At 41.2% G+C, this 280,744-nt stretch overlaps 22 protein-coding genes and 6 long non-coding RNA genes across 42 annotated transcripts in view; 12 read left to right on the top strand and 16 right to left on the bottom strand.

Annotated features, from left to right (window-relative positions):
* LOC116603922 (ankyrin repeat domain-containing protein 26) overlaps window positions 1–10,574 on the bottom strand; it is a 34,906-nt gene extending 24,332 nt beyond the window's left edge. For 2 of the 5 annotated variants that reach the window (XM_032365549.2, XM_032365552.2), the window contains exons 1-17: window positions 10,216–10,574; window positions 8,718–8,832; window positions 8,063–8,236; window positions 7,590–7,696; window positions 7,123–7,260; window positions 6,144–6,301; window positions 4,906–4,951; window positions 4,743–4,815; window positions 4,148–4,226; window positions 4,023–4,076; window positions 3,672–3,836; window positions 2,244–2,425; window positions 1,991–2,056; window positions 1,877–1,913; window positions 1,153–1,347; window positions 818–958; window positions 367–392 (exon numbers count right to left, since the gene is read on the bottom strand). In XM_032365549.2, coding sequence (XP_032221440.2) covers window positions 367–392; window positions 818–958; window positions 1,153–1,347; window positions 1,877–1,913; window positions 1,991–2,056; window positions 2,244–2,425; window positions 3,672–3,836; window positions 4,023–4,076; window positions 4,148–4,226; window positions 4,743–4,815; window positions 4,906–4,951; window positions 6,144–6,301; window positions 7,123–7,260; window positions 7,590–7,696; window positions 8,063–8,236; window positions 8,718–8,832; window positions 10,216–10,451 — 1,992 coding nt within the window. In that variant the 5' untranslated portion in view covers window positions 10,452–10,574. Of the gene's footprint in view, window positions 1–366; window positions 393–817; window positions 959–1,152; window positions 1,348–1,876; window positions 1,914–1,990; window positions 2,057–2,243; window positions 2,426–3,671; window positions 3,837–4,022; window positions 4,077–4,147; window positions 4,227–4,742; window positions 4,816–4,905; window positions 4,952–6,143; window positions 6,302–6,570; window positions 6,689–7,122; window positions 7,261–7,589; window positions 7,697–8,062; window positions 8,237–8,717; window positions 8,833–10,215 lie in introns of those variants that run through there. The other 3 variants (XM_048723885.1, XM_032365551.2, XM_032365553.2) reach the window with 3 other exon arrangements.
* Window positions 10,575–12,612: 2,038 nt separating this feature from the next.
* Window positions 12,613–20,990, bottom strand: LOC5520476. Its single transcript, XM_001640253.3, has 6 exons — window positions 20,045–20,990; window positions 16,523–16,950; window positions 16,075–16,302; window positions 15,166–15,396; window positions 14,667–14,852; window positions 12,613–14,256 (listed from the first exon to the last, which is right to left on the bottom strand). Exons 1-6 carry the CDS (start codon window positions 20,895–20,897, stop codon window positions 13,801–13,803), a joined length of 2,382 nt encoding a protein of 793 aa, XP_001640303.2. The 5' UTR covers window positions 20,898–20,990; the 3' UTR covers window positions 12,613–13,800.
* Window positions 20,991–22,018: 1,028 nt separating this feature from the next.
* Window positions 22,019–64,029, top strand: LOC5520487 (cilia- and flagella-associated protein 54). Of its 2 annotated transcripts, none has more exons than XM_032365547.2 (58): window positions 22,019–22,226; window positions 22,798–22,927; window positions 23,254–23,359; window positions 23,740–23,892; window positions 24,311–24,379; window positions 25,097–25,199; window positions 25,441–25,499; window positions 25,856–26,215; window positions 27,049–27,355; window positions 27,974–28,225; window positions 28,845–28,921; window positions 29,606–29,749; window positions 30,173–30,364; window positions 30,911–31,138; window positions 31,448–31,580; window positions 31,846–31,886; window positions 32,216–32,380; window positions 32,615–32,794; window positions 33,078–33,170; window positions 33,568–33,753; window positions 34,386–34,528; window positions 34,663–34,810; window positions 35,107–35,262; window positions 35,639–35,761; window positions 35,932–36,232; window positions 36,661–36,759; window positions 38,667–38,793; window positions 39,886–40,003; window positions 40,264–40,401; window positions 40,548–40,595; window positions 40,919–41,023; window positions 41,436–41,521; window positions 42,205–42,426; window positions 42,819–42,930; window positions 43,878–44,132; window positions 45,411–45,646; window positions 46,536–46,915; window positions 47,867–48,064; window positions 48,485–48,572; window positions 49,213–49,392; window positions 49,946–50,012; window positions 50,636–50,836; window positions 51,648–51,734; window positions 51,984–52,106; window positions 52,705–52,755; window positions 53,618–53,769; window positions 54,093–54,205; window positions 54,573–54,661; window positions 54,748–54,844; window positions 55,585–55,753; window positions 56,991–57,348; window positions 57,737–57,916; window positions 58,295–58,559; window positions 59,279–59,387; window positions 59,911–60,695; window positions 62,363–62,674; window positions 63,321–63,517; window positions 63,782–64,029. In XM_032365547.2, the coding sequence occupies exons 1-58, from the start codon at window positions 22,145–22,147 to the stop codon at window positions 63,914–63,916; spliced, it is 9,813 nt and encodes a 3,270-aa protein (XP_032221438.2). In that variant the 5' UTR covers window positions 22,019–22,144; the 3' UTR covers window positions 63,917–64,029. The 2 variants fall into 2 exon arrangements, with proteins under 2 accessions (XP_032221438.2, XP_032221437.2); XM_032365546.2 differs by having other exon boundaries at window positions 52,702–52,755.
* Window positions 48,095–53,706, bottom strand: LOC116603921. The gene is made up of 5 exons (XR_007307461.1): window positions 53,603–53,706; window positions 51,885–52,364; window positions 51,470–51,537; window positions 50,576–50,867; window positions 48,095–49,419 (listed from the first exon to the last, which is right to left on the bottom strand). It is a non-coding gene; the product is annotated as an uncharacterized LOC116603921 (long non-coding RNA).
* A 30-nt stretch (window positions 64,030–64,059) lies between the features above and the next one.
* On the bottom strand, window positions 64,060–69,667 carry LOC116603920. The gene is made up of 5 exons (XM_032365548.2): window positions 69,515–69,667; window positions 68,615–68,696; window positions 65,862–65,913; window positions 65,515–65,610; window positions 64,060–64,381 (listed from the first exon to the last, which is right to left on the bottom strand). Exons 2-5 carry the CDS (start codon window positions 68,693–68,695, stop codon window positions 64,230–64,232), a joined length of 381 nt encoding a protein of 126 aa, XP_032221439.2. The 5' UTR covers window position 68,696; window positions 69,515–69,667; the 3' UTR covers window positions 64,060–64,229.
* Window positions 69,668–71,492: 1,825 nt separating this feature from the next.
* On the bottom strand, window positions 71,493–77,457 carry LOC116603973. 2 transcript variants are annotated; one of them, XM_048727883.1, is made up of 3 exons: window positions 77,424–77,442; window positions 73,782–73,844; window positions 71,493–71,995 (listed from the first exon to the last, which is right to left on the bottom strand). In XM_048727883.1, the coding sequence occupies exons 2-3, from the start codon at window positions 73,837–73,839 to the stop codon at window positions 71,664–71,666; spliced, it is 390 nt and encodes a 129-aa protein (XP_048583840.1). In that variant the 5' UTR covers window positions 73,840–73,844; window positions 77,424–77,442; the 3' UTR covers window positions 71,493–71,663. The 2 variants fall into 2 exon arrangements, with proteins under 2 accessions (XP_048583840.1, XP_048583844.1); XM_048727887.1 differs by lacking the exon at window positions 73,782–73,844 and having other exon boundaries at window positions 77,367–77,457.
* A 26,157-nt stretch (window positions 77,458–103,614) lies between these two features.
* Window positions 103,615–105,166, bottom strand: LOC5519005. Its single transcript, XM_001638936.3, has 2 exons — window positions 104,951–105,166; window positions 103,615–104,158 (listed from the first exon to the last, which is right to left on the bottom strand). The coding sequence occupies exons 1-2, from the start codon at window positions 105,051–105,053 to the stop codon at window positions 103,704–103,706; spliced, it is 558 nt and encodes a 185-aa protein (XP_001638986.1). The 5' UTR covers window positions 105,054–105,166; the 3' UTR covers window positions 103,615–103,703.
* A 1,251-nt stretch (window positions 105,167–106,417) lies between these two features.
* On the top strand, window positions 106,418–134,088 carry LOC5519010 (trichohyalin). Its single transcript, XM_032363792.2, has 40 exons — window positions 106,418–107,251; window positions 107,900–108,108; window positions 109,451–109,737; window positions 110,536–110,830; window positions 111,460–111,710; window positions 112,382–112,647; window positions 113,110–113,253; window positions 113,583–113,786; window positions 114,004–114,222; window positions 114,401–114,555; window positions 114,855–114,967; window positions 115,273–115,476; window positions 115,891–116,084; window positions 116,589–116,781; window positions 117,098–117,275; window positions 117,564–117,713; window positions 118,135–118,329; window positions 118,783–118,960; window positions 119,717–119,840; window positions 121,013–121,209; window positions 121,675–121,963; window positions 122,552–122,799; window positions 123,311–123,510; window positions 123,875–124,037; window positions 124,597–124,746; window positions 125,102–125,341; window positions 125,669–125,997; window positions 126,142–126,418; window positions 126,568–126,767; window positions 127,173–127,431; window positions 127,781–127,960; window positions 128,369–128,596; window positions 128,886–129,011; window positions 129,427–129,624; window positions 129,984–130,169; window positions 130,942–131,097; window positions 131,572–131,718; window positions 132,085–132,198; window positions 132,754–132,981; window positions 133,238–134,088. Exons 1-40 carry the CDS (start codon window positions 106,709–106,711, stop codon window positions 133,448–133,450), a joined length of 8,430 nt encoding a protein of 2,809 aa, XP_032219683.2. The 5' UTR covers window positions 106,418–106,708; the 3' UTR covers window positions 133,451–134,088.
* Window positions 134,089–136,877: 2,789 nt separating this feature from the next.
* LOC5519009 (serine/threonine-protein kinase pim-1) lies at window positions 136,878–146,830 on the top strand. Of its 3 annotated transcripts, XM_032363794.2 has the most exons (9): window positions 136,878–137,131; window positions 138,790–139,105; window positions 139,299–139,399; window positions 141,070–141,117; window positions 141,357–141,560; window positions 144,237–144,393; window positions 145,073–145,249; window positions 145,855–146,086; window positions 146,231–146,830. In XM_032363794.2, exons 1-8 carry the CDS (start codon window positions 137,054–137,056, stop codon window positions 146,082–146,084), a joined length of 1,311 nt encoding a protein of 436 aa, XP_032219685.1. In that variant the 5' UTR covers window positions 136,878–137,053; the 3' UTR covers window positions 146,085–146,086; window positions 146,231–146,830. The 3 variants fall into 3 exon arrangements, with proteins under 3 accessions (XP_032219685.1, XP_032219684.1, XP_032219686.1); XM_032363793.2 differs by having other exon boundaries at window positions 136,880–137,131; window positions 145,855–146,830; XM_032363795.2 differs by lacking the exon at window positions 136,878–137,131 and adding an exon at window positions 137,772–138,499 and having other exon boundaries at window positions 145,855–146,830.
* Window positions 146,831–150,395: 3,565 nt separating this feature from the next.
* Window positions 150,396–152,516, top strand: LOC116602962. Its single transcript, XM_048726082.1, has 3 exons — window positions 150,396–151,050; window positions 151,183–151,281; window positions 151,749–152,516. The coding sequence occupies exons 1-3, from the start codon at window positions 150,823–150,825 to the stop codon at window positions 151,911–151,913; spliced, it is 492 nt and encodes a 163-aa protein (XP_048582039.1). The 5' UTR covers window positions 150,396–150,822; the 3' UTR covers window positions 151,914–152,516.
* A 920-nt stretch (window positions 152,517–153,436) lies between these two features.
* Window positions 153,437–165,537, top strand: LOC5519001 (carboxypeptidase B). The gene is made up of 10 exons (XM_001638875.3): window positions 153,437–153,683; window positions 154,857–154,941; window positions 155,475–155,684; window positions 156,310–156,411; window positions 156,543–156,647; window positions 157,234–157,344; window positions 161,307–161,394; window positions 161,634–161,839; window positions 162,030–162,114; window positions 164,877–165,537. Exons 1-10 carry the CDS (start codon window positions 153,589–153,591, stop codon window positions 165,056–165,058), a joined length of 1,269 nt encoding a protein of 422 aa, XP_001638925.2. The 5' UTR covers window positions 153,437–153,588; the 3' UTR covers window positions 165,059–165,537.
* Window positions 165,538–171,402: 5,865 nt separating this feature from the next.
* On the top strand, window positions 171,403–172,811 carry LOC116602977. Its single transcript, XR_004290411.2, has 2 exons — window positions 171,403–171,558; window positions 172,499–172,811. It is a non-coding gene; the product is annotated as an uncharacterized LOC116602977 (long non-coding RNA).
* On the bottom strand, window positions 172,102–179,272 carry LOC5519024 (carboxypeptidase B). The gene is made up of 10 exons (XM_032363826.2): window positions 179,125–179,272; window positions 178,045–178,123; window positions 177,205–177,411; window positions 176,612–176,713; window positions 176,327–176,428; window positions 175,164–175,274; window positions 173,840–173,924; window positions 173,335–173,534; window positions 172,881–172,968; window positions 172,102–172,400 (listed from the first exon to the last, which is right to left on the bottom strand). Exons 1-10 carry the CDS (start codon window positions 179,193–179,195, stop codon window positions 172,222–172,224), a joined length of 1,224 nt encoding a protein of 407 aa, XP_032219717.1. The 5' UTR covers window positions 179,196–179,272; the 3' UTR covers window positions 172,102–172,221.
* A 1,231-nt stretch (window positions 179,273–180,503) lies between these two features.
* On the bottom strand, window positions 180,504–192,672 carry LOC5519003 (urocanate hydratase). Its single transcript, XM_001638938.3, has 22 exons — window positions 192,527–192,672; window positions 191,415–191,545; window positions 191,185–191,278; window positions 190,856–190,915; window positions 190,043–190,300; window positions 189,607–189,663; window positions 189,291–189,377; window positions 189,141–189,178; window positions 188,680–188,730; window positions 188,062–188,124; window positions 187,865–187,973; window positions 187,457–187,527; window positions 187,151–187,248; window positions 186,621–186,693; window positions 186,137–186,169; window positions 185,865–185,953; window positions 185,521–185,690; window positions 185,141–185,240; window positions 184,935–185,016; window positions 184,773–184,821; window positions 184,129–184,179; window positions 180,504–181,300 (listed from the first exon to the last, which is right to left on the bottom strand). The coding sequence occupies exons 1-22, from the start codon at window positions 192,650–192,652 to the stop codon at window positions 181,160–181,162; spliced, it is 2,031 nt and encodes a 676-aa protein (XP_001638988.2). The 5' UTR covers window positions 192,653–192,672; the 3' UTR covers window positions 180,504–181,159.
* A 983-nt stretch (window positions 192,673–193,655) lies between these two features.
* LOC5519007 (phosphatidylinositol-glycan biosynthesis class F protein) lies at window positions 193,656–196,249 on the bottom strand. Its single transcript, XM_032363958.2, has 5 exons — window positions 195,993–196,249; window positions 195,709–195,800; window positions 195,281–195,397; window positions 194,681–194,789; window positions 193,656–194,052 (listed from the first exon to the last, which is right to left on the bottom strand). Exons 1-5 carry the CDS (start codon window positions 196,215–196,217, stop codon window positions 193,936–193,938), a joined length of 660 nt encoding a protein of 219 aa, XP_032219849.2. The 5' UTR covers window positions 196,218–196,249; the 3' UTR covers window positions 193,656–193,935.
* Window positions 196,250–196,601: 352 nt separating this feature from the next.
* On the top strand, window positions 196,602–207,807 carry LOC5519022 (histidine ammonia-lyase). Its single transcript, XM_032363953.2, has 24 exons — window positions 196,602–196,987; window positions 197,601–197,634; window positions 198,086–198,125; window positions 198,498–198,578; window positions 199,053–199,125; window positions 199,560–199,626; window positions 199,943–199,980; window positions 200,437–200,515; window positions 200,645–200,691; window positions 200,760–200,902; window positions 201,585–201,632; window positions 202,111–202,162; window positions 202,339–202,434; window positions 202,675–202,770; window positions 203,251–203,309; window positions 203,495–203,575; window positions 203,900–203,965; window positions 204,251–204,329; window positions 204,560–204,610; window positions 204,686–204,721; window positions 205,288–205,422; window positions 206,153–206,261; window positions 206,829–206,898; window positions 207,187–207,807. The coding sequence occupies exons 1-24, from the start codon at window positions 196,753–196,755 to the stop codon at window positions 207,289–207,291; spliced, it is 1,920 nt and encodes a 639-aa protein (XP_032219844.2). The 5' UTR covers window positions 196,602–196,752; the 3' UTR covers window positions 207,292–207,807.
* On the bottom strand, window positions 207,619–216,253 carry LOC5519008 (neuronal acetylcholine receptor subunit alpha-3). Of its 4 annotated transcripts, XM_032363955.2 has the most exons (6): window positions 216,035–216,253; window positions 215,865–215,935; window positions 210,587–210,726; window positions 210,097–210,141; window positions 209,653–209,762; window positions 207,619–209,455 (listed from the first exon to the last, which is right to left on the bottom strand). In XM_032363955.2, exons 1-6 carry the CDS (start codon window positions 216,121–216,123, stop codon window positions 208,351–208,353), a joined length of 1,560 nt encoding a protein of 519 aa, XP_032219846.2. In that variant the 5' UTR covers window positions 216,124–216,253; the 3' UTR covers window positions 207,619–208,350. The 4 variants fall into 4 exon arrangements, with proteins under 4 accessions (XP_032219846.2, XP_048581252.1, XP_048581260.1 ...); XM_048725295.1 differs by lacking the exon at window positions 210,097–210,141; XM_048725303.1 differs by lacking the exons at window positions 215,865–215,935; window positions 216,035–216,253 and adding an exon at window positions 214,332–215,857.
* LOC125561282 lies at window positions 212,229–212,949 on the top strand. Its single transcript, XR_007307312.1, has 2 exons — window positions 212,229–212,641; window positions 212,827–212,949. It is a non-coding gene; the product is annotated as an uncharacterized LOC125561282 (long non-coding RNA).
* A 127-nt stretch (window positions 216,254–216,380) lies between the features above and the next one.
* On the top strand, window positions 216,381–217,455 carry LOC116603031. The gene has a single exon (XM_032363957.2). It carries the CDS (start codon window positions 216,572–216,574, stop codon window positions 217,361–217,363), a length of 792 nt encoding a protein of 263 aa, XP_032219848.2. The 5' UTR covers window positions 216,381–216,571; the 3' UTR covers window positions 217,364–217,455.
* Window positions 217,456–218,948: 1,493 nt separating this feature from the next.
* On the bottom strand, window positions 218,949–222,169 carry LOC5519021 (probable rRNA-processing protein EBP2). The gene is made up of 9 exons (XM_001638942.3): window positions 221,911–222,169; window positions 221,741–221,836; window positions 221,139–221,302; window positions 220,284–220,407; window positions 220,011–220,100; window positions 219,668–219,743; window positions 219,495–219,579; window positions 219,150–219,306; window positions 218,949–219,081 (listed from the first exon to the last, which is right to left on the bottom strand). Exons 1-9 carry the CDS (start codon window positions 221,959–221,961, stop codon window positions 219,025–219,027), a joined length of 900 nt encoding a protein of 299 aa, XP_001638992.2. The 5' UTR covers window positions 221,962–222,169; the 3' UTR covers window positions 218,949–219,024.
* Window positions 222,170–226,159: 3,990 nt separating this feature from the next.
* Window positions 226,160–228,448, bottom strand: LOC5519004 (calcium homeostasis modulator protein 6). The gene is made up of 2 exons (XM_001638943.3): window positions 227,944–228,448; window positions 226,160–227,286 (listed from the first exon to the last, which is right to left on the bottom strand). Exons 1-2 carry the CDS (start codon window positions 228,349–228,351, stop codon window positions 226,804–226,806), a joined length of 891 nt encoding a protein of 296 aa, XP_001638993.2. The 5' UTR covers window positions 228,352–228,448; the 3' UTR covers window positions 226,160–226,803.
* A 464-nt stretch (window positions 228,449–228,912) lies between these two features.
* On the top strand, window positions 228,913–231,913 carry LOC116603026. The gene is made up of 2 exons (XR_007312473.1): window positions 228,913–228,995; window positions 230,948–231,913. It is a non-coding gene; the product is annotated as an uncharacterized LOC116603026 (long non-coding RNA).
* LOC5519014 (ATP synthase subunit gamma, mitochondrial) lies at window positions 230,269–233,883 on the bottom strand. The gene is made up of 8 exons (XM_001638944.3): window positions 233,761–233,883; window positions 233,617–233,648; window positions 233,223–233,354; window positions 232,224–232,430; window positions 231,893–232,028; window positions 231,472–231,542; window positions 231,022–231,177; window positions 230,269–230,450 (listed from the first exon to the last, which is right to left on the bottom strand). The coding sequence occupies exons 1-8, from the start codon at window positions 233,811–233,813 to the stop codon at window positions 230,350–230,352; spliced, it is 888 nt and encodes a 295-aa protein (XP_001638994.1). The 5' UTR covers window positions 233,814–233,883; the 3' UTR covers window positions 230,269–230,349.
* On the top strand, window positions 233,878–235,671 carry LOC125570110. The gene is made up of 4 exons (XR_007312471.1): window positions 233,878–233,997; window positions 234,090–234,145; window positions 234,819–234,906; window positions 235,337–235,671. It is a non-coding gene; the product is annotated as an uncharacterized LOC125570110 (long non-coding RNA).
* Window positions 235,672–236,708: 1,037 nt separating this feature from the next.
* Window positions 236,709–249,547, top strand: LOC5519018 (SLIT-ROBO Rho GTPase-activating protein 1). The gene is made up of 18 exons (XM_032363943.2): window positions 236,709–236,988; window positions 239,594–239,780; window positions 239,948–240,104; window positions 240,395–240,457; window positions 240,915–241,049; window positions 241,207–241,335; window positions 242,484–242,705; window positions 242,972–243,064; window positions 243,476–243,643; window positions 243,832–243,910; window positions 244,310–244,340; window positions 244,525–244,642; window positions 244,918–244,978; window positions 245,053–245,130; window positions 245,337–245,471; window positions 246,445–246,550; window positions 246,886–247,115; window positions 247,497–249,547. Exons 1-18 carry the CDS (start codon window positions 236,931–236,933, stop codon window positions 248,546–248,548), a joined length of 3,102 nt encoding a protein of 1,033 aa, XP_032219834.1. The 5' UTR covers window positions 236,709–236,930; the 3' UTR covers window positions 248,549–249,547.
* Window positions 249,548–249,971: 424 nt separating this feature from the next.
* Window positions 249,972–268,291, bottom strand: LOC5496379. 4 transcript variants are annotated; one of them, XM_048731008.1, is made up of 20 exons: window positions 268,126–268,291; window positions 261,987–262,447; window positions 261,012–261,641; window positions 260,341–260,511; window positions 259,216–259,845; window positions 258,569–258,739; window positions 257,891–258,061; window positions 257,607–257,716; window positions 257,247–257,305; window positions 256,765–256,907; window positions 255,827–256,132; window positions 255,175–255,477; window positions 254,786–255,091; window positions 253,928–254,379; window positions 253,542–253,636; window positions 252,999–253,155; window positions 252,621–252,687; window positions 252,025–252,296; window positions 251,408–251,579; window positions 249,972–250,977 (listed from the first exon to the last, which is right to left on the bottom strand). In XM_048731008.1, exons 1-20 carry the CDS (start codon window positions 268,140–268,142, stop codon window positions 250,766–250,768), a joined length of 4,905 nt encoding a protein of 1,634 aa, XP_048586965.1. In that variant the 5' UTR covers window positions 268,143–268,291; the 3' UTR covers window positions 249,972–250,765. The 4 variants fall into 4 exon arrangements, with proteins under 4 accessions (XP_048586965.1, XP_048586973.1, XP_048586966.1 ...); XM_048731016.1 differs by lacking the exon at window positions 268,126–268,291 and adding an exon at window positions 264,525–264,939; XM_048731009.1 differs by lacking the exon at window positions 268,126–268,291 and adding an exon at window positions 264,440–264,938.
* A 2,448-nt stretch (window positions 268,292–270,739) lies between these two features.
* Window positions 270,740–276,390, bottom strand: LOC116603027. The gene is made up of 2 exons (XR_004290430.2): window positions 276,197–276,390; window positions 270,740–271,472 (listed from the first exon to the last, which is right to left on the bottom strand). It is a non-coding gene; the product is annotated as an uncharacterized LOC116603027 (long non-coding RNA).
* Window positions 276,391–278,924: 2,534 nt separating this feature from the next.
* LOC125570198 lies at window positions 278,925–280,300 on the bottom strand. The gene is made up of 2 exons (XM_048731508.1): window positions 279,946–280,300; window positions 278,925–279,451 (listed from the first exon to the last, which is right to left on the bottom strand). Exons 1-2 carry the CDS (start codon window positions 280,298–280,300, stop codon window positions 278,925–278,927), a joined length of 882 nt encoding a protein of 293 aa, XP_048587465.1.
* Window positions 280,301–280,744: the final 444 nt, after the last annotated feature.

Raw genomic sequence — 280,744 nt, 5'->3', positions numbered from 1 at the left:
TAAAAACAAAATATTTTAAGAGCGATTAACGAAAATGGTGTTATGGCAGAATTTTGATTTAAATATCACACCGACGAATACAAGTATATTTCCTGTCACAAGTTTATTTCCGTTCGATTACATAACAATCATCGATTATTTTTAACGGGAAACACGAAAAATATTTCAAAATATTGTACGCAGTGTGTCTATTGGAAGTTTCTTCGAGGATATGACCGATGATATAGAGCGGATGGCCTGTTATATCTCGGATTCGAATAGATTCTTTAGTCTTTTAACGGTTGAGGTTTCCGTCGGACCTCCGGAAGTAAACTGGTGACAATGCGGCTTTAAGGTCTGCGCGACAAAAACAAAATTTCTACTCACATCTGAAGTGTCCCAATCGGAATCCTCTGCAATTAAGATGACAAACAATGTTAGTCGCAAAATCGCACTTGTACGATGTCACCGTGATGTGTCATGATGCAGACAGTACTGCAAATCCACTTCCAAAAGAACCAACAAACACAAGCAACCCAGACGAAGCACCTTTGACAGGTAATGCTTAAAATCAAACATTTCAGTTATTTGTAAAAACGGTACTGCTTCTACCCTGAAACATATACAAGTTTTGATATTACTTTGAAAAAATCTTAGTTAGTGTACGACAAACGTCTACAAAGCGACATCTTTAACACTTTCAAAAGATCCCTGGCTAATTTGACCAAATCCAGACACCGTTATAAAATTCCTTAGTTGATCTGACTCGAATTAATCCAAGCTTTCTGACATACCGAAGCCCGCATATCTGAGCTATAAGGGCACTTTCGAAACTTACCGTCTGACAGATCACTATCCGCCCCTGCTTTGCCATTGATTTGTTTCTTTTTCTTCTTCGCATCCGATGCACCACTTATGTCCGGGTCGGACACTGAACTGACAGAACTTCCAAGATCAAGACCAGGGATCGACATATCTGCTGATAAAAATAATCATTTTCCGGACATCAGCAAACTGGAGTTAGTGATATAATAATAAGGCTGTATAAGCATTAGCCAACATGGTCTTGATGGCGGAATTATAATGTCTCATCCTAAATATTGTCTATGGCAAACAAATGATAAGTGGTATACAGAAACATGTTTCAAAATACGCTCTTCACCAAGAATTTACCTTTGTCTTTCTCTTTCCCTACTGGAGGGATTTTTAAAGTTGAAGTTAGCGGTTTCTTTTCAGGTACCGAGGTGTGGGCATCGTTGGCCAGCGGTTCTTCATCGTCGAGCGGAGGTCCAGCGGAAGAGCTGATTTCGTCATCACTCGGTACCAGGCTAACGCTGAGGTCACTCTCCTTTTCTTCGGGTTGAGAAACTGTATAGAAGCAAAATGTTTATTACGGTGAAAAGATGGAGTTCCAATTATTATTGAGATAATAGTAAAAAAAAGACCGGGATGTCAATACAAAATATTTGAAGAGAGTGATAAACAAAAATGGTGTAATGGCAGAATTTCGATATGAATATCACACCGAAGGATAAAAGGGTATGCTTAAACAAGGACCCGCACTATAAAAGGGCTTAGCTCCTCCCTCTTTTGGCTGAAAAAAATTCAAATTTCAAGATGACAACATGCTGTGACGTTGCATGGGAAGCGAGACATTTTGTTGTGTTATCGTCAATAATTGATCTTGTCTTTCTCTTTTCTTACTGGAGAGATTTTTAAAGTTGTAGTGTTTTCTTTTCAGGTACTGAGGTGTGGGCATCGTTGGCCAGCGGTTCGTCATCGTCGAGCGGAGGTCCAGCGGAAAAGCTGATTTCGTCATCACTCGGTCCCAGGCTCACACTGAGGTCACTTTTCTTTTCTTTAATATTATTGACATGATGGTAAAAACAAAGCTTACCTGGGAGAGTCGACATCTTAGGCTCAGCATCAGAACCCTATGCAAAAGATACGCGGATAAGAGTATTTTTCAAACCATTCTTGTAAAAAATGCAAACGGGAAAGTTTGACTCACTTTAACTTTTGGCGTATCTTTTCCAGTAAGAGCAGCTAATACAGCCGAAGAATTCGAAGAGTCAAACTGTAAATGAAAAAAGAATTTAAAAAAATTACCATATAATATAACATGATAACATTCACGCAAAAAAACTTGGCTTTTTGCCAAGATCAATTATTCCCACTCACACACAAACATTTTTAACCATAACATCTGGAACTGAAATAGGCTTTTATTATGTGAGAGCGCCATGTGTTTTTTTTTAACTTACATCCGATTCGTCATCCGTCACATTAATTGATTCCCAAGGAAGCGAATGAGGCTTGTCCCCAGGCCCTTGTACACCTCGGCCAGTGGAAAGCTGACTCGGGGTTCCCGGAGTGGAATTCAGGGGTGTGCCTTTGCTGGGGGTCCCGTTCACCGGCGTGCCAGACGTCGATTGACCAGGGGTACCTGGGTGTTAAAAAGTATAAGAAAAGGGACAATTAAAGACGATTTATGGACAGTGTATCTTTCTTAGTGCCTGACGCTGTTTACTCCCAGCCTCCCGGCCTTCATATAATGGCACAAAATGTATTTCGGCGTGGTACAAGCTCTAGAACCCAGAGAAGCAGGGGAGCCTTTCCCGTGCCAAGATAAACGTCTGTTGTGCATGTATAATTATAGGTTATTTCACGGTTGGTGAGCGCGTACGATTTTTATTCCCGAGTTATGTAAAACAAACGAACGAGCGCAGCGAGTCACATCGAGTGAATAAAAATCGTTAAAGCGAACTAACAGTGAAATAACTTATTTATTATATTCATACCGAGTTTTAAAATGAGCGAAAAGAACTTTCAGATATAAAACATTTCATTTTGCAGGTTACTTTGATTCTTGAGCTCCATTGAGCGATGGAATGAAATTTTACTATGTGAAAATTGAATACAAAGCGTTCAAAATGGAAGACAATAGATTTGCTACTCTCAATGACACTTGTAGAGGATTATGTAGAAAGTCTTAAAAACAAGAATACAAAGGGGAAAATCGAGCGAGATGTAAGGCTGTAAAACGCTATCTAACATCACAGTCTCGTGCGTGACATTAGCGAGACAGATTCATTTCAATGTAAGTTTCTGTCTGTCTTCAAATGAACCGTCGGTCGAACAGCCAAGTCTAATAAAATGCTATGTAAGCTTATTATCAATTTCTCAGTATGTATATAATAAATAAAATACAGTATGGAAATTGCTTTGTACAGTTTTTATTCACTCGTTGTTTTGTATCAAAAGAACTTTCAGTTTTTTATTCAATCGTTTTGTATCAAAGGAACTTTCAGATATAAAGCATTTCATTTTGCATGTTACTTTTGTTCTTGAGCTCCATTAAGCGAGAGAATGAAATTTTACAGTTTTTATTGAATACAAAGCGTTCAAAATGGAAGACAATAGATTTGCTACTCTCAATGAGCGAACTTAGACACATCAAGGAGTTTCGAGCGATTCGTCGAACAAACGAAACGATTTTGCTCACAAGTAATAATGATATAGCCTATCAGAACGCCGATACGGCGTTTTTCACTAGTGGAAAAAATCGTACGACCAATCAGCTGGCTTCTCTAGCGCGAAGAGACTAGTTTTATCACAATGGTTTTTGGCGTGTAAATCTCGGTATGTATATAATAAAAGTGGTTATTTTCTAAATGGGACAAATGTTTTACCTTTACTGGGCGTGGCATTCTTGGTGGGGGTCGGGGGTGCTGAGTTTACTGGAGTAGAATGATTAGATGAACTGCTAGCAGCACGTCTGTCAGTGGTTGGACTAGCTTGGGGTTTGGATGACAACACCGGTATACGCGACGCTGGAGGCTCTTTCGACTTAGAATCTACGAAAACAACAAAGATCCCGGTAAAATACCACCAAAAGCACCATGTCTAATGTAACCTTCATTGCAGCTTTGTCACATATGCCTTGATAGGGACGGTTGAGCGCATGACGGTTCGTCGTATTTAGAAGGTGTATCGTTGAGCACTAAATAGTGTCTCTTACTCCTTACGTAGGCCAAACGTACCGACAGAAACAGAGGACTTGACGCTGTCTGAACGCACAGGGATACGACTTGCAGCTATAAAGAAACAATAACGTCATCAAAATCAAATGAGAAAAAAAAAATTTGACTCCAACAAAATTTCTTACATTTGTTGCTCTTCAGGGACGCGTTTGATTCTTGGCGAGCCACGGGTTTCAGTGCGGCTAACAGACTCGGCTTGTCAGGCTGCGAACGGAAAGAAATCACCATCGAATTACCATCAAGCAAAAGGCTGATTTACATATGCCGGTATTTCGTGCCGAACTTCTTTACGACCATTTGATGCCACCCCGTCTTCTGAAGCGACTCAGATCTCCGCTCCGTAGATCGGCGTGGGTAAATCAGTGCGACAAACAAATTAAAACAATACGACTATAGGATATTGGGGAATTCCTGCATCAAATTCAGTGATTCTCCGACGTTGAGAATGCATAGTTGTGCATACAAGTTTTACAAACATAGGGGCCTTTCTGACCATATAGCATTAGTAAGATAGCCAATTCGAATACAAGAAACCCATTATCTGATTGCCATGATTACCCAGCAAGTCTCTTTAATTGGCATACCCTGATAAGGGTATACGATGATCCATCCAATACGATTAACTTGCATTGGCATTTACAGGATAAATTTTTTTACGTCTGTAGAGAGCAAATTCTATATTCTTTTAATCGTATTTTATCTCGGCATATGGGCGCTCACTTTCTTTTTTACTTCAAAGAGATCCTCCTCATCTGCAACTGACGAATCCCAGGATGTGCCACCAACAGAATGGCTACAGAAAAAGACGAGATGGAATGAATAAGGCTCAAACCATTCGCTATATACAGCAACAGATAAACCGATGAATCACGGTTCAACTCACTGGCTGGCTGAATCGTCCTCTTTACCGGACTGAGCGCTCTCCATACCTAAATAATAAAATAATTATCAAATTATAAAAAAATGACTTCTCAAAGAACGAGTACATACACAATGGTTTCTGTTTGCAAGAAACAATAATCCATGAGAGAAAATGATAGAAACGCCGGGTAAACGATTTGGCAACACTCCATTTGGGAGGCTACAAGAGAATACCGTTTCCAAAAGAGCAAAAGAGAAACAGCCCGGGACGTGCAGCACTTAGAGCCGGGATACCATACCTAACAGAAACATGTCTGATGAGAAACTAAGACAATTTAGCAGCATGACGTAGGAGAGAATATAATACAAGACGTTTTGATGAGAAAGACCCAAAAGAATGTAAAGATGCGGGATTTCCTGATGTACAATACACTGTATCGCTTCAACAAGAAGCAGAGAAACTAATCGTTATCTGCAAAAAAAAATTATTATTTCATGAAAGAAACATAAAAATAAGCAACGTTGCAGCACTCCATAAGACAGAGCGCTAAAGAACTCGTGAGAGAAACACTTCCTTTGCCGATGAATTTGTCGCATTCTGGTTGCAAAAATACACCCTAGGAAACTCTGTCTAGGTGAGAAACTAAGCTGGACCAAAAAAACCTCTATATAAGTATATACTGAGACCTAACTATAAGTGGTCGTTTAAATGCGTGAGACACACAATGAAATAACTCTCAGAAAATAGTGCAGCATTCCGTGGAGTGATAAAATAATTCCGTATCCGTAACTAACAATGCTCAGATGCGTCGGTGCGCGACGAGTTGTCAGATTTTGAAGGCGTGTCCTCAGCTGACGAGGAACTAGGGGAAGAAGAAGACTGAGGTTTACAATTCTCGATATCCTCTTGCTCTTCATCTCGTTTAGGTTCTTTTGCGGATACCTCTGCGATTGGGCTATTCTCTGACCAAACAGCAATATAGTATAAGAATAAAATTTAATTACAAGTAATAACCAAGTAGTTTTGGCAAAGTTACACTGAAATATATAACTTTTAAAAATTCCCGAAGGAATCTTATTTAATGAAGTAAAATATAAATTATTTAGTAACTCTAGCTATTGGTCGCCAGAAGGGCTATGCTACAAACTTGCACCGGGATAAGATTTTGTAGTTCAGCCCGCTAGAATAGATATATTCAAATTTCAAATGCAAAATAAAAAAAGAAGTGGATGATCACAGTTCTTTAATTTAACACTCACCGGCATCTGTTGCTGGTCCACCAAAGGTGAACTCCAGATCATCAGTTCCAGAGCTGAGCAGACCTGAGAAATTGGTCTTTTTTGCAGCCTTTCCTCCAGCAGCATTCTTCTTCTGAGCTTCAAGCTTCTCTTCATGCTCATCAATAATGTTGGAGCAGCTGAGGAATCATGTTATCGTGTATTGAATAATTTAAATTTACAGCTTCACCCAGCCCTTGGATCCAGCGTTCATTTAGATTGCTACTGTGATGTCCATGGATGACCGCATGCTCAAAAGAAGGGAAGAGAGGAGTGAGGGCATTTACCCCCTGATCACACCTATTCTTCATGGTTACCTGTGATGGCCATGGATGATCGCATGCTCAAACGAAGGGAAGTGAGGAGTGAGGGCATTTACCCCCTGATCACACCTATTCTTTATGGTTACCTGTGATGTCCATGGATGACCGCATTCTCAAAAGAAGGGAAGTGAGGAGTGAGGGCATTTACCCCCTGATCACACCTATTCTTTATGGTTACCTGTGATGGCCATGGATGATCGCATGCTCAAAAGAAGGGAAGTGAAGAGTGAGGGCATTTACCCCCTGATCACACCTATTCTTTATGGTTACCTGTGATGGTCATGGATGATCGCATGCTCAAAAGAAGGGAAGAGAGGAGTGAGGGCATTTACCCCCTGATCACACCTATTCTTTATGGTTACCTGTGATGGCCATGGATGATTGCATGTTCAAAAGAAGGGAAGAGAGGAGTGAGGGCATTTACCCCCTGATCACACCTATTCTTTATGGTTACCTGTGATGTCCATGGATGACCGCATGCTCAAAATAAGGGAAGTGAGGAGTGAGGGCATTTACCCCCTGATCACACCTATTCTTTATGGTTACCTGTGATGTCTATGGATGATCGCATGCTCAAAAGAAGGGAAGTGAGGAGTGAGGGCATTTACCCCCTGATCACACCTATTCTTTATGGTTACCTGTGATGTCCATGGATGATCGCATGGTCGGCTGCCTTCCATCCCTGACTATCTTTCACCTCAGTGTTTGCCTTGTTTTGTAGAAGATACTTTACAATGCCGATATGTCCTTCACTTGAAGCAGACATCAGTGGTGTCCTTAAAAAATAAAGCATACAATATTTAATACGAACAATATGCTGGAGCTACAGAGCTAGCCTAATGATGGCAAGTATTATGAGTAAAGCCCTGGTAAAAAGTTTTTTTTTTAATTACAGTTTGGATGTGAGCAAAGCAACTAGTTGCTAGTACTCATATTTATACCATCAGTAGTGGTACAGATGCTCAAAACAGTCAATCTGCAGCAAAACTTGTTTTATTCAGAGTAATAATGTCAATGCAGTCAAAACCTGCAACAATTTTAAAAGTAACCAGAAATGGTAATCTCTATATAAGATTCTGTATATTTCCAATCATTACATTGTTACCTGTTAAATGCGTCAACAGCATCAATGTTTGCACCTTCATTAATGAGAAATCCAACAAAGTCTTGATTACCCAAAGAAGATGCCACATGCAGAGGGGTAAAACCCTCCTGAAAATCATACAAACAACTTTCAATAAATACTAACATTGGTTTCCCTTTATCTGGGCTTTTTCTATGATACTGTGAGTATCTAAACCTCACACACTACAACAGTAGATCAGGATTTTTATTTGCTCTGAAGCAAGAATTTAATAATTATGTGGGGGGAGGGGCTTGATTCATTGCCCATGATCAGCACTATGCAGCTCAAAATATTTTTTTACAAGCAGACAGGTCTTTCTCCCTGGGCGCCCTTTTTTGTCTCACATACAATGAAAAAAAAAATACTAATGCCAACAGGTTATATGCATGGACTGTGATCCTTAATAAATATTTCTGAGGGAAATTCGGCTGTATCTAGAACTACCTACTGACCTTATCTTGAGCATTGACCTTGGCTCCCTTTTCAATCAGCACCATGGCGATGTCAATGTCCCCATTTGCTGATGCAAGGTGTAGTGGGGTGCTGTTCATGACATCAACAACAGATGCATCTGCTCTGTGCTCAAGAAGAACATCTGTGCATTGCTGGGATTGGGCCTCTACTGCCTGGTAAAAGGAGAATAATTTAACAAAAAAATAAATAAATAAAATACCCTAGTAATATTGCAAGCTCTTGCAAGGGGCAAACCATAAAAATTGAATATCCCTGGGTACACAAAAGATGAACATCTGAAAACATTCTTTTTTGCTTGGTATTGTAAATATGTTTAGGGTCATTACCTAGCCCCTACCCCTGGATTTAATCAATAAAAGATACTTTACATGATTCACATACTCTTGCCACCTTTTTGAACTCTACAAAGATTGTAAACTGAATATGTTAAAAACCATAGCAAGACCATTGAACTAAAGTTATGACAGTTTGCACATGTTATTTAACAGTGTAAGTTTAGATTGTCTAACTCTTACAGTTAGTAGAATATGACAGCTGTCACAATTCAGAAGGCAAAGCACACAAAAAAATGACCAAAACAGACAGAGACCAACCATTAACCCCTCTCTCTAATGGGCCCCAGACAGAATTTACCTTCATCAATGGTGTCCTCCCTTGGCTGTCACATAAATTAGTCTTCGCATTATTAGTCAGCAGCAATCGGCACATCTCTTCATTCCCCATTGCAGAGGCAAGGTGAAGTGCAGTTCTATTGAGAGACCACAACGAACAAGTAGCAAATGCAATTAGCAATCCAATATCATGGCGCCTATTTTTTTAAACTTACAATTCCAAGAGCGGGGGCAATTCAGAGGGGGCGTGACCATTATTTAAGGGAAATATGATGTTATTTACAATATGTGGTTTTTCAGGCGCGTACCCAGGATTTTACTTGGGGGGGGGGACGAAAACATAAAAAGTGGGAAAAAGGGGAGGGTGTGAGTTTTTACCCTCGAAAGAACATAAAGAAAATTTTTTATGCCATTGCAGTATATCCACAGGACGTCTATTATCGGATTTTGCTACAAAAAAGTGTGCTTTATCGTTCTGTCTTTGTCCACAAATAGCACGTCTTTTGGGAACTGGAAGTGGGCTTTCTGCCATTGTGGGGGGGGTATGATTGCACACCTTACACCACTCCCATGGGTACGGGCCTGTATTTATTACTGACAACAACTTGTTTTTATGGTAGCATCCGTTTCTGTATGAAGAGGTGAAGAAAAACCAAATGGGTTGCAATTCTCAAACATTCTTGATCATGCCCCCCTTCCCCTCCTTGTCAAACACTGCCAATTTATTCATTCACTGACAAACAAACCTAAAAAACAAATTGAGTGCATGTATGATGTTACAAACTTAATTGATTTTCATACTAATAACGACAAGTAATTCATGAGTATGATACGTACTTAGCATACTAAATTAATTGCAAATTTGTTAATACCAGCGTAACTTCTGACATTATCGCGACAGCTTCTTACAGTGTGAAATCAATATACAACTGTATATTTAGATCTTAAAGTTAAAGCTGTATTTCGTGGGATGGTCTTATATAATATACACGCTTGAAGTTTAGAGAGCCCGAAATACCGTTCAATGATTGTTTGGTCCATAAGCAGAAAAACTTAAATATCTTTTATTGCGTATTACCAAAAGTCAAAATTTATACTTCAGGGAAGTAGAGTATAATCGACATGGCCTTCAAAATGTTCGTGATAATGATAAAAATAGAACCTCGAATATCTTAAGGTAAAAATGAGATACATTTATCATAGACAGGAGTTTTGTGATATCATTCGTCTCAAAGGAATGACGATAGCTTTTAGAAATGTTCGATGGAAATAATCTCTTTGATTCTTATAGAAAATTCAGAGCATGAGCTGGGATAAACCCCTTTTAAATACCCTTTTTGAGCTTTCAATCTACAGAGTAAAGATAAAGTGCCTAGCACCAAATGTTTAGTCAAAGTAATGGACAACAACAAATTACTCGAGACGACGACGCTGTTCAGTTGCCACGAGAAACGGTTGGTGAGCACTTCCAAATTTTAGAACCCAAAACACCAACAGATTTTGGCTAGATTTTTGCCTACCTGTTCTCTTTATCAAGCTGGTTTATATCCCCTTTCTTTATGAGCTGTTTAAGCTTTGCCATGTCCCTTGTCCACACAGCTTTGTGTAGTTTCGGAAGATCTTTTTCTTTGGCCACGACGTACCCAGCTGCACCGGCCGCCATTTCACTGCCGAGCGTTGAGTTGAGGTCTTCCGTGGACGCGGCATGTTTTCCTTTGCTTTCCTTTTTACCGAAGAGCTTCTTTAGTCCTGACATGCCGGATTATTACAGCTTTTTAGCGATCAAGGCATAAGGAACCGTTTAGAAACATCGATGACTTATCTGAGTTGAAAGTTGATTTCAAGCAAACCGCTATGGCGGTAGCGGGGTCTGGGCACCAGTTTGATAAATCACGCAATAACAAGATGCGTGACGTGAGGTCACACAAACGTTTACGAGTTCACGAGTAAAATAATTGTTGCTCTCTGTAAAAAAAAAAAAAAAAAAAACATCCCATAGCCTCAGTCTGCGCTGCGTCTCTGTTTTGGCACAAGAAGTTTCGAAATATTTACATATTTTTGATATTAGAAACATTTTGATCGCGAATTGTTTAAAAATGATTCACCATATTCTTTTTTTGGCCCTGAGAGCTGAAAAGCACGGAGGAAACAATACTAGGAAGAGGCCATAAGGTATTTCTAAAATCGCTTATACTGTTTTCAATGGTATTCACTAGTTTCCAGAAAATAACTGGTTGTGATAGCATTGACAGGAAAAGCGAAGGAATGATAGGGTGTTTTGTGTGTGGTTGGGTGGGGGGGAGGTGTATGTGTAGAAAGTCCTATATTATAAATATACAGGGGCTCATAAGTAGGGGCATTCAACTTCCCCGCATTCTGGTATAATATAGGTGTCACGGCGTTTCCTAGGATCAGGCTATTTTTAGACGCGCGGATTAGCCAGTCAGATGCTTCCTTTGTGGTGACGTTTTGGCTGAACTCTCAGACAAAAAGCTATGTTTTTTCTTTGGTACTTCTTTGACTTTCGTTGCTCTCTTCTTCAATATGAATCCAACTTTGCCTTCGAATTTAAATTCTGGCTTGCAATTCTTTTGTTGAACAAACAAAACCGGCGGATGATGGATAAAAAAGTATTTTTTTTCTAACTGAAATTTGCGCATGCAGCCTCACGTCACTCTCGCGCGCAACCAACGTCAACGTAGCTGATTGGCCCGTCCGTGCGCGCGCGTCTAAAAATAGCCTGATCCTAGGAAACGCCGTGACACTTATATAATACAGATGATTGCCCCTACTTATGAGCCCCTGATATATATTATTATTATTATTATTATTATTATTATTATTATTATTATTATTATTATTATTATTATTATTATTATTATTATTATTATTATTATTATTATTATTATTATTATTATTATTATTATTATTATTATTGTCGTTGTCGTTGCTGTTGTTGTTGTTGTTGTTGCTGTTGCTGTTGCTGTTGCTGTTGCTGTTGTTGTTGCTGTTGTTGTTGTTGCTGCTGTTGTTGTTGTTGCTGCTGTTGTTGTTGCTGTTGCTGTTGTTGTTGTTGCTGCTGTTGTTGTTGTTGCTGCTGTTGTTGTTGTTGCTGCTGTTGTTGTTGTCGTTGCTGTTGTTGTTGTTGCTGTTGCTGTTGCTGTTGCTGTTGCTGTTGCTGTTGTTGTTGTTGTTGTTGTTGTTGTTGCTGCTGTTGTTGTTGTTGCTGCTGTTGTTGTTGCTGTTGCTGTTGTTGTTGTTGTTGTTGTTGTTGTCGTTGTTGTCGTTGTTGTTGTTGTTGTTGTTGTTGTTGTTGTTAGAGAAGAGAGAGAGAATAGCCAAATCGCACCCTTTTATTTCTATTTATTTTATACATTTCAAATGAAATCACCGAAACAAGGTCATTTTTCTTTGCTACTTTGATATTTTTACATACTAAGAGAAAATGTGCCCGTGCGTTACGATGTCATCTGGTCATGGCGACATAGCGTGCCCCCAAGAAACCAAAGGCGCCCAAATAGAGTATTTTTTATACTATATCTTGTAGCGAGCCTTGGATCCTGGTTATTGCTTCCAGGCGCGGGTTAGAGCCTTAGCTTTCGCAGGAAAACATCTGTGCTTGGGGATTTCGCCTCTTTGAAAATACGGTAGAAGTTTTCCCGTCTCCGAAGAGTGCACTTCATTTCTCTCTCAAAAGACTAATTTCTTTGTGGCATTAATTTTGAATCAAAGATTATGAAGATAATATTACAGTATTATTTGTGACTATTACACATAGCAGCATAGAGTCGAAGTGCATGTCTCTGCTTAATTCCAGGTTTTTTTCAGATTGAAGCTTGGATTGAAGTTTGAATAGATCTTGTTGATCGCTGTTGATAAGTGCATGTCTGAACCCAATTATATCAGATACCGCTGAATTCGTTTTCACTTTTTATTTTCAAATTGTACAATATGTACAGTTTTTGTTTCTCCTTAGAGGATGGTTTTCACTAGAACGCAAGCACAAGCGCAAGTTTAAAATAAGTGAAAAAATTTTCACAAGCACAAGCGCAATATTTAAAATCAGACACGTCCTCTTATGTTTGCGTTTTCATGCTCGTTAGGTGCTAGAGCGAGGGAATAGCAGGGGCGTAGCCAGGGGGTGGCCAAGGGGGCCCGGCCACCCTTTCTAGCAGCCAAAAATACAGTATGAGACATTATCTAAAACACAGGAGACAATGCCTTGAAAGTCCCTATTGGGCCCCCGTAGCTGAATAGGGTATTCTATACAAAAAAAAAAAAAAAAAAGATTTTGTAATTCTTTGATAAAGAAGACATCTTTTGGAGGCAGGTACAAAGACGAGCCGTCTGCGCACAAGGTTCAAAAAGAGATTTGGAAAATTATCTTGCTTTGCGCTTACGCGTGCGTCCTAGGGGAAACCAACCTTTAAATGTCAATTAAATTACTGCCCCATCCTTAGTATACCGACCCAAATTTTAGTTTTTGTTGTTAACTGCTGAACAACTCCTGTCTTCTACAGGTCCTCAACCAATCAAATTGCAGCAATGGCTCGAGCCTACTAAGATAATATCAGTTTACTAAGAGGCTAGTCTGTCAGGCACAAAAAAGTTTTGTATTAAGAATACCAGAATTTAAATAAAAAAATACATAGGGGCACCTCGTCCCTTTAACTGAAGAACAATCTCTTGAGAAAAAAGAATGCAGGATATGGATATCCATCCACCATTTTGAGCAAAAAGAAAGTAAAATTCATATTTCACTTTGTTTTGCACAAAATGACAAATACAGTATCAAACTTATGCCTGGCTCCTTTAATCCACCCCTTTATAAAATTCTAGGTTCGCTCCTGCTAGGGCTGTGTCACGGGTTAAAAGATGGCCTGCAGGAGTCAGCTACTCCGAAATAAATCACAGTCCAACGACTGCAAGTCCATCATTTTGTTTGTAGTTACATACATAAGAGTATATTTAAAAAATCCTGATATCATACATTGTCCTGAATTTTATTTTGTTCTTTTCTCTTCTGCATCATGTTGAAAAGTATCTCAATCGATGCCAACTAGACTGTCTGATTCGAAATTTCGGCATCAACAGGGCGTGACTACTCAAGTGTGGACTACACCTCTCCATGGGTCACGCGGTAGTCTCTTAGCATGGCGACGCCAATGTCTTCCAATCGTTCTTCTTTGCCGTTTTGCTTCCGCTGACTCATCCCTTGGTGTACAGCACGTGCTCAATTTGCCTCTAACATAGTGCTGTACGTATTTCTCCAGGTAATCGAACGTTAATTCTCCCTGGTGTAGAACCTGGTAGTGGAACTCTCGAATAGAGAATCTCGATCCAAGTTTATCTTCGGCGTATTTCCTGGCGTTCTTGAAGGCATTTTGCCCAATCATGTAGCTGACCCCTTGTCCCATCATGCTTTGGTAGCGCGTGACCTCTTTTGATGCGAGGTCGCTCGAGTCCCAGGCGTACTCGTCAAAGAGTCTGATAGCAGTGGTGCGGTCCATGCCAAACGAATGAAGCCCTGTCTCTATTACTAAACGGAGTGCGTTCATGATCTGTCAACAAGAGCAAGAGTCAGTGTCACGCGATGGACTGCCGAAGCTACTGTCATGGTACTGCATACAGGCCCCTCTAGTTAAAATTTTTCGGGAATGGGATTTTGAAAAAATGGGATTTCTGGTTGCACACGGACACAAAAAAAGCATATAAGTAGGTTCGTTTATAAGCAAGCGTATTACTGTGATTTCTTGCTAGCGTTTACTTAAACCGAGCGCTGGTGTTCAGGCTATTTTTTAGTATCCTAGCAGACGGCAAGGTTTTATAACTATTTGTTACTATCTGTTACTGTATGCACCCTGGAACAGTTTACATTTTACAGTCGTGAAAATAAAAGTACATTATTTAGGGGCATTTTATGTCTCTTTTACATTATTCCTCTGTCTCCCCCCCCCATTTCCCCGCTCACCTGTTGCTGCAACATGCCATATCTACTCATCAAGTCATTCTTATACGCGTCTATATCAACAGCAACTAGTGGCGTTTCCGCGTATGTCGCCCAGCCTTCAGTGAACCCGGAGATGAACGTAGTCTCCCCAAGCCATGAGATTGCATCGTTATTGGTGTCGATGAAATTGTCGTAATATCCGTCCACCTAAACGCATGCAAATAAAGTCTTAACTATAACTCATAACATAAAACTAATTTCGCATTGTTACACAGAAGGGAGCTTTTTACTGCGCATTACTCTGGAAATTATTGTGATTCTCTCAGCAAGTTCTTGTTGTGCCCATTCTCTTTCGAGAATGGGCAACTTAGAAGATAACGTGACCTTTTCAGTTATAAACTCACGGCAAAATAAACACAGAAATATGGCTGAGACCATCACGACGAAAGAAACACTAAGAAACAACACAAATAATTTTTATAATTCCATAGGTAGGTGTATTCTTGCATCTTGCGTTTACCTCCAAATGATGCCCCGGTTCCGTCTCGTGGGCTGTCGTGGACCATTCGGCAAAAATCGGCCCAAAGTCGTCCATAAAGAAAGGGAGTCGGTGCTTTCGTGAATTGTAGCTATGGTAGCTAGACGTCGGGTTAAAATCCGGTACGACCGTCACTGTATACGTGGGCGTGGTCTTTTTGCTCCCGCTTGTGTAGAACAAGGAGGGTATCTTGCTCCGTAGAGATTGGTATATCTGAATTAAGAATGCTACCATAAACATGAAGTGCCAGGAATTTTAAATATTTTACATCTTACACATTGCTAGAAAATCGCAGGCACCACCTCAGCAATCTTCGAAGTTGGGGTCAAACTGTTCAGATACTGCTGGTGAATTTGCCTCGAGGTCATAGTTTATTTCTGGCTCCGAACGGCAAGTGAAGGAGGAGCACAGTTTTTTAGGCCAAATTCTGATGGCGAAACAAAATTCTCTCTGGAAATTTCGACTAGTCGGGCACGTTTCGGCTAACTCGTCGGAGTATGTTCGCTCGTCACACAGTAACAGACAGGTAACACAAAGCAACTTGACCATGTAAAAACACCCCTCTGCAACAGACCCCGGGAAACCCGACGGGAAATTGCCGAAGAGTTTTAGCCTCCCCGCCACCCGGTGAAATTTCTAAATCAACCCGAACAGTTTTTTTTTCTTACCCGACGAGTAAGTTGAATGTAGTTGAGTGACAGGCGGTATATAAAAATTAGCTGACCAGGTGGAAATTTCAAACACGGTGAGTTTCCAAAAAATCTAAGTTTGGCCGGGTCTGTATGTTACAGAAGGAATTTCGAGAGAATTCGTGTTTTTGTCATCAGAACAAATCCTTTTCCACCTGCCCTTTCCTGCAGCAATGAATCTGCAGTGTTGGGTTATGCTTACATGGCCAGCGGAGCTCTTCCACACTTCATACGCCTTCCACCTTTGTGGACAATACCTCTGCGCACTCGCTTCTGTTGAGCACACAGAAAACGCGTTCTCGTCCGACTCGTTAGCAGGGAACGGCTTGCTGTTAAAGAACATAGCTCGCGATGACAGCTTTGTGCGAAACTTGGACACAGCGACATCTTCGTCTATTTCGCCTGTGACTTGTTTTGCGATGCTAACCGCCTGTCATTAACAAAAAATAAAGTTATAAATCTTAAAATTGCTAATGTGGCAAGAAGTCATTTTAATCAAATCAATAGACAAAGGTTTATAAGTGCATGTGTAGTAAAGCGTGAGAAAAGCTAATCTTAAATTTGCCCCGTATTTGAGGTAAACGCTGCCGCGCTTAGCAACCTATGTGCTTCTCGAACGCTACCCTCATCAGATTACTTTTAACGGTTACCTGCTTCTTCAACTCTTTCAACCTTGCCCATCCCATATCACTGATAGCCCTCGGTGTAACATTCGTAGTCGTGAAGAAAGACAAAATGCTATGGTAAGCCCTAGAGCCGTTTAGGGACTCCCCACTTGGGAGCCGGCCAGTGGTTGGTAGGGAAAGATCTGCTACGCCGTTACGACATACATGTGCCAGCGGCAATGTGGCGAGACCGCTGGACAAATGGCTTGGAACGCAGTGAATCGAGTGCTCGTTCTCCATGTATTTAATGTATTCTACGACAGGCTTCCCAAGAAAGTCTACAAGAGAGTCTTGAATCGATTGCGCAATTGTTTTTCCATGCTGCTGAAACCAGTCTTGGTATACCTGAGGGGCTAGTTGGACGAGGAAATCTGGGCTCAGAAATTTTTTACCTACATTTGTTCGTAGAATTCCTGTAAAGTAGTATAAAGGAAATCGTTAACGGTGTATTCCATTGTTAAATTTATTATATGACAAAAAAAATACAATTTTTAAATAAGCGCGTATTAAATGTCATAAAAGGAAGTCATAGACAGGATTTGTTGAAGACCCTGTCCACACGTATCCGTTTTCGTTTGAAAACGCAACCTTTTTGTTCCGTTTTCAAAAAAATACGCGTCCACACCAAGCGTTCTCATTTTGATACGATCCGTCCCCACGAAAATGAGAAACGATACGGAAACGATAACATGCTGTAGAACTCATGCGTACTCGCGCGCCAAGTGGACTGGACCTGAGCTGTCACGCAATCGTTTTTGAACGGTTCCGTTTTCGTCCGACCCCACAGCACCGAAAGGGTATCGTTTTCAAATTGTTCCACTCTGGAGATCGTTTTCAAATCGTTCCGTTTCCTGTCACCGTTTTCGCGTTTATGTGTGGGTCATACCCATATCCGTAACAAAAAGGTTGCGTTTTCAAACGGGAAACGTGGGGACAGGGTCTAATTTATAGGCTAAGATAGGCTAAAAAAAAGGGTAACAGGTAAAAATAAAAAGAATAAAAGAAGAGTGTCGATTCGGTTGACAAGGATGCGTTCGTTTGAACGCCAGAGACCTAAATAAAAAGGCGAATGCATTTTTTTTTTCTTTTAAGATTTAACACACGTCTTTTTCCTTTTTTGGAAGGCCCAAAAAATCCAAACTCGTTAACGTGAAAATAAAAAAAACACTTAATACGCGCTGTTCAAAAAAGTGGAGCTTGGTGCCCCCGCGCGTACTGTTATGTCCCGCATAATCTACAACCTCGAATGTTCACACGTGCTCGCTAATACTAACTCATTACTTGTATTATTATATACAGAAGTCTCGTGAATAAATATACAAGATATCTGTTTTAGGATTAACGTTGGCGTTATAGAATTAGGAGCAACTATATAATTGCCACTAAGGACTGCTACCTTAAACACTTTTTGTTTGTTGATAGAAAGGCCAATGAATGAGCTATTGTCAAACACTTGCAAGCATGTCAGCACCAGAAGCAATACAGCATAATTTTAGATGGCGAAGATTAGTCCACCGTGCGGCCTAAAAAGTGCTTGTCCATGCTATATAGTTTTGTCAACAAATAGCACGCTTATTGAGAACGCACCTCCTGCACCCCCCCCCCCCCTCCCTGGGTACGGGCCTGGTTAGTAGTTCCACAAAAATTTATATGAAATAAACTTTAAATGTAATTTCTGATAAGAATATTAAAATAAAAATAAAGCGCACTATTTGTTTGAGCAAACGGAAACCTTTATCAAATTTCTTCTTTAGTCAGAGAAATCTAACATACGTTAAAAGAATATTCTAGTCTAAAATTGCTTTTAGAATGGCCAAGGCTGAGTAACAAGTAAAAGTTTAAAAAAATGGTATCCAGATAAAAAGTGTCGCGGCCCATAAAATGAAGTAAAAAAGTGTGTTTCGTGTTTCCGGTACTTGAGTACTGTTATGGCAACCATCCATCATTCATAACTGCAGACAACAAAAGTAATAAGAGGGTGTATTTGGCGGCGTTGAAAGATTATAATGCGCATCCTTCTATATGCTTATCCGTTTGCGTAATTGTTATTCGGATTACTAAAAGGGAGAAGCGGGGAGGAGTCATCCAAAGTATCTAAAACCCTGTAGAGCATGCGCCCAAAAAATGCAAGTAATGAAAACTTTGCTTGGTGCAGCCATGCAGTTTGCGCACGGTTGCATAATGGAAGAGTTTTTTCGCTTACAAAAATTAAGCAAGAGAGCGTTTTAAAAAGTTATTCTAGAAAGATCCATAATTCCAAACGAGTCCACATGGGCGGATCTAGCTTTATGCTAAGAGGGGGGTTTGGCCTAATGGCAATATGGGGAAAGAGAATATTTTTTCCTTACAAAATTTTCCCACAGGCTCTCTCATCGATTACCACAATAGCTTGAATAAGCGCAGTGTTTAAATCTGGATGGCATTTTTTTGGCATATAACACTTTCCCTGGGCAGCCCAAGAGAGGGGTTTAAACCCCCTGAACCCACCAAACCAGAATTTTCATCCCAAGTCTGGCGCAAGTACAGTTTGATGAATGGAAAGGCAAAGGATCGATTGCTTTATTAATCGCACTTTTGTAGAAAATGGGATTGGGGTTTCAACGGGGCGTTATATAATTGTTCTTTTGCAGATAGGGATTGGGGTTTCAACGGGGCGTTTTATAATTGTTCTTCAAATATTAAAACGGCAACAACAACTAAAAAAACATTCGCATGATCAGTTGAATGATTGAAATGGGTTTAAGTATGATAAGTAAATCATGGAAATGCTCGAATATATCAAAGTATATAGAATAGTATGGCAACGAGCCCTGCATATTTTATTTTTTACCACGCGTCAGACATGTCAAGCTTTTCTTATTTAGTAGAGTACTTCCCTATTTGTGGATCTACCCGAACAGATTACGGCGACTTTACGTTGTTTTCATTCGTTAAATACTAAACTCTAGTCAAAAGGGGATTAAAGCCTCTAAGGCTATTATGTGAGGGCGAGGGCACGGTTCTAGCATTATGGAGAAAACGTTTTGCATCGGGCCAAGGTGACTCTTCAACTAAAAAACAATAGACACTTGTAAATCAAGACTTATACCTGCTTTCATTCTGAGCAAGGATTTGCTCGATCCGTCATACGGGGGTCCTCACGTACAAGCCAGATCCTTATTCGGGTGGCCCGAACAAAAATAGATGATATTATGTTACTGGGTAACAAATTTTTTTGTCGGGGCTTTTTTTAGAAACGCTATTTCGTTTTTAAGATGTTTTACAGACCAAAACCGCTTCAGAAAGGAATTTAAAACATGCTTATGCTTTAAAACATGATAATTGTGTAAAAATGTGATAAATGAAAGTACATGTTTGTGAGGAGTTGACAGGAAAATGTATATTAAAAGTATCGGAAGTTCCGGTCGCAAACCCTCAGAGAAATTATCAGTCCAGCAGGCATTTATCCTCTGTGTTTTTGTTTGTTTTTACCACCCTATATTTCAAAGAAAATAAATTAAAACTTACCTTTCGCGCCGTAGGTTACGATGTGCCAGTTATTTTTCTTGTATACGTCTAATCCAGCCTTACACGCTTCCCTCGAACGCACCATTCCAGCTTTTACCCCCAGCTTCATGTTCTCCTTTAACCCTAACACTGTATCCTTATACTTCCTCAACGTCCCTAAAAACTCGACAACCTCGCCAAAAGTTCTTGGCTTCAGGTGGTCTCCGGTGTATTGGAGCCACATGAAAAGAGACCCGGAAGGCTGCCAAGAAAATATATTTGGGCCAAGCATAAAGTCCCCTGCGTAATAGTCTGTTTCGTAAGGATTGGAGTTAAAATGTCTTAGAAAAAATCTCGCCTCGTAGAGTCCCTTTAACTCGCGGTTGCTCAGCATGCCCTCCACCAGTGGTGTAAAATGTGAGTCCAGCTCTCTCTTTAAGCGTGACGCCACATCCGTGGTGTGTTTTAGGGCGGAAGGCCGCGGATCATATGGCTTGAAAACTGCGCGAATTTCGGCATTCGTTACACCTGGTTTCGTTATTATCTTGTATGGGTAAGCGGCGAAGTAGGCGGTTTGCACTTTCTGTAGAAAAATTAAAAGATTGGGAACCGCGTCTCTTTTTGCCGAGTTTTGATGATTAGCTGACGTCTGGTCGGCGTTTTTTCCATGAGAATTCAGGTCGTTAGAGGGTTTGTTGTTCAAAACAGAGACAGTTATCATAATAACACCAGCCGCAAATGCAGCTAGTAGAAATCCCCCCAGAAAGACCTTGCAAAGGCGCCTCTTGCTATTCTGTTGTTCTTCCTCGTTTAGTGGAATCATTGTGATGGCCGAACCATGAAGCTTATTCAGCGCGTTTATCTCAGCGTCCATCTTATGCAACAATGCTCCGCTCCTGCGCCACCAAGATTCCTTGCTTTTGCATGCCGCGCGATACCTCCGTTGACTGATTCCGAGGACTAAAAATACGCGCTTTAATAGCAACGGGAAATAGTTTTCAGCATACTGTCTGGAGGTCAAGGAATTCGTAAGGTCACGAGGAAACACGTGGAGGATTTAATCGGAGCCTCTACTACATGATACGATTCGCTTGTGAACTCATTTCCTTAGAGGAAATCCTTTACCTAATAGCTTATTTAATAAACAAACATACCCCTGGGAATGTTAAGACCATAGAACATTCCCGCTGCGGGCACCTCTATGCCCGCCAAAATTCGCTAAGAAGGGATTACGTCTAAGGAATGCTTCTTTGGGTTTCTTGGCCTGAAATAGCGAATACCCCTTGCCCTTTTTAGGATACGCACTCTAGAAAGACATGTAGGTACCCCTGTCCGTACTTAGTAAATTCTAAAAAAAAAAATATGTGGCACATGCTTGCGCAGTTTTTTTTATCACCGCGTTTAAGCAAATTTTGTAACGCTTTAATAGCCGTTTCAACACAAGAGACGGATTAACTTTCAAAGACAAGTTGTGTGTGCGAAGGGGAACCTTCTGAAGAAGTTAAAACGGGACTATGCGGTATTTTTAGCAAGCATCTTGTCCAAATGTGTTACCCGCCTGTAACCCTGCTAAACGAAACGACTTGTTTTCACAAATTTCCCTTTCGGATGGGAAATCCGTGTAAATTTATACTAGACGGGTAATTTGACGGGCTAAGGCATTTACCCCTTGTTCGTGTACTTACGGGAGAGCCGGGGGGGGGAGGTGCACAGGGTGTGGCGCCTTTGGCCGTTAAAAGGTGGGTTATTTATTATTGAAAGATATTCAAATATTCCTTCTCTATAGAAGGAATCATGAGAATAAGCTTTGTACACACTAATATTCGCCACGATGTAAGCAAAACGATATTTCCCTCTCTAATTCACTTCAGACGGGAAACTAAAATGATGGGAAATCCGTCCGGACGTGTTACACGTCTCTAATCCTCTAATATGGAAAGGGGAATCTCACTAAGGGCTTCCTGTGGTGGCTTTTTGATAGCGAGGTCGCGAGGAGGCGAGGTCACCTAGCTACATAGAAACGCGGGAGCTTTCCAAAATGGCGCCTATCAACAAAACGAAGCTCAAAGAATAACAACAAAATTGACACTCGATAATAAAAGAAAATTCACCGAGTACAAAATGAGCCAAAGAACTTTAAAAACTCAAAGTGCTCGGAGCTTAACCGGCGGGGAAAGTGGAAGGAATGTCTTTCAAAATACAGGTAAACTTCACATCTCGCCCCTCGTTACGAAAAGAAAAATATTCTTCCTCGTAACAACGATGGTGCCACTCTCCGTTTGCCGACTCTAAGATACAATGATAATGCATAATTTCTTCTATTGGAAGCGAAGTAAAAATTCCCTTTCATACGAAAAAAATATCTGAATGATTGGCTTAATGCTTCTTTTTTTTTGCCAATGCAAGGTTGTTAGCCTTCATATCTGGCTGATGTTTATATACTTAAGCTTAAATACTTAACATGTATTGTATTGTGTTCAAGAAGTAAAAGCTGTGCATATATATTGATGTGGTTTTTACTTTTTTACTTCAAGTTACTATTATATTATTTTTGGTTCTCTAATTTTGAGCTAGAAATCACCCTAAGGGTGGGGGGGGGGGGGGGGGGGGCAGCGATATGGGGGCATTTCCTTTATTTGCCTTTTAGTCTCCACTAGGTATAACCGCTTGCCCAATTGTAAAGACTAGACTTTGTAAACTATTGTACTGACTAATGTTGTATACAGGTTATCAGGCTACTATAATGATAATAAATAAACTTGTCTATCCATCAGACCAGGGCAGGTTTAATCCAGTGCAGATGTCATTCCAGCAAGAACTATCCAGGTTTCTCAAGTATGTCACCAGGAAGGCGGAGCTTGGGCCGCGATGGAGAAAACCTGATGAGGAAGCATATGCCAGAGGGTAGGAAAACACAATAATGGAATGCTATTAAGCCATATTATGCTATATAGTCATGATACTGTACAGTAGATCTGGGATTCGCTTGGCCTCTAAGCCAGAAGATTCTACTCAATCACTTTATCCAGAGTAGCTGGAGCTATTTTTAGAGGGAGTAGCATTCAGAAATCAGAGACCAATTTTTCACAATTTTTCAGATCATGGAGTTAAAGAAAACAGTTTTCACGAATCACAGACTTGATAACTGTACAAGATAGCCATATAAATAATAAAACAAAAAGTAACTTTGAATTAAAATTAAAAATAAATGCATTATTTCTTGAAAACAGATCCAATACATTGTTCAACTTGTGGAACAATTTTGAGCAGCGCCTGCCGCATGACTTCTTTGTGCAACAAATGATTGCTACAGGAGACTATCTAGTCAGCATTAGGGTAAGCCAATCATGCATATGCAAACTGTATACACCATATGTACATTTTAAAAAATTTTGTTGTTTGTCTTCAGAGAATGGGTATCACTCATACCTTATTATCTATGCATACATGTATACTCACAGTCAGTCCAAACAATGACAGATTTTTCGTTGTTATTTGGCATTATTATTTGTGATGGCAAACCTTGTCAAGTATTTTCCAAATTTTCATGCTTGCAGTACACTGTCATGGACAGGAAACGTTCTTTTAAAACATGTAATTTTTGTGTATGAGAGTTGTTCTCTATGTGGTTCACATTGATTTAAGATTGTGACCCAATGCTGGTTGCAGTAGGATTATGTCTGGTTACCTTATAAACTGAGAATCATACTTTCCAGGAGTACAAGATTGCTCAGTGTCAGTGTTATGGGCGCTATCTGAGCAGCATCAGGGGGTTAAACACACTGGAGTCCTGTTCAGACTACACCCTAGAAAGCTTCAACAATGTCTATCTTCCTTCTGGTATCGAGGCTGCCACTGCAGAAATTGCAGTAAGAGAATTCAAATGGTCCTTAAAATGTAGGGTGTCATAAACAACAAAAAACAAAAAAAGGAAACAAATGGGTTAAGTATCACTAGTTTGGGTCAGTTGTTTATAATCACTCATTGAATGTTTAACTACCTTTAATGAACTATGCAGTTTTTGTATTTGTCATGCCATAGCTGAACACTGCTAGGATTTTTCCCCTTATATTGTCCCAGTCAGATTAAAAAAAATGTACATATCCTCATGCTCATTGTGGCTTACTATCCTGCATAAAGATATAAATTATATTTCTCAGGCTGCTAGAAAAAAAATCTTGACACTGCCTGTATGTTATTTTTAAAGATAATTGTTTTTATGCTTAATAATTCATTTAAATTGATTTTGTTGATTTATTTGATTGATTTTATGTTGTTCTATAACAGCTTAGAGCTCTCCTTGGGGAATCTATCAGTAGCTATCATGTGGTTATAGCAGAGGATCCTAAACTGCAGGTACTATACGTTGATAGTAAGCAGCTTAGTTTGAGGTAGATTGACTGTTTTTTTTTATAACTGAAAAACCCAGAATTCATGTATTTGGCGCCATCCCATTTTGTTACTATGTAGGTGGTTTATCTTTAGTAACTTTACCTAACTCTCTATTCCTGTTGACCCATCATATTGACTTAAATTTTTGATTTGCTCAAGATTGATAAAATTAAAAACAAAATGATGGAGGGTGCATGTACATATACTGAATGTATTTTGTGTTTCTATGCTACTTGAACAATAAACATTCCTTTGAACTTGCACAAGTTTCTAGTTTGTAAGACATGCTATTGGTTGTGGCCAGTGTCAGCTAGTGTAGTTTTATGTTTCAGAATTTTACTCAATTGAAGAATATCAATTTTGATTGGATGGATGTTGGACTTGCAATTAAAGCCGCATTGTCACCAGTTTACTTCCGGTCGATTACCTAGCAATATCCGATAATTTTTAACGGAAAACGCGAAAAATATTTCAAAATATTAAAAGCAATGTGTCTATTGGAAGTTTGTCTGAGGATGTGATTGATAATTTAGAGCGGATGGCCTGTTAAATATCTCGGATTCTAATAGATTCTTTTGTCTTTTAACGGTTGAGGTTTCCGTCGGACCTCCGGAAGTAAACTGGTGACAATGCGGCTTTAACTAAACATGTTAGAAACTATGCTTTCTTTCTTGCCTCTAGAATCCTGAGACTGTCAGCCTCTCAGTTGATATAATGAAAATCTTGAGACTGATCACACAAGCTGCCCTTCATAAGGAATCTTTCTGTTGGCTTGTTTTTAATGGTAAATACTTGTTGTGATGTTACCCACAGTATATAATCTCTTCTGGACTGTTGACCTCCATATGAAATTCTCAGTCTCAGGCAGGACAGGTGACATTGGGATCATCCACGCTCTCCGACCCAAAAGTACCCCATTGAAATCTTGCATACAGTGCACCTCGTCATCCCTCTGCCATAATGTATTTAAAGGTCCCTATTTTTGTCTCTGCTACACCACTAAATACTTTTTTTTTTATCATCAGGCACTGTTCACATTTACTCTATATCAAGGCATCTTATGGCTTTGGGATACAGCAACAAGGTACAATATAATGTTAAGCTTTTTGAAGTACCACAGCTAAAGGAAAGCAAAGATACAGGACTACGATAACAAATGCATCCCCTTATAAGATTTTAAGTCTATTTGTCTTAGTTTTTGTAACCCAATCTGATAACAAATCTCCATTTCAATTTGCTAGAATTCTTTTACCCATCCCTTGACACATCCATTTCCAGGTGCTGCATTTCTTTAACTCCTCCCTACATATGTATATTTGTACAACACATCTATTCCCTGTAACAATTCCATTCCTAGAGATTTCTTTTACCAATCCTTGCAACACATCAATTCCCCAATGCTTGAATTCTTTACCCATCTCTTATCACATCCCTTCCCAGGTGCTAGAATTCTTGCAGTGGGCCTGTATGTGTATGGAATCCTCTGTGCCCTTGATGACCGTCCGTTACCTTATATGGCGCAGCACCCTATATGCTGCCGCCTGCCAGTGTTACTATGATATGAAAGCCGCCAATCACGCAGAGAGCTTTGCACGCAGGGGGCTTACCAAAGTAAATGAGTTGGAAGACATTGAAAGGATGAGCACGTCTGATGCCACACCGATGGTGGCTAGGGCGTTCCGTCAGGCCAAAACTAGGATGCAGGTCATGGTGTTCAAGAGGGTGGTGTTTGAGACCAGGAAGAGGCCTAAGGGATTACTAAGGCCAAAGACAAAGCCAAACCTGAAAGACACTGTCAATGTAAGTTTTATTTTATGCAGTGATTGTCTTGTCAGGGCTTCTGGAATTACGCAGAAAAAAAAACTCAAAATTACGCGGGATTCTTTGCTAAATTATGCGAAAAATCAATTATTACGTGCTAAATTACGCGGGATTTTGCAATACATGTTTCTTTAAAAGATCAAAATTTTGCAGGATTCTTTACTGATTTACGCGCTAAATTACACGGAATATCCACTGTTACGCCCAAACTACATTTTGTACCTAAGGAAAGCACGAAATAATTTTTTTGCCCGAAAATATCTTAGGCGAGTTTTCATTGGCTTCTAGCCACCAGCCAATTAAAAAAGGTATTTAATTATTAGTCCTAGGCCTTCGAGGTTTAGCAAAGAACGCCTAGTCATTTTATTTGTTTTGAATTCAGTTCGAAATATCGCACTCGAAGAATATCTCTCTTTTTTTTACGAGAAATAGAGGTAAGAACCCTAAAAGAACACATCAGCTGTGAACTTAAATGTTTTGTCTTTCAAAATTTAGCCAAATTACGCGGGATTACGTGGAAATTTGTGGTTTACGCGGATTACGTGGAGAAAGCCAAATTACGCGCTTCCGCACAAGCGCGTAATTCCAGAAGCCCTGTCTTGTTGAAAGTTTCCTTGTGTTGCAGGATATGCCATGCATATGGAAGCTTAATAATCTTTTCAGCTTCCATACATACTGTAGGCTTCATTGCCATTTATGAAATAGCGTTTGAATTGAATGTGTAGAAATAAAAAATATATATAACTTTTATTAATGTAAATTTTATGATAAAAAACCGGTAACAAATCATTCTCTACTTGATGCTGCTCTAGCAACCCTGGCCACGGACACCCACAGAACGCCTTCTGGCCGACCAGTTTACAGGAACTGCTGCTCAATTCCTGGCCATCCTTGAGGCCCTCAGTGAACCCAACAGGCGCACACTACACTGCGAGGCTCCAGCCTCTGATGCGGAAGATACTATCACAGATGTATGCGCTGAGCTGTTCTTTGCTGGTATGGAGCTGATAGCTGGAGGTGGTGGTCCACGGCAGACACACGCTGCTAAGCATCAACAGGAAATCCATCCATCTGTAGTGGACTTTGGTGCACAAGGACTTATGGCACTTGTCCAGGAGGGTAGGTGACAGTATGAAGATCTGTGATTGAACTTTAACATTTGTTTTGTAATGGTCGCTGTGTTGCTGCTTTAACATTGGTTCTGTAATGTTGCTGACAGTAATGACTTGATAGTCATGATCTTATTGTTGTTGATGATGATGATGATGATGATGATGATGACAAAGTTTTTGAGTGTAAATTTTATCTCAATATTTTTACAAAGCATGTATGATACATTACACTGCGTTACGTTACATGAAATGGTGAAAAATATGATGAAAAACAAGGCGAAAAAAAAAAGATATAGCAAGCAGGTTACATTGACACCTCACAACTTTATTTTTCTGGCAATGTCAGCTGTTTCAATATCTAATTATGTCTTAAGATATATTAAATATGTTTTAAAATAAACATTTCGTTTTTTCTTGTATGCTCCATAAATGTAGCGTTTTGCAAAGAGCATAGATTTAGTTATTTATTCCCTGTTGTTTTTCTGGGTGGAGGCCATAAACAATATCCTTATATTCTCATGTGAAGTCTTTAAACTATTTTTGTCAGTCCACTAATTTTTAAAAGCACTCCAGAATTTCTTATAATTAATACCAATTTCAAGATCATTTTATTTATCATTTATAGGATCCAATGGAATTCCTCTGCAGGCTGTTGTAAAATTTGTCAAACAGGCATTCAGCTATGAGCAATGGGAAACATTCAATACCCTGATAAGTCCAACCCTAGAACTTTTAAAACAAATGACGGACAGCACAGGCCTAATGGACACTAAAACCCTGGAGCTTATGGCTGCCTTAGAGCCATTCTTCAGCAGCACGCCAAAGCCCAAGAAGGCAGCAGTCACGACACAGGATGAATCAGATAGCCATACTCAAGGTTAGTAAGGCGTAGGACATGTCTTTAGTCTGTGCCTTACAATTACAACCAGGCACTTTAGGTAATGTTCTAGTCATGCAGGCCTGTTTTATACCAACACATAACCAAGCCTGCGAGTTTCTAGCGTTTAGTAGCATACAAGGCCATATGTAAGTTCAATGAGGTTCAGAACATCTCCTGTAGGCAAATGTCTGTCAAGACAATATAGGGCAGTGAGAAAATCAGGTTCCGCTCTTGCAGACGCTGATATTGAGGCTAAATCAAACCTTTGCCTGCTGAGATTAGACATATCCAAGACCATCCCCAGCTCTGCTTATTTTGATTTTTCATGCCCTAATGTCGAAATGTTTGGAGGCATTGCCAACTAAATCGTTGTTTCATATTTTATTACATCCTGATATTACTCTTTTGGTCATATACCTATAAGAGTGTGGCAAGATAGTACTAGACCTAGATACAAGCCGGTCATTTGCCCAAGTGACTCACAATAATATGCTTAGGACATATATGGCCTAAAACTCTTCAAAAAGCCAAGCCATCTCCTTACTTTTCCTTAAAGGTCAACCTAAGACATTTACGTTGTAGATATATGATTGATTTGTCTGATGTTCGTTTCTAGGAAAGGGTGGTTTACACTTGGATGACTTGATGAAACTTGCTGACACGTTACACTCCTGCTCTGTGGAGCCCTACAAGGTTTGTCAAATTTTATTGCAACTTGCTTTAAAATAAATAGTTTCCAACACTACACATCACGAGTTTTCTGTGAGCCAGGGATTATTTGACATAAACGTCATCTTTATCGTCACCAGAGAAATAGACAGGATTAAGGATGAAGAATCCCTCATGTATTTTCATGGTTCTCTTGATCATCCACTTCAAATATTTTCCAAATGACACATCAACTTCATCTCTATCCTCATACTCGACACCACTTTATTTGTTGCGTTATTAAGAATCGTTTTGCGTTGGACAACTTGCTTTCTCACAGCTCTCGTAAATCATTTTATATGCGATTTAGTCGTAACAATTTAAGACAATTCCCAACTAAGCTGTCTCTCACATTCGTCAACGTCCATGCTAAAGTACACGAAACAACTTCAACTCCTCATTTCGGTAAATTTATTTGAATCACAAATGGCTTTTTCTTCCAGGATTTTTTTTTCTTCTACAGTATGTCATTAACATTTGTTTGCACACATCAGTTAAGTGCTGCTTATCTTCACGGTCAACAACCTGCAACATGTTACCGAATAAAATTATGCACAAAGCGTTTTGTTGTTGTATGACACTGAAATTAATTAAAGTAAAGTGTTGCAAATTAGCCTTTCTAACCCCCCATTTTATTGACATTTTGCTGCGTGTTGGTTGTATTTTCAGTCTATCGTAGGTCACATGGACCCAGATATGGTAATAGATGCTGCGCTGTTCCTGTGGTCCAAGTGCAAAATTCACTTTCAAAGAGTCGTCTCCTCATCCATGGAGGGCTGTAAATTCGTCCTCAATGATCAAAATGCTGATAAGGTACAATGCCCAAGCTGTATTTATTTTCACACTTTTTTTTACTAAATTTACCCTGATAAGATTTGCAGGTTACAGAAAAATGGTGTCTGTTTTTTTTTTCTCCCTTGTAACACTATTGCAGTTTAGCGGAACATCTAATTTTCTGATTTGTGTGTATTATTTTATCGAGTCCAAGTGGGTAACCACAAAGTACTGTTACTTTAAGGTTGTTTAGCACGCTCGTATTTGTTGTATTGTATTTTTCTTATGTGGTTCGATTAATCAAATTCCAAACTGTAGAATTATTTCTTATGTGCCCCTAATGGATAACGATTTTTTACATTATCCATGATACAATGCAGGCTGTAACACAAAAAGGCCTTTACTGACGGTTAGTCATACAGTGATGTTCGTCATGATTATGCCTGAGTTACTCTATCCTAGTGGGTTCACATGATTACCGTAGTACACACTGCCCTATCTTGGAGTGACGCATGCACGTTTGACCCGATCCTGTTCGCCGAGGTCGCGCTCAAGCTAGCTCTAGTCTTGGAATGCAAAGCAGCCAACTTGGCGGACCACAGTGGTGGAGAAGTGGAGTCACCAAAGCCAGCACTAACGGCAGAGGAGAGAAAGGTCAGATGCTCATGCTGCATAAACAATATTATGTTGGGTGTTAACGCTAGTAAGTCTAGAAGAACCACTAAGTTTAGTCTTCTGGTAGTGGACAAGTGATAGTGCTTACAAACAACTAACATACGGGATCACCTGATTTGGACCCTGGCTCTGTTGAGCTTTCCGCACAAGTATTTTTCTATATCGCATTGCCAAACAAAGCTAAAAAGTTCCTCTCTGCATTCACATTTTCTTATTTACATATTCGCGGCAACAAACGTTTGCTGACACGCGATTCAATAAGGATACGGATTCCGGCAATAATGCAACTAATCCTAGCTTAATCATCTTCAGGCCCGTATACAAAGGGGTGCGTAGGGTGCGCGCGCACCCCCTTGGCGGCCAAAAGGTGGTCCATTTCTTATTAAGGAATCTTCAAATACTATTATTTTCCATATATACCTTTGACTGCGCACCCCCCTTCGGCCAATCCTGGGAATGTGACTGATCTTAGCAAGGGTTCTAATGGTATTTATTAATTCTTAACATCATGCTGGTTCATTTTAGGACAAAGTGAGTACCGATGCTGCTGACAAGCCAAGCACTCCTAGATCAAACACCGCAGCCTCTGACCACTCACTCCTGCTAGCAGGAGAGGGATATCCCCCTGGAGTTCGGGGGGTCCTTACCAAGTCCCGTGACATCCTGCGCCAGGCGTATGAGGGGATGGTGAAAGCTAGAGACTCTGTGATAGACAGCAGCGGTGAAACCATTGCCGACATTGCATGGATAAAGGTCAGTGAAAATGATGCGCCAACTGTACCCTCTATACTACTTAGATGCGGAAAACCATTGCGGATATTGCATGGTTAAAGGTTTCGGAAAATGATACAGTACGCCAGCTGTACCCTCCAAACTACTCAGTAACGGAAAACCTTTGCCTCGAAATTTATTAGACTGGAACTACAAAATATATTGGCCTTGACTTAAAAATTAATTTTTGATGTTCGGAACTTATGAACTTAGAAGGGTTCATGATGCGTGTAATACATATTAAACACTTCACTTCTTATTAGCCATTGACTCAGTTTTCTCATATAACAGTCACCTAGCCCTACCCTGAGGGGTGACGGAGCACCCACCGCCAGTCTGATGGATACAATTCTAAAAGCCCTGCATATGGAGCTGTTATTCGTACATCATCGAGTTGCACTCAAACTTGTAGCACTTGGATCAGGTGGGAGCCCACAAACCATTTGCTTTCTTACTACAACGTTTTACGATATAACTCGACGGAATGCCGCGGTTTCACGATGTGTGGAATCGATAGAAATTGTTTTGCAGCGCGACCTTTTACGACCATTTACGTTCAATTAGGCGCTGAAACCTGGTTTTGTTGGCAGTTTGACAAACATTCCATACGTAATTCATTTGTTTACGGCTTTTAACTGGTTTTCTTTAGTTTTTTAACTATTCAATGTAATATTTTATTAACATTCTAGATCCCAGATCCCAGCGCTCTACAGCTGCAAAGAAACAGAAGGTTGGCATTTATTTTATTTACTCCTATTTGCCCTACCTCTCTAGGCTGATGAACCATTAGAAATAAGAGGGAGTACCACAGAAATATAAAGCGGGTAAATAATCTGAGGGAAAGATCATGCTCAGGCAGAGTTGGCAGCATCTTGAAGGGGGATTGGGAATCTGTATACATATTTCTTGGAATTTTCCTGGAATTTGCCTGGCTCCCTGAATCACTGCGAATTACTCACATGTCAAATCCCTTAAGCCATGACCATGACCTTTACCTTCGAGCTTTCTGTTAAAGCTTTTCCTGTTTCGGAATCCTGATTTTGTTATGATTGTTCTTAGCCGGATAAGTCTGGTACAGCAGCCCCGACGGCTGTCATGAGTGATGAAGAAACAGAGTTGATGGCTTTCTGTGGGAAGAACCCTATGTACAAGGCACTGTTGCTTATGCATCAGGCCAGCCGAGCGACCACTAGAGGGACAGAAGAACAAACACAGCTACTAAAGGTAATGAGCATCTTATTTGAGCCCCCGTTGTAGCTTCGCGCTTGTTATTCATCACCCCAATCAGTCTTCTAGGATGTCCCTTTGAAATTAATAAGATTAATGACAATGATAATAGAAAATGGATTATTTGTTGTTTTGACATAACTAGTTGTAGTTATATCAAATTTTTTGTGGGTTTGTGATTGTGTAATCTTTTTTGATGATGATGTTGTATGCGTTGTTTCCATTTTGCAGGAAAGTATGGATCTTATCCAAAAGGCCCAACAGCGAGACAGAAAACTTGCGAGCTGGAACAGACCCTCCTCTGATGAGACCGCGCCCTCTCCTGATGTACCACCGGCTCCCCTCCTCCTCTACCGCAGCCCCTCAGTGATGATCTTCAGGCCAGCTCCTTACTCCCCGAAAGGAGAAACGGTATGGCGTCACATTTTTATCGAGATTATTGACAAGATTACTTTCTTACATTTTAATGTTCTTCTACTACCTTTTTACATTTTTTTAAAAAAACGCTTCAAACTTGGCACCCACGATAGATTTCTTTTTTGCTTTATAAACGGTATTCAAAAAAAGTCTCATTTACTCACTTTATTACTCACCTACTGTAGGTACTTATGGAAATGGGTGCAATATTGTGCAGCTGGTGAGAACTATGGCGTCGTTTTTGACCTTCTATTTATTGTTCACTTTTCTGTTTTAGGTTGCATGGTACCGCCTGTTTGGACGATCAGCTAGTGGCCATAACGTCAAAGTACGCTTGAACGACTACCAGCTACCTGGGACCGGGGAGGAGGTTAGTATACACTGCAAAACTTGCGAATTGTGCACAACGCATACTATGTCGTGTTTCCCGTTATGACATTCAAGTCGTTTAGTCAACCACTAAACAACTTTCTAGCCTCCGTCATTCTAAGGAACGACGGCTTTACATTCAGTGCCTTTTGGTTAGCCAGCCTCTTGCGAAGAAGTGGCATGATTAGAAATCAATATTTTTTATCAATAATTTATCGATAACGTTTTTTATTAGTTTAGCATGCTTTGGGGGATTATGTATCACATTTTAGTAATGTTTTTCAGATAATCGTTTTGTGAAAATTACTAATTGATCGCGTCTTCATAGCTGTACATGCTGACTACCACGCGCACACCGCTGCGTGATTTCCGTATTCGATTCTGTCTACTCTTTCCAGATCCCCGCCACCGACAAATGCCGCCTGATGGTCAAGAGCCTGGTACCAAATGAGAAGTATGTATTCGCGGTGGCAGCGTACAACCGTCAGGGGCAGCTGATTGGCAAGACTATTGGATCCAGTAGCAGACCAGTGCTGGCGACACACCCACTGCCTACGCTCATGGCCTGGGGGTATCTGGCGCAGGTACTATATGAGGAACTTAGCCTCCTCAGCAGGGAAAATAGTATAGTAGGGCACAGTGCAACGTATAGGCGGTTAGCTGTACTCATATTATTGCGTTTTCCATTACCCCATTAAGTATCCCTCCTACTGAAAGCCACAGAGTAATAGAGCCACAGCAGACCTCGAAATATTTTGTTTGGGGGGTGGGGGGGGGGGGCGGGACGGTATATAAAAAATCAAGAAAGGTGTGGGGACACAGACACGCCCTACAAGACATTTCCTTATAATATCTTAATGCCCAACCAATGCCCCAGCCCCTGCTACGGCCCTGAGTAAGTAGGTAAAAGGGTAGTGTTGCTTGGTTCTGTGCAGGATCTCATTGGATGCTAAGAATAAATAAACATTTAGAATTAATGAGTGGTGATTTGCCGACATTTCGGCAATGCAGCCGTTATCAGTTTTTTTTTCTACTTAGCGATTCCAAATATTTAGGGGCTGGAGAAAATGACATAAGAAAAGCATAAGATGAGTAAGTGAGAGTACTGAAATCCCCGCCGTACCCCTACTGTGGTGTCTGATTCAGTACTTCCTTCGCCCTTGTCTCGATAATATAGTACTTTACATAGAGTGTGGTTTATTTTTTTTTTTTCCAGACGGCATACATTGCTAACATTCCAAGTGTGGCCAAGGTGGCATGTACTGTCCTGTGGGATCATTTTGTCACGGTCCGTCAACCGACTGAAGAAGAACTGCGAATCAAAAAGGCGGACAGTGACATCAAGATTAAACTGAAGACGTTAGTTTGGGGTTTATGGGTTCGATCATTGTGATGGCTTTACGTAGATGTGTTTTAACATATATAATATGTACGTTCTTTGTTTACGGCGATATTTCACTGGATTATCTTGATATTGATGGTCGTGTTCCCAGGTTGAATGAGGACCGCCTTTTCGAGTCTTCACCCATCTTGGTTCGCCAGTTCCTGCAGACCTTGTTCATCTCTGTAGACTTCAGCATCCGTGAAGGCTTTTTGTACTGCAACTCGCTGTCCGATAGTGGACCACTTTACAACGGACAGGTGCGCTCAGAACCTAAACACCTTACTTTTTATTCCCTCGTCCACACTGGCACTTGTAGGCGCTTCCAAAGGTTTCTTCTCCTGATTAACACGCCCGGCAAGCAATCCCCTACATCTACGTTTCTTTTGCTTATGTAAATAGGCTTTTAGGTGCAAAAAAGGGTTTGAACACGTTAATAGTAAGCATGATTGCTCCCTTCTAGCTAAAACGCAGCGTCAAATTCCATACTTTCCCTCGAACAACAGTATATTTTCCATTATCCAGGACGCAGTATGTAATTGATATCTTCCTGCAGGTGGCGCGTTTGGCTGAGTGTGAGCGCTTGCTGCTTGCTGTCCAGGTGGCTGGCTGGTTGAATGACACTGCGCTTTCTTTACAAGCAATCGTCCAGTGTTACGGCCTCTTGGCTCCAATGGTGCACCAGCAGATAGCAGCTAAACCAGTTATACAGGTTAGTTCAGTGTTTGGGGTCATTGGCTCCCGTGCGTGGTGCACCAGCAGATAGCAGCTAAACCAGTTATACAGGTTAGTTCAGTGTTTGGGGTCATTGGCTCCCGTGCGTGGTGCACTAGCAGATGGCAGCTATGTAACCCAGTTATACAGGTTAGTCCAGTGTTAGGGTCCTTTGGCTCCCATAGTGCACCAGCACATAGCAGCTAAACCAGTTATACAGGTTAGTCCAGTGTTCGGGCCCTTTGGCTCTCTTGGTGAACCACAGTAAACAGTTAGAAGCTTCGAGTTATCGTACGGGGGATATATATCTTGCTCTTTGTGCCATTTGTCAGTCCCTGACTTTTAAGTTTTTGTTTGTTCCTTTGTTGTTTTAGATACTGCTTCGCTGCCATGCTGTGCTGCAAGAAGTCCCTTCTCTCACCCGTCATCGCCGACAGACCGCCATCTCTGACAGCTTGTCACACATGATTGCCACAATGACATACTTCATCGCCAAGGTAGAATGTCTGTTTGTATCTCTTTTGTCCCCTTCTTGGGGTACCCAGGGCGTAGAGGGCATAGGAGGAACCGATTATGCGCGGGCGAGAGAAATAAGCAAAAGCAAAAAAAATGTCTTTTTCTCAAAATCAAAAACAATCCAGACACTTTTTATCAACTTTTGTTGAAGACATTGCACAGCTGGGGAGAACCAGGGATATCTGGTGCCATCATTGAACTCGGCAAAAAGATGCTTAACCTGGATACAGCACCGGACAGTGCCGGTACCATGACAACCATGCAAGCTGCTGCTGCCATGGCAACGGCTAATATGGTGGGAGGACCACCAGGGAAGAAGAAGCCGGTGGTGAAGAAGCCAAAGCCGCCGAGGGGTAAAGCAGTGGACAAAGATACCCAGCAAGCACCGGGGGATGTGAATCTGGAGGAGATGAAGGCCCTTGAGGCTTACATTATGAAGCTCAGCCAGAAAGGTATAGTAACGTGTTGGTTTATTTAGAGAATTAAAAGGAGTTAGAATCGGTCGAATTAACCAGCCTGGGGGCTAACTAAGCTGTTTCCTCCCAGAGAATATTCATTAAATTCTTTCTCTACCTTTATTGCACTGTAAAAATTGGAGTTTTTCTGTTTGTTTGGGGAGGAGACCAGTCGAGCACAACACCTGCTGGCAAGTTTATTTTTCCTCGAATAAACCCCACGAAGAAAGTGTAGTGCCTCCGATTTTCTCGTCGACGCCCAATTTTTTTTTGTATGACCATAATATCAATAGGGCAGTAATTTTGGAAATGCAACCACTTTAATCTTCTTTCGTTGTAACATGTTATCTTTGTTCACAGCACGAACAAGCTAAATTATCAATAGGGCAATCATCCTTTGTCGTAACATTTTTTTTTGTTCACAGCACTGCATAGAGATGACGAAGAGCTGATGGGTACCGAGGACCCCAATCTGCTCTACTCCTACATCGCCAGCCTACCAACAAAAGACGCTTACTTCGAAGGTAAGACGCATCGCGTCCAATGCTCCCGTGATAAACGAGATCACAACAAAAAGGCTATGAACAACTTTGAGCTATCGCAGTCCGGCATTTGAACGAGTTAATTTGTTCAACCAATGAGAAACAACAAACAGTGGTAGGCATCGATATTCTTGTTGGCTGCACCGTTTTTACGTGTATTAAAACTTGAAACTTGGTTGTTCTGAAGGTTGCAGTCATAACCCGCTTTGTGTGTCCTCACTGTAATGTCTGAATAATGTCATGAATTGATTTTTTCGTTGCCATTTGTCTTTTCAGTCTGTTCATCTTTTCCTCACATTTTTGTTTCACTAATCTCAATCCAGTTTTCTTTCAAGAGATAACGTTCAGTCTTTCTTCTCTGTACTGACTCTTGCCATTCTTCCCCCTTAAGATGACTTCATGCTAGAGCTTGAGATCATGGAGTTTGCAAGTACTATTCAATCAGAAGATTTAGTCTCGTACATCGGTGATGACCTTGATCCTCTGGATTGATCCTGCCCTATCTGTGGACGCCTTGAGCATGTTGCATGTTTCTTTTTCTTGCATGCTTATTATTCTCATTGCACTTCAACACATCTAAATTTCTTAGAACTCTTATATCAGTCTTGCCCATGTTTCATCTGTGAATCGTTATAGCCTACCCTCTTACTTATGTTATCACCGCTTTATCGCCTTGATTTGATTTTATGATGTACTCCTTCTAATTATCTTCTAATTATCCTTGGGCATGTTTCACCTTGGGGAGCAGATCTGGGTTAAAAAAAGAAATAATAATAAAGCCTTCTTGCATGTCGGCTAGCTCTCGAACCCTGTTGGTTTTTTAAGTTCAATCCAACAGGGCCGAATAAATTGAGAACGTTGGCATGAGTAATGAAATGTATCCTCGTGTCATTTTTTTGTTACTTATCTTACTAGAGATGAAATTGATTTTTGACATTGCTATCTATATTGGTGGAAACATATTTGTAAAAATGAAATTTTAATGGTACACTTGCTTTTTTCCACCCCAATGTCCCTGAAACATTGGTCTTTTTACCGATTTGTTTTTTTTTTTCACTATGTGAAGCTGATAGAACGTTCTCATTATTTTGTGCACCTTTAACTCAAGTTCTTAGGTGTTATCTCACTTGCTATCCTTTCTCTATACTCTTTCAAGTACAGTCACCCATACCACTTTTTCTGTACTCTTTCATGAACGGAGTAGGTCACACTTGATAGTAACTAATTTCTGAGCATTTCTGTTACTCAGACTACTGGTTTTCTCGAGCTTTTTCCTCCAATGTGATATAATTAATAAAAGTTTTACTTTTTATTCTTTTGCTAAATACTAAAACATCAACACCCAAGAATCAAGTAGTTCGTCAGCCTTTTCTGTAACAGGTAATTCTTCCCTTCTGATCATCACTTTCCAAACTTCTTATCAGTTTACTCCGTTATGCATAGTTTCCCGGTCTCTGTGAACTCGTCAAAGTGATTCTCATATGTTACCTCTTTCTCTGCTCTATTTAAAGAAGATGTTCTATTTCTTTTTCTTGTATTGGCCTTTCATACTCGCCAACAATAAGTCTTATTTTCTCGCCATATTCTTTGAGATTTGGGAAAGTGATGATGTTTCCTGATGGTCTATACATTTATATGTCATATGTATTAATTCCATATGCCACAGTTGTTCTGTTCCCTATTATTCTTTATAATTCTCCCATCAAAGAATCTCAAGGTAATGTAATTTTTTCTTGTTATTCTCCTGGTCTTTTCGCTTTAATTTGAGCTTTGTACTTGTGATTTCTATCTACCTATCTATTGTCGTGTTCCAAAAATATCCTTACATCATTACCATGTTATTTTGTGTCGTTGTTTCATGCTTGTTTTGTGCATGATCTTGTTTATAGTGCTGAAATTCAAGCGCCGTACGCGGTTCCTCGGATTCTTTGTCCAAGTACTGTCTAAAGCCATCGATGAAGGGATGATGGAAACCGCTCTGGACTGGACGCACGATGCCATGACCTGGGTCATCAGGTGAGCCTGGCGCACACGGTAAAAAAAAAATCCACACGTGCACTTTTCTCACTGCCTCGCGGGTCCAACAACTCACAGTGTGTGGACGTTGATCGAACGAAATTACGTCTCGCGAGCAATTGAGCAATCTTCTGCTTAAACTGAGGATTTGTGCGCTGGTGCTTTAAACCAAAATCATACGTCGCACTCCTGTCGCGCCAAACCTAAGGTCTGATTCATGCATCGCGCTCCTGCTATACTGAACGTAATGCCCGATTCATACGTCGCGCTCCTGCCTTGCCGAACCTGAGGCCTGATTCATACGTCGCGCTCCTGTTGCAGCAAACCTAAGGCCTGATTCATCCAACACGCTCCTGTCGCACCAAATCTAAAACCCTTTTTTTACGTCACGCTCCTTCTATGCCAAATTTAAGACCCGATTGTACGTCGCGCTAACGTCGCACCAAAATTAAAACCCGATTCATACGTCGCACTCCTATACCAAACTTAATACCCGATTCCTACGTTGCGCTCCCGTCGCAATAAACCTAAGGCCTGATTCATACGTCTCGCTCCTGCTATGTCGAACTTAAGGCCTGACTTATGTCGCGCTCCTACCTTGCCGAACCGAAGGCACGATTCCTACGTCATTATCACACCTTGCCGAACCTGAACCCGAATACTACGCGCTCCTACTGCGCCAAACATTTTTGTCTATTTGATAAGAAATGCATTCGCTTGCACGTTGATACAGTCGTTGCACCAACGTTGTAGTCGTTGTTCGAATGAGAACATGTTTTATGATTCAGCACAAAATGAGCTCAACGTTTGGTGTTTGCCTGTTGTTTTTTTTTCTGTTCTAGCGTGCTGATCTTAATTGATACAGAATTTGAACTGTCCATCTGCGCAATCCGAACAATTATGTTTGGTATAGCGGAGTGCGTCGTGAAAATTGGGCCTTAGAAAATGACGCGACCCAGAACAAGTTATTCCCCGCCTTGGTTTACCGGCCCGGTCATGACGATTGTAAGGGAACCAGCCTTAAATGACTGGCTATGACAAAGACACCTGTAGAAAATATCGATTTTTGTTTTCTCCACTTGTGTTCTCCAGGCGAAACGAGCTGCTGCTAGCCAACAAGCCGACGATCGTTCGCACGGCTGCCACAGCCATCGGTCCTGAAGACGAAAAGATCAAGAAGTTTGCCATGGCAATTGTTGAGTTTGGCAAGGTATTTAAAATGCCCTTCTTGGCTTTAGATGATGCACACTTTTTTTACGTTATTGAGTCCACAACATAAGTATAGCAATATTACAATGAATTCATGGACAATACAAACCCTCCAAATACTTCCATCATAGAAATTTCAAATCACATATCGCATTTTATTTCTTGTGTGTAATGCTGCTTTGATGCTGTTGCTTTTTAAAATAGTTGTTGTCATAGTCTCAGTTGTTGTTGACGTAAAACATGTTTTTTCTTTCTCTAAAGCCACCTCAAAAATCGCAGAAAAGTGAGGCAGCAGAGAGAGAATTGAACGACCCGGACGAGATCCGCACCAGAACTAAACTAGAGACAGCCAGGACGTCCAAACCAAAGTCGCTGGTCCCGAGTATCATGTCCAGGAAGGTGAGAGAATCTAATCCCTTAATCCGTAAGATCTGAATAGCGGTTCTCCCTACAGTGGTGTATAGTTTATCTTTGTTGAAGTTATGAGAATTTTATATGACATCTGTGAGCAAGACGTGTCACGATATTCTATTTTGCTCTCGAAGGCTCGAAAATATAAAGGAAAGACCGATGAGGAGATAAACTTTGCAATCGTAAGTATGGTACTATGTAGGTATCGAATAGATGTGTGTTTATGTGCGTGCATCTGCTTTGCGTGCGTCGTGTAACTGTTACTTCGGATTCTGCGTTATGTGGCGTGTAGGACGTCAGATGAATAACGCCTCGTTATGACCGATACTTCGTTGATATTCCATCACATACGTTGTGTAAAGAATACCTCATATCGTGGCTGTTTGGGCACCCATGTTGTGTGACGGATGTCGTGTTTTGTGACGCACATGTGACTGAAAGTTGCATGTCGTTATTGCGTGACGCACTATGCGTTACCCCGGATTTCTCTTCGATACTTCTGCAGGCGGTAGAGAGGATGCAGACGATCCTTCCTGACTTCTGGCGCTCCTCTCAGAGGCGTCGCAAGCTTCGTTCTGTCAGCAATGAGGAGTTACCTTGGCGAGTGCAGGTAATAAAGTAAACATCAGAAAGACTACTGGAGAGAACGTCAACGCTCTCTGTATTGCACTTGATCTTCGATTTCGAAGGTCTCTCATGAGTTTTCCCTTCGTCGAAGGTAAAATCAATAAAACTTATAGAAATTACACATGAGTTTGTTTTGCCCTCCATGTAATACGCCTGGAATATTTAAAGAACCATAAAATTTCGACCTTAGCGCGGGAAAAGTTAAAACTACATGTGCAAATTAAATGCATAACATGATGATTTTTCTGTGGCACTTCTGCTAGAAAATATGAGCGCGAGTGCGTGACCTTTTTTCCACTTGATATGTCGAATCCATGAATTGTGTCCTATACAAAATAAACCTACTTCACTTTCAACTCATGCATTTTGTTTGTTTCTCTTTTGTTGTATTTCAGTTGAACTACCTCACTGCGATCTGTAACATGGAGTTGTTCTTAGATAAGACTGGATCATTGTCCAACGATTTGGAGCCTTTGTACAGGTAGACACTTCACCTCTGATCTTTAAAGTTGATAGTTCTTTGAAGTATTTTTTCCTGTAAGGGGCCTTTTAGTCCGCCTACCCTTCCCAGAATATTCAATCTATTATTGTTTGCAATTCTGGATTCTTTTTTTTAACGCTTTATTTATTGCTGTCCTGCTAGTCCGCCTTTTAACAAAATGCATTTTCTTATACTTCACTTCGTTTGCCAAGCGATACCACTTGCCTTTTTAAGTTTTATTTGAGACATAATTCCCCTGTCTGCTTTATAAAATGAGTGCGCGCAATCAACTTCTTACCGGCGTCGCGAGGACAGTGCTGAAAAACGCAAGACTAGTTCCAGTACCGCGCGGTTAAACTAGCCTTTTTGTTTTGAAATTGCGGCTTTCTACTGGTGAACTGCTACATTTTAGCGGATGCTAAGAAAACTAACGCAAAGCTAAGGCTATAATTTTCTTTATGACTCCCTCATTATCAAAATCTGTCATCTTTTGTACAGTATGGTGTACACTTAGTCAAAACAGCCACTGAAGTCAGACTTTCGCACCTTTACTCGAACGATTCAAAACTACAGTGTTGTGTTGTGTTTGTTTTTGCCAGAGCACGCGCATGCACATACGTTATTCAGCTCTGTCCGTCGGCGCAATACAGACTTCGAACACTAATACTTGATATCACCCTCAGACCTTCCTTGATGGATCCTGATTGGTTCAGCTTTGCCACATCCGGGACGTTCATCACATCCTGGGCTGGCACCTCAGTGGGCCACTCCCCTGACCCCTTCATGGGCTTCAGCGGATATGCCATGGATGCGCCGCCGTACGCATCGCCAGCGGTCACTACTGGACACCACACGCGCACTATGGCACGACCTTCCCAGCCTGCGACGCAAGCGGAAACACTAAGGTGATTCCCTTGGACACTGTCTTACTTACAAAAAACGAAAAAACATGAATAATATTCAATTCTACAATCCCAACAAAATTAAGTGGGACACTTCTCACACGAACAACCTCCAACCCTCTCCACCCGATTATTATTGGTTACAGACGATTTTTCAGCCAGAAATGCGGACAGCTGCTAGGTTATTGTTCGCCCTCCAAAACTGATTGAGGAGCAAGGGAGATGTTGCAGATTGAAGGTTATTATTATTCCCTTGGACACTGTCTAACTTGGGAGAAGACAGAAAGACTTGGCATGGTCAATTATCAGCCCTGGACCATTTTAAAATTGCGAAAGTCACCGTACTTTAGGCAACGCCAAGATTCACATTACATACATCTTCTGTCTTGTAATAGGGCTGGTAGTCGCGTGACGGCCGTTACAAGTAGCGAGAAGGATAATGTAGTCGTGACACGCGCACCGCTCTTCTACCTCGGCAACGTGTTTTCCAACCTCTGTCGATCAATAGTAAGTACTCAAGATGTGATGGCAATGTGTTGCTGTAAACGTGTAAATGTTTGCACAGTGAATGTAGTCGTGACACGCGCACCGCTCTTCTACCTCGGCAACGTGTTTTCCAACCTCTGTCGATCAATAGTAAGTACTCAAGATGTGATGGCAATGTGTTGCTGTAAACGCGTAAATGTTTGCACAGTGAATGTAGTCGTGACACGCGCACCGCTCTTCTACCTCGGCAACGTGTTTTCCAACCTCTGTCGATCAATAGTAAGTACTCAAGATGTGATGGCAATGTGTTGCTGTAAACGTGTAAATGTTTGCACAGTGAATAAAGCTGTGAGGGATACATGTGACACATCCAAGGCATTTAGTGTGGTTGCATATTGTAAAGTTTGACAGGCATCTGGTACTGGGGGTTTCAGATAATGATTGAAAAAAAATAACTTCTCGATATCCCAGCAGCAAAAGAAAGGAAACGAGATCGCCAGCAAAGGTTGTATGTGCCATTTGTTCGTTATACAGCCAATCCAAGCTTTGTTCTTTGGACTAAAAGTTAAACGTTGCGACTAGAAAAGAAACTGGCCGCATACATACGCCTAAAAAAAAAACTTTGAGTCCTGCCATTGCCAGTAGTGCCCATTGCATACCCTATGTTAAGTTTCGGGTCTACGTGTACATATGGTTGTATTACACAGTGGTTGAATAGTGCAAGATGTAATGTGTTTGCTATTGCACTGATCGCGCAGCCCAATGATATTCATGTCACACACTCACTTACTCTCACGTCACATTCTCCTGCCTCTTATTGTCGGTTATGAACCGTTGTACCTACTGACCTACGGCACCATCGATAAACTTAAACCCTTGTGAATGCTTAAGCTAAATACCAAAACACACATTTTCGGTTATTTGCGATCGCTACGGAAATATACCACAATTTACTCTCCATTCCTAAGGTACTTGCCCATCGCGGCCGCTACTGGGCCATGCTACAGAACGCGTGTCGATCCTTGTGGAACGCCACTCAGACGGTATTACAGCGCGTGTCCGCCGGCCTTCTCCGCCTGACAGATGAAGCTGAGGGAGCCGCTGATATAGACCTGCTAAGGGCGGCTCTGTGGAGACCGTTCTTCACTGCTGTCGACTGTTTGCTGGACATGATGGTTCATCTTCAGGACGAAGTCAGACTTGACGCAGATCAGAACAAGAAAGTAAGGGCTTGTAATATGATGTGACGTGATGTGAAGTGATCTGAAGTGACTTGACGTGATGCCGTGGTGTGGTGTGGATGCGATGCGTATCATTAGGGTTAAACACAATTCTTGTCCATTGTTGCGGAAAATCTGAAATTGCTCTATCTTCTCGAATTGTTCTATATACTGGATCTTCGGATGGATCATTCGTAAACTTTTTGTGGTCTTTCTGTGCTTTTGAAACACAACAATCCTTAGATCATCCTGTAAACTTTCGGTTTTCAACTTCCGGTCTTCGATGTGCGAAGAAAAGCCTTCGCTTAGCGTGTGCATGCGCCTTCGTCACTGATGTCAATCGATCTTCTACGGTTCAGTCCAATTCAAGTTGTTAGTTTGCAAACAAAACAAGTAAAATGCTAGCAAAGCTTTTAATTATCTTTGTTTTAGTACTTGCCGATTCGCGTTGTTTGTTTGAATTTGTGCTGAAAAAGCGACTAGCCAAAACTGCGACTTTAAAATCCAAGAAACATGAGGTAAAGGTTCTGTTAGCTGGGTCTCTATGCAGGGTAATAAGAAAAAAAGCCTCTGTTCGAATTACAAAATAGAAGAGGATAGATTTCTATAAATTATTTTTTTCAATTCTTTACAATCAGCTAAATTAGAACTAAACGAATATCAAACAAAACTCGTACAAACACATAGCCCCCGCGTATTAATCGAATAACGATTTTGCGCCCTTCTAGAATGTTAACATGCATAAGTAACATTGTATGACAGTATGGTGATCAATTATTGCGGGGTATTGATAGCGCTATTTTTAGTGTTTTTTCTTTTTCTTTTTTTATAAGAATAAATTATACTGTTCTTGGTGTGTTATGACATCGAAAAGAAAAAAAGGTAGAAGGACATTTTTATGTGCTCTTAGCATCTTGGATGTGGTCATGCTTTGTTCACTATCCTGTGTATCTTTTATGCACATAAGAAAATAACTAAAAAAATACATTTGTATTCGCAAATGTTGGCTCACAGAGCCTTTGATAACATCCTAAGGCGACGCTGAGGGAATGTTTGAAAATTGGCCTGCAATAAAAAGAACTGCATATTGTTTAAGGCCCTTTTTGCGTGAAGCGACTTATTATGTTAAAGAAATCTCGGAATGCAGTAAGTATGCAAAAATCAGAACATTTGCACTTTGCAATACTCAAAACCGGCGAGAGCATCTCAACATATCAACAATTACTAAAAACTGTCACTACTCTCATATCACCATTGTGACCTGATTATTTTGTTTTGTAGCGTGAAAAGCTTAAAGCCGGCGACCTGGACATCACCGAGTCATCTGGACTGATGGGCGGCGTGGAAGACGAGAGGGGAGGCGCCAGCCTACGCTTTGAGATACCGCTTGACAATACCACTATTCTGGACGCGCGCTGGCTTCGCCGGCTCGTAATGTACACTGTGGAGATGCTGTTTTACGAACAGAAGTGGGAGCGGACTGTCGACATCGCGCTCAGGTTCAACGCGCTCAGCAGGTTTGTGAACAATCGAGCGTTTGTTGCATATCTCAAATTCACTGTATGTACAGCATTGCATTTGATCTTTCCTAAGAGAACACTGGCAATGATTTCATCTACTGTATTAAGTAATAAACAGGTCTTCACATCGAGTGTTCCAGCTGGATTGGAAAGCGTTCATTTTAACTGTCGTGTCCACGTTTTGACATGTTTTAACATGTCAAAGTGCTTAAAAGCACTTTGAGATTTTTTTTCTAAAATTTCAGGTTTCATACTAGACTTTGCCATAAGGGTATATCTTGCAAAGGTTAATAAATAATCAATATAGATAAATAGTTCGAGGCTTGAAATTCAAGAAAATTACTTGTGACAGCAGCTTTCGCCGCCCCAACCGCTGAAAAACGAATATTAGATAGATAGATAGATTTGTTTATTAAATACCCAAAGAGAAGCAGTTCAACGAAAAGTGGAAAATGTTTTTGAAATAATGTTTTTTTTCTCCTCAAGCAGCATCTCTGCCTCCTCCTTCGCGTGTTTGTGTGTAGTGTGATGTGTATACGTATTCGTAAATTCCCGTGTACTTGTAATGTAAAAGAAAAGTAAATGTAAAAAAAAGAAATAAGTATAATGTGAAAAAATGTAAAAAGAAGAATGTAAAAAAAGAGAGATGTTGTAAAAAAAAATTGTACACGGAACAATAAATATGTATAAAAAAAAATTCAAGAAATCTAACTGGATTTTACATAAAATGATTTATATAACTAGTGATTTCCTATCTGCTTTTACGTTCTTTTATTATCACAACTCTTTCTTACTTTTTCAAATTTTACTAAGATGCGAATATCAAAACGATCATACCCCTCTCATTGCCTGTGAATCTTACACTGCGCCTCCCATCCGTCACCAGGAGCCGCTACGCAGAGACACTGATGCCAGTAGTAGTGGTTGCTCAGCGCAAACTCATGGAACGCATCAACGCCCATGGCGGTCCCTGCCCATCCCAGCCTCACATCACCATCTGCCCCGGTACCGGCACCCCTCAGGGAATCACCATCAAACCTACAGAGTACATGCCTATCGAGCCCGCAGTGCATATAGACCCAGAGGGGCACAACGTGTACAGCGGTAGCACTGATGCCATGAGGCTCGTCTCGGTCCCTCTGGACGTAGGGACCAGTCTCCAGACGTTGCGCGAGGCCCTAGACACTAAACACCATACTGCCCGGGTACTGGAGCACAGCCGGCAGTTACTGTTGAGTTATCTTGCGGGCCAGCAGGATGGACGAGGTTTGGACACTCAATGCTAGCTCGTATTAGCGCCACGGGTGGTTATCTAACTTGGCACTTATTTCAGGTTTATCGTTTTTTTTAAATACTCTCTCGCCTCATTGGATCATAAGATCATACGATTTCTTTCTCTGGAGCTTATGTATAGAAAGGTTACAGGACTAGCGATAACAGTTACCGACAGTTAGAGGGTTGACAATTAGATGTTCAAGGTTGAAAAAATGTAGACTTAAACAAGCACCCGCGATATAAAAAGCGCGCGCCTGGTCCAATTCGCCATTTTCGCCAGACCACGTCCAGTGCAGCGCTCCATATAAAGAAGCAAAAGAGATATCATCAAGTTTGAAATAAAGTCTTAAACATCAACAGTGCAAAAACCAACTAAATTTTCAATCTTCTCAGGTGACTGGACAGATAATAAATAGAAAATGGAGCGATTTTGAAGCAAAATAGTTTTCAGGTTTCGTTATTTTCACACGCTCTAAACAATAGCGTAATTTCAAACAAGCGCGCACTTTTTTTATTTTTTTTTTTTCAGTCACAATTTTTATCGTTGTTGCCGTAGAAAACCACTCCAAAGAAGCTCGCCGTTATTGCCTTGTGTATACAGAACATTATTTTCAACTGTAAAATGATCAAAGCCAACCTTCGGCTCTGCTTTTTCGATATTTACGGAGCTCTGCAAGTGGTCTCCGGGAATGACGACTTGATCCGCAGGTCCGCGCCTTTTATACCGCGGGTCCTTGCTTAAAGGGACTAAAAGCACATTACACCAGTTGTGGCCAAGCCTTGTTGGGTCTGATGTATTTTAACTATCGCTGCGTATGTCATGCCATTGCCGGATTTGCTTCATATATACAATTTCTGTATTTTTAAAAAAATACACCCCTACATTTTTTCGGGTTGGGTGAGATGACACGCATCTAATACCTTCATCCCGTACCCTCATAGCTGCGTCCCGTGGAGGAGGAGTGGGCATCCGCCGCGGCTCATCCAGGGTGGGGTTCGTCCCCGCCCAGGTCAAGCCCCCCACCGATGTCCCCCCCGATCTGTCCGAGGAAACCTTCGATGGTCTGGATGATATTCGTTCATACACTTTACAGCCCGCGCAACTTGCTGTTGTCATTTCCTCTTACGACAAGACTATTGGTTAGTATCTCGTAGTGATACGCTCGTGGATCAACAACGCCTTCTTTATTTGGCCGCAATCAATACCAATCAATATTAATTTTAATTTAAAAAAAACCTGTCGTTTTGATAGCTCTACACACTCTAGTTAATACACCATACTTGGGAGTCATACACCATATTTGGGAATCCAGTTCAATTTTTTTTCCGTTCTTTCTAATCGCCCTAGAACTATGTACGCTGAAAATGTTTACGTAGACTATTTTGAAGAATAGACCCAGGCCCTAACGTTTTTAGACATCACGGGTTTCCCGCGCGCTCGCCCGGGCTCTTTTAGACTATTTATTAAAGCGACAGCCATTGGTTGATATGTGAAGATGTTACGAAAGATAAACTAAAAATGATGCGAAATAATACCTGCTTTTCCATATTATTTTGTAGAAATGCTGCAGTTCCGTCAGCAAAGAAGCCTTGCTGCACAAGCCATGCATGAGCTGGGAAACATCATGTTCCACAGCGGTAACATCAGGTACGAAGCAGCATAGCGTCAAAGATAGCATAACGACATAGGCAACGTAAGAGCATAAGCAATGCATAAACTGGGCAGCATCATGTTCCACAGCGGTAACATCAGGTACGAAGCAGCATAGCGTCAAAGAGAGCATAACGACATAGGCAACGTAAGGGCATAAGCAATGCATAAACTGGGCAGCATCATGTTCCACAGCGGTAACATCTGATACGAAGCAGCATAGCGTTAAAGAGAGCATAACGAAATAGGCAACGTAAGGGCATAAGCAATTCTCTTTATAGGGTACACACAGAGTTTCAAATTGCTAGTCGGCTACGCTGAGAATCGAAACTTTATCAACTGTTTGATGTGTCAAGTGAATGCCCAAGAGAACCTCAAAGATTCATTCTCTTTATAGTGGCGTGTAATCGGATGCCCATCTGGGCAAGGTTTTGTATAATATAGTTTTACAAAAGCTAAAAGTCTGATTCTTAATAACTAATAAAAGCATCCAAATTACTCGACTCGGCTTCGTGTGACACGATCTTGTGCTAAAGCGTTAAATTTTTGCGTGATTTAGCTTTTAAGCATACCGTAGCCCACCGAAAACTCATGACGGATCCCCTTTAAATATTTTTCATTTACTTGTCACACACAGGGCCGCTTACAAGTGGTGGGCGGAGGCGTTAGACACCATCCTCAACACACAAGACTGCCTCAAGACGTGGCGGGACATAGTGAGTGGAGAGGAACACAAGCAAACTGGTGAAGTGTTACTGCAGCGCTGTGGCATCTGGGGCTGCCTTCTGGCGGGCGTGCTTGCTGCTAATATTGCACAGTGAGTCTTGATAGACATGGAAAATCTCTATACAGATAAAGATAAAGTGTTGGGAATCAATCTTCACTAGACTAGACCTAGGAATTCTCATATTTTAGAGTGAGTCATGATAGGCATTGAAATTCTCCTTACTGCATCACTGAATAAAGTGTGTTGAGAATCTATCTGCTAACGCTGCACAGTGAACATTTGGGCATTTGATAGACCTAGGGATTCTCAGATTATTAAATATTTGGTGCTTTATTATTATACACCTATTTCAAATAAGGTTGCACTCGGAAAACTTATGTGTCATAACCCGCAGTGCATCATGGGTGTCAAATAAAACATAACATAAGCGTAAATAAAAACAAACGAAGGCTAATAAATTTTTAGAATTCTTGCTTCAGAGACCATAATTCAGCCATTTATACGTTACCCATGAATCACTGCGGGTTAAGATTCGCTGGTGCAACCTCAATTGGAATAGGTGTATGGTGTATAAGGTGTACGTTTTACTTTGTAGCATCCATCTTGTGTGATTATTCTGAATGGTTTTCTAATACTTTCTAAGGTACATTCACACGTCCAACCTGGGGTTACGGCAGGAGTGCTGCCTGCTATCTGCTGCTTTGTTCAAGGTATCACCAAATTGAATATGTGCCCCATATTTCTTTAGGAGCCTTACGTATATTAATCTCATTGAATATTTTTTACTATTTGAGGATCGCTGCAGAAAGTAACTCATTGTTCCAATACAACATAGACATATTCTAATACGGATCTTGTGCTAAAAGATCACATGACTGTTTGGGTGGCAAACTACCGCGCGCTCAGGCTTTTAGCGGCAAAATAACAGCTACAATAAGCAACTTATTAAGCGTTTGCGAAAAAAGCCAGAATTCTTTTTTTCAGAAATGCTTTAGTTTTATTTAAAGATTGCATTTTTTTCATCGTTCTCTGGTTTGACGGGCGCAGTCTTTTCTGATTTTTTTTTTCTGTTTGTTTTGAATTTGCCACCCAGAAAGGTCACGTACTCTTAGCGCAAGTCCCCCATTAAGGTTGGTTCTTACTCGGACGTAAGCGCAAGAGGAGCACACGTAATTTTCCGATTCTCACTAGAACACAAGGGCAAGCGGAAGCTCAAGAAAACGCAACTGCTTGATTTTCTTGCGCTTGCGCTTGTGTTTGACGGAAAACCAACCTTTAAGATGGATTACCACTGTGCAGTCAGACAGTAGCTTATTGTTATTTTTGCCGCCAGGCCCTTTTGCGCTCCTCACTACCGCACCCCACGGACGATAAAGACTACGCCCTGTATGAGATAGGGGCTGGCCACGGAAGTGCAGACCTGCTCCCTGGTGTGGATCTGCTGTCCGACGTGTTCAGAAGTGATGGTCGCTCAGTTGTCGCCTCGTTGCGCTGGGTGGCAGAGGAGTTAGCCAGGGCCCAGCACCTTCTTACGGTATGGTTATAAACAGTTAAGCCATGTCACGCTATGAGTAGGACAAAGTTAGCTTAGTTACACGCTGGACATCGCAGTATGTTATGCACAAATACCAGGTACGGCCCAGCCACCTTCTTATTGTAGGTTATAAACAGTTCAGCAATGTCACGCTATGAGTAGGACAAAGTTATTGAGATCTTCGCTGAGTTACACGCTGGACATCGTAGTATGTTATGCACAAATACCCGGTACGGCCCAGCCACCTTCTTATGGTATGGTTATAAACGGTTGAGCAATGTCACGCTATGAGTAGGACAAAGTTATTGAGATTTTCGCTGAGTTACACGCTGGACATCGCGGTGTGTTATGCACAAAAACTAGGTACGGCCCAGCGCCTTCTATCGGTATTGTTCAATGTCACGCTATGTCACAGCAATGTCACGATATGAGTTTAACAAAGCCATTGCTATATTTGCTGAGTCTCTGACTGGGCATCGTAGTATTTGATCCACACATACTAGGCAGTACCAACATCGAAGCATGCTATCAACACATACTTTATTCCATACGATATTTTAGAGCTTAGCGGTGTACGGTGTAAGGTTTATAAATAAACTATAACAAATCCCATATATAACATATACCAAATACCATATGCCAAACTTGTTCTTCTAATCAGCTATCCAGGTCGTTTTATTTTTCTGATGGCTCTGGTGCATCTAAAAACACATCGAAAAGATATTTTTACCCTATTATGCTCCCAATGTGCGAGAAATAACACGTAACCATACCATTGGACGTTATATAACGTATTCTTTTTATCTTTTAGGCTCTTCCCCTGGTCTCCCTGTGTCTGTACTTTACTAGCCGTGTATGCCGGGACGTTCAACGCACTGTCGATGTGCGCATATTAAGGGTAAGAAAACCACTTACTCTCCTTTGACCCTCGGATCCCCTATCAGCCATACTTAACAGCCATAAGTCTTAACTTCCATCAATCGCTTATTAGTTCAGTGGCACGAGCTATGCCTATCAAGCAAGACGGCCCGGCTCAGAAATTATTTACCTGTATAGAGGACGTTTAAGAACCACTGGAAACGCTAAACCGTGGTACCATCTTGAGTGAACGTGGCATTTTGATCTTATGGATGTGTTGATTTGGTAGGTCCGTATTCTGACTGACTTGGGAATGTTCGCCGACGCTTCTAAGGTTCTCTCAGATCTGTTGATCGGTGACGGTCTACCGCGAACCTCAGACGACGGGAACAAGAGCATCAAAGACAAACAGGTAAAGTGCCTGGCTTTTACAGTACTAGACGCTCTGAAATGTACGATCCCTGCCCTTCCATCTCTGAGACGGCTCCGACGAGAGACTGATGTTCGAAACATCAGCCAAACTAGTCTGTTTTCACTTCATCACTTTAACCTTGTGTTAATTTATTCTCCCCGAACGGCTGTGTATCTAGTCATCCTAGGAGTTGGGGGGAGATTATGATCTGTAAGTCTGCAGATGACTGTTGAGGCCAATCTGCGCCCGGAAGAATCTCTGGCAGTGAGGACATGAAATGGTGTATATTAGTACAGACGGACTGACGGATTAATAATTGACGGACATGCGCTAAGAGATAACATGACCTTTTCGGGTGGCAAATTCAAAACAAAATAACCAAACAAAAATTTCAGAAAAGACTGCGCCCGTCACACCAGAGAACGACGAAAAAAATGACACTAAACCCTTTGTGAAAAAAAGCTCTGGCTTTTTTTGCATATGGATATTTTGCCGCTAAAATCCTGAGCGCGCACTAGTTTGCCACCCAAATAGTCACGTGATCTCTTAACGCAAGTCCCCTATTTTCATTGTTTTGATTAATATTATTTTTCAGAAGATTCCAACATTCAACAACCGGAAACAAATCTTAGATCCTGGCAATATAGAGGTATTCCATAGCATTGTTAGAATCAATTCAAAGCCTTATTACAGGGAATCCCATTCTAATGATGTCCGCTTAAAAAGTCTATGTCGGCCGCCGTCTTCCTAGCAATATACTGAATGTAAGAAAAGATCAATTTCCATCGACTGATGAAAAGGGATAATTCGGTGCATACTATACTACTGAGGTGGGGAGTGCTTTTGTGATATCCTCGATTTAATTTGGTAAATAACGCAAATAATCTTGTTTTTGGACATTGTTACTTTAAAATTTGTTCACAGGGTTTGTTTTCCAATATTGTATAAAACAATAAAAAGGCTGCGTCTGAACGGGGCTTTTTAATAAAAATTCCTCGTTATTAAGGACAGTTAATAACATTTTAAAAAGTATCCAATGCTACTTGTTAACCTGGACCTGTTTCAAGGAACTGTCAAAGTTCTAGGGCAAACGTCGTTCTTTTTATGTCTCATTTCAATTGATAATGCACGTAAATAAACAAGAAGTCGATTGTTTCATGCTCAGTTGGAAGAAGTTGCGTTTGTTACTACACATAAATAAATGAAGCAGCGTTCCCTTAAGTTGGTGTTACACGGGATAACATGCAACAAAAACATTACGCGATACATTGTATCGTAGAAAGTTTTTGACCGTGTAACATATCGGGCAACACAACTTTCCGCGTATCATTTCACCTCGACAACATGTTGCGTGTTTTCGAACCCGCTTCAAAAAAAAAAGAACACAGAAGGACGAATATCTGGAATTTATTCCGTGTAACATTTGTTTGGCAACATATTAGAATGACATTTGGTTGCATGTTATCCCGTGTAACACCGACTCTAGGCTAAGATACCTTTTTCTCTCTCAGGTCCTGAACGAGCTATTGGAGCGAAGACTTACACCAGCCTTGTCGTCTCTCTACGGCCAGCCGCTGTCCGGTCAGCTGAGCGTAGCGCATGCTCACTTACTAGTGGCCCTGTCATCATCCATTAACGTCATCGCCGATGACGTCAGAGAAGAGTAAGCGTCCGTTTGATGTGACATGCATCTTCCTCTGGCATTTCGTTTATTTTCTAAAAAAAAAGGAGATTTGTGTATTCCATGTTTTGATTTAATACAAAAGGCCCAAATGGTCGTGTTCGTGAACCAGAAGAATAAATACTGCCCTGAAGAAGTATTATTAAAGACGAAAATTTGGAAGAGTAAATTCTAGTTTTTGGTGTACCATATTGGGATTTGGTGTAGAAATTTACACCAAATAGTCGGAAATAGCAAGAAAATAGCTATTTATGTTCCGACATTTAAACAAGAGTAATTCGTCTCACTTTAAACCCTGTTGTTAGGCTACAGCGCTACCAGAACGAGAAGGAAGAGGCTGAAGTCCCGCCCACTCCTCGAGGCGTGATGCCCCCAGCACCATCTTTCATCAAGAAGACGGCTAAACAGAAATCTTCCGGTAAACACAGCAATCTTTCGTTTTAATTACAAGCTAAAAATATCCAATATATTTTCAAAAATGAGAACATTGTCTTTTAAACTAATCGCATAGGCCTAGTTACCAGCCTTAAAAAACACCCAAATATTTTCTAGCCAAAATACTACGAATGCGAGCACGTATGCTTCACCTAAGGAAGTCTTTTGAGCTAGGCAGATGTTATAGGGTTATGTTTTTTTGTTATAGCGTTGTTTATATTCTTTTTCCCCAAACCGTCGTGGGTTTGCTTGACGGTTTGTCGCAGATATTTTACCCACGCCTCTTCTTACTGTGTTTGCATTTTACTCTGAACTTTTTGTAAACAATAACAAAACTCTTCTCCCTTCAGATGACACCTTGAGCGTTAAGAGCAGCTTTATTGCGATAAAGAAGAAGCTTTTGGATGCGAAAAACTCTACCAGTCTACCAGTCATCAAGGTATTGCCACGATCATGTGTTGGTGGGATCTGATAACTTCTAATCCGTTCATATAACAAGAAGACTTGTGCGGTTCTGTCATGTAGGGGTTCCTTCTGTTCACCGCGGAAAGCATGCTGGACAATCTTTGCGATTCGCTGACCGAGAAGACGGAGGAACAACAAGACTTGGAAGAGGAGTCAGGTTAGTGTCCATCACGTGAACTTTAGAAATACCCTCACGTGATTATCAAGTGACCACCAAATCATTCTCACGTAATCAACGCTTTCATTACGTGGCCCTTGCATCACTATCACGTGGGCCTCATATCACTATCACGTGGCCCTCGCATCACTATCACGTGCGCCTTACATCACTATCACGTGGCCCTCGCATCACTATCACGTGCCCCTCACATCACTATCCAAGGCCCTCGCATCACTATCACATGGCCCTCGCATCACTATCACGTGCGCCTTACATCACTATCACGTGGCCCTCGCATCACTATCACGTGCCCCTCACATCACTATCCAAGGCCCTCGCATCACTATCACGTGCCCCTCACATCACTATCACGTGCCCCTCACATCACTATCACGTGGCCCTCGCATCACTATCACGTGGCCCTCGCATCACTATCACTATGCTCAGTCATGAGACTTCTGATTACCCTCAGGACTAAAACCTCTGTGGCATTTCGCAACCCGTTATACAAAGTTGAAAGAAACACTTTCTGTGTGTCTGCCCACATGCCCACATTTATCTCCCTCACGCTTCGATTTGGTTACTGGCCCTACCTTTTTTATAGTTTAAAATAACATTGCATTTTATTGTTTTTTTTTTATTCATTTGTTTTTCAAACAATGCAGGCGCATTGTGGAGTTTAGAAATGGAGAAGATGCCTTCTAAATTTCAATATTTTTTATTTTAATTGTGTACAGCTCTGAACATGTCGCCATCTGACCTGGAGTTGCTAGTATTGGCCAAGCTTGAGCTCTCCGCCATCGCCCGGCAGTGTCACCATTCCGTGACTTCAGCCAGTCTGGTGTACTCCGCCATGAGGACACTAGAGGACGTCTTCATACTGAGCGAGCTCGACATTGACAAAAGGTCTGAATGAGCGAGTGCTTTGTTATGAAGCTCATGACGATCACCATGACGATGATTATTATGATATGAAAATCATGATAGTGACGTGGACGATTAGAAATATTTGATTCTTTACTGTTGACGGGATATTGTGATGATCTTGATGGCCGTTGTTATTTCTAATAATGATGACGATGATGATGACTCATGATAGTAACGTGGACGATTAGAAAAAGTTGATTCTTTACTGTTGACGGGATATTGTGATGATTTTGATGATTGTCATTGTCTTGATATTGCTGAAAATGATGAGGACGACGGCGGCGACGGCGGCGGCGGCGACGGCGACGACGAAGACGACGATGGGTGACAAACTCGAACCAAAGTAAACACAGAAATGACTGCGCCCGTCACGTCTGAGAACAACAAAAAATGAATTATTGAAATGAAAATAAAGCCTTTCTGAAAAGAAGACCTTCTGGCGCCCGTTTCTCGATACACTCAAGAATTCTCGGGCCCAGAAACTTTATTTTGCATTTTTGTTCAAAATTTCGCATGTTTTCATTTTAGAGAACCGCTTTCATGTTTTAAGACAGTTTGAACTTCCACTCGTTCGTATTTCAAGTTATTATACTCAATAGGGCTATTTTCGAAGTTTTGCTGAAGCCAAAAAGTTACCCGAAAAGTCTCGTGTGACTGCGAGGTCCCGAAAACTTTCTTAATATTTAAGCCTGTGACTTTCGGGCCCGAGAAATTCGGGAAGGATCAAAATCTATAAATCTTTAAAGAGGATCATCCTTCACATGAATCTTTGTGGTAAAATACGAAATTTGACTATATTTCAACACATTTAGATACCATCAATTTTATAGGAATTAGCCAGCTTTTCAAATTTAAGGAATAAAACGGTTTCGGGCCCGAGAATTCTCGGGTGTTTCGAGAAACGAGCCCCTGGTGTTGATGATGATAACAATGATAATGGTAGTAGACCATTTTCGAATTACGCTCAACTGCTCTTAAAGAAAAGCTTTAAATCGAGCCACTGTGCCCGTTCTGTTACATTTAATGTAGTTTTAACACAAGGCCTCGATTTGAAGCTTTTCTTTAGGATCAGTCGAGCATAATTCGGAAATGGGTTTTTACTTTGAGCTACAACATGATTATGGTTGATAATAACGTGCTGTTGCTGCTGGTGATAGTGGTGATTAAGGTGGCGATAAAGGATTCTGATGATAAAAGCGGTCTCGCATCCTTCCAGGTCACCATCGCTGTTTATCACCAGTCCCATACGGTCAGCACACACCACAGCAAGCCCAACAATGGTCCACTACCTCGTGGCTCAGGCACGCTGTCGACTTGACGCTCGCCTCTGGCTAACCTGCCGCCTCGCGCTAGCCCTCAGTCTCTCTGGAGAGGACAGCGGCATGGGAAAGCTCGGTGGCACAACCCGCAGTGTTACGTCATTCATAGGGTCGTGTGACCATCACTGCCGGCAGGGATTGGACGAGTCGGAAGCGTTTGGTGACGTGGAGCTGACCGCGCAGTTCAGCATGTTGGAGACGGTGCACGCGCTACATCAGGGCAAAGTTTCCCAGGAACTACTGCACAAGCTGGAGGTCAGTCCGGTGGGATCCCTATCAAAAATGGCCAACCATTACCATTTTACGCTTTCGAGTTGGACAAAGCATCCATTTCCATCGGCTATTTAAAGCTAATAACTGAGATACCGTTAATCAAATTACGGTATATAAAATAACTTCTATAAATATATCAGTTGTCCTGTGGACACGAACCTCTAGGAATGTATACATTTAACTAAAATTCCAAAAGAACCTTCCACGATTAAAATCTGAATCTTTATTAACGATATTTTATTGAAAATATCTCAGTCATTTGTGGACAAGCGGTTTTTTTTGTGGACAGGTGAGGTGGTCGCTTGATTGTGTTTATAACTTGAAGTCCTATCCATTGCTTTGTGTAGTTACCAAATGACTTTTCTTGCAGGACGTGATTGCGTGGCTCGAGAGGTCCCAGTCTCTCTCCTTCTCCGGGCAACAGCTCTTGGCCATGGCCGTGGTTCAGTTTGCGGACATTGGCCAGCAGCCGTCTGTTGCTTGTGACCTCCCTTACCTGAAGGGGATCCTGCCTGCCTACAAGCAAGCTTGCGATATTTTACTCGGCCAGGTAAGTTAATTTGTTCAGGTTTCCATGACTTTCGCAACTTTCGAAGGAGGAGAACTTTCGTGTAAAAGATACGATGCATCGTGAAACAATCAAGGGTTATGTTTATTATTTATTGATTTGTTTATTTCTTTTATTCCCAGGCTTGTGGGCCTTGGACAATGTTTTAGTCTACAATCGCCTAAAAAAAGCAAGGATAACTTGTACTCTTACATTTTTATGCTTCTTAGGGAAGGGAGGAGGGCTTGAAAGAGTAGCTTTTACAGTATTTTCCTCCCAGACTCTAATAGCGATAAATAAATAATAGACTAATAGTCTGAAAGCACTCTTTTACTCATCAATTAATTTGTTCATGCTCTGCATTTTGGTTCTTTCTGCTAGCTTCTGGAAGTTGGTGAATCCATCGACCTCGTTACCAGCTCTCCCGTCCTTCCTCTCAAGAACCTCTACCTTAGCCAGCTCCCGCACATCGTGGACATCAAATTGAGGCTAGGGAGGGCACTGGCGCGCAATGCTGTTGATCTAAACGCCAACGTCGCACCGGCCTGGGGCGAGTCCGTCCGAGAACTAGAGTTGGGGCTTGGTCTAGCCCGCGGTATTGCTTACCAGCGGCAGTCTGTTGAAGCGCAGTTGCTGTTCAGTATCGGTAGGCGAATTTTAACAATTATACGGTAACGATGACCAAAACTATTTTTGTTACTATAGGGAGTATTCAGGCAATCAGCCATGTCTTAGTTACAGACAAGCCAACCTCAGTGCTTAATAATGCATTGCTAAACATGGGGCACTTTGCGACTCTTCTCGCAAACCCAAGTTACAATCCCTAACAAAAGAAAGTGCAACATTTTGCATAGCAACACCTCCCCACCCTCTTTTCAACCCCTCCCCCCCCATTTAATATTGGTTAAAAGCGGTTTTTTTGAGTTTTGAACGCAAGTCGCAGTACGATTATTATATGCTCCGACATTGAGGAGGAGAGAGGGGAAGCGCCCTATTTTTTTTTTTTTTTTTTTTGCCTTGGATTGAAGCCACGTTTGAGGCTTTGTAACCAGGCGTGGGTGCTTGGTGAAAAACGACAAGACAGAACGTCTTGCTTGTCCTATGCTAGCCTACCTGTAGGCTTTAGATGCTGTTTTCGGCGAGAAAAACCCTCAGAAACCCGAAATCGTAGCTCGCGGCCGCAATCTTGGATTCGAGTGACAAACGATGAGAGGAGATCCAAGATGGCGTCCACGAGCTACGATTTCGGGTTTTCGAGGGTTTTTCTCGCCGGAAACAGCATCTTAAGCCTACAGGTAGGCTAGTCTTATGGCGTCTTCGTTTTCCTCTCATTATCGTGTCATATTCTGTCATTCTGTCCATCAGGTCAAATCCAGCGTCAGATGTTCTGTACTGGGGCGACCCCAGATCACGTGGTACCGGCGACGCTTGTAGAAGCTATCAAGAAGTTCTACTCATCGGAGCATGATCTTGTGTGGGTATCAGCTGTCCATAAGCTCGCTAGTTACAACTGGCTGAGAAACAATGATGGCTTCGATGTTCTTCAGTTTTTGGGGTGTCTTGTTTTTGTCAAGTACTATCCCAAACACTAAACTCTAAAGTTCGATTGGGACTCTTAGGCTAAGTTGAACGTTGTTCTTTTCATTTACCATTTCAAATGCGAAGTTTTGCAAATGAAGATGGAACAGTCAAATAGGTTCATTTCCGTACACTTATTTTTAGAATTGCAATGAAAGAACTTTGCCTGAGAAAGCAAGTACAACGGCTACGGCAGCAAGCGCAGGTTCTTTTCTTCAATAAACCGTGAAGATTATTCATATAGCGGAAAAGGGCCCAAAAGCTTACATTGAACAAACGAAATGCAGGTTTTACGTGTTTGCCGTTGCCATATTTGTTGTCGTAGTCGCAGTTTAAAGTCCCGATAAGCTAGTTTGCTTCCAGTTTTCCTGGTGTTATTATGAACCATTTTTTTCGTTTGTCCTTGTGTTTGTTTGCAGGTTGATGCGACAGGCGTATCTAGAAATCGCCCTTACTTACCTCCATCACCTCAAGCAGTCAAAAGAAGGTATTCCCATGCCTTCAACACCACCGCCTGCCAAGACCCCACGATCCGGAAAGCAATCCAAGGGAGACGCCAGGAACAAGAAGTCCAAGGAACTCCAGAAAAGCAAGGAAATGGATCACGATAAACGCGCCGCATGGATAGCTATCCGAGCCGCAGGAATCGTTGCCATGGCTATATATCGTCTTAGGTTACTGACCGGTGACCCGGACATTACCGCTTTAAAAATGTCCGAGAACTCCGGTCGCTGCCTTCCCTCTTTCGCCCTGTATGATTTACTCGGAACAGATGATGTCGTAGCACCTGGAAGCGGGGCCCCTGTTGGTCAAGATGGCACGGTCGTCATGGGAACGACTGTCAATAGCTCGGATCACGTGCAGATCACCTGGATACATCTTCTCGGCTACCTCTCTTACCTGCGCCGACAGTGCTCGTATATTTCACTCGGTGTCAGCTCGGAAGACGAGGACGGTCCGAGCTTCGGTCCTGTTGCTTTTACTCCAGTGTTTAGTAACGGCAGAGTGCAAAAGCTGGCCCAAGTGCACACTTTCCTCAAGAACGAGCTGGCGCCTTATGCGAGTGAATGCTGTGGGGTGTACCCTGGGGAAGCTTTGGTCGTCACCCCCACCCAGACGGGGCCCCAGATGGTTGTGACACAAGCACGACAGCCACCAGTAGCTGCTGGCGAGAAAGCAGATGAGCCCGCCAAAGACAAACAAGGTATTACTGCCTCATTCAGCAGTTTAATTCAAAAATAGAAATCCCTATAAAGGTGGGAAATTTCGTCATATAAAGCTTTACAGTACGATGACCAGTTCCGTAGCAGTCCTAGTTCCCTATCACTCAGCATTTGTTTTTATCTTTTTGCCTCGAATATTGTAGATTTGAACAATCCAAAACTGCCTAAATGATACAAAACTATTAACCTTTCCTGAGATATAAATCCAGCTTATTTCATCCAATGGTTTGTTCAGAAAGTATTATTATTTCGAAGTGATTTTCATAATTATTGCTAAAATGATCTGAGTTTATTGCAAAGTGAGCTGACCCGCGTCACGAAAGTCAAATGAAAACAATACCTCCTTTAACAAAAATGTCCTAATTTTTATACGAATGCTTAGAAGAAAGAATTTCGTTAATGTGTATGGGCTTTTTTTTCTGACTTGATGCGATTTTTTCGATTTACGTTGCTTTAAGTTTTTCGTGCTACCCGGAGGACGTGGGAATAGTTCCGTATCACCCTGCGCCCTTAGTGTTTTTGGTTTGACTGCAGATATAAAGCCGCGAAAAGGATTGATTTGATTATCCCGTTCTCAATTAATCATTTTAATCCCAGTAATTTTAATTCTAAACGGTCAGTTTTTATTATGTGGGCCTTTTATTTAAGTCATTCGGCTGAATAAAGAACTTCATTTTAAAGACAACCTCCTTGATATTGTTAGCGCTCGATAAAATATTATTCTATATTAAAATAATTACTGGAACTGTGATTGATATATCAATATGCTAGGGTGATTAAATAAAACGGCCAAGATTAACCATAGTTTAATATCGTTTAATAGATTAACCATAGTTTAATCATTAGCTGGCTAACTTACAAAGGGATATGGGATTATTATTGCAGAACGACAACAACGCATTGGTGGCCGTAGCATTCACATTTTGTTCTTGTAAATAAAAACGGCTTTTTGTTGAGCTCCCGTGAACGAAAATTATCAAAATAAATCACCCAATTCTAGGCTCACCTTATCCTCTACATTTTTGCATTTTGCCGTTTCAGTATTTGTGTGGGTTGTAGCATTTATTTTGAAAAAATTCTGTCAGACCGTTTTGTTTCTTCCAATATGGATTTGTTAGCGACACGCGAGCGAAAGCCCATTGACTATTGTTGGTTTGTTAACCTGCTGCATTGAGAAGTTAAAATCGTTTTTATACACTAATTTTAAGCAAAAAGGAAGGGATGTGATATGTTATTCAGTAAATGTGTTTTTAATGATTCTCAAATGAAAAAAACTCGTACCAGACGACAGAATTTTTGAGTGATACGGAGCTATTCCCGCTGCTACGGAACTACTCCCACTATGTGCAAACGGAAAATACCATATAAATCCATAAAATTTGAGAATGTGTAGTCTTTTCTGTGCATATTATATGCATAAGTAAATTTGTAGTCGTCTTAGAAAAAATCATGAGCATTGGGCCCTCCGCAAAAAAGATAGAGCAATTTTAATATGAAGTGATACGGCACTGGTCATCGTACTGTACGAGAAAATAAAACCTGGTTCTTATCTTAGAGAGGTCAAGCCTAGTGTTCATGAGCTAACTTGCTCGATTATTGATTTTTTTTTTTTTTTTGCTTACTTGCTCGATTGATAATATTATTTTAGATATCAAAGAAGAAGGCGCGGCCATAGACTCGCGGCCATCTCAAGCTGGCGATCTGGAGGTCTGCGTCCAGTGGTACAAACCCGAATTGAACACACCGCTAGTTCTCGAGACAGCGGGCACATCTGAGCAGAGTTTCGTTTGCCTTTATGCGTTGAACCAAAAGGCATTCAGTCAGGATTCAGGAGCAGGGACTGGATTCATTAGGGCAGGGCTGCGCCACGTATCAGAGGCTCGTCTCCAGGCCCTCCACGACTTGCTTATCAAGACTTTGGAAATGGCAGAGAACGAGCTTCAACCAACAGCTACATCAGGTAAAATTCATCTTTAAGTGCCCTCGTCAGCCACACTTTTGTTATTGTTTTTATTTAATATTGAAAGGCAACGAACGGACACGGAGTGTACGGAGTGGTCGTTTAATATTCTTTTAAGACGTTTAAAAACGTTGCCATTTACTAATGGCAAATGCAGATATTCAAGTGTTGTTTGAAGAATCCGTAGCATAGCTAGACCTAGGAATGCTTTGCACCCTCCCTATGTCTTGTTCTCATTCGACATCATTGTGTGCTTATTTCCTTTGTCACAAGCATGTGCAATGTTGGATAATGCGTAAGGATTATACACCTATTTCAAATATGGTTGTACTGGGGAGATCCATGTGATCCATACACCCGCAGTGCTTCATGGGTATCAAATGATAAAGAAAATATGCGTAAATTGAAACAAACACTGGATTATAAAGCATTTTTTAGCATTATTTGGTTATGTACCTCTAAAAGTTTGCACGCCTTTCAGAGACAAGGATTCAGGCATTTATACGTTACCCATAAACCACTATGGGTTACGATACATTGATTCTCCGGTGCAACCTTAATTGAAATTATTTATAAAGCAATTAACTCCAAAACGAGGCCGAACGTGACCTTTTTTTTTTTTTTTTTTCAAATGGTCATCTTTCAGGTCGCACTAGCAAGATTGATTTGCCAGTACCCGAAGCAAAACCACCCGGGGGTACCCCTGGACGGAAGAGGCGTACAATGGGTATCCGGGCGCTGTCAGCTCGCCAAAGGAAAGATGATAATATACGCGCGAAACTTAAAGAGCATATCGCCGATGTAAACGCCCTGATTTCGCCAGACCGTCATACAGATATCAAGGTAAAGACAATATGCTAATATATGTTCCCTGATAACGCCAGACCGCCAGACAGATATCATCCTGGTTAACGCAAATTTAAGCGTCTTGATAACGCCCAAACTACTAGACTGATATAAATGTAAACGAAAAGCAACATTCAGACCGTCCGGCAAATTTCAAAGTAAAAATACATTGCAGATAAAAACGCCGAGTATATAAACGCCCTAATAACTATCTTGCGCTTGCAAGGTAAGCGCACTTGACATTTCTTCGTCTTTCTACAGGACGTGCCGTTTGAGGTGACCGTTAGAAACGTCACGATCTTCGAGGCCATGTTTGACCCAAGTCGTGGGTACACGGGCAAATCGTCTGAAGCGTTCTTCAGCTGGATAAGTTCCGTGTTCGACGCCTCCTTTTAATGGCTTTTATTGAGCCCCTTAGCGTTTGAGGGCCAAATGGTTCGTTCATAACTAAAGTATAAGTGTGTTGTGAATGAGGGCCAATCACTTTTCTATTAAAAAAAATGATTACATAGTAGTGTCCTGTTTTATTCATTTTTTTAAATCTCCCATCACTTTTTTAATAATATTTCACAATTATGCTGGCTACAGGCAAATAGATAAATCTTTTGTCTTCCCCTAGCTTAAATGATCCAAAATATTTCATTATTACGTTGTCATTGCTTTTACATGTATAATACGTGCCCCACTAAGAGTGCTTTAGTGAAAGCGTTTACTGAAAAAGGCGATTGTCACATCGGAATTTCAGACTCCGCTTCCCATTGCTTTCGCGGCATTCCTCTATTTTGGCAGGTGTTGTATTTTCAGCCTCTCCGCTAAGTCCTTGCTCTGGTATGCACTTGCACACATATTGACCATTGTGGTCTGCGGCGAAAGAGAAGACAGTAGAAAAATCGAGACATACGACATGTTGTATTGATCATATTGAGGTCGAATCTCGCTAACAAGGACACCTTTGGGACCCAAAAAAAAAAGCCATCAAAGAAACGAAACTCGCTTATAAAAAATACCTTCGGGAACCAAACACTGTCCTCGTTACCAGGGTACAATTCACTGGAAAACGAACAGATTTTTATCTAATGGGTACCATAACAACTATCCTTATATAAACAAGGTTCCCTGCGGTTTCAATACAGATAGATCAGATCAGTGTTCCGTTGTGATACCTTTGCGGGACTAGATCAGTGTTCCGCTGTGTTGCCTTTTGCGGGACTAGATCAGTGTTCCGTTGTGTTACCTTTTGCGGGACTAGATCAGTGTTTCGTTGTGTTACCTTTTGCGGGACTAGATCAGTGTTCCGTTGTGTTACCTTTTGCGGGACTAGATCAGTGTTCCGTTGTGTTACCTTTTGCGGGACTAGATCAGTGATTTGTTGTGTTACCTTTTGCGGGACTAGATCAGTGTTCCGTTGTGTTACCTTTTGCGGGACTAGATCAGTGTTCCGTTGTGTTACCTTTTGCGGGACTAGATCAGTGTTTCGTTGTGTTACCTTTTGTGGGACTAGATCAGTGTTTCGTTGTGATACCTTTGCGGGACTAGATCATTGTTTCGTTGTGTTACCTTTTGCGGGATTAGATCAGTGATTCGTTGTGTTACCTTTTGCGGGACTAGATCATTGTTCCGTTGTGTTACCTTTTCGGGACTAGATCAGTGTTCCGTTGTGTTACCTTTTGCGGGACTAGATCAGTGTTCCGTTGTGTTACCTTTTGCGGGACTAGATCAGTGTTCCGTCGTGTTACCTTTTGCGGGACTAGATCTGTGTTCCGTTGTGTTGCCTTTTGCGGGACTAGATCAGTGTTCCGTCGTGTTACCTTTTGCGGGACTAGATCAGTGTTTCGTTGTGTTACCTTTTGCGGGACTAGATCAGTGTTCCGTTGTGTTCCCTTTTGCGGGACTAGATCAGTGTTCTACGGGACTAGATCACTGTTGCGATGTTTTTGCGGGACCAGAATGCGTTATTAATACTTAGCCTGGTGCAGAACAAAACGTGTTGTTACCTCTGCCGCATTGGGCGAGCTTGTAATCCTGTTGGCAACAGAAGCAGTAAAGTTCCCTTTCGTCAAGAGGGGTGCTGCACAACGGCGTTTTACGACCTACACAAGAAATACTAAATCGTCATGCGTTTGTTACGCAGCAAAATGTTAATGTAATGATTCTTTAGTGCGAAATATAATGCCTTTTCAACGCAAAAATGCAAATACGAGGAATGATTTTGAGACTTAACCCTCCCACCCCCCTAAAAAGAATAGCATCGTTTTCACACTGTGATTCTAATACATTCTAATTTTCTACTTTAATACTGATACATGATAAATACATTCAGGCGAAACTATTTCTCACTTACCATCCTTGCAACACATGGTAGCCGTGTATTGGTGAAATTTAACTTGCTTACACTGTAAACAGGAAAAGTTTACATTTGTAAAATATAAAAAAAGTATTTCGGTCATGCTGTGGAACGCACGGTGTTTCCCGTAATAACATCTTATCCTTAGCATGTGAATAATATGTTTCCCTTAACTCTAATCTTTTTTCAAATTGATGTCAATGAAAGGATTTTTTAAGAAAAGTTCTGAACTGTCAACGGTTGGTTAATGAGCTCACAAACGTATCTTCTATCATTTCATAGCTGATTATTGCTATAGCAAAGCCTGCTGCCGCCTATTCCCCCTCCCCGTTTGTCCGCCCCTTTGAGTTTCCATCAGAGGAAAACTGTATAAATATCAGTTCTAATTAATGGGCGCGTCGTTAGTAGGCAATGTCTTTTTTGTATGTATGTGTATTTCGTAAGCGGGCTCTCTCGTTTGTAGTAAAGGAGAAATAAAATGGCTTCCGGCTCATTTAATTCCGGACTAATTTTCCCTATTCAAAACTAAAGGGCCGAATCCACCAAGATCTTGTCTTTTTAGGTAATTTTGCCCTGACCTTTTGCGCTATATCATTATAATAAATGCCGGGAAGAGAGCTAGAAATTTCAATGACACTTAACAAAAAGTCGGACCAAAATTTTAAAAAGTCGCTTTTGATATTTTATTTTCTGTTACTTCCAAAAGACGTCTGGCCGCCTAATTTGATGTAAAAGCAGTAGCTTATTTGAAACATTTTTTCGGTATGTCACAATACAATTATTTGCAAAAATTGGGGAATTCTGTAGTGGCTTTTAGATGATTTGGGTATTCTAGGGCATTGGAATCTTCCCTTCCCCAATATGTACTTATAGTGTGTCGATGTATAGAAACGGCCATTTAACCGCGACGTCCTTACCACCTTTTACAAGTCAATAGGGAACTCCATACCAACTACGAACGCGTTGTCGCCTGGCAAAGATATGGATAGCCTGCGTAGCAAGCGTTTCCGTGTGACGTTGCGAGAGTGCTGAAAAACGCAATACTAGTTCCAGTACCGCGCGGTTAAACAAGCCTTTTTGTTCTGAAATGGCGGCTTTTTACCGGCAAACTGTCACAGTTTGGCAAATGCTAAAAAAAACTAGCGCGAAACAAAAGCCATAATTTTCTTTATAACCCCTTAAGAGAGCATAAGATAAGAGAGGGACACTTTGGTATTACCCGCGCGCCATGTCGATTCCGAATCTGGCTATTTTTAGTAACCACCACCCCACCACTGCGCGTAAGCATTAACTCCTTTTATTTTGCCCTGCTCCCCCGCAAGTTGCGTGTTGTTGTTTTGCTAACCCGAAAGGAATGAAAAGAGATCATGTAAAATAACTCGGAAGAAGAAAACATGTTTAAGTCAAGAAGAAGGAAAAAAATAGCGACGAGCAATATAATTGCTGTGATACCGCGTTTGATTTAAATCCCGACTTCAGCTTGTGTAATATAGTTAAAGAAATGTCTAGTAACAACATCTAGTAAGTACAGTAATATCTCCCTCTTTATTTTCTCAATATAAGAGAAGCTCCAGATACTTCAGCTTGCTGGCTTAGTTTTGTGAAATGTATTTTTCTTGGATTCCTTCTCGTTTCACCGGAATGTGTTCACAAAAATTAATATCATATCTAACTTACAGATTTCGTTTGACCATTAGTAAGATGATGAATGTTGAGAAACTACGAAGAAGCAGCAAGTTAGAGCGGAAACGATGTTTGAAGCACGAGGTTTTCCGCTCTTGATATTGAATGAAGTCCTTTTTTACACGTTTTCGTGTATCTTGCAATTCTCGAAGTACTACATCTACATAATACACCGCAACTGCCTATATCCTTGATGCTAGAATTAAATTCTCGATTTTATTAGTGCAAATAGGGTGGGGTTTTTTCGGTTTCAAGACACAAAACAGCGGCAAACAACAAGATGTAAATGCCAAAGCGCGGGGGTAGGGTGAGTAAAAATGATCACACGCAGTGCGACATGGCGCGGGGGTAATACCAAAGTGTTCCTCTCTTATCTTATGCTCTCTTGGACCCCCTTATTATCAAACAAATCTGTCATCTTTTGTACAGTATGGTTTTAAGTCAAAACAGCCACTTAAGTCAGCCTTTGTACATTTTTTCGAACGATTCAACACTACGATATGTGTTTTTTTTCGTCAAAGCACGCGAATGCGCATAGGTTATTCAGCACTGTCATGGTTCAGCGGAAATAGAACGGCCGCGCGAAAAATGGTGACGAAGGATGGGAGAAGAGGGGAAAGAACCTTTCCCTCTCCCCATTCTTCACGCGGCCATACGCTTGCCCTTCGCTGGAACCCAAAACGCTGCAGACAACATGCAGGCTAATAGAAGATCGTGTTTAAAAGGGCTAAGAGTGCCAATTGCACTTTTTTTTTTTACTTTTTCTATCGTTAAATCTTTTCGCATACATTCGGTCATGTTTATAACCGAGAAATCAAGTTTCTTTTGTTAAAAGGTATAAATTCTTAAAATTTGTTTTTCTGGGCAATCGTACTCACCACCACGTTTGGGTGGCGAAATATTTTCATTAAAAACGCCAAAACAGGAAGATAATCAGCTAAACAGTTTAAAAACTCGTTTCATTCAGGAAGCTGAATATTTTGATATGTACCACCCCCCCCCCCCCCCCCCCACACACACACACACACACACACGCCCCCCTCCCCCAAGGGGTTGTATTCGCGTACCCGTTGTGTTGCCTCCTCACTCAGACAGATTGAGATCACGAGCACAAGGCCGACCAAGATGAAAGGGCGGAGGGACGGCATTCTAGGATAAAGATAGCATTGTTATACTACTCACACACTGAATCAAAGTATTTAGAGCGAGTGTAAAATTGAAGGTGCCGTCTAAATTCAAGGTTTTAATCTTGAGCTCCAGCCGCAATGCAAAGAAGGAAGTTGGTAATAATAGACCTTCGAGAGCGGCATTAAAAAGTCAAGTGTTTCTAATAATTGTTACCAACGCTTGTCTGAAAGCAATGTCGGGTGATTATAATAACAAAAAAAAAAACGGTTTCATTGAAAACCACCATTTTTCAATCTCTGCCATTACCCATTTAATACATGTTAACGTTGAAAATTTTGGCAATACATTTATTTTCTCTCTTATGCAAATAAAAAACTGTTGCTTAAACTGCAAAAGTAAAAGCGCGCGAAAAGCCAACAAGTGGACTTAAAAAATATCCACGTTTACATATCTTGTCTTTTAACGCCAAGCTAAGCAGACTAGCATTTTACAAAGGGAAATCGCTTTATCTAGAGAGTCAGAATAAAATAGCATTACCTTTGTCCTTCCGTAAACTTCTATTATAATCTTCGTCTTTTTTGTGACCCACTTACCCATTGTCACCCATTATCTGGTGCCTTGGTTTTAATAGAAGCAAAAGCTACTGCATCATATTTAGAATTATGAACTTATTTTGCACTGTCTAGAAAAATGGTATAGTTTTAATATTATAAGACAGTGAATTAACATTGTTTTAAAGTGAAAACAGCAACAAATTAAGAAAATACAATAGATAAGAGCAAAATTATCGTAAACATATTGTTTTGTGTTTTGTCTATGACGATATCAAAACAACTCACCTTCCTATGTTGTACTAGCTTACAAAGTTAGTACTCCAAGAGAAGACTTGATTTGGACTGAGGCAGGGACTAACAGTGAGTATCACAAGTTGACGGCTTATCATCCCTTGGTAACAACCACCATTCTTGCAAAAATGCACCCCTTTAATGTTTTACGCAATCTCTAAAATCACATGACAAATAACGAGTGGAGGGAACATTTACTTTAATTAAAAACCCATTTAAAATTTTCTTTAGAACTTTGATCCCCCACCACCACCAGGGTAGGAGGAAGATTGAGTGGTCATGCCACAAGAAGTCTGATGCCATAATAAAGATTGCACCGCATTATTTAATTGTGTCAGCCTGCAAGGAACAAATCAGTATTTTTCGGAAAAGGCGGCAAACTTCCTTCTGGCAAACGAAGATCACCTAGTAACATATTTAATCCCTAAAACTCTAACATGCCTTCCAGCAATGTTCATAATGATAATTATGATATGTGGTTCGAGCGAACTATAGAATGACGCTTTTATAAATAAAAAGAATCAATTCATAGAGAGTACTCATATAAAATATTATGCATGTATTTGATGCGATAGAGTTGTTTTCATAAACAATTGGAATATACTAACTTCTTTAGCAATGAAACACTCTAATGTCCTATTGTTTTGTCTTCTGCTTGCTTGACTAATGCGCTTATTATCTGGGGTGTCATGCGCAATATAATCTATCGCTAGTTACAAACGAGCTGATGGTTTGCAACGGATCGTTCAGATTTATGGAAGATCTATGAAATTTGGCACAGTGATAGAGTTTCACGCACTAAGTAATTTTGGGTATGGACCCACGCCCAGAAATGTATAGTTACAGTTTTTTTTTTGGGTGTAATAAATATTCCTTAATATCTAAATAAAAGTGTTACTTTAAAAGCTACTTTACCTACAGTTTTATGAAAAAAAATAGACCATTCCCCCTGGCACTTACAGTTTCCCTCTTCTCCATTGTATTTATTCCGAAATCTAAAGATTTTAAGCAAGATTTAAATGAATAGCTAAAACTCGCAATTATAACGTAACTGTGGCGTCGTAATGTATTCTGACAGGCCAAATCGCCATCGGCGATTATTTGCATGCTGATGATCCTGCTTGTACTGTACTGTAAATGATCTAATAAACTATCTAAACATATCAATATTTTGGTGACCTTCAAACCTGCTCGGTCAATCTCTTTAAGGCCTGGGTCTCAGGGCATTTCAAGATTAGTGAGATAAAGATTTGACCAAGCGATCAATTTTTTCTTGACAAATTCTCGCCGCGAGTCTCAAATTGACAGGAATCAGCATTTTTCACCATGTTTTCTGGAGATTAGGGAGCAAAAAAAGTTTAGCTCTTCTAAATATGGGCACCAATGCCCATATAAGGTAATACAAACGAAGGACACTATCCCTGGGGAATATGTTTGATATGGAACGCCTCCTATCTAATGAACGTCCCCCCCCCTAAGCTTACAAGTTTGTAATGAATGCACCCTTTCTAACAATGCGCCCCCCCTTATTAAAGGCCCCCGCCCCCTTCCCTCCCTCCCAGCTTAAAAAAAAAGACATTAAAATATAAATCAAATCAAATTTGAATAATCTGAATTTGACTTCTACTGTGAGACTCTCTTAATGTCAAGAAACGCTTGCTACGTAGGCTATGATTCAACGTGATCCTGCATGAGACTATAGAACCTTACTGACTTGGGTTTGTTATGTTTCTATAGTTTGTAAAGAATGCCCCTCTTTAAAAAACGCCTCCTATTTAATTGAACCCCTCCCCCGACCATAGAAATTTTATAAACGCCCCTGGCGTTTTTTAGATCATTTACGGTAAGTCATTGTCATAGCACAAATGGCTTCAGAGATACGAAGGGGAAGCCTTTAGTTCCCACATATTCAACGCAATTGCTATCTAAGAAGAGAATTAGAAATGTTAGGGGGAGGTGAGTATTTGACGCATTCTAATAACAACTTTTAATAGGTCAAAACAATTAAGAACAATAGGTTTAACATTCGCAATAAAGATTACAAAATTGAAAGGAATTCTCCCTAATCTAAATTTAAAGTTCCATGACTAACATAACTGGCCAAAGAATACCAATCTTACATCAGTGCTACGTCGCGAGCATTTCAGAAAAGATTCATAGCTGCCAAGACGCATGTCAGGACGAAGAATCCGCTGAGCCATGCTTGAGGCGCGCTGTTGCAGTAGTCTCCGGTACAGCAGTGTGCTGTGCAATTGACGGTATTTCCCTGCGAATCCTTCCCATCAACACACATCTGCACGTTGTTGTAGTCGCACCTCTTAGCACATGCCTTGACGTAGGCCTTGTCACCGTTGCTACTGACGACAGATCCCTTCACGCACTGGTTCGTGTCCAGACATCGCACTTTCACTCGCCCCAAGTCACACGCGGCGTACGAAATGGAGCTCTGGCACTGGTAGCACTCGCGGGAACTTACTGTGAATAAAATGTATGGTCAACTGGTTAAGGGCTTTAGTGAGCCCGGGGAATCATGTAATTCGGAATTCTTCAAATTCTAATCACAAGATTCGCAGGTGAAACAACATACCGAGACACTTTAGACAGCGTTCCTTCCATGTACCATGGAAGGTTGATTGTTTCATTTTCATTTTCATTTGCATACAATCACATTTGGAAAGGTACGAACAAAACGGGGTCTAGGCCTTAGCATACGGCCTAGATTAGCATTAAGCGGCATGCGAGCGAGTTGCGTTATCATGCCTGTATCTCCCATAAATGTAATAACACCCATAACTGTTATAACAACCATTTTTTTCGGGGTCCGGTATCCATCAAATCGCGCGCTCTGATTGGCTCTCGTGAGGTCCGGTATCCTACGATCCGGAACCCGCGATACCGGACCACTCACCTCCAAAGCTCGAAATAGTGAGTTGATTTGTAAAATGGCCATCGAAAACTGGATTTTTACTCCCGATTTTTACTCCCTTCGGCCTTGGTCAGTATTTTCAAGACCTCGGTCACGGTATTTCACGATATGGACCTCCCAGCTGGTGAATAACATATATAAATGTAATAACACATCGCCCATACATGTAGTAAACAGTCAACCATAAATTTAATAACACGTCGCCCATAAATATTATAAACCACGTTAACCATATATTTAATAACACGTCGTCAATCAAACTTGGCAGATGTCATGTAGGTGTCGCGAGGGGTGCAACGATATGTCAACTCAGCATGACGTCATCGATGATGTCATTAAAAACGGCAATAATCATATCTCATCATAGAAACATCAAAGGGCGGTCTAGCTAGGCGGATGCCAGGTAGGTGTGAAGGGGGGTCTCGATCACCCCAACGCCAAGCGTTGATTGACTACGCGCTATTCCCAAACGATCTCAAACCAGACGACGATCTTGAATCCGCCGAAGTCGCGTGTAATGGAAATGAGTTTAATTCGGATAACATATAATTAAAGAGTTTACAGCTGTTCTTGGGCGCAGTCGGGGCCTGGACACAATAGAAAATACAATGCCGGTCTTTAACAGAATGCAATGCAAGTCTCGAACATACAGCCCTAACCTTAAAAGAAAAAAAAAAGAGTGCATTGGGTGCAATGTTCATTAGTTAGCTTTCTTCTTTAATATTGGACTCCTTAGACGTGCTTTCACAAGCTCGCCATGCCTCATCCACGAAGCAGAGATTTATATGTCTTTGCGTGCCATACAGGGAAAGCCTGCTTGCAAAGCAAAGAAGTGTGGGAAAGTCAATATCGAGAATGCGTGTGCTCTTCATCATCCTTCCTTACCCTACCTTCGCTCTCAAGTTTCTCTTCACTTTTTGCATACAATACACAAAGCAAATTGGATCGCCCAGCAGCACAAAATATAGCGAACACAACAACGATAAACGTTGTCGCAAGTGATTTCAAGCATAACGAATAGATATACGTAGAATTGTTAAAAAGATATCTATGTGTAAAGGCAGTAGTATGAATGCATATTGATTTTTTTAAAAATTTTTGATAATTGATTTTTTAGAATTTTTAAAACTTTTAAGTTTTAACACACAAAGTGCTTAGTGCTCACGACTTTCCTTAAAAACATCGTGTGAATAGATTTATCTATACAACGCAGTTATTATCCTAACCAACAAATAGCACGCATGTTCTTAGAAAACTCGTCCTTAGTTTCGAGAATCGCGAGTTGCACTAGTGTTGTACCACATAAAAAGGAAACAAATAAAAGAAGCCTCAAACCTTCAGCAATTGTCATCGTCAGGAGGACCAGAAGGCAGATAACTTTGGCAGATGTCATCTCGCACAGTTTGTTACAAAAGGAAGGTATAGATAGATAGATAGATAGATAGATAGATAGATAGATAGATAGATAGATAGATAGATAGATAGATAGATAGATAGATAGATAGATAGATAGATAGATAGATAGATAGATAGATAGATAGATAGATAGATAGATAGATAGATAGATAGATAGATAGATAGATAGATAGATAGATAGATAGATAGATAGATAGATAGATAGATAGATAGATAGATAGATAGATAGATAGATAGATAGATAGATAGATAGATAGATAGATAGATAGATAGATAGATAGATAGATAGATAGATAGATAGATAGATAGATAGATAGATAGATAGATAGATAGATAGATAGATAGATAGATAGATAGATAGATAGATAGATAGATAGATAGATAGATAGATAGATAGATAGATAGATAGATAGATAGATAGATAGATAGATAGATAGATAGATAGATAGATAGATAGATAGATAGATAGATAGATAGATAGATAGATAGATAGATAGATAGATAGATAGATAGATAGATAGATAGATAGATAGATAGATAGATAGATAGATAGATAGATAGATAGATAGATAGATAGATAGATAGATAGATAGATAGATAGATAGATAGATAGATAGATAGATAGATAGATAGATAGATAGATAGATAGATAGATAGATAGATAGATAGATAGATAGATAGATAGATAGATAGATAGATAGATAGATAGATAGATAGATAGATAGATAGATAGATAGATAGATAGATAGATAGATAGATAGATAGATAGATAGATAGATAGATAGATAGATAGATAGATAGATAGATAGATAGATAGATAGATAGATAGATAGATAGATAGATAGATAGATAGATAGATAGATAGATAGATAGATAGATAGATAGATAGATAGATAGATAGATAGATAGATAGATAGATAGATAGATAGATAGATAGATAGATAGATAGATAGATAGATAGATAGATAGATAGATAGATAGATAGATAGATAGATAGATAGATAGATAGATAGATAGATAGATAGATAGATAGATAGATAGATAGATAGATAGATAGATAGATAGATAGATAGATAGATAGATAGATAGATAGATAGATAGATAGATAGATAGATAGATAGATAGATAGATAGATAGATAGATAGATAGATAGATAGATAGATAGATAGATAGATAGATAGATAGATAGATAGATAGATAGATAGATAGATAGATAGATAGATAGATAGATAGATAGATAGATAGATAGATAGATAGATAGATAGATAGATAGATAGATAGATAGATAGATAGATAGATAGATAGATAGATAGATAGATAGATAGATAGTTTATTGTACCACTTGCAGATTAATCTGAAATACGGGTGTCTGCGCACACGGAATATAAATACTGACTTACATAAAATACAAATAATTACATGAATTGGAGAAATTCCACAAATTTAACAGTGACAAACTCCGCCAGCCTGTTAGTGTTGCAAAGGGCGGGTACGATCTTTCTATCTGCTCTTAAATTATATTGGTGTAGTGGCTTTGTGGTTCTCGACGAGGCAATCTGATGTAATGGATTGTCCCTACGTAAGCTTCTCATGAACTCTTTGCAGAGTTCGGCTCTTCTGTCCTTTAGAGATCTGATGCCTGCCTTGATCAGGCAATCGGAGTAGGGTATCCCGGGAAAGATGATCTTAAGTGCTCGTTGTTGAATCCTCTCAATAGCATTAGAGAGAAATTCAGTGAGGTTAGAATATACTGGGGCACCATACTCTAAGATTGAGCGAATAAGGGTACAGTATACCTCGACAATATCTCTTACATGCACACCTGATCTTTTCAGTATTCTTATCGCGTAAATTCTTTTATTCGCCTTCTTAATAACGAAATCGATGTGGCTGGTCCACTTCAAATCGTCGGATATATAAATACCGAGTAACTTAAACGATTTGACGCATTCCACCGCGGTGGTCCCGATAACCACAGGCTGCCACACACAACTACGATACTTTAGAAAGTCTACATCCATGGTCTTACACTTAAATGGATTAAGTTTCATATTATTAGTAACTGCATAATGATTGATGTCGTCTACTATGAAATTAAGTAGGGATGGAGAATTCCTTGGTAAGACTTCGAGCGATGGCGATTCATCAATACTAATAGGTTCTTAATAACACCAAGTTACCCTTAAGTGCCTTCAGGCAATAAAGGGAAGAACATTCTTTGAATAACAACATGTTTGTTTGCATTTCGAACTATTTATCAATTCGAAACCGAAAATAATCAAAACTGATGATGTTGATGATGATGACGACGACGACGACGATGATGATGATGTTGATATATCGACTTGCTTATGTTGATAATTCGAATTCGACTGTTGATAATTCGGCTTCGACTGTTGATAACTGAATTGCTGATAATTAGACTAAATTGTTAGAGGAGAAAAGTAGTAAAACCTTCATGCGGTAACGATAATAAATCTTCCTGAAATTTAAGAAACTGATATAACAATAAGCATTTATATGCTGACCACAAGACTTAAGACCAAGGCTAAACATTCGATTAACACTTTTTGGTTACACAAAGTATACAAGCCAATAAAAACAGACTGTATATTTTAAGCAATCTTGATCACTGCAAGCTGCTTGTTTGTTTAAAATATAATTTAACTGCTCTGTCAGTAAAAGTACTATCAAAATTCGAATTCGATAACTAACTTTATATATAGTATTAAAGTTTAATAATCCCATTTCTAGCTGTGTAGACAACAACTTACTCTATTGTCACTCAAAGGTTTTGTTGTCTTCGAGAGGCCGTAGAATTTTCATTTTAAAGAAACCCTGGTTCCAGAGGCTCGTCAGTAACTATAAAATTATACCGGGGAAATGTAAAGAGGGTTAGAAAGGTAGATATGACAGACACGTTTGGCACTAGACAACGATAAAGAGGCAAGAGCCTCGATCCGCGTCTGTCCTTAAAAATCTTTTTAACGCTTTTTCAGTATCAAGTACTCTATTACCCAGCGCTACACCAACGTCAACACCTCGTTGCATTTTTTAAAGCAGGGCAGGTCGATTGTATTGTAGGTTGTAGCAGGGTATTAAAAGTTTAAATGAAGATCTTCCGGAAATTCGTTGACGATAGCTTTCTATTAAATGTAAGAAAAAAATTATCCGTGATTCTTATCGCGGGCACATCAGGCACATAAAGAGCTGCAATGTTGGTCAAAACATTATTAAAAGGATATCTATGTGTAAAGGCAGTAGTATGAATGCATATTGATTTTTTGAATTTTTTTAACTTAATAAGACACAAAGTGCTTAGTGCTTACGACTTTCCTTTAAAACATCGTGTGAATATATTTATCTACAATGCAGTTATATTCTTATCCTAGCCAACAAATAGCACGCATGTTCTATTAGAAAACTCGTCCTTAGTTTCGGGAATCGCGAGTTGCACTAGTGTTGTACCACATAAAAAGGAAACAAATAAAGTTAGCCTCAAACCTTCAGCAATTGTCATCGTCAGGAGGACCAGAAGGCAGATGGCAGATGTCATCCCGCTCAGTTTGTTAAAAAAGTAAGGTATATTGCTCAGTAGGTGTAGTCTTGCCTTTGGTTTGGGAATGAATGGCGATTCATCAATACTAATAGGTTCTTAATAACACCAAGTTACCCTTAAGTGCAGTCAGGCAATAAAGGGAAGAACATTCTTTGAATAACAACATGTTTTGGCAGATGTCATCCCGCTCAGTTTGTTAAAAAAGGAAGGTATATTGCTCAGTTGGTGTAGTCTTGCCTTTGGTTTGGGAATGAATGGCGATTAATCAATACTAATAGGTTCTTAATAACACCAAGTTACCCTTAAGTGCAGTTAGGCAATAAAGGGAAGAACATTCTTTGAATAACAACATGTTTGTTTGCATTCCGAACTATTCATCAATTCGAAACCGAAAATAATCATATATTGATGATGATGATTATGATGATGAATATAGTCAGTTGAATCACTCCTAACTTCTGAATCCTTAGTGCTGACGCCATCGGGGAATTGTGCCTGGTGCTGCCTGGCCGTAGCCCACACATATGTGTGACACTTATGACATGTATGACGCGGCAATAAATTCGAGGAAACCGTCACGGAGGCTTGCTTATGAAATTATGGCATTTAGTGAGTTTTCTGATCATTCTGACCGAAAGAAAGCAGGAAAGATCTAAAGAGCCCCTTATTGTTTTCTTGTTTCCTTGTTAATTCTATTTGAGAAAAAGACCAAAAGTTTTAGTTGGCGTATTTAAGCCTACGCGTTTCTCTCTACAGGCTACAGGATATTGTTCATCAGACAGTGGCGTAGGCTAAAATATTTTGAGATGTATTAGGTAGCCGGTACAGGCGCGTTCCCAGGATTGGCTGATAGGGGGGGGGGGGGGGGGGGAGTGGGCAGTCATAGGTAACATTTGGAAAAAGCATAGAATTTGAAGATTCCTTAATAAAAAAAATGACCCACTTTTTGGCCGCCAGGGGGGGCGCACACCCAGTGCCCCCTTGTGTACGCGCCTGGCTGTAGGTCAATAACATGCTAAAATACAATTTCATGATTTTAGGCGAACGGGAAAGAGTTGACGACCAGTTGGACTCTATTTGTTGTTTGCTAAACAAGGATTAATTATATGAAGATTCAAAAAGATTTCACCTACCTACCAGTGCTCCACGCTTTACTGATAAAGAGCCGCGAACCGGCGACGATATCGAATAAACATTAGCATGCAGTTTGTCTTTTTAAACTGATATGCCAAGAGCACTGCCTAATTTGTCGAGGCACTTATGCCAGTTATTATCTTTTAAACTCTGGTCAAATGTTGCATGAAATTTATCTTGGATTATCTTGGATCAGACCGAAATTTTAAAGCGCATACCTACCGGGGTACAAAAAAGTAAATAAGAAACGTTTTCAAATTGTTAGCCAATGACCTTCAGAATACTGTTCTAGTTCGTTCCCGTATCCCCATTTACTAGCTTTCTAACACCCCTACTTGAACTATGAGCTTTCCAGGTAATATCTATTGCTAGAAATGAAATATATCTACAAAATAGATATCGATAATCAAGATTCAGCTTTAGATATCTCTTCCGTTAATTTAAAATGTCTTGACTCGTATCTACATTTCTATTTATATAACAAACTTTAATAACGACTTAAATCTTCTAATCTGTCATTTATTCCTTGCTATAACCAAGCCTTTAATAATCTTTATTGAGGAGAGCTTTTTCATTTAAAATGATTTTCAAAAAGGACCTCGACTTATAAATAATAACAGTAATCTATAAAAAATATATGGAAAAAAAAAATTAAGAAAAAAAATATATTGTTGATATATCGTTACATTAAAAAGATACTATGATAAAAATACCTAGGTTAAAATTTGAGAAATACTGCGTTTAAAAGTACAAATATTTGTGCATCTCTTAATGTCCTGGCTAAGTGAGTTAAAATCCTTGACTGCATGGTACTCAGTTCTTTGTTTGCCCCAGTTTCTTTTCACACTAGGGAGCCTAATATTACATTTGTTTCTGGTATTATAATTATGTTGATCTTCGAGTTTTAACAGATCCATTTCATGCTCTACGAGACCATTTAAACATTTAAAGACATATACACATCTTCTAAGAAAACGCCTCTTTTCTAGAGGTAACCACTTAAGTTTGGCTAAAGCGTCTGTTGCCGACGAGTACAGTGGTCTATCAAGTATTATTTTTGCAGCCTTGTTCTGGAGGATTTGTAAATTTGACATGATAGTGACATTATGCTTATCGCCCCAAACTAAATCAGCATATTCGAAAAGGGGCAGAACTAGACTATTATAATAAAGAAGTCTAGCTCTAAAAGGCAATAAATGCTTAATGCGCCTTAGAAGACCGAGTCTTTGGTTGATTTTGCCAGATAAATATTCAACATGCTCTGACCATGTCAAGTCGGAAGATATGAATACTCCAAGATATTTGAAATTACTCACATTAGATACATTGTAATTTGAAATCGACACAGAAAGTTTGATTTTACTCTCTAGTTTCCTGTTGCTGCCTAAGAGCATACATTTCGTCTTTTCCAAATTTAGTGTTAGCTTGTGATCGTCCATCCATTTAGCAACGGCCAAAAGATCTTGATTGAGGTTATCGCTCAACTGCTTAGAGGAAGAACCATAACAGTAGATCACAGTATCATCCGCATAAAGAGAGGCACAGCAGGACTCCAAAACATCGGGCAAGCTGTTTATGTAGATGACAAACATCAACGGGCCCAAGATGCTTCCTTGGGGCACCCCGTGAGTGACTGGAAGTTCCTCGGACAATGAATTACCGCAACATGTGCGCTGTGTTCTGTTGGCCAGATAAGAACGGAACCATGCCAGGGGGTTTCCAGATAGACCGATCTCAGTTAATTTCTGCAACATGATTTCATGGTCCACTGTGTCAAAGGCCTTTGTTAGATCGATAAACACGGCCCCACACAGCTTACCCTGTTCCATATTCAACAGAACCTCGTCAACAAATGATGACAGCGCAGATACCGTAGATAGACCCTTTCTGAAACCAAACTGCTTGCTCGAGAGTAAACCATTGGAGACCAAAAATTGATACAATTGTGAGTGTATTGCTCTTTCTAGGATCTTGCTAAGTGTAGGTAGAATAGAAATCGGTCTGTAGTTGGATGCATTTGTCCGTTCGCCTGACTTAAACAATGCTGTAATTTTTGAACACTTCCACAGCTTCGGGAATTTACCTGAGCGAATCGATAAATTTAACATGTTGGTAATAGAAGGAGCGATTGTGCGAGCAGAGTTCTTTAACAATCTAGCACTGATTTTATCCAGCCCAATGGCTTTGTTAACTTTCAGTGATAAAAGCTGCTCGAGCACAAAAGATTCGATTAGTTCAATCAGTTGGAATTGGCACGTTTGATTTAAAACCGAGCTCTGATTTGATTTGCATGTGGTGAACTTGTCAGCCAGGCGTTGTCCAATGGAAGCAAAAAAGCAGTTCATTGCAGTCGCAATAGAACTAGGCGTTATGTGTTGAATATTATCAGTAATGATGCATTGAATAGATTCCGAAGTTGATTTACGATTACAAGCTTCATTTACTGCTTTCCAGATTTTACCGGAGTCCCCTTTCGATTCCTCGATCATATCGCAATAATACTTCGACTTTGAAGATTTCACCAGTTTGTTAACCTTGTTCCGCAAATTTCTGTATGTTTTCCAATGGCGCTCTTTGTTTAATTTCCGCGCTATCCGGTGAGCGATGTCGCGTTCTTTCATTGATTCACTGATTTGATTATTCATCCAAGGAATTGGTGTTCCCTTGACACGCTGCCGTTTGATTGGTGCGTGGTCATCCGCAACTTCCAAAAACAATTGATTCCAAGTCAACAAGGCGTCATCAATATCATCCATACTATTAACTATGTGCCAGGGGACATTCCTTAGATCATCATTAAATGAATCAGCGTCAAAATTCTTATAAGAACGATATTCAAGTATTCTTGGTTTAGCTTTAGTAAAAACGCCTGCCTTGATGTCGCAAAAAACCAAGTAGTGATCGCTGAGGGGAACCGGTACAACGCCCGAATTTGCGATACGATGCTCTTTATTGACAAAGTTTAAGTCAATAAGGGTCCGGGAGGTGTCAGTTATACGCGTCGGCTCCTTCACCAACTGAGTGAAATGGAATGTGCGTGCAAAATTAAGCAGATTTTGCTTATCACTTTTCGGTAATTTTGAATTTGGCATCAGATTTGCATTTAGGTCTCCTAAAATGACGACGTCCGATTTATCTAGGTCAATAGCTGGCATACTATCTTGGGGAGATGAAATGAACGATGTTAAGTCAGCATCTGGTGCTCTATATGCGCTGCAAATGAGTGTTGGCTTGCATTTTTCACGGATCACTTCAATCCATAAACATTCCTGACCACCAGTGTTGATATCATTTCGCAATCGAAAAGCCAAATCATCCCTCACAAAAGTAGCAACTCCACCATATCCCTCTTTAGTTCCAGATCGATCTCGCCTAGCACAAACAAAACCAGGAAGATTAATTTCTGCATCGGCTGTTTGGCTATCCAACCATGTCTCGGATAAAGTTAGAACGTCTATTGTTCTGCTGTCAATTCCTTCAAGGCGCAGAGAGTCCGTCTTGTTAATGAGACTCCGAATATTCAAGTGAGCAATCTTGAGACCTCGGGTGTTTTTGATATCATTTAAAGCCAGGTAGCCAGGATTTGACTCAATATCACCAGCCAGGGCAATAAGGGCCAGGGCAAAGCAGGCACGATGAAAGAGCTTACAAAACATTACGCATTTAAGCGGTCCATTGAGCTCTTTAACTTTGGTCGAGGTCTTCTGATGGAATGAAGTACTTGCAATTACAGCCCTGCAACTTGTCTGTGATATAAAATAAATGTCTCTGTCGTTGAGAAGAGTGTTCTCCCTTACATAAGAAGGCTTGTCACTATTGAAAACCATATATATACAGAGAAACAGACACAAATTTGTAGAGAGCCTAAAATTGCGTCCGACCGCCATGCCTGATAGAGCTTAAAAAAGCTCCTCGTCGTTTCTTACGGCAAGCTGTAGGTGACGCGGGATTATCCTCGTTTTCTTGTTGTCACGAGCAGCGTTACCGGCAAGCTCCAATATCTCAGCACTCAGATACTCTAGGACTGCAGCAAGGTATACGGGTGCACCGGCGCCTACTCTCTCAGCGTAGTTGCCCTTACGGAGGTGACGATGGATACGGCCATCTTCTTCTTGAATAAAGCATCCTTCTAACTAAAGAAAGAATAGTTGTTGTAAACAGTGGGGGGGACTGGGGGTTTTCATAGACACTGAAACGCCCCTCCGGGCCTCCCAGCCCCATTTTAGGCTTGGGAGGTGCGTTGGGCCCCTCCGACCCCCCCAGCCCCCTTCCAGGGAAACGGGTGGGAACCTTGCAATTAGACCCCCGTCTGTCCTGCAGTATATATATGTGTATAGCATGTGCATAGCATTCGAAGGATGAAGTGCGGAAATGATTACTGCGGGTGGCTAAAGGTCGGCCATGCAAACACGTGTATATATAGCATTGGGTTGGGCCGCCACCCTACGGAGCGCCGTTTTTTGGCCGTAAATTCAAAGCCGCTTTCGTGGCGTTTGAACCTGAGCTTTACTCGAACACCTCTCTCACGAACTCCTCGCGAATTTCTCGCAGTCTCTTTTTCATCTTCTCGCGTGTCTCCAGGGAGGGCCCTTTCTTGCTTTTTTTTCTCACGCGATGCAAGGCCGTGTCGAGCTCTGATAGCGGCCTTGAGCGTGTAGTATCTCTCTTGTTCCCGAAGTATTAGCCGAAACTCTTCGTCTGAGATATGCCCGTCTTGCAGAGCCTTAGAGACCAGCTCGCTGATCGAGTTTTTCTTACTCTCCGCTAAAACTGTCGTGTCTTCGTGTTTAGCCACCTTGCTCGTAAGACCCCTAGAGACTACCCCCGCGCCCACGACACCGACCAGCCCAGCGACCCCTGCCAGCGGACCGCCGATCAGAACCCCTATCCCACTCAAAGAGACCCCCACCCCGGCACTGGAAAGCGCCCCTGCAGCGATGCCGGATGCCACAGACACAGCATGGGTAACGGCAAAGGCGCGCTTATACTTTTTCCGCACCTGTCGATGATGCGTTATCTCGTTGTCTAGAACCGCCTGAGTGTCACATATTTTCTGGAGTCGGAAGCTTTGCACGTCGCCGCCGATGCTTGCCGGAACGGCAGGCGTCATGTGCGTACCCTTCGGGGGGCAAACACTGGGAAGCGAGGGGTATATGGCACCACTGCTAACGTCGTTGTTCGCCGTGCTTGTTATGTCGGAACTAGGTTAGCTCTAATACAAGGCGAACAGGCTTGCCCTTAAAGTCCACCCGTCTACCGCGGTCATCCCTGATCCATATTTGGATACTCGAGACAAACTCAGAGGAAGATGCCGCGGCACAAACGGGGATGTCGGGTCCATAGACGACTTTCTCGTGCGGCCTCCCGCGGGTTTCTAGGCAAGCGAGAACGTTTGAAGGATCGCCTAAGGAGAAGCATTGCGTGCGGTCTACGATATCGCAGCAGATGTAGAGGGCCTCAATTTTCGGCAAAGCCACCTTAAGTGCCCCCCCCCCCCCCCCCCAAGGGCAGTGCGAGGCCCCGCTCCCCCAACTGATCGTCTTTAGCCTCTAGGCCAAATAGTGCGCAAAGCTCGGCATTCAGGAACGCAACGCCATTGGACATGAGCGCGATCTTCCCGGTGAGAAAATCCAGCTTCGCGGTCAGAATCTCGCTTTCAGCGCGGTTGATCGTTTCCACGATGGACTAAGCCGTGTGGTGCCAGGCTGGCAGAGTAGCGACGGGCGGGAGGGCGGCTATAGTCGTTATCTGATGCTTCCGCTCGAGATTATACCAGCTGTTAAACAGCGAGCACTGCCAGAGCGCCACGAAGCGTGGGCGCCTTATCGGCCCCTCGAAGAAGAGCGTCTGTTCGCCTTTGGTGAGCACAGTTTGTAGGACCACCATTGTGTTGAATACAGCCCGCCTTCGTGTTTAATAGGACTGAGCATGGATTGGGAAGGCTGGCGGATGCTGAACGAGGAGGCGATTCCCCGAAGGGAGGTGGAAGAGACGAAGAAGGCGGCAACTGCGGCGGGAGCCTCTATAGCCGAACATATCGAACACGCCATAGCCGAACAAGTCAAACGCGCAAAACCCGGTTTCCCTAGGTCTCTGACCCTCGCGCAAAAGCTGCTCTACGCCGTGCCCGCGACCCCCGTAGAGAGCACGGCCTCAGACATCACCCCACTACTCACGCAGCTAGAGATACACGTGGCTGAGGACAAATCATTCACGACTAGGGTCCGAGACATATTGAAAGAGACGGTAGTCACGAACAAGTCCGCCAAGGAGTCTCGCCGGAGGCTATCGGAGTCTTCCTATGGGTACTGGCCACAGCAACTCAACTTTGCGGTCTGGTGGGCAACCGCCGGATGCGGGGTGCGCCTAACCGACCCCGCTTACGCCGCGCTCCCCTCTGTCATCAGGGGATTTCTAAGGTTTCACGTCTACTTTACCAGGCGGAGGATACTCTACGAGCTCGGCGCCCCCCTGCCTGGCGACAGCCCGTTCACGCAAAAAGGTAAACCCTACAAGAAGGCCGCTTTCGAGCGTCTATGTATAGAGTTCGGTTTGCCGCGTAAGCCAGACTTCCGATTGAAAGGCGGCCGGAACCACGGGCTAGGCGATGTGTTTGTGTTCTACCCGGGGGAGGGGTATCGCAACGTGCACGTGATCCGTGGCTACGACACGGCGATGGACGAGTACCCGAGCCACCTCAATCTGTTTAGCGACGAAGGTGGGACGTACAAAAGTGGGAAGCAGGTGGGTTTCATACGCAACGACGACCACGGAGGCGTGCAATATAGCTGGTTTGCGCCTCCCAAAGGTGAGGGGCTGACAAAAGCAGGGCTAGGAAGACTCGATCGCTCGGTCGAGGCGTTCGTCTACACAGTGCTTGGCGCGCAGGTAAACGTCCGTTCCTCCATCGCGGGGGTCGGTGGGCCGGCCATGGAGGCGCAGGCGGAGTTCAAGAAGCTGCTTGAAGACGCGATCATAGAAAACGACATCGCTCAAAGCGTGGAAAGGTACCAGTTAGCCGTGCAGGAGGCCAAGGTGAGACTGAGTCTTGCGGTCGCACCAGGAGTGTGGCTGATGCCGAGCGATCTGGTGATAAACACACAAAGCGTCGTGGGCTACAACAATAAACTGCAGAAAGCCACAGACTCCATGACGCTCGGCGCAAACGCGATCAACACCGAGACAAAGCCAGTCGGTGCTCATAACATGGCCGGTGGGCATCCTAGGGGGCAACACGTGACTGATCCGGGGATCGACCGCGTGCCGTTCCGGCGGCGAAGCAAAGCTTTCGCACCTGCAAAAGTGCACGCATAGGGCACGGCGCCTGCCCCCTCTCCACGTATGCATGCTGCGCATAGCATGACTGCCGCCGGGACGGCACATGACTGCCGCCGGGACGGCACACGGAATATAAATACTGACTTACATAAAATACAAATAATTACATGAATTGGAGAAATTCCACAAATTTAACAGTGACAAACTCCGCCAGCCTGTTAGTGTTGCAAAGGGCGGGTACGATCTTTCTATCTGCTCTTAAATTATATTGGTGTAGTGGCTTTGTGGTTCTCGACGAGGCAATCTGATGTAATGGATTGTCCCTACGTAAGCTTCTCATGAACTCTTTGCAGAGTTCGGCTCTTCTGTCCTTTAGAGATCTGATGCCTGCCTTGATCAGGCAATCGGAGTAGGGTATCCCGGGAAAGATGATCTTAAGTGCTCGTTGTTGAATCCTCTCAATAGCATTAGAGAGAAATTCAGTGAGGTTAGAATATACTGGGGCACCATACTCTAAGATTGAGCGAATAAGGGTACAGTATACCTCGACAATATCTCTTACATGCACACCTGATCTTTTCAGTATTCTTATCGCGTAAATTCTTTTATTCGCCTTCTTAATAACGAAATCGATGTGGCTGGTCCACTTCAAATCGTCGGATATATAAATACCGAGTAACTTAAACGATTTGACGCATTCCACCGCGGTGGTCCCGATAACCACAGGCTGCCACACACAACTACGATACTTTAGAAAGTCTACATCCATGGTCTTACACTTAAATGGATTAAGTTTCATATTATTAGTAACTGCATAATGATTGATGTCGTCTACTATGAAATTAAGTAGGGATGGAGAATTCCTTGGTAAGACTTCGAGCGATGGCGATTCATCAATACTAATAGGTTCTTAATAACACCAAGTTACCCTTAAGTGCCTTCAGGCAATAAAGGGAAGAACATTCTTTGAATAACAACATGTTTGTTTGCATTTCGAACTATTTATCAATTCGAAACCGAAAATAATCAAAACTGATGATGTTGATGATGATGACGACGACGACGACGATGATGATGATGTTGATATATCGACTTGCTTATGTTGATAATTCGAATTCGACTGTTGATAATTCGGCTTCGACTGTTGATAACTGAATTGCTGATAATTAGACTAAATTGTTAGAGGAGAAAAGTAGTAAAACCTTCATGCGGTAACGATAATAAATCTTCCTGAAATTTAAGAAACTGATATAACAATAAGCATTTATATGCTGACCACAAGACTTAAGACCAAGGCTAAACATTCGATTAACACTTTTTGGTTACACAAAGTATACAAGCCAATAAAAACAGACTGTATATTTTAAGCAATCTTGATCACTGCAAGCTGCTTGTTTGTTTAAAATATAATTTAACTGCTCTGTCAGTAAAAGTACTATCAAAATTCGAATTCGATAACTAACTTTATATATAGTATTAAAGTTTAATAATCCCATTTCTAGCTGTGTAGACAACAACTTACTCTATTGTCACTCAAAGGTTTTGTTGTCTTCGAGAGGCCGTAGAATTTTCATTTTAAAGAAACCCTGGTTCCAGAGGCTCGTCAGTAACTATAAAATTATACCGGGGAAATGTAAAGAGGGTTAGAAAGGTAGATATGACAGACACGTTTGGCACTAGACAACGATAAAGAGGCAAGAGCCTCGATCCGCGTCTGTCCTTAAAAATCTTTTTAACGCTTTTTCAGTATCAAGTACTCTATTACCCAGCGCTACACCAACGTCAACACCTCGTTGCATTTTTTAAAGCAGGGCAGGTCGATTGTATTGTAGGTTGTAGCAGGGTATTAAAAGTTTAAATGAAGATCTTCCGGAAATTCGTTGACGATAGCTTTCTATTAAATGTAAGAAAAAAATTATCCGTGATTCTTATCGCGGGCACATCAGGCACATAAAGAGCTGCAATGTTGGTCAAAACATTATTAAAAGGATATCTATGTGTAAAGGCAGTAGTATGAATGCATATTGATTTTTTGAATTTTTTTAACTTAATAAGACACAAAGTGCTTAGTGCTTACGACTTTCCTTTAAAACATCGTGTGAATATATTTATCTACAATGCAGTTATATTCTTATCCTAGCCAACAAATAGCACGCATGTTCTATTAGAAAACTCGTCCTTAGTTTCGGGAATCGCGAGTTGCACTAGTGTTGTACCACATAAAAAGGAAACAAATAAAGTTAGCCTCAAACCTTCAGCAATTGTCATCGTCAGGAGGACCAGAAGGCAGATGGCAGATGTCATCCCGCTCAGTTTGTTAAAAAAGTAAGGTATATTGCTCAGTAGGTGTAGTCTTGCCTTTGGTTTGGGAATGAATGGCGATTCATCAATACTAATAGGTTCTTAATAACACCAAGTTACCCTTAAGTGCAGTCAGGCAATAAAGGGAAGAACATTCTTTGAATAACAACATGTTTTGGCAGATGTCATCCCGCTCAGTTTGTTAAAAAAGGAAGGTATATTGCTCAGTTGGTGTAGTCTTGCCTTTGGTTTGGGAATGAATGGCGATTAATCAATACTAATAGGTTCTTAATAACACCAAGTTACCCTTAAGTGCAGTTAGGCAATAAAGGGAAGAACATTCTTTGAATAACAACATGTTTGTTTGCATTCCGAACTATTCATCAATTCGAAACCGAAAATAATCATATATTGATGATGATGATTATGATGATGAATATAGTCAGTTGAATCACTCCTAACTTCTGAATCCTTAGTGCTGACGCCATCGGGGAATTGTGCCTGGTGCTGCCTGGCCGTAGCCCACACATATGTGTGACACTTATGACATGTATGACGCGGCAATAAATTCGAGGAAACCGTCACGGAGGCTTGCTTATGAAATTATGGCATTTAGTGAGTTTTCTGATCATTCTGACCGAAAGAAAGCAGGAAAGATCTAAAGAGCCCCTTATTGTTTTCTTGTTTCCTTGTTAATTCTATTTGAGAAAAAGACCAAAAGTTTTAGTTGGCGTATTTAAGCCTACGCGTTTCTCTCTACAGGCTACAGGATATTGTTCATCAGACAGTGGCGTAGGCTAAAATATTTTGAGATGTATTAGGTAGCCGGTACAGGCGCGTTCCCAGGATTGGCTGATAGGGGGGGGGGGGGGGGGGGGAGTGGGCAGTCATAGGTAACATTTGGAAAAAGCATAGAATTTGAAGATTCCTTAATAAAAAAAATGACCCACTTTTTGGCCGCCAGGGGGGGCGCACACCCAGTGCCCCCTTGTGTACGCGCCTGGCTGTAGGTCAATAACATGCTAAAATACAATTTCATGATTTTAGGCGAACGGGAAAGAGTTGACGACCAGTTGGACTCTATTTGTTGTTTGCTAAACAAGGATTAATTATATGAAGATTCAAAAAGATTTCACCTACCTACCAGTGCTCCACGCTTTACTGATAAAGAGCCGCGAACCGGCGACGATATCGAATAAACATTAGCATGCAGTTTGTCTTTTTAAACTGATATGCCAAGAGCACTGCCTAATTTGTCGAGGCACTTATGCCAGTTATTATCTTTTAAACTCTGGTCAAATGTTGCATGAAATTTATCTTGGATTATCTTGGATCAGACCGAAATTTTAAAGCGCATACCTACCGGGGTACAAAAAAGTAAATAAGAAACGTTTTCAAATTGTTAGCCAATGACCTTCAGAATACTGTTCTAGTTCGTTCCCGTATCCCCATTTACTAGCTTTCTAACACCCCTACTTGAACTATGAGCTTTCCAGGTAATATCTATTGCTAGAAATGAAATATATCTACAAAATAGATATCGATAATCAAGATTCAGCTTTAGATATCTCTTCCGTTAATTTAAAATGTCTTGACTCGTATCTACATTTCTATTTATATAACAAACTTTAATAACGACTTAAATCTTCTAATCTGTCATTTATTCCTTGCTATAACCAAGCCTTTAATAATCTTTATTGAGGAGAGCTTTTTCATTTAAAATGATTTTCAAAAAGGACCTCGACTTATAAATAATAACAGTAATCTATAAAAAATATATGGAAAAAAAAAATTAAGAAAAAAAATATATTGTTGATATATCGTTACATTAAAAAGATACTATGATAAAAATACCTAGGTTAAAATTTGAGAAATACTGCGTTTAAAAGTACAAATATTTGTGCATCTCTTAATGTCCTGGCTAAGTGAGTTAAAATCCTTGACTGCATGGTACTCAGTTCTTTGTTTGCCCCAGTTTCTTTTCACACTAGGGAGCCTAATATTACATTTGTTTCTGGTATTATAATTATGTTGATCTTCGAGTTTTAACAGATCCATTTCATGCTCTACGAGACCATTTAAACATTTAAAGACATATACACATCTTCTAAGAAAACGCCTCTTTTCTAGAGGTAACCACTTAAGTTTGGCTAAAGCGTCTGTTGCCGACGAGTACAGTGGTCTATCAAGTATTATTTTTGCAGCCTTGTTCTGGAGGATTTGTAAATTTGACATGATAGTGACATTATGCTTATCGCCCCAAACTAAATCAGCATATTCGAAAAGGGGCAGAACTAGACTATTATAATAAAGAAGTCTAGCTCTAAAAGGCAATAAATGCTTAATGCGCCTTAGAAGACCGAGTCTTTGGTTGATTTTGCCAGATAAATATTCAACATGCTCTGACCATGTCAAGTCGGAAGATATGAATACTCCAAGATATTTGAAATTACTCACATTAGATACATTGTAATTTGAAATCGACACAGAAAGTTTGATTTTACTCTCTAGTTTCCTGTTGCTGCCTAAGAGCATACATTTCGTCTTTTCCAAATTTAGTGTTAGCTTGTGATCGTCCATCCATTTAGCAACGGCCAAAAGATCTTGATTGAGGTTATCGCTCAACTGCTTAGAGGAAGAACCATAACAGTAGATCACAGTATCATCCGCATAAAGAGAGGCACAGCAGGACTCCAAAACATCGGGCAAGCTGTTTATGTAGATGACAAACATCAACGGGCCCAAGATGCTTCCTTGGGGCACCCCGTGAGTGACTGGAAGTTCCTCGGACAATGAATTACCGCAACATGTGCGCTGTGTTCTGTTGGCCAGATAAGAACGGAACCATGCCAGGGGGTTTCCAGATAGACCGATCTCAGTTAATTTCTGCAACATGATTTCATGGTCCACTGTGTCAAAGGCCTTTGTTAGATCGATAAACACGGCCCCACACAGCTTACCCTGTTCCATATTCAACAGAACCTCGTCAACAAATGATGACAGCGCAGATACCGTAGATAGACCCTTTCTGAAACCAAACTGCTTGCTCGAGAGTAAACCATTGGAGACCAAAAATTGATACAATTGTGAGTGTATTGCTCTTTCTAGGATCTTGCTAAGTGTAGGTAGAATAGAAATCGGTCTGTAGTTGGATGCATTTGTCCGTTCGCCTGACTTAAACAATGCTGTAATTTTTGAACACTTCCACAGCTTCGGGAATTTACCTGAGCGAATCGATAAATTTAACATGTTGGTAATAGAAGGAGCGATTGTGCGAGCAGAGTTCTTTAACAATCTAGCACTGATTTTATCCAGCCCAATGGCTTTGTTAACTTTCAGTGATAAAAGCTGCTCGAGCACAAAAGATTCGATTAGTTCAATCAGTTGGAATTGGCACGTTTGATTTAAAACCGAGCTCTGATTTGATTTGCATGTGGTGAACTTGTCAGCCAGGCGTTGTCCAATGGAAGCAAAAAAGCAGTTCATTGCAGTCGCAATAGAACTAGGCGTTATGTGTTGAATATTATCAGTAATGATGCATTGAATAGATTCCGAAGTTGATTTACGATTACAAGCTTCATTTACTGCTTTCCAGATTTTACCGGAGTCCCCTTTCGATTCCTCGATCATATCGCAATAATACTTCGACTTTGAAGATTTCACCAGTTTGTTAACCTTGTTCCGCAAATTTCTGTATGTTTTCCAATGGCGCTCTTTGTTTAATTTCCGCGCTATCCGGTGAGCGATGTCGCGTTCTTTCATTGATTCACTGATTTGATTATTCATCCAAGGAATTGGTGTTCCCTTGACACGCTGCCGTTTGATTGGTGCGTGGTCATCCGCAACTTCCAAAAACAATTGATTCCAAGTCAACAAGGCGTCATCAATATCATCCATACTATTAACTATGTGCCAGGGGACATTCCTTAGATCATCATTAAATGAATCAGCGTCAAAATTCTTATAAGAACGATATTCAAGTATTCTTGGTTTAGCTTTAGTAAAAACGCCTGCCTTGATGTCGCAAAAAACCAAGTAGTGATCGCTGAGGGGAACCGGTACAACGCCCGAATTTGCGATACGATGCTCTTTATTGACAAAGTTTAAGTCAATAAGGGTCCGGGAGGTGTCAGTTATACGCGTCGGCTCCTTCACCAACTGAGTGAAATGGAATGTGCGTGCAAAATTAAGCAGATTTTGCTTATCACTTTTCGGTAATTTTGAATTTGGCATCAGATTTGCATTTAGGTCTCCTAAAATGACGACGTCCGATTTATCTAGGTCAATAGCTGGCATACTATCTTGGGGAGATGAAATGAACGATGTTAAGTCAGCATCTGGTGCTCTATATGCGCTGCAAATGAGTGTTGGCTTGCATTTTTCACGGATCACTTCAATCCATAAACATTCCTGACCACCAGTGTTGATATCATTTCGCAATCGAAAAGCCAAATCATCCCTCACAAAAGTAGCAACTCCACCATATCCCTCTTTAGTTCCAGATCGATCTCGCCTAGCACAAACAAAACCAGGAAGATTAATTTCTGCATCGGCTGTTTGGCTATCCAACCATGTCTCGGATAAAGTTAGAACGTCTATTGTTCTGCTGTCAATTCCTTCAAGGCGCAGAGAGTCCGTCTTGTTAATGAGACTCCGAATATTCAAGTGAGCAATCTTGAGACCTCGGGTGTTTTTGATATCATTTAAAGCCAGGTAGCCAGGATTTGACTCAATATCACCAGCCAGGGCAATAAGGGCCAGGGCAAAGCAGGCACGATGAAAGAGCTTACAAAACATTACGCATTTAAGCGGTCCATTGAGCTCTTTAACTTTGGTCGAGGTCTTCTGATGGAATGAAGTACTTGCAATTACAGCCCTGCAACTTGTCTGTGATATAAAATAAATGTCTCTGTCGTTGAGAAGAGTGTTCTCCCTTACATAAGAAGGCTTGTCACTATTGAAAACCATATATATACAGAGAAACAGACACAAATTTGTAGAGAGCCTAAAATTGCGTCCGACCGCCATGCCTGATAGAGCTTAAAAAAGCTCCTCGTCGTTTCTTACGGCAAGCTGTAGGTGACGCGGGATTATCCTCGTTTTCTTGTTGTCACGAGCAGCGTTACCGGCAAGCTCCAATATCTCAGCACTCAGATACTCTAGGACTGCAGCAAGGTATACGGGTGCACCGGCGCCTACTCTCTCAGCGTAGTTGCCCTTACGGAGGTGACGATGGATACGGCCATCTTCTTCTTGAATAAAGCATCCTTCTAACTAAAGAAAGAATAGTTGTTGTAAACAGTGGGGGGGACTGGGGGTTTTCATAGACACTGAAACGCCCCTCCGGGCCTCCCAGCCCCATTTTAGGCTTGGGAGGTGCGTTGGGCCCCTCCGACCCCCCCAGCCCCCTTCCAGGGAAACGGGTGGGAACCTTGCAATTAGACCCCCGTCTGTCCTGCAGTATATATATGTGTATAGCATGTGCATAGCATTCGAAGGATGAAGTGCGGAAATGATTACTGCGGGTGGCTAAAGGTCGGCCATGCAAACACGTGTATATATAGCATTGGGTTGGGCCGCCACCCTACGGAGCGCCGTTTTTTGGCCGTAAATTCAAAGCCGCTTTCGTGGCGTTTGAACCTGAGCTTTACTCGAACACCTCTCTCACGAACTCCTCGCGAATTTCTCGCAGTCTCTTTTTCATCTTCTCGCGTGTCTCCAGGGAGGGCCCTTTCTTGCTTTTTTTTCTCACGCGATGCAAGGCCGTGTCGAGCTCTGATAGCGGCCTTGAGCGTGTAGTATCTCTCTTGTTCCCGAAGTATTAGCCGAAACTCTTCGTCTGAGATATGCCCGTCTTGCAGAGCCTTAGAGACCAGCTCGCTGATCGAGTTTTTCTTACTCTCCGCTAAAACTGTCGTGTCTTCGTGTTTAGCCACCTTGCTCGTAAGACCCCTAGAGACTACCCCCGCGCCCACGACACCGACCAGCCCAGCGACCCCTGCCAGCGGACCGCCGATCAGAACCCCTATCCCACTCAAAGAGACCCCCACCCCGGCACTGGAAAGCGCCCCTGCAGCGATGCCGGATGCCACAGACACAGCATGGGTAACGGCAAAGGCGCGCTTATACTTTTTCCGCACCTGTCGATGATGCGTTATCTCGTTGTCTAGAACCGCCTGAGTGTCACATATTTTCTGGAGTCGGAAGCTTTGCACGTCGCCGCCGATGCTTGCCGGAACGGCAGGCGTCATGTGCGTACCCTTCGGGGGGCAAACACTGGGAAGCGAGGGGTATATGGCACCACTGCTAACGTCGTTGTTCGCCGTGCTTGTTATGTCGGAACTAGGTTAGCTCTAATACAAGGCGAACAGGCTTGCCCTTAAAGTCCACCCGTCTACCGCGGTCATCCCTGATCCATATTTGGATACTCGAGACAAACTCAGAGGAAGATGCCGCGGCACAAACGGGGATGTCGGGTCCATAGACGACTTTCTCGTGCGGCCTCCCGCGGGTTTCTAGGCAAGCGAGAACGTTTGAAGGATCGCCTAAGGAGAAGCATTGCGTGCGGTCTACGATATCGCAGCAGATGTAGAGGGCCTCAATTTTCGGCAAAGCCACCTTAAGTGCCCCCCCCCCCCCCCCAAGGGCAGTGCGAGGCCCCGCTCCCCCAACTGATCGTCTTTAGCCTCTAGGCCAAATAGTGCGCAAAGCTCGGCATTCAGGAACGCAACGCCATTGGACATGAGCGCGATCTTCCCGGTGAGAAAATCCAGCTTCGCGGTCAGAATCTCGCTTTCAGCGCGGTTGATCGTTTCCACGATGGACTAAGCCGTGTGGTGCCAGGCTGGCAGAGTAGCGACGGGCGGGAGGGCGGCTATAGTCGTTATCTGATGCTTCCGCTCGAGATTATACCAGCTGTTAAACAGCGAGCACTGCCAGAGCGCCACGAAGCGTGGGCGCCTTATCGGCCCCTCGAAGAAGAGCGTCTGTTCGCCTTTGGTGAGCACAGTTTGTAGGACCACCATTGTGTTGAATACAGCCCGCCTTCGTGTTTAATAGGACTGAGCATGGATTGGGAAGGCTGGCGGATGCTGAACGAGGAGGCGATTCCCCGAAGGGAGGTGGAAGAGACGAAGAAGGCGGCAACTGCGGCGGGAGCCTCTATAGCCGAACATATCGAACACGCCATAGCCGAACAAGTCAAACGCGCAAAACCCGGTTTCCCTAGGTCTCTGACCCTCGCGCAAAAGCTGCTCTACGCCGTGCCCGCGACCCCCGTAGAGAGCACGGCCTCAGACATCACCCCACTACTCACGCAGCTAGAGATACACGTGGCTGAGGACAAATCATTCACGACTAGGGTCCGAGACATATTGAAAGAGACGGTAGTCACGAACAAGTCCGCCAAGGAGTCTCGCCGGAGGCTATCGGAGTCTTCCTATGGGTACTGGCCACAGCAACTCAACTTTGCGGTCTGGTGGGCAACCGCCGGATGCGGGGTGCGCCTAACCGACCCCGCTTACGCCGCGCTCCCCTCTGTCATCAGGGGATTTCTAAGGTTTCACGTCTACTTTACCAGGCGGAGGATACTCTACGAGCTCGGCGCCCCCCTGCCTGGCGACAGCCCGTTCACGCAAAAAGGTAAACCCTACAAGAAGGCCGCTTTCGAGCGTCTATGTATAGAGTTCGGTTTGCCGCGTAAGCCAGACTTCCGATTGAAAGGCGGCCGGAACCACGGGCTAGGCGATGTGTTTGTGTTCTACCCGGGGGAGGGGTATCGCAACGTGCACGTGATCCGTGGCTACGACACGGCGATGGACGAGTACCCGAGCCACCTCAATCTGTTTAGCGACGAAGGTGGGACGTACAAAAGTGGGAAGCAGGTGGGTTTCATACGCAACGACGACCACGGAGGCGTGCAATATAGCTGGTTTGCGCCTCCCAAAGGTGAGGGGCTGACAAAAGCAGGGCTAGGAAGACTCGATCGCTCGGTCGAGGCGTTCGTCTACACAGTGCTTGGCGCGCAGGTAAACGTCCGTTCCTCCATCGCGGGGGTCGGTGGGCCGGCCATGGAGGCGCAGGCGGAGTTCAAGAAGCTGCTTGAAGACGCGATCATAGAAAACGACATCGCTCAAAGCGTGGAAAGGTACCAGTTAGCCGTGCAGGAGGCCAAGGTGAGACTGAGTCTTGCGGTCGCACCAGGAGTGTGGCTGATGCCGAGCGATCTGGTGATAAACACACAAAGCGTCGTGGGCTACAACAATAAACTGCAGAAAGCCACAGACTCCATGACGCTCGGCGCAAACGCGATCAACACCGAGACAAAGCCAGTCGGTGCTCATAACATGGCCGGTGGGCATCCTAGGGGGCAACACGTGACTGATCCGGGGATCGACCGCGTGCCGTTCCGGCGGCGAAGCAAAGCTTTCGCACCTGCAAAAGTGCACGCATAGGGCACGGCGCCTGCCCCCTCTCCACGTATGCATGCTGCGCATAGCATGACTGCCGCCGGGACGGCAGGCGCACCCGTACCGGGCGAAAAGAGTGACCACACCGCCCTCAAGGCGGGGTTGTCGGCACTACTTATTACTTGATTGCTTTGCATTCGACGAACCAAGAACGCGGCTACGGCTAGAATGAGCAGCCACGCACTTTCGCCAAGGAATTTCACCGCTTCTCCTGCAGCCTTAAACACGAAGTTCGCGATGCTGCCTACTAGCCCAGGGAGAAGCTCGCCTAGCTTCTTCCCGATAGCCTTAAGCCCGTTACCGACCCCTCTGGCCACGGAGGAGAGCGACTTGCCGAGCGACGTCACAATGGCCACGATCGTCGTCGCTACGGCCAACCCGATAGCGGTGACGGTAAAGCCGTACCTTTGATGCGCTCTCTGAGCGGCTTTCGGTTCTCGAGCTCTCGGTTTTCGCGTTCTAGTTCGTCGATCTCGGATAGCCTTTCCTCGTTGCGCTCACGGGCCTCTTGGCGGCGACTCTCTGACGAGTTAGGGTCGTCGATGGTCTCCCTGTCTGTGGCTACCACCCCCTGCAGCTCTTGGACTCTGTTTTCTCCTGGACGACCGCGTCTATCTCTGCCACGGACCCCATCGCCAGCTTGAAGCCTTTCAGCTTTGCAACGTCCTGTCGAACGCCCCAGTTCTCATTGAATATCTGCCTTGGTTTAGTCCAACCTCCTTTGTCGAGGTTACGAAGCTGTATTAGCGTCTTTCCCCTCCGGTCTGACTGGAACCGTATCAGATTCTCGTTAAGGTCTGGGTATTTCTCCCTGAGGGACTGGAGACCGAGTCTTGCCGCTGCACCCTCTGTGGTGAACGAGGTTTCAGCGGTCGTCTGCGTCCGGTCCCCCCGCGATGACGTGCTCGTCATTGGGATCGACTCCCCATCGTCGGGGTCAAACGGGATAAGGGGCGTCGAACACCCAGAACTCCTCTGGGGTTGAAAGCCGAGAGAACTGTTCACCGGGTCACTCTCAACCCGTCGACGGCTTCCCCCGGCAAGACGCTATATGTGGCGGTCCCAAAGCTATCGGAAGGCGTCACGCTTGTGCCTGGCTCCTTGAGGGTCGGTTTCGATCTCTCAATCTCAGGCCAAGCAAATAATACCGTCGTGAACAACGTCGGCCGAAATATCGTGAGCGACCTGAAAATCACGTTTGCAGGAGAAACGCTCCAGGACACCAGCCGCTACGATGTCTTCAAGACGTATGAGGAGCTTTACCTGTCCAAGGTCGAGAGAGAGGACCGCCTGGAGCAGGGCATACAGTCAGAAAACATGCGCAAGCTTCGCTGCAAGGCTGGCGATAAAGCGACTAGTAACGCCAAGGAGAACGCTCTAAACGCCGCCCACGGGGCGAAGTACACCATCCCGCTAGACCATTCTCTTCTGACGGACCACGGCGTGCTGTACCCAAGGGCGCTCTCCGAGGCGCTGCTCTTCCAGATCATGCTCGCAACGGTTGACCAGGTAGTAGTCGGAAGCGATGCTACCAAATTATCCTACGGCATCAAAAACCTAGAGCTGGAATACGAAAGCCTGAGGGACGACAACCTCGCCCGGTCTGCAGCCGCCGCCTACCAAAACGGCACAACGTTCTTCTACGAGCAAGTGAACCTCCACAAGACCTTAGTGATTAGCAAAGGGACGGACAGTATAATCAACGTGAGTGTCAACGTGAGGTCTATGCGTGGTCTGTTGCTCCTCTTTGTGGAGCCATACACCGCAGGGGCTCGTGACTCTGAGAAGTTCGTGTACCCCGACATCAAGAGCGTCCGCGTTACAATCGACGGCATGCCAAACAAGGTCTTCAGCCAGGGACTACGCCCCACGGATTTCTGGAGGGAGGCGAAAAGGTGGTTCGTCCGCCCCTCCCCTGGGGGGCACAGCTGCCGTTCCGGCACGCCTGCCGCCCCGGCAGTCAGCCCCGAGTCGTTTTATGGCGATAACAAGTTTGCTCTGTGGATCGACCTTCGAACGACGGACGACAGTGCTATCTATGGGGGTGGTTTCCGATTGGTCAATACCCGTGACGGTGTGCATCTCGAGATGCACACGCACGGCAAGCGGCCAGGGTACCGTAAACTGTCACGTGTTTGTGGTGGCCGACGCCCAAATGAACCTTATGAACGGACAGCTAAAAGGGGGTGAGAAGGTCGACGCGTACAAAGGCACGGTAGTCGAGGTTCCTCTCGACGCGGTCCTTAACGGGCTTCCCCTCGAGTGGAAAAACGCGGGCTGGGGAACCGTCCACCGGGTGAAGGGCAAGACTGTCCAGACTCCAAGACATCTGTTTATCATAGACCACAGCTTAGAGGGCTGGATCACGAATGCTGTATACACCGGCATCTCCCGCGTGCGTCACGCCGACCAGATAGTCCGCGTGATCCCCCCCGATAACAACCCCGGTGCCTTGGTTCCCACAGGACTGCAGGCTACGCCCAGTGAAGAGCTCATTATAGCGCGAATCAAGCGATACGCTAAAGACGACAGGCAAAATGGGGCGCACAAAGTACACGGGATCGCACCACGTTCTGACGATAGACCACGTACTCGGCATGATTGCTGAAGCGGAAAAGAAGTGCACGGTCTGTGGCGCTCAGCTTCTGCTTCAGGGGTACAGCAAGAGCCATCCCCAATGCTCCAGTATCGACCGGTTGGACGACAGTCAGGGTCACTACAATTGGAATGTCAGACTCACGTGCCTTAGCTGCAATAGAAGGCACAAGCGCTGATCACGCTAGCGTGGCGCTACGCAACTGCGAACGCGTGAAGCCGTGCTTAGAGTACGCCGTGTAATACAACACTGGCTGTCCGGGCTCCATAACCCTCTTTAGTATTGGGTAAGCCTTGCTTGTCCACCACGGGTCCGTCGCTCGCCGTCGGCCCTTGTCCTGGAGGTCTTCCTCGTTTACGGCGATGTACACCTCCGTTCCGACCTCTAAGGGGACCTCTAAGGGGGGCTTTTCGGCTTTGAGAGGCACGCGCCTCTCAAATGACGATTGGCAAAGCGGTAACCCACTCGCGGTTTGTTTCGCCGGATGCAAGCTCCTTCGAGTACTGCACACGAAATAGGCGCTGTGCCAGCCAGCAATGGAAAGACTCGGCGAAAGCTTGGCTCCTGTGGTGCCCTGGCTTAGGAGCTTTGTGGTAGCACCTTTGAACTCCGTGCCGTCATCAACCATGAGGACTTTAGGCCATGTGATAGGTCTCTCTGCATAGATGTCAGCGAGTTCGCGGGAGACGACGGCCGCGCTCTTAGTCCTCAGTGGGCGGGCGGCTTTATATCGTGAAGCAACGTCAACGACAGTCGGGGCATACTTTTACCCGCGGTCGGTTGGCAAGAATAGCAGGTCCGACTGGTGGATACGGTTTGGTATCTGCTCCGAGAATTGGGTAGTCGGAGCGTGGGTAGTCGGAGGAGGGGGTGTCTGTGTGTAGCCCCCGACGGGCTGCGAGCTTACCCACTTGCGCACTCGATCTATGGAGGCTGAGCCCTTGGGAAGTTTGACATGCAGAGCGGTCACTCCCTGGAAGCCACCTCTGGCGTAGTATATAGGACGAAGGAACGCATCGAGTTCTTCGTCGGACATGCGCTTCGCCGCCATTACGTGTCGGCAATGTACTGCAACAGGTGTATCAGTCTCCAACAGGCGGTTGCCGTCTGCTCGGGTAGTGCCGAGGCGGTCTTTCTGAGGTCGGTAGGCCCTCGGAGAACGACATTGGCGAACCTCTTAACGCACTCCCTGTCTGCGCGCCACAACTCGAGGCTTCGGTTAGCAATGTCACCAAAGCTACATAACCCACCCATCGACGGCACCTTCGGTGTCACTCGCTTAGCAGAGGCTGCTACCTCGTGCATAGCACTCCACAACTGGTATGCAATCATCTTATACGTATACGTATACGTGTACGTATACGCATACGTATACGCATACGTATACGCGCAGTATGGAAAAGGCCGCCTAGATGCAGCGCCGGAACGGCAGCTGCATCACAGCAAGCGGCTAGCTGTGTAGCCGATGGCGAGAGCGCCGGCGACAATCTACGCCAACTCGGCGTTTTTCTGCGTTTTGCTGGGGATGTAGTAGTCGGACAACTCAGGAGCCCGCATCGACTCCTGGGATTGTTTTGGTTGTAGAGTTTGAGCGTGTAGTCAGTGTCGTTGAAGTTTTGCTTTGCGAGGGCCCCTCTCTCGCGACTTTGAGCTTGCCAATCGAGGATTTTTTGTCGCCGCTGTTGGTAGCGTCCATAGTTTTGTTGGTATTTCTCTAGGGCCTTGTCGTGCCTCTCCTTCTCAGCTAAGGCAGGGCTCTCATCGTTCGACAGGAACTTTGCGAGGTAAATGCCACCAACGAATGCAGTCGCGTTTAGGACGGCGCCACCAACCAAAATCGCGATGAAGTCCATCGAGTAGTGTGTGTGTGCTTCGCACACTTCACGTGCTGTGTGTACGTGTACTACATGAACACGAATACATGGCCTACACATGTAGTAGTGTCCCACAGTACACTACTACATGGGCAGGATCTTCTGGTCCACAAGGTAACCCTTCAAAGCGACAGCACCTGCAACGGCGGCGGTCATTTTTGCGTAGTTCATGGCGTTCGCGGAGGGGTCTTTGGTGAAGTCTTCGCGCAAGACCTTGCGCCCAACCCAGCCGATACCGGCAACGAGGCCGGGTATGACTGCGTCGTCGGTGATGGTCTTTGTAATCTTGCTTTGCTGCGTCGTCGACATGTATACATACACACGTGTGTGATGCACGGACGGGCAAATATGGGTGGGGCCCTTGTGTTTAAATGTCTGCTTACTCTATTGCTAACAGTCGAGATTTGCACTGTCCGGGTCGGCTCGCCGGAACGGCAAGTGGTCGATCCTTGATCTGCTGTGCGGCCGCCAGCGGCGGCCTTGCGGGCGGAGTCACGTCGTCGGCTACTACAAGTGGATCGGTAGCTCGCTGATTAACAGCTGGTGTACGAGTGAACGCGGCAGCTAGCTCCCGCCTACGTGTGTAGAGGCCGATCAATGACACTAGAAGACCAGCGACCCCGATAACCGAGCTAGCCGACCAAGCAGAGTTCCTTTCCGGGACTGGTGTGTGTACGATGCCGAAGGCATCTTCGGCGCGCACGCAAGCCCTCGCGTCCCTGCGACTCGCTAGCGACCGGCGACGCAACGTGTTGCACGACACGAAGTGTCTCTTTCTTCGCTCTGTTAAGTCGGTTCCACTTTGCCATGCGCCTTCCAGCTTCGACTCGTCCAGGGTGTTTAGGTCGGGTCGCGGGTGGTTCGGGGCTCGTGATTCTCTCCACTAACGCCGAAGGCGTACGTGCAAGTTCATGAGCAGTTTTTTGATGAGTTTTTTTCATCAGCAGCTTGTTTGTCAGGTTCCGCTTACCCGTAGGGTCGCTGGGCACTGGTACTTCCTTGAGGTACCTCCATTTGTGGTGCAACTACTTGGTTGCTGAAGAAGTGGCAAGCTTTCAAATGAACGTCTACTCTGGGATGGCAGACTCGCCAGTGTGCGTTTGCGGGCAAACCACTGGTGGGTCCGCGACTGCTACCTCGTGTTGGCACCGCGTGTCAGCGCTTGCCGTTCCGGCGGTGTTCACATGGCGTGCTACGTGTAACGCCCCGTCGGCTAAAGCCATCAAACGACCGCAGCGTAGAGACAGGCTTCCGCACAATGTGCGGAGCTCGTTGTTGATGATGTAGTCGGACACTAGGTCATTGTGGAGATCGACCACACTGTCTATCGGCAGCGCCATGCCTACTAGCTTGGTCGTAAGCTTCAGAAAGCTGTCTGCCAGGGCGTCTGTAGTCCGGCTGGCTAGAGCGGTCTCGTATCGCTTCTCCTACTTCCTCGCCTCCTCGGCGCTCATGCGTTTAACGTCGTCGTGGTGCAGGGCCTTGTCTACCATTTCTCTCGACTTCCCCGAGGCTACGAGAATCGCGAGTTTCTCCCTCGCGTCTGCTATGTCAGTTTGTTCACCTCTGGTAGCCGTCCCGGCTGGCTGCGTTAAGCAGCCCAGCGACTCGACGGCCGGGAGGCCGCGTTCAGCGCGCGCCACGTGGGTATTAGCGTGTGGGTGATCACGCAGCAGCTCACCAGCATCACGAAGCCGTTCCGTGAGAACATCGCGGCCTTGGTGGTCTTCTATACGCCGAGCAAGGCGGACATGAAAGCTATCCTGCACGACTACGGCGCGGAGCTCTCAGAAGAGAAGATGAAAGAGTACATGAAGGCCCTCAAGACGAAAAAGTTCTCGAAGTTAGAGTTTTGCTTGCGTCACCCTTATACCATCGCCCTAGTTGAAGGGTAAGCGCAGTAAACCACCGCCCACGTATACGTATATACATATATATATATATATATATATATATATATATATATATATATATATATATATATATATATATATATATATATATATATATATATATATATATATATATATATATATATATGTATATACGTATACGTGGGCGGTGGTTTACTGCGCTTACCCTTCAACTTCAATGCTATGCACATGCTATATACATATAGATACTACAGGACAGACGGGGGTCTAATTGCAAAGTTCCCACCCGTTTCTATGAAAGGCCCCAGTCCCGCCGTAGATCAATGATTGCTAACCATTGCTAATTATTTATCTACGCAAAGAGGACCCGACGTAGATTTGTAATTGCCAATTATTGCTAATTGTTCATCTACGCGAAGTGGTCCCGACGTAGATAAGTAATTGCCAATTATTGCTAATTGTTTATCTACGCGGGGCCTCATCTGCATGAGACGGGGCTGGGGGGCTCGGAGGGGCGCGGCGCGCCTCCCAAGCCTGGAAGGGAGCTGGGGGGGGGGAGGGGGTCGGCGGGGCCCAGCGCACCTCCCAAGCCTAAAATGGGGCTGGGGGGGGGGGGGGGGTCGGAGGGGCCCAACGCACCTCCCAAGCCTAAAAAAGAATACCTTAGCAGAGGCCTCTTTTCTCTGTATTTAGCGAAATAAAAATAAACTGTTGACTTCGCAATTGTAGTCTATTTACAAAGACCTGTTGAATAGGCTTACACACGGTTGTGTGTATCATGGTATTTATGTGTGAATGCCGGCTGACTGAGTCCTATCCTTTTTTCATGTTCATCATTGCAGTACACCTGGCGCCAACAGCACTGCACATTTCGACCGCACACTTCCGGCGAGCACCAATTCTCCTCGTCTGAGCATGTACATTCACTTACACATGCCCTTATAAGGCTTACGACCTTAGTAACCTTGCGATCTCCTGTGGTTTGATTGGCGTAGCACTGAGACATGATAGTGTCCTGGCACGTCTTGTCTGACATGACATCTTTCCATGTGGGACCGTAATCCTCTGTATCACAATAATAACAGCGTAGCTTTAGGGTAAGGTAAAGTCCCGATCCCCGCTGGTCTTGGACCAGAACCGACGTCTCGCCTAGTGCCAGGCTCCTACGACCGTGAATACTCCAGAGCTTGTATAGGAGCAATAGGGTAAAGCCTGGGGAGAGAAGATTACAACCTCGTCAAACCAATACTAGGGAGGTATGCACTTACATTGAAACTGTACCGTAATGGATCAAGGATATCTGAGGGGGGAGGAGTCATCTTGCGCTATCTTGAAAAGGGCAAATCATTTCTGAACCACCATAGACCCCACCCCCCTCTGTTTTGTGCATGATTGTTTAACAGATTTTGATATGTTTTACAAACTAAAAAGCAATACTTTTCAAAACCAGTCTTTCCCCAAAAAATGACACGTATGGGCCTTGGTCAAAACATATTAAAATATTTAATACAAATCGACGGAAACTGTTGAACACGAAAAAATTTCGAGGAATTGTTGCTGAATTACGATAAATTGTAGAAAGCCTCTATTTTCTGTTCGCCGAACAATGCGGAGCAGGTTTTGTACAGGTGCCACTGAAGAAATCAGCGAAATCAGAATTAGCGCGCAGTCGATGAAAAATTAATCGCGTGACCATGCGGTCGACAGTGATTATAAAATCACGATATATTTAAAAAAATGAAATGAGAAATGAGGGTTATTACACATATAATATTGTTTTTCAAACGATCAAAAACTTCTGTTTGGTGCTGACCGATTGAGCTAATGAAACTACTTGGACCTCTTGGACAAAAATACTTCAATGCAAAATTATCTAAAACTTACGTATTTGTCGATAATTCATAAATCAAAAATCTTTTAACTCAAGGGAAATTGTTAAAAAAAAGTTACACCATTTTATGTATATTGTTTTTTTTTTTGTTAGTTGCACGCCAAAGCTCTTACCCGCCACTGTCACTACGGCGCTGAAATGCTGCCAGCAGGGCCGTCCCTGAATTCGCTTGACCATCTCTGACTGTAGATTGTTTGTCGGCTGAGCTCCCATCATCTTTGTAGTTGTAATCTCAATAGATCAACACAGCGAATCACTAACGAAAGTATTTTCATGATTTGTGATATGTCCGCTTTATCTTTGGATTTATTATTGGTGTGAATCGCTGACCAGTAGCTGACGGCAGGCTCGCATGAAAAAAAAAAAGAAGAAGAAAAAAAGATCCTACTGTACATTTCTTCCAAAGGCGTGTGAAGAGAAAGGTCCCATAATTGCCCTACGAAAAGTCGAATGTGCTAACAACTTGCCACCTGAGCCAGAAACCATAGAAAATAAAATGGATCGGGGGGATGGGGTATCGTTAAAAAATTCTTTCAAACTTTCAAAACATAGTTACTAAAAGTTCTCAGCACCCTTTATCTCCATTCACACACTCATAATGATAGATACTATAGTAGACATAATTGTATGGCCGTCCATAAATGTTTTATTTGAAATAATTGATATTATGATGTCTGGGTATAGGAGGAACTGCCCATGGGGTAGTGCCAAGGGATTATACCCCACAGCGGCGTAGCCAGGATTTTTAACAGGAGTGGGCCCAAAAGTGAATCTCAAGGCATTTTCTCCTGTATTTTAGATAATGTCACATACATTAACTTTTTTTTGCTGCCCGAGCCCCATAGGCCACCCCCTTGCCACGCCCCTGCCAAACCCTACCATTCACAGTGAAGTGGTATCCATAAAACTGTTATCTTTTTCTTACATTATAGCTAATTCTTTGTTAAGCGCCCCCCGTATTGAAAACTAAAAAAAAATTGCTGCGTAGTTTCTGATCCGCCAATCATCGTAGGAGGCGCGTGGCGTAAACTCAGGGCTCCAAGCTTTAGCTGGCCTCTTGCCGCTTTCCAGTTCGGTAGAACACTCAAGCTTTTTGGAAAAACTGCCTTGGCGACTGTTTTTTTTTTTATGCTGACGAATCAGAAAACGCAGCAAATTTTTCAAGTTTTTAAAAGGGAGGGCTCGCAACAACGAATTTGGCTATTAAAACGTCACTGCGCAATTTGCAGATTTTTTTTCTTTTTTATTACAGCAATTGAGCCTTTTTTGTTTGTATCATGTTCTGATGAACGCAAAATGGCTCTTGAACGCAAAAAAACTCTCGTTGTTGTTGACTGAAAGATAGTATCCATTGAAGCAAGATTCAGTTAGCGCGGAGTTCTAATTATTCAATTTCATGTTATCCGGATTGACAGGGCAAAAGCAATTTCTCAAACTAGGGGTCCTCTTTTGGGTTTTTGCGCCAATGGGGGCTTTTGTTTCATTGCCCAATTGTCTCGGCGTTTCTCCTTTCATATTATGGGTTTCCTGTGTACTTTTATGTAAATAACCCTCTGTGTGTTACCCGGGGTATGTGACGTCACGTTATAAACACAAGATCCGGCATTTGGTGGTAAGAAGCCATTTTGTTTTGAAGGTTTCTAGGTAAAATGAAGCCATTCGTTGATAAAAATCCGTAAGGGGTTGCTACAGGAGTATGTTTTTGGCGTAGGATCAATTACTTGGTGAGACCTCGACGAAATTGTCCTCCCAAATCCAGCATTTCCTTGTGGTCGTGTGCATACCTACATCGCCAAGGCTTTAGTGTCCCATCGAGTTTGACGAACAATAAGCAATAACACTACTTATTTTAACCACTAAATTCAATCAAAATGGGGATTCCAGACTTGGAGATGATGTTCGACTTACTAGACACTGGAATGCGTGGATACCTAACTAAAGAACAACTTTTGGAATTTCACGAAACCTGCTATTTCTCCGCCTTGGACCCAAGGCAGGCCGAAGGTGCACTTCTAACCGTGTGCGGGCATAATGCCGATGGGAGATGCAGCAGAGAATACTTCAGTGCCGTGTTGGAAGAATTTGAACGCCGAAAAACTCTCGAAGATAAGATTTACTGGGATTTTCGAGCCCTAGATTACGAGGGAACAAATCGAATTTCAATTAAATCAGCGTTGTTTTTGTTCAAATCGGTTCACGAAGATTATTTTTCCATCCGGACATGGAAGGCATTTCTGGATCAGAGAGAAAGACCAGAGAGTGATGTGTCGTTCGATGAGATTAAGATCTTTCTTTGTAACCTTCCTGTTGGCGGACCGTGTGAGGAAGAAGAGTTTTATAAGGAAGATGAATCAGTTGAGAGAATGAGATGTGACAAAGAGTATGAGGCCATTAAGGAGTTACAAGATCTTCAGGCAAGTTTAGAACATATTTATAGCTAAGCTATGGGTACTCATCAACTCAATCTGTTCCTTTCTGTCATAACCCTGTTTTTCTGCACCAAGTGTCCTACCATACAGATCAAAATGTATCCATAGATAATATTAGTATAAATAATTGGGGAGGGAAGGAAGAGTTTATCATCCTTTACTACTTGTGGGTTGGTGCAGGGCTGGCTGTGCAAAAAAATTCTTGCAATCGATTTGTTACCTTGATGTCTCACTGTAGACAATGCTGGTTTTGAAGTATTCAGACCAAATTTGGGACAAATCCCTTACTTACTTCCCTTGATTGATGCTATAACAGTATGTGATGGTGATGATACACACGATAACCCTGCAACCCAATTCATCTGAAAATGCTTTAACTATAATGTCTGTATCAATGTGCCTTAGCCATTTTGGATATTATTGAGTCAAAACCATTTCTGTATTTACCAAGCATCAAATCAGACTATCAGACAACAAAAGTCAAGTGCAAAAAAAAAAAAAAACACTGTACATGTAGCAGTGAGATTAATTGTTCGAGGTTTGTGTTACACAGATATAGGGTATGTATTTCATTATAATAAGTTCACAAACCTCAAAATCACAAATGAACTCATTATTTTCATGTTACTTTAGGCTGATGATGCTACTCTTGCTGCTGAGGAACGTGAGAGAATGCAGAATGCAAGTCAGCTAAAGCATAGGTCCAGCAAACGCGCAAGAAGGTTTGACCATGAGGGTGTGTCAGCCATTCTTCATGATGATGAGGAGTGGGATGAGGAGGCAGCAAAGAAGGCACGGCAGAGAGTGACAGCTACTGATCTCCTGCAAGCACTGAAAAAGAAGTAAGCTGTTTTACAGTTGATTTCATGAAACCAAGGCCATTGAAAATGCCCCCATGCTAGCTATGGCCATGATACATAGCATTTGACGCATCAGTTGCCTCCCTGCCCCCATGCTAGCTATGGCCATGATACATAGCATTTGACGCATCAGTTGCCTCCCTGCCCCCATGCTAGCTATGGCCATGATACATAGCATTTGACGCATCAGTTGCCTCCCTGCCCCCATGCTAGCTATGGCCATGATACATAGCATTTGACGCATCAGTTGCCTCCCTGCCCCCATGCTAGCTATGGCCATGATACATAGCATTTGACGCATCAGTTGCCTCCCTGCCCCCATGCTAGCTATGGCCATGATACATAGCATTTGACGCATCAGTTGCCTCCCTGCCCCCATACTAGCTATGGCCATGATACATAGCATTTGACGCATCAGTTGCCTCCCTGCCCCCATGCTAGCTATGGCCATGATACATAGCATTTGACGCATCAGTTGCCTCCCTGCCCCCATGCTAGCTATGGCCATGATACATGGCATTTGACGCATCAGTTGCCTCCCTGCCCCCATGCTAGCTATGGCCATGATACATAGCATTTGACGCATCAGTTGCCTCCCTGCCCCCATGCTAGCTATGGCCATGATAGCATTTGACGCATCAGTTGCCTCCCTGCCCCCATGCTAGCTATGGCCATGATACATAACATTTGACACATCAGTTGCCTCCCTGCCCCCATGCTAGCTATGGCCATGATACATAGCATTTGACACATTAGTTGCCTCCCTGCCCCCATACTAGCTATGGCCATGATACATAGCATTTGACACATTAGTTGCCCCCCTGCCCCCATGCTAGCTATGGCCATGATACATAGCATTTGACACATTAGTTGCCCCCCTGCCCCCATGCTAGCTATGGCCATGATACATAGCATTTGACACATTAGTTGCCCCCCTGCCCCCATGCTAGCTATGGCCATGATACATAGCATTTGACACATTAGTTGCCCCCCTGCCTCCATGCTAGCTATGGCCATGATAGCATTGGACACATCAGTTGCGAACTCTGTTAGAAACTTGGAAACTTGAGCGCCTGAAGTTTCCCTGCTAAAATTATGCATAGACAATGTTTTTGGGTGGGAAACCGCAAATAAACACAGAGAGCAAGAGTTTCTTTTTCGAATCATGTTAAGAAAATATCAAGATATGAGTAAAATGCCTGAGCTTTTATGCAACTTACTGCTAAGTCAGTCTTTACTCCAAATCATGCAATTATTTTATAATTTATTTTCAGGATTCTTTGCTCTGCTGTTTTTGTTTTAAACCCCATATTTGTTGTTGCAGGTATGAGCTCATCCGTGAAATGCTTCTGGTCAAAATGCTCAGACACAGTATTGGTGAAGGAATGTGGACTGCTCTCTCTACCCAAGAACAGCAGGAAAGGCTAGTTCAACTAACAGTCACTGTCAGGAAACTGAGAAAGGATGGGAAGTTTCATTCTTTTAGCAAATTGCCTGGTGCCGACGAGGTATGCAGCCATAACTTGGTGTCGTTAATGGGGTATAGCAGAGCTGAAGCAAGGAAAAAGAACCAAGAAGAAGAGAAATTTAGAGAGCTCATGAAAGAGAAAGGTAAATGGTGGTAATTATATTATAACTAATCAATCGTAATTACAGTCTAAAGCATTAACTATGCCCATAACACTTTTCAAATAATTAAAAAATAGCATACAGTGTAAGAATAGTAATAGAAAAGTAACACAAATTTTGTGTATTCTTATTTATTTGTAATGTTTCCTGAGTGTTGCTTATTGTTCACATTATGAGAGCTTTCCCAGAAAGCCTTTTGGCAATATAAAACACATTACAGTACATTACACAGGATACTTTATCCAAAACCACTTCTTTAGTTTTTTTTTACATTGTAAGTGTCCATGTGATTGCAAAAGCATGCTTCCAAATTATAGTTGCATGCTTACCTTTTATATTTCTTTATTCACTTGTGAAAAAGAGCTTACAGTATATGCACCATGTACAAGAGAATGTTTTATTTTTCATGCTTGCATGTCTGGCTTATGGCTGGTTCTTATTTGTGTTGCATTTTAGTTTTTCCAGTCCATAGTAGGCTGGATTGGGGTGGGGATGCATTTTAAGGCTCCTATTAAAAGATTAAATATAAAATACTGTTGTAAAAAAAACACACAAATTTCAACTATGGCTTCAAAGGATATTTTCATTTGCCTTGGCTTGAGTTCTCAACAACATTTTTGGAGTTTTTTTTTATAATACTTTTTACTATTTAAAAAAGAGGCAGCATGGGGGGGGGGGGCTGTCCACAATTCCTGCATCCCCCAGCCTATTGGCCTGCGTTTGTGTTTGAAGCCTGTGAAATCCAACCTTGATTTCAAAACCTCCATTTTGTTTTGGCAGGAAAGTCAGATCTTGAGACAGAACAGGAGATAAAGTCACTGAGGGATGAAGCCCTTAAAGGCTCTTCTTCTACAGAAAAAATTCTCTCTGATCTTGAAAAACGTTATCTTGAAGACAAAGAGGATCTTAGAAATAGGTTACGTGGAGCAAGCGGTCACACTATAACCTCAGAGGAGAGGCTTGTGGAGTATGCACTGCTCTTAAGAGAACAGCTCCGTGCCACGCAAGAAAGCAAGTTTGAGAGTGCTGCTTACAGTGTTGGGCTTGCAGAAGACCCTGTACACAACTTGGCAGGGTATGTGAAGAGATTGATGCTGAGATAATAATGATATTTTTCTTCACATAAGTCAATGGTTGGTTTTAGAAAAAGCAGAATTTTGCTGGCCCACCATACCCTAATTTTGGGGAAAAAAAGAGCATGTGGGACATTTTAGTAAGCTACTGTATCTACTCTATTCCTTTATTCTTGCCTATCCTTCTTTCAAATGTTTTATATAACAAAAGAAACTGTGAAAGCTAACAAGGAAGCTCATTTGTATGTAGCATGGTTTTATTGATCAGTGAAACAAATACAGTATGTAGCTAGATATGTATGTACTGTATCAGTCCAAAAAAAGCCAAAAAGAGAACACAACAAAAAAAGAATCTGTACCTGTCAAAAATAGGTTCTTCTAGAGGCTCTTTCAGTCACCACTTTTAATGAACATCCCAGGACTAAAGAATTATTAGGAACACTCCAATTTGCATCGCCTGATTTATTTTTGATTTTTGGATTTTTTATTATTCACTTTAGGAAACATAGGGTAAAACTATGTATTTGATAATCATTATCTGTATTTATTTAAATAAGCAATGCAAAGGGAAGAAAAATAAAGAAGATATCTGCCCACTTACGTCGAAGTTGATTTTCTTGTTTTCCACCAGGGAGGACAGTATTCGTCAACAGACACTTGCTGCCGCTCGTCTTCTGCAGCGCAAGGGCCGTAAGTTACAGAAGGATATTCTCCTGGACGACGTGACCCTCAGTACGGGTGAGGTGGGGCTAGTTGACCTCCATGAAGATGTTGTAAAAGCACTGGAGCGGAAACATGCCCTTGAGCGAGAGGTGCTGATTTACATGTTACAGGGCAGAGATAGCGGCAAGGCTCGCAGTTATGCCAGGAAGCTCAACAAAGGTACAGCAGAGAAAAGTTAGCTGCCATTTTGTCATCCTTGCAAAATAACAAGTGTGAGAAAGCATCCATTTTAAAATATGGTAAAAGTACTATGATTTGAGAAAGTCATTCATTGTATAATATTTTAAACTGAGTTTGGTAAATGAAATATAAAGCTTTGTTTTAGATGGCTATACCGAGATTTCCTCACGCAATTTTTCTTCCAATGATGTGCTCTTTAAACGCTCTTTTAATGCATATGATTTTTTTTTGCGTCAAAACAATTTTTCGATATTTTGAAAAAAAGAAATTGAAGAGACTTGAAAACTCAAGGTAATAACTTGAAGGCAATAGTGAGACAAAATGCATGACAGCATCAAACGTGCCAGTAACTGACAAAATCAACAGCAGGGTGGCAGGGTTTCTTGCCTATCCAAAAAGATAATGGCTTCAATAGAACCCCTAGAAATGCTGAGCCGATGATAACATCTTCGTTTTCAATACTTACAGTACACAACAACTCATATCCCGAGTGTACTAAACTGGGTGGAGCAGTACGGATCTATAAAATGAGGAGTTAGGACAGTCGCATGTGAAGCACATTTGATCGTGTCTCACGCGCTATAGAATACTAAACCTTTCATTCAACTACTTTGTCTTTAATTCTATAACTTTTTTGTCTTGAAATGTAGACGAGAGAGACAACCAGCTTCTTGTCCTGAGGACCAAACGGCAAGCCTGGAAAGAGCGCAGTTCGCAGGAAAAGCTGGAAAGCCGCGATAGTCATCGCGCACTCCTGCAGGAAGCTGTGGCTTTGGTTTGTGAGAACAGACGTGCCGAGAGTCGGGAGCTCGGTACAGGGAGTGTAGACGACGTTCAGGTCGCCATGGCTGTTCTGTCTGAGTTACAAGAGTACCAGGACGTGCAGAGTCAATTCCTGTCGAGTCTGCCCAACAAGGTATTGCGAAGCGCCGTTAAACGTGCTCGTAGGCGTTTACTTTGATTTTATTCTACTCCAAAAGAACGAAATGCACATTGAACGCCTGCAAGCAAGCTAAGTCCCAAGCGATTTTGCCTAAAGAATTTGCCAGCAGTGAATGGGGAAAATGGGTTTTGCCATGCGACGCGAGCTACCATGGCCACCTTGACCGGTTATGGAATTAAGTGCGAGACATGTGCTATTATTTCATTAGTACTCCATAAATGCACTCTACAACATGACGTAAAATCCACTTAGTTTTGAAGCTCCCGTCAATCAAACTTAAAGTTGACCAATTAATTTTACAACCTTATATTGGTGGTCACGATTGCACGCCTCGCACTCTTAACAACCCCTCTACCTCAAATTTCCTCCGTGAGGAAGTATGGCAGTTATTTCCAACACACGGCGTGCGTGACACTTGTTTGATGTGCGTGACAGGACATGCTCGAGCTGCGCCGTGTGCGTGACGAAGAGGTTCAAGCCATAGAGGAGGAATGGCTCGATTGCCTGTCTGCTGTTATCCTGGGTACTGAAGAGGGGAGGGGCCAGGAAGACGAACTGCTAAAAGCACTGGAAGACAAGGTAACACTCTTTAGTACGGCGCATTGCGTTACAAAGTTGTATCTAACTACCTTCACTTCTCCTTTAGTACGACCCATTGTGTGGCAAGTTTGTTTCCAGCTTAATCTGTTACTTCTCTTTTAGTACGACGCGTTGCTAGACACGGTTGTTTTCAACTTTTTGACTTCTCTTTTAGTGCAACACGTTGCCTGAGAAGGTTGTTTCCAACTTCTGTTACTTCTCTGTTATTACCACGCTTTGCATATGTCGTGGTTGTTCCAAACTTCTCTTATTTCTCTTTTAGCATGGGTGGCAAGCTTGTTTCCAACTTTGTATTATTTCTCTTTTAGTACGACGCGTTGCGTGACAAGCTGTTACTGGAAGCCCTTGAGAAGCAAATGGGCGCAGCAGAATGGGCACGGCTGTCGGAGCAGGAACGCCAGGCTCGACTGCTAAGGCTCAAACTGCAGGAGAAGAGATTGCGGCAACAGGGGAAGTTCGACGAGGCGGCCGCGCTGCTTGGAGAAGGATTGCGAAATGCCGAAGCACTTCAGGTAAGTTTATAAACTTCAAGATGCGCATATTTGTCAATTGCGCATCTAGTTTGAATTAAGTTGTAGCCTTCTGATTTGCGTGATTCATATTTTTGTTGGTTAGAAAACTCTGTGCACTCTGAGCAAAATGCGTTTATGGCAACTCATATCTAACGAAAAGGTATAACGAGTAGTCAAAGCTTTCAAATGTTTTCCTGAGAGCTTTGTCTCTTTCTAGGCCTTGCTCGGTGAAAACCGACAGCATTACCTAGACCGCTTAAAGGAGAGACTAGCGCGACGTGAGCAGCGCATGCGAGAAGGCTTGGACCCTGATGAGGAAGACGATGAGACAATGCGCATGCTCGAAGAAGAAGAAGCCAAGTCTTCTGGAAACATACTGAAAGACCTGCAAAACCGGTTTGACGACGAGAAGGACGCGCTCTTGCGTAGGCTTAGGGTATGAATGTGAAATTTTGGGTGGGGGGTATTATTTAAGAATGAGTTGTAAATGGTGACATGAATAGTGACGTGAATGGTGACTTAAATGATGACGTGAATGGTGACGTGAATAGTCACGTGAATGTCACGCGAATGTCACGTGAATGGTCACGTGAACTGTGTTTGTTCTTCGTTAGGAAGAGCAGGACCGCTTGCTTGCCGAGAAGCGCCGACAGGCGGAATTGGCCCGATTGCGGCGAGAAAAGAGGTTGGCAGAGCGCGAGGGCAGGTTTGACGATGCTGCGTTACTGCTCGGACTGGCCGAGAGGAATAGGCTCAACCTGGAAGAGAAGTAAGTAGATATAAAAGTCTCTAATTCTGGCATAAGTAACAATCATGGGTTTTCTTACCAAAAGAGTTTGGTTGTCACTTTGTGACGGCACGTTCAGTTCTGGCCACATTTCAGGGATCACTCAATGTTTGGTCTTTCTTTATTTGAAGTCGACGATTAAAGTCTAGCATCTCAGTCATAAGCTAGAGTAAAACAATATAAACTGATTCTTTGTGGCACTGCGGTATTGTGCGGTAGTTTAAAATGGCGTCGTGATTGGCCTTCTTTCACTGCTTTTTGATATTTGTTTTTCTGATAAGATTGCGGCGCGATCGTGAGAGGCAAGAGCAACTCGCACGTGACCGTTTGGCGAGACGAAAGGTCCGGAGGGGCAAAAAAGAGGACGAGCCAGACGATCCTGAACCGGACAAAGGTAGTCCCTCGGCATGTATGGTCGTAAACAATTCTTAATCTATGAAACGTTCTCGCGTGTCTTTCGGTAATTTAGCTAGTGTTATCGGCAGGTGAAGAGTCTATATTGGAGAAAGAGAAATTTAAATGTTATCCCTGGGAGAGTTCACGTTAAAGAACATTAATCTACAAACTACATTACAGGCGATAATTACTGTAAATTTCTGTAAAACCGTTAGCTTTCAAATCGGGTTGGATTATTAATTTGTTATAGGTTTTACAAACTTCTTTGGCAAATTACCAACCCATTCTTCTGCTCTGTGATAGATGATATTGCAGGCTGGCAGGACGCAGTGCTGAAGGCTTTAGAGCGAAAGCACAGTGCAGAGCAAGAGCTGCTCATGTCATTGTTGCTGGATGAGAGCAGCAGTGGAATTCGAGAAGAGGCGAGAGCTATGACCGAGGACGAGAGACTCAAGAGTGTACTTGAGCTCAGGGACAAGAGGGAAGAGCTTGACTTTGGCACAAAAGGTAAGCAAAACATCCCCCACCCTCACCCCTCCTCCCCAAGTGTCCACTTAAACTGTATGTATACTGTATATATACTTAGTAGTTGACCTTACTATAAACGACATATTACAGTGTTTGAATCCTTTGTGATACCGTACGGCTCGACAAAACAATAAGACTTCTTATTGAGACTGATCATTCCATAGAACGACACTTGCACACGCACAATTGCCAACAATCCGGCAAGTCTGTACTTAGAGAAAAGCTATAAACGCGAATAAATTATCCTCGATAAAGGCTTTAGTTACGTGGCTTCATTCCACGTGACTGTGTCCAGTTAAATAAAATGCCTTATCCAGCCAGTCTGTACTTATATATGAGAGCGTATTATTTATCCACGATAAAGTGTTCTGCTAATCATTTGTTCACCCTCAGCTGATCAAGAGATGCACGAGGACATTCTGGACATGGCGGCGGCCTACAGGGTGGAAATCCGCCGATCCAGACTCACCGCCTCACGCGAAGATTGTGTGGTTAGCGACGATGAAGTGCACACATCAATCATGGCCGACTTACAAGAAGAGCAGGACAAGGAGAGCGAGGGCATCCTGGCCAGACTTCAGGAGATGGTAAGGAAAAGAGGGACGCCAAGGTATCTGTATTCTTGGAAGAGATGTACTACTTTTAGAAAATGCCAAATGCCACAAAGCCTAGGAGCAGTCTGAACTTTAGGGAGTGGTTCCGGCTGCAGTGCCATGTTTTAACTATAAAATGTATTCAATTTCAATTCTGCAATTGCCGTTCTTAGAACAATTTGTCAAGCGTGCCTCATTTTTATTTTATTTATTTATTTTTTTTTTTTTTTGCTGCCCTCAATTTCTTCTATTATTGGCGGCATGGGGGGGGGGGGGACCAAACACAATCGTGTCCCATTTGCCTGTTGTAAGATTTCAGCTTAATATTTGGTGAAGTATGTGTGTGTGTATTTTTTTTTGGGGGGGGGGGGTGGGGGTATCTGCACCTATCCCTTCCCTTCCTAAGCGCTCCATGCGGGCACTGTTTGATTATGTTTTTGGACTAAGAGGTTCCAGGCTTAGTCTTTGGCTAAACAAACGAAACAAATTTCGTTGCAGAGTCATGAGCAGTTAGCCGAACTTCGCAAGTCTCAGATCCAAGCCCGTATCGATGGGGTTGTGGAGAATATTGCCACAGTCTTACTACGATACGAGGGGGCGGGGACTGACGACGAGATCCTCAAAGCTCTGGACAACAAGTACGACACTTTGAAGGACAAATTGCTACTTGATGCACTGAGAAAACAGCTAGGTGAGTAACAAGGGGACTTAAAAAACTATGATTAAAATAACCAATAACATAAAAAAATGAGTCATCATAGAGGTTAATTTAGAGTGGTCTCGAAATCCTGGTTTTCGCCTCCCCTTCGCTACAAAGCCGCCAGAGAGGCATATACGCATTTGGCGACAATTTTTGCTGCGATTTCGTGTACTGTGACACCGTGTTCTTATTTACTGACCACAATTCAATATTTTACACATTTTCATCATTTGTAGAAGCTTCTAAACCAATGAATGACTATAGTTCCACTATCGCCACATTCCACTATATTAATGTTTGCTTCCAGGCGACTCCGAGTGGGCCTTGCTATCTGAGCAGGAGCGGCAGCGTCGCCTGATGCAATTGAAGCTGGAGGAGAAGCGCCTTCGCCGAGAAGGAAAGATGGATGAGTTGGCTAGGCTGCTAGGCGAGGGTTTCGCCATGGATGCCAACTTGCGAAAGCTGATGGGAGACAACAAAGCACGGTAAGGGATTTCTCTACAGCTAGGCGAAGACTTTGTCATAAACGCTAACGTAACATAATATAACAGATCATAGAGAGGGAGGAGGGAGCAGCCATACGGTGAAAATATGCATTTAGCAATAGAAAGCCAAAAAAGCTGATTTAAAAAATCGCTTAGCATACGCTACTACATAAATCAAATTATAATCTGAAACGCTTACTGGAGAATGTTGGCTGTTTCCAAATGCGGCTTTTAATCGATGACGGTGCCTATTCGACTGAATACGTTAACGCAAGACACGTTCTGCAGGTACGAGGAGAAGCTCAAAGAGCGTCTTGCTCGTCGAAGGGAACGGCTTGCGCAGGGATTGCCCCCTGACGACAACGACGATGAAGAAGGAGACCAGGAGGATGAAGGAACAACGGACTTGCTATCCGTCCTCAATGACTTGGAGAACAGGTAATATATTCGACTACATCTCTTTACTATGACCATGCTCGCATCGTCAATCTGCTATAAAAAAAAAAGACCCAAAGATATCTTTCTTGGCTTTCCGTCCTATCCTGTTTGCAAACAATCGTCAGGTTGGTGTATGTTATTTGGCGAGATTGACTTTTTTTAACGCCTGATTTATGTGATAAGAGGTACCCAGAGTTATGTGACAGTTCCTCATTCCATTTGACGTTACCTGGTATGACGAGGGCGTTATGTGAAGTATCATGACCCTTATTAACGTTACCAGGTATAACGAGGGCGTGCCCCATATTGACATTACCAGGTATGACGAGGGCGTTGTGTGACGTACCATGACCCATATTAACGTTTCCAGGTATAACGAGGGCGTTGTGAGACGTATCATGACCCATATTAACGTTTCCAGGTATGACGATGAAAAGGACGCGTTAATGCGGCGACTGGGTGGTGATAATGAGCGCTTCCTGAATGAGCGCCAAAGACAGGCAGAACTTGCAAGACTAAAGAGAGAAAGGCTAAAGGCAAAGCAGGAGGACAAGTTTGACGCTGCTGCGCTTGTCCTGGGTCTAGCAGAACGCCATCAGGCCTCAGCCGAGGAAAGGTATATAAACCACAAACAATACTCACCTTAAAAGGGATTTCAATCGTACACCACTTGCTACTCATGGAGGAAAGCCATCACGCCATTTATCAGACGTGGTGCAGATTATTCTGCTGTGTACAGTACCAGTACTTAGAACAAGAGCGCGTTATACGTATTATGAACGATGAGCGCACTATAAAGAATGGGAAGGGTGGACCCGATCTTTTACGCAAAGGATCTCTTTTCGCGTTACATTGTTTCAAATCATTGATCTTTTTAGAGGTGTGAAAAGAAGTAATGCGGTACACTAGGAAAAGCAGATTCATTGCTCTTATTTTAGATAACAATCAAATGACAAGTGCCGTATGCTTAGCCACATATCAAGTTTATAACACTAGCCTGCGAATTGTTTCCAAGGATGACTACACTGTTTGCTCGATGGGAACTGGGTCTAACTGATCTAATTCTTAGGCTTCGCCAAGATCGCCTTCGCCAGGAGCAGTTGGCGAAAGAGCGTCTTGCTCGACGCCGGGCTGCCCGTAAAGACAGCGAGAAAGCCGAAGATAAGCTTGTGGCTGAGGGAGACTTGGCTATCATGCAGGAGAACTTGATGAAAATCCTCGAAAATAAACACAAGGACGAGAGAGATGTAAGTTGTAAAAACACCCTGACGAGAAGGATGTAATGAGTATGAACACAAGGAGGGAGAGAGATGTAATGAGTATGAACACAAGGACGAGAGAGATGTAATGAGTATGAACACAAGGACGAGAGAGATGTAATGAGTATTATGAACACAAGGACGAGAGAGATGTAATGAGTATGAACACAGGGACGAGAGAGATGTAATAAGTATGAACACAAGGACGAGAGAGATGTAATGAGTATGAACACAAGGACGAGAGATATGTAATGAGTATGAACACACGGACGAGAGCGATGTAATGAGTATGAACACAAGGCCGAGAGAGATGTAAATAGTAAAACTATTTGCATGTGCAGTGGAATCACTACTAACAATGCATATGCTTCAGTTGTTTAAGATACTGTAATATATAAAGTCAGCTCACGTTACCCCGAGCTCGAGTTATCGGGGTCCCACTGTATGTATTTATGCTCTTTGCACGCTAAACCATTATTGGGCTTAAACCGCATGGATTAAAGAAACCGTCTCATATTCAACTAAGGGAAGCCCAATGAATGAGGGAAATAAGAATGTACGGACATTGTGTGCGTAGACATTTATAATAAGTTTTATGCGGAAGTTAGCCACTGTGCTGCATGTTTCTTCAACAATTCTGGCGCTGAGTGCTTAACCCTTCACATAGCCTTCGCGTGAACGATCTCAAAGAGCGAGCTTTACCCACTTCTCAAATACAAACCGTCTCCTCGGTCTTTGTCCCAGGCGTTGGTCGATTTGCTACAAGAAGACCAAGCCGACCTGACCAACACGGCAGAGGCCTGGACGCAAGAGCAACGCGAAGCTAGGTTACGCGAGCTCAAGGACAAACTTGTAGCACTTGATCCAGGTCAGTACATATATTACTTAATCCAGGTCAGTTCATATATTACTTGATCCAGGTCAGTACATATGTTACTTGATCCAGGTCAGTACACAAATATTACTTGATCCATGTCAGTACAAATATTACTTAATCCAGGTCAGTAGATATATTACTTGATCCAGGTCAGTACATATATTACTTGATCCAGGTCAGTTCATATATTACTTGATCCAGGTCAGTTCATATATTACTTGATCCAGGTCAGTTCATATATTACTTGATCCAGGTCAGTTCATATATTACTTGATCCAGGTCAGTACATATATTACTTGATCCAGGTCAGTACATATATTACTTTATCCAGGTCAGTACACATATATTACTTGATCCAGGTCAGTACAAATATTACTTAATCCAGATCAGTACACAAATATTACTTGATCCAGGTCAGTACATATATTACTTGATCCAGGTCAGTACATATATTACTTTATCCAGGTCAGTAGATATATTACTTGATCCAGGTCAGTACATATATTACTTAATCCAGGTCAGTACACAAATATTACTTGATCCAGGTCAGTACATATATTACTTAATCCAGGTCAGTACACAAATATTACTTGATCCAGGTCAGTACATATATTACTTGATCCAGGTCAGTACATATATTACTTTATCCAGGTCAGTACACATTATATTACTTGATCCAGGTCAGTACAAATATTACTTAATCCAGGTCAGTTCATATATTACTTGATCCAGGTCAGTACATATGTTACGTGGTCCAGGTCATTACAAATATTACTTGATCCAGGTCAGTATATATAGGATTTTCCCTGGTGGAGTGACAACAAGACTTTCAAATGGGATTGAGATTTTAACTCATTTTGTGCCTTGCAATATGCAATAAAAACAATTTTGTGATTGGCAAGGACGGTATGGAAAAACCGCAAATTGTGGCCCCCTACCTGCATTTTTCTGATTACACCAGGGAGTTATATGAAATTTGCATTATGACGTACCACAAGTTCAAAGATCCTGTTTGAAAGTTTAAATGTCTGTGGTATGAATAAAAAGAAAAAGGGTTGATTTAATAAAAAAGTATACAGTGACTTCATGATCTTGTTTAGGCAAATTCTTCGTTTCGCAAATATTTTATTGGTGTATTGGTGAACCTTTCTTGATTATACCAGCCGACAAAGACCAGAAGCGAAGTGTGATGCTTGAAGCCGCGGCCATCAAGCTTGTCAGCAGAAAAGCCCACCTCGCGAAATCCCGCGAGGACGGCAGTGAAGTCCCGCGGGACGAGGTGATGATCTCGCTGATAGCGGATCTACAGCAAGAACAGGACAAAGAGAGCGAGGGCGTTTTGGCAAGCATGCAGGAGAAGGTGCGTTTAATGTGTTTCTTTGATTCTCAATGGAAATGAGTAGAGAGAAAGAAAGGGTGGAGGGGCCTTGTCTAAAGGCTTTTACCTGTATGTATTTTTGTATTTAATGTATTTTTTTTTATGAAGAAGGAACCGGATGAATCAAACATTTCATGCTTTTGTTTTAACTTATCAAATCAGACAATAGTTTCATGCGTTTTTTTTTCAGCTCCCTATCAAATCAGGCAATAGTCTCATGCGTTTTTTTCTAACTTCTTATAAAATCAGGCAATAATTTCATGCGATGTTTTCATTTTCTTATCATGTAATGCAATAGCTTCCTGTGTTTCTTCAAACTTTAGCAAGCAATAGCTTCCTGTGTTTCTTTAAACTATAGTTTCATGCGTTCTTTTTTTTCAAGGAAATTAGGCAATAGTTAGTTTATCGTGGCATGGACGTCTCGATTTAGGTCTATTCTTTCTCCAGGACAAAGACGGTCTCATTGCTCTGCAAAAAGAGCACATTGCTGCGCGCGCACAAGACACCCTTGCCAATGTGCGTGCCGTCCTGACGCGTGGCGAGGAGGGAGTGGCCGCTGACGAGGACGAGCTGGTGCAGGCGCTTGAGAGCAAATACGACGCGCTACGGGACAAACTCATGGCAGAGGCGTTGATGAAACAAGTCGGTGAGGCGGAGTGGAAGGCAATGAGCGAGAGAGATCGGATGGCTAAACTCGTACAGCTAAAGTTAGAGGCAAAGCGGCTCAAGCAAGAAGGTAAGACGGAAAAGCGAGTTAAAATATTTCATAGGTGAGTTGAAAAAGTAAAAGAAGTATCATTGTCTACTTGTATTGCAGACTGAGAATATAAAGTGGACTGCTATCTTCCAAGATAAGCGTCAAGGGAAAATAAAAAAAAAGAAAAGAATTTTGAAATCTTCTTGGGTGAATAACAAGGCAATAGGATTATTTTTTTTTAAGTGAGATACTCAGTAAACATCAAGTCGCTAAGGGGTCGATATCTTCTAATGTAGTTTTGGACCTTGGAAACAGGTATATAGAGTGGTTTCCATAAACTTGTGGAATACGCTTTAGCTTGTTTAGAACTGATACATTTTAATGTCTCTGTTCTCTTTTGTGCTTGCTTGACAACTTATCTTTGACTGTAACCCTTTGCTGCGCGTGTTTATGAAAACCTCTTCCTCCAGGGCAAAATCTTGGGTTAAAAAAATGAAAAATGAGTAAAAAGATACAACTATACTTCGCTCTTGAACCTCATCAAGTTTTTCTTTATTCTCTCGAATACCCGGGGGATTTTTAGTGCTCGAGTTGCGACGTTAATGGCGTTTTCATACCGCATTACAGGCAAGATGGATGAGCTACAAAAGCTGTTTGGCGATGCAGCGAGTGCAGAGGCTAACCTGGTCTCCCTCATGGGCGAGAACCGCACTAACTACGAGAAGCATCTACAGGAGCGTCTAGCTAAAAGGAGGCAGAGGCTGGCGGAAGGTATGGCACAGGAAGAGGTCGACAAGCTAGAGGCTGAGGAAGACCGTCAGAGGGAAGAGGAGCTGCAAAAGGCATCAACTGGCAACGCCCTGTTGGATCTTGAGGTAATAAGGGGGGGGGGAGACAAAGAGGGACTAGGGAGGTAGAAACGGTCTAATTTTTAGCTTGAGAGACGGTTCAGAAGTATGGACAATCAAGAATTACAGTTAACCGAATATGATGAGCGAGTGCAGCGATGAAATAGATGCATGAAATTAGGGTTCCTTTGTCTTCAACTTAGTTTTACTACGTAGGGCCATCCAAACGGACATCCCCTAAAAAATGTCATAACTTTTGACATTAATTTAAAATGTTCCCTGATTACTACCATCCAAACGGACATCCCCTAAAAAATGTCATAACTTTTGACATTAATTTAAAATGTTCCCTGATTACTTAAACTTGGCTTTGCTATACGAAGATCAAGGAGGAACCCGCTATTGCTTGCGGTACCAAGTGAGGCCGGTCTTTTTACACATTGACAATGCAGCGGGTAACTAATGCTATAACAGTATTTAAAATGTTGCCTCAAAGTCTATTATTATAACTATTATTACCAACGGTAAATACTTGCAGAAACGCCTGGAGGAGGAAAAGGAAGCGTTGATGGCCGGTCTTCGTGGCGCAGACGCCAAGTTCGCCAGCGAGAGAGAACGCCAGGCTGCCCTCGCGCGAATGAAGCGTGACGAGAGACGCGCGCGACAAGAGGACACATTCGATCGCGCCGCTCTCGTGTTTGGCCTTGCACAGGCGCAACAGGCCAACTTGCAAGACATGTGAGTCCTTTATTCCATTTTCTACACCGTATTGAAGAGGTTTCCATTTTGAACTTACTGTCCTTGTTAGAATCGAGGATGTTTTCGCTGGTTGGGAAAGCGTCGAATCAACATAAGGTTGAAATGACGGCTACAAAAAAAAACTGTAGTCTCGCTGATGATGCATTGTCTCGTCGGGCACAGAGTAAAAGTTTTATTTTTGACGACTGGAAAATACAAATTAGATCAACCTAGTGATGAATAATTTTCCCAAATTTGGATCACAGTACTTCATAATATCCCAAAATACTTCCTCGTCAGACAAGTAAGGAATTAACTAATTTGGTATTTTCAAAATAACATAAGACTGTTGTTGCCATGTTAGCCATAAGAGAGACCGCGAGAGGCAGATGCTCCTAGCCAGAGAACGGCTCGCAGCGCGTCGCCAGAAAAGGACATCAGACCTGGGCAAGGAGAAGGAGAAGCTCCAAAACATGGAGCAAAACGAGGTCGAGGTCACTGACCCTACGAATGTCGCAGTCTTGCAGGTATGGAAGAAAACCAGTGTGCCCCGTTTCCATACCCTAGACCCTGCTCGGTCCCCATCAGATTTTATTTTTTATACCAATAATGCCTCTTGCCGGCAGCGCAAAAATCGCCCAGAACTACAGGCAGCGCCTAGCCCGGCCGAGGAACAACAATGCACATGCTACAGCTATGGTTATTTCGGCAAGCAATGGGCCGTTTGCATGAGATTTAAGTAACCTGTCTCTTGCCGTAGACTACCGTATGTGTGAAGCTATAAGGTCACTTCCCGAATCACCCGAAGATCTCTTATCACGGTGCCCCTACACACTCCATTTAATTTAAACGTGGTCTACTGACGAGTCGCATTTTAAGCCTGCTCGGTTTCCCACACAATATACAGTGAACTCTCACCTACTAAGCGGGAACATAGTATATTGGCGATGTTTAAGGTACTAGTTGGTAGGAGCCGTGGTCTCTAACTATAATCATCTGCACATTTCTCCACATTTCTTAGCAATCCCAAATCCCAAAACAAACTTGTTCTCTTGCTTGATGCTAACAGTGTTCTATCTTTCCTAGGAGGCCGTAATCAAGGAGATGGAACAGAAACACGCATGTGAACGTGCCGTTTTCGAGATCATGTTGAATGAGGAGCGAGACAGCTCCCTCCGCCAGGCTGCACACAAGCTCGGTCCGAGGGAGAGGGAGGATAGGCTTATAGAACTCAAGGTTAGCTTTAAAGGGGTAGGGTTCAAAGGTTAGGTTTAAAACGGGTATGTTAAAATTTTTTTTAAAGTCGCTTCATTTTTTATATTTGCGCAATAAATTATAAATGTCGTTTGGGACATGAACACGATTAAATGCGAGAACCAACTCAACTCATATCGGGAACTTAATGTTGAGATGCATACGTACTACAGAGTAGCACCAATGTTCTGCTTAAACTTACCACTATGAAAGGGCTCCACCCCTTTCTGTAACAAAACATGCTTGGCTGCCTTTGGTGGATTGATGTAGTGCTTGTTCTGAGTTATAAAATTCTTAGATTTGTACTCCCTGCATCCTAACTACTTTCCACTCACAGGAGTATCGTAAGCAATGGCGCGAGTCAAGTCCTGACGAGATGGCTGAAGCCGCGCAAGAGCAGGAAGAAAACCTACGTGAGGCGACGGGCTTGAAGATTGAGATTAAACTCAGTGAACCACTCGGCGAAGGTGAGGAAAAGGAAAGGACAGAAGACGAGATAGCGGCAGGTTTACTTGCAGATCTTCAACAGCAACAAGACATGGAACAGGAGTACTTACTTCAGGATCTAGCTTCTAAGGTTAGTACCTGATCCATACTTGGCAAATTCCCGACATTGTTTAGTACAGTAGAAATACAATTAAGCCGTTTTCCGATGAAGATATTAAGCCGTTTTCTGATGAAGATGGATGAAATTTCACCGTGATTTTAACTGACTTAGTTGATGTATGGCCTATTTTGTAATGACTTTTTTAATTTGCCCCTTGTATATTTTCATTAACAAAAAGGAACAACAATAGAAGTAACTCCAAGTTATTTCTAGCACAGAATTCGAAAGGCATAAGCTCTTGAAAATTGGTGAGTGGCGTTAGGCAAACGTGCTAACAAAAATAAAATGTCTCCGTAGAGTCCTGCCATCCTCCAACAGCTAAAGCAAGTCCAGTTCCTTGCGCGCCGCGAGCGATGGTATGACAACATTGCGGCTGCGCTGCTGGGCGTCAAACGCTTGCCAAAGTGCGCCAACTCGCAGGCTCCTACGGAGGATGAACTGGTCGAGGCTCTAGAAGAGAAATATGACGCACTGAAGGACAAACTCTTGATGGAAGCGATGATGAAGCAGATGGGTGAGGCACAGTGGGCAGCGCTAAGCGAGCGTGAGCGACAGGCACGCTTGGTAAAACTAAAACTGCAAGAGAAGAGGCTTAGAGAAGACGGAAAGCTAGACGAGGCTAGCAGGTAAAGGTCGCCATTCATAAAAATACACGTTTTTTTTTTTCAGGAACGCACTTCGCAGCGTCATATGTATTCCACATAATACTCCCTCACCACACACACACCATGAAGGTTTTCATTTGTAAGGGTCCGTAACTTTTCAAACAGGCTACTAGGCGAAGGACGCAAACATGAGGCTGGACTTCGCGCCCTGATTGGTCAATCCAAGGAACGGCAGCAGCAGTTACTCAAGGAACGGCTGGAGAAACTTCGACAGAGGAAAGCCTCTGGCGAGGTGGTGAATGACGATGAGTTAGAGACCCTGGAGATGATCGAGGCTAACGGGATTGAGTCCGTCGATAGTGTAGTTCTGGACAGGATTACGGGCGAGACCGTGGCGGAAGCAGAGGATGCTACTACCGCTAATCTAATCTATGATTTGCAGGTATAGTGAAACCGTTATTGAGCCGAAGTAAACTAGTGCGATAGCCAAGGAAAGAGCCTTAAACCCTAATACTTTCCACAGAGTAGAGCTTTAAAATTTGTGAATAAAATAGCAGCAAACAGTGGAATGTTTCTTACTTTATTTGTCAGGCCCGCTACGAGGAGGAGAAAAATGCTCTCCTGGCTTCTTTGCGCGGCCAAGATACACGTCTACAAAGCGAACGCCAACGGCAGCTTGAACTCGCTAAGCTACGGCGTGAACAGCGCAGGCTCAAACAAGAAGACAACTTCGACACGGCGGCCATCTTGTTCAGCCTGGCCAAGCAACAAGAAGCTTCAAAAGACGCTAAGTAGGTGCCATTTAGTATGCATTTTTAGTTTGCACGAGAGCCACGATAGCTAAGAACCAGAGCCAGAAGCCCCGGATTCTGTACGGGCTAAGATTAGTTTTGGGATTTTTTTAATTTGTTTTAAAAATGGCTCTCTACATTGTTTTCTTCTCTTGCGTAGTCATTCTGATGTTTGTCACCCATTGCGTTCGTTGTGACAGAGGTCGAAACTACTGCAAAAGAGGCTATACAATGAGGCTATACATTTGTTCCTATTTGGACATTTGTTTTTTACATGACCATTTGGCAAGCGATCGTCTATTAATCATCTCTTAGAAGTGTACTTCTTAGCATTCGTCAAATCAACTTGCTCTTCAGTGCTGAACATTTGATTTTTACAGTACCTCATGTTTCTCTTATCGATAGTTACAAAAAGGACCGCGCCCGACAAGAGCAGTTGGCACGTGATCGTCTAGCGGCCCTGAAAGCCAAACGCGCGGCCAAACACAAGGTGCTGACCGAGGAGGAGGTGCAGCGTCAAGCCCGAGATGAAATTATCAAAGAACAACTTGCTGATCTAGAGGCAGACAAGCTACAGGCCATGGATATTCATCAGGGAGGGGTGGCAGGACTTCAGGAGGCTATTCTTAATGAAGTGGAGAAAAAGCATACTACCGAACAACAGGTAAAGTTCTTTTATTTTCATCTGGGCAGACCAGCGATCGATCTACTTAAAACTATACTGATACACCGGAATACGTATTAACTCGGGTATCAGCTACTAGAGCGATCTCGGATAAGCGTTTTCAGTATGAAAATTAGTTAAGAGAATAGGTTAGGAGAAGAACTAGGGAATTAGTTAATTAGGTTGAATGCTGGCGGAAACTGCTCAGAGTCACGAAAATATCGGAGAGTTGTATATTGCTTTGCGTCACGATGTGATGCTTATTAATTTAGCTGTATTATGAAGTTAAAATAGAGTTGTAGGTCATGGCTGCAATTGTTGACTTTTCCCCTTGTTCTCGTTCGCCCAGGCTTTGTCAGAGCTTCTTCAAGAAATACAGGAGGACGCTGATGGTATTGCCGCTGCCCAGTATTTATCGCAGGATGAGAGACAGGCTCGTATTGAGCAGCTCGCTAAAGAGCGGCAAAACTGGAGAATGGACTCGGTGCGGGACTCTCTCCAGGCTACAGCCGAGCAACACCAAACAGAGGTACAGTGGTAGAGCTTTGGTTTGTTTAGGATGATTTGAATTATGAATGGTTCAACTGGATTTAGTTCATAACGACTGAAAAGTACGAGCTTGATTTACTAAAAAAATATATAATTTGCCTGTTTTGCGGCACTAAAGGATCGTCCCGGTTCTCCGCGCGCTTTAACTTAAAATAAATTGATCAGAATTTTTGTAGGTTATAAAACTCTGCTACAATAATATCGTAGCCTGTTAAGCTGTTAATTTTCTTTGGTTTGGAGCAGTTTGTTCTTCGATTTTCTTTGTTTTGCTTGCTAGTTGATCGGAAACTACTAAAAAATAGATGTTTAGCTTACCAACAAAAACTTGGAAGGGTATTCAGCACTACTGCTGTGTTATTGACTTCTCCTTGACGTCCCTTCTGACCAGGAGGAGCGAGTAGCAAGCGCCACTCGTATCGCCGCTAGCCGCACGAAGCAAAAGAAGCTGCTCCACAATGCTCTCCTTCTGCGCATGGAAAGTCGTAAGCAGTTGCTGACTGAGCAAGGTGTGCCGGAGGACAAGCTTAAAGACGAGGTGTCTGTGGCTCTGCTTGCGGACCTGCAGGAGAAACAACAGAGCGAGAATAGCGCTATGAGCAAGGTCCTGACAGACAAGGTAAGTGAAGGAAATAAGGGTGCTTCTTAAGGATGCCACTCAAGAAACAGTTGAGCTGGAACGAAAAGGTGCTACATTTGTGGGATCGGTGTTATTTGATAAACAGCAGAGTGAGAACAGCGCTATGAGCAAGGTCCTAACAGACAAGGCGTGTGAAGGAAATAAGGGTGCTTCATTAGTTAAGGAGGCGATGCCACAGCATTGTAGCTAACCTATATTTCCTAGAAGGTAGGATGTATTGTAGATGAATTGTAGCTATGCTATTATGTGTTACATCTATATTGCCCAGGAGGAAGACGTACTGAGCCAAGTGAAGGATGACCAGAGGCGTGCCAGACGTGAGGGATGGCTGGATAATGTAGCTGCTACTATACTAGGCTCACGCCCCGTTAGGAAACGAAGTACTGTTATGGAGGTAAGGAGGCGTCCGTTAATATACTCCATGTATCCACCACAAATAATGCAGGTGTACAAAATGCTCTGTCGTTCAACGCTCACTTCATCAGTGAAATAACAAGGAGTAGAACTAGGAAGAACATGTAGATCATGTAAATTTTGATCCAAGGTAAATTGAACGTGAATGGTTTCCACGTCACTGTGGCAACAACTCGAAGAATATTGAGAGCACCTAGCCATACTACCCCTCGTCAACATCACACAAATAATTAGAGAAATCAAGCGCCCAGCTGTCAATAAGCGCCACACCTCTTTTTCAAATTAGCCCCCCCCCCCCCCCCCCCCGCCTCGTCTTGTGATATTTGTGTGCACTTCATTCCACAGCCATGCCTTGTAAAATCTTCTCTTTTTTTACTTGTTTGTTTGCTCCATAGCCTACGAGTCAGATGGACGCCCTCGGAGAAGACGACGAGGAAATGGCGCACCTCGAGGAGGAGGAGGAGCAGAAGATAGCGGAGCTGGAGGAGGAGATGGAGAGAGAGAAACAGGCCAAGATCAAGGCGGGGGCCTCGGAATCCGAGATCAACGCCCTCATGGCTGAACTACAACGGCAACAGGACACCAAGAGAATGGTGAGCTCATCATAGTTACGTTATTATTACTAAAAGATAAACCAATCACGCATCCATTTTGCGCTTATTTTACGCTGAACAATTCCCTTCGACTAATCAAAGCAAGGAACTGAGATGCTGTTAATAATCAACTCAACATTAATAAAACTACACTTGTAAATAGACCATTGTATTTAAAAAAATGTAGACAATAGCAAAAAAGTGATAGATAAACATTCTTTATGTGTATATATGTGTGCCTCGCCACGCGAGGCAGTGAGCAGTGCACGCGTGAAATGTGGTTCACCTGGCTTAAGACGTGTGTCGTTACGTTGCTGTTGCTATTATAGAATTGACGATAAAGTTATCTTTGGTTTTAGGCTTTCCAGAAAGACATAGAGCGCCAGCGTCGCTTGGCTAAAGAAAGACTGGAAGCGAGGCGCAGGAAGCGAGACGAACAGCAGTATGAAGAAGACATGGCCGTCTCCATAGTAACCATGGCGGAGAAGCAATTCGCCATGATTCGCGAAAAGACCATGATGAATAAGGAAGCCGCCCAGGACACGGTAAAAACTCTTTATTGTTTGCGTTTACACAAGACACGGTCGAAACACTTTATTGTTTACAAAAGACACGGTAGGAACACTTTATTGTTTACGCAAACACGGTAGAAACACGTTATTGTTTTCGTTTACACAAGACACGGTTAGAACACTTTATTGTTTGCGTTCACACAAGACACGGTTGAAACACTTTATTGTTTGCGTTCACACAAGGCACGGTTGAAATACTATATTGTTTGCGTTTACACAAGAAACGAATAAAAAACTTTATTGTTTTTGTTTACACAAGACACTGTTGAAACACTTTAGTGTTTGTGTTTACACAAGACACTGTTAAAACACTTTATTGTTTATGTTTATGTTTACACAAGACCTTTCTATATCTTATGTCTGCCGGGAAATAATATTCTACTTATACCATGTATGTTGTGTGTTTCTCGTTTGTTTCCTGCGTGTTTTCTCGTTTGTTTCTTTGTATGTTTGCATGCCTGCTGTTGTTCCTGAGCTAGCTGATCTATGTGCAAATATTTCTGTGGAACCAGGCCCGTTGCCAGGATTTTAAGTAGGGGGCGGAGGGGGGTTCGTTTACCCATTTAGCGGACCATTTTTTTTAGGTAGCTCGCCCTAGTTCGCAGTGGTACTCAATTTTCAATCATTTGAGCGGACCTTCCAGTCGCATGTGTGATTCTCCTGAACCCCCTGAACTCCCCCTGGCTACGGGCCTGGGAACTTTGTACCACTGGATTGGAGAGGCTTACCCCATTGTTCCTTTCAGCTCAAGGACAGACTCGCTCGTCGTCGCGCTGAGCGGGAGAAGAAGAAAAAGGAAGAAGAGGAGCGCTTGAAGGCTGAGCAGGAGGCGGAGCAGGAAGCAGAATTAAAACGCAGGGCAGAACAAGAGAAGAGAAGACAGCATGAGTGGCCTTTGCCTGTAAGTCTCGTTAAAATTTATGTCAATAGTGATATCCTTTTTGTTTTCCTGAGCGCGCAGTTAACTCGCGCAGTCAACTCGCGCTGTCAAATAATAACCAGCCGCAGCGCTCCCTCAAAAAAAGTGAGGGCTTTCTCAAACTCAAGAAAAGGCGCATCCATCATCATCCCTACCCCCTCCCCCACTCCACCTCGTCCCCCCCCCTCTCGCGGTGCCTCTGCGTACCCCATACATTGTTGCTTTGAGTTCATTTACACCTGCTTAGTGTTTCCATCCACTCTTCAAGCCCAAAGTCTACGGTTGTTGGACGAACTACAACTCTTTATCGATTTAGTAACAAAGGGACATCTTTAAATTGATCCCGACGATTCTTCTCAACCCTAGATTTCCAACCTTCATACAAAAACAATCTTCAAGAAAAGAGTTTTACTTTCTTCCACTCTGTCTTGATGCCTATTTGTTTCTTGTTTTCAGCCCGGTTTTGGAATGAAGCGTGAGAAAACCGTTATTGACGTAGAGGTATCCGAGGAAAAACAGAGAGAAATAGTATCGTCACTCATTCGGGAACACACAAGCTTCGGCGAGAAGTTTAAGCGCGAGCAAACACGGCAGGAGGAAATGGTACGAGGCTATTATTATTTTAAATTATTCAATCAATCAATTAATCCTTGTTTATTGTGATTTCGCCTTTCAACACCTGACGCGCTAAATAAATGTTTTAAATGGGCAGATATCGGCTAAATTACGTTTGTACGTGTATATAAAGGCGGATTAAACGCGCTTATTTGCCCGGCTCAAAATCAGACGGAGCATTTACAAGCTCTTATGTGACGGGCTCCTGCTTATGTCTGTGAAAAGAAGAATCTGTCCCGACACCTAAAACTGCGTCGGATCCATGACAAATGAGCGTACACAAAATCGTGCACGTAAATCAGCAATTAAGGTTGTGTGAGTTCTATGGTATTCTAAAGAAACGTATTTCTGCAGGTGAAAAAGCGGCGGAGGAGGAAGAAGGAGAAGATCGAGCAACAGGAGGAGGAGGCTGCCTTCATTCTCGGGCTCGGAGAGAGACAAAAGACATTTGTCGAACAAAAGCAAAAGGTGACCTTTTGATGCATGCTTTCCCATGCTTTCCCATTGTTAAAGGCCAATCGCGCCGCCATTTTAAACTCCCAATAATAGCGGGTCGCAGAAAGCATCCATTTCCATCGGCTAATTAAAGAAAGTAACCGAGATATTGTCAATCAAATATCGTAAATAACATTTCAAACTTCATTCGTAGATTGTTATTTTGAAGTTTCCTTGCGAATAAACCGCTGTATTTTCAATGATAAACAATAACAAAGGAGTGGATGATCGACATTCTTTAATTATCGATACATGGATGGGAGAGATATATAAACTCGAGAAATTCTATCATGATCATCACTGCTGTCTCATCTTTCCAGCATCGTTAGCATCTTCCTCATTTTATTTATTGTTTTTGTTGTAGTTGTTCTGGTTGTTTTGGTGTTGTTGTTGGGGGTATTGCTTTCACGAGGCTTTCGTTATTTACCTCCATCAAAGATAGTGGTCCACAGGATTTAAAGTATTTGTATGCCCCACCATCCCACGATGACACGGGCTTATACTAAGCGACTGTGACTTCTCTTTCAGGGTGAAAGGGAGCGCCAGATCACCATGATCAAGGAGCGCATCGCGCGCGTCAGACACGAGCGTACGATGACCATGAAGGAGCCACGCGACCCTACGGCACCACAGGGATTCCAGAGCTTCCTGGATGACGAGGAGGTGAAGGGGCTGAGCGAGGATGAAAGGATGAAGAGAGTCGCAGCCAAGATGGAACAGAAATTTAAGTCCGAGCAAAGGCGCGTCTCTAACGCGGTAAGTACGCGTTGGATTTAATATATATATATATATTTTAATAGCTTAATGTTTCTTAGCCATCTGCATAGGCATTAACTACACATACTAGTCCAATACTTTGACACACATGAATGGCATTGTTCCCATCCATTGTTTTACCTCGTTCTCTAATACGCTCCAGTGGCCCCGATTGTTTCAGACAATGCCATACTTGAATTTGTCAGAGTATTGGACAACCCTCCTCTAATTGTCTGGCATCACATACCCTTTCCAGCTCGTCCCTCCCGCGCTATCGCCTGATGGCAGCTCTCTTGAGAATTCCGAGGACGAGAGCGCTAGAGAAATCTCGCACAACCTGCTAGACGAGAAAAGCCGCGAGAAGAAACTCAAGGAGCGCATGGCGAACCGCAGGAAGAAGTCCAGGACCGTGCATGATCCTGCTGCACTAGCAGCGTTACAAGGGGCTGAGGCGGGTGCATCCAGTTAGGTATAAGGTATTAATAGGGCCAGGAACACACTACGGAACTAGCAGCATTACAAGGGGCCAAGGGGGGTGCATCCAGTTAGGTATAAGGTATTAATAGGGCCAGGAACACACTACGGAACTAGCAGCGTTACAAGGGGCCAAGGGGGGTGCATCCAGTTAGGTATAAGGTATAAATAGGGCCAGGACGACACTACGGAACTAGCAGCGTTACAAGGGGCCAAGGGGGGTGCATCCAGTTAGGTATAAGGTATTTATAGGGCCAGGACGACACTGCGGATCTGACTTATCACGAGTAGTGTATTTTGGATCGCACGACTTTTTACTGCCATGTAGATACTACTATATAGGTTCCTAATGCTTAATTTAGTGTAGTATGGTTATAATGGTACGAGGCCATTGTGTTTGATTTATGTATCACGCATCTAATATCCAATAATTACCTAGGGTAACTAGTGTAAAATTATCTAGTTTACAATAATTCTACTCTGTTATGTACCAATTGCCTAGCTTTTATTTATTATGTACACGTCTACAGATATCCAAACAGCCTAATTAATCTGATGTATTATGATTGTATTGTATAGTATTGCCGTTGTGATAACGAATTGCTAATAGAGACATGCAGCCGCATTAAGTTATAACGCCTTTGTTTTCCTTTAGTCCCCCCTATGTATCCCCACCCATTCGGCGCCCTGCTTGGTCTGATACGGTTTAGGCCATTATACACCCTTTGTCTTGTGAAGAGATGATGTTCCTTTCACCGGTCCTTGGATAAAACGCCGCCACACTTATGAATATGTTAGGATATTTTGTATACTGCAGAACACCGTGTACAGATGAGTCTAGACACGGAAGTGGATTGAGTAGTTAAAGCCTTCCTAAACTACTATATTCCCGTCTCATAGCGACACCCCTCAAATGTCCAATCTCAACCCTTCCCCCCCAACTCCACCCCTCCAACAAGGCATATTTCTCTATTTGTTTCCTCAGAGAAGGTATTTTCTTGGATCCAGTGCAACTGCGTTTTAACACTGTAAAATAACCTGCTGTCGCGAGATTTAACAGGGCTTTTTTAGCAGTGTAAAATAACCTGCTGTCGCGAGATTTAACAGGGCTTTTTTAACACTGTAAAATAACCTGCTGTCGCGAGATTTAACTGCGTTTTTTTAACTGTGTAAAATAACCTGCTGTCGCGAGATTTAACTGCGTTTTTTTAACACTGAAAAATAACCTGCTGTCGTGAGATTTCTTCTCACATCAACAAAATCAGGCTATATTTGTACCATTCTATAGCCATGCCATTTCCTTCTTCCTGTTATTAACGTAATTCTAGCCACTACCATCTGCTCATTTCCTTTTCATGCTATCACAGCATCTATTTCTACCGAAAACTAGAGCTCCACCTTATTTTTTTCTTTTTTCTAATCTTTCAATCTCTGAATTGCTATTAGCTTTATAAGCAGTTGTTTTAGAATTACGTATGTAGAATGATAATCTAGGTACAGTAAATGTTGGAAAATTTTCAGTGTTTGCGAATTTTCCGATCGCGAATTTTCCAGCATTTACTGTATTTCTTTTTAATACTTCGACAGCATTTTTAGTTTTTGCTCCCACGTTATGCCATTAAGCACGCCTTTTTACGAATTCGCCCCTAATATAAAGCCCCAATTACCAACAGCCACAGGCAACGACAATCTCCTGCAGTAAAATGCACTGATTAGGTTTTTTTTATTATAATTAGTTCGCAATCAACGGCTTTTGAGGTCTCGCCGATAAATCATTTAAAACGTTATTCGTGAAACTGAAAAAAAAACTCATGGATTGGGCAAACTTCTTTGCGAAGTATAATATTATATTTTCTTATCGCTTTTATTGCATAACACGTTGCTAAATCTGTAACTGTTCCGTCGAATCAATCTTAGTGAAATTTCGTATATTACCAGTAATTTTATGCTCTTGTTAAGTATATTTTTTAAGTGGTTGTGGTGCAGGCGTTTGGCAAACTTACGTATTGGTGTACGACTAAAAAATCAACTTTTATAAGATGGTAAACAGTCGTAAACGACTGGGATTTATTTCTATAACATGTTCTTTCTCAGTTTTAAGGAAGTTCGTATGTAGAATGTTCTTGCATACCAAAAGAAAAGTGTGAAGAGTCGTATTTTGAACGAGCGTCTTAATTTCCATCTATTTTTTATCCTATTTAATTTCCTATTTTACATAAACAGTCTGGGTGCATGCACCTCATGCAGATTTCTTTGACGCAAATTGGATTTCCATTTTAACGACTTTTTATTTGTAAACATATTTCTATATCCTTCTCATAGCCTAATAGAAACTTCCATGAATTGTCTTATACAATGTGCAATGTGAGTATTTGTATAATTGAGGTATATTCTATTGAAATAAACCTATTCCATACTTTTTCTTAATGCAATATCCAGGAAGAAAATATTGTTTTTCTAGTAAGCTCAGTAGGATCGCTGCTTCTAAAAAGCGTCAGGCATCAACCATTGAATTATTGTGTGTCATTCTATCAATGCAGCTCTTCGTCTGGAAAAAATATGACCTCCCTTTTCTTTCATTTTCTTTCAGCTTCCTAATGTAAATGGACATGCAATTATGCATGCTATGCAATTTTTGACCAATAACAGAACATTAAATACATAAAACATGCCTATGCCATACTTGAAACATTGATATGAAGATTGTGATTGTCTATTTTTTTAAAGGTGATCTTGATGAACATCAAAAATACATTTAAAACATACAATACTTGAAACATTGTTCGGAACATATGAAGATTATGATTGTCTAGCAAGTCCTTTTTATTTATTTTTTAAGGTGGTCTTTATGAGACATTCACCCTGAATTTTTTTTAATAATTTGAAAAATTGAAAAGTAAAAAATAGGATAGATAAAGGAAATGAATATCCACTGCAGTACTGTTATATGAAGAAAGAAATGATAAGCTGAGTGACTGTCGGACTTCTTTTGATTTGAAAGATGCGCTGACTTAAATATGACTGTCCACAGACAACATCCGCTCCACTTTTAGCCTTTGAAATGTTCCTTTGTTCTCATCAACACAATCTTCCTTGCAAAATAACATATGTCCGCAGTGAGCCTGCCTTTTATATAATTAAGACGAACAGAGAAGCTAAAAGGATGAATCAGCCAATAGCAAAGGTTTCAAAGTCGTTCTGGTAAGGATTTTGAGATATGACAATGCCGCCTTTCCATGATACCACATCACCACAACATACATCACAAAAAACAATCGTTTTTAAATCCACACAGCGCTGTTGTTTAGCTCGTTTATTTTCCCTCTAAATCCTCCTTGACTAAAATTTCCGCCCAATTACGTTGCAAAATTTAGGAAAAGCTTTTAAGATGCGCAAATGCAGCGTCAAAGAAATTACTTCAAATCAGATCAAATCAATGCTTTAACGACGCATGCGTGCGTTCGCGTTTGCAGTGCTGTTTTGAACACGGTTTTCTTATACAAGTCGTTAACCTGAGTTTAGCAATGAAAATATGAGATGAGCTAAGGGTTTCGCGTCTTTCCATTGGCTAAATATTGATATTTAATCCGGTCTGACCATGGAGTATGCGGCCTGCTCCCTTGCATTTCAAGACTGGAAACTGAACTCCGATGAGAAGAAACCCATGTCACCCGAGGTAAACACAAATTTTTATTGTCTTACTTTTTCAATTTTCCATTTGGTTTAATGCTTTTTCAAGTTTTTTTTCGGTATTCCATGGATATATATTTATATTATACAAATATATAATTCTATTTTGCGCTTTTTAAAAACTTATTTTATCTGGAGGGGGCGTAATTTGCTTTGCGAACATAAGCGCTCAGGAAAATGATCGATCTTGAAGTTGGACACAACCTTTGATATTAAAAAGACGTGCTACATTCTTGCAAATCTAATCGGTTTTGCAATGTCAAATTGTGAAGGCGTTTGAAGGCACAAAGAGATATTACTTGCAGCCGCTCGTTTTGATTTGTACCTTTATTCGTGCCTGCTACATATTTTGTACGTAAGCCACGCACGGATTTTACAGATCTCGTGAAGTAATTTCGATAACATTGCAAAATTGTCCCCCAGAAGCAAGTGAATTTCAATTAGGCGTCAAAACATATAGGCTCCCACTTAGTTGTACAGTGATTTATTATATTCATATTTTCCGGGAAAATCCTCTCTTTGCGGTTATCAGAGTTATAAATGTACGTATAAGATGGTAATATTGTTAGCGAAAATTAAGCGTATCGCTCCAAATACAAGACGCCGGTTCTCTCAAAAAGTATTTCCATTTATAAATCTCACATTAAAACCTATCAAAGTTGTTGTGGTTTTTTACGCCTCAGCGAATGTAAAATACCCTAGCTGACAGCAGCTTTGCGTGCATCGTGAATTGGTATCCATTTAGTGTATATTTTAGCTGACATTTTATTTTATTTCAGCACTATTTGATTTTCGTTTTCCTTCGCCATACAAGAGAGCTTTCAACTTCATTTTGACAATACTAAGAGGACCTTTTTTATCGAATTATATTCTAATACATGGATTTGGGATTATTTTGAATGCATTTCCCTCATCGGATTTGTATTTAATTGCTAACAAACAACAGTAAACTGCCTTGTTCTTTAGAATAAAATTTCTTGTGTGGAAAAATACAATCTTAAATCAGTCGGCTTCCCCATCAAAGTAGGCTATGGATGGACTAAATGAATAGCGCTTGTGCTATTTTGTATTGCTGCAAACTTCTATTTGAGAGAGGTCTTGTTATCGGCAAAGATCAGCCAATCCGAAGCCGACCTCACTTCCTCACAGGTGATTCTTCCGTAGCATTTTACATGCGATGAAAAAACGCTTTCAGTAGATAATTTAGCAAGTGCATCTGAGCAGGCATCTCTTGTTTCTAAGCGCAAAACTCCAGGCGTGCTATTTCCCTTGCCAATCCCTCCTTTCCGAAATGCTGGAAGACCCCAGAATGAGAATGTCCTTAATGCCAGAGAAGAGTATTCGCGGTAACAATGTAAGTAAACGAACTAATATTTGATACCAGCTTGCGTTTTGTTTTTATCAAGGGTTTCAGACTAAGTGTTGATTCACTTAACGATCTACCACAAATCTAACTTCAAGTCTCCAGACTCAACTAACGAAAGTTTGTGACTAATGAGCAATTTTACGCAGCTGTTATTGGCTCTTTCAAAATTAAATTTGCATGCACGGAAAATACCTGCGAGTTAATGTTTTGTAGACTGTGTTGTTAATGTGCTAGGTGCAACCTCTCATTGATCAGATCACATTCGTTACATATCCTAGGTATGTCATCCTGGCGAAAAAGTAGACAACCCAGAGACTAAATACTATGGAAACGACACAAGAAAACAGAGACAATTAAGCGAGAACGCTTCACCAGACGAAAAAAGTTCAAGCTTTGATATGGCTAGCGAGGCGGCGAAAAGGAAGTTTTCAGCTTTGCTTAGCGTCATATGTCGCACGGCGAAAAAATCAGCGAACAAAGTCACTAGGATTCGTAAAGGGAAGCAAGGTGTTGAGGATACAAAAAAGTCAACAAGATGCGATAATGCTACAATCCAGGCTGCACATAGTTATGGCGCTACTGCTAGCGATCAAGGTAATAATGTATTCATGTATCTTCCCGGTGCTTCGTAAGCCCTAACAGATACAATCCCGCGATTAAGTGCCTTCAATCCTTATCGACTACGACGACTTCCTTACCGTTTCTAGAGCTAGTTCTCTCTAAAAATTCAACTAAAAGGAAAGAGGGAAGTTAATAGCGTTATTTATTCTTATTTATTTTCATGAAGGAGAGCCTGGATTTAAGGAAACTTATGAGCTTCTCCATTTAATCGGCCGAGGGGGATTTGCGATGGTTTACGCGGGGACCAGAGTTCGTGATGGAAAACCGGTAAGTAGTTTTCAATGGCTAGGGGTAGCTATACATTTATTTAAAAACGTAAGCCAGTTGTCAATAAGAATTGCCAACGATAAGATATTCATATTTAGAAATGAAATATGCTATTAACTCGCTAAAGCATCGAAATCGACTACACAAAGGTATCTTAAAATAGATACAGACAGAGTTGCTGTTATTATTCGCCGAATGTTTGGCAGTATTGTAGTGGAATTACTCAAATTTAAGGGTTGTTTATGAACGTAGTGCTTTATAAAAGTTAACACATGACATCGTCACTAGGAGTGACTAAAATGATATCACCTTTTCTATTCAAATGACATCAAACAACAGACAATAAATGGTTTTATGGCCATATGCATATCACGTAGAAATCGTCTTTGACTTCGAAGTCAACTTTCCATGAAGTTAAACCGAAACGTCACGGCGAATTTCAACTGTAATTGGGTAGAGTAGGCCACAAATTTCGACTTTTAATAAAAGAATTAACGCCTGAAGCCTTTCTTTGTGACCCCATACGCAAATTATTAATTACAATAGTACTGTTGAAAATAATCATGTATCTCCTACGCTCGCTTGTCCTGGCGCTTGTAAAAAATTGAAATCATGACGATTTCGTACTGTTTATTTTCAGCCACAACGCGACATTCGTATAAAAAATCAGGCATATATTTTTTTAGGCTGGGAGTTTATTGATAGATCAATAACTCTTTGTATTGGAGATCAGCGCATTAATTATATTCTTACGCCAAGAAAAAACTCATCTAAACTATTTTCGGCAGAGTTCATGACAAAACATAGACTATTTTGAAAATTACTTGTGGAAAAATGGCAGCACAGAGACAAAAATTGAATATAGCCATCGTTGAAGATTGATTGATACATGACATTGATTCTCAATATTTGATAAGCTCTTAAATGATCTTTAATTTATTTATAAAAGTGAATGATTAGAAAAAAATAGTCTTAAAATCACTTAAAAAGATGCTGCTGTTTACATTAGATGAGTTCATTTAGACCCCAACATTTTATACATTGTACTACTCCAATAAAAGGAACACAATTCACTGATATTACTGATGAACTCACGCTAAGATATTGAACTCGGCCATCTATGCCCAATCACTTTCTCCCAGAAGGAGTTTGAAGTGATTTTGATTTCTCTTTTACGCTAAAAAGCGCAATGCATAAACATCAGCGGCGTAGCCAGGATTTTTAACAGGAGGGGGCCCTTTCAAGGCATTTTTCCTAGTTAATGTCTTATACATTTACTGTATTTTTGGCTCATATCAAGAAAATTGAGCCCAAAAAACGTCGTTTTTGCCAAACGCGGTCACTTCCATAAGAGGAAATACATTCCTTATTTGGAAAATCTGCATGATCTTTGTCATTTTTAAGGTGAGCGTACCCCAGGGGCTTCGTAAACTTTATGACTGAGAAAAACAGTTACTGTGACCATCTTAAGTTAGTTGAGAAGTTCCCTGGAAAGAAACTAAGTTTCCTCGGTACCAGACCCCCAAAACGACAACGTTTTCTTCATATGGCTAAAAGGGGGGCCCGGGCCCCCTAGGCCACCCCCTTGGCTACGCCCCTGAACATCACTAGAAGGGGACGTTTTAAAAATGAATTCCTAAACTCATATTACATGTACCTTTTCATTATAGGTTGCAATTAAAGTCATTCCCAAAAACAACGTCTACTTTTTCGAAGAGGTTGGTGTCTTTTTTATACATTGTGTCAAAGAAGCTTGCGACCGGGACGGGAGGAATTCTGGTGGATGAGGGGACTGGGTGAGGTTCTTGTGGGTTTGCGCATAAGGAAGTTATAAGTCTCCGCACAATGACGTTTTTTACTAATCTTGTATTAGGCCTTATGACCCTAGCCTTACTACCGTTGTCTCTAAAATTCTCTAAAAGAGACTAATAATAAGCTTTTTTTAATCTTGTATTAGGTCGAGGGTATATCGGTACCAATGGAAGTGTACCTTCATCGCGTGCTAGATCACCCTAATGTCGTTCGCTTGTACGACTACTTCGAGTATAACCAAGCGTATGTACTAGTTCTGGAAAGGCCGACGCATTACAGGGACTTATTCGACTACATCACCGAGAAAAAACTACTTTCCGAGCGTGAAGCCAAGGACATATTCAAACAGGTAACAGCTATGTGTTTGTTAAAGGGGCTGGGTCATGAGATTTTCGTGGGCCACGGTTTATCAAACTATCCGCCATTAGAGAAGAGATGAAAGAAGTCTCAAGGTTTTAAATTAGATGCGGTTTAGATGACGCAAAAAAGATGCGGTTTAGATGACGCAAAAAAGATGCGGTTTAGATGACGCAAAAACGATGCGGTTTAGATGACGTAACTGCGCCTTTAAGCCCAAACAACACCAGTATCATAAGAGTGATATTAAGTTTTAATATTTATTGGCTGCAGATATTTATTGGGTACAAGTTAAATATTATATACGGCACCAAAACACTATGAAACAAGTAAGCACAGCATAGCAATATTGGAAGTGTGTGTATGTAATAACGATCTACACTTTTGCTAAACCTTGATTGCACACTTGAGTTATATTTTGTGTTGTGGGTGTTATCTCGATAAATTCTCAATAGAAATACATGTTTAATAAGAAAAGTCATGTTTAGTTGACTTGACTTAGTTGATTAGCAGCCGCAACTTTAAAGACCTTTTAGGTGTGTAACCACTTAGTTAAACAGGGCTTGTTTACAAAAAAGAAAATATTTGCGTGTAATTTATGGAACACACGCAGAACGCAATTAAATGAGCAAGAACGGACGAGTGAGTCAGCCAATTAGTTTTCTAATTTCGACTTAGGAACGCACGGGTTCGTTGTTTTGCGTTTTTTCTCTGGTAATCATAATAAAAAGGTAAACGTTTAGCAGGCGCGTATTCAGAATTAGCTGAGGGCGGAGTGGAGGGGTTGCGCAGCCGTAGGTATCAATAATACTGTAACCGTCGGAACTTGACATTTACCGTGCGGTTACGAAAAATGTAGAAACAAATGCAATACTGAAAGCAAGACTATCAGGTTCTGACACCAGCCAAAAAGTAGGCAAAAAAATGGAATGAAACGAAAACGATCGAGCGAAAGGCAACGTGAGAACGAATACATGATGCAAGGCATGGACTTATAAGGATTGATAACAAACATAGTCAAATCCCGAGAAAAGGTAACCTAAACCAAAGGCTAGTTTTAAAAACAAAGTACTTACAACCGGTAAATCAAACTGAACACAACTGGCATGACAGGCCCGTACGGACAGCGTTCTAAGCTTGTAGCTTATCTCTGCTGACTGTCTCCCCTGAGCAACTGCATTTCTCGCTCCCGCATCACGCCTCGCAAGCAATGCGTCTCCTTTGCTCAACGGTACTAAAAAAAACAGATACTGTAAAAACAGCCGCTTTTATACTCGCTTGGGGACGCGCATTTTTCTAGGGACGCTAACATTTACTACAGTTCAAATTACTCAGCGTCCATTGTCCTGTCAAATTTAGAAACTAATCTTCCTGGGAAATGGTAAAGGGACGCTAAACTTAAGTCAATCTTCACTATCAAGCTATTAATACTAATCTAAAGGAATTTGAAACATGTTGAAAGTAAATTCTTAAACGTGTACGGATCGAATTAGAATCACGTTTGAGAAACAATCCGTAAAATACGTAAAACAATTATAATCACAATCCAAAAATCGCTTCCTTAAAATCTTAGCAAAATCTGAAATAACCCAAAATACCACCCGGTCACAATACCTATCTGAAAAAAAAATTATGATTTAATTTCTGTAGACTCTTCCGTGAGTTTTAATTGAAAATGTTAAAGTACTTATAATAAGTAACCATGTAACCCATGTAAACATGTACGCTAATAACTAAAAAAAATAGAAATAGAATAGTAAAATAGAACAAAGGAAGTAAAAGTAAAAGCACCCCCCAGCTGTCATGGTTTAAAGTAATAAGATACATTATCAGAAAATTTAAATAAAAATGGTTGGAAAATTTCATTCAGTATACAACAAAGGCAGAAATTGTCTCTCTTACTCGTATGGGTACATAAGAGGGAGACGTAACTCTTTTGTCGTATGGCCGCCATCTTCTTTTATGGTGCTCGATTCCGAAGATGTTTATTCGGAAGTTTCCGATTGAGAGGTTGGGTATGACCGCTGCAAGGCCGCGGACTCGGCCACAATCTACGTCCGTGGGAAATTGCTTCCCCCTCCGCAGGCGTCTCGAGTGATTTGGGAAAAAGCCTCTTTTTACGATTTCGGGCTTCCTGTGGAGTGTTCAAGAAAGAGTGGGCCTGGGTTAGAGGGAAACCTCCCCTCTTCCGGTTAACTCGACACAGGAACCCCAATTCAAAAATAATACTGAACCATTAAAAAAAAACTCGAAATGCCTGATAGGCTTGTGCGATTAGTTGTTTGCATATCTTTGTTCTTAAGCATACGACACTCGATTTTGTACGAGCGAATTTCCGGCTGATAAAAGCCATGTCTGTCTGCTACCGCAGCGACGAATTCGCCGATATCTAGACGTCTGATTCGTCCGATATCTAGACGTCTGATTCGTCTGACGATTAAATTCGCTGGCGATCGCCGGCGATAAATTCGCTCATATGAGCGTACAAAAACGCCCAGTGTGTCGAAGGCTTTAACGACTAATTTTAGAAGTACCATTTGTACTTCGCCATTTGCACTGACAACGTGAAATGGGTGTTTACACCCAATTTCTTCGAAATTCAGAGAAGTAGGAATAAATTATCAAATTTAAACATACATGATCAATTTTTGTGGGTTTTTCCTGATAGGTTGTTCATGCTGTGGCGTATTGCGAGGGAAAAGGCGTCTTTCATAGAGACATCAAAGATGAAAACCTGCTACTAGATACAAAGACAGGGCAAGTCAAGCTGTTTGACTTCGGCTCTGGCACTGTACTAGAGAACACACTGTACACAGACTATGAAGGTACCGATGACACGATGATGTAAGGGCACACGCATAAATGCAAGTAAAAGGTGGGGAGGGGAGTGAAGACTAAGCAAGGGGTGTATGAATGGAGACCAAGCAAGGAATGTAGGAGTGGAGAGGGGCTGGGATCAAGCAAGAGGTGTAGGAATGGAGACCAAGCAAGGGATGTAGGAGTGGAGAGGGACTGGGATCAAGCAAGGGGTGTAGGAATGTAGACCAAGCAAGGAATATAGGAGTGGAGAGGGACTGGGATCAAGCAAGGGGTGTAGGAATGGAGACTGAACAAGGGATGTAGGAATAGAGAGGGATAGGGACCAAGCAAGGGATGTAGGAGGAGAGAGTGGTAGAGACCAAGCAAGAGCTGAAAGAGGAGAGACGGGTGGAGACCAAGCAAGGAGTGTAGGAGGGGAGAGGGTGGAGACCAAGCAAGGGATGTAGGAGGGGAGAAAATTAGAGACCAAGCAAGGAGTGTAGGAGGGGAGAGGGGTGGAGACCTAGCAAGGGGTGTTGAAGGGGAGAGGGGTGGAGACCAAGCAAGGGGTGTTGAAGGGGAGAGGGGTGGAGACCAAGCAAGGGGTGTAGGAAGGGAGAGGGGTGAAGACCAATCAAGGGGTATAGGCGGCGTCAAAACCTCTGAGCCGCTTGCTACGCAGGCTGATATATCGCTATCTTCCAGGAACGCGAGCGTACTGCCCACCCGAGTGGTTCCGATTCCACCGATACCACGCGCGCCCGTGCACGGTCTGGTCTCTTGGAATACTCCTCTTCAACATGCTCTCAGGGGACGTGCCCTTTGCCAATCAGATCGAGATCGTTCGCGGGGAGCTCAACTTTGCAGAGAACGTCAGTAAAGGTGCGTTACACCGTGCTGGTTTAGTCAGGTCACTACTCTGACTCACTACTGTAGTAGGCCAGGATTTTGAGCGGGGTGGTTCGTTTTTCCATTTCAGAGTACCAAATTTCCGGTATACCCCTCTACTCGCCTTATAACATTAGGCAATCAATCTTGTATGTAAAATGTTATTAATAGGGTATTTTTAACATATAGTGATGATAATAAAGATATTTATTATAAAAAGATTTTTATAGTGCACTTTGTATCTCCAGCCAAACGTTATATATTTTTGTTTGCTCTGAGCGGACCTTCAAGCCGGGTGGGTGGGTCCGTCCAAACCCCCCGAACCCCCCCTGGCTACGGGCCTGACTACTGTAGCCAGGCTGCAAAAAATGTTTTTTGGGGGAATAATGGAAATGGAGAATGACACATCTTTTACATTTCTAATAACTTTCAGTACCCCTCCCAAATTTTAGCTGCACTTCTGCTGTACCGCAGACCGGACCGCAGTCTACTAAAGAATCCGCCACATGAGTGACGAAAACACATTTTTTTCTACCGCGACATGTTTAGCAGTTTAGTTAAAAGAATCTCCTTTCTAATATTTCTTTTTCTTTTTTCAGAGGCCCAGTCTCTTGTTCGATGGCTTCTTGCGAAACACCCCTCGTACCGACCCACCCTTGAGAACATCCTTAAGCACCCGTGGCTCGGATCCGTTAAATATCGCCGCTCCAAGTCACCTCAGGCCCGGTGTCATACCTTCCCAGAAAATTACTTCCCGGAGCCTGATGAATACCCCCATAGTCCGACAATTATAGCGTTTAACAGAAATAGAAGGCATTCGAGCACTTAGAGGTATTAGCTCACTTGAACTTATTTTAAAAAGTACTATTTATGCGAAGAAGTAGAATTGAGTTTATACAGCACTAGGTGGTAGGATTTCTTTACTAGACCGAGTTTTTGGACATGATTATGCCTGGGGTGTTGTTATTTTACCAGGGATCTAAAGCCCGATGAAAAAGGCGCCAACAACGGCAGCATTTCTGACGCCGTGTTGCAAGGCTAAAGGCAAGACAAAGGAAATGCTAGCGAACTTCTTTGAAGCAACTGGTCAGCGAAAGGTTGTATACCGTACGCTGTTTATAGAGAGCGTTAATTAAGTAACATGTGACCGAAAGGCGATCTAATAACTGCGCGTGGACGTGGATGACTAGAAAAAAAGTACTATTTTATGTAAGGAGGAAAACGAAGTGATTTATAGGTGAGGTTTTGATACAAGAAAGATGGGGGTTCTACTATTCTAGTTTCTATAGTGATGACAAACGCTAACGATCATAATGATAATGGTCATGGTTATGATGATGATTTATATGTTATCTCTTTATTATTTTATATTTTTAGAGTAACTCTTATGTCAATATTTTTATTGTTTAACTATTATATGACATTACACATAAAGTTAACGTTGTAAATACTGTAGATGTAAGCGTTAATTAGAAAATGTAATATCAATAGAACAGCAGTGGATAGTCTAAGACAATGATTTGCCTAATCGTCCCTTAAAACACATTTTATGAAATAAATTTTTTTTTTGAAAAATCGATATTTGATTTGATGTTCCATAACCTGCTGACTGCCTGAACAGTACTTTCATGTTCAGCTTGTGTTTACCATATGTTTTCTTGTTTAAATAATTAGAGTTAGCTTAGCTACAAAAATTACCTTTCTCCTATCCTCTTTTTTAAAAAAAATATTCCTAAACTCAAAGCTTTCGTGTTTTGTTGTTGGCAAGTAAAATTCTCGAATTCGAAAGAAATAGCTGGGACCTTTAACAACTCCTCAGCTGGGAATCGCACCCAGTCCACGCGGCCTGTACACGGTCACGTATGCTCCCTTACACTACTGAGGTCACATCCCCCTTGACAGCTACTATAACGTCTACCAAGTTTGGGTGTCGTACGATGTCATCTCGAGTCGATGGATTACCAATATCAGCTACCACCTTTTCTTATAACAATTTAACATGGCATGGATTTGATAAATGGACAGCAATAATTTTAAGGAGTAATTAAAAAAGATCGATGCGAGGGCGAAAGATCGCGAAAAAGTCATGGACCAATTAAAAAAAAAAACTTTAATTTCACCCAAAATATTGATGGAAAATTACTCCCCAGCGCAGATCGTCGCTAAAAGCTTTCTGTTTTGAGCACATGATCATGACGGGAGAAGAGTTTAGTAATATATCGTATTTAGTCGAATAAGCGCCCCGGCGCTTATAAAAATTTTCGACTGACAGACGGGGCGCTAATTCGGGGGAGGCGCTTTGTCGAGGGAGGCGCTTATTTAAAAGGGCAAATTTCGAACAAAAGGCCGAAGTGTTTTTATTCATTTAATATTAGTTTTATACTACATCAGTTTCTTTTCTCTATATCATTATTACAACTTGAAGCAGCTTTTTTCATTAAACTTTTATTCATTAAATACTCTTTTGTCCCTAGAAGCTCCAGTGCTTTCTTAGAACTACATTATGATAGTCATTTTACTCAGTTACATAAAACCTGGGGAAGGGAGGGGGGTGCTTATTCGGGGGAGGCGCTTATGAATAGTTTTGGTTCAAAGGGGGCGCTTATTCAGGGGAGGCGCTTATTAATAGTTTTGGTTCAAAGGGGGCGCTTATTCGGGGGAGGCGCTTATTCAAGGGAGGCGCTTAGGGACTGTGCAATAATTATCAGTAGGGGGGGGGGCTGTAAAACCAGAGGGGGGCACCAAGTTTAAATGTTGCCAAGATAGGGGGGTCAGTCTTAACTTTTTCACATAAAAGGGGGCGGGGCTTAGTTTAAATCACATCAAACTGTTCGTTTTGTATCCAGATTTATCAAAATGGCGGCGCGCAAATCGTTAAAAAAGTCATCTTTTTCTTCAAACACAAAATCGATGCAAACTTTAACAACCTTTTCTTTGCAATAGTCTCACTAAAGGATCGCTCTGTTCTATAAATCTCACTATATCTTTTAACCCTTAGCAACAAAATGAGCTTGTTGTTTGTCTTGATGTCGCCTGAGCTCAAACTCAGAAAGTATTCTCCTGTAAGCACCCATATTCTAGCGGCCACACCAAGACGAAAGAGATTTGTCGACTTATTAAGGGGAGGTATCTGTGACGTTAATTGTAATACTACTCCCATTGATTGCGTGATTAAGCTGAGACAATCATATTGTTAGAGGACCCGGAGTTCGGGGTGTATGACGACACAGATTAAAACAGTAAAAGGAGCTCAGAAATAACCCAAACCTTTAGTTTTCTTTCTTGCCTTGTAAAGTCTCCTACGACAACGTCACATGGCCACATGCCCATGCTAGGCGCGCAAGCCATCCAACAGTTTCAGCTCATGACAATTAACAGCGACAATATCCTGTCAGTCAATGAGTTCCAATCCACTCAGCAAGATATAGTTAGTGAGTTAGGCGATGTTTTCGAAGGTGGGGCGTTTTACAAGAAAAACTACACCTTGAGGTCGACAAGACAGTAACGCCCGTGGCGTTGCCTGTCAGTAAAGTCCCATTTGCGGTTAGAGAACCCTTACAACGTGAACTGGACAGACTAGTAGATAAGGGGATATTAGTGCCAGTCGAAGTTCCCACTGACTGGGTCTCTTCAATGGTAGTGGCTGTGAAGCGTAACGGTAAGATACGTTTGTGCATTGATCCTAAACCGCTGAACACGAGGCTCTCAAGAGAAACCGATACCTGTCATCGACGACTTGCTAGCGAAGCTCACGAATGCAAAGGTGTTTACTGTCGTTGATGCAAAAAACGGTTTCTGGCATGTCCAACTTGACGAAGAAAGTAGCTACCTCACCACGTTTGGTACCCCATGGTCAAGATGCCGATGGACACGCATGCCATTCGGAATTTCCCCTGCCTCTGAAGAATTCCAACGTCGACTCGACTGCTTAACCCTAAGATTCCATATAATGTCGAGCAAAAGATCAGATGGCAGAAGGCTGAGCAAAGCTACTATTATAACAGAAGTGCAAAGGAGTTAAAGGAACTGAAGCCTGGTGATGTTGTGCGCATAGAGCCACCAAGAGGAATTGGCAGAGGAAAAGCTTGGACTAAAGCACACGTTAGAAAAAGGGGGACATAAGATCGAACAATGTACGCACTGAGGATGGCAGAGTGTTCCGCAGAAACAGACGGCATCTTTGCCGAACTCAAGAGGATATGAAGCCTCCAACGGATGAACCGTTACAACCACCGCAAGAGTGACTTCTGCCTCCTTCTCCACCACAAGGGCTACCGCAGTCACAAACAAGCGAGACCCCAAGGGAGGTACAACAGGAGCAGCCCCCAGCAACGCAAGAGACAGCTAGTGCCCCTGTCGTCACAAGTGAAAGGGTTGTGAAGCCGCCTGTTCGAATCCAGTAATTGTCATTTAGAATATTGAATGTTTTTTTTTCTATATAGCATTTATTCGAGTTTTGTTATGGAGAGGGAGATGTGACGTTAATTGTAATACTACTCCCATTGAATGCGTGATTAGTTGTGTGATTATGCTGAGACAATCATATTGTAATAGGACCCGGAGTTCGGGGTGTATGACGACACAGATTAAAACAGTAAAAGGAGCCCAGAAGTAACCCAAACCTTTAGTTCTCTTTCTTGCCTCCTACGACATCGTTACAGTATCTCTTAGATGAAAAAAAGCTTCCCAATTTTATGTGTCCTTCCCACAGTAGCAGCTGAACAAAATCTACTAATTAGGACGAATATTAGGATATCCATTTTTGAAGATTTTCTCTTAAAAGTATGGGCTGCCTGTGTTGGGTGAGCAAACGCAATGCTTAGCCCACCTCCCTCTTAGCACGGCTAGAAAACTGGACTGAAAGCAGGTTCCGTGTTCAACACAGTAGATGCTTTTGTACTGCTTGGACTGCTACATCCGCTTCCGGTTCCGGCTAGCAGCATAATCATGCAAACCTCAATAGTCTTTCGGTAAAGAGTAACTCCCTTTTTCTTTTTTTCTTTCATAAACCCTGTATACATGCGTGTAAAGGGATGATTGGTTAATTTGACAACCTTGTAGTGAAACATTTGTCACATTAGGGACTGGTCACGAGAACATTGACGAATCTTTAAAAAAAGAACTTCCTATCAAAACACGCCTACTTACTAATTAAGTAATGGTTCGTGTAAGAACTACGGTACCCTGCGGCAACGCATGCGCAGAAGTAGCTATAAAACTTCAGTAAAATCCTGCCCTCTGATTGGCTAAAATACATCTTCGGGTGTTTTCCGTATCTTATCCATTGATTGACAAACATTTAAATTAAGAATAAAACAAAGGTTGCATTGTTACAACTTATCCCCGAGTTTTGTCCGAATCGTATGTTCGGAAGTTAGATTTCCGACCTAGCGCTCACGTCGCCATTTTGAATTCTACATGCTTCCCCCTCGATATATTAAGACAAGTCTCTCGCTATTCGTTATCTCTTCGAAAATAGTTTGAAAATCTATTGTATATACTTTAAAGAAACGCTTCTGAGTTCTGTTTGCTTGCAAACTTTGTCCGAGAAGTTAGAAAAGCTTGTCATGGTGTTCAAAAGGCAGGCATGTTGCTGCCCAAACCACGAGGCTTGGTGTGGCAGTAAGCCTTCAGATGTGGAACAGAGGTCCCTGAGAAAGGCGAACAGAGTAGAGAAAGTTTTCTTGGAGCTAGATGACAAAGGCAAAAAGGGCTGGTCTAGAAGCATTTGTATGTACTGTCGACAGCGAGTCGATTTGGAGCTTGGAAACAAACGCATGAAAACTTCACACGAGGTAAAAAAAATGATCTTTCTCAAAGTCAATGTTCTGTCGCTTGCCGTATAGATTCTGCTGTTTCTGTACTGTCTTGACCAGTCTTGATCCTCCTTTTCAATTTGTTATTTATTTCGAAAATCAAAATTGCAGAGCTGTAGAGATGAAACTGCCTCAAGTTCCAGCGTGTTTTTCCAACCGGAAACCTCTGAGACCAGCGCCGCCGCTGAAGCCGCGTTAGAACCATTCCAGGTAAAATTTTCATAGGTCAATAAGTACTTGAGAGGCAAATAATTGGTTCAGAAGGGAACGAAATATTTTACTAGTTCTATTTTACTAAAAGAGTTTTATTACGGGAAGTTGTCATTTGAGTTTACGATGTGAATATGTAAATATAAGTTATGTGAGCCTGATTTATAAGCTGGGTGAAATGTAAATACCAACAAGCCCGAATGTACTCCTTGAATGTAGCGAAACATCCTGGGGTTTGACACCCTGAAATTGAGGTACAGCAAACTCCCGTCTAAGTGAAAGAATTGTAAGCAACAATGTATTTCTTAATTTTCATTAGCTGACAGCCCTTGTAACACTGTTTTTAGTTCCTGACGTGTCTGCTTCTGAGGAAGTTGACTGTAGTTGCCTTGTATTTTTTATAAGTTCTGATATTCAAGAAATGAAGTTGAGAAGGAATCTTAAGTTTGTGTGTACTTTTTTTACAGGACATTGAGGAAACCTCTGCACTAGGGCAAATTTTGCCGTCATCAGTTGATGCTGTACGACTCATGAAAGCATCAACAAAACTAAGGGACATAGAACTAAAGGACATAAAACGATGCATTGAAGTAGAAGATACGGCGTTTGGTGAAGCGAAGATATTTTTTTAGAAAATTGTAAAATATAAATATCAGCAATAACCCGCAATTGTCAGTAAGAGCAGTGAAATGCTTATGCGGATGCAAAAAGCTGAAAGAAATAGTGAATATAAATGCAGCCCGTCTGGAGCCAGAAGAATTACAATTTCTTCGCAGAAATTTTCCGTGAGTCCTCATGGCCTACTATGTATCGAAGACGGAGACCCCGATTATAAGCTGGACACTCTCGAATTCATCAATGAGCTTATGGAACAAACCTTGCTTGCGGCTTGTTTTAAGAAAATATTGTGCGTTCTGTCTGTGTCGATAAAATGATAATTAGAGGACTGCTACTACTGTGAATTCCAGTAAACTTTATTGCTGTGGCTTGTATGCGATAATAGTTGTATTGAGGATCAAATAAAGCAAAATTGGTAACTGTATTTAAATGCGTGAATCGTTTTAGTTGTCAATCTTAACATGAAAATCGTTGTCAAAAATCTTTGAAAGAAAAAGTGACTTTCTTTGGAAAGCTAAATTCTACCACACTAACAGGCTTTTGGAAATGTGAGACCGTATTTTCACACGTTTAGCCAGCGGAATGTTTGCTTTGGCAAGAGACAAAGCGCAAAATTGTAATAAGTGAAGTATAAAAAGTTATTAGCAGATATCCGAAAGGGATTTCTCCATGCTCCGAACATACGATTTTAACAAAAATGCACAGGTTGAAAGCTTTCTTACTTCGAACCTAAGCCCCCTAATAAATATGAGTGCAAGAGCACTTATTTCAGAGAAATGTGACTCCAAAGTTCAAATTTGGCGGGCAGAGCGTCTTGAACCAATAAGCATAGCAATATTAATTAGATTAGTTAAAAAGATAACGAACCCCTATTGCCGCAGGACCTATCGATTCACCGTAGTTCTTACACGGAGCATTACTTAAAAGGAAAGTACATATAGCTATCGGCAAGAGCCAGGAGAGGGGGATATTTGCACTACTTTTATCGATGAATTTTATTTACTTACTACAACACGGGTACGTGACGAACCCATTGGACGCCCTCAAAGGGGTAGACGCGTGAGACGCCCTCCCTTGATATGACGGGTTTTCTAACCCAGTGAGGGCGCCATTCAGACACGTGAGAAGCCCTCCCGTCCACATGATATAACGGATTTTTTTAACCCAGTGAGGGCGCCATTCAGACACGTGAGAAGCCCTCCCGTCCACATGATAGACGGGTTTTCTAACCCAGTGAGGGCGCCATTCAGACACGTGAGAAGCCCTCCCGTCCACATGATATAACGGATTTTTTTAACCCAGTGAGGGCGCCATTCAGACACGTGAGAAGCCCTCCCGTCCACATGATATGACGGGTTTTTTAACCCAGTGAGGGCGCCATTTAGACACGTGAGAAGCCCTCCCGTCTCCATGATATGACGGGTTTTTTTAACCCAGTGAGGGCGCCATTCAGGTCAAAAACGCTACCTCTCTGATGCCCAAAACAAGGATTAAAAGTGAAAAGAATTAACCAGATTGCTGCCAGGGGAGGCGCGATGAAAGGCGGTCGTGCGCGCGGCATCCGGTTGAACCAATTCTGCCGCCGATGAGTTCTACGTCATCTTTGTTTATCTCCCTAGTAAAAGCGCTCAGTTACAGCTTTATTTCTCCGCCAAGGGCTTGAGTGATACCATTTTCCTCTGTTTAAGGATGGAGGGAATTGTAAGAGGAACGTTTGCGTGGATATTGTTTCTATTTGTTTTGGGTTTTGGCGATTCCTCCGGTCGTCGGATGACCTACCATGGGTGAGTAAAAATATTCAAGTTCACGACTCTGATGCTAAACTAATATCACTTAAATAAAAGTGATAGCATATAAATACGTTCCAATTTTAGAAGGATTCGAATATTTTTCTCTTTGTTAGCCTGGATAGCCGATCATAACAATAGGTCGTTGTGATTTTATTCCAAGGAAATAAATCTATGACATTGCAAATAATTATCTTCGACCAAATCTAGATTGCAGACGTAGACGTCGAAAGACTGAACGAATGCCAACAGCGTAATTATTGTTCCCCATATTCCTAAGTAAAATCTTGTGTTTGACTAATAATTGATTTTTTTAACAAATATGTATTATGCCGATTTCAAAGATGATGGTTTTGCCAAGATCTCTATGGCATGAGATTTGCTCGTAGTGAAATTGGTCTTTACTTTAATCCATCCCGGCAAGACCTCGCTCTATCTAAACTAAAGTGTTTATGCAGATCCCCTCTACTTTGTATACGCCAATAAGTAACAATGAGTAACTGAATAGACAACTAATATCTTTACTGTAATATAATCATCTTTATCAAATACCACAGCGATCAATTCTAATTCAAAGTTATTTGATGTGCGGGTCAAATTTTCTTCGTCTTCCATGTTTTCATCATCATTTGAAGAGTTCAAATTTACTTAGCCTGCATGTTATTAGAGGTCATTGACATATCCATATGCTTTCCATTATAGAAATTTCTTGTAATCCTTGAAAGAGCTCTCGTGTTACTGTTTATACAGTTGCTGTTTCTTTCGAAGTGCTTTAAAAGTTATGTTCCTTAAAGAATTTTGATTAGTCGCTCCTCATAGCAACCTATTTGGTCTATGTTCAAAATAACTATCCACGATTGAAGTAAGATTTTCGCCAATAAAAACATTTAATTGATAAAGTAGCTATGATTTGGTTAATTGAGTAGCTTTGTTACTGGCTTTAATAATCCGATGGGAGTGGATGCTTTCTGTGACCGGTATTGAGTGGCCTTCTTTAATTAATTAATACTAAAGAAGGATGTTTTTAGATTTTAGTTTTGACAGAAATAGACTTTGCATCACGGTAGCAGGAGGCGTAAAAATGCGCCGTGACTGGAGATAATTATATAACTATTATCATTTCAATAACGGTTGCATTTCAATTTATTTATATCTCTTTTTTATTATTAGACACCGCTTAATACGTATAATTCCTTCAGACGAAAACACGCTCGAGTTTTTAGATGACTTGGTTAAAAACGACAATTATTTCGAGGTAAGCTCATCCTGTGAATATTTTCTATTCATTTTGATTCCCGAATAAAAGGGTTTAGAGAAAGAGGAATTGCTTTTATTCTCTATTTAATATCTGTGATTGGAATATCCGCGACACCCGCGTAAAGTCTACCGCTCCCCCCCCCCCCCCCCCCCTCACCCTTCTCGATCGAAAAGGCAGCTAAACAGGAAATGATTGCTATGTATCTAAACAAATTCTAACGATTTTCTGATAAAGAGACGCAACGGAGATTTTTGCCATCACTGGGCACGTTAGTTAACAAGGAATTCGAGTTATCCGAGTTAGAATTTATGTATCTAATAGTTAAAGAGGCAATGATGAGGGGTAGGTGACGGACGCGTGATTATCGGAGCTCCAATGTATTGCACGTGCCTCTTGTTTGCAAATTATAGATTACACATGTGCATCCCACCTTAAGAGAGCGTTACACCCTAGCGACCGCGCCTGTCTAGCGCCCCCAATTATAACCCTCTAAATACTTACCTTTCCCCAACTTTTTCTGACTTCCACAGTTGGATTTCTGGAGTTTTCCATCAGGGGTTTGGCATCCTGTCGATATTCATATTTCCCGCCAAAAACACAGGGAATTCGAAGAATTACTGACAAGTAGAAACATAACATACACTGTGCGCGTGCGCAACGTCCAGCGGCTTCTGAACATGGAGCGCATGCGTCCAAGATTTGGTGGGAACTTCGACACGAGATTTAACTCGTATAAACAGGTGACATAATGTAATGGTGAAATGATAGTTCGTGGAAAATAATCATTACGCCGTAACTACTATAACTACTAAAAGGCCGCCCTTGCAAAAAAGTGCAGCTCCACTGCTTTCCCTTTATGACATTTAGAAAAGTACCAGAGACTTTTGGACTCACCATACAACTAACGAGAATCGAAACTTTTTGTTGAATCATACACACTTTGGATGCGTCATGGTGATGAAAATATACGTGTGCTATGCAACTTTGGGGCTCGTTCAAACAAATCGTAATTGCACTATTTATCACGATATGTTTAGCTAAATTAAACACACGCTGTCCGTTTGATGTCGTGTGGAAACTTGCGTGACCCTCGCGTGGAATTTAGACCAATGATTTACAAGAACGTTCAAAAGTGACAAGTTGTACATGAACATCGACCTCTGAGTTCGTGTCCTTCTGCCTGTTGAAACTGCCTTCTTGTAGTTTTATATATAATTTTAAAGCTTGAGAAACCTTGACAAAAGCAGCCTTTAAGTCTGTTTGGAGCTTTAAATAGAGGGTTGAGCCTATCTGAGTACATCCGAGTATCTAAGTATTTATATAATGACGAGACGAGCTCTTGACTCATTCATTTTGTTGTTTTAGATTGTCGGGGAAATGACCCGTCTCTCTCGGACCAACCCAAGCACTGTATCTCTTGTTGATTTTGGTAAAACATACGAAGGACGAAAAATATATGGGTTAAAGGTAGGCACTATTTACGCGTGCGATAATCTACGAACAGATGTTCTCTTTGGGGGGATTTTTCTATTATTTAAAGTCTGAAAAACGGGAAGGTCTTTTGACTTGATACTTTTTGTATGTCTATGTTTATGTAGATCAGCGCCAATAGAACAAGAAACAAGCCAATATTTTTCATAAATTGTGGAATACACAGCAGAGAATGGATAAGCATTTCAACATGCATGTATGTCGCCCGGAAGGTAAGCGAATAAGCGCCACCACCACCAACCGACATCGTTGTCATCTATATCACTATCATCCTCATTTGATCATCATACACCATAAGTATACACCATAATATATCATCTTTTATTATCATTCTTACAATCCCCATCACTATATTTTTCTTCATCAGCAAAAACAATAGCGTCATAATCTTCACCTTTACCTATGCTCGGTTGAGTATTAGGCCTTGGAATTTTCCTCCCTTTGGCTCTATCGCATGCTACTATTCTTGCCTGCTTCCAAGGTTTCCATCACCCTCTTTGCTCTCACTTTCCACCGACCCCCTTCCAAGTTGTCCTGGGTCTTCCTACTTTCCTTTTACCGTCGGGTTTCCATGTGAGTGCGGTTGCAGAGTGATCGCGGCATCCTAAGGACACACCCGAGAAACCTCCGTCTCCTCCAAACTTATCCCCTCATAGTCATTAATCAGCAATACAACACCTTCAGGTTTGCCGTTATTTTCATCTGTAACCATCATTATCACCATCATCATCAAAACCGTGGCATAAATTACAAATACCAAATGTATCAGCCATCTAAAATCAATGTCTTATCTTCTAGCTTGTACAAACATATCCAAACAACTCTCGTGTGCAGCAAATGGTGGAAAAGTTTGAATGGATCATTCTCCCTGTCTTCAACGTCGATGGATACATCTATACCAACAACCGTGTATGTAGCAGCAAGCTTTATCTCATGGTACACAGATCATCGCCAACACGGTGTAAAGTAACACAGATCATCACCAACACGGTGTAAAGTAACACAGATCATCACCAACACGGTGTACCACTCAGTAACACAGATCATCACCAACACGATGTAAAGTAACACAGATCATCAACAACACGGTGTAAAGTAACACAGATCATCACCAACACGGTGTAAAGTAACACAGATCATCACCAACACGGTGTAAAGTAACACATATCATCACCAACACGGTGTAAAGTAACACAGATCATCACCAACACGGTGTATAGTAACACAGATCATCACCAACACGGTGTACCACTCAGTAACACAGATCATCACCAACACGGTGTAAAGTAACACAGATCATCACCAGCACGGTGTAAAGTAACACAGATCATCACCAACACGGTGTACCACTCAGTAACACAGATCATCACCAACACGGTGTAAAGTAACACAGATTATCACCAACACGGTGTAAAGTAACACAGATCATCAACAACACGGTGTATCACTCAGTAACACAGATCATCACCAACACGGTGTAAAGTAACACAGATCATCACCAGCACGGTGTAAAGTAACACAGAACATCACCAACACGGTGTAAAGTAACACAGATCATCACCAACACGGTGTAAAGTAACACAGATCATCACCAACACGGTGTAAAGTAACACATATCATCACCAACACGGTGTAAAGTAACACAGATCATCACCAGCACGGTGTAAAGTAACACAGATCATCACCAACACGGTGTATCATTCAGTAACACAGATCATCACCAACACGGTGTAAAGTAACACAGATTATCACCAACACGGTGTAAAGTAACACAGATCATCACCAACACGGTGTACCACTCAGTAACACAGATCATCACCAACACGGTGTAAAGTAACACAGATCATCACCAACACGGTGTAAAGTAACACAGATCATCACCAACACGGTGTAAAGTAACACAGATCATCAACAACACGGTGTAAAGTAACACAGATCCTCACCAACACGGTGTACCACTCAGTAACACAGATCATCACCAACACGGTGTAAAGTAACACAGATCATCACCAACACGGTGTAAAGTAACACAGATCATCACCAACACGGTGTAAAGTAACACAGATCATCAACAACACGGTGTAAAGTAACACAGATCCTCACCAACACGGTTTAAAGTAACACAGATCATCAACAACACGGTGTAAAGTAACACAGATCCTCACCAACACGGTGTACCACTCAGTAACACAGATCATCACCAACACGGTGTAAAGTAACACAGATCATCACCAACACGGTGTAAAGTAACACAGATCATCACCAACACGGTGTAAAGTAACACAGATCATCAACAACACGGTGTAAAGTAACACAGATCCTCACCAACACGGTTTAAAGTAACACAGATCATCACCAACACGGTGTAAAGTAACACAGATCATCACCAACACGGTGTAAAGTAACACATATCATCACCAACACGGTGTAAAGTAACACAGATCATCACCAGCACTGTGTAAAGTAACACAGATCATCACCAACACGGTGTATCATTCAGTAACACAGATCATCACCAACACGGTGTAAAGTAACACAGATTATCACCAACACGGTGTAAAGTAACACAGATCATCACCAACACGGTGTACCACTCAGTAACACAGATCATCACCAACACGGTGTACCATTCAGTAACACAGATCATCACCAACACGGTGTAAAGTAACACAGATTATCACCAACACGGTGTAAAGTAACACAGATCATCAACAACACGGTGTATCACTCAGTAACACAGATCATCACCAACACGGTGTAAAGTAACACAGATCATCACCAGCACGGTGTAAAGTAACACAGAACATCACCAACACGGTGTAAAGTAACACAGATCATCATCAACACGGTGTAAAGTAACACAGATCATCACCAACACGGTGTAAAGTAACACATATCATCACCAACACGGTGTAAAGTAACACAGATCATCACCAGCACGGTGTAAAGTAACACAGATCATCACCAACACGGTGTATCATTCAGTAACACAGATCATCACCAACACGGTGTAAAGTAACACAGATTATCACCAACACGGTGTAAAGTAACACAGATCATCACCAACACGGTGTACCACTCAGTAACACAGATCATCACCAACACGGTGTAAAGTAACACAGATCATCACCAACACGGTGTAAAGTAACACAGATCATCACCAACACGGTGTAAAGTAACACAGATCATCACCAACACGGTGTAAAGTAACACAGATCATCAACAACACGGTGTAAAGTAACACAGATCCTCACCAACACGGTTTAAAGTAACACAGATCATCACCAACACGGTGTAAAGTAACACAGATCATCACCAACACGGTGTAAAGTAACACAGATCATCAACAACACGGTGTAAAGTAACACAGATCATCACCAACACGGTGTAAAGTAACACAGATCATCACCAACACGGTGTAAAGTAACACAGATCATCACCAACACGGTGTAAAGTAACACAGATCATCACCAGCACGGTGTAAAGTAACACAGATCATCACCAACACGGTGTAAAGTAACACAGATCATCACCAACACGGTGTACCATTCAGTAACACAGATCATCACCAACACGGTGTAAAGTAACACAGATTATCACCAACACGGTGTAAAGTAACACAGATCATCAACAACACGGTGTATCACTCAGTAACACAGATCATCACCAACACGGTGTAAAGTAACACAGATCATCACCAGCACGGTGTAAAGTAACACAGAACATCACCAACACGGTGTAAAGTAACACAGATCATCACCAACACGGTGTAAAGTAACACAGATCATCACCAACACGGTGTAAAGTAACACATATCATCACCAACACGGTGTAAAGTAACACAGATCATCACCAGCACGGTGTAAAGTAACACAGATCATCACCAACACGGTGTAAAGTAACACAGATCATCACCAACACGGTGTAAAGTAACACAGATCATCAACAACACGGTGTATCACTCAGTAACACAGATCATCACCAACACGGTGTAAAGTAACACAGATCATCACCAGCACGGTGTAAAGTAACACAGATCATCACCAACACGGTGTAAAGTAACACAGATCATCACCAACACGGTGTAAAGTAACACAGATCATCACCAACACGGTGTAAAGTAACACAGATCATCAACAACACGGTGTAAAGTAACACAGATCCTCACCAACACGGTTTAAAGTAACACAGATCATCACCAACACAGTGTACCACTCAGTAACACAGATCATCACCAACACGGTGTAAAGTAACACAGATCATCACCAACACGGTGTAAAGTAACACAGATCATCACCAACACGGTGTAAAGTAACACAGATCATCACCAACACGGTGTAAAGTAACACAGATCATCAACAACACGGTGTAAAGTAACACAGATCATCACCAACACGGTGTAAAGTAACACAGATCATCACCAACACGGTGTAAAGTAACACAGATCATCACCAACACGGTGTAAAGTAACACAGATCATCAACAACACGGTGTATCACTCAGTAACACAGATCATCACCAACACGGTGTAAAGTAACACAGATCATCACCAGCACGGTGTAAAGTAACACAGAACATCACCAACACGGTGTAAAGTAACACAGATCATCACCAACACGGTGTAAAGTAACACAGATCATCACCAACACGGTGTAAAGTAACACAGATCATTACCAACACGGTGAAAAGTAACACAGATCATCAACAACACTGTGTACCACTCAGTAACACAGACCATCACCAACACGGTGTAAAGTAACACAGATCATCAACAACACGGTATACCACTCAGTAACACAGATCATCACCAACACGGTGTACCACTAGCGCAACATTTTTGTAATTTTTGTTGATGTCTCATTTGATTACAGGATCGCATGTGGAGAAAAAATAAGAACCCAGGCGTTGGCGGGTGCATGGGTACCGATCTGAACAGGAACTTTAACTACCACTGGGGAGGTACGTAAAGTATAAGGCCGCATCCCGAACGCGATTCAACAATCACGCCCAAAAATGCCTGATAAAACGTCTCAAGACAGGGTTTTTGTTCTTTAGATTAAAAATTACCAATATTGAAGGTCCCGAAGGCGATTCGATGCGGCATCTCTATCACCAAGAACATAAGAACATCGTACGGTGCTAATAATAAACATAAGAATATCTCACGGCGCTAATAATAAACCATTCCTTTCCCTTAGGTATCGGCTCAGCCCCCAATAAGCCATGTAGCCCAATCTACCCAGGATCAAGACCATTCTCTGAAGTCGAAACAAGAAATGTCGCCCGTTACCTGTACAAGAAGCGAAAGCGATTACGGGCTTACGTAGATTTCCACTCATACGGACAACTTTGGATGTCGCCATGGGGTTTTACGAAAAAGTTCCCTCCAAATTATCGAAGACACGTGAGTACTATACTGGATTCTCATCAAGAAGTATAAGCAGGGACAATTATTTTTTTCTAAAGAAAGAAGGGGTGGGGTAATTTGTAACCATTGTCGATAAATTTTAAACACCTCTTCTTGTTGTCCAATCCTCTCCCACTTTTGAATTATGTTCCTTAGTTGTTTTTCTCAAATAAGTTTTTTTTTGCAGGCCAGAGCAATGAATGCTGTCGTCAAAGCCATTAAGCGAGTGCACGGAACAGAATTTACATACGGGCCATCTTCGATAATGATCTGTAAGTATGGTTATTCATAAAACAATTAAAGGAACTTTATAAAACAATATAAAAGAACTTTACAATAATTGTCTTTACCACCATTATTGTGGTTCTATCATGTTTATTGGTAACAATGATAATACATGTTTATTGGTAATAATAATAATAATACATGTTTATTGGTTATAATGATAATAAGCGATTATCGCAGGTGTCGTCGTTTATATGATCAACATCACCATATCACCAACAACAACATCACCATCACCTCCACCACCATTATCACCATCAACAACACCATCACCACCACTATCACCACCACCATAAGCATCACTATCACCATAACCACCACCATCACCACTACCATATTGGCACCACTTACCACCAGCAACCTTCATCATCACTACATCACGAACATCACCACCACCATCAACAACATCTCGAAAGCCTACGCTACTATGATCACTGTGCACATTTTGCAATTTCTCTTTTTTTTTCTTTACACTACTCTTTAAACAAAGTTCAAATAAAATGAATCAACACCATCATCTGAATCATCACCTTGACTGTTACCGCCATTCCCACGATAATTTATTCGCAGTGGCTAAATGCCCGACAGTTTTAAATTTATTCAAATAACCCAGAAAGTTGTAGTCTGCTTTAAAACAGCCGCTTTTAGTGTCACGCACGCTCTCCCCACGTAAGCTTGTGTGGAAAAGGCGTGCGTGACACTATGAAATCGGCTGCTAAGCAGACTAAGTTGTCGACCTAGTAAGTACAGAGTATTCTTTATTTGCTGAGAAAGGGCAAGCAAATCTGAATTAAGCTTGGTGTCGGTATTGACTGAAGGTGTTTTCCGTTGTCTATTTATACCTATAGAATCCTAAATTTAGTGCCACTATCTGCTACAATAACACGTCTTCGCGCGTACTCCCTCCGAGTCGCCCGGAGTCCCCGAGGATGGCGGGCCCATAGCAAGGATTTCTTAAAGATTTTAGTTTATTGGTGAACAAGGGCGACATAGTTGTCTGTAACACTATTATTAGCAAAGAATACGAAGAAAATATCATAATTTATAACAATCAGATTTTATAACAAAGCAGTCATCTTTTAAATTAACAAGTGCGTCGTTACAGCGTGTGACACTGTGCACTTCAAATCGCGTGATATATAATGTTTGGATATATAATATATAATATTTAAGTTTGAGACCCCTACATCCGATGCCTGTGCCACGTTAATATGAACATAGTTCATATTAAGTCAGATTCCATAGAATCTGAAATGCTCCTAAGAAATTCGAGAAAAGTAGCTTACGAGAGGTTTAATTATTTTTTTTTCGAAAACCTAAGAACACTGCAAAACATCTTAGATTGCATGCATTTCAATGTAGCTTGCTTTTGTTGCTCTGAGCACAAACAATGCCATATACCGTGCGTTACTGGACAAAGAAGAACAAACGCTAAACGCAGCAATGTAGACCTAGGTCGTAGTGTGCTGCACATGATGACGTCATCACTACATTACTATAGCAACACACCCATTCCCAAGAGACACAAGCATGAAAAAGACCCCGATATTTTTCAGTCAACATCTCAGCGAGCTGTGCGTGACTTAACCGACTATGACAGGGCTGGGATCCTGTTTATTGCCTCCACATTAATGCGCGGGTCCCACCTCAGGTTCCTTTGAATTGTACAGTTCGCCAGATAGCGGTGCTGGGTCTGAAATCTCCAGTGTAGCCGTAAAGCTTTAAGCTGCCATAAGGTGTCCAAGCGCATGTCTGGAAGTATGGTCTACTTTTCTCATTTTACCTGATCTCTTTAATATTACTTTCAGTACTTTTTATGACGTAATCATTTTTTGAAGTCTTCTTTACGAAGCAGTCATGATATTTTGCCCACGGGGCTGTGCCATGTATGTTGACGTTTACATGGTAACACATACCCTAGGGAAACCATAAGAAAAATGTCATCGCTTACGATCTTGAATTGATACAGCACAGTGCACCCAGTTGTCAGGGTCTAGTTAGGGCTAACAGGCCCGTTGCCAGGATTTTTAAAGATTTCAGTTTTAGGGTTTATTATCATCCATCGGCTTTTCACTGTGGCTATACACCCGACTGTCGCTAACATTACCTTTGAAGACCTTTCCCGACAGTGTTTGTGGCAAATAAAATTTAATAGTGTTACTTTTATAACGATTTTATAGTGTATACAAGCCAGGAAAAACATTCAATTCCGATAACAAGGCTCAATTCAGATTCCCTTTTTTCAACAAATATAGAATACTCAATAAAGAGCCGTAGAAGTCCACGTCAGGTTGGGGGAGGGACACAATACAGAAACATTAAGGAATTTTTGGGTTACCCCACAGTGCCCCACCCTCTTCTACGGCCCTGTTCTAAATCGACACTAGGTCGACAATTATACTGGGTTATTTGAATAAATAGAAAACTGCCCGACAGTTTGTCATTTAGTCCTTTGAATACCTTCTGACTGACTGGTACAGCATAAACTGGAAATCGACTCTGCCAAATTTTCGTCTTTAATAAGACTTCTTTAGGGCAGACTGAAGAAGTCTTATTAAAGACGAAAATTTGGCAGAGTAGATTTCCAGTTTTTGGTGTATTGTATTCATTGTTCTGGTACGAGATCGCGACAGTTTGGGCTTTTTGATTCTATTCTGACTGACTGGCATATAGCTGCTGTGTAATTTATTGACATAATTGTTGTCATCATCATCATCATCACCACTTTCGCTATCCCTTCTTGTCACAGATCCTACGTCAGGTGATGCCACGGATTGGACATTTGGCGTGCTTGGAGTCACGCACTCCTACGGCGTAGAACTGAGACCCGGCCTCTCCGATTTGTACGGGTTTTTTCTCCCTCCTTCCTCAATAATCCCCGTAGGCAAAGAAACATTACAAGGTCTGAAAAGGCTATCGGAATTAGTATAGATAATAGAGCAGCTTCCTTTTAAAGGCCAACCTACTCTTCCTAGAATATCAGTAAAAAGTCCTAAATAAGAGGCTACTTGCACTAAAAAATGAAAAGACTTTTTGGGTGGTAAACTCGCGTGCGCTCAATTTTGGGCGGCAATATAATAGCAACAAAAAGCAACTTATTCAGAAAAGTTTTAGTTCAGCTGGTCAGAAAGGGTTTATTATTATTATTAAAATATTTTATTTTTCACCGTTGTCTGGCGTTTCGACCGAAGCCATTTTTGTGCCTTCTTTTATTATGGTGCAAATGAAAAAAATGAGAAATCCAAATTAAGAGTTCGGCAATATCATTTTGATTCACGCTGGCATTGAAAATTAAGAAGCATGGCTTCATTGGTACCGTAGGTAGGGCCTTTTGAGACAGGATTTGCATATGCTTTGTAAAGTAAAGAATTGGTTGTATTGCGATTGATTAAACATATCAAGAAAATTTAGCCATAAATTGTCGTTTTTGCAAAAGGCGGTCACTTCCATATTGTTATATATTCAGATGGCTTTGTCATGCGCAGTAGCCCCTCGATGGTGGTGATTTTGCAGATTATAGCGAGTGTTTGAACTCGTTCTTCGTAGCAAATAATATTGGACAGTTAGCAGCAGGAGCAACAGAAGCCGGACAACTAGCGGCTGACAAGAAAAAGGTGGCAGTTACGATCTCACTCATCGGAAAAACAACATACAGTACGTTAAAAGACCTGTGCTTACCAGATTTACCAGCGGACAAGACATTCCATGAACTGACCATTTTAAGCGGTTTTTACAAACCGAAGGTCCTGGAGGTGGCCGAAACGTACAGATTCCACCACACAGCACAAATGGAAACCGAAACAGTGACTGAATATGCAAACAAACTAAAACGCCTCGCAGTACATTGTAATTTTGGCGCCTACTTATCCAGAGCCCTAAGAGACCAATTTGTGGGGGGCGTGGGGAGCCAAGCTACACGGAAAAAAACTCCTTTCTGAAGATAGAACATTCGACCAAGCGTTGAAGGTAGCTCAAGCAGACGAACTGGCCGAAAAGGAATCACGACACCTAGTTGACAAGCCTGGTCTCCTCGAACAGGAAGTTCGCTTTGTAAAAAAGAAGCCTGTTGGATCTGATACAGGCAAGAAGTCTACTTTATGCTTCAGGTGTGGCTCTGACAAGCATTTGGCAGATGCTTGTAGACACAAGGATACCATTTGTGGTTATTGTAGCAAGCCCGGGCACCTGGTTCGAGTTTGCTTCAAAAAGAAAAGAGATGAAAAGTCTAGGCAAACCCACCAGATCACAACAGAGGAACACTCCAGGGAGCCAGACGTTGTTTCTGATTCTGAGCTTGCAGCTGACTCAATTTATACAGTATACATGCATCATGTTGGGGGATCAGGAGAGTGAGACCCTCCTTTATACAAGTTAGCCGTGGTTTTTGAGGGCAAGGAAGTCACCATGGAAGTCGATACGGGCAGTGCAGTTACACTCATAAATGTTCAAGATTTTAAGAGCATTGGAGGCAGCGTCCAAACATTGAAACCACCTACGATTCTACTTAAAGGGTACACGGGAAAAACCATTAAGTGCTTTGGGGAGAGTGACATGTGCATCCAAGTAGGAGACCAAGCTGGTGATCTGAAGATTCGAATCGTTGAGGGGCCCTCCCTTCTGGGGAGAGACCTAATGTCCAAGTTTACACTACCTTGGCAGAACATTTTTAGTGTAGTACCGACTACTACGGAGGATATACAGTAATACATCAATACCCAGCTCTTTTTGATACTACTACTGTTGGAAAACTCCAGGGAGTACAAGTCTCCTTGCAAGTAGATGATAGTAATCCAGTGTTTGTGAAGCCTAGAACTGTACCTTTCGCGGTGCGCGACAAATATGAACAGTCCTTAAAAAAGGAGGCTGAGGATATTATTGAGAGAGTTGAACACTCTGTTCAACTCTGTCAAACCCAATGGAGATTTACGCATCTGTGGGGATTACTCTGTCACTATCAACAAGCACTCTACACTTGAACAATACCCAGTCCCTACACTGGAAGAATTGTTGGGTAAGTTAGCAGGGGGGAAAAAGTACACCAATTCCCAGAAATAAGGGACATTAACCAGCGGTTTCTCTAGGCTCACATTTTGCTAGGCCCGCGAGGAATAACAGCGGTATCACAAATAAAAACGAGATTCCGGCCAGCACAGGGGCTTCCCTTTTGTTGTTACACCAGAAGCTTTTAATCAGGTTGACTCAAATTCCAAATAAAAGTAGTATTAGCGGTATTTGAATGTGCAAGGGGCATCTCTGATTTGATACGTCCAATGATAATGGAAGTGCGGCAGTCTTGCTGAGGTTGGAAAACATTATATGCGCAAATAAAAAAAATGTATTTTAGAAAGGCTTTATGGTTCCGCTGTGTCTATCCCAGAAAGCCGTGGGGCCGTTTAGAGAACGGATGAACGGAGAGAAGTTGTTCTTGCGGAGCGCACAGTTTTCCTTGCTTCAGTCTGTATCTTAAAGACAACAATAATGGTTCCTGAACTAGGCATAACTAGATCAAATGTCATCTCTTCGGGAACAAGATTGAAAGGCGCTACTGCCTATTTTATTGGCCAATTTGATGGAAGGATAGTCGATTCACCAATTTCGAGTCCTGCACCTGTGATGCGGCGAACAGTTCTACCTTTTAAACGACTACTTTTATGCCCGATTTCAATGAAATTACAGAGAATGTATGGAGGATTGTATGCTCTCAAGCGAACAAAAGTGCGATGTCCAAGGTCCCGCAAGTTTACTACCGCCAATACTACTAAAGGATTGTACCAGTACAAACGGCTAACTTATGGAATTAACAGCGCTGTTTCTATTTTTCAGCGCACCATTGAGAATGTCTTAAAGGGTCTTCCCGGCTGCTGCGTTTACATTGATGAAATTTTGATCACCGGAGAGACAGATGAAATCCACCTTGAAAATTTACACCGAGTTCTACAGCGTCTACAAGAATGTGGTCTGAAGCTTAAAGAAAGCAAGTTTCATTTTATGCTTGATCAGATCGTTTACCTTGGATTTTGCATTTCTGCAGCAGGGATTTCGCCAACACCTGAGAAAGTGCGAGCTATTAAAGATGCGGAACCCCCCAGAAATGTTGCAGAACTACAGTCGTTCATCGGCTCTGCAAATTTCTTACGGAAGTTTGTACCTGCCTTTGCTGAGCTAGCTTCCCCACTATACAAGCTTCTACGCAAGGATACACCATGGAAATGGGAGAAAGTTGAGCAAGAGGCTTTTGAGTGCCTTAAGTCTGCTATGTGTTCTGATACAGTGTTACAACATTATGATCCTGTAGCTGAACTAGTTCTACACTGTGACGTTTCCTCGGTCGGGGTAGGGGCAACTATTTTGCAACCCGGGCCTGATGGAACCTTACAGCCTGTGGCTTATGCTTCGAGGACCCTTAGCTCTTCAGAACGGAACTATTCTCAAATTGAGCGGGAGTCCTTTTTGGAGTGACCAAATTCAGACAATACCTATTAGGTAGACATTTTAAGTTACTAACAAATTGAGGAGACTGTGAAGGCTTGCGTCGCCTGTCAGGAAGCTGCTAAGGCTCCGCCTTCATCAAAGCAAGCTGCGTGGTCATGGCCAGGGGGTCCCTGGAAACGACTACACATAGATTTTGCAGGACCATATTTAGATAAAATGTTCTTAGTTGTTGTAGATGCCTACTCTAAGTATGTAGAAATTGTACCTATGACTACCGCCAATTCAGCTAACACCATTTCAGCACTGAGACATATTTTTAGTCATTTTGGGTTGCCAGAACACCTAGTTTCTGACAATGGCAGCCAATTTACAAGTGATGAGTTTCAGAAATTTTTAAGGAGTATTGACATTTTACATACAACCACAGCAAGGGGACACCCCGACTTTAAAGACAAAATAGGTAAAATTGGCAGCACTGGTGAATCATTTCAGACTAAATTAGATAGATTCTTGTTTACCTATAGGGCCACACCCAATGCTACAGGAAAATCACCCTCTGAACTGTTACTAAACAAACAGCCCCGGATACGGCTTAGTGAACAAGAAGGATGAAACAGGAAGTTAAGATTTTTCAAGATAATTTGAACAACAAACCCAAGTACTCTCGATCAAGCTGTGTTCGCTAGGAATTTTGGGAAGGGGGCAAAGTGGCTACCAGGTTTAATAGTTGGGACATTCAGCCCCCGAAATTTTGATGTACAAGTGATGTAATATGGAAGAGACATGAGGAACAATTACGCCCTAGGTATATTCCCTCCAATCAGTTAGCTCCAAAGCCGTTGTATCAAACAGCACTGGGCAATACTTACCGGAAGCCCAATGGTTTTCCTACAGAGATTAGTCAAGAAGGTGAAAGTACACCTCAGGTGCTTTTACCAGATTTACCTGAGATGGGGTCTCCATTAACAATGGATACTGAAGGAGTTGAGACTACACAAGCTACAGAGCCTGTGCCTAGGCCTTGTGGGACACTTGAGACACTAAGGAGTATGGGTTCAGAAGTCATGACCCCACCTGGGATTGCCTCCCCTGTCAAGAGATACCCATCTAGAGACCGGAAACCCCCTGATAGATTTTATTGAACTGCGTAGCCTAGATGAGTTACTATTTAACTTGAAAGAGGGCAGTTGTTATATATTCAGATGGCTTTGTCATGCGCAGTAGCCCCTCCGACTGCTCATGCGCAGTTAGGAGATGGCAAGCATGTGCTTTTGAGTTCGGCCATGTTTACGTTCCAGATATAAAGCTTAACAGTGTTACATACTGTCTCTTTTATTTGATTATAACCTACAACCTGACTTCCCGATACACTACACATATAAGGAAACTAATATATTCCTTATTTCGAAGAACTGCATGATTCGTTGTCATTTTCAAGGTTGCCGTACCACAGGTGTTTGTAAACTTTAAGACTTGTAATCAGAAAAGAAAACAAATTTTGACTATCTTTAGTCAATGGAGAAGTTCTCAAAAAAAGACACTAAGATTCCTCGGTACCAGACCCCCATAACGACAACGTTTTCTTTATATGTCAAAGAAAAAACCCTCCGTGGAATGAGGGAGAGGGGGTATCTCTTCAAGAGTCACACATTGCGCGAAAATAAAAGATCGAGACCCCCACGGAATAGATTTTCTTTCATTTCATAAGGCGTGAAAAACCAGTGTTTTGACAAAATGTTTGCAGTTACCTGCCTCTCGTACCCAGGCACTTACTTGCGTGGCCGGACTAAGCGCGCAAGGGTGCTTGGGTAGCGCGTTGACCCTTCCCTTGGTCCTTTGCGGCAGCGCTAAACCTTCCCATGGCTCATTGCGCTCACTAGTATTCACTTGTTTTTACTGACTTGAGACGCCTGGGTACGAGGCAGTGCAGTTACCTTGAAAGGAAAGCGTGGCAGAATCAGCGTCTAGGGACTGATTTAGACAGCATGATTTAGTCGTATGCGACTTTCCCGCAACACCACCACAACTTGAGTCGTAGAGTGTAAATCAGCCTACCAATCCGCCACGATGCTCGACTGCGAAGTCGTAGTGTGTAATTCAGGGCTAAGACACGTCGACTTAATCGTGCTGTCTTAATCAGCGTTTTGCCTCTTATTAAAAGAAAGAGGAATTTAAAGCAAAACGGTAGAAAATAACATTGAAGGATTAAGCAATATAATGAAAACCATTATATAAAAGAAGTGCGGTAAATCGCTAAAGCAATAACAACAACATCAACAACAAAGTTTGTAAATGGCTAGTTGTAAGATGTAGATCTCCTTACAGACAGCGTCAGTATTAATGGGAAGACACGCAATATTTTTGTGGGTCTGTAAAGTTGATACTGAACCATCCTTGTTTAGTGAGGCTGCCCTCACAATGCTTGTAAGGTGCTGTCGCTGTTTGACCAAGGCACTTTATTAATATACAAAGACAAGTTTGCACATTATATAATAAAACGTAGATTCTGTCATTGATATGCTTAGCATACAACATGTTTTAACATGAGCTTTAAAGCTCTTTTTACTAATGGATACATTTGTTACCGATGCGGGGAGGAGAAGGGGTATACTGTTATAGGGTTAAATTATTATATTGAACCTATGTATTAAGTAAAAAAATTCAATTTTTTTTTTTCAAGAAATGCGTTTTTCTTGACAGACAGAAAAGCGTTGCTCTTGAGATAAAGGTTATTGTTATAAAGGATCTGACCTACTAGGGGCCCGGCCCCTAGTCTGCTTGCCACTTTGTGTCACGCAATTCTTAGTGTCACGCAATTCTGATTTCTTCGGCCTTCAAGAGAGACGGCGCTAATTCACAAATCAGATTCCTGCAGTCAAAGATTTCATGTTGTCCGAGTATAGATAACAAGTGGCGGCCCATGTGTGTTCCCTGGATTCAGCAGAACCAGCCTTATAAGGAAAATGATATGTGTATGATTAGAGGCAAGGCAAGGACCGGTAAGAACTTTTAGCATAGTTTAATATTATAGTTTTCGTAAACTGTACCACGCTATGATCTGCTGGATCCGCGACTGATGACTGAAAACTGCTTTCCGTAGCTTGAAGTATAGGAGGCGGGAATTTAGAGTTATCAGTGTTTGAGTTATCGGTGTTCCAATGCATATTTAATACTGAAATCAAGACTTGATGTCGCTAGAAAGCGAACACGGAAGCAGAAGGTTTTTGAAAAAAGAGGTCCACGAGCTTCATAACATTGCAGGCTCATAGCTCTTGAAAATTCAATATATTGAATAATAACGATTTGAAGAGTGTCCGTCATTCGGCAGTTTGTTATCCTTTCAAAATACCGAATGTGATAAAGCATTCATTTCCAGTGGCTGTTTTGTAAAAGACGACTTGAAATATTTTCATATAACTTCATTTGGTTAATTAAGTATGAATATATTGCCTTCTATTGTTGATTAAAAATAAAAACATATGTTGGGCCGGCTAGAGCCCTCTAAGGGGTATTCAGAGATGCGATGCAACAACAAACAAACAGCCAGTACACTAGTAATTTATTCCTTCTCTTCGGAAATGTCTACATGTTTCTAACAAGAGCTTTCAACAGCAAACAAACAGCCAGTACACTAGTAATTTATTCCTTCTCTTCGGAAATGTCTACATGTTTCTAACGAGAGCTTTCAAAGCAGCAAATGTTTCCTGGCCAGTAGGTATGATCTGGGCGGGTGGCAGGATAAATCCAGGAGGATTTCCTGTTGGTCGCAACTCAACGCAGTATGAATGTACACACCCAAGAACACCATACGTCCAGTCAGTCGTGTCACCAGCGGTGGGGTCTGGAAATCACGAAAAACATTCACGCATAACAGCATACTGTTTAACGAGTCATTTGGCCTAGTCTTGTTGTTAATGTTTTCTCTGTTTTGCATTACAGCCCCTCCTCTGCTCAAGGCTCCATTCGCTTTGGGCGATGCATCTCATTGTATACGTACACCGAATTCACACAACGCTGTCGGTGCATACAGCAAATATAGTGATTGCAGGAGTTAATTTATCACCTTAAATCTTAAGAATAATAAGAACCCGTAGAAATTTCGGTTTTAGAAATTTAATATTTATTCGCTATTTTGCCATTCGCCGTTTGCACTGACAATGTTTTTAGTTATAATGTTCTATCAAAGAATCTCTTTGCTTGGAGTCAATCAGCCTCGTCAATAAATAGACACACATGTTCCTACGAAGGCTCACTTTGCTAGAGTGATTAATGTGTCGCTATAAATATCTATCTTGCATGGATTCACGCTCTCCAAACTTACAGATTGTGGTGGATGCAGGCCCGAAAACGTAGCGTGTTCCGTGCACAGCCTGAAGCGCATTTACAGCAGCTGTCATCGCTTTCATATGCTGCAAATGATTTATTATACGGTTAGCGAACTTCACATTGAATTTAAGATATTTTTATAATCATAAGAAGTTTTTTTTGCCATCATAGCAAACTCCCTCCCTCTCCCGTGTATTTCAAGGCCCGCCAAGGTAATGATTTTAGAAAGCTTAAAGCAAAGGGCAAAGAGAACATTTGACAGTCAACATCATAAACCATCATTCGTTTCAGTCGTTTTCCACATGGCAGCTAGAGGTAGCAGCTCAATTTTTCAGACGTCACTTCACCGGGTTTTCTAAGCATACAAAGAGAGCGCATTGCAAACAAACAGAGGAGTGAATTTAGTGAAGGAGGGATGCCTCTCTAGTGTGAGGGCATGAGCGCGTTACCTCTGTGTAGTTACTGGGTTTGGCATCGGTGTATCCCCATGGACTGAGGAACATTTGGCTGTACGCATGGAAGTCGATATATCCCTTCAGGCGATGACGGTTCTCGTAGAGGAATTTGGCCACGTTGTACGTGACTTTCTCTGAAAAGGCCTGCTTCCCCCGGTAAATTTGACTGCATTCATTGTTCGACGTACCAGTAACTGTTGGTGAGATATGTTCCAGTGGTTAATGGGGCTGTTTACGAGTGGTAGATGGCCGCAAAGATAATACATGGCCAATATGAACAAACATTATATGCTCCGATAAAATGTATTGACCTACATTGTATCCGCTAAAATTCCTACCCTCACTGTATCGCTTGAGTACATAGACTCGTTGGTTTAGGGGGGGGGGGGGGGGCGTTAATACAAGACTCGGTAAAATACTTGTTAGAGGTGACCAGTTAATGTACTAGAGCGACCCATTTCTCGACGTATGCTTACTAAGGCGTCAGTTGCTCGCTTACCTCCAAAGCGGTAGTTAAAATTCCTGTTGGGGTCCACGCCTACGCATTTAGTTCCAGGTGTGCGCGTTTTACGCCACATACGGTCCTATATAAGACAACCACAATCATACACGGATCGTGTGTGCCTGTACTTCGTGGCTTACACGCGTGTTTGTGCGTCCCTTTCACATTTCCCTGCTAGCAGAGGCCTCTTTTCTCTGTATTTCGCTGGGCTGGAGTTCGCGAGGAAAAGATACCTCTGCCATGGGTCGAAACTGTTTCTGTTGCGCATGCGTGAGCGTTAATAAGCGACCGACGTGCCAAAACCCGTACCATCGCGCGAAAGCTGTCAACATGCTAATATGCTTTGCATGGGTTTAGTCGGAAATCATGAATCAAACTCCGGTTAGTTCTCCTCTTCGAAAAAAGAAAACAACTGTCCAATTTCAATCACCTAAAACGTCACTAAAAAGATTGAGCAGCAAACGCAGCAAAGACGAGTTTTGTCTTGTTTGTGGGATTAATTTCAAGACATCTGGGCAGGCGAGTTTCTTCAATGTAAATATCGCACAGTTGGACTCGAAGAAAATGTTACAAAACTTTTTGGTAAACTTAGCTATTTCCAGAAGAATATGCAAAACCTGTAAACGGAAGATTGACTCGTTAGTCAAAAGATAGAAAATTCTGAATGAAGATAAGGCATTGAATGGCTTCTTTTATAATTCGTCGCGTGATATTTCTACGGAGGACGCCGTTTCGAATGCGGGCTTATTATCCCGCAGCGGATATACGTTTCATGCATGCGCTAGTCATTGTGGGCTCAAATAGTGGCCAGTAATTAATGAACGGAGCATGCGCTCTGGATTTCGTCCACGATCGTGGACGGCGGTTTGATCAAACGAACTTGCGACCCATGGCAGAGGTATCTTTTCCACGCGAACGCCAGCCAAGCGAAATACAGAGAAAAGAGGCCTCTGCTAGCAGGGAACTTTCACATCGAATAAGGCGGAGAATTTCCCTGAGTTCTTAGAAACTTATAGCAAACAAAATATCAAGAGCAACTTTTTGTAAAGTGTCATTGAAATTTGAGCTTTTCGTCCCTGAGCTGATACACAGGGCAATGATGATCAAGGAAAAAATATCTTAAAAAGCCAAAATCTGGTTATGTTCACTTCAGCCTCACGTTTTTGTATTACGGAATCAGTCCTATAGCCACTGAAGAAATTGTGTCTTCTCTTTCTATCTGGAATTGCACGTTTTCCAAGTTTTTCCGTCATGTCGCGTGCATACAACTTGTTATACGTCTTGGTGATAGTGTTTCCCGTATAACCGGGAGTGTACTTACCTTAGTGCGCGTGTACTCATAGCCGTCCACATTAAGAACCGGTAAAATAACCCATTCGTAGTTGTCCAGCATGTCCGTTACGTCGCTATCAGAGTCGCCCGTTTCCAGGATCTAATAGATACAGGAATTGATAAATTAATTTTTTTTTTATTTCAATAGCCATATGTTTTGCTCATACAGAAGTTACAGAGATGCATGTGGGCAGTTAAGGTTAAGAAAAAAAGAAGGTCTTGATTGGTCAGTGTGTCCTACAAACGTTATTAGCTTCGTAGTAATAATAGCTGCTTAGCAGCCCTTCTTTATTTAACGTACGCCATCCCCACGACTAGTTCTTATAGGGGTGGTGCTGCATAAGTTGAATAATATAGACTACCAGGCTCTTACACTCCATGTTCTTATACGAGGGTTATCACTGTATTCGTCTGTGTAGCCTACTAGAACATGTTTGTCAGCGCGTACCACGGGCTATAGGATAATCTGACTCCGAAATGAAGTCTAATGTCTTATTAGTGTTGAATAAAGCACTTATTCCTACGTTGACTGGATGTATTCGCCTTGGATTCGCTCCTCTACAGCGAGCTCTGTCCCTACGCGCTTTTGACCTTTCAAACGACGCGCTATGTAACCGCCGCTGCCTGGTAAATGAGTAAAACGCCCCTTAGCGGCATTATTATTTTATAATGGTGTAGGGGAAAAAACGCGCCGCTGGGGGTCGTGTTACTCATTTACCAGGCAGCGGCGGTTACATAGCGCGTCGTTTGAAAGGTCAAAAGCGCGTAGGGACAGAGCTCGCTGTGGAGGAGAGAAACCAAGGCGAATACATCCAGTCAACGTAGGAATATGTGCTTTATTCAACACTAATAAGACATTAGACTTCATTTCGGAGTCAGATTATCCTATAGCGCGTGCGCGTACTATGCATTTTCTCAAAGTTGCGCTATTCTTGGATTTCATGTGATGTCATAAACAACGCATCCAGCAGTCGGTGGTAAAGATTTCTATTGTCCATCCACCAGCATACGTTTCGTTTGTCCAGTTTGCCCTCCAAGGAATGGTTGCAAACCATCAATAAACGTCATAAACCATTTAACTACAATGATTGGTAGCTATTTATGTACGCGTTATCGGATGTACCGATTTACTTATCAACAAAGAAGACTTAACTTTCGGATCATATACATGCAAGTCGCGGGACTGATCCACTCTCGGGCGTGAATGCCACAGTTGAAGAAAAACAGATTTTTCTTGGATCCTCCTTTGTTGATCTGATACCATAACAATGTTTATACGCATAAGACTATCAGCTTTATCATCGTTGTTGTTTTTGTTGATGTGGGTTACGTCATCGTCGCTATCGTTATGTTTATTTTGTTATCCCCTTGTTTCTTTGTAGTAGTTTGTGCTGTCGTTTGGAGGTTAATCATGCAAATTATTAATAGATATGATACCTTTATCGCCAACTGATCCCGGTTCTCGTAAGACTTCCCAAGACTGAAATTAGACGCCACTGAGCTGTAGGCCTTAGCCAGTGCGAGGATTTCTGCATGAATCTTATAAAATCACATCAATCCAGAAGCATTAACGAGGCGAAATCGACTAAAGCAAAGCCCGCATTGTTTCCAATTATGTTGTAAGACATGAAGTTCTAACTATTGTCGTCGCGATGTTTTGTTTGTTGAGCTAGATATAGACTTTCTTGTGTGCTATTTAGGACTTCCCTAAAACATAAGAAGTTGAGGTAATTAATATCGCTCGGCAACTTGCACAGCTTATGTCGGAAGCTCCTGCAGTGCGTTAGGCTATCCGTTAGAAATCGGGCCTCAGGTATTTTTAGGGGGTATCCTAGAAAAAATAGAATTGGTATTTTTTAGGGCTTCTGGGGTATTTTTAGGGTAGCCATTTTTGTTGTGCCGGTATTTTTTAGAGGTATTTTTCGAACTTCCCGACGGATATCATCACTAGTGTCTCTATTTGTGCGCTAACAAATGCCTGGGGAAATTGTAAAACCCTGTGCGAAAAAACCAATGCGAAAGCTTCTTACCTCACTCAAGCTATGATAATCCGAATCGAAGCCTCCAGATCTGGCGGAAACCTTCTCTTGCGCGAGCATGCTACTGAAGTCTTGGACAACAATCTTGAATTCCATATCAGAGGCCTCCAGGAGCTCCTCAAAGGCCTGGCGTTTATCGGGGGACACGTGGATATCGACATTCTTCATTGGCGCAACTGGAAATGCCCAGAAGTCGAGCTTTTTTGGAAATCAAACAAAACCATCAGGTATCGGAGTCTACCGTGAATACCGTACCCAAAAGTCCGGTCTCGTGGAAATAAAACAAAATCATGGCATATATGGGAGTCTTGGAATACCCAATAGTCCCGTTTTGTGGAAATCGAAAAAAAAGTTCATTTAGGAGTCTTTGAATATCCAATACCAATAGTATATCCAGTTTCGTGGTATTAAAACTATCCATGATATATAGGTCTGTAGGAATACCCAATAGTCCAGTTTCGTGGAAATAGAAAATAAAAATGGTAGGAATCTCGGAAATGAAATCTCTCTCTTTGGAAATGGAGTCTCGGAATGCTAAAAAGCAAACTTGGTATAATAGGAATGAGTACATCGGAAAAAGTAAAAAAATAGAAGCTAATCAGGTTAGAAAAAGCTTGTGTTCTGGAATGTGCCAAAAAAATCCAAGTCACACCACACACACACACACAAAAAAAAAAAACAGAAAACACAGTGGGCAAAAATAGCGAGGGTAGGATATAGGAAACATGGTTTATGGCGTGGTCAGTCTAGTGGGGATCCTACCATATAAACAACTCTATTATCAACATCCTAACAATGCATGAATTTTAGGCCATTTTGAGTCTCCACTACCTCTCCATCTGTCTTGAGAAGGTCGTCAAGGAAATCCACTTGCGCTTGGTCACGTGGGACCACACGATAAAGCTTGTGCCTGCGAACAAATACCGCTGAGTCGTAGCATTATTATGGCAGAATATGGGGTAGACAGACCGATCAAAATCGAGTTAGCGTGACGTGACGACTAGCGCGTGACGTAGCAACTATAGTGTAAGCATATGACCTTTAGGCCTCACTCACCTCACCTACACTCCGCGTGAATGATCGGAATGCATCCTAATCAGTTTGGGGGGGGGGGGGGGGTTAGGGTGGGTGGTAAGTTAATATTTGAATGATTACTCAATATTTTGTCGGTTGGTAACAAAAAGAGAGAAGATACTTTCCCACTGTACATTGATTAAGTACATTGTTTCAGTAGTTGAATATAATATGGGCTTATATGTTGTGTTCAGCATTGATATTGTTATACAGTATGTTATTGTGTATATTGTGTAAATATAAAAAAAAAATTAGACCCAACTTAGCCTCTAGATTCTAGGCTCTTTTACTTGGGAGTTACTGTACCTTTCCCCTTCAGTCACTCTCTCCTTTTTCGTGTGCGGGGAGTTCCCCTTATTAGCTTGCACTGTTTTTAAACTCCAAAAGCATCCGTTTACCAGTTTACGAAAGAGTTTTAACTATACATGACTACTGCGAACGCGTCGGTTCCTGTATAAGGCAGCCGTATAACACAACAAATTATTCAGTGTTGGTTTTGGATAATTCCACCTAAGGATTCGTGTTGCCTATGGCAGGAGGAGCAAAGGCACTGAGTGTCACAATGGGCTTTGCCGCGAACTTGCAACAAGCTATACACCAGAACGGGCAAATGTTGATATGATAACCTTATCATCAAACTGACACTGGCTGAGAATGTACAGAGCTAAGGTAATGAAGACCATCAAACTGGTATTGCATGCTTAAAACAAAAACTTCGAACACGCTCACCATTTCACCCTTTTTAAGTACGGTTATAGCTTTTTTTCGTTGTCGTCGAACCCCTCCCTTCCCTTGGTGAACACATCACACAATATAAGATAACAAATGGCATCTCACCCTTGGTAGTCGTTGCCATTACAGGCGAGGACGCCCGCCAAAAGCACGAGAAATGTTACAGACACTCTCATCTTGTGTCTAGGGAGCTGTGATGACTCCTCTCTTCGACAGACTATGCATTGGAGAATTGTTTAAACAAGTTTCCTACGTAAGCTAACAAACATGTCACAAAATCTGCCATTTTATTTCCCGCTAAAGACACGAAGAAAATTAGGATAGAAGACTCGAGAGGGTATGAGAATGTCTAAATGTAAAAACTGAAATATGAGAAAAAAAATACTAGAAATAATGTAATAGAAATATTACTTAAGTTTCAATTTAGAATTCAATAAATGGATGACTGATGCAATTTTATCTAGGTTCCAGCTGAGTAGGTTCAGGGGATTCTCTATTCGAGGAGTTGACTCGAAACACAATAAGGTTTTCAAGAGCATTTAGGTGTGACCTCTTCAAGATGGGGAAACAAAGCCACAAATGTCACCTGCTCAAACAGTATAGTCAATCTGCGTGTCATTTTTATCAAACTTTAATCGTTTTTAGTGGACTTTGATAATCTAAGATTTGCAATTGTTTACTTTTTAGTTCAATATGATGAGCTATCTTTTAATTTCGATTGAAAAAAGTTTTGATTTTGTTCCTAGTTAGGGTGGTGTTTAACACTTTTCGAGTACTGCATTATAAAGTACTTTTAAGTACTGCGAATATTCTCCATCCCATATTCGAAAGCAAATCAGTTCCGAATGCGTCCGAAGGAGAGTCGGCTAGACCATAAATACTAGCGCATCTCTGGTGCTTGCGCTCAGCTTTCTGCTTCCGCACGTTTCCTTAAACGCGAAACCGCGCTATAAAAGGAGCATGCCCAGGGCAGCGACACCTTCAGTTTTTGCTCAGCCGTCGAGCTGTCAAGAATTATCGGGTTTTCTTATCGAAATCGAACATTTGGTTCCATATAAACTAGTAAAGGTAGAAAGAAACATAAAGTTGAGAAAGATGAGGAAGTTTTTTGGGTTTTAAAGGACGCATTCAAAGTGTTATTACGAAATTTTGTGTCTATCGCTTTGCCTAACGGTTAGACCGCCATGTTGGTTCTGATGTCAAACTTCTCGAGGTGTGAAAAGAGGGCGTCATTATCCCTTTTATTGCGCGATTTCGCGTTTAACAGAAAACTCTTGCGCAGGGGGGGGGGGGGGGGGGTACATCCTTGACTCATCTAGACAAAATGAGTAACAACAACAAAGTAAATACCCACAAATCTGGCAAATCTGAAAATACTCCACACCATTTCAACCATGGCAAATAACCTATAGACAATTCTCTGAAACCCAGTGGTTAAGCTCTATGAATCCCCCCCCCCCCGAAAAAAAAACTTAAATAAAACAAGCAGTATACTGTTTTTATGTCTCTAGTTTGACCAATATTTTATACATATTACTCATAATAATAACAAACACGGACATCCCTTATAAAATATACCAATTCACGGTCCACTCCCTAAGATCGTTCCTTTTTTAAACAACTTACTGCCCCAAAACTACGTCCGAGAAGGGAAGTCACGTGATCTTTAATTTTAGGTAGGCCCGCGTGCAAACACTAGCGTCACAAACGCAAATCAGCCATATCATGTTAGCCCACCATGTTGCCCTATAAAGACAGATGCTCCTTGGTGTCACGTGGCCGAGTGAGGCTAGCAGTTGAACGATGCTGTGGTGCTGCATACACTCAATGGCTTCCGTCAAGATTTTCAGCGGTCTGCGGTCTACCCAGCAACCCGCCAATAGAGAGGCGAAAGCTAGATCGAGGGATCCCACATGAATTGCTACAGTCTTCTTGGTCAATTATGCTTACGGCCTCACAGTCAACTACAGACACCACAAACTCATTGTGTTAACGACAATGTCGCCCCTTAAAGCTATCCATGTTGCTCTTTATAACCCAAGGTCATAGACACGTAGTCAGGTCTCTAAGTTCACTGATCCTTACGACTGCTGGTTCATATCCCCTGTATATCCCATGTTTATGTTTCTCGTTGGACTCCTCAGGGCTGGAAGGCGCGCTTAAGGAGGGTTGGGTCTAACACGTGGTGTGGCTTGGTAACCTTTAGCTTGGGGTTGGCCTCCATGTCCCTGCAAATGGCGTGCTCTGCTTTCTCGTTACCAGCCCAGGCACGGCGATACACCTGTTAACAAGGGCGGGACAAAGATCATATGGATACCACCAACGGCGTGTTTATTGAAACCCCGAACAAACAAATATATTTTATTTGCACACAAAATGAAGTGTTACATAGGTTTTTTTTTTTCATTAGAGATATAATATTACTTTTCTTTTTCTTTTTTTTTTCTTTTTATATTCATATATTTATTGAGAGGGAGAGGAGAAAAAAAACAACCTAGAGTTGCATACCAAGGGGGGACAATGCTTCGGTGCGGGCACCCTAGAATAGCTTGAGAGCTAAACGGACTAGGGTGCACTTAAATGTTAGGGAAAAATCCTAGTTTGGAGATCTGGAGGCTGTGTGCATAAGCAAGAATGTACGAGAAAAACACAAATATAGAGACACGACAAGGATACAACAAGGATACGACAAGAATACAAGCTAGTACAAGCAGAGCGGAAATAAAGACAAAAGGAAGTAAGGAATATATGGCCAAGAATTAGGTGATAGTATGGGTTACAGGTGAAGATGTGAGTGGGTTAATAGGTGGCGACCATGTCGTCTGATAATTTTTTTTTTAAGGATTTCATATTTAGGTCTTTGTCATTTTTGGTGAGTTCGTTCCAAATTTGTACACCTCTAAATCGGATGTTGAATTTCCCGTAGTTGGTTCGTGCTTTAGGTAGGGTGTAACTAGATTTGGCAGAAAGTCGGGTGTTGTATTTGTGGGAAATTATATGAAAGAAAGAGTCAAAAGTTGTGGGGAGAGTTCTAGAGTGGTATTGGTACATAAATAGCGCTGTGTGGAAGTGAACTATATCTTTAACCTTGAGACGTCCTAGTTGTTTGAAGATGGGGGAAGGTGGGGCATCGAATTTAGAAAAAGTCATAATTCGTATCGCACGTTTTTTCATTAAAAAGAGAGGTTTTAGTGTTGTACTATAGTGTTGCCCCATACTAAAATTCCGTAAGTTATATGGAGGAAAACAAGTGAATAATATAGTTGTTTCAAAAAGTTAATGTTGACAAAGTAACGTATCTTTGAGAGTGCTCCTAGATTACGTTTAAGTTTTTTGCAAGGCTCCGTTATGTGGCATTTCCAGTTAAGATGTGAGTCAATCATTATTCCTAAATATTTTATGTATTTTTCTGATTTGATGGGTTTATTGTTTATCTTTAGTTTTATAGGATGAGTTACTTTTTTCTGAGGAGGATGGAATAACACAAAGTTAGTTTTATCTATATTTAGAGAGAGTTTATTGGCACACAGCCACGTATATATATGTTTTAGTTCGTAATTCACGGTAGATTCTAAATTGGTTTTTGTTTGAATAGAACAAATTGGAATCATCTGCAAATATGTTAAAGTCTAGGGTTTGGGAAAAGTTGTTAAAGTCGTTAATGTATAGTAGAAAAAGGACCGGACCAAGCACAGACCCTTGGGGAACTCCGTAGGAGATGGAGCTCAGTGAAGATTTGCTGCTTCCAATTTGTGTGAACTGTTTTCGATTTGTAAGGTAGGAAGAAAACCAGTCATACGAGATGCCACGAATTCCATAATGTTCGAGTTTGCGTAAAAGAATCGAGTGGTCTACAGTATCAAAAGCTTTACTAGGGTCAAGAAAAGTCCGCACGAAAATTGGCCCAATTCTATGGCTTTCTGTATTTTGTCAACAACGCTTAGTACAGCATGAGTTGTCGAGTGTTTAGGGCGGAATCCAAACTGATTGCTGTATAATATATTATGAGTTTTAAAACTGGGAGCAAGGTGATAGGACGATAGTTAGAAAGGGTAAGGGCGGAACCCTTTTTAAATACAGGGATCACCTTAGCGATCTTGAACTGGTCTGGGACTATGCCTGACTCGATTGAAAAATTGTACGGCATTGATAAGGGCTTAGATAAAATGGAGCTTGCAGATTTTAGAACTCGCGTGGGAATACTGAAGGGCCCCGTTGACTTGTTTGAGTTTAGTTTACAAATTTCAGACTCGATTTCGTTTGGTAGAATCGGGAAAAGGCAAAAACTATTTGGCTGCCGTTTATTCAAATAGTAAGAGAAGGATTTCGCAGTATCTGGAATATCATTCGCTAGATTTTTTTCCAATGTTTGTGAAGTAGTTGTTAAAAGCATTAGAAATGGCTGTTGGGTCCGTAAGCACCGAGTCACTAGTTATAATTTTAACCGGAATGGAAACCGGAGATGCTTTAAGAGTGATTATTTGTTTTATACCTTTCCATATTTCTTTAACGTTCTTAAGATGTGCTGAAAAATAGTCTTCATAATATTTTTCCTTGCTGGCCATTAATAGACGTTTAAGTTTATTTCTGTATAGTTTAAACTTATTATGTATAAAGGAATTCTGAGTATTGAGAAACTGTTTACAGAGTTTATTTTTAATAGCAATTGTGTTTGATGCCTGTTGTGATCCATGGTTTGGAAAGGAATTTGATTTCCTTTTTAGAAAGTTTTTTCAGGGGGGCGTGTTTGTCAATAATCCTTTCTACTGAAGCGTAGAAAGAGTCAAAGTAGTCGTTTACTTCTTTACAGTGCGATATCCCGATATCCCGAACTCCCCGCTAACTCAACTTCAAGCCCCCTAGAGACAGTGCTTTTGTCGTCCTCACTTGAAATCCAGTGAAAGTTTTTCGTTAACAGGGCTACACTGTATTTAGGAACAAGCACGAAGGAATTTTTACTAAAGTTTACAATGTATCGATGAAGTGGGACTCGCGAAAAACCGCCTTCTTCGAAAGAGAGTCTTTTGCCTCTATTCGCTTGGTCGCATAACCAGGGAGGGAAATCTAACTCTAACAACACATTATAATGAAGCGCCCGGTTTGACTTACCCCGTTAGATACATCCCAGGATAACATGACTTCCGCCCGCTGGCTCATCTCCTGCAGTACACGATTCAAAACACGAGTTAAATCACGAGTCGAGAAAGAATCAAGTTACGAGTCAAGGCACGAGTCAAGTCAAGTCACAAGTCAAGTCAAGAATCGAGTCACGAATCAAGTCATGAGTCAAGTCACAATTCAAGTTACGAGTCAAGTAAAGAGCAAAGTCACGAGCCACGTCACGAGTCAAGTCACGAGTCAAAATCAGACAAGCAGAATCACGAGTATAATAAAGGGGCAAGTCACAATGCAAATGTTTCGCAGGGGTCAGTGAAACTTTATAGTGTGACGCACCCTACATGGCCACCTTGACAGTTTTGTGAAGTTAGCAGATTAGGATACGAGAACAGACTTAACAGAACTAAACTTTGCCAAGCCTGGGACAACATTTTTAGAGCGCTTCTGCCCATGACTTAAATAATCACATCCTGACTGCTAGTTAAATATCTGACGTCTAATCATTTGCTTCACATCCTAACTGCTAGTTAAATATCTTACGTCTAATCATTTGCTTCACATCCTGACTGCTAGTTAAATATCTTACGTCATAATCCACGCGCGTGGCCACGCATAATCGTAGGATAAAGGCATACCTCTGATCCGTCAAGCACCATCCCAAATCCACCGTTGATGACTTCACCCCTGATAAAGGTGGAACGAAAAACATGGCTTAAGAACAAACAAATTCGAGGATGGATAGCGATCTGTGTCCCCCCTCCCCCTGAACGAGTCACAAAATAACTCATGCTACTTACCAGCCTACCCCTCCACCGTTATGGATAGCAACCCATGTGGCCCCCCTGAACGAGTCGCCAATCACGTTCTGTATAGCCATGTCTGTGAACAGGGCAATAAAACACAATAAATTTAACAGGCATTTATCATTTCTATCGGAAACTCCTACATTTCAGTTTCTTTCTTAAAAAGATAAGATGTAATGGGAAGTAATATTCAGTTTTACCTGCGCATAAACTAGAACCGTCGTATACACTGGACGTCTCACGAAATGGGCTGTCGGTACCGCTGACGTCATGATGGTCACGTGACAACACAACGCAGCCCTACAAAAGCAGAGGATGACTCATCTGCAATGTCATCATTCTCATCATCATCATCATTGGCAGTAGCAAAAGAAGCATTATTTTCATCAGCATCATGATATCATTATTGCCGACTTCATCATTCTTATAATCATATTCCGACCTTAACTATCATTGTCACCATTACCACCACCACCACCATCATCGTTCTATCGCCATCAGTCATCATCAGCAACACCATCACTACAATCGACCGTAAAAACACAAAAAGTAAAATACCACTCCTGTGTGTCCAACGCACCGAGATTCGTTTCTCTGCGATTGCCTTGTTGAATGCTTGTGCAATAGCCACGCGGCCTCGCCTGTCGGCATAGAGGATGCGGGCCTGGGAACCAACCACCAAGTGATGCGCCTGCGCTTCCTTGATCCAGCGCACGTTATCATTGTATTGAACTTTGACCTCATCTGGAACTAAAACAAGAAGAACAGGTTAAAAAAAAAAAAGAATTTCCAAAGTGCAACTTCATTTGAAACACAGTTGAACCTTGATTGCTTAGAGCTCTTTTGAGGGTTCAAGTTAACGAGAAATTTAGAAACGAAAATTGCAGACCCTGGCTAGTCTTGTTTATACGAGTTTAGATGTACCTCCTTGGCTTATGATCCCTTCTAGAACTTCTCTAGCGATTTCATCCGTGGCTTCAAGGTCGGCTGCTAACCCAGAAGTACACACCCATCTAGTTGTTAACGAAGATGAAAAAAAATCTTAATAAATATGAAATAAAATAAAGAAAAAAATACACTTAAAAAACCCTGAAGATTTGCTTGCTGAAACGGCTGGGCACACCGGGCTTCTTGGCCTTTTTGTAGACACGCCCCCCTTTTACCCAATTTAAATAATAAGTTTAACTACAACTTACCGGAATGGGCCGAATCCCATACCGAAAACATCGCTGAAAATAAAAAGACATTTAATTGCCATTTTAGTGCAGGCCTATATTAAGTAGACCCATGTTAACAAGAACATCCTGTGGATTACTAAAAACTGCCCATTCACAATAAACTGAAAATAAATATTGAGCTAGCAGTGGGTGTCCTTAGCACAGGGATACAGCCGAAGTCTGGTGTCTGTAACTGCGGCATATTCTCTATTCATACCAGTTTTTTTAAAGGTTTTATTTCAGTAGTTTTCTTGAAACATGGCGAAATAAAGCCTCCCTGAGAGCAGCTATTCTAGTTTATTTAAAATTTCTATTGAAGTTTTTAAAAAATTATCATTAATGGAAGAATGCTGTTTTTCTTTCCATTCTCACCCAAAAAGTAGCAAGAAGACCCGATCATATTTTTCCCAGAAATTGAAAAATTGAGTCATGAGGAGATATATTGCATTATGTCTGTTCATACCCCATAATATCCTGAACATACGACGGGTGGATAAAAGTTCCAGGAAGACAACCTTCTTTGACCACTGGAGCCCCTGGCAAATACAAGCTGATATGAAAACGGTTCATAATTTCTTTGTGCTTTTTGGCTACATAGAACAGCAATAATGGTTGGCTAGCGTGTGCAAATGTAAACCCATAGTGACAATTCATTGAATGAAGAAAACCTTGAAGTGAATAGGGAATAGTCTTAGCCCAGTCCCACATACAGTACGTGGTTGTCCCTACATGCACAGTGGCCATATTTGTTTCTAACCGATTTCTAACCAGCTAAAACAAAGTTCTTTTACACCCATTTCGTCTACCATCTTCAATCTACAACAAGAACATCTGGCTGTTGCATTTTTTTACAGCTGGTTCCATTGTCAATAAAGATTGTTTGCTTGTACTTGCATAGGTAGTAATGCAGACTAAAGCAGTCTTAATCTAACAATTCTAAACAACTATAGTTTCATCTTTATTTGTCTGTTTTCCATGTCTTATTCAACCTACCTGCTCTGCTGGCCTCCAAAAGAAAAGCATTTCCATAATCCCAGAAAAACATCCCACGGGCGTGGAGTCTGTTTATTGCAGCAACCTGCCGCAGCAAACTGCCAAAACAGAAATGCCAAAAGTGATTTACTGTAAAGTAAATGCCAAGAAGTGATTGTTGACAACTTAGATGTTGTTAAATTGTGCTCCTTCCGTACACTTGCACTGACAGTATAATCAAACTTAAAGCCACAACCTACATCTAGGCACAGAGAGTGAGCAATTCTGCTGATTGTGAAAAACAAGTCACAGAACATAGATACATACCTCTGTTGAACTAAATTTTTAAATCTCTCTGGATCGTCTTTCATGATCTCATTTGCTTCATCAAAGCTAACCTGAACAAAACAGATTTCACTGTATTATCACCCTGTGAATTATATATATCATAATATAATATAACAAAACAGTAAAAAGAAAATTTTGATGTAGCGAAAATAAAGTGAAATAAGGTAGTCATAAATCCATGATATATCTTTCCTATAAAGCATTATGCCATAAACTATGGACAAACTTGTATGCATCTGTAGTAGCTTCTTCCCTTTGTTCTCCTCTACTTAATGTGTTAATGTGGTTTGAATAATACTAACATCACACCAAATGTGTGACTCAATGTGGGTTCTGTAGAGGATACAAATATTACTTATACGGTAAAAATAGCAGTATTTAACAAACCTGAACAGGGTAGTAGCCTCCATTGTAAGGATTGTGAAGAGAAGTCTGATCCGAACCAAAGTCCACAAGTAACTCTCCTGTCCTATCATACTCGTCAGCTAGAGCCTCCCTGTAAACATACAATACTGTTAGGATATGACATGGTGGAAAAAGGTCAATGCATTACAAAAGTCAACACAAGTAATAATCACACTTACCACAGTGCAACCACATTTCCAAGGTACCCTATACTGAGAGGCTTTCTTTCTTTCCTTGCTTGCCTGGGGAAAAAGATAATAAACAATCTATACTAAAATATAAAAAATAGTGTGGTAGGAATCAAGTACCAAATGCTTGTTACGGCAAGGGGGTGAAATTTTTTTTTTAATTCTTAAAACAGGCTTCTGGAATTACGCGCTTGTGTGGAAGCGCATAATTTGGCTTTCTCCTGTGTAATCCGCGTTATCCACAAATTTGTGCATCTCGCCTAAGATATTTTCGCGCAAAAATAAACCATTTCAAGTTATTTCCTGCTTTCCTTCGGTACAAAATGTAGTTTGGGCGTAACAGTTAATATTCCGTGTAATTTTAGCGCGTAATTCAGTAAAGAATCCTGCAAAATTTAGATTTTTTAAGAAAAATGTATTGCAAAATCCCGTGTAATTTAACGCGTAATGATTGATTTTCCGCGTAATTTAGTGCGTAATCTATCAAAGAATCCCGCGTAATTTTGAGTCTTTTTCAGTGTAATTCCAGAAGCCCTGTTAAAAGCTTAAAAAGCTTATTGCAGAAGGAGGGCCTAAAACAAGCATATTTGTGTTAGACACAATACTTACTTTATGCGTTCAATACATGTAGGAAGATCAGAGGTGTATTCCATGAGCCACCTACAATTAAAAAGGTACAAATGAATCCACATTATTTTCCATGATTGAAAAAAATAATGATTTCAGCAAATTTCAATCCTTGAGCACTATTGATATTTAAAAATAAGCTTTCCTTCTATGCATGCAAGTGCATCTGTTTACTTCTAGCAATGCCTTCCTTAATTGCAATAAGCTTGTACTGATCAATACTACTCTTGAACATATGCACACTGTTCGCAAAACTTTTGTGACAATCCCTGAGCTACTTAGAAAATGGGTTGATAAAAAACATGACAATTGAAAAAAACCCTCCACCCACATAAACCACCAGCTATTCTTTATGTGAAATACTGTATAACTTTCCTTAATACTGAAAACCCTTCAAGTGTCTAATGGAACTTCTGCCCAGGTCCTGTATAATAAAAACCTACCCTTGCTCATAACGTTTCATCAAAGCTGCTTCATTGATCTGAATAGATAATATAAACCTTTCAAGAATCGATGTGATTAGTAAACCACTACTAACAAGAATTCTAACAAGATCATACAGTACACAAAATGTATGTTTTGCCATACTGTACCTCAGCAACAACTGCAATACAGCCTGCAATCACGCCAGCTTTGGGCTGGGCCCCACTCATTCCACCCAGACCTGAAGTCACAAAAACCTGCAAAAAAACAATGCAACCATTTATAATATTGAAAACTTCATATGGGACCTCCAGGGCCCAATCGCAAATAATGTTTACAGGAAAATGATGGATGCATCTATGGGATGAGTCTGACAATAACAACATGTAAACCATCCAAAATATCTATCTCCAAGGCTGTCATTTAAGTATAATTTTCTGTAGTATATAAGTTACTGTAGTATTCATAACAGGGCTATGAGTTTACCTTTCCTGCAAGATTGTCTGATTTCAAACGCTTTCTGCCAGCATTCATCACCACAATCTATGAATGAAAAAGAAAATAATACAAGTATATAGTATAAAATTTATTTATGAGAACAGAAAATAAAAATTGAAATGAAGTGTTTTCTTCAAATAGGCTGCAATGTATGCAGCAATGCATTTCTATGAAGGGAAGATCAGTGAAGCAGCCAGCAAGGAGGTAAGGAGGGGGGTAACTGTACCCCAACAGCAGTCGAAACATGCCCCCCATGAAAATGCCATGAAGGACTGTAGCTCCCCCACACACAAATACACAAATATAGTTGTCCAATCCCTACCTAGTACGTTGAATGTGATAACTGTTCAGGGATAGCATTTTAACAAGTACTGTAGGTATAGCAGAGATATACCTGTCCATCAATAAATACGATTTCACTTACTGTGGTCCCATGAACAATGCCTTGTGGTCCAATATAGCAGTAGCTTCCAGCAGTCATCTGACCATACATAGTTGCACCAAGAGCAAATAGCTTGTCATACATCTCACGAGTGGAGTAATTAGGAATCATCATTCCATTGGTGATTACCACTCTTGGGGCCATGGAAGAGCTAGGGAAAAGGCCAGCTGGATGACCTGAATACATGACTAACGTCTGATCTTCCTTCATTTCACTCAAGTATTGCATGACTATCCAGAACTGTATAACAAAACAGTAATATTCAAGAGGCCAGTCTTTTTTTGGCATGGATTCTTTTAACTCAGTTTTGCAACTCAAGTTTTGCTCATAAGGAAATCTTATTATCCTTTCTTTCTTCTTCTTTTAATTTTCTTTTAAAAATATCAATGCAAAAAAGATCAGACCATTTGAAAAGAAGATCAGTTTTTACTTGTGACTTCATTTCACACAAGATAATAATTATACAGTCCAGTACTATTGTAAAATAAGGAAGAGCGCTACCAGAACTTGCTGAATTTATTTTGTTTTATTCATATGGGCTCCCAAAGGTTTTAGCAAATCTTTGCCTAAGTGATGATTTGTACACACAGTACCTAACAGTTTGGATTGAGAACAAATAGATGGATTTTTGCAAATTCAAAAGTTTCCTGTTGCATTACTTTTCACCAATTCTGAATGGTGTCTTTTAAATCGCAGTTATAATATGTTACAGAAGAAAAAATGAAATAAATGAAAAAGATATGTTATTGGTAAAAGCAGATGAGAAATTATTGTAAAGGCTCTTTATGTCATTACCTGTGCCCAGTTACTGAAGACTTGCCCATTTCCGCCATAAGTCACTAACTCATGAGGAAACTACAAATAAAATTATACATACTGTATTACTGTAAACTCTTCGTATTTGGGTATTGGAGTTGATCATCATGCTATTTGGGTATAAAATAAAGGAATCAGATTTTGCGGCCCTGGAAAATTAGCAACTTAAAGAAACATATGATTCCTTTTTTGTATACATTTTTCTTATTTTTGTCAAATTTCACAAAGTTATCAGACCTGAACTTTTGATGATGCACACTGTGATACTGTAAAATGAAAATAAAATAAAATAAAATAGCAAAACATGCCTGTGCTACTCTGGGATCCAAGTTGTTCATGATCATATGCATGATGGCAGCAGCCTGATGCGTCTGTGCTGGGTACTCATCAATTGGGTAAGCCCTGTAAAATGTTGAATAAATATAAAGTGGGTCTTCAGGCAAACAAGACATACAGTATGGAGTGTTGGACAGACAGGCATGCAGGCAGACAATACCAGACAGACCCACAAACTAAAGAACCGGACAGAATAAATTACCTCATGTCCAAATCTGGTCTAAAACGGTACATGTAGATATGGCCATAGTCACGTAGCTCTTGGGCAAACTCAGGCGCAAGGACCTCATGAGTCTCAGGCGGGAAATACCTCAGCGCATTTTGAAGAGCAAGCTGGTGGAAGATGGGTTAATGATAGAACTTTATTAGATAGAATTAAAACCTGAAATTCGATATAATCACCAGAAATGATAATGAAGTTGACGTTTTTTTTTCTCACAAATACTGGTTGATTAGAAGTGAGAAATGTGTGTTCTACACTTCTCTTCAGTATATCTCAGTAAAAAATAATCAAGTTATTTAGTAAATAAACCCCTTCTAGAGGCTGGGATATCGGCGGATAATGTTCAAGGATGAGAAATGGTACAAAAAATAAACAGTTGGTTGAGAAGCGAAGCTTTGAAAACCTTGGTGTTTGTTTGAGGAGTTATTGAGCAGACAAAAAGCGAGTTTTGACTGCACAAAAATGTTCACAGGACAGATATCACTTTGGCTGGACGTTATCGACTGATATTTGTCCTGTGAAATTATGCACATGACCTGTATTGACCAATGAGCGCGCATGAAAATTCATCACTGGGATATAATTCCAGGTATTGTTAAGCTTGGACATGAGACAGGAAATATTTAAAACATAAACAAAACAAATTTAAAATAATCTTGTTTTCCTCTGTTAAGATAGAGAATATAGTTTACAACATTTCAAATTCATTTTAAAAATCATCATTATTTATATTCATTTCAAGCCCTTTTCATTCATTTTTCTTGGATAAAGTGACAATTTTTTCGTATTTATATTAATATTTATATTAACATTATCTTTTAGTGCATGTGGTGGTTTGCACTTAATGTGGTGCATGGCTAATATAACAATTACATAACAAAATGAGAGAAGTCAGGCAAGCGAAAGCACAAGATATTTAACTCTTCACACTTTCTTCTTACTTCATGGAGGTATAACCCATAATAAGGAATAATACTTTTTGCTCATATGCATTGACACAGATGATAGAGATACTAAAAGATGGCCACCTCCTTTGGGGGACTTGTCGAACGACGCGCAAAATACACTTGTATTTCATTATTAAAACTCACCAATTCTTCATCTTCTGACAAATGTGTAAGACGAACTGGTGCATGAGGAACACTTTCATCCCTATCTCGAGGCTCGGGTATGGGGTCCACCGGCAAACCAGCACAAAGGTCTTTGAGAGAAGACATTTTTAATCGACTAAACTTCGCTCTCGGTCAGTCGACTTATTCGAATTCTTGTCACGTGTCACATGACAGAAGATTTCTTTGTGGGGAGGGGTGTATGCAATCTTTCTCAGAAATATATGTTTTTTGTCAGCCGTGTACAAATTGCCTCATTAAGAGTTCATAAAAGGTCCAGTTTTCATTAATTAAAGGAACCAAATGGTCGAAATTGTGGATTTTCTTATACATTATATTTGAGGAAGCTTGAAAGATAAATTCTACCTACCCCGCCCTAGACACTATGTCTGCGCAGTAGTGTAGGCTGAGCCGGGGGTGTGACATGTTTCTGATCGTTTATTGGCTAATGACATTCTTAAACAATAACACGCTATATCACGTTTTCTGGTGTCATACCAAATTGAACGGAAAGTAAAATACACAATGTTCACACAAAAAAGGCCAAAAATTATATTAAAACATTAAAAAAGGCGGCAAAATGTTTAAGCCTTTATCATTTCTCTATGTACCTCCTCGTGTTTTTAGAATATACTTAGAAAATGCACCATTTCAGGGCCAATTAAACTGATTACTAGCATTTTTATTTTATCGGCTTTGCTTAAATTTTACAATCCCCCTCCTTCCACTTCAAATTTATCAAACCCCAGAAAGAGCAGTAGCAAGGGAATTGCATTAGGGGCATGTGCTTGGCCTGTACCCAAGATTTTTCTTGGGGGGGGGGGGGGGGGGTGCGAAGACCGAAAAAGTGGAACAAATTTTTCCAGGGTGGGAGGGGGGGGGGGGGGTGAGACCACCCCTGAAAAAACAAAAAGGGATTTTTTATGCCTTTGCAGTATCTCCACGGGACGTTTATTGTTAGATTTGGCTACATACCGGAGTGATCTAGCTTATGCTTTATAGTTTTGTCAACAAATAGCAGGTCTATTGAGAACCGAAAGTGGACTTTCGGCCGTTGTGGGGGGATGGCCTGTAGTGATACATCACCAACCAAAGAACCCACACATACAAATCCACTACTGTTTTTTTATTGTATTTATTCAAATATAATACATCAAATAGAGCAGGCATAATTACACATAAATCTATTTCAAATAAGGTTGTACATTTTGAAAATCTATGTGTAATAGCATCTTCCACAGACGTCTGATATCTTAGATTAAACACAAAAAGAAAAAAAAAGGGACCACGTATAAAAATGTAAAAAAAATCCCTTTGCATAATTTTTGATACCAGTATATGGCACGATAAGTTTTTTTGGGTGGGGTTCACAAATAACATCTCTCTATTCACTAAAAATATTTTCTTTTCAAGCCTCTTTGTTCAGATTGGAGGAAAGCTATGCACGATGTGATAAGCCCTGTGGTGTTACCAAGTAAAGCTCCAATCGCACAAGGTATAGGCCAGACCTAAACAGGATTTTAAAATGAGGTTATTACAAAACAATACAGTTGATTATTACAACATTCCTTACCTGTAGAAACATGATTGTGTGTGTATAAGATACCCAAATACCCAGAATATTTCTATAAAAAGGCAAACCAGCACCAGGATTTATAGTAAGACAAAAAAATACCTATTTTTATAAAGGCTTTCATTGATAGCAGGTTAGGTGTCTGACGAGACTACCCTGAATAATTTACTTGCTTTTTATATATTTGATTTTAAATAAAGGTTTCTATCTCTCTATAAACTAAAATTAAAGGGGTGAAAGGCTTCACTGATTCAGATTCAGTTTTCCCTGGTAATAAAAAAAATTATGATTATTGGACATTTGAGATCTCATATCAAGATGTAAAACCTCAGCTACAGCTAAGATTGTAAACAATATAGTACTAACAATAAGCCAAACAACATACAGACCTAATAATAAAAACATAAACATCTTAGTTTGAATTTTGAAATATCATCCTCCCCCTTTAAAAAAAAAACATTTCCTTAGATCATTCTTAAGATCCTTCCCTTCCCCCATTTCTCAAATAACTTCCCAATCATAGACATCATTTTTTGGGGGACTAAGGCAGAATAAGTACAGACCTGCCATGGCCTATCCCAGTCTAAAGGGATTGTAAATGCACCTATCCATGCTCCAAAGACTGTCATAATTATGCACTGTTGAAAGTAGGATTCTAGGCTATACTCATACCTAAAAACAGCAATGTAGTTATCAATCAAGTAAACAGGAATACAATTTGTATGCACTGGGGTAAGCATGGAAGACTGAAAAATGTTCACAAAGAGTTTACAAAAATAAATTATGATAGAGATTACAGCTACATATACTATGTAGCACTTTAGAGTGGTTTTCAAAATCCTGTGAAATATTATTTAGTTTATTTAGTACTAATACACTGTAATGTCTTTGTTATTTTTTTGTTCTGGCTTGAATATTATACTTTAACAGTTACATTTAGTTTCATGGGATTTTGAGAACCACTCTATATGCTTACAACAGAATTCATTGTTTACAATACTGCATAGTCGTTCAAACCAAACAAGGAGACTGCCCTCAAAGTTTGATTGTGAATGAGTTTTTCAAAAACAATAAATTTTAATTATTGGTGGTCCTAAAATCACAAATTCAGCTGTAATTTACAAAGCTTTAAAAAATACACTCTTTGTCTCATGTAAACATACCAACTACTGCTGCACATTCTTACAAAGACTTCAAGTTCAGTACCAAAAACAGCACACAAGGGTGCGACTAGGAGAATAGCCATCACTAGTCCCCAAACAAAGGTCTCTTCTGTTTTCCTTGAAAATAAACAAAACTCAGTAACCTCAAGGAAAGTAGCAAAGGAAACCCCTCCCCACTCCCCCATTTGTGTTGAATAAAAAACGTTTTATTCTTGATAGTACAAGAATTGTGAGACATGCAATGGAATACGAGAATTGGGGGGAAATGCGAGAAAAGAATGCGAAAACAGGAACAAAACTATAAAACCAAAATACTTTTACAGGTCCAGTCTCTTTGGGGCGGGGCGCGCCACAGCGGGTGCGATGGGCTGTAACACCCTTTCTTTACATTGGTAAAGATGCTGAAAATTGCACCCTATCATACTTACTCTAAAAATGGAGCTCCATATAATACTGCTATGATATGAAAGAATGCTGCAAATAATGTTATAATGATGGGAAGCTTGACCAACTGCATCAGCTGAAAATAGAAGATAGCAGAAATAGAAGAAGCTTAGTTGAGGGTTATTTCACAGCGACTTCTCGTCATTATTCGCTCTTTATGGAATATTTGGAATTTAAAAAAAAATCATATTTGGAATTACACATTTAGCGCCACACAGATTGCATTATCATAAGTAAAACACAAACAGACTGTACACATGCCCCTCACCGTCCATTTAGACTTGGTTCGTGACAACAGCAAAGTAAAGCAAAGCGGTGCGTAGACGAACGTGAAAATCTTAAAGGCAAGAACAGGTTTGGTAACAAATGTCACATCCGCAAGTAGATAATTGGCAAATACGCCTGCTAGAGCTAACGCTGCCATCTGTATGCCACTAACAACTGCGATCTCTTTACTAGAAGCAGTAGTGTGATCACTGTTGTACACCGCCATTTTGTTTGAATAGCCTCGCTATGGATAGCGCAGGGAGCCCACGTCTCCGCGCCAAGCCCGAAAAAAAAGAGAAATCCGAAACATCGATAACAAAAAGATTGAAGGATTCGCGGATCGATTGGTTATAAAAAGCACATGTTCGCGCAAAGTTGATGTGCCTTATAGGCGCGAAAAGACAGGTAACAGGTTCGCGCAAAGTTACAAAAATTGACCTTGAAGACACGTACAAAACTTATCACTCGACCTCCCCCCTAGTGTCTTTGTTTGTCTTGCACAGACCCTCGCCTTTTGGCGCGGGAGAACCGTGGGCTGCGTCGGGGGTGTGACTAAAGCTCTCGAATCTGATTCGTTGAATTGTTTCCTACCATGACGCATTTGAATATTTTAAACCCGTCTTACGGGTTATCATCAGAAACGAAGGAAGCGATAACCAACACACCGGCTTTTTACGGTTCTCTCGTCATAATTTTACCGAATTTTAACGCATTTTATTTTCCCAGCATTGTAATTTTACCAGGAACAAAGTCTAGAGACCATGCGGGTAAACGTTCGCATTGAAGGAGAATGGATCGTGGTTCCATGTGAGGAAGACAACAACAATTCGATTCAGTCACTGGTTGATAAATGCCTGCTACGAAGAAAGTCTATTTCCAAACCCTTCGATTCGAATTCCGAGTCATTTGAGGTTCGATTAGCCGAAAGCACTGGCCTGCTCTCACCGACTGACATAGTCAGAGACGTTCTGAAAGACAATGACTTCATCTGGCTTGGTAAGTGAAAATTACTTAGAAAGTGTTGACTTAGAAATATAATAATCAGCATGCAATCATACAAGAGTAATCCACAGTGAAAAAAAAAAAAACCTAATGAATATCTTGACCCAAGAAATATGCAAAGAAATACATACGTCTAACTACCCTTTCCCTACTTTTTTTTCGTGCTTCGGCTTGGCTTTTACGGTCACATTTACATGGATGGTTACATGCGAGGTATATGCAAATGAATGACGCTCTCAAAACTGTCCATCAAAACACGAGGAAAGTAGACTATCATAATCTTGTCATTTTGATAAAAGAGCCAAAAAATTTCAATTAGCTTTGGGAGAATTTTTCTTCATGCCCCCAAATGAAATAGACAAAATAAACGAACCCTTCCCTGGGAGGTATTAACAAACCATTATTATTAATTATCATGATTATTAATTGTTGTAAACAAAGTACAAACTTATGGTTGTATACATATTTACTCTAGAGCAGGTAATAACCGTTTTTGGATAACCTTTAATAGTTAATTTTGTTATAAGACAATGTAGTGTCATCTTTTTTTACATAAGAAAAAAAGTTCAACGCCATTATATTTTTTAACGTTCTTTATTATTTTCAGAAAAAAACAACACTTCTCAGTCTCAAAGAGAGATGTACCCTTTTGATAATAATAGTTGCTTGTTTACCACTCTATTTCGTCATCTTACGTAGCGCGGCCGGTGCGTCTAGCCGGTGTATAAGAGAGAAAATATTACATGGCCGCGTTTAGTTAGTTCTCCCTGCGCATAATGATTATCTCAAATTTATCTTTTAATAAGCAGCTTACTCGCTATATTTTTAATTGCCCAAAGGCTCATTTTCATATGATCAAATGAAACAGGCGATCGGCTCGGCTTACAAGTCGCTTAGGGCGAATCTGAGTTACAAGAGATTTAGGAGATTGTACGAATAAGGCGCTCTCTACCTCCCCACCTCTATAAGGACCAAGAGAAAGTAATCATTCGCTTGTAGAATTTACTTTCGGTAATGATCGACTGTAGGTTATATCTGCTTGATGTTTTCACTCAAAGACGTTCAAATTAGAAACCTTAACTAATTTTAAAGAAATGGTTTGGAGAAGAATCATGTTCCGCTTGAGCCAGAGGTAGGTTGAGTAATTAAGAGCTGCCCTAGAGGTTTTAAGGGGTGGGGGGCGGGGGGTAGGGGTCGTCCCGAGTTCCATGAAGAGAAGGAAACGGGAGCAGCCATGCATACTCATTAGTACCTACTATCTCTAGTTCAAGTGTATTGCAGAACAAACAATTCGATGCCTGCAAGGTCAGTAGGAAAAATCATGCTGTGAAAAAGTCACCCACAACAAAGTCTTCGTGCTGCACTCCTAAATAAATCTGAACCTGTCCATCCAATTTTTTTCTTGATTATTATCCCTTTTTGTTTCGTTCACTTAACAATAGCAGGGGAACGTCTATATGGTGTCATGTATCTTAAATTGTAAAATATTTCTCTTTCTCTTCAGTGTAAATTTGTTGCATTGGACGGCGAGACCCTTTCTACTGATGTTCTCGTTAAACTTGGGAAAGGAGGTCTAAAAATCAAAGTGAGTTTTGTCAGGGTAATGTCCAGAGAAAAAGCAGGGTGGGGTCTAACAATAATTCACTGAGAGGAATGATTTTAAGATGGAAATATTTTGTTTTTCCTTGAGCTCAACCCTAACCTATGACTATGCCTTTCTAGACCCAAACCTTTTTCTATCACAAGTGTGAATTCACACAAGTGGATTCAATTATTTTTAAATGCTTTCCCACGTAATTTTCCATTCCTGCAATAAGCAGGGAGGGGTACGGACCCCTTGCAACCCCCTCTGGACACACGCCTGTTTGTAGGAGGGATCAAATCAGAAATTGTATTTGCTCTGCTACTAAATCACATCTTTTCAGTTTTACAGTAGAATCTCCATATAACAGACTTCCATTACGCTTTCGCTCAACGGACTCATTTATTGAATTCGAGGTTGTCCGTTATAAGGAGGTTTCATTGTATACTATTAAATACTATCTGTTTATCTTTTTAGCTAACAGAAGAATCCGAGAAAAGAATCAACAAAGCTCGGGCTCTTCTCGATGAAATCGTCAGGGAGAATAGAGGTAGGTCGGACATTCTTTTTTTTACCGACTCACGGAATGTCGATTCCTAAATGCATATTATCCACAATCAATTTACTGCACATACAGAGACGCTTTCTAAGAAGATCGCATGTTCTTATTAAGTGCACTATCTAGAAGAGCAGACAAGGGTGTGGGACATACATTATGTAACGGACCTCCAATATGCGGATAGCCTCTATATAAAGGCAGGGGCGGATCTAGGTTTTCATTTCAGGGGGGGGGGGGGTTTGACTCGGTGATAAAGGGGGGAGGTGGCAATGCTGGCAATGGCTTTCTGGCAGGCCAAAGGGGGGGCTAAACCCCCTTAACCCCCCCTAGATCCGCAACTGAAAGGGCATATTATTCGGTCCCTTGGATGCTCGAGGAAAATTCCATTATAATGGTTAGCTGATACTGATCTTGATAAATTGCAGTTTCGTACGGAGTAACTACTGGTTTTGGCAAATTTGCTCAAGTTGTCATCTCCAAAGATAAGCTACAGTGAGTTAAATGGTGATAACTAAAAATAGCAGGAAAGCATTTCCAATAAGGGGGACATTTGCTTAAAAAACACCTTTGACCCATGTGTTGACCTACCAGTTATAATTTTATTAACCACACCGAAGTATATTTGTACGAATGGGCCACACTTTTACTCTCGCCTATTAATTTACCCACAACAAATCCATTGTTGCCAATAACGTGCGGATGGGTACGAGTCAGTAAGACATGTCTTAGATCTTTATGACATTGATGAGTAAAGATGCCTTAGGTAGAAACAAACTCGATGATTAAAAGATTAAAATCTGTATTTCAGAGACCTCCAACAAAACTTGGTTCGCTCCCACGCCGTAGGTAAGATTCGCGAAAAGTAGATTGTGTGATTCCAGAGAAGATGTTAGCTCCACTTGCATCTTCTTCCCAATTGAGACCCCTTATCCATCCCTCAGGATTTTTGCCCTATAAATTTGGTCGAGATACAGCATTTGAATAAAAAGAACATATTGTTTATCCACTGGAAATGAAATACCATCAAACACCCACTTTCGCACGATTGGAATTTCCTCAGAGCCCCCCCCCCCCCCCTCCACCCACACACACACACACCCCTCAGGAATATCACCCCGGGATTGGCCGAAATACAGTGTTTGCCTGTAAAAAAAACGGGGGCTAGATCCCGAAAGACTCCCCGTCATTGCATCTGTGGGGGGTATTGATTTATTCTAGAATTACATTATAGACTATGTCGCTGGGATTTTTTAGTCTAGATCTAATAGTGATATATGTCATCATATCGTCTAAAACCTGCAGGTGTCGGCAACCCGCTAACTCTAGAGAGAACACGCATGCTACTAGCACTGAGAATTAACGTCCTGGCGAAAGGATACAGGTATTATATCGTTAACCTGTCCTGTCTATTCATCTGCCCGTCTGCCCCGTCAAAACATGCTTATATTTGCTTGTCTGATACCCGGCACTATCTCATCTATCTTTTTTCTTTTTTTTTTCTTTGCTTTAGCGGTATCTCACTTGAAACACTTCAACAATACATTGAAGCATACAACAGTACGTATGACATAAAGCTATTTGTAAATCCTGATTATGCCAGTTCTAAAGCCCTCTTTGCTCTGTAGAGTCATTACTCCCACGAGTCCCAGAACAGGGCACAGTGGGCGCGAGCGGGGACCTCGCCCCCCTGGCTCACCTCGCCCTGGGGATCATGCTAGGAGAAGGACAGATGTGGAGTCCGAAAAGCGGATGGGCGGATGCTAAACTGGTAAAAATCTCCCATAGAAAATCTACCCTACTACAGTAAGCAGCCGCCTCTACCTCTTTCATGCTCTAAAATGAGTCCCTATCATACTATCTACCATAGATAATCTACCCCACTAAGCAGCCGCCTCGATATCGGTCATGCTCTAAAATGAGTCCCTATCATACTATCTACCATAGATAATCTACCCCACTAAGCAGCCGCCTCGATATCGGTCATGCTCTAAAATGAGTCCCTATCATACTATCTACCATAGATGATCTACCCCACTATGCAGCCGCCTCGATATCGGTCATGCTCTAAAATGAGTCCCTATCATACTATCTACCATAGATGATCTACCCCACTAAGCAGCCGCCTCGATGTCGGTCATGCTCTAGAATGCGTCCCTATCATACTATCTACCATAGATAATCTACCCTATTAAGCAGCCGCCTCGATATCTGTCATGCTCTAAAACAGCAACAGTGTTTCTAAAATGTTTGCGAATAGAATTGAGGGTGACATCGATAGAACAGGCGAGAAAGACCAGAGTGACAAAGTTAAGAGTGGCTTCGTAGGAGACTACATAGAGACTATAGAGTCTCCAGAGAGATTCCTGTGGCTGACCGTATGGGACCACTAAAGGCAAGCTGATTGAGTATGTGCCTTTCTGTAGTTAATGGTTTTATTTAATGTGCTTTAGGTGCTTGAGGCTCATGACATGAAGCCAGTTGAACTTGGGCCGAAAGAGGTAAAAGTTAGTTATATCCCGCACAATAACATACCTTGAGACAGTTGAGTCGGTGCCACCACCCAATAAACGTTAATTTAACCCTTACCCATACAAAACGCTAAAGAACAAACCGCTTCACAAAATATAAACATTGAAACGTAGAGGCCAATCTTGAATGTGAGTATCAACGAAAAATTACCCCTTTCAATGGCAGATATATGGTGGGCTTAATATACAAACAGCCTCGCCCAAGGAACGGTTCACCCTCTTAATTTCTGGATCCGCTTCGCGCTTGCTGTTGTTGTCGTTGTTGTTGTTGTTATCGCTGTTGTTGTCGTTGTTGTTGTCGTTGTTATCGCTGTTGTTGTCGTTGTTGTTGTCGTTGTTATCGCTGTTGTTGTCGTTGTTGTTGTCGTTGTTGATGTCGCTGTTGTTGCTTATGCCATATGATATAACGCGTGATTTGACATCTTCCTTGTGTTAATGAACTTTGCAGGGTATCGCACTTATCAACGGCACGCAACTCATTACTGCCCTTGGAGCAGAAGGTATGCTCATTTGGCATCTGTTATTTCCAAATAATGCTCCATAATCCTATTATACACAAAACGTCCTTTCTCTCTTTTGATACCAGGATTTCTAAAATAGGAAAGTGTAAGGGGGAACCAATATAAAAACACTTACTGTATGTTTTGATATTCTCTTGCCGTTTATCTTTTTCCAGCGCTTGAGCGATCTTTCGCCATCGCTAGACAAGCCAACATCATAGCAGCCATGTCGGTGGAAGTTCTCAAAGGAAGCTCCAGGGCGTTTGACTTTGGTGAGTAAAAAACTAACAGGCGCGTACCCGGGATTGCCTAAGAAGGGTGCGCAGTCATAGGTATCATATGAAATAGGCATAGTATTTGAAGATTCCTTAATAAGAAACTATCCACTTTTTGGCCGCTAAGGGGGGGGGGGGGGGGGGGGGGGGGCTGCGGCACCCTAGTGCTGTGTACTGCCTGACTAAAGGGATAATGATAGCGGTACCATACCTAATACAAACTCTTTTCCCCATTAGATGTTCACAGAGTGCGTCCCCACAAGGGACAGGGTAAGGTGGCAGAGACACTGCGAGCTGTTCTTCACTCAGACATACATCCATCCGAAATAGCAGGTAACAATACAAAATATTAGTGGGCAAAATATTAGTATGGGCCATGTTTCAGAGTAGCACAGATAACGGGATTTGATATCTCAGCTATAACAGACTTGACAGACTTTCAAAATTGCTCCGGGTATTCATATTGTGAGACCTAAGCCGTGTTGTCTTGAAGAAAGCCATCAGTTCTCTAACCAGCTAACCATATAATCATGCTTCACCCGTGTCGTCTTGTAGAATGCCATCAGTTCTCTAACCAGCTCACCATATAATCATGCTTCACCCGTGTCGTCTTGTAGAATGCCATCAGTTCTCTAACCAGCTAACCATATAATCATGCTTCACCCGTGTCGTCTTGTAGAATGCCATCAGTTCTGTAACCATGTCTTACCCTTGTTGTCTTGTATCAAGCCATCGGTTCTGTAACCATGTCTTACCCATGCTGTCTTGTTTCAAGCCATCGGTTCTATGTCTTACCCATGCTGTCTTCTGTAGAAAGCCATCGGTTCTGTAATCGTGTCCAGGACGCTTACACGCTTCGCTGCTGTCCACAGGTAATACTTTAAATTGTTGTAATCACGGATTGATACTTGCGCAACCAGCGCCATGAAAATTAAGTTTAATGATACTAGTGTGGAATCTAAGTGTTGCTGGAAAAGGTGGTTAGGCTATATGCTATGGCATGACATCCTCAGGATCCAAGTTTTTTTATGTTTTGTTTTATTTTGTCTCTCCGCAGGTGCACGGAATTGTATTTGATACGATCGAGTTTGTCCGGGGCATCTTAACAACGGAGATCAATAGTGCCACCGATAACCCGGTATCCTTCAAACCTATAGCAAGTTCTGTCGATAGGTTACCCCATCTGTAATCACCATCAAACAGGATATTTATATATTGGATAAAGGGATAGGTTAATCAAAGGGTCTTTCCAAGAAATATCTTGGTGCCATAGACCTTGATAAGGCTGTTCACAGATTGTATAAAGAAATCGTTTAACTAAGCGTTTTTTTTCTAAGAAATATCTTGGTTCCATAGTCCTTGACAAGGATATTCACAGATTGTATAAAGGGATCGGTGAATTAAGGGTTTTTTTTTCTAAGAAATATCTTGGTTCCATAGTCCTTGACAGGGATGTTCACAGATTGTATTTGTCGATCGCGAGGAGATCATCTCTGGAGGGAACTTCCACGGCGAGTACCCTGCGAAGGTAACAGCGTGCTTGATCATTTTGAAAGAAAAACCGTATCTTGAAATTCCTTCAAGAATACATTGAACAAATAGAGGGGGTACAATTATTTCCAACAGCTAAAGGGAAAAACTTTACTAAAATCATGCCCCCTGCCTTAGTTAGAGAAGGCAATTCACGCAGGCGTGTTTACGCCCCCACACAATAAAGAGTCACAAAATAGCATCCAATCCCATCGGCTTTTTATCGAAGATTGTTCTGTTTGGAAAAATAGTTTTTCTATCATGATACATATATCCGTTCCAGGCTCTCGACTACCTTGCTATAGGAGTACACGAGCTCGCGAGTATGAGTGAGCGTCGACTAGAGCGTCTCATGAATCCCGGTAGGTATCTGGTGGAGAACCCGTATAATGGGTAGAAAGAAGCAATCTTGGTAGCACATTAAAACCAAGAATTTAATTTCTTCTTTTTTATATTTTGCTATTTTATAATTAGACTATAATTTTGACTAGCTAAATAATTATTACAAACAAATGATGTAAATATTGTGGTCAGACCACATTGACGGGATGGCAAGATTTTGAAAATTACTTTTTTGATAATTTTCTTTCAGCCTACAGCGAACTTCCTGCTTTCCTGGTTAAAAATGGTGGCTTAAACTCTGGTATGATTACGATTAAACTATTTTTGAAAGCCTTCTCCATTTTTGCAACCATTTTGAACATCTTTTCCTTCCCAGGATTTATGATGGCTCACTGCACAAGCGCAGCCCTAGGTAAGAAATGTTAGCCAAGCCTTGTGAAATCAACACCGGCATTGTTTGGGAAAACATCTTAGCACAACTGGGTCCAGCAGTGTTCTATTCATACACCATGTTGAAAAATCTTGCAAATACCTCGCGAGCAATTCATTTATTCCTGGTCAATTTGTGAAACACTCCAGACAATTACTCTCCCTCCTTTTCTGAGGCACCAAGGGTTTTAAAAGGAGTTCTTGCTGCCTAGTCACAGACGCTCTTACAGGGGTTGCTGTATTCGGGAGATGAACCGTTAAAAAAGTTTAATTTTGAATTCATTTTGGAAAGCTTGTAAACAGTTGAATTTATGAACAAAAATACAGGTTCATTAAAAGAATCATGGTCTGTCAGTTAATTATTTTTGCTACATGGAGCAGATAAAATTGTTTAAAAATAAAACACGATAAAGAATCCATTGTAATTAGCCTCTATCTGTCTATTAGACTTGGTTGAGGTCACAAGGAAGATTTTACTTTTTTTATTGCTACACTCCCCATCCTATTCACAGTTTCTAATTGCCAGTACTCCTTTAATATTTTTTCCAGTATCGGAGAATAAAGTCCTATGCCATCCCTCCTCGGTCGACTCCCTCAGCACTTCAGCAGGGCAGGAAGATCATGTGTCCATGGGCGGGTTCTCCGCCAGAAAGGCTTTGCTTGTTGTCGAGAACGTAGAGAGAGGTAAGAAACAATCAGCAAACTATTCGTGATGATAATTGTTAAATATGGCCTGTCGCCGCTGAGCCGTCATAGTTCTTACAACAGTGCTGTTGTTGTAATCTTGCAATTTTTGTTTAGCAAGCCAGTAATGATGCGAGAAGGACACAATCTGATTGACATGAACTTAACTTTGAGTTTTGAGTGTCCTGAGCCTTCAGAACTCGGCAGAATCCCCTAGTTGTTAGATGTGAGGTTCCTATTTCAGTCAGACTGTGATACTCGCAACCTTATTTGCTAATTGTCATGGTGTCCACTGTAACGCGCGTCATGCCAAGGGCTCTGTACATTGGTGGTGTTTTTTCCTTGGACATTTATTCATAGTTTTATTGACCTGTTTGAGAATTGAACTGATGACGCCTAAGCTTTGACATACTTGGCGTACCTGGACATCCTACGGGGGTAGGTCTACCACTGGTCTCGCAAAAAGACTGCAAGTGATAGACTCAATCAAAATCTTCAGTCCTTCGAAGGAATTTCCCTGTCATGGCCGCCATTTTGTTTTCGAGGTTCCAGGCTCGAGGTTGCACAACGACAAATTACACAGGTTTCTGGGTAATGAAGGGAGCATGCACAAACAAAATTCTCTTGGCTCTTCTTTCGGCGAGACCACAGGTAGACCGAGCCGCGTTGGAGAGTTTTGGTACTGGAACAAGATACTCCGTTATTCTAAACCCCTCTGACCATGTTCTAGCTCTCGCCATCGAACTTCTCGCTGCCTGCCAAGGGATAGAGTTCCTGCGCCCCCTCAAGACTACAGAGCCCCTAGAGGCTTTGCACAAACTCGTGAGATCGAGAGTCGAGTAAGTGACATCTGTGCTTATGTTTAGTCACTAATGTCTAGTTGAGCATTTACATAAAGCGGTTTGGTGCTGTGCTTCGAAGCTGATTTTTACCCTGACCCCTAGCAAACAGAAGAGATGACAATTGCTTGCCAGTTGATAAATGTTTCTAGATACGGCCATGTATACTGAACTATTTTTTCGGATCGTGTATAAGAGTAAATCCGCCGCACAAATATCATAAGCAAAAAAAAACTATTTCAGTATTTTAGATGTAACTCATAAATGAAATTGTAGACATTTTGTGGTAGTTGACGTTGATTAAAGTTTGACGTTGAAAATTGGCGTTGTCTGGCTAGCCATAGTCTCCTGTGCATTCCGTCCTAACTGCCAGTCTAAAATACCTTCAATTTCCTCATTCGTGGGAAGGGACTTCAGACCGACATTTAATCCGCGCACAGGAGACGATTTAAGGCTTTTGAATGGAATTTGTTTGACCTGATGATGATGATGACGACGATGACGATGATAAGATTATACTCAAGATGATGTTGACGGTTGCCAATTTTGATTTTAATCCCCCTATAGGCCACTAGAGACTGACCGTTTCATGGCTCCTGATATTGACGCCGTCACACAACTCCTACGGGAAGAAAAGGTATGACCGTAAACATTTCTCTATACAAAAGATAAGCAAAGTGTTCAGGCGGCGATAATTTATAGTGGCACAAACCCGCTTTGCGAAATGTATGTGGCACAAACCCGCTTTCTTTATTAGGATGGTTCCAACGGTTTGGTGACTGATTGTGTGAATCACAGCAATTTTCTCCCTACACCCACTGATGGGAGGTTGGGATCAGAGAAAATTCACACATTTCCAGAGTAGCTCTTGTTGTACGCCACCAGATTGATCTTTGTTGCTATCTTTTGCTTGTTATGTTTTAAGGCTTGGGAGGTAGTCGCCCCGTTTGTAAGAGATTACCGGATAAAGCAAACCAACGGACAAATGGAAGATGGAAGGTACTCCCCAACCTCGTCCACCCTGGCGTAAGCAGTGAAGGCAAGCGGATCACTTGTTCCAGGAGCGACTTGGAAGACAAGCTGATCACTTGTTCCAGGAGCGACATGGAAGACATGTTGATTACTGGTTCCGCCGACTTGTAGACACGTTAATTTCTTGTTCTAGGATTGAATTGGAAGACACGATGATCCCTTTAATGAGCGAACGAAGACCATTCGTTCAATTTTCAAGTAGAGACTAGGAAGACAAGTGTATTGGATTAGAGTAAGGGGCTCGGGTTTTACTTATCAGAAACAGCTTTTACAGCTTTGGTTTAAATCCAATAGGTATTTATGGATGTAATATGAATACAAAGAATCCTTTGAACTCTATTTATTCCTTTTAATGGTTATTTATAAAGGTTAACTAACATTTTATTTAATATTTTTGTTCTGGACCTAGTCTATCAGTAGTATGGTATCCTAAATACGAGCCAACATCAAATTTCAGTTTTTGTATCAGTTGTTGTTTTATGGGAAGTCCAATAAAATTGATGCAATCATGTGATGAATGCCGCGTCTGCCTGGCTAAAGTAACGGAATGTACAGCCAACTCTCTCGCTATTTTATGGACACCTTAGCAGGCTGCCGCCCACAGAACCCCTCTCTCAACCCCAAGTGAACTGATGGAACAAAAACAGGAAGAAAGCTCTGCCAGCAGGGTTACCCATTTGCCGTCAAACCCCCACCCCCATCTCTTTTAAGCTGTTTTATCCATTGGGCGTCAAGACCATTGTTTTCTTTCAAAAATTAAACAACATCTACGCAAACTTTCTTGAGTAAACCCTGACACTGGTCACTTCCTTGTCGAGGACGCAAATCTGAAAAATAAGCATTTCACCTGGTACCGACTCGTGTGACGGATCTACGAAATGTACATTTCATTATAGCAAATCATATCCACTTTGAATCGCTTAGGATTAAATCGATCCTACAATAAAAGTTAAAGTTTAATGTTAAAGTAAACAATAATGCTTGGATAGTTAAATTTTGTAAAATAATCAGAGTTTTAAATACTCAAAGACCGTCAGGCAAGTTGGATCCAGAGTCTTTAAAAAGATCGCACTTCGCTTGGAATCATAAAATAAAAGGCTAACGTCGAACCCAAGATGAGAACAAATGTCACGCGGAAGAACACTGCATCAAGCACAGTGGCAGCATACCGCCACTCGCCTGACACGTGTTCGTTTGTCTCTCTCTCCGCCCAGTGCTCCGCCATTGCGCGGACATAGTGCAACAGCTCATCTAGCTGTTCCTGGCTGTTGCTGACCACAGTGGCTGACTCCGATTTCTTGACTGATTGATAAACGTGACCGTTGTCTACTCGCATGCGTTGATCTGTTTTGTATGGAACCTGATCTTTCAATTCTAAGTGTGTGCCTTTAAGCTTTCCCCGAGAAAGAAGCGAGCGTATTTTATCGCCTCTCGTAGCTGATGATTCGTCGTTTTTTGGTGGCTTCATCATCAAGAGGGGACCAAGCACCTTGAAGATTAGTTTCTTGAACCAGCTGGACATCTTGATGTTGGGATCCTTGTTAAAAACCTTCAGTATACAGCACGTGACGATAAGCGAGCACGAAACAACGCACATGACCAAGAAAGAGTACTTGCCGATCAGCGGGATCACTTCGGAAGTCCTAGGCACATTCTCGGTAAACACGAGCATGAACACAGTCAAACCGAGCCAGATTGTTATCACCAGTCCTATGCGTTCTCCAGACTCGAGAGGGAGCTGGAACGAGAACACTGTCAATGTCGCTAGGACAATACACGGCGCTATAAGATTTGTCAGATAAAATAAGACTTTTCTTCTGATGTGCATAGTAAACGTAATGTCAATGAAGGGGTCTGGACAACAGCTGTACTTGACCACGTTCCTTACAGCGCGCATGCCCAGTAGGTCCCATTCCCCGCTCTTCGTATACTTGGAAAGGTCAGCAGAATCCCCTTTGCTCGTTAAATTAAGCTGACGTCCCGAGTAACTCCACGACCCAAACTTCATCTTGCAGAACTGCTCGTCGAATGGGAAGTAGGTGATGTCGATTGCGCAAATGCTGTGGATCTCTGTTGGCGCAAACCACTCTGTGTAGCCGTTATGCATGATTGTCGCACGTGTGTCAAATTTGTAGATGGCACCAGTTTCGCCGAATCCGATACTGTAGAGAAAGGCAAACAGTACGTTAAAAAAAAAAAAAAAAAAAAACTTTATACGCGAAATGACTCCCCCCCTCCCCTTCCAACATCAGCAGTAGCACTAGCAGAAACACACCTACACTACCATCACTGTGAGTTCAGTATGACACGAGCCTTCGTCTTCAACAGTACGCGGGCCTAATATATTATTCAAACTTACTTGTGGTAAAGGACAATGTCCGGCTTCCATATCATGTTGGGGTTCACGTTGATAGACGTCAGCCCGCCGTACATTTTTGGGTCCCAGGTGAGGAAGGGATTCACCCATCTCTGAAAACAAATGAGCACCGAAAACACTTGTGAGCTCACGAAAGAATCTTTTAACGGTACCTCGCGGTGTTAAACATCTCCTAAGCGGCCATTGCATAAGCGGCAGCGGCCAGCACTTTCCAGCAAATCGATAAGTAAGGAAATGAATTTCCTGTGGCAGCGGCTTTAACTGTGAGTAAGGCAGTATTGTCATCAGCTTCGTTACTTTTCCTGTGGACCTCCAGAAAGCAGCAAGCCTCTTAGCTCGGCCCCGAGGATACTCGTTTGATAGAGGTAGCATAAGACCATGTGATGCACAGCCAGAAAAAGGAAATGACTGGCAGTATGCGCTCACCTGCCTAAACCACACCTTGCTCTGCAGTATTTGGTCCTTGCTGTTCTGTTGGTTATCAAATATACAAGCTATATTGCAAGTTAAAGGGCTAAACTGGAATTCTGAATGGTTGGGGGTAGTTAATGACCATAAACGTTTTTGGTGTAGATCTAAAACACTATGAGAATGTTAGCAGTAGGCATGGGGTGACTCGGAAGGATGGTCTCAACTCATTTGGCAAATGAACCCACCCCCTTTACCTTCTTATCAAACATTGGCTATTAATGCATGATTTGGTTTTCTTGGTCATCTGCTTTTAATAATAACAAAGGTCTTTTTGGTGTCGATCTACAACACTATGGGGGTGTTAGCAGTCCTGTCGTAGCCAGGGGTGACTCGAAAGGACGGCCTCAACTCATTTGGTAAACAAATTCCCTTTTCCTTCCCCTCAAACATTGGCTAAGAAAGGCCCGATTAGATTTTTAGGTCATCTGCTTTCATGTGCACTTACCAGGTTGATAAGCTGGGCGTAGGCCATGTCAAACTGAACCTCGATCGCTTCGCTCTTGTTCAGTACAGGACGTGCCTCCTTGTTGTAGTCTTTGAATAAGTCATTCAGGAGTCTGTGCTCCACGTCCTCTGTATGGTCCACTTAGAACCCGCGAAATACAAAGCGTCATGGTTGAAAGACAGATAACTAAAACCAGCGCCCTTTTGCAGGTGTAAGCCTTATAATATTATTGCTTACACTACCAGGTGCGGATCCAGGAGCTCCAAAGGGGGCAGAAGCAAGGGTTTCAAAAAGGAGGGGGGGCGGATTCAATGTTCTTTCGTGTATTTCCTCATATTACTTGTCATTTTTAAGCCAAATATCTTAAATTAGGGGGGAGGGGTGCTCGGCCCACCCTTAAATCCGCCTCTGACTATTGTGCATAATGCCTTTCCTCCACGGACCCAGGACGTTGTATTTGTTCTAGAAGTAAAGTTTTGCGCAGGCCACTCTCAGAAAAGTCTCAAATCTTAACGTGGGCCACGGGAAACGTTATACGAGCTGACTAGATGCACAACTGACAACGGAGCCCCATAAAGACGGCTTAATAAACTGCTAATAGTTTAATTATGCTGGAACCATAAAATTTGTTGGTGTATGACTTAGCCTTGTCACGCTAGTTTTAAAGATATGTTATAGGATCATAACAAAGACCAACAACGGTCTTCACCTTCGTTGACCCTTATATTTGTTGCTCTCGAGACAGGCCGCACTGTTAGTTTCAGGGAGTTATTTTTACTCCACTCGGAGAGTAAAAACTACTCTTTGCGGTGGAGTACTTTTAAAGGAGTAATTTGAACTCCTTTATTGGAGTAAAAACTACTCCACTGAGGAGTAATTTTTTTGTTTACTCCCTTAACGGAGTAAGTTTTACTCTGCTGAGAATTAGTATCGAATGTTTATTAAAAAAAGAGTAATTTTCACTCTTGTTGGTCAAATAATGGAGTAAAAAGTACTCTTTTCTGGGAGTAATTTTAGCAGAGTGAAAACTACTCCAACTATCTGAAGTGAAAAGAGTTATTTTTACTCCAGATGGTCAAGAAATGGAGTAAAAAAATACTCCTTTTAGGTCGTAGGTTTTGAAGAGTAAAAACTACTCCAGCCATCTCGTGTTGAAAGAGTAGTTTTTACTCCAGCTGTATCTTTTTAGAGCAGTAACAAACCACTCCAAATATATAAAATAAAGGGAGTTGTTTTTTTACTCTGAATTAGCTGAATTTAAGAAGGAAAACGATAGTCTTTATTATATAAGACAAAAGATAAAAATAATAATTTATCGTATCTATTGGTATTGAGACAAAAAACTCTACCCTGTGCCTAGGAGTTTCCTAAGATTTCCTAAGTTCGATCAAAACAACAAAATATGATTAAACTTCCTACAAATTCCTAGGATTTCCTAGTATAAGCAGTAGACCAGAAAATGGAAATAATTTGGATAAGAAAATCTTAGGAAGAAGATTTGAAGTTCTACAATTTAGGAACTCTTAGGAAATTCTTAGGAAATCCTAAAAGAACATTTTCAATACAAGAACAGGCCTCACCATACTTGCATATATTGTCAGCTATACTACAACAATAAGAAATGTAATCAAAGACAGGCTTGGATCCGAACATAAGTTTTATGTGGTGTACTTTCAAAATTCGCTCAGAATAATTAGTACTGCATTTAAAAGAAAGATAGGTAGGGTGATAATTGTATAAAATTCTTAGATCCGATTTGAACATTATAAAATCATATATATTGTTTCTAATAGAAATGCTACTTGAGATTATAAAAAAAAAGAAGTCCCGCTTTGCAGATAGAAGACGGCTCACCAGGGCTCGTAAAACCAAAATGTACCGGGCGTCCCTCGCTTTAGTGACCGAGAGGGGCTTGGGCCCAAGGCGCAAAATCATAACGGTCGAACGGAAGCCATTATCATAACCTCCAAACAGATAGCCGTTTATTCCCGTCTTTTCTACGCGTAATCCACCTTTTTTGAGGATTTGATGGCAGAACATGGATTGAAGTTAAAGGTTAGTGTGTAATGGGCTTTATAATGTGATAGGTTCAATACTAAATGTGATTTTTGCGACCAACTTCAGCATCAAATCATCGTTCGTGAGCGGATTTCTCGAACTAGACTGATATGTTTTGTGATTCTTTGTTATCTTCCAAAGCAATACTACCTTCTTATGTGTTTCTCTTATTATCCTTGCAGGACATTATGATAGAGATAGTAAAATGTGCTCGAGTTGAAAGCCAGAAAAGAAAGAAGTTTGAGGTATAAGGAATGTATCAATGCGTAAATCGCAAGAAACGAATAAAAACTTTGTAAACTTAAGTTATTCACTAATCACTGTACTTACATCTAAAGCGCCTATGCTTTATAAACTGTTACTTGAAGCACAAAATTGAATAACTTAGCTCAGTAAAAACCTAGTAATCAGTCTTGCACCTAAAATTTGTCCAGATATTTATTTTGAATATCTAATGTTAGTGTAGTTGGTTTTTGTCCGTATACTCTGATCACAGTAAACCCTGCATATGAAGAACCTAGTTATCTTTTCAAGCTAGCCTACCAGGTTCAAATTTAAATGGTGCATATAGAGGCATTAGGCTTCTAGCTTCTTATCTGAATATAAAAAGATGGAGGAGGAGGCAATTCTTTTGGAAAACCGTAATGACGCCAAAAAGGGTAATGTTAAAAAGCTGTTAAAGTTGTTATAGAAAAATAATATTGTGTTATGTTTGTTTCAGCTTTGTTATGTTGGGACACTTGTTAGTAATTTTGTCCAGGATACCTTATGTCAAATGACTATTATTTTTCAAACATTTTTTCAACTTATATTTTTGTTATTTTTTAAACTGAATTGTTTAATTAAATGATTTGTCAAATTCATAATAACGTCTTTTCCTTGGTGTTTCTAAATTACTCTACTTTCTCCAGTATTAACCCCTGAAGTAGGTGGAGTTTAAACGGCCATTTTGTAAAAACAGGGGGGAGGGGGTTGAAATCATCCCTTTAGTTACCCAATTAGTAGGGGGAAATAACAAAATAGGGAGTAAAAATTGACTCCCATTTTGAGGGCGAATTGTACTCTTTTAATGGAGTAACTACAAGCAACCTAGTAAATTACTCCACTTAGCTACCCCCTAAAGTGGGTAAAATCTACTCCCCTGAGAGAGTAGGAAAAAAAGGAGTAAAAAATAACTCCATTTTGAGGGTAAATTGTACTCCTTTAATGGAGTAATAGCAAGCAACCTAGTAAATCACTCCCTTTAGTTACTCCCCTACAGGGGTAAAATCTACTCCCTTGAGAGAGTAGAAAAAAGGGAGTAAAAAATTACTCCATTTTGAGGGTAAATTGTACTCCTTTAATGGAGTAATAGCGAGCAACCTAGTAAATCACTCCCTTTAGTTACTCCCCTACAGGGGTAAAATCTACTCCCTTGAGAGAGTAGAAAAAAGGGAGTAAAAAATTACTCCAAAAAGGGAGTCATTTTGTACCTCGGTTTTTTACTCCCCTTTTGGAGTTAAAACTACTCTCTGAAACTAACAGTGCGGGTGGTCTTAGCGGAATCTATTCGCAGTAAAATAATAAAAGCTACACGCGAAGTAACTTAAGGTTCGGCATATTCTTTATAGAAAGAAAGTTATTGCATGTAAACCAGTTACCGGGACAACAGAATAAGTGGGAAAACATCCTCGTTTGAATTACTAACCGTGTTTGATCTCTCATTTTCCTGACAAGTGTATTTGAAGTATTATGCGAATCTCGATATTTTTTTCTGTAATCTACAATTCTATGTCGTGTTATGTTCATACACACTTACTGCATTTTGTTTAGCAAGGTTAGAAGAAGTTGTCAGTATGTTAGAAGAAGTTGTTAAATGTGTCGTTAACAAGTATGAATATTGTACTTATGTACATCAAATATTTAAAAACAAGAAGCTTGATTCTCAGCCCTTTCTGCGTCCAATAAGGCGGTAAACTGCTTCCTTACCTGACAATGAAGGGGACACAAACAGAAAAGGGAGGAGTGACAATAGTAGTGGAGCCATTCTGTCACACTTTGCGTCTTAATTTACGTTTGCTTTAAGTTGCTTCTGATTTGTGTTTTTACTCGCTGTTCATAACCGTATTTGTTAGCCTTCGCTAATCATCCTTAATGAAAAAGCTTTACAAACACACACAAAGGCTCCTTGTATTGGCGATTGGACGCCTGATTATTGTCGTTTAATCCCTATTCAGAGTTTTAAGGAATTTTTCATGGTTGGATAAAGGACTTAACAAAGCGGAATTAATGTCGAGTCAGTAGTGTTTTGTTGTGTCCTTTGTTCTTATATAGAATTGTATCAGGAGAATGTATCCTCAGTTCCTAGGGTGCTCCATGCTGACTTTGCCATTCTCAACATATTGTAGCAAGCTCTCCAGCTTTATTTGGGTTTTTCATCTGAAAGCATATTTATTTCAGCCAAATTTGTATTGTAGCGCTACACAATTGATAAACAGGAAGTTTTGAGACCGTCCATCGAAAAAAAAAACAGCGAATCGTCGACTTTCTTTGCAAAATATCAAGAAATTTAATGGGTCAAGAATTATTTTTGGTCAAGTGATTAAAACCCTTAATCGATTTTAGAATAGCAAATAGCAATATAGTAATTAGTGAATAGTCTAGGCGAGTAGTATTCTAATCAATGCAGCCAAAATGCCGTGGCTTGGATGAGCCACCGTATAGCATGTTATCCAGCTTTCATATGGAGTTATTTTGATTTTTTTTTATCGAACTTGCCAAAATACGCTCAAACCTCAAAAGAGAGGCGTCTAGCGACCACCTTTAGCTCTTTTAGTACTGACAAGAGACCATGATATAATAAGAGAACGTCATGGTCTCTTGGTACTGATCTATAGTACTGCTGTATTGATCTACAGGAAATAACCATTACAATAGCCTTTATTATCATTAAATACCCCAACCTTCCAAAAGTGATTAAGGAAAATTTGTGCTAAAGTTCTTAAAAAGGTTTTTAATATTAAAAAGAAAACACATACACAAAATATCAAGTATGCTTTTTTAGTTGTTTAGTTGTTAAGAAGAAGCTTGTCGACACACTCCATATTGGAGGTCCGCGTTAAAGAAGAGCAAGGTAAAATTTGTTAGGGCAATTTTCAGGAAAAATATTACAAATTTATTTTCTAGATTTTATTCTCTACAGTACAACCACTGGCAGTCTAGCTGCAGTCTAGCTGCTTATCATAGGAGGTCTCAGTAGTCTGTTGTCCTTTGTGCGCCCACTGGCTAAATGTGGTAAAGCAGAGGTTGCATCTGGGGAAAAAACGTTGCATCATGCATCTTCTTCCAGGTAGCGTGTATGATTTTTGTAACCCCCCTCCCCCCCTTTACTTTTCTAATCTAGCAAAATACCTTGACATGTGACATGGTGATGTAGGATAGACGGAGATAGGATCTCTGCCCCTTATTTTGATTATCTTTACAAATAAACGACTTTTCATTGAACTATACTATACAAACATAAGCGAAAGCGGAATGCTTGCTAATGATCAACTGTTCCATAGCCTTGCCCATGCACACTCCCTTGAAAGGCCAAAGGGCATCAAAGGGTTTTTTCCAATACAGACTTCCTTCCGGTTACATGGGTTGTTATTTTAGGTATCGCTATTAGCGTGTGTCAGAGCATCTTGTGTATTGGCTTTTGTTCACTGAATTGCAACAAGAGGAACTGTAAATTATAACAACTGCGGCAACAATAATCACTTTATAGCAACAGTGATTCGCTCATGACATAGCATCATCACCCACAACAGTCATCATACAGATATCTGTCAAGAATTGCGTAGCTTGGGGGTTGAACATTCGAATATAAAAGAAATAAGTATTGGACTTTCACTATTTGCCTTTGACGTTGGTTCAAGAGTTTAAACAACTTCGCACTAGCAGAATATGGCTGGGAACGAGTCTCCTCAAATTCTAAGATCTCTCAGTGTGGACAACCAAGATCTAGCTCGTTTTCAAGAGAACGCTGAATATATTCTAAAGAACGTGGGCGAAGGTAAAATTCTGTACAATTCCGGCGTAAAAAACAAGTATCACTGGCGTTCAATGTGCTACGCCAGTCAAAACTTCAGAGCCTATTATGCTTTAGAGACGTTTCCGGCAAGGCAGGAACTTATAGCCGAGGCCTTCAGGACTGCAAAAGAGCGCGATTTCGTTCCCAGGGATTACTTTAAAGGGATCAATAAGGTGGCTAGTTTCGGTTGTGGCCCTGGCTCGGATTTATGGGGATTTAAGGAGTTCTTAAAGGGCGAGTTTGCTTATAGCATTAGTAGAGGGAATAAATTACCACGCTTCACTGGGTTCGATAGCGAGCTTGGTTGGATGCCGTTCGTCGAGGCTCTAGATTTCGAATTCTCGTGTAAGGAGATCGATGTGGGGTTTCTACGCGAGATGTTGCCCCAAGATGTGATAATCATGTCGTACTTCATAAAGCCCGCGCGGGTAATGCACAGACCGCCCGATGAAGCGCGAGAGTTCTGGGAAGAGTTAGAGAAGAAAGCCAATCTCATAATGGTCGTGAATGAGCACGATCCTGAGCTACACACGGTTCTAACGAAACGTGGATATGACGCGTTTCAACTCCAGGATGAACTCAAGCAGTGCCCGGCGCATGTCTATTGTCTGTACCAGAATGAGTTCGCACTGCTCACGGCGAGGAGGCGAAACATCAGACGCTAGACATCACGAAGAGCAGTACTAAATCTAAAAAAAAGTTGTTGGGAACTAAAGGGTCGTAGCAGCCAGCAACAACCTACTAAATGTTCTCTGCACGAAAGTGAGTTTGAATCTTTCGTGAAATTCCCTTTGTACCAGTCCCCAAACACTGATTGGCCACTTTAAAAGAAACTTATCGGTGGCTTCGGGACCTTGCTTTCCCTGCTAGCAGAGGCCTCTTTTCTCTGTATTTCGCTGGGCTGGAGGCTTTGAATGGCTTCTTTTATAATTCGTCGCGTGATATTTCTACTGAATGCGGGCTTATTATCCCGCAACGGATATACGCTTCACGCATGCGCTAGTCATTGTGGGCTCAAATAGTGGCCAGTAATTAATGAACGGAGCATGCGCTCTAGATCTCCCGTCCATTGCGACCCATGGCAGAGGTCTTTTCCTCGCGAACTCCAGCCCAGCGAAATACAGAGAAAAGAGGCCTCTGCTAGCAGGGAAGACCTTGCTAGAGCAACTCAAAACAATCAAATTTGTGGCGAGACAGATTGTTTTGTAGGTGGTAAAATGTGTTTTCTATACCCCTCTTAACTTAAAATGTAAGGCATCACGTCTAATGCGCAGAAAAATGTATTCTACCAAATACTAGATGCGGAAGCAGCCAACATCTCATCACTTTTCCCAATACATAGCTTGATACGATACATGTTGCATTGGAGTGGGCGGCCTAAAACAGCATTGACAGGCCCTACAAAGCTGCCTAATATCCTTATAACTGTTGTCGAATCGGTCTAGAGGAAGTTTATGTGTTTATCTGAGAGCAGTTTTTATTTCTGTTATGTAGAAGATAAAATTACTAATAAAATTCAGAAAGCTTAAAAAAACCCTCAATTTTTCATACTAAATCGAAAGGTTGTAGGACCATTTAACTTTTAAAGGGGAGGGAGGAAGGTCCCGAGAAAAAAATCCTGCAAGGAATTTTTACAAAAAAAAATATTATGCATCACAAATGGCTAAAAAATATTGCAAAGAGGAAAAAAATACATGAAAAGTTAATGTTTTCAGAAGTTTCATGTGCCTGACTCCCATTCAAAACCAAACCCTGTTCACCTCCAGAGATGTCTACAACCAGCTAGATGCCAAATACAGGAATGACAGTACATTTACAGTACAATTACAGTGCAGCATTACTGGCTGTTTGTACACCATGTTGTTTAATACTGAAGGGAGCTTCTCCAACATTTCCTATGTATTACGGCGAACTGCGAAAGGGAGACGCTGATGCTGACTTCTCTTCACAGTTATTTAATGAACAAGGTCATAACTTGTTCGTCTTGTTTGCACATGAATACCTAAGTTTCCTGTGGTCCATGTTCAGCCTCGGAAATCTATGATTCTTTCAATACATAAAAAGATTTTCAGACAGTTTAGTTTTGTCTCCTGTTGTAGCTTCTTTCCTTTATTGAGTGGCAGAATGTTGAATAAACCGTGGACCAAGGAAAACTTGGGTTTAAAGATCCTTGAAATCTGAAGAAACATAGCATAGGACAGCCTTATTGCAGCTGTGGCCACTTCCCTGAGGGCCTGAGGGTTAAAAAGATTATCCCTGGAAAGGTTTGAATGTAACTGTAGAGAAATATTTCCAAGAACATCAAGTTCAACTCATGTCAGGCTGATCAAGATTTCATTTTCTTTCTTCTTGATTTTCCAGGCCGTTGATTTTTTCTTTTCACCTGCAAGCATACATAATTAACCATCAGTAAAATAACCAAGCAAAGATGAGGTTGTGTAAGTAACTCACCCCTGGTTTGTTGGGTTTTGGTGCCTTGCTATGTTTTCTGGAGTTGAATGAGCTAACATCGGACGTGCTCTTTTGGGTGTTCCTTTTTATATTCCTTTTCTTCCCACCAAATCCAAACTTCTTGTCTTTCGCTTTTCTTTTGTGATTGATTTGGTTTCTAAAAAAACACACATTTAAAAATTTCTGAAAGGTTGATCTTTTAGATGTGTAAATTGAAGTTGAGAAGATTGATATCCAAGCGTTATCAAAGTGATTTAACATACCAAGTGATGCGAGAGTTAGGAGAAGCTGTGCAGGAGATTCATTTCTACAAATGTAAAAATTTAATCCTAGTGTTTAGCCTACCTTTGCTGCGGTTTTCCTTTTGATTTAGATTCTGCATTCACATCAAAATCATCCTCTTTCATGAATTCTGGAGCTGCTTGTTTACCTGTACAAGGAACATGAAAAGCTATAAAATAGTATCATGCTATCAACTGAAGAAAAACCCTCTTGAGTTTGCACACTACAGTACATACCTTTTCTGTATTTCTTTACTGCTTCAAGCATATCTTTTTTCTCTTTTTGCCTCTTCTCTAGGACTTCTTGCTGGACCTTTTTTTGGAAAAAAAAGTGTTTTGCATCTACTGTATCTAGTTCCATGGAAATACACGGTGGGAACAAGGGGCTGCATTGGAAGCCCATACTAGCTTTCCCCTGAAATCTAACAAGGAATGGCAGTCCTCCTCTTCTTTTTAATGAGAGGTGCCCTCTCTGAACTAGTAGAATATTGGGCTTGCCCTGAATAAGGATATATCATCCCTGAGTTAAATACATGTGATTACACATGTCCTTTTAAGGTTTTAGTCTGTAGTTCTTTACCTTTTTGCCATACTTCTTTATTTCTCTTTGCTTCTTTGCCTTTTCAGATCGCTCCATGGCTTGCTGACGGCTTAAAAGTTTTGATCTAACCTGTAAAAAGAAAAAAAGTTCATACGAAAAATAAAATATATGATGCCCAAGTTTGAATACAAGATGTAAATAATATAAATCTTATTGAAGGTTAGGGTTTGAAATGTCTTTTGTGCTAAACAACATTCATTTGGTTGACTGTACTTTATGAAGGGAGTTACGTGTCCCAGACTTATAACATACCCTTTGCATGTGGTCATCTGTTTTCACCATCTCTGCAAAGTAATCCTCCGGTCTCTTTGTGGACACCCTAAGCTTTTGAAGTTTTAAAAGGCCAAGCTTAGCTGCCTCTTGGGCTTGTTTGTAACTGTAAAAAATATGATACATGTGTTTTACATCCAAAACACACTGACAGATCCAGGGACTCTCGGGTAATAAAGGTAATTTGAAGAAAAGCCTAAGAATCTCTTAAGAGGTATAAGATAGGGGAGAGATGATGGCTTGGGTTAATGGGAGGAGATGGGTAGTAACAGCAGATGAAGGGAAAAGTCTGAATACTTGTTACAGGTAAAATGTAGGAGGAGATGGGGCAGAGTGGGGTCAGATCTTGATTCCTTTAGATTGAAGCTAAAGAGTGCAGGTTAATGCTAACCCAGGGATGAATGCCTTATCCCTAGGATAGCACCAGCCTGCCCTCTAGGAACTGGCCCCAGGCCAGGTGTTTAACATCACTTTATAGGTCAAAAGAGAAAATGGGAGCAGGGGCAGATCCAAGATCTCAAAATGGGGGTTGGATGATGGCCGGATAGACGGCATTTAACTGAAACAGTGGTTCTTGGTAGGTCACTACATTTGTCCAGCAGCAAAAGTCAAGCAGGCAGATGGACAGTACCTCCCGTCCCTAAGACATCTATTTTCTTGAAATAAATACCTTTCAATTTTTTTTATTCAAACAGGGGGGGGGATATCCACCCAATCCGCCTCCCCTGTATCAGCGAGGCACTGGCCCCTGGACATTCTACTCTATTCCTAGCTCTTTCAATATTAGCCATATTGTGAGTCAAAAAACATTAATGTATTTACACTACTATTCCTTACAACATCATTTCTCTCTTGAAGTCATCATGTACCGAGGGGTCTGGAGTTGTAATATCTTTGGCAGTGTCATTTTCTTCGTCAGCTGTAGGCTTATGTGTTACATCCATTCTCTCAAGCCAGTCCAGAGATTGGGAGATCTGGTCATACTTGCGTTTGAGTCCCTCCTGTGTAACAATGAAAGGACAAGTGTGATATACAGTATTCACTGTGATATACTTAATGCACCCTAGAAGAAGATCAAGTTTACTTTAGGGTATGAAAGGAATAGTAATACTTCCAACAGTTATACTGGGAAGGCTTAACAGAGTTAGGCCCCAAATCAAATCCTTGAGAATAAAATACAAGCGAGTACACGGTTGCACAACTTTGTTTTAAACTTCTTTACTTACTAGTAGATTTCTAAAAAAAAAAAATGATTTGCTTTATCAGCAACTTTGCTACTCTGTCGCTCGATGATAAAAAGAGGGTAGAGATTTTCGTACCTCTGCTTTTATTCCATGGGCTTTTTCGAGTAACACATGATCAAATTATCCCCTAGATACTAGATTGATTACATGAGGTCCAAAAGAGTTGATATTTTAGAAAGAATCGCCTACACGTACCACATTGTTGAAGGGCTCTCTCTGAGCACGTGGTATAAATCCGGCTGGCTTGTTCAAGCCGACTTTCAAATCACCGCTTGCAAAGGCTTTCTGCAGCTAAAATTGGTTGCAGAAGCACACACTGTTAGCTGCTTATCTTTTAATTTCCTTTTAAAACAACAGATACAAACCTCGACGTCAGAGTCTTCGCTAGAACTATCATCAAACCCGGTGTCGTCCATCGTAAAGATTTTGTTGTGATGGAGTTGGTTGTTCGAGATTTCGCGTGAAAACTGGAACGAGACACAGGGAACCCAACATAGAGGCGTATCCCCAACAAATGAGTGAAGGATATGCGATTTTTTAGCTGATTTTGTTATAGAACCAACAAAACTACAATCCTTATGGATCCTTATCGAAGCTCTTACCGAAGCTCTTGCTCTTGATCAATGGTATAAACTATTCAATGACATTCTAACTGTGCACGCGCCGAACATCGCATAAAGCGCCCTCTTAAACCTGATTGGTTCAATGCTGAAATAAGTGCTGCAATTAAAGCGCGCAACTGCCTCCACCGCATTGCTACTTCGCTGAAAACAGACACCTCCTGGAGTGAATATCGCCGCGCGCGAAATCATGTTGTTCACAATAAGAAAAGCTAAAAAGACCTTCTATAATGATGCAATTAAGAACAACCTTGAAAATCCCAAAAATCTTTTGAAAATAATACGTAACATCTCTCCATCAAAACATGTCAATCTCCCTAATCGCTTAACTGTTAATGACACTTTATACGAAGACACTTTTGATATAGCTAATTATTTCAATGAACATTTTTCCAATATATCTTCTCAAGTTTCTATTGATGCTGTCCCTGAATTTCCGGACTGGTCTGTCTTAACTAATTTTATTAATTCTAAACATCAACCTGGTTCCTACTTTTCAATTCCTCCGATTTCAGAAGACTTAGTCTTTAATAGCCTTTCTTGTTAAGACATCGGTAAGGCTGCCGGGTTGGACAAGTTGAACGGTTTTTTTATTAAATCAGCAGCTCCTGAAATTTTCCTCTCCTTGACTAAAATCCTAAACCTGAGTATTTCCTTTTGTGTTTTTCCTGATCCTTGGAAAAGTGCGAAAGTGTCACCACTTTTTAAGGATGGGTCTCCTTTTTACCGTACGAATTTTCGTCCCATCTCCGTACTTTGTATCCTATCTAAAATTCTCGAGCGCCACACCCATACTAGTTTTTATTATTTTCTTACTTCACAAGACCTTCTGTCAGATTTTCAATTTGGTTTCCGGTGGTTCCGTTCATGCGAATTGGCCACTATAAATCTCTCTGATTCCATTCTAAAGAATATGGATAATGGACTTCTAAGTGGTATGCTCCTGATTGACCTGAAGAAGGCTTTTGATTTGTTTGATCACAACACCCTCCTATTGAAGCTTGGTTTGTGTGGGTGCGATGAACTAACACTCAAATGGTCTAAGTCTTACTTTTCTGAACGCACTCGGAAAACGTGCTTCAAAGGAGTTTTATCGAATGCACTACCCATTAATGTGGGAGTTCCTCAAGGCAGTATTCTCGGTCCTTTGTTCTTCCTTCTATTCATCAATGACTTGCCCCTTTTTCTCTCCTCTGACTTTGTTACCGATACTACAATGTTTGCAGACAATAACACATTTTTGATTTCCGGCCCCAGTGTGCCTGATGTTGAACTTAAACTAAATAAACTGGCAGCTGATGTACATAAATGGGCTACACACAATCATATGGTACTCAACATCAAGAAAACCAAATCAATGTTAATTGGTTCCCACCAAAAAATATCAAATCTGGCTGAATCCTCTCTTTCAGTAACCTTAAACAGTTGTCCAATTGAGCAAGTAAACAGTGCGCGGGTTCTTGGAGTGGTGTTTGATAACCACCTCACCTGGGAACCTCATGTCGAGCACTTATGCAAAACGATTAGCAGCCGCATATCCCTACTACGCCGTATTGCTCCCTTCCTGACGCCAGCTGGTGCAATACATTACTACAATGCCTGTATTCATAGTCAGTTCCTCTACTGTGCTAGCGTTTGGGGCAACTGCTCACAAAACCTCCAGCTTTTACTTTTACGCTCTCAGAAGCGCGCTGCGCGCACTATTTTGTCTGCAGATTTTTCCGTCCCGTCTGTTTCGCTTTTTTCTCGTTTAAACTGGCTCCCCATTTGTGATTTGATAAAGCAAAGGAAATTATTGACTCTTTTTTCAATCCTTATTAATCCGGATTCCCCTCTTTGTTTGCGTTCAAAGTTTTCTTTTGTTTCGCATGAACGGAGAACGAGATCGTCGACTTCACACATCTCGTGCTCCCCCAGCCCAGGACTGATGCTGGCAAAAGCACCTTTTCCTTTTCTGCAGTTTCTCTTTTTAACCTCCCACCCCCCAGCCTTAAACAACTTGCTGACTCCCGTATTTTAAATCCCAAATCAACTACAAAATGTTACAAGTCTTGCTAAGAAAAAAGTCCGTGATATTTTCCACACTTACCTTAACTCGGTATCTCACTTAGAACAACTTTTTTGCCATACATGCCGTTTTTATATAGACTCCCGCTGCTACTTTTCCTAAAACCGGTTATCCATTCTCATGTTAATTGTTATTGCATGTAATTAATGTTTGCCTGTTTGTACTTGTTTCTATGTTGACGTCTACCTGTTTTTGTAGTTAGTTTTGTAGTTAGTTTTTAGTTGCTTTATCAAGATGTAGTATTAGTGATGTCTTGTATAGTTTAATTTCCAAGTTTCCCCTTTGTATTTCCGTAAATGTCTAACATAGTTTTTTTTATTTTTATCATAGGTACTTAGATATAGGGAGGGCCATATATTATAAAACTGTAAAAGGTTAATATGAAACCCTCGTTAAATAAAGTTTATTGTATTGTATTGAAGCCTTTGATTCCATGTCATTGACAGTAGCCTGTGAGTAGCCACGGACTCGCGGAAATTTGCTCCGTTTGTTTAGGCAGGCGGCCCTCGCATCCCCGTAAACGCCTGTTTTACCGAGAAGGGTTTAGTGTTCCCATTGTATTCCTGACCCTCAATGCTTTGATAAGAGTGTTTTATTTATTTTTTTTTTTTTTGGATAGGTTAACACGACTTGCTCCCCCCCCCCCCCCCTCCCCCTTGACACACCTGCATCGGCGACTGGTTTGGCACCAATCCCATAGGAAAAGACGACAGTAGAGAACAAAAACAAAAAACATGGCATCTGACGAACGTTAATAATAGCCAAAGAGTGGACGCCAGGTGAGATCGAATACAGCCTATAATTGTGTGCTAAACGGAAATATCGGTATCACCCTGACATATAAGGTGCAATCGCCTCGTGGATGGATGGATGGGGGGGTGTTGAAAATGGTAACAGGCAGGGGCTCATAAGTAGGGGCAATCCAATAAATCCAATAAATACCAATACAGGTATATTAGGATAATGTACAAAGTAGGTTGGCTTATATGCCTAAACTCTATTCATAATATTTAATTACATCATCACAAAATTTCAGGACTAGGCTCGTAATGGAGTCATCTGTTAAGCTCATAATATACAAAATAAGGTCTTTTGGCCTTAACAGTTTGAAAGAGTTATTGATTGCAAATAGATCATTAAAAAATAATCGACGTATATCATTGACATAGTCGCATTCCATTAATCCCCAACCTTATTTTTTCACATTTTTCACAAATCCTTAATTCATAAGGTAAATTTTTATAGCGGCCTGTTTCAATTGCTAGTTTGTGTGCCGAGACACGCAATCTAGTCATAGATTGTCGGCGTCTATCATTAGCTTCTGATAAATATTTTTCTAGTTTAAAATTTGTCTTGATCTTGCAACAAGTGCGTAGCTTTCCACTATTTTGATTTAACTGTGCCTGGGTTCTCCAAAATGTTGCATAACTTTTATATATGTCACAGCGTTCCCTAGGATCAGGCTATTTTTAGACGCGCGCGCACGAACGGGCCAATCATCTACTTTGACGTTGGTCGCGCGCGCGAGTGACGTGAGGCTGCACGCGCAAATTGCAGTTAGGAAGTTATCTAATTGCAGTTTATCCATCATCCGTCGGTTTTGTTTGTTTACCAAAAGAATTGCAAGCTAGAATTCAAAGTCATAGGTAGGGTTGGATTCATATTAAAGAAGAGAGCAACAAAAAGTCAAAGTACCGAAGAGAGAACATAGCTTTTTGTCTGAGACTGCGCGTGCAGTTGAGCTCAGCCAAAACGTCAACTCAGAGGTTGAATCTGATTGGCTCATCCAAGCGTCTAAAAATAGCCTGATCCTAGGAAACGCCGTGACACTTATATAGTACCAGAACATGGGGAAGTTGATTGTCCCTACTTATGAGCCCCTGTAACAGGCAAAAACAAATCCAGATGAAAAAACGCTAAAGGATGGACTTTTGAAACCTCATTTTGATTTCTTTATTTTACATTAAGATTAATTTTACGAAAAGACACTATTACCCTTGGCCTTGGTAATACAACCAACCAACAACTTACAACTCGGCATATGGCAGTGACAAGCCCCTAGTACCCATGACTAAAAAGACTAAAATAAAAATTATCTAGTACCTAAATGATAACCTTACGGTAAATAGACAGTAGAATCGTGGGTAAAATCACATGGCGACTTATTTTAGATAAGAAACCTTAAACAGTTAAAGTCGAGCTTACTGTCAGTCGGCAATGAAACGCTGGGACACACATAGCGAAAAATGATCTTTCAATTAAGAACCTATTCTCCCCCAACAGGCTGATTATAGGTTCTTATAATAAAAAGGGAGTTTGATGGCAAATTTGAGCCTAGGTTATTAAACACGCGTGTTTACCCATCTCTTTGCCCCGCAAACAAAAATTCTGGCTAGGCATCAGGTTAGGTTGAAATGAATAACATTTCTAATCTGCTGTAGCTGGATGGGGGTGTTAAACTCACCCCTCCCCAAACCCTCAACCCGAAAAATTCTTGGGGACATACTTGGCAATCGAAAGAGATTTAGTTTATCGAGTCTATATAAGTAGTAATCCAAAGGGGGTAGTTTTTACTGCTCGTCCGATGTTCGTGTTGTTAGTGGCATGCTTTCCGGTTCGGCTCCATCGGTTGCTCCACTTTTCGGTTTTGATTTGTTTTTTGCGCCATCTGAATCATCCTTGTACAAGCCCATGACGTCCCCACCATGCGCAGGGTACATCCTTGCCAGTTCACTGATCCCATTCTTGACCAGATCTGAGAGATCTTCGTTCCTCGCGTCTTTGATGATATCATTGACTACTCCTTCAGCCCTCTCTTTCACTAGTGGGGTTAGGCTTTCACGGAAGAACTTCATGGCGTGGTCGGCCTCTTCCTTTTCCAGGTCTTCCTTGCTGATGGCGGGATCTACTTTCTTGCAGAGCCTTATCAGGGAGATGGCGATTACCGCGCATCCGATGAGTGCTGCAAGCAGGATGAACGCAATCATCTGTGACATCGCTGCCGCATTCAAGAAATCTTGAGAGATCTCTTTCTTAGCTTCCGTTGTGTTTGCCTGGGAATGCGGACGGCAGAGTTTATTAATAGACATGTATTGAACCACGGCCCGGGGAGACTCCCCTGTATTCTTAATTCGGATACGGTTATTTCAGACCTACGACGGCCGCAATCCTATTCCCAGGGGCTGAGTTGCTGTGTCAGTCTAAAAAAAATTATACTCTCTTTTAGAGTGTTTTGTCCAGAAATCGTCATGCACAGTTTACAAGAAAACTATTTTCATTCCCTTCAGAAGGCCTCTTTGTACCGCCTCAACCCAACTTCAACATAACATCTCTATATACCACTAGACACTACGACACCCCTGCCATACAATTAATGCACCCAAATTTGAATGCAATCACGGCCAAGGGTCACTGAACACGGCAAGAGATTGCCACTCGAGTCGTGGGTTTTTGCACGTACTACTGGAAACAAGCTCTATTTTGGAAGTTTTAATACTTTTTGTTAGGGGGAAAAAGAATCATGCATGTGTGCATGTTTACTCTCGACGCAGCTTTCACCATTCCGTGCATTGTTTGTAGTTTGTGAATTTTAGCTCGGCATGAATAAATGAACTCTTAGTTTGATTATAAATGTGCTCAGAAGTTGAAAAACTTTAGAATTAAAAAAAAAAAACAATATATCTAGTAACATATATTGTTTACTGACTTACTTTAGCCATCGCTACATCTTCTGGTCCCAATTTTGCGCACACGTAAAATTTCGTGTCAACAAAAGCAATGACCAACCAAGAAATAGGCAGTAGAATTCCGAGAAAGATCGGCTTTCTTGCCCTGTACCAATAGCCTCGGACCTTCTTTCTTTTGGGACAACAACTAGTAACGGCAGCCCAGAATGAGTCGGAGGCCATAAGAGAGAGACAAAACAGGACTGCGGCGGGAATGAGCAAGTACATATAGCCATAGGCCTTGTAGTGAACGGAGGGGCATTTGAACGTGACGTTAGCAAAAAACTCTTTGCCGCCGTAGACAACAAGCGTCATGATTGCGCTCTTCAGTGGCACCTCAGCTGAGCCAAAATAACTAGTTAGTTCGGTCCATAGCTTTTTTATGGAGTCCATGATTACAGCGAGCTCTCTGTGCAGCTACGCACGGTGACAGGAAAAAGGGCTGTGTTGGTGACACGGACGGATAATCCTAACAGTGTCAAGAGGCATTGCGTGACAAAGAGGTCAGACAATATGCAAAAAGTGTCTAGAGGCATTGCGTGACCAAATGTGCAGACAATAGGCAAAAAGTGTCTCGAGGCATTGCGTGGCAAAAAGTGCAGACAATAGGTAAAAAGTGTCTCGAGGAATTGCGTGGCAAAAAGTGCAGACAATAGGTAAAAAGTGTCTAGAGGCATTGCGTGACCAAATGTGAAGACAATAGGCAAAAAGTGTCTAGAGGCATTGCGTGACCAAATGTGCAGACAATAGGTAAGAAGTGTCTAGAGGCATGTGTGACGAAAAGAGCAGACTTTTTGGGTTGAAGTCCTGACATAAGTACATGTTTAAAAAAAGAAAATCTGAACAATATCTCTCTGCAAGTCATTGTGTATTTACTTTACTTAGAGTTCTTTGCTGCTATTGCAGATTGAAGACATTTGAAGCTTTTGCACTTTGCGTATGTGTATCATGGGTGTGCAGCTGAGGTTAAAGGCTGAATGTGCAGTATGTTGATCGGTAACTACCATCGAACAATTTGGGGATCTACTAGGGAACAAGTAAATTATTTTACATGATCATTTATAGCGGTTTCAGGTCACATGCTGCCTTCACCGTGGTCACATGCTGCCTTCACCGTCAAAAAAATATACAGCACTATTTGACTTTTGCTGTAGTGTGCTGTCACTCAATATGCTCTTGACCAATCACAGCCCACAGCGAAGCCTTTCTGATAGCGGGGCGAGTTTGGGGAGTACAAGTTTCAGCCTGAGCATTTTCCGCTCACTTATGGTTCCAAATGGCCAAAGCATTTGCCAATTATTTGAGATAGTTATTTTCTTGAGACATGAAGGCAGATCAGTATATCAAATAGCCAGAACGATCATACGTAAGTGTTGTGTACGGTGTTGTTTTTGTATGAAAACATGCTAGACGTTCAAGATTCATTAAGAAGAAAATCAAAGAAAAGGAAAAGCGAAATAAGTTACTTGAGGCCTATGGACAACACATGGCATTTTTACTATTTCAAAACTGTACTGTGACTTCTAGCTTCAGATAATAATTTGCAAGGCCAAAGAGGGAAAACCAGAACTACATCTACGAATTGTAGATCGAATCTTAAGGTAATTCCCTTGAAATAGTTCTACAACCCAGATTTTCTTTAAAATTGGCATAAACAATATTGAAGTTAAGGGCTTTCAAAAAATGTAATAAAAAAATAGGGGTACCGACCTCGTTTTCACAACAGAGGGGCGTAAAGTTGACGCGTTTTTACTAATCGTGCGAGGAAAAATCCCAACTTTTAGTTTTCAAAAAGAGTATCTTTAGTCTTTAGAAAATTAAGTTCTGTTTGTCGAGCTAACAAAATCCGAATTCCCAAACAATATTACACATTTTAGAGATTGCACTAAAAGACACTGTTTTCTTCTTTTAGTATATCATTTTTCCGTATAACCGACTTTGTTTTTCACTATGCGCAGAAGTGGTGCGCAGTGCAATTCAAGGGAACTACCTTAAACAGGCAAATAGTTTCAAAATCAACTCTTAGCAAAGTTTTGCAACCCAGTGAAAAAAGGTGAGATATTTTATGTTCATAAGGTCTGTGTGTAAGGCAGTAGGTCTTTTTGCTGGGGCTACTGTTAGCAACAGATATCACTGAGTTTGCTAATTCTCAAAATAATTCATCATGTTTCATTCCATATCGATCTTTTTACTACAGTAAAAGTCAAATAGTGCCCTAGATTTTTTTTGATGGCAAAGGCAGCATGTGATCTGAAAACACTATTTAATAAACAATGCTACTATTCCAGTAGTCATATAAAACAACTCATATTCGTAATTCAAAACATGTTTAATCTCACTCCATTACAAACCCAAAGACAGGGTTAACCTGCATTTCTTACATAAAAGGACCTAGACGGCGGCAGCACCAGAAATGATCTCCACCAATTCCCTTGTAATGACTGCCTGACGGGTGCGGTTATAAGTCAGCGTAAGCTTGTCAATCATTTCACCTGCGAATACAGAGGAATCAAACTCAGTTTGCTTTAATAGAGAGTTAAATAAAATGTCTTTTTGTTGTTGCCTTGTGCAATTAGTGCTACAGTTAAAGCTCAGCATTGTTGGTTAAAGGATTTTGTGCACACTGTCTTTGTTGCAACTTGACTTTTTGTACACTATATAAAGCATAATGTTAGTAGTCACAAATGCACAAATTACCTCATTATCATTATCTACTACTATAACTCCATTCCACGCTATTTTCCCCAAGCTCCATTCCAAACTACACTATCATAATAACCAAATTCGTAGTTTCACCATTCTATCAATTACTTTTTTGTTTTTACTGTCATGCCATAAACCATTTGACTGAACACAGGAAGATAACTGATTGGTCAAAGTAGTGACTATGCACTTTTCCCAGACAAGGCTTGGGCTTTTGAAGTCTTTTGAAGTCATTGTTGCAACACTGTGCATCTAGCTATAAATTAATGCAACATCTTTCTTGTAGGCTTTCTTGGTTAATGCTAGCATTGTTTGCTAGTGTAAAGGGCTTCTACTTAGCAAAAGTTGTGTGGTACATACCAGCATTCTTGGTTGCTGCATCCATGGCTGTCATTCTGGCACTGTGTTCACTGCATGATTGCTCCTTCATTCCAAAGAAGAGCATGCTAGCAAGATTGAACTCCTGGTAGCATCTTATCACTTCTGAGTCAAGCTCATCATATGAGCTCATAGAGTCTGAAATTTAATTAGTAAAACCTTTAAATACATTGATACCCACTGGGTATGTACTGTACATCATATACATCATCAACACCAGAAGACTGGTAGTCCAGCCAGGCTTTTGTTTCTTAGAATTAGAGCTATTTTCATTATCATCACATTATGTAAGGTTATATTGGCTAGAACTAGTCAGATTTCTTTCATAGTTGCATATAGTACCTCTTTGAAAAATACAAGGCTTGATATTAGGAAATAATACACCAAGAAGTAAATAACAAACACACAGTGAACTGCAGTTTTATATCTGACCTGAGGCTGCATTGTTGAGGTTGTCAAATGAGTAGATGGATTTGGTGCTTGCCCTGAATGAAACTACAGACCTACAAGGATATATGCACATACAATTAGTGACAAATAAAAATTGGGTCCGACTTTGTTTAGTACACCTAAAGGTTGAGCAAACTTCTATCCACTTATAAAACATCAACCTCTAATGAAATGGAACACCACAATATAGTAATACTCTTAATATACCAATAGTTGCTGTATAACAACCACAATACTGTGTCCTAGCAACAGCAAAATACACTTTGAGGTAATCATTCTTATATATAGATACCCTTTATATACACTCTTGTTCCATATCATTAATCAAGGTCCCATTTTTCAGCACATGCCTAGACAGAATATATAAACAAATTAGTCATCCTGTTGGTGTACTGTACATTACCTGAATACATTGTAGAACATGTCTCCTGTGTTAAAGTCGAATCCTGCATCCAGGATTTCTTGAGCCAAAAATGTTGCTTCACAGAAAAGTGGAGGCTTCTTGCCGACATCCATGAAAGACATCAGCATGTTTTTACCTGAAGGCAAAGCAGTAGAACTGTAAAAGGGTGTGTACAGCCATACAAATGCCTATAGAAAATAGCTCTCATTTGAGATTTTTTGTTTGCAAATTTTTTTAATCATTTTTGTGTGTAACTGTTTTGTACAGGTGAAAAAGGGGGCACACAAAAAGGCCATCCAAATGTTGTCTACTGAAAAAGTATTTTACTTACCAAGGGTTCTTGAGAGTATCTGCTTAGTTTTGTCCCCAAAGGACACAATGCCAACATTCCTGCTTGGATTGCCAGCAATACTAGCTTTGACAGCCTTAGCAAGACCTGAGTGAATTCCACCACAGAGGCCACGGTCGGAAGACAGTACGACTATCAAGTGCTTTGGATCCTCTGATTCTTGTTTGATCTCCACTTTGTCATACAATGCTAAAACAGCAATACATCTTGCTTGTTAGCCAAGTAAAAATCAGTCAGCCTTGAATATTAGCTAAGTAAAAATCAGAAAACACTGAACAATCGCTCTCAACATTGACATTAGTGACAAGGGGCTATGATTATTGGGCTTGGAAACACAAATTGGGACACTCTTCATACATAGACACAGTGAGTCTCTAAAAAGCAATCAGTACTGTATTCTGACAAGTGAAAAGGGAAATCTAATTACTTTAGTGGGGCATTTACCTTCATGGAAGTGAAATGCAGTGAACACCTTGGCATGCAAGTACAATTTAAAAGGAGAATATCACCACCCCAGGGGTAAATTATAAAAACTGAATACTCTTCTGGATCAATTGAATCGAAGATTATTTCTAAGGTGAGTAGTAAGGAGAGGTGTTGTTTTGTACATGCCAAACAAACCTGTGTGAGAGACTTCTGATTTGTGCATCCCAAACAGATCTTCAGCTGATTTGTGTATGCTTAACATATTCTTGTGTAAGTCTTCTGATTTGTAGATGTTTAATAAATTCATGTGTTATGCTGCTGATTTGGAGGTGTTAAACAAATTCTTGTGTGAGTCTTCTGATTTTTGCAGTGAGACAGAAGACAGAAGGTAGGGGGAGGACATCAATTGACTAGTGCATTAGCAACCAATACCTTGGCCAAACAATTGGCCTGATTTATATACCATAAACAATCAATCCCAACATATTTTTTTCTGTCCCTTGCTATATTGTTGTACCAAGCTTTTACTTCATATTTGAACAGAGGTATACGAACCAGTAGCACCATCTCCGTAGGCTCTTGCTGATTTCAGCTCTTTCTCAGCGCGACCAAATTTGGCCGCTGACACCATCTTCATTGATTTGGTGATTTTCTGGATATTCTTCACTGACCTCAATCTAAGGGAGACTAAAAATGACAAAATCTTAAATTTCAAGATAAAACTCGAGGTAAGAAAATTTCAAAACCTTGGAAATCTTGCACAAATGGATAGAAATATTCATGAATAAAAAGTCAAACAAATATTTGCTAAGACAAACGGACGCAGAGCTCTCTTTGCGAAGATTAACAACTAAAATGTTAGATCACTTTCAGTTTATTCTACGAAGATCTAAACACTGTTACTTCCAATAACGTGTATTTAGTACATGAGTAAAATCTTTTTACTCACTATCCTTCAGGGTGGCCATGTTTCTTACACCGCTGCAAAAGAAAAATTATACAAAAGGTTTTAATTGCTCGGAATATAGTGAAAGCTTTCAACATACAAGCTATTCATAGGTGATATTTGTAAAGGATATCTTGCAATTTTTACCATGATTTTGGCTGAAAAACAGCCCCACGGAGAAATGCTCCGGTAGCCGCCATCTTGAATCTTGTTCGTGGTGTGCCGCGGTCACGTGACTTCAAAAAACCGCTGAGGGCACTGGTGTATATAACATAGCTTCTGATTGGGTCGTTGGCAAATAAACCAATAGACAAGCGCGATAAAATACCATCGCGGGCCTTTAGAAACTTTTGCACGTTGCTTTCAAAATGTCTGGGCGAGAAGGTAAAGATTTTTTTTGCAAAAAAGCATTCAGATGTGTTTCTTATGTTTATAAAGCGATCGGGTTGGCTCACTGGTTTGCTAAATCGTTTCAGGAGGAAAGAAAAAGCCTTTAAAACAGCCGAAAAAGAAAGGCGGTGATGATTGTGAGGTTTGTGAGCTCCATTGAGAGTGATTTTCTTTTCTTATACTATTTCTTGATGTGTCGTTCGTTTTTGTCCGTATTTTTCACATTCTAGCTGTAATCTGATATCAAGAGATAATAGGATATATTGAAATCTATATTGGAAAGGACCGACATCTAATTTAAGATTTTTAAGCGATATGAAAATGAGAGCATCTCTCTGTGCTTGATTCATTCCACTTTGGCTAAACTTGGGAGTGCCTCTCCACTTATTTGCATTATCTTTATAGTTACTAGCTCGATATATAGAAATCGAGGTATGAAGTCCCATGGACTCTATGTGGACGTGTACCTTGAAGTTGCTCCTTTATACCTCCCCTCCCCCCTCCCCCTCCTCACTCCCTATTTGGACTAGATTTTGATTAAAAGGATTAAATGGAAGCTTTCCTCCTGCGATATGTTTAATATTCTAGCACCCCCTTTCCTGAAGAAATTACCCCTGAGATATCATGTTTCTTTAAGGAATAACTGGCAGTGAAATAGGTTTCTTGATGTGTACATACTTGAGACTGTAGCATTTTCTCTATCAAATGAGTGAATTTCTTAAAGTGGCACTCTCTAATAAGCACCATCTGTCTGCAATCAAAAGTAGAAGCATTTTTTTGAAATCGCTATACTGTATTCTTGTTGTTTTGTACAGGAAGATATTGCTTTCAAGCAAAAGCAGAAAGAGGAGAAAAAGGCATTAGAAGAGGCAAAATCCAAAGCTGCCAAGAAAGGACCAATGGGTATACTTGCTACACAATACACCAAAAACTGGAACGCCAAATTTTCGTCTTTGATAAGAGTTCTGCCCTGTTCATAAACCTTCTGGTTTATAAACACGATTATTTGGGCTTTTTGTATTTATTCTACTTTTATCACATATTCTAGACTTCAAGGCTATTTTTATCCATTCATACCCTAAGGGAGAGGGTATTTTCTCATATAAGCAAGACAAAGGGTGATTTGAACGTGTTTTGTTCAAAATCCTTGTCCAGATTTTAGAGGCTGAGTAACTTTCTTTGGATCTATATCAGATGTAGAAAACTCTATTTGTACTTTTTAAGGTCTAACTTTTGCCAAGCATTAGAATTCAGATTATGTAAACGTTTTATTCTCTTTCTTAAATGGTTGATATCTTTGGATTTCTAATTTCTATTTCCATTTTTTTCACAGCGGCAGGTGGGATCAAGAAGTCTGGGAAGAAATAACAGATTTTCATTTAACAACTTACTACAGCAATAATAGGAGAATATTGAACTTCTACTAAGTTTACTACAATTGTAGTAGGAAAATATTTTACTGTTAATCAAACATCATGATTGTTTGGGCAACAACAGGTTCCTACACAATCATGTAAATATATTCCTTCCTAACATTCTGCTTTTTCATCATTTGCTTACACAATAAGTTTATTTCATTTCCTTACACAATGAGTTTATTCTGAGGAGAGCTTCAGTATATACTTTGTACAACCCTTGTTTTGCACAATAAATTATTTTTTACCATTGGTTCTTTTTCAAGTATGTTATATGTTTAGCCTAGAAATGTAGAAACAACTCCTCTTATAGCTACTAGAAGATTGTTTCACAATTATGTGGTTATTCATGAGCTTCAACCATAATATTGTGTACATCAAGGTGTATTCCAGTGTAGGGTGGTGATGGGCTTTGTTTGTTTGGGGGATCATATAGATAGACATTTTTATTTGTCATCAAGTACACAAGAATGTACATGGATGAGTCCCGAAATAGTTTAATGATCAGAAGGAAAAGTAGATCCCTTATCAACAATTTCCAACTGTTTAACTGGCTTCTGACTTTTGTAATTCTATTGAAATTGCACCTGGTGCCTTTTTACTGGCCAGCACCTTGTGGAGAGGTGACAATTTCAGAGTCAGCCAATGAATATATTTCAAGAATTTGATTTAACCATTGAAATTGCCATCAAGAGTTTGCTTTATATTGAAAATTGCAGTACACTAGGGCCTGAAAAGGTGAAACAGACCTTTATTTTTGGCCAAGAAGCTTTGGATTACCAGGGACAGGATTTCCACTACCAGGAAAGGGCTTGGAAAAAATGGTGACTAGGAAGCCAGAAAAGTTGAACAATAGCAGCTATTAAAAAACAGGATTTCAACATCACATCCTTCAGGAGCCTACTGGAACAGAAGTAAAAGGCACCATCAAGGGGCATGCAGCATATTTAGTACAGGGGGTGAAATATATGATGAAGAAGGATAAGTTAGAAAAAATTACGAAAAGTCTGTCATATAATGAGTAGGCTAAAGCCCCCACCCCCTCTACACTGTGTTGAGAAAAAACAACTAAAATATCTAAAGAACAGTCACCTCATTTTGAGCTAAACTACTACATTTAAAAAACATCAATCATTGGCGTCTTTTATTTTTGATCATTTCATGCTGAAGGATAACTTCTATTCCTTAGCACTAGAATTCCCTAGCCTCCCCTCCCCTTGTGATAATAACGAATTCTTTTCTCCCGTTTCCCCGAAAGAAAATATAGCCTCGTATGCATGTTAACCGAGCAAGCCTGGGCAATGATTTGGCCTCGGCTGGCTCGCAGTAAAGCAATGTTTTTCTTCCGGCATAACTGATGTTATTTCTTTGGTCTTTTAGCAGTGGAAAACAAAGTGGATTGCTTGATCTTAGGGTCCTGTATCACGAGAACACCCTCGTACTGCTTTGAACTCCTCCCAGTTGTTCAAAAGTTCAATGGCTTTACGAATCACGGGCTGAATCCTTGCTGAAATGTCGGCGACGAAAAAGGGCAAGGCAGCCCAAGTTGAATTTGAAAACCAGACAAAAGGTAGGAAAGAAAGCGCGTAGGTACCTCACGAAATCATATCTACTTGAGCTGGTCTCCACATTTGAAGTATCACTCTATATTGTATAAATATATATATGTGGCTTCTGTCGATGTGCTTTCTTTCCGGTGTAGGCCATGTGTCTTTTGAAATGGGATCGGGACGATTCTTTCAGAGCAACTCGACATCTTTTCAAAGATAAACTGTTGGTGATCTCTTATTTCCCATTCAACTAGGGAGTTCGGATAGCGACTTCCTATTTCTTTTAAAACCTGGTATGCTGAGCTTACGGAGAGACCATAGGTTTGATATAGACTGGACGTGCTTCGTCGGATGAAGGATAGGAAGCTTGTATCCCTATAAAGGAAGTGCGAGATTTTGTTTGCGTTCTTTGCCAACCAAGAATTTTATTTGCTTTTCTGGATTGTCCAGTTTGTCGACTGTACTTAATACATTCATATGTTCAGAACCAATTGAATATCCTATTTATAAACTCTGCGCTTTCGAGTTGCCCTTTTGTTTTTTTCCCGTGAGCATCAGTTGAAACTGACCATTCGATTGTCAAACAATTCGAAAGCCCCCAGTTATAGTTTGTTCAATTATATATTCATCAATGATGTATTTACATGAAAATCTTTCTTTCCTGGCTGAGAAGTGCTTGTTATTGTGTCATCATTAAAGGTATTCAGAAATCGATACTTCACGATTATAGTAATAGACAACTTGAATTGCTATATTTGTACATTTTTACTTTAGCCTTCGATCATGGTCCTTCAGCAAAGATTGGAAGATTAACCAAATAAAACAGGCACAGGCGAGCCGTAAGCGATTAAGAAACAAAAGAATAAACGTATAAAACTGAAATAAAATACTTGTAGTCGGTTATTTGATTTATTGTGGACAATAACTGTTTTAATTGTATGTGACTTTGTTGTTGTACATTATTTCTAGATCGAATGTGTCAGCCTGACTAACTGACTGTTCTAATGTTCTTCAAGCTAACAGCCCTGTTATATGTCAATGTATATGTCTAGTCACAGGCAATTACATGTCTCATTTCCAAAATCTTGGATACAGGTGCTAGAAATCTTTTATTTTTGTTTTTATTGTTTTATAGCTTCAGGGACTATTTCTCTTTTAAGGTCATAACAAGCCATTTGAAAAAGAATATGTTAACAGCATAAGAAGACTTTATGTTAGACCTCAGGAGTCAACTTGGCTTTCACTTTTGTATTACTTTGCTCTTGAGGCGTCCAAATAAACCATGATTGTGATGTATTATTCAAGTTCAAAATGTTGAAAAAATACCAATATGTTTTTATATTTTTATTGAATTGGAATATAAATTGTAAGCCTAGCTTCATAAGACATAATCTCATAAAACTTTATTGTTCTGCTTCAAAAAAATTAATCCCTCCTTTGAAAGCCTTATTGATTGTTGTAATTAATTTATAATCTGAAATAGTTTTAAAGGCAATTACTGTGAGTACGAGAGCCATCACCACATGCTGGTTAGCCAAGCATATCCCTAGGCTTTTTTCTCTCTCTTAATAAGACCATGTGCTCTTTATAAACCTAAAAACAAAACAAAAAAACCAATGGCACAAATTTGAAATCCTTTTTGGGTAAGTGTTCACATCAATCAGTTTATAAAATATGTCATATGATTCTTTTTCCTGATTCCATTCCTTTATAAGGCTCTTGATAAAATTCCTGTTTGTAATGGTGTATGCTTATATGTGCTTCAAGTGATTGATCATGAATAAATTGCAACTGGATTTTTTAGTAGTGAGTATTTAATATTATATGAATTTTTGTACTATGTGTTGAATAGAGTACACATATTCACATGATTTATAAATTAGAGTTTATTGGTGTTTTGTGTTACTTATATTTAAAGATAAAAACCTTTTATATATGTAAGTGGAAGTATTTTAGCATAGACTGTACATGAAATGTTATGTATATCCAGTACATCCTGCATTTTATTTTAATTTATAAGGAACCAGATGCATTTAACTGTTTAACTGTAATTTTAAACTCATATTTACTCGAATAAGCCCCTCCCCCGAATAAACGCCCCCTTTAAACCAAAACTATTTATAAGCGCCTCCCCTGAATAAGCGCCCCTCTCTCCTCCTGAGGTTTTATGTAACTAAATAAAATGAATATTATATTGTAGTTCTAAAAAAGCACTGGAGCTCATAGAAAGGGAAAGAGAACATTTAATGGATGAAAATTGAAAAAAGCTGCTTCAAGTTGTAATAATGATATAGAGTAAAGAAACTGATGTAGTATAAAACTAATATTAAATGAATAAAAACACTTTGGCCTTTTGTTCGAAATTTGCCCTTTTAAATAAGTGCCTCCCCCTGAATAAGCACCCCATCTGACAGTCAAAAATTTAATGAGCGATGGGGCGCTTATTCGAGTGAATACGGAAGTCTAAAAAAATTAAAGACTTCTTGCATTGCTGAATAGGAAAGAAGTTAAAACAATAAGTAAATCAACTGTGTCTAAATTTTCACTTCTAGATTATAGTTGAGATTGCAAAAAGCTTATAAAATCTTCCATTTGATGAATTAATGCTAATTCTTTTAATTACAGAAATCCGCCAATTGCTGAGCGAGCAACTAAAAGGCTATGATGCACGTACTGAAGGGAAGGTGCTGTTCCTGGCAGATCTGCAGGAATACTGCAAAAAGATGTCTGAAGTTGAAACAGAATACAGCAAGAATCTCGATCGCCTTTCTGACAGATTCCTAGACAGACTGCAGAAATTCAAAGCCCAAAGGTGCTTTAAAGTTTCATTAACTTCATTAACTTTCTTCATTTGGTATGGGCATAGGTTGCCATGTGATTTTGGTTGTGAAAAATAAAATGCAACTTGAATTCATTGCTTTTGAGTGAAAAATACATAATTGATATACTAGGGGTAACATGAACTCTTATTGTTTCTAGGAAAGAGAGGTCTACAACAATGGATGTGTGGCACAAACTACTGGTTGAGACAAAAAACAGAGCCAAACAACGCCAGAGCTTCAGTGATAATCTGGCTAATAATATTGCAAATAGATTTATGTCCATGAGCGATGACTATCAGCGAATATCAAAGAAGGTAGTTGTTTTGTTTTGTGATTCTACTATTTCAGCTTTAGTGTTTTCTTTTTGTTGTTATTGTTAGGAATCAACCATTTAATATCTGAGGGAGGAAGCATTTTTTCTCTCTTAATATTTATCTTATGTCCCTTTTACCCAAAGATTTTTTGTTCAATTGAGATTTTGGCTTGCTTATTTTTTTTAAGGTTTTCATTACTGACTCAAATATAAAATGGTCTGTTCCTTTTATTTTAATATTGTATTATTATTGTTGTTGTTGTTTGTGAATTTTATCAATTTATCTTTCAGTGTAGAGAGGCAGGATTGATTCTGCAAGATGAACTTTGCAAAACTGTCCATGAGTTGCAAAGGGTAGGTCATGTAAAGTATGGTAGTCATGGAATGGTCTTGTAGTATATACTGTAATTTTGTGAGAATCATTATCTCCAATATCATATCATTCATTCACTTTTTCTTTTCTTTTTTTACAAAACAGTACACATACATCTTACTGTACAAAAAGTATTTCAGGGGCCGATCTAGGGGGGGGGGGCAATCTAGGGGGGTCCGATCTAGGGGGGGGTCCGATCTAGGGGGGGCCGATCTAGGGGGGGCGATCTAGGGGGGGGTGGGCCGAGCCTGCCCCTGCCCCCCTTTTTTCAGACATTTGGCAGAAAAAAATAACAAGAAATATAAGACTTCTTCCGATGGAAGAACAATAAATCCCCCCCTTTCCCTTGGAACCCTTGCTTCAGCTCCCCCTTTTTGGAATTTCTGGTTCCGCCCCGTACAGTAGATTACAATCTATACTGGGTGAATTGATTTCCAGAAACTCCGGAAGTACCACACAATGTTTGGTGAAAGCAAAACTGCTGAATCGAAGCTAAAGAGTACAGAGATAGCCCTCTCTAAATCAGAAGAGTCGGGTAGGAAAAATGAGAAGATGACAAAACAAAAGGAAAAGGTAAGAACTCTATTATAACCATAATGCCCCCATCTAAAGCTAAAGTACAGCATTTACCACCAGCAATTACCCCCACCTTCCCTTTCAGTTTAAGGTACAATAACTGGGTAACTGAATAATTTGAGAAAGTCTTAACCAGTGTTATTATCTCCTTCAGCACCAGCAGAGATATTCTGAGAACAAAAGAAAGAGTGTCAAGGCAAAGAATGAGTATGTGCTGGCTTTAAAGTCCACCAATAGCTTCCTGCAATATTACTACACCAACTGCCTTGGGGATCTTGTGGATGTAAGTAACAGTTGTAAACATGTGTTAAGAAGTAAGGATACCTTTCAGTTCTTAAAGAATGTCAATCAGCCAACTTTCTTATTATGTACACTATGTACCTTTTAGAATACAGTATTCTTCAAACATCCATCCACAATTGAATTGTAGTACTTTATAAACTCACAATGTAGAGAAATAATACTTAATATAAGAATCCCGGCTCATTTATTTGCAGTCACCCTAATTTTCAATGCAGTGGCTATATGCCTGACAGTTAGGAAAAGTCCTCAATGGACTAAATGCCAATAAATTGTCAATCTAGTAAGTACAAAGTGTTATATATTTGTTTAGAAAGGACAAGCTAATCTGAGTTGAGCTTTGTTTTCGGTTTGTGAATGTTTTTCTCCGTCTATCTACACCATAACATCATAATTTTAGTGCCAATTTTCTACTACATGCTGCTAAATGTTGGCAGTTTTCAATTTACAAAAATATTATGGTAAGTTGTCAGCCTTGTGAGCTAAAAGTATTGTATATTTGTTGGAAAAGGCAAGTGAATCTGAATTGCCCTTTGTTGTCAGAATTTTATATTTTTCCTTGCTTGTATACACCATAAAATCGCTATTTTAGTAACACTTGAATTTTATCTGCTACAATAATAACACATTTGAGAAAGGTGTTATTATTGTATACAAGCAACAAAAAACAATCAGTTCTAACAAATAAAGATCAGATTAGCTTCACCTGTCTAAACTACTACTGTATAGAATACATTGAACTCACAAGATTGACAATCTACCGTTATATTTTAGCAAATTGAGAACTTCCAACATTTAGCAGCATATTGGCACTAAAATAAATGGCAGTAAAATTACGATTTTATAGTGTACATAGACAACAAAAACATTTGACAACAACAAACAACAAAGCTGAACTTAGATTGTTTTGCCCTTTCTTAACAAAATATAGAATAATTTAAACTCAGTAGGTCGACAATTTACTGGCTTATTTAAATAAATCAAAAACTGTCAGGAATTAAGTCTATTGAGGACCTTTCCCGACTGTCGGGCATATAGCCACTGCAAATTTTATATCAATTATAATTCAAGTCAGAAATTCGTTAATCATCTTCTTGGTAATGACTAAGGTTTACCTTTTTCGATTCCCAGGGCTTTGATTTCAACTTCCATGATTCATTTGAAAGAGCAATTGCAGCTTACACCCAAGCAGAAACAAATGCTTCAGCAGCCACCATCCACTCTATGAATGTTGTTCAAGAGGCCAAGCTCACTATTAATCCTGATTTGGACAAGAAATACTTCTTTGAAGATAATCTTTCCATATTTGCTATACCCTTCAAGTTTCAGTATCTTCCATACTCCGAAGAGGAGGTACAGTATATATGATATTCTCCATTTTAAAGGCTTAGTTCTTATAGATATTTTCCACAGGGGGTGTTCAGGGTACTCAGGCAGCCATATAGTGGGTCATTTCTTATAGAAGGATCGTCAAATGCCGTTTTTTCAATATAATAATACCTAAGACTGTGCATCTTCAGCTATGCCAATTCTGAGTACCGGCGTTTTCTACACAGTATAATTTCTTGTGCATTAGTGTTTTTAAGCCATTTTCTCATTCATTATAATTTGTTGTTTAGTCATGTCAGATTACACCACAGCAGATTGATATTGTTGACTTCCACTGCGAATTGTTTGAAAGACTGAAGCAGATAAAAGCTGAGACAGACGAGGTAAGGTAGCCACATAAGGATTGGTACCTATTACCCTGGCACCCTTGGTTGAAACTCTGATAGTCTATAATAGGGAGTAACTGAATAAGAAGCAAAATAATGGGGAACATGAATGAACACTGCTGTCATTTCTTGAAGAGGCACATAGCATTACTGTTTACACAACATGTTTCATTATTGTAATTGGTTGAATAAACACCTCCCCTGAATAAGCACCTCGCCTCAGAAGAAAAATATGACTAAGGTTCCTCCCTAAACATGTTGCACTCAATAGACTTCACTGGAGAGGGGGTCTTTAAGTTATAGCTGTGCCAGCAATGTTGGTTGTTTTGGCCAGCAATGTAAGCTCTGTTTGCATCATTATTGCTCATCAACTCTAGGAGAGTACTTGATTTCTGCCTTATGCCACAGATCCACAAGACAGTGGAAGCTACGGCAGATGCCCTGAAAGAGATGTACAAGCAGTGGGACTTGGAGATGAATAAAATGGCAAATGGTGAGACAGACATGGTGACTGGTGTAATGAACTGTCAATCCATCAAGAACAGCAGCGATGACCTTGAGATGTACTATGTCACGGTAAGCCAATTTCTTTATTACTTTTGTTTTGCAGAGGAAGACAAACATGAAGTTTTGTGTTAGGGGTGAGAGGGGCATGGATGCAAAGATCCACCCTTTAGTTGGACATTTAATTTCCATTTTCACAATTCATCATGCATGAAAAGACAATGTCTTTTTCTGAAAATGTGCTATTTCTTTCCTTTCAGAAACTCAGAGAATATATTATGACAAGTAGTCTAAAAATCCGAATTGCAGCAGAGAATCAGACTCTAGTTAAGACTTTAGGTGAGTTAGTTGATGTATTACATGCTTATACTGTAACACAAAATACTTTTGTTTTTCACTTTTTCTCCAAATTAAACGTTCTGATGTACACACCTTACAACATTTTAAAAATATTAACTGAGTATATGTATAGTTTAATTGAAGTTTAATTGATTATGACCTAATAACTACAGTGTATGCTAACAAAATAATTGTATCTGTAATAGTTTCTTTTTCCCCAAATGAAAGATTTTAAAGTTTTAAGCCTTTATTTTTACTAACACACTGATTTATTTTATTTGTGCAAAACGTTTGATTACTTGAAATGTATATTTTATTTCATTTTTACCTCCAATGTGAATAAAGCAGTACGGCATATTATCACATCCAAAAATTAAAGTTCTTTTACTTATGTTATAGGTGAAGTTACAGAGGACACAGTTGGTAGAAGGTGCGTTTGTTGCAGCGGATATTTATCCAGCATTGAAGGGAAATCTCATTCTGTTATTGTTTTTAAGAAAAGATAATATTGTCTGGTTGCTAAATGTTCCATATTGGAGTTATCTGAAAATGTCCTTTTGAACATTCCTCTGACAATGATATAGCCTAGTTTTTTAATGTCTTGTGTTTTGTAGGAGAGCGACTCATAGGCAGATGATGGTCAGTGCTAACTCTGCCAAGACAGCCAAGATTCTTGAGTCAATTCAGAAGAAGACCAAGATCTTTGGATGTAATCTAGAACAATACCTTAAGGTTAGCTGACATTGAAACCACATATTCCAGTAAAAGGTTGAAAAAGTTTTGGCCCTCTCATTCAAGCTTTGTAGGTATTTGCCTACAACTTTAACAAATAGACGAGGAAACCTTTAAAATTATTTTTCATACATTTTGCAACAGGAATGCCAGCCGTCAAGTGTAACTGCCTAATATTAATAAATGCCCTTTATTCAGAGAATATTGCATACTGAATGTCACATTCTATGTACCAAACAAAGACAGCAAATTCTTTTCAACTTTCTATTAAACAGATAACAGGAAGGGAGATTCCAGAAGTTGTTGAAAGCTGTGTGCGATTTATCAAGAGATTTGGTAAGCTTCTTGAAATTAAAATAAGGTCCTCTGATATGTTAAAACTTATTTTCCATTGTTCTATGCTTCAACAGGCCTAGATCACCCTGGAATCTTTCGCCTCTCTGGATCTTCGACCGATATCAATGACATGAAGCAGCTGTTCGAATGTGGTATGTTTTTTGACAAAAAAAGTATTCAAATTTAGTGGCCAATCGCAACGTTCTTACAAAAATCTTGCGAAAACGTCCAACTGGTTATTGATTTTTCAATATTATTAAAGACGAGAATTTGGCAGAGTCGAATTCCAGTTTTTGGTGTATAGTAACTCTAAGTGAAATAGTAAAACTTTCACAAATATGTTGCATTGTGTAAATAGGTCGAGACCCCTTGGCCGGGCTTAACCACTGGAAGGATATCAACGCCGTGGCGGGTCTGCTTCGAGTCTACTTCCGTGAACTTGAGGACCCTCTCTTCCCAAGCTCGCATTACCAGCAATTCATAGAAGCGTCACGTGAGTCGCAGTGGGACTAATACGCGTAGTAATGGCCTTGTTGCCAATCCGTACTACTTTACTTGTCAGGCCCGTACCCGCACACAACGGCCGAAAGTCCACTTTCGGTTCTCAATAGCTGCGTGCTATTTGTAGCAAAACTATAAAGCATAAGTTAGATCAATCTGGTATGTAGCCAAATCTAACAATAATAAACGTCCCGTGGAGATACTGTAAAGGCATAAAAAAAATCCCTTTTTGTTTTTTCGGGGGTAGTCAGATTTTTATTAGAGAACTCACTCCTCCCCCACCCTCTCCCCCGGAAAAATTAGGTCCACTTTTTTGGATTTCGCACCCCTTCCCCCCCCCCCCCCCCCCTCCCCTCCAAAGGAAATTCCTAAGTACGGGCCTGCTTGTGTTTCATTGAGAGTTCCTGGGAGCATCAACCTTTCTTTCTTTCTTTGATCGTGTTTTCTCTGGAACGCCCTATCTGAATACTCTTTTGTCATGTCCTCTAAAGATAACATGTCCTCTGAACATATTTTCTAAACATTTTCTTGGACAAGCCCTCTTTCCATTACCTCTAAACATGTCCTCTGATCATGTTTTCTGAACGTTTTCTTTGACTTGCCCTCTTTTCATTCCTCAGGTCGTCTGAACATGTTCACCTACATGTAGCTAGCCTCCTTGGCATGTCTTCTGCGCATTGCCTCTTAAGATTCTATGGACATTTTCTATGCACATTCAATCTTTTCAATATCGACATTTATTTTGGAAATGTCTACTGAACATGTCTTTACTTTCCATCTGAACATTATTAGCGCCCATTCATCGACTTTCTTGTGGCTACATCCTTGGCAAAAGTACTTTCTCAGGACTGTCATAATAACAGTACTTTCGTACTCTAGGGAAGCCATCTAGTTTTTGGTTTGCTGTCCTTGGATTTGTCTCGGGTGTAAGGTTTGTAGTAACTGGGGTCCTTTCCTTTTTCCAGGGTTTCCGACCAATGAAGATGTTATTCGGCAAGTAACGTGTGTCATCAATGAGCTACCAGACAGTGTCAACCGCGTTATGAAATATCTGTTTAAGTTTCTCAAGCAGTAAGTTTATTCCCTGTGTACACCTTGTTTAATTTTGCTCTTATTGTTTCCTTACTAGTTCCATTTGTTCATTGAACGCCCGTTCTCTCGTCAAAAAAATGCGCGTTTTCTTCTTTTCTTGTCGTCGCTTTAAGGTTTGTCCTGTTAAGCACAGGTCAATCGTACTATCGTACTAAGTGGTCGCTAAAAATACTTGTAGCCCACTCTTCCCTGTATTTTTCACGCTTACGCATTATGATGTAATGTTCTTTGTAGTAGAGTAGTAGCTGCGAACTGCGAACTCTTTCAACCACCGAAAGGTTGGAAAAGCTAAATCGTGTCGTCGTGTTTCGTAGGGTGAGTGAACACAGTGAGCAGAACAAGATGGATGCACATAACTTGGCAGTGGTGTTTGGCCCTACTCTGCTGCGAATCCCTAGCGAGCAAGATATGATCACATATCAGAGTCACGTCAACGGCATGATGGAAGTGATCATTAAGAACTACGATCAAGTCTTCCCTCAGAATGACTTTGACACGGATGGGCCGAGACTTTCGGAGACTGAAGAGAGTGACAGCGAGGAGGGTAAGTGCATAGGAGAGACAGTGAATCTGACACGAATATGCCTACTTCCATATATCAGACGCGAATATGCCTAATTCAAACGTAAAACGCATAAGACAAATTGTCATTGTCAAATATCAGCTCCGATCTCATTATATGTCTGTAACGTAATGTATCAGAAATGTATCACACGATTATCCACTGAAAGTCATCAATAGTCTATTTTTGTCCGAGACGCATGTGCCCTAGTTCATATGACCTTTTAAATCTATCCACGGCCATAAAACAGGCTACTTTGAGCTTCCTGTTGAATCCCGCCGTAAGCTTTGAAGTCGCTGATAGCCTCCATAGAAAGTGTATAAATAGCCTTCCAACACAATCTAAAGTTGTCTTTCTTCTCAGATTTCGAGCCCAGAGACGCTGCTGCGCTGTACGACTACTCGGCCCGTTCATCCAAAGAACTCTCGTTCAAAAAGGGTGATATAATCCGCGTCTTCAAGCGCTTTAATGATGACTGGTGGGACGGAACGCTTGGCGACTCGGACGGCTTTGTACCGGCTTCTTACATCAAAATTCAGGACCCTGATTCAACCGAAGGAGACAGCATGTTCTCGCCCCAGACTGATCTATCCAGATCATTGAGTGGAGGAGAGTCACATAGAGCAAAAGACTTGAACGGTCCTCCTAGGATTCCTAAACGGGAGGGCTCGTTAAAGAAGCGGCACGACAGTGCCAATGATCGTGGAAGTCCTGTGGGGCCGTGTCCACAACCCCCTATAGAAGAAATAAGCGCACCTCCTAAGACCTCTACCCCAGTTGGGATTCCTTTTGGAATTCCAGGTACCCCTGTCGGGACGCCGTTGGGGGTTTCAGGTTTTAAACCTGCCATTTCCACAGATGACATTGTAAATAGACAACGCTCGCTTCGAACCCGGGGAAGAGATGACTTGTCACTTGACGAACGCTCCGAGGGGAAGGGAGCGGAGACACCACGATCCACGTCCCTTCCACGAGGCGCTTCACCTCATCGCTCCATTGAAGAGCTGGACAAAGTGTTAGAGGAAGAGGAGCTGCGAATGGCGCTCGAGGCGAAACTCGACAACCCCAAGGAGTCACCTCAGAGAAGTCAGTCACTTGAACTGGATAAATCGGACGATTACCCCAAACCCCCGATCTGGCAGGTACGCGAGGGAACAGACACCTTCCCAGACCCACCCTTGAGCCCGAGGTCATCTGTTGCACCGAAAGTCCCGCCCGCCGTTAAGCCCAAGCCTAAGGGGGGTCGGCCCAACCCACCGTCAAGAGGAGAGTCCGGAAGTGATCTGCTTGCGTCACTGCATGCCGCCCAGGCCGCACGCGGTCATCGCCCGGGCTCCATAGGCTCGGAAAAGCCATCAACAGAGGAAAACAGAAGAGACAGCCGTGGCTCGGTAGCAGACGACACTCAGCTTTAGACGTCTTCGAGGGTACTAAGCTTCCATTGTTGACAAAAAAATTGCTTTATACTAAAATTGCGCAGAGAGTGTAGCTACAGAATCATCATTTCTGATCATGCGTTGGGTATGAAACAGTGAGAATATATTTTGTATCAATCGATTGAAGATTATCTAAGCGACAGATTAGGACCCCTATTTTCCTTCCGGTTACGATTGCGGATGTATATAAATACTACTTGCATTAGGCATTATGATTTTACCTCAGCTGTTGCTGTTCTCAAGACATCAATGTAGGTATAGACCATGATTCCGTGGAAGAGTAGGGATAGTGAAGGAGGTTTGTAAATATAGTTCGGGTATCAAGGGGTTATTCATGCGCAATAATAAATGATTATTTAGGTAAACTATAAAGAGGTAATAAGCATTAGTTAGTTCATTAAATAAAAGGACTTCTATTTTGAGGTAGTTTGGCACAGACTCGTGCATCTATTTTCTATACTGCTTTCTTGTTGCTGATCACAATAGGGGATGCCTTTGCTTCCTTAATAATTGTGCGTCGTCATATACACTTATTATGATCAGGAACATGATGGGTCGTGCAGATCTTCTCGGTTTACAAAGTCGGATGCCTATTGGGCAACATTAAAGCAAGAAAACGATTGGCCTGTGACGTTCGAATGACAGCGCCAGAAACCAAGTCAAAGGAGATTTGGAGACAACCTGAGAATTAGGATAACGTTTCTCAATAAACTGTTATCCTATGGAATCAGGACTACAACAGTTTATAAAGTTGTCTTAAACGGGGTTGACATTCATAGATCAGAAGACGTAGTTGTTGATTGCCTTAATTATGTACTTTTCTCATTGTTACAAAAGAATAACTGGCAAATATTTTAGACAAAAATATATTTTCTAACAATGAACATTTTGGTCATTGAAAAAAGAATTGTTGTTACTATTGACGGAATTAATTTTGAATCGTTCCTCAAATAGATAATAAATATTTTAGAACACGAAGGTTGTAGTGGTTTTGTGAAAACGTTTGACAACAATCCATTTGAAATAACGTCTGGTTGTTGGAGTTGGCAGGGGCTTGGCCAAGTATATTCACTGACCTAGGAATGGTTTTCTCACATTCTAAAGCTATTCCCGACCTCCGGAAAATAGGTCACTAGACACATCTGGACACACACAAGTCATAACTCGCTCTGTGAAATTCATCTTTGTCCACGTAATTTTATATCTCTGGGAATAGGCAGGGCGGGGTTCAGACCCGTTGGATCCCCCCACCCCCTCTGGACACGTTCCTAGAAGTCTACAGATGTGACGAAATTTTTAATGGTCCGAAACTTCCAATAGTACTCTTGCTCTGTTAGCCGCCATTTTTGTTTCCTGGCAAAAAAACAAACAAACAAGAGAAGAAATAACACTCATTTACGTCTTGTTTTTTAGAGTATTTTTTTATATATTTCTTCACATGATTTGTTTTTCAGGCGAAATAAAAACAGCCGTGACAAAGGTGTGGCTGACATGCTCGTAGATCCAGCGGTCTTTGCGGGCGCTCACTAAAGATTTAAAAAAGAAAGCGCTTGATCCTCGAGTATGGGCTGGCTATCGCTCTTTAAATGTTTCTTACATCTCAACCAAGAAACAAGGACTTGGAACACTGCATATGAATGACTTTCCATAGCATTTCCTCCAGGAATTGTCTATTAATTATTATAAATACATACAGCCAGTCGATTAAAGCTTTATGTCGCACTCCTCTTAAACATACTTTTCTTTGACGTTGCTGGCGTGGAGAGGCACGAAAATATTAAATTTCACATTATGTTGTTTGATTTTGCTGTTTTTAAAAATCATTCGCAAACCACCTGTTTTCTGTTGTTGTTTTTACAGTATCAGAGTATGCGAACTCTTGCCAACGATTTCCGACACTAAATCGCCTTCTGGTTTTTCAAAATCTTAGCGTTATTATTGGCCAGGTTGTCAATCACGCCACCTCTCCACAAGGTTTGTTCGGACCAAACAAGCCAGAAGGCGGTTTAGCACTTGGAAATTATTGACAAAAGTATCACGCAGAATATTGTGAAGCGGGCGTTTACCTTTTTACCCGGTGTTTTCATTTCTGCTCAAAATCCAAGATGGCGGCCACGAATCACTCGAGGTCGGTTTTTCGCTATAAAAACACCGGTTAAACGCCTGCATTGAAGGCTAAACATTGTGAAGCCTCGATTATAAGCTATTCTCTGCGCGCATGGAGTCATCGTTATTACAACTGCTGGGCTGTTTCTCTTCGGGCGGCTTTTTCCTTATTTGTTCGAGGCATCGCCGTCTTTCTAGCGAGTGTATCCTTTTCAGCATTGCGAACCTAGCGTTTATACTACTGTAGAAGTTTGCTACTACTTCCGAGAGTTCTTCTCGAAGAAAGCGTCTTGGATCCTCTTCTGGAATAATAGTAATGATTCAAAGTGTATAGTTTAGACTCCCTTATATGGGTTATGCGGGGACGTGCCGCTGGACAGGGTATGGTTTTTGACCTCTCTGTCCTAAACAGGGTATAAATTTCAGGCCTCTCCTGAACAGGGTACATAATTGAAAACAAGGCTGTCCTTAACAGGGTACAGATTTGGTTGCCTTGCTAAAACACGTAAGCGCTGATCCCGCCGCCGATCTGATTGCCTTGCTTGCTCTCACATGCTAACAGGGTTCAAAATTGAGGGTGTTGTCCTAAACAGGGTCCTAAAATCAAGGTTGTTGTCCTAAACAGGGTATGGTTTTTCAGAATGTTTGTCCTAAACAGGTTTACACACAAAGGTTAGAATATTTCTATTTTCCATCAATATTGATTATTGATTGTGTCCTGTAACACGTTACCTTGCTGGACCTTTCTTTTACCCACGTGCACGTGCTTTGCATGCCAGAGGAGCCCTAGCAAGACACTGCATCCAAGCGTACAGCAGAGGATGAGCACAAGAAGGCGAAATAAGGGCGAGCTACCATCAAAAAGGCCGGTGCTTTGCTCGACAGCCAGACTTGAAGGAAATGCCTGGAAACACAGCAACATACATATTTTCAAGTTACTTAAAAGCACAAGGGGGCAAGAAAGAAGAGGGTCACTAAAGCAAGAAAGAAGAGGGTCACTAAAAATGTATCTTTGCCAAAAAGGGGGGCTTACGGTTGGGAGTTAAAGATGCAATTAAAGATAATAGATCCAACGGCAGTCGTGTAGCAACTCTCAGAAGATTTCGCCTCGTTGGATTGATTCACCACAGACAAAAAAACAATTGGAAACAAAAACAAGAAAACGGGAATACAATAGAATAAGGAGGTAATCCAGCCAGTTACGTTATGCCTTATGAGCAGGCTGCTACATGACTGTCCAACGGAGGGCCTAAATAAACCCCAATGAAGAGAGCAGCTGTGCATCTCCCTCCCCATCCCCCTTGCGGCACTCCCTTAGCTACGCAGTAGTCCACGGTGTTTGTGTTTACCTTTAGTTCCCTTGTGTTGTTTAGAATAATGTGTAAAACTTGCTGAACCTCTTGGTGTAAAAAGTCATGGCATCTTCTGTGCACGGCCACCGCATCCCCCGATAATACAACACCATAACCAAAATCTTTATCCAGCAACCTAGTCACCCTGATGCCGCCCGTGAACAGGAGTTCTTGCTGGTCAGCGGCTACATAAGTGTCAATCAAAGCGCCACTGACTTCTTGGCTCCGCAATGCCGCCCTGATTTCGTTAACACTGGAGTAGTTTCTGACTAGAAAGGACAAAGTTTATCGCATCAGTCAAGTTGTGTGTTCTCATACCTAAAAAAACCCTTGGTTTTGAATGAAATTTCATTCGTAACTATTTCGCCTAAAAAAACCGGACCTCTAAGGAGCTGGTTATACCACAATTTAAGAGTTTACGTCGTGTCTGTTCCGTGGTTCAATTTTACTCAACAACCGATTTCTTGCTGTTGTTTTGCCGCTAAAAGGCTGAGCGCGCGCTAGTTTGCCACCCAAACAGTCACGTGATCTCTTAGTTAAACGCTTGCCGTAATGATAGTCCCTCTCTCGACATCCGTAGTACAAAGACGTACCTGTGTTGACTCTGGCGTTCTTCAAAATGCCGACTCGAAACTCTGTGGAGTTTGCGATTGCAGCTATCTATTTTAGAGATATACAGGATCAAGAGTGTTGGTATAAAATATCATTTAGCGTTATATAGTATAACTTATTTAATGTTTTACGCCTCAGCGGAAGCAGACCTTATTTGAAAGGAGGAGCTTAAACCAACAATTCGTGTTATCTCCTTCCTACCCCGCTTAACTTCGTGTGATTTGCAAGCGCGCACAAGCTTTCACGTATTCTTTTCCGTCTTTTAGCCTTTCCACATTGAGATAATCCGGTATCAAGCCGTTTCGAGGGGGGGGGGGGGGGAGGAGGGATTGACACCCAGAGAAGATAGGGTGGGTTACCTCTGTGCCATACAGCCTATCGGCAGCTTTTATGGTCCTTGTGGTAAGAGATGTCGAAATTGTCCCAACGAGCACAGCTATGATGACAAGCCCTGTCAGCGTCCATGCAATACCAAACAGACGAGCAGCTACTGATATAGGGGCGCGGTCCCCGTATCTATGACGACAATGACAAGTGTCAGTCAAAAAAAAAAAACATAGGAGCGGAAGTGATTTCCGGAACTATGGCAACGATGACAGGTGTATTCAAGATAACATAGAGGCCCGATCTCTGTAACTATTACGACAATGACAAGTACCAGTAAAGATATCGGAGCCTATAAATTGACAACAATAATATAAGCATCAGTTAAGCTAGCAATGATGACAATCGTCAGGGAGCGATGGCAACTATGGCAACTATAATATAAAAGCAATTATTAGGTAACAGTTACAATTATAACCTTTGTTTGAGGTGTCATATTTCATACTTATTTTTGAACGTTCATAGACAAATATTAAGGCGGCGCGCTTATGTCATTTATTCATACAAAGAAAACTTACCCGACCGTTGTCATGGAGATGAAGGACCACCAAAACCCTTCTTTGACTCCAACAAAAAAACTCGGTGAGAATTGCTCAGGGTTTCGTTTCGAGTCCTGATGAATTAAACAGGCACTTAAGCAAAGTCCTTCTTGTTTTCCATCCCCCCAATCATTATAAGCACCCGAGTAAGGTACTGGGTCTCCTACGCACTAGTTCAGGCCAAAGTATTGCGTGACAAAGGTCATAACGACTGCAAAGGGATGAACTATCAGTAAGGGGTAAGAGCAATAAAAGAAAAAAAAAATGCTAAAAGGCCTAAAATCTAAAAAAATGAATGAATGTATAAACAAAAATTATCAACCTTTCCCTTAACATATGCAATAGCCTTCTCCGCAGAGGCTTACCAGAGCCCAAATGATGAAGCCAGCGCAATAGGCCATACAACCGGCAAAAAGTACCAAAGGCAGACATCCGATAACGGCTTCTGTCACAGAGCCGGGCCCCAGGAGCTTAGGCACTGTTATAAACGCAATCCCCGGGGAATCCACAATATGCACGTAACGGTGTACCCCCTTGTACACCGACACAAACTTGCTACCGCTGACCGGGAAACTGACTAGGGGTGCGGGTTCAATATCAGCAGTTACTCTTTGTAGACTAGGTTTAAGGGCGGGGCGCCCACGTGTGCTGTTCACGTGATCGATGATTGTGTTCCCGTGACCGTTGAGGCATTCGCCACACGCCCACTGAAGCATGGCGGTTACCACTCCTGAAAAGATGCCCTCGTTTTCAGACTTCGTGTAAGGAGGGTGGATCCAGTAGTTAGTGTAGAGCTTCTTAGGACAACGACAAGTTTCTAGAACGACAAATGAAATCGTTTTTTTTTTATATATATATAGCGCAACATATCCATGCGGGTATGAGTCGCTTAAGATGGTACCAAGTGGTTGGTGGCGCGAGGTTAATGAAACAGAGGTAGAACTCACGGCGCATAACGCCCATATCCTGAACACTATTCCCAGTCCCCAAAGTAGAAAGCCAGGTTTTTACACAACAAAAATTACAAATTGACCCGTCTTCTTTACCGGAATGATGTCCGTCATGTTCCTTGGTGTAAACCTAGAAGTTTTCCATGAAAAAAGGTACTCTATTTAGTTTTAGCTCTTTTTTTGTTTGTTTTCTTCTAATTTTTGCCGTAGATTAGCTTACAGAGATACGCCCAAGTTCTATTAATGCATTGATTAAATAAGTTTTCTTGATACCTGCATGGAAGCTAATAGCCGGCCCAGTCACCCGCTCGGTAAAACCCGCGATGCTAATGAGGTATATTGAGTTTGCCGTCAGATTTCCAAGAGTCACGGAGAGAGCCTCGGCTCCAACAGTAAGTCTCATCGTCACTGCTCCGTGCAAGACAGGAATTTGCGAGAAGTGACTTTGACGGTACGTCACTATGTAGCCCAATAAAACCCCGTTGATATGGTCACGTGGTACAGGGGTCCAGTGAATAGATAGCGATGATATTGACGTCATGTTCTTGTAGAATACAGATGACGGAGGAAGCGTTGGTGCTGTGACGAAAAATAAAAAAAGTCTTTGTTATAAGTGAATATCACTCAGGTGAAAGGTCATCATTATTAAACATGAGCTTTACCATCAGATAGCGTACGTGCAATAACCACAGTGCTTTGCGGTCCACATCCTTTTGAGGTAAATCCGCTGACAAACAAGGAATAGACCGTGTATGCACTTAGACCGTCAAGTGTGACTGAGTACTTATAGGGCGAGACTGTCACGCTTTCGCGGTGCATGCCGGTAGAGTCACGCCATGAGAACGTCACGTTGTAACCTAGCAATATTCCATGAAAGAACTCTTCGCTGATTGGCTCCCAGACAAAGTTGATTCGGGTCGAGCTGTGAGCGATAGCTTCCGGTCTGGACGGCGCTCGACTAGGTACTAGTAATTGGATAATATCATGTTAACATATTACACAGTATTGCAGAGCCATAGCAGGCCACGAAAACTGTGGGGGGGGGGGATATAGAAACACTAAAAAAATATTGTGTGAAGGGCGCACAGCCACGCCCCTTCTTGTCATTTCCTTGAAAATATTGGGGAGGGGCACATGCCGCCAGTGTCCCACCCCCTGCTAAGACCCTGTATTGCACAATACCTGAAAATTAGGTTTTCGCGCGACATTCGTTTTCAGGCTGAATTTTAATTATGTGTAAAAAAAAACGCTAAAGGCATTACATGATGCGCGTGATATACACGCATTTACGTTTACAATATGCACACAACCCACCGTCCTCCTGTGTCGTCAGGCTTATCGGGTCACTTGGCACCCCGTTCCCGGCTCCAGTATAAGCCAACACGCGAAACGTGTACTGTGTAAATTTGAGCAGACCGCTGACCGTAGCGCGCGACACTTGTGGCGGTGTAGCGTGTACATTGTAAGGGAGAAAGGATTTCGTTGCTTCCTTATAGAAGACAAGGTGTCCCTCGAGAACTCTTCCATTCAGGTCGTCCGTTGGAACATGCGACCAGGAGAGGTCGACAGTCGTCGAGCTGGTACTTGAGGAGTCGATAAACACTGGTGGTCTTCTCGGTACTGCAACAAACGACATGTGTAGAGTATGTCGAGTAACATGAGTAATGTGGTTCTTTCTTTGTGTTCTTGTCTAAAAAAAGACGTTCTTAGTGCACTAGCTGTCAACCTCGTAAACTTTGGCCAATGAGTATTAAAGCAAAAATGAAAGTAGTACAACAATAACAATTATAAAATTCCTTCGGTATATTTAACTTTTTAAACCTTGGTTCTTATAAGCGGGTAATAACTGTATTATAAGTTATTTCATTTCAGGGGTGCAATGTTTGTTTGAGCCAAACTCAAGAATAAAGAGGATTTTTTTATCCTTCCTTGTATGCATTTTGATTGTTGCTGTTTATTTTTAATTTAAACTTTTTAGGTATATTTCCCCAGACAACTGGCTGTAATGAAAAAGAACATGTAACGCCGAAGAAAGCTTTGAAATGTTTCCTGGCTTCGAGAGAATGGCCGCTAAAGCAACGGGTGATCTGAAAATTCCGATGTGTGCCTCTTCTCTTTGGGTTAAATAGAACTGTCAATCCAAAAAAGATCTTAACGATTACCGCGGGTCCACCCCCTTCCTCCATGCCTCCTCCCCCTAACTAAACAAGGGCGCTGTCTTTGCTGTGTGCTAGTCGTTCTATGTCACTCACCTATGAGTGAGGTGATGTTTACGAGTGCAACCGGCATGTTTTGTAGTTTTCCGTTATCTGTGATAGTCTCTTGTAACCTCAGAAGTTCCAAAGAGCTCATCGAGTCGAAGTTTAAGCTTTGATTCACGACGACGCTACCTTTGCTACCAGGAAACATAATGAGAGCATTAGCCAAAATCAGCTTGCAACCAGTAATGCTGGTCCATAATCATCTATACCGGACTGGGGCCGCAATTCCAGACATGTAGGCCGAAATCTTTACCGGACATTACCGGACATGTAAGTCGTGATCTATACCGGACATAAAGGTCGTAATCTCTACCGGACATATAGGTCGTTAATTTTTACTGGACATGTAGGTCATAATCTTTACTGGACGTAATCTTATTAAAATCAAATGAAGAAAATTCAAAGACGCTTCATCGGTCGTCTGTTATAAGATAAACAACCTCAATTATCTCATGCGCTGCGTTTGGAATTACCTGAAGCCATTTATTTCTACTCCAATGAAGCTCTTAAGCTTTGCGTAAAACTGTTTCACCTAAACATGCAAAAAAAAAAAAAAAAAAAAAAAAAAACACGCAAATCATGGTAAACAACGAGCTTATCAATCCAACCAGAACTTTGTCCTTAAACTTTGGTGGCCAAAATAGCCAGCCAGTTATACTAGCGATGTTTACGTGTTATATTGTTCCATTAAGCATCTCATAACATATTCTTTGTCGTGCTGTCAGCAATGGTGGCCATGCAATGTCACATCATTCCACCCCCCCCTCCCCCCCCCCCACACACACACACGTGTAGTAAATATTTCCAGTGAATGGGTTGTGGGGAGGTCTCACATTTCCGGTGACTTCCTTGCTTAAAGTGGAGAAATATTCGCTTTGTGGATCCAGTAGCGAGCTAGTCCACACAGCTTCCGTAAGTCGCAGTAAGCAAAACACGGCTACAGCTGAAACCAAAACACAGCATGTCCATAAAGAATAACAAGAATTTTTGGTAGTATCAGAAAGTTCTTTTGGTGGAATACCAGAGAGAATTTATTTATTTTGACCGAAATTAAACGACGCAAGAGATCTGCGTAAAACGATAAGGTACAGCGATTTATGAAATTACAGATTCCTACCCGGGCATTGGTGTGTGTTGCAGATTTTCGCCTGATGACCGTCACCTTGACATTCTTTCCCACCATGCATCGGGGACGGGTTCGTGCATGAGCGCGTCCTGTTTTCGTACCCATTCCCACACGGCTTATTGCAGTATGACCACGTGCTCCACTCGGTCCAGTCTCCGTCAACTAAAAATGATTTGAACAGAATTTTCTTAATTGTGTCACCACACTGTATCATCTGTTACCTATAAATTGCGACACTAGTAAAATTGATTTTATCTTAACCATGAATAATTCCTCTTTCTTACTGTAGACTCATGGCTCAATTTTCTTTAGTCAATTCAAGTGGAGTGGAATCAAATATTAATGCAATAAAGGAAAATCGTACAGAACATCACAGGCTTACCAACCTCTCAGTCAGTCTCCAGTCAATCTCAGTAACTAGCTCGAATATTTTCACAATTGATCACCTCCTGTAATTGTCCTATAACTGTCTTATATCCTAGTATAAAGGTCACTTTAAACTCTCATTGCTTTGTGATGTGTATTTATTCAGAATAGGCGGTATTTATAACGTTTGTGAAAACATCATCCATAATATTGCACTTTGATAGCGTGAGTCTTTTGCCATTATGTTTTAGTTTTCTATTTTCTGAACAACGTTTTAGTTGTAGTCATCTGTAGTTCACTAACCTGGGCATGAATGTTCGTTGCAAGACCTCGTCTTATTGGCTGGCCCAGGGCAGTCAGCACCACCATAAGCAGGAGCTGGGTTATCGCATGTACGCATGCGCAATTGTGTACCGCCGCTGCACAACTCTGTGCAGTTACTCCACGCGCCCCATTCACCATACTGGCCATCAACTGACAAGTGCATAAACAAATTTATTACTGGGCACAAAATGTATAATTTGACTATCTATGCATCACCAAAGAGATTTTTAGTAAGGCATGGGAAAAAAATTAACTCGCTCATAGATGAAAGGGGTTGACAGATCTGACGGCCAACCACTACTTTAAAGTCACTAAAGATGAATATAAGAGAAAGAATATCTCAATGTTTGTAAGTAAATTTAATAACTCAACTCAGGTTTGATTGAAAAAATTGTATCGGCGTAGTTTACTTATTGAAAGAACAGACACTTTTTGGCATGGCTTCGCATGTGAAGGTCATTTCTTTTTCTTCTTTCCAGACTGCCATAGTTAAGTCTACTTTAAAGTCTATTACTGTAACTTGGTGATTTGTGTTAAAAGGTTAGTTTGATTATTTTTTTTTTTTTACTGGAATGTTATCCCTAAAAAAAACAGCTTGCCATAGGTTTGTAAGCTATCTAAGATACCTGGAAAACGAGAGTTCGCTGAGCTTGACCAGTTCATAATAGACGCAACAGGTGTCGGATGGATGTCTGCGCTTCCCGAACTCTGGTTTGCATTTGATTGGCTCGAGTATACACGTGATTGGCTCGTATACGCATCTGATTGTCTCGTAAATGCACGTGATGAGCTTGGCTTCAAGTTATTTAGTGTCCAAATTTCGGTACTGGAAGATGGATCGTTTATCAAAGACGAGGGAGAAGATGGTGAACTCGAAGGCAATGAAGATCCTTGTGATGCGGGCAGCATTGAAACATTTGTATTGATAGTCGCCAACGTAGATTTCTGTAAGGTTTGAATACTTCTAGGCACAGTTTTTTCTATGGCTGAATCAGTCGACCCCGAAGAGCCTTCTCCGTAACTTGTCGTAGACAAGATCTTTACCGATGAATGGTATGCATCGTCAAACGATGTAGTTATCTGTAGTGGCAGGGAATGCGAGCGGTCAGTTGTAAGTGAGCTTGACACGTCACGACTCGACCAGTAGGATGATGGGGAATATTCTGATGAACTAAGCGCTATGATACGGGAGGTCTGAGGCCATTGTGTTAGTACTGTGTTTGAAGAGGAAGAAATTTGCTCTTGAAACGAATGCCCTGAAAATAAGCGAATTGTGTAAGGAACATAAGCGTTTTAATGATTTCAGAAGCAGATTAATCACCCCCCCTGCCCCCCGTCCTACCTTCTTTACCGGCTCTCTTCCACCTCCCCTGTCGCATTTCATTTCAATTTTCTTTAGTCAATTCAAGTGGAGTGGAATCAAATATTAATGCAATAAAGGAAAATCGTACAGAACATCACAGGCTTACCAACCTCTTAGTCAGTCTCCAGTCAATCTCAGTAACTAGCTCGAATATTTTCACGATTGATCACCTCCTGTAATAGTCCTATAATTGTCTTAAATCCTAGAATAAAGGTCACTTTAAACTCTCATTGCTTTGTGATGTGTATTTATTCAGAATAGGCGGTATTTATAACGTTTGTGAAAATCATCCATAATATTGCACTTTGATAGCGTGAGTCTTTTGCCATTATGTTTTAGTTTTCTATTTCCTGAACGTTTAAGTTGTAGTCATCTGTAGTTCACTAACCTGGGCATGGATGTTCGTTGCAAGACCTCGTCTTATTGGCTGGCCCAGGGCAGTCAGCACCACCATAAGCAGGAGCTGGGTTATCGCATGTACGCATGCGCAACTGTGTACCGCCGCTGCACAACTCTGTGCAGTTACTCCACGCGCCCCATTCACCATACTGGCCATCAACTGACAAGAGCATAAACAAATTTATTCCTGAACACAAAATGTATAATTTTACTTTCTATACATCACCAAAGAGAGTTTTAGTAAGGCATGGGAAAAAAATGAACTCGCTCATAGATGAAAGGGGTTGACAGATCTGGCGGCCAACCACTACTTTAAAGTCACTAAAGATGAATATGAGAAAGAATATATTAATGTTTGTAAGTGAATTTAATAACTCAACTCTCGTTTGATTAAAAAAAATTGTATCGGAGTAGTTTACTTATTGAAAGAACAGTCACTTTTTGGCGTGGCTTCGCATGTGAAGGTCAATCTAAGTTTTCTTTTTCTTCTTTCCAGACTGCCATAGATAAACAGACTTTAAGCTTTATTTAAGTCTACTTTAAAGTCTATTACTGTAAATTGGTGATTTGTGTTAAACAGGTTAGTTTGATTATTTTTTTTTACTGGCATGTTATCCCTAAAAAACAGCTTGACGTAGGTTTGTAAGCTATCTAGGATACCTGGAAAACGAGAGTTCGCTGAGCTTGACCAGGTGATAATAGACGCAACAGGTGTCGGATGGATGTCTGCGCTTCCCGAACTCTGGTTTGCATCTGATTGGCTCGGGTATACACGTGATTGGCTCGTATACGCATCTGATTGGCTCGTAAATGCACGTGATGGGCTTGGCTTCAAGTTATTTAGTGTCCAAATTTCGGTACTGGAAGATGGATCGTTTATCAAAAACGAGGAAGAAGATGGTGAACTCGAAGGCAATGAAGATCCTTGTGACGCGGGCAGCATTGAAACATTTGTATTGATAGTCGCCAACGTAGATTTCTGTGAGGTTTGAATACTGCTAGGCACAGTTTTTTCTATGGCTGAATCAGTCGACTCCGAAGAGCCTTCTCCGTAACTTGTCGTAGACAAGATCTTTACCGATGAATGGTATGCATCGTCAAACGATGTAGTTATCTGTAGTGTCTGGGAATGCGAGCGGTCAGTTGTAAGTGAGCTTGACACGTCACGACTCGACCAGTAGGATGATGGGGAATATTCTGATGAACTGAACGCTATGATACGGGAGGTCTGAGGCCATTGTGTTAGTACTGTGTTTGAAGAGGAAGAAATTTGCTCTTGAAACGAATGCCCTGAAAATAAGCGAATTGTTTGAGGAACATTAGGCATTTTAATGATTTACCAGAGAAGCAGATTTACCCCCCCCCCCCGCCCCCCGTCCTACCTTCTTACTCCCCCCCCCGCCCCCCGTTCTACCTTCTTTCCCTGCTCTCTTCCACCTTGCCTGTCGCCTTCCCAACTACTGTTACCTCTTAGCCCTGCTGACTCCATTAATCACATGACACGCATTTCATAGACCTATTCTGCCCCTCCCCCCCCCCGCCACACACACACATCATTACCCCCCTCATCAATGTGACTTAAATTACATTGAAATTAGAAATATCTGAATCTTGAAATCCATTTCCCTATCTCACCTGATCCGCAAATCTTAACGCTTGGTCCACATTTTCCATTCGAGGAGTCTGGAATCTTGTAGAGAAAAAAGGAACTGTCGCAATGCACAACATATATGTCCATCTCACATGCGCAGCAGACATCGCCAACAGTATGGCTCGCTTTAAAGAAACACAACTTCAACATGACTTCCGTGTTTCCACCGCCTCGAGGCAGGGTGCCGCTTATCCACCCTGAAAAGATGTTAACGTCTCCCCCGGCACAGCGTTCGGCAAAGTCGCAACTCGTAGGTAAAACCGTGCCAGCATCACCAGTGAGTCTGTACCAATCGTTTGGAGATAGTGAAGTGATTGGCGATGTCTCGATTTTACTCCATTTGCCATTATTACAAAACGAATTTGAGTTCTTGGCGAGAGTATGTTGGTGAAGAAGGAATAGTGTGAACCCAGAAAGAAGACCAGGCACGGACATCACTTCAAATCTACCACAGAATAAGATGACCATTTCAGCGCTTTTAATTAAAAATTCAAAACGCGAGAAAGGATTAAACTATACAGACCTCTTTGTTAGTCTTCAATTCTCTATTCATTTTTTAATAATCAAGGCTTTATGCTACAACAAAATATTAACATAACACAACAAACGTTATAAATCGCAGACCAAACGTTACACGCGTCCTCTTTTCGATCAACGAGCGGGTTGAGAAGCAAACATCCCGACTTTATAGAAATATTTTTCCGCTAGGTTTCAATGTCTTTAACGAGGGCTAAAGAAAAGATCCACACCATTAATGCTGATAAATTCATTATATTCTTATGAATTTCGCTGTGGAATTGGGTGGAATTTGTTTAAGAAAATATCGCATTGTTGCATATGTTTTCCCTTTTTGCCAATATTTCATTACCACCATATGAAGATATTGATAATTTTTATGTCGGTTTAAAAAACAACAGTTGAAAATATAACTATATATATTTTTTTAAGCAAGCTCAAAAGAACCTACTGTTTATTTTATGAATACAAAAAAGGAGAATCAACGCGTTATTTGCTACGAAAATGACGTGACTAAAAACCTTAATAAATTGATAACCCAAAACAGGTATATGCAACTGTTATGTCGCCCAAATTTAAAAAATATTTATATAATTTAACAATTATCGTGATAGTCATCAGTTATCATTGAGTAATAAACAAGAGCACGAAATATAGTATTGTATTATCCAAAGTTTCTACACTTTAAAAACAAAATAACAAATTTATAGGAGATATCTTGGTCAAACATTCGAGTAAAAAAAAAAAAAAAAAACTATAGCACAGTAGAACACAGCAGAGACGGGAATTTCCAAACACATACCAAAAAATTTCAATTGAAATGATAATTTTCTGCTCGCCTACCCACCTCACTCGCTGGATTTTTATGCTTACTTTGTTTCTCGCTTTTGGAAGCATTTATTGCATTTAGGACACATAAAAAATGTTTACAGAAATTTGATGGCTCTGTTTCCTGTTGGTTAAATAATGGCAAAGCCAGAAGACAGTTTTCTGACGTAAGCTAGTGTCTTCTTTTTCTTTCGCGGCCTAAACGTCTCCCCTCTTCACGGATTCCATTGTTTCCGTCATCAGGTGCTATCATTTGAATTATTATTATTAAAATGATCATAATAGCGCAGCTCATTACTAGAACGCTTACAGAAACTTAGCTCAAAGCGACAAAAATCTAATACCTTTCTTCTTTTGATTCTGAAGAGAAATTCGATAAAAAGCATACTCGCAGCTAAAAGCATTTTCACGTTGTTTTTTAAACAGGATGAAAATTGAAGTCAACAATCGTCCTCAAGTGGGGCGTCAAGTGCATTCATAAATTTTGTAAAATGTCTTTATAAAATCCGTTTTTTGCCTTTCAGATAAAAAACTAAACGGTCGTCCTATCTTCTAATAGACTGAGAGACCTGCTTCCCGCTCACATTTGTTTTTTTTTTCAAATTTAGATATTGAGAATGAATTTACTTTATCTCTTATTGACTTTGAGTATAAAGTTTTTTGTCTCATTATCATATCAGCTGCCTAGGGTAAACGAATATATATAAAGATATATTTTTTCCATTTTCAAATTTATAAAAAAGCATTATAGAACACCTATTAGGTCACATAAAAAACATTTCGTTTCTGATCGCGATTTCTTCTTCGGGAGCATGCGGGCGGGCGGTTTTTGTTGTATTTTTTTTTCCTGATTTTCTTCTAATCTCAAAATTAGGCTTCGAAGCTATATTATATAAAACATATATAAAGCTTTATATTTGACCTTATCTAGCATTGTACAAAGCAATGAAATAGAGACCAAATGGAAATTAGTTTATTTATGACAGTGAAAACAGTGAGATATCGATGTTATACATAAGTTTTCAGTATTTGTGTTTAATTTTAAAAGAAAAATATTTAAATTTAGAAAATTAAAAGGTCCTCCTTCTCCTACCGTGTGTCGAAGACCAACTCGTCAGAACGGAGAGTTCGACTCTAAGAAGAGAGTCGCCTAGTCGCATTTCAAATGCATCACTAACCTTGAAAGACCAGATATTCACTTAAAAAAAACATTATTAACGGCGTTTCTCCAGCGTTTAGAGGTTGCTCTCAAGTCACTTATACACTTTTCCCCAAAACACATTGCATCTTGAACTAGTATATTATTCTGCCAGCGATTCACGGCTTTCATTTCTGATTGGCTGATGTTTTTGTCTCTTAATTAAAACTTCTGTCTACCTGTTTCATCCCATTTTTGAGCAAGCTATTTTTATCGACAAACAATGAGCTCAGAAATACAAAGTATTGTTGATGAACAATATCAGCTGGATTTACACAAATTCACTCTTTACAAGCGATTTTTCCCTGACGAAAAGCGCCAAAAAATGATTGCCCTGTCAATGCGTTTGCTTCAACAACGTGTCATTTGATGGTATCTGATACATATTAACACACAGTCTTGCGTGAGGTTTCCCTAACAACGTAGGTAATGAATAATAAAAAACGCAAACGATTGGGGAGCTATTGACTAAACCTTTTATGAAAACATCTTTTGAAAAAAAAATTAATTGGTTTTACTTTGAACCAAACTGAATTAGGATTTTACATACTAAGGCTCGTGGTGTGATTATTATGTTTTTCATAATTATCATAGTAATTGGCCCGCTTCCCATGGCGTAGAGCCTCAGGGCATATTATTACTCTTTCTAGAGTAAAGAAGAGAGTATGTTTAGTCGGGGGCCGAAACCGACCTACCAATAATACATTACGTAATGAATAAGCGCCCTCCTTCAAATAAGCGCTTCGCCCCCTCCCCGGCCCTCCCCCTTAAAAGTACATCTTAACAAAAGTTCCATTTGAATGGTGTAAATATTGAGGATGCCTCGCCCGAGAGGCAATGAAAGCGACTGTGAAGACCATATGCTCATCGTCGTCGATTTATAAACAATAAAAAACCCAAAAACCATGAATATACAGTATTAAGTCTTTTTACTGTGGTTTCAGTTTATCGCAAATAAAGTTTTGTTCTTAATCGGCTCAAAGGCTGTTTTCTTTTTTTGCCGAAATGAAAATAAGCTCTATAATAAGCGCACCCCCAAAGACCCGAAAATCAAATAAGCGCCCCGGGTGCATATTCGAATCATTACGGTATTTGATATTTGAGTAAACTATCTGGTACTACTAATGACTTCAACTTCACTCAGACAACTGAGAGAAGAAATAAGGGAGAAAAATAAAGTACAGGAAAATATTTCATTCTGGTATGTTTAATCTAATCCGTTAAAACTACCAATTATCCCTCTGTCTAAATGGGTCACGCTGGAGCGGCGGTTGACTCATTGGCCCGGGGGAAAGGGGGATTCTTCCAATGTTGAACTGATAGGGATGCTCGTCGTGTTTTTAGGGGTCAAAATAGGGCCTCAGGTATTCTAGGGGGTATCCGAAAAAAAAAGGCTTTTCTCTTAAAATTTTTATTTTTTTAAGCTCCTGAGGTATTATTCAGAGACCAATTTTTGGCGTGCAGGTATTTTTAGGGGTATTTCTCGAATTTCCCGACGAACATCCCTATCACTTTAACCCTGAAGAACCCCTCCCCCCCGGGCTCATTGGATTTATTCATTAGATTTGTCCCCCCCCCCCCCCCCCCCAAAAAAAAAAAAAAATAATAATATTTTGGCCTGCTACACCTCCGTTTCCCTCCTGTGCAGAGCTGTCTTTTCCTTTTCTTTATTTGCTTGTCATTTGTTTACTTTGTGATGTGGAGCAAACTAAACGAGCGACACGACACAGAAAGCTTTGCGCAGGAGGGTAGGATAGGAGTAATCTTTACTGTACTGTATTCCGGATTCGCTAAATTATGAAAAATACTCAAGAAGTTGTGATATCGAATCATCCTAGGGTACCCAGGGCGTCGCGGTCAGCGTAACGAGGCGCGACGAGACGACGGATGGGGGAGGGGGGAGGGAAGTTCATGAACGGACATGCCAATTCTGTCCGGACACGATGGTAGAGGACGAATCCACTTTGTTGTGCGTTGCAGAAAATATGGACAGTTAAAGTGCATCTGAAGGAATAAAAGCAATATCCTCCAAAACGGTTCATCCATCCAATTTCCCATAATCCCCGATTGTTTACAGCCTTTTGAATATACCAGTCTGTAAAACACCTACTTGCCCAGTCCCCTCACGGATAAAGCTTGAGTTGGCGCGAAATGATCACCAAATAAGGAGAATTGCAAAAGCTCGCGTGAATTTGCGTGAGAAAAAACAATTTTGGCTACATGCGGCGTCTTTACCTTGCAACTTTATAAGACGTGGAAATAAAAGGCTTTTCCTGTTGGTAGCTGGCTTAGAATGTAAATATAACCTTATACAAATATAAAACGTATATCCTGCTTACTTTAAAGTAGCCACTTATTGATAATTCAAATGATTTTGCAATTTTGAAGCCAATTACTTTGCATTACCGCTGTGTATGTAAACATATTTTGTTTCGTCTTACTATACATGTAGAGATGTAATAATCGCTAAATCCTTCTTTTTGTGTTTGTCCTCTCAGTGCTCTGACCAAATATCAATATAAAGCATTCAATATGCATTTTTTATACTAGTCGTAAATGAAAATGAAGACCCTTGTGTAACAGCAATTCCATCTCGCACTAAATGCTTGCTACCTTGCTCAAAGTTGGGTCCTTTAGATATTCGTATAGATCACATATAATTTCAATGATACACAATCCTCAAAACCTAGATGAAATGCTAAAGGACCCATATTTTTTCGCACAAACAGTGATCATATTTTCGTCTCGAGTAGGACATCGCGTATTGTGAGCCGTGCGCTCTCTGCCTTTTAAAATGTAAACATTGCTAAACTCCATGACAAAAGAATGCAAAAAGCATTTGTTATACACAGTATGTATGTGATATAGTAGTCATCTGCCTTTCCAAGGGTACTAGATTCTTAATCGGGATGGTTTGAGAAGTTTGTTTTTTTTGCCATTCTCATAGCATCATTTGCTTTTTGCTGAACAAAAAGTTCAATTTCACCTCGCACAAAACGCTTTACTTTTATCTTGCTCAAAGTGGGGTCCTTTATGTAATCGTATAGATCACTGATAATTTCAATAATATACAATCCTCAAAACCTAGGTGAAAAGCTAAGGGACCCATTTTTTTTCGATATAAGATTTGCTTATAAGCTTAAATTTAGTAGTAGTAGCTTAAATTTTCATTTTTTTGTAATTAATCATGTAAACATCTCACATTACAAAATACTTATGTCAAGTCAGAAAAAGACGAGTGACGAAAACGTCAAACAGGTAATAAATCGTGTTATTTCATTTCAGGGTCGTATATCCACCGTTTTAGAGACGGTGTTTGAATGTAAAACTTGCTGTGTTCAAACAAAAAAAAGTAGCGTAGAATCGAAGACCGAAGCGAATGAGTTCGTAAAAAAATTCTCAAAAACAACAAAATATAGCGAGCAGTTGTACTCGCGTAATGTAACCATGAAATAAGACAACAATAAACTTTATGATGTAAGTTAACGGATATAATTCCTTCTGTTCGTATCTACAGATATCACACTCACGATTCTACTGTTGTCAAACCATTTAGACGGCTTAAAATCTCCTCCAGTTACCTTTTCGCTTCCTGCATTTTTCGATGACTCGACAACCATGTTTCATTTGTCCGCAAATGCCTCGTCTTGGTATGGCAAAAATACGTTGCTGTATTGTTAACTTTAGAAGCACACTAGCATACACACATTGGCACCAGTCGGGCCAAGACGGGACGCTAGCACAGTCTATTACCCGTGCAGTTCGGCAACCAAGGACAGCTGTTTCGTCCTTATTAGGACTAGCAAAGGTCGCATGCGTGATCCGCACAATTGGCATCACGCTAGCCCGGTCGCAGCTCTAGATCCCACATGGATCTAAGCTGTGGTTTAAAGCACTTCGTTCGAGTCGAAGTCGCCCTGCAGTTTATTTTGCCGATGAAGTTTAACTGAGGCAAACCGGCTATGCCATGCTGACGAGTCCTAATAAGGACGAAACAGCTGTCCATGGTTGCCGAACTGCACGGGTAATAGACTGTGCTAGCGTCCCGACTGGTGCCAATGTGTGTATGCTAGTGTGCTTCTAAAGTTCACATTGCTGTATTGTTGTTGAGCCGCTTTCTCTGTCTCGATGTCACTGGCATCGCTTTCTCACTCGGCAGTTTGTTGTTTTACAGGGAGAAGCGCTCATTTAAGCGAATAAAGATGCAGACTGTGCGCGAGCTGACAAGTTTGATTTTCGCGCCACGCGCCCGCAATACGTTTGTCGGTCAGCGACAAAGGTGTTTTACAGACTGGTATATTCAAAGGGCTGTAAAAAAAATCGGGGAACATGGGAAATCGGGGATTTTTGGTAATGAAGATTCTTCTAGCATAGGAGATATTAGATATCGATGATTGAGCCGTTTTGAAGGATATCGGTTTTATTTCTTCAGATGCACTTTAAGAACACACTTTTTCGAAAAAACTTAGTAGATCCTGGGTATTTGATTTTAACTTAGAAATCGGAGAGGCAGATTTTCTCTTTTATATTTAACCCTCCAAAGAAAAAAGGCGGCGGCAAAATAGAAGGGGAATGTTGCTGGAGTCATGACTTTATAATTCACTTTCAGTTGTTCCGACTCGCGACCTCGCTTTTTTTGCTCCCAGACCTCCTCCGCTTAGTAGCCAGGCCTTTTCTTTGCTCGGTCGCTCAGGTAATACAGAGATACAGAAATATACAATAGTATATTTACACTCACCCAAATTAACACTCTAGCTGCAAAATGAAAGTTATCGTAAAAATTCTCAACGGAAAGGAAGCTGAATTAGAGGTATGACAGTATTTTCCATTCTTTAGATATTTATATTCTAGTTTCCTGGTAGATCTATTCTAGTTTCCTGATAGATCTAGCAAAGCTAGTAAAGGTATAAGCTTAAGTTAAGATAAAATTGATGATTCCTAAATCAGGCAATGGGCCAAAAGAGTCATACAAATCCGTAGGCTAGGCACCCTCTGTCTTCTATCTTTTGTTCTGTAAACCATGGTCAACAGAGAACTCATACTCACAATTTCATAAGTTTTTCCTGGGCCACAAAATGTATATTTAGTAATGTTTTAACTCATTGCTATATTTTATGTATTATTGTATTGTAGTAAGTTATAAGTAGTGGAACCTCGATTTAAAGTAATGATAACTCATAAAAAGGACATTGTGAAATTGAGATAATTTCCCACATATTTTACTGTTGGCCACACCAGAAATTATTATTGTTATATATGGATTTTGTTATATATTGCTGGATCAAGGGTCCATGACATGACAGTAAAATGTTATCAATGAGCTCACCAAAAAAGGTCTTAGTGAGTAATTGTGAATTTTGATGTGACTTTTAAAGTGCTAATTGGAATTTGTAGATTTCGTCCCAGGGTTCATAAGTAATGGGCAAGGATGGCCAATAAAAAAATAACTGGAAAAGCCAAAAGTGTGCATTTCAGGGTTTTGAATAGGGAAATCAGTCTAGAATACAAGAACCATTGACCTTTATGTAAAATGGTGGCTTTTTTAGTATCTCTTCAAAGTGATTCAGCACAAGGTTTTTCTGTGATGTCAGGTTCAACTCTAATAAAACAAATTTACATTTTTCCTTGAGGTATCGGAGACAGAGCCTATTCTGGCAGTGAAAACACTTGTGGCACAAGAGCTTGATGTGCAAGTTGAAAGGCAAAGACTTGTATACAAAGGCAAAACGCTGGCAGGTAAACACTTTTCTATCAAATATACAGTATGGCACAGGTATCCCATCATGTTGTTTGCTACCTGCTGGAAATCATAGACTTTCAAATGGAAAAAAAAGCTAAGGACACCATTTTACCAGCAAGTTGCCCTTTTCAGTGTAGCATGTTAATAAAACACTACTGGGACCACCATTATTATCTTTGAAAAGCTTAAAATTTAAGCTTCTCAAAAATAATAATGTTGAAATGCTGGAATTTGAGAGCACAGATACATGTTAAGGTGAAGGCGTAGGAAGGCACCTTAGTCAGTCCGAGACTCATGTGTGACCATAAAGACTACACTTAAAATCTACCAAGAATAAAATAAAACAATATTGAGGCATTATTATAATAACTTTCATGTAATGTAGTATGAGATATTATGAACTGAAAACTATGTGACATTCATTTTATTCACATTTCCTAGATGACTGCTCTTTGGATGAGTATTTGATTGGAGATGGAAGCAAGTTGTATCTGTCTATAAAAAAGCTGTCTTCTCAGCCTGGATCTTCTCAGAAAAATTATGCTGGCTCCAATTTCTGGAATCAGCTGCATAAACTTTTGAAATCTCATTTAAATGAAAAGGATGCAGACAAAGTGTTACAACGTTGTAAGCAGGTAAGTTTAGCCATAGTTAGTAGAGGGGGATGGTTAGAAAACCCTGCGAACTTCAAATCACATAAAACAATAGGCGCTCTCTGATGTTGAACCAACCTATCACATGATCACGAAGATGCACAAACCAAGCATACAGTATAATAAAACATATGGACAAAATTTATGAATACACATATTCAGACACAAATTGCTTATTAATTCATTTGAAACTTTTCTATTATTCACTTTCTTTTAGTAATTGTCTTTATCACTGCACATGTTTTATCACCATTATATCCAGAGCTCAACAGCCCTAGAAAGTTAGTTTTATACAGCCATGTATATTTTTTAAATTGCTTAGCGGCGCTAAAATTCTAAAGTGAGTAGAGCTCTGTCAAACAAACTCAGTGGTATTTTACCGCAAGTATAGTAGCGTTTGTAAGATTCTGCATCAGTACTGGAGAATTTGCTAAAGATCGTATTGATGCAAATAACATTGACTCTTCATTTACTCCATATAATCTCTGGTACTGTACTCTTGACTTGTGCACCATCATTGGCAGATAACTCGGATCTAAGAGAACAATAACATGTCTCTTTGTCTCTCTCTAAGCAGTACCCTCACTAACTATGGTTTAGCCCACTGTTTATTCCCTATGATTTACTAAAGTGTGACATTGTCAGCAATGTTTTAGTTAAGAGAACTTTTAATTACTGTATAGTATAAAGTACATTCATACCTATCAACCCCAGAAAATCTCAAGGCTTGATATTTTTTTAGGAGAAGGGAGGGGTATATTCTCTTTAGGGGAGAAGGGGTAGGCCTCACAGGAGTTTGCCGTACAGGAGGCTCTTGTGCACAAATTCACTTATCATCTTACGAGGGCGCTAGTTAAATTCCCCTGTGCAATAGAATTATTGTTTTAAATGTTTTAATAGAAAATAGGCAAAATGTCAATCTCTAATAGAGTAATTTTAGGAGCTATAAAATTTGCTAAAAAGCGGAAGATCTGGTGCAGAACGCAGGAGAAGGGGTCCAAAATCTTGAGACTCCCTCCTAGTGTTGACAGGTATGATATATTAACACAGGTATCAAATAGTGAGAAAAAAATTCTGCTCTTGCTAGCAGGACTTTGACTTGTTGAGGAATCAAATAAGTTGAATTTAATATTTTTGGTAAATCCCATGGTTTTTGCAAGTCGATGAAACAAACAATATAAAATAGGATGGCCTTACAAAAAATATTGACTTTACACAGCACAGTAGCTGTGTAAAAAAGCTGTACACCTAAGTATCACAAATTTAATAAGGTTTTTACATTTAGAATCCATGTGTTCCAACCCCTAGTGTTTTAACAGGTATAACATGTAATGCTCTGGGGGCTGGTTCCTGGAAAAAGGCATAAGTTACGCAGTGTCTACTTGCACATCTTCCGGTAAAGCAGGAAAAAAAACTAGCTGCACGGCTGTCTCCCATTTTCTCGATTTTTAGCCCAAATAACAAGTTTCTGGCTTTGAAACACTTCCACGATTATTTAGAACAGCCAAGCGATGAATTTTAGCCTGAAAAGCTATGAAACGAGCGGCCCGCAAATGGTTGGCACGGTATGAACAAAGCGTGGAGTTCCACACTTAGTCGTTTTCGCCATATAAAAGCTGTGTACGGGGAGCAAAAACTAGATGCTCTGCCCTTTTTTCTTTTTCTCCATTTTAAGTCAAAATGAAAAGTTCTGACTTCCAAAACCTCCAACTGTTATTTAGAACCATCAAGCGATGGCTTTGATATTGAAAAAAATTGCAAAAGGCAACATGCGAATGCTCGGCACATAATGAACAAAGCCTGGAATTCAACACTTAGCCATTTTCGCCATCGATCGCCAAGCCACACAGGTAAGAACTAAGTTAAAATATTTTCTGGCGCTAATCTTTGGCTATGGATTACTAAGACTGCTTTATCCACCAATTTCTGGACGATAGCCATCACTACCACTCTATAAGTAAAAAATTAGATATGTTGAATTAATCATCTCTGATTGTTTTTTTTTTTTATTATTATTCATATGTCACTATGATTAGTAAACCTTATCATAAAGAATCTTAGAGATAAACTAAATATGAACTTGGTCTGGAAGAATGGTTGTATATAGGTATTTTAGTTGAAATGGATTTAATGGGGTGATTTGCAGGAGATAACACCTGGCATACCAGGGGCGTAGCCAGGGGGTTGGCCAAGGGGGGCCTCCCCCCCTTTAGGAGCCAAAAATGCAGTAAATGTATAAGGACATTATCTAAAATACAAGAGAAAATGCCTTGAAAGGGCCTTTGGTCCCCCTTTCTGTTTAAAATCCTGGCTAAGCCGCTGCATACCCCTCCTGGCATAAAGCTCCTCTGCTCCATAGTTCCTCACCTAAGGGTTCCTTAGGTTCCCTAAGCACCAACTGCTGGTTAATTTCTCCATGTTAAGAGCCAGCTAAACACGTTTTCTCACTTATGACAAATTCCTTTAGGAACAGCCCTTGTGCCATATCACCAGCACACTAGAAACAGAGCCCCTCCTTTATTGTACTGTATGCCACATCTAGCATCCTCATCCACTTAGCCTTCCCCTTCCACTACAACAACCTACACAACACCAGAATTAACACCATTGTATTTCCATCCTAACTTGTACATAAACCATCACTTAGGGGCGGAGCATTCCAGAAGTATTGAGGCATTTTTCATACGAGTTTTCACAAGGGGGGCCATCAACCCTCCTTTTTCAGATCAGTGCATGGTATCAAAACAGGTAAATATATGTATAAGAAAGCTATTTCCATAACATTCCATCAATTTTTACCATTTTATAAGTCTAGAAAAGTCACACAGTCCTGTTATTGTCTCTGAATTTGCCTTGAGCCCCCCACTTTTTTAGGCCAGCTCTGCCTGCTAGCTCCCTGGTTGAGAGGTGTAGAAGTCCGCCCGTAAGGCCTAACAGGATTGGCTGGATTACCTCATTGTTCTATTGTATTCCTGTTCTATTGTTTTGTCTGTGGTGCATCAATCCAATCAGGTGAAATCTTCTGATAGCTTCTACATGACCCCCCTGGCTAGGTATAGGATAGCAGAATGGGTGTGGTCAACAGAAATTTGAACCCCTTAGAGACAGCAAATCAGGGTCTAGTTACAGGGTTTTTCTTGGAATTTTCTAGACCTAGTTGTTCTTTGTTTCACATAGTTTATTATTATTATTAAATGTTCAAATGATATTCAGTTCGCAAACCAATTTATTTTTTGTCCACAAACAGCATAAAACACGCAAGAGGATAGTATGTAGACCTATGAAAAGGTCTTAAAGTATAACACTTAAACACCCTAAGGAAAAGGGCAAGCATTGTCATTATTATCATTATCATTTTTACCATTTTTATTATAATTATTCATTTATATTGTCACAAATGAAATAGAGAGTCCCAAAGAAATGCTGCTTGCAAACAACTAATGATAATAATAATAATAATGATATTGATATTGATAATAAAGGCTGGTTTGTGATTGACAGTGATTCCGTGCAACAATTTTTGATCATATGGAAACCACTTTGCATTAATTGGATTGGTTGTGATCGCACAGTAAAATAAGCTGCGATCGTGGGCAATCAAGGGAGATCATATGGGGACAAAAGCAGCCTTAATAAATAAATAAACAAACAAACAAACAAGCAAAATAGATAAAAAAAACAAAAGTAATACAAATTAACAGACAAATGTTATATCATAAACATAACTAATAATAAATTTTTATAAGAAAATATGGGTATCAATCTGTAAATAAAAAAATGTGAATACGTAAATAAATATAATCAAATAGATCAGGGCCGCAGCAGTGGGTGGGGCACAAGGAAATGGCCAGTAGGGGCGTGGCTGTGCCCCCCTAATATTATCTAATGTTTCTGTATTGTCACCCCCCCCCCCCCCTCCAACATTTTGAGGCTTGCTAAAGCCCTGTAGATTATTTAATAAACGCAAGATTAGAATAAAAAATGGTTTAGAGTCTGGCTAAAAAAGTAAGAAATACCCTTTTCAATGCAATTCGTCAACCTCCCCTCCCCAAAAGCTTTGTCCAACTTGTTTTGTTATGTTCTGTTATTGACTGTTGGGCCTTCATTGCTGTGTTTATATTTTTCACTGATCCTTTAGAAACGATTATTCAAAATTCACATGTTTAATATTTTGATTTTAGATTGAGTTTTTCAAAGCGAACCGGATATTTATGTGACAGCCGTGCATCTAGCGTTTCCAAGGGCTTTGGCGTGATTTTTTATTAAAAAAGCGGTTTCTTGGCTTTTAGTGATGGCTATCGTCCAGAAATTGGTTGAAAAAGCAGTCTTAGTAATCCATAGCTCAAGATTAGCGTCAGAAAATATTTTAACTTTGTTCTTAAGTTACCGGTGTGGTTTGGCGATCGATGGCGGAAACGGCTGTGTCGAATTCCACGCTTCGTTCATTATGCGCCGAGCATTTTAAGCTCGAAGCCATCGCTTGACTGTTCTAAATAGAAATTGGAGGTTTTTAAAGTCAGAAATTTTCATTTTGGCTTAAAATGGCGAAAAGAAAAAAGGGCCGTGCACCTAGTTTTTTTTTTTTGCACGGCTGTAATATGGCGAAAACGACTGTGTCGAACTCCACGCTTCGTTCGTGCCGAGCATTTACGGGCCGCTTGTTTCATAGCTTTTCAGGCTAAAAATCATCGCTTGCCTGTTCTTAATAATCGCGGAAGTGTTTTCAAGCCAGAAACTTATTATTTAGGCTAAAAATCGAGAAAATGGGAGACGGCCGTGCAGCTCGATTTTTTTTCCTCCTTTACCGGAAGCCGTGCAAATAGACAAAAATTATGCCCGGATTAAGAGCTATTCTAGGCATAAATCCTCTATGCTAGGCATAGCTATTCTGGGCATAAAAAACCGATTCCTGAAAGCGAAAGTGGCATAATTTTTTATACCCTAGATTAGCGAGTGGAAAACCAGTTTTGGCGGGAAAATACGGCAACGCGCGCGCGTTTTCTTCTCTTTTTTTGCGGGGAACCTATGTAAACAAACGAAAATGTCACAAAATAGCACCGTGGATGATACAGAACTAGATGTGAAGCGTAAACGAAAGCCAAATTTTTCTCAAGGAGAGTTGAACGTGATAACGTTTTCGTTGAGGCAAACAAGGACATACTACAGTCCAAGAAGTTTACGAACAATCTGAACAACCAAATAAAGCAGAAAGTGTGGTCAGATATCACTGCTAAAGTAAACGCCGTGTGTGTGGCTTACCGCACTTCTGATGAGGTCAGGGCCAAATGGAAGGCGTTTTTTAGCGTCGCAAAGAAAGAGTACTCAATAGCCAAGAAGGGGAAGCGGCAGACTGGCGGGGGTCCACCGCCGAAGGAGCCCTCCGATATAACTAAACTGATAGTGGATGTGTACGACGACACGCAGGGGTTCTCCGGGATCGAAGGAGGGTTCGAGACAGGTATTATTTGTGTTTTGAATATTATTCATATTCATGAACAGTCATGTGATTATGTCACGTTACTCTACGCGCAACGTCTGTCGGAATTTCACACCAACCATATTTACATTACAAACGGGAGAACGAAACAAATCTGCAGACATCACAAAGGAATCTAAAATATCGCCAAAACACGTATTTTAATCCTGAAAAGCATTAAGTTGAGTCATTTGTTTATGCAGGACATACGTTACAATTTGGAACTTTTTTGCAAAACACTATCAAGTGGTTTTCTCTACTGTGAAATGAACGTCTCTAGTGCCACCCGTTTTGCATTTATTTGTTGTCTTTAGATAAGTTAATACCAAACATGTAGTTTGAGTATATCCTTCTTTGAAGCCCGTTTTTGTATTTTAACATAAAGACAACAACAGCAATTTTTTTTTAATTTATTTTCCATCATAAGTAAATAAATATAGCAAATAACTACCGGCAGACAGTTATTCATGATTTTCCTTTTTGCTGTTGCCTGACTTGATTTAAAGCGCAACTAGTAAGACTGGAACACCTGTGCGGAATATGTTTATTGTCTTCTGAATTCTACAGACTCCTACTCCTATCTGGTAAAAAACATTCCATGCATTTCCGCGGTTCATCGTTTTACTGGTCACACTGTAAATGCATGTTGCTCTTAATTCAATGTGCAATGTAACTATGCTATGCTGATGTCTTTTTGTATTACTGTAGGAGAAAATATGTACCAGGAACTTCCTGCAACATCAAGGGATACAGTGGGTGATGAGTTCCCCACAATCGCATTTCATGACATAGAAGAGCTGACTTTTACTGTCCTTGTTGAAGGGCCTGCCCCTAAGAATAATAGTAAGAGAAAGTACACTGCAAACAATTTACTCACCCTGCAGTGTGAAACTCTGCAATTGCAAATTGCAGATTGCAATTGCAATTGATATTTATTATTGAAGAAAGAGAAAGTAGCTGAAGAGCTAAGGGTCTTGAAAATGTCTAATGTATAAGCTGTGTGTATAGTATTCTAAGGGTTTGGTGTATAGGCTCTGATCAATGACGTCACGTTTGAGGCTATTTTGGGCAAGTTGGCCATGTTTGGACTTCAAGAGATTCAGTGCATGAAAATTGTAGTCTGGATCATTTTTTTATGATAATATTGACGGATCTAGTCAGAATAGATCCCATGGCAATGAAAATCAAAGCAAGCAAGTGTAGATATAGAGCCTTTTTTCACTCTTTACAAGATGCTTCACAGGACATCCATTTAAAAAATAACGAAGAAAAAACCTTTAAAATACTTTAAAGACAATGACACTTGAACTGTATGGTTAACAAGAGTCTCTGAAGTCATTTTTAACACAAAGGCACGGTATAAAAGGGCCTAAGCCCCGCCCCCATTTTTCAAATGGAGAGAAAGTCCAATTAGATCATTGTGCCCTCATGCTAATTTATCAGGTGTAGGGTTAAAAGGAGGGCTTCGTACTTTCCCAATAAAATGCAAACAAGGGAGTGGTATACAATAAACTAAAACATTTGTTTCAATATTTGTTTTTATAGTGCATAACTGGCTCACAGAAACAGCAGAAAACCCTTTGTATAATGTCTCAGCTTGTATACTTACACATATTTGTGCACCAAACCACTAAATGGCTTCTAAAAAAAATGCCTGATATCCATCTAAGTTTTGGATCAGAATGCACCTGTATAGTATTTTGTTTTTTATCTTGCAATGTATGATGACTACAAATAAGGTAATAATAACAATTGCTTTGTGTTTCTATTTGTCCAAAAAGGGTCTGGATCCTTAGTTTTATAAAGGGGTTGCGCAAACATATGCTTTATACTTTATAAGTTAAATTATACAAAATAGACATGACTTTTACTCTTTTCATTCAATGGATATTTCCCCTGTACCTACACTTGCTTTTACTGTAAGAATGAAAAGTCTCGAACTGAATGGATAAAAGAGAAAGCATTTTGGTTTATTCAAAAGTGTAATCTATAATGCAGTTTTTAAAATATGACTGGTAGCTATACACTTTAGTAACACATAAATAAATTTGATAGCAACAAAACATTTGAACGAACTTGTGTCAAGATCAGTACAGAGGAAATTTGTGAATAAATCACTCACTCACTCACTCACTCACTATCCATTTACGTCACTGTCCACCTATTGGCAGGTGTGACGCCGCATGGAGGTTCAAATCGGGGTCGCGCAGGTTCTTTACAGCATCTCTCCATGCTTTACGGTTGGATGCCACGCTTGCCTGCAGGCCAGCTGTTTTTATATCGCTAAGCGTGGCATCCGACCAAGTCTTTCTGGGTCTGCCCCGAATCCTTCGCCCCCCCGGCTCGAAGTCTCTGATGGAGGACACAGGATTTGGTGCCTGTGCCCTCTCCACATGCCCGAGCCACCGGATGCGAGCTTTCCGGAGAGCCAGTTCCAAGCTTTCGATCCCGAGCCTGTCCCGAATGGTGCTCAAACTTGTGTCATCTTCGGGTTTCAGTGCGCACATCCATCTAAGCATTGATAGCATTTGAGAGGCTGGCCAGGATAGGGATGCTGACTTCATCAGAGGCCTTAACCATCTCAGCCACAACACCACAGGGACCGGCCGCTTTGCCCTGCTTCATTTTGCACACTGCCATTGCCACCATTTCAGATGTTACCAGGATTGGAGGCCCCTCAACTGGGTAAGCAGGAGGTAGGTCTTCATGGGACCATGAAAACTCAACATTCAGCAGATGGTTGTAGTATTCTCTCCACGCATTCTTCTTAGCATCATCAGTGAGTGAGATGTGCCCCTGATCGTCTTTAACGCAACACTCACCCACAACGTCCTTGCACTCCTTCTTCATTTGCTTGGCAATGCGGAAAACGTCCTTGTCATCTTTCTCGACGCTTGCAAATTTACTGGCCTCTGCTTTCCGCTTGGCGGCACGAACTATGCTCTTCGCAGTGCGTTTAGAAGTCAGATATTCTTGCTTGCTGCCGCCCTTCTTCCAAACTTTCCACAGACGTCTTTTCTCATCAATGACCGAGCTAACTGAGTCATCCCACCACCAAGTCTGGTTTCTCCAGTTACCTTTCTTTGTTTATCCACAGATCTTTTCACTTGCACCCATTAGGGACCCTTTTAGGGACTGCCAGGTGTCTTCAATTGGATCTGTACGTGCATCTGCTGAATCTAACCCAGCTTTTACTTCATTTAGGAACTTGACCTTTATCCCGGGATCTCTCAGTTTCCAGATACGAAGCCTAGGGGTAAAGACTTGTTTACGTTTCTTACTGAATTTTAGGAAGGTGTCACATATCACCAGTTTGTGTTGCAGGGCACATTCTTCATTAGGGACAACTTTAGTATTGGTGACATGTCGAAAGTTGTTTTTTCTGGTCAGAATGTAATCAACCTGTGTAGATGCACCTCCCGACTGATATGTAACAAGATGGCTTGTCCTTTTCTGAAACATGGAATTGGTGATAACAAGTTCATTTGCCACAGCAAAGTCGAGCAGTCTCCCCCCTCTGGATTGCGCTCACCATAACCGTATCCACCGTGAACTCCTTCATACCCGCCAGACATGCTCCCAACGTGACCGTTGAAATCCCCACATAGAAACAAGGATTCAGTTTTAGCGGTCTTTGAGACCGCACAAAACAGTTCGTCATAAGAGGAGTCCTTAGCTTCGTCATCCAAACCTACTTGAGGGGCATAAATAGAGAAAATGGTCAGGATGATGAAACCAACATTGATCTTAATGGCACAGATTCGGTCTGAGATGCGTTTGACTTCCAAAACATGTTCCACCCACTTCTCAGCAAGCAAGATACCAACACCGCCAGTGCCTTTGTCGTTACCAGACCAGAAGAACTTGTATCTGGTGTCTTTACCCATAATCATCCGAGCAGAACCACCCCTCCACCTTGTCTCTTGTAAACAACAGATATCAATCATTCTCCTTGAGATGGTCTCTACTACTTCACCACTTCTTCCTCTCATCGTTCCAACATTTAGAGTTGCTATGCGAAAATCTTGACGTGGTTGCAGGATGTCGATCTGGTTGTGCCCACGCCTGACACCAACCCTACCGTTGACGACACTCCTATTACTAGGAGTCCCGTGCTTGCGATTATTATTATTATGTGAACCTATCATGACTAACAAAATGAGGCAAAACTTTTTACAGTTGGATGCCCTTCCTAACACCAACCTCGACTTTTACAGAGTCTAGGCCAACTGGGTTCTGAAGCCTTTCCCGGACTGGGTATCGCCGCAAGGCAGCGGAGGTTTGGAATCAGGGTTTTCCTTCCCCTAGATGGACTGCCAACCAAGGGTAAT

Source organism: Nematostella vectensis, chromosome 1, assembly GCF_932526225.1.
Source record: "Nematostella vectensis chromosome 1, jaNemVect1.1, whole genome shotgun sequence".
Taxonomy (NCBI): Eukaryota; Metazoa; Cnidaria; class Anthozoa; order Actiniaria; family Edwardsiidae; genus Nematostella; species Nematostella vectensis.
This window is presented reverse-complemented; position numbering and strand designations above follow the sequence as displayed.

Bases quoted from the DNA above. Each gene is read 5' to 3' on its own strand.
- LOC5520476 (XM_001640253.3), bottom strand. From the start codon at position 20,897: ATGGACGCTGAGATAAACGCGCTGAATAAGCTTCATGGTTCGGCCATC. The intron at 16,951-20,044 runs GTAAGTTTTAAT...ACTACTTTACAG, and splicing joins CGTAACCTACGGCGCGAAAG to GAATTCTACGAACAAATGTA. The intron at 14,853-15,165 runs GTAAACGCAAGA...GCATGCGTTTAG, and splicing joins AACCGGGGCATCATTTGGAG to GTGGACGGATATTACGACAA.
- LOC5520487 (XM_032365546.2), top strand. From the start codon at position 22,145: ATGAGCCAAAGAACTTTAAAAACTCAAAGTGCTCGGAGCTTAACCGGC. The intron at 33,171-33,567 runs GTTAGTATACAC...TACTCTTTCCAG, and splicing joins TACCTGGGACCGGGGAGGAG to ATCCCCGCCACCGACAAATG. The intron at 54,845-55,584 runs GTTAGTGTCCAT...AATTGTGTACAG, and splicing joins AGACTTGGAAGAGGAGTCAG to CTCTGAACATGTCGCCATCT.
- LOC116603920 (XM_032365548.2), bottom strand. From the start codon at position 68,695: ATGCCGTCCCTCCGCCCTTTCATCTTGGTCGGCCTTGTGCTCGTGATC. The intron at 65,914-68,614 runs GTACGCGAATAC...TCCTGTTTACAG, and splicing joins GTGAGGAGGCAACACAACGG to TGTAAGCAAGTTAAATTTCA. The intron at 64,382-65,514 runs GTAACAACACGT...CTTTCGCCGCAG, and splicing joins GCTCGCCCAATGCGGCAGAG to ACCACAATGGTCAATATGTG.
- LOC116603973 (XM_048727883.1), bottom strand. From the start codon at position 73,839: ATGACATCTGCCAAAGTTATCTGCCTTCTGGTCCTCCTGACGATGACA. The intron at 71,996-73,781 runs GTTTGAGGCTTC...TTTTATTCACAG, and splicing joins GACGATGACAATTGCTGAAG to TAAGTTCCCGCGAGTGCTAC.
- LOC5519005 (XM_001638936.3), bottom strand. From the start codon at position 105,053: ATGATGGGAGCTCAGCCGACAAACAATCTACAGTCAGAGATGGTCAAG. The intron at 104,159-104,950 runs GTAAGAGCTTTG...TTCTCTCCCCAG, and splicing joins CGCCGTAGTGACAGTGGCGG to GCTTTACCCTATTGCTCCTA.
- LOC5519010 (XM_032363792.2), top strand. From the start codon at position 106,709: ATGGGGATTCCAGACTTGGAGATGATGTTCGACTTACTAGACACTGGA. The intron at 114,968-115,272 runs GTAGTCCCTCGG...GCTCTGTGATAG, and splicing joins CGATCCTGAACCGGACAAAG to ATGATATTGCAGGCTGGCAG. The intron at 131,719-132,084 runs GTACGAGGCTAT...GTATTTCTGCAG, and splicing joins AAACACGGCAGGAGGAAATG to GTGAAAAAGCGGCGGAGGAG.
- LOC5519009 (XM_032363794.2), top strand. From the start codon at position 137,054: ATGGAGTATGCGGCCTGCTCCCTTGCATTTCAAGACTGGAAACTGAAC. The intron at 141,118-141,356 runs GTTGGTGTCTTT...ATCTTGTATTAG, and splicing joins ACGTCTACTTTTTCGAAGAG to GTCGAGGGTATATCGGTACC. The intron at 145,250-145,854 runs GTGCGTTACACC...TTCTTTTTTCAG, and splicing joins TGCAGAGAACGTCAGTAAAG to AGGCCCAGTCTCTTGTTCGA.
- LOC116602962 (XM_048726082.1), top strand. From the start codon at position 150,823: ATGGTGTTCAAAAGGCAGGCATGTTGCTGCCCAAACCACGAGGCTTGG. The intron at 151,051-151,182 runs GTAAAAAAAATG...TCAAAATTGCAG, and splicing joins GCATGAAAACTTCACACGAG to AGCTGTAGAGATGAAACTGC. The intron at 151,282-151,748 runs GTAAAATTTTCA...CTTTTTTTACAG, and splicing joins CCGCGTTAGAACCATTCCAG to GACATTGAGGAAACCTCTGC.
- LOC5519001 (XM_001638875.3), top strand. From the start codon at position 153,589: ATGGAGGGAATTGTAAGAGGAACGTTTGCGTGGATATTGTTTCTATTT. The intron at 157,345-161,306 runs GTATGTAGCAGC...ATTTGATTACAG, and splicing joins ACATCTATACCAACAACCGT to GATCGCATGTGGAGAAAAAA. The intron at 161,840-162,029 runs GTGAGTACTATA...TTTTTTTTGCAG, and splicing joins CTCCAAATTATCGAAGACAC to GCCAGAGCAATGAATGCTGT.
- LOC5519024 (XM_032363826.2), bottom strand. From the start codon at position 179,195: ATGAGAGTGTCTGTAACATTTCTCGTGCTTTTGGCGGGCGTCCTCGCC. The intron at 176,714-177,204 runs GTAAGAAGCTTT...TGATTTTATAAG, and splicing joins ATTATCATAGCTTGAGTGAG to ATTCATGCAGAAATCCTCGC. The intron at 175,275-176,326 runs TTAAGTCTTCTT...TGTATCTATTAG, and splicing joins GCATGTATATGATCCGAAAG to ATCCTGGAAACGGGCGACTC.
- LOC5519003 (XM_001638938.3), bottom strand. From the start codon at position 192,652: ATGTCTTCTCTCAAAGACCTTTGTGCTGGTTTGCCGGTGGACCCCATA. The intron at 187,974-188,061 runs GTAAGTGTGATT...GTATGTTTACAG, and splicing joins GGAAATGTGGTTGCACTGTG to GGAGGCTCTAGCTGACGAGT. The intron at 184,180-184,772 runs GTATGCCTTTAT...CGTGTACTGCAG, and splicing joins TGGTGCTTGACGGATCAGAG to GAGATGAGCCAGCGGGCGGA.
- LOC5519007 (XM_032363958.2), bottom strand. From the start codon at position 196,217: ATGGCGGTGTACAACAGTGATCACACTACTGCTTCTAGTAAAGAGATC. The intron at 195,801-195,992 runs GTGAGGGGCATG...TTCTATTTTCAG, and splicing joins GAACCAAGTCTAAATGGACG to CTGATGCAGTTGGTCAAGCT. The intron at 194,790-195,280 runs GTATGTTTACAT...TGCTGTTTTTAG, and splicing joins AGAATGTGCAGCAGTAGTTG to GTATGAGTATAGCCTAGAAT.
- LOC5519022 (XM_032363953.2), top strand. From the start codon at position 196,753: ATGCGGGTAAACGTTCGCATTGAAGGAGAATGGATCGTGGTTCCATGT. The intron at 200,903-201,584 runs GTAAAAATCTCC...AATGTGCTTTAG, and splicing joins GATGGGCGGATGCTAAACTG to GTGCTTGAGGCTCATGACAT. The intron at 203,966-204,250 runs GTAACAGCGTGC...TATCCGTTCCAG, and splicing joins ACGGCGAGTACCCTGCGAAG to GCTCTCGACTACCTTGCTAT.
- LOC5519008 (XM_032363955.2), bottom strand. From the start codon at position 216,123: ATGAAAAGTCGTTTATTTGTAAAGATAATCAAAATAAGGGGCAGAGAT. The intron at 209,763-210,096 runs GTGAGCGCATAC...ATTTGTTTTCAG, and splicing joins GCAAGGTGTGGTTTAGGCAG to AGATGGGTGAATCCCTTCCT. The intron at 209,456-209,652 runs GTAAGTTTGAAT...CTTTCTCTACAG, and splicing joins GACATTGTCCTTTACCACAA to TATCGGATTCGGCGAAACTG.
- LOC116603031 (XM_032363957.2), top strand. From the start codon at position 216,572: ATGGCTGGGAACGAGTCTCCTCAAATTCTAAGATCTCTCAGTGTGGAC.
- LOC5519021 (XM_001638942.3), bottom strand. From the start codon at position 221,961: ATGGACGACACCGGGTTTGATGATAGTTCTAGCGAAGACTCTGACGTC. The intron at 221,837-221,910 runs GTTTGTATCTGT...AACCAATTTTAG, and splicing joins GCGAAGACTCTGACGTCGAG to CTGCAGAAAGCCTTTGCAAG. The intron at 220,101-220,283 runs GTATGTTATAAG...TTCTTTTTACAG, and splicing joins CAGATGACCACATGCAAAGG to GTTAGATCAAAACTTTTAAG.
- LOC5519004 (XM_001638943.3), bottom strand. From the start codon at position 228,351: ATGGACTCCATAAAAAAGCTATGGACCGAACTAACTAGTTATTTTGGC. The intron at 227,287-227,943 runs GTAAGTCAGTAA...CCGCATTCCCAG, and splicing joins AAGATGTAGCGATGGCTAAA to GCAAACACAACGGAAGCTAA.
- LOC5519014 (XM_001638944.3), bottom strand. From the start codon at position 233,813: ATGGCGGCTACCGGAGCATTTCTCCGTGGGGCTGTTTTTCAGCCAAAA. The intron at 233,355-233,616 runs GTGAGTAAAAAG...TGTCATTTTTAG, and splicing joins CATGGCCACCCTGAAGGATA to TCTCCCTTAGATTGAGGTCA. The intron at 231,543-231,892 runs GTAATGTACAGT...ATATCCTTGTAG, and splicing joins ATGTTCTACAATGTATTCAG to GTCTGTAGTTTCATTCAGGG.
- LOC5519018 (XM_032363943.2), top strand. From the start codon at position 236,931: ATGTCGGCGACGAAAAAGGGCAAGGCAGCCCAAGTTGAATTTGAAAAC. The intron at 240,105-240,394 runs GTAGTTGTTTTG...TTTATCTTTCAG, and splicing joins ATCAGCGAATATCAAAGAAG to TGTAGAGAGGCAGGATTGAT. The intron at 244,979-245,052 runs GTAAGCTTCTTG...ATGCTTCAACAG, and splicing joins GCGATTTATCAAGAGATTTG to GCCTAGATCACCCTGGAATC.
- LOC5496379 (XM_048731003.1), bottom strand. From the start codon at position 263,415: ATGCTTCCAAAAGCGAGAAACAAAGTAAGCATAAAAATCCAGCGAGTG. The intron at 262,448-263,365 runs GTGGGTAGGCGA...ATTCTGTGGTAG, and splicing joins ATAAAAATCCAGCGAGTGAG to ATTTGAAGTGATGTCCGTGC. The intron at 255,092-255,174 runs GTAAAGCTCATG...TTTTCGTCACAG, and splicing joins TGCACGTACGCTATCTGATG to CACCAACGCTTCCTCCGTCA.
- LOC125570198 (XM_048731508.1), bottom strand. From the start codon at position 280,300: ATGGGTAAAGACACCAGATACAAGTTCTTCTGGTCTGGTAACGACAAA. The intron at 279,452-279,945 runs GTGAGCGCAATC...GGGATGACTCAG, and splicing joins TCACGGTGGATACGGTTATG to TTAGCTCGGTCATTGATGAG.